General features: G+C 44.3%; 15 protein-coding genes across 49 annotated transcripts in view; 6 read left to right on the forward strand and 9 right to left on the reverse strand.

Annotated features, from left to right (window-relative positions):
- Positions 1 to 2,278: 2,278 nt before the first annotated feature.
- On the reverse strand, positions 2,279 to 9,517 carry YWHAH (tyrosine 3-monooxygenase/tryptophan 5-monooxygenase activation protein eta). Its single transcript, XM_084217131.1, has 2 exons — positions 9,153 to 9,517; positions 2,279 to 3,702 (listed from the first exon to the last, which is right to left on the reverse strand). Exons 1-2 carry the CDS (start codon positions 9,237 to 9,239, stop codon positions 3,046 to 3,048), a joined length of 744 nt encoding a protein of 247 aa, XP_084073257.1. The 5' UTR covers positions 9,240 to 9,517; the 3' UTR covers positions 2,279 to 3,045.
- Positions 9,518 to 16,784: 7,267 nt separating this feature from the next.
- On the reverse strand, positions 16,785 to 27,963 carry ANHX (anomalous homeobox). 3 transcript variants are annotated; one of them, XM_084217125.1, is made up of 9 exons: positions 27,931 to 27,963; positions 27,046 to 27,319; positions 26,312 to 26,436; positions 25,990 to 26,113; positions 24,925 to 25,081; positions 24,311 to 24,443; positions 23,759 to 24,060; positions 19,491 to 19,578; positions 16,785 to 17,611 (listed from the first exon to the last, which is right to left on the reverse strand). In XM_084217125.1, exons 2-9 carry the CDS (start codon positions 27,298 to 27,300, stop codon positions 17,581 to 17,583), a joined length of 1,215 nt encoding a protein of 404 aa, XP_084073251.1. In that variant the 5' UTR covers positions 27,301 to 27,319; positions 27,931 to 27,963; the 3' UTR covers positions 16,785 to 17,580. The 3 variants fall into 3 exon arrangements, with proteins under 3 accessions (XP_084073251.1, XP_084073249.1, XP_084073250.1); XM_084217123.1 differs by having other exon boundaries at positions 24,925 to 25,111; XM_084217124.1 differs by lacking the exon at positions 27,931 to 27,963 and adding an exon at positions 27,597 to 27,692 and having other exon boundaries at positions 24,925 to 25,111.
- A 764-nt stretch (positions 27,964 to 28,727) lies between these two features.
- Positions 28,728 to 69,985, reverse strand: DEPDC5 (DEP domain containing 5, GATOR1 subcomplex subunit). 9 transcript variants are annotated; one of them, XM_084217257.1, is made up of 44 exons: positions 69,730 to 69,985; positions 69,096 to 69,170; positions 68,240 to 68,327; positions 67,526 to 67,572; positions 67,127 to 67,212; positions 66,244 to 66,327; positions 65,542 to 65,591; positions 65,014 to 65,083; positions 64,617 to 64,695; positions 63,604 to 63,665; positions 63,107 to 63,176; positions 62,611 to 62,683; positions 62,370 to 62,473; positions 61,999 to 62,073; positions 61,253 to 61,387; positions 60,755 to 60,816; positions 60,587 to 60,660; positions 60,002 to 60,071; positions 59,456 to 59,492; positions 58,916 to 59,036; positions 57,225 to 57,445; positions 55,486 to 55,689; positions 54,684 to 54,819; positions 54,217 to 54,314; positions 52,231 to 52,296; positions 51,306 to 51,377; positions 50,704 to 50,860; positions 48,809 to 48,969; positions 48,340 to 48,457; positions 48,010 to 48,177; positions 46,944 to 47,163; positions 45,933 to 46,066; positions 45,491 to 45,599; positions 42,691 to 42,753; positions 40,990 to 41,141; positions 40,152 to 40,229; positions 39,588 to 39,720; positions 38,654 to 38,762; positions 37,768 to 37,932; positions 33,718 to 33,887; positions 32,592 to 32,763; positions 31,505 to 31,565; positions 30,351 to 30,433; positions 28,728 to 29,564 (listed from the first exon to the last, which is right to left on the reverse strand). In XM_084217257.1, the coding sequence occupies exons 2-44, from the start codon at positions 69,166 to 69,168 to the stop codon at positions 29,269 to 29,271; spliced, it is 4,806 nt and encodes a 1,601-aa protein (XP_084073383.1). In that variant the 5' UTR covers positions 69,169 to 69,170; positions 69,730 to 69,985; the 3' UTR covers positions 28,728 to 29,268. The 9 variants fall into 9 exon arrangements, 8 of the variants coding, with proteins under 8 accessions (XP_084073383.1, XP_084073379.1, XP_084073380.1 ...); XM_084217253.1 differs by having other exon boundaries at positions 37,708 to 37,932; XM_084217254.1 differs by having other exon boundaries at positions 37,708 to 37,932; positions 69,053 to 69,170.
- Positions 69,986 to 70,187: 202 nt separating this feature from the next.
- PRR14L (proline rich 14 like) lies at positions 70,188 to 90,217 on the forward strand. Its single transcript, XM_084216970.1, has 9 exons — positions 70,188 to 70,265; positions 71,491 to 71,983; positions 73,074 to 73,155; positions 74,349 to 80,655; positions 83,614 to 83,682; positions 84,431 to 84,599; positions 84,883 to 84,989; positions 85,920 to 85,991; positions 86,625 to 90,217. The coding sequence occupies exons 2-9, from the start codon at positions 71,534 to 71,536 to the stop codon at positions 86,899 to 86,901; spliced, it is 7,533 nt and encodes a 2,510-aa protein (XP_084073096.1). The 5' UTR covers positions 70,188 to 70,265; positions 71,491 to 71,533; the 3' UTR covers positions 86,902 to 90,217.
- Positions 90,218 to 91,734: 1,517 nt separating this feature from the next.
- Positions 91,735 to 100,899, reverse strand: LOC311160347 (serotransferrin-2-like; the record flags this gene model as incomplete). Its single annotated transcript, XM_084217039.1, has 17 exons — positions 91,735 to 91,784; positions 92,075 to 92,261; positions 92,594 to 92,778; positions 93,595 to 93,677; positions 94,387 to 94,543; positions 94,824 to 95,006; positions 95,227 to 95,295; positions 95,600 to 95,690; positions 95,893 to 96,041; positions 96,198 to 96,384; positions 96,865 to 97,022; positions 97,662 to 97,726; positions 97,833 to 97,995; positions 98,179 to 98,355; positions 98,753 to 98,852; positions 99,212 to 99,375; positions 100,845 to 100,899. 17 exons carry the CDS (start codon positions 100,897 to 100,899, stop codon positions 91,735 to 91,737), a joined length of 2,223 nt encoding a protein of 740 aa, XP_084073165.1.
- Positions 100,900 to 103,880: 2,981 nt separating this feature from the next.
- Positions 103,881 to 128,080, forward strand: PISD (phosphatidylserine decarboxylase). 4 transcript variants are annotated; one of them, XM_084216965.1, is made up of 9 exons: positions 114,368 to 114,382; positions 114,552 to 114,620; positions 118,658 to 119,069; positions 120,688 to 120,853; positions 122,828 to 123,064; positions 123,185 to 123,323; positions 124,053 to 124,199; positions 124,915 to 125,075; positions 125,364 to 128,080. In XM_084216965.1, exons 3-9 carry the CDS (start codon positions 118,873 to 118,875, stop codon positions 125,586 to 125,588), a joined length of 1,272 nt encoding a protein of 423 aa, XP_084073091.1. In that variant the 5' UTR covers positions 114,368 to 114,382; positions 114,552 to 114,620; positions 118,658 to 118,872; the 3' UTR covers positions 125,589 to 128,080. The 4 variants fall into 4 exon arrangements, with proteins under 4 accessions (XP_084073089.1, XP_084073088.1, XP_084073090.1 ...); XM_084216963.1 differs by lacking the exons at positions 114,368 to 114,382; positions 114,552 to 114,620; positions 118,658 to 119,069; positions 120,688 to 120,853 and adding exons at positions 103,881 to 103,943; positions 106,915 to 107,009; positions 110,702 to 110,877; XM_084216962.1 differs by lacking the exons at positions 114,368 to 114,382; positions 114,552 to 114,620 and adding an exon at positions 110,774 to 110,877.
- On the reverse strand, positions 124,978 to 153,378 carry SFI1 (SFI1 centrin binding protein). Its single transcript, XM_084216961.1, has 31 exons — positions 153,265 to 153,378; positions 148,671 to 148,901; positions 147,576 to 147,647; positions 145,866 to 145,973; positions 145,611 to 145,705; positions 144,087 to 144,204; positions 143,338 to 143,440; positions 142,933 to 143,089; positions 142,010 to 142,171; positions 141,525 to 141,595; positions 140,701 to 140,793; positions 140,174 to 140,271; positions 139,802 to 139,883; positions 138,705 to 138,883; positions 138,394 to 138,469; positions 137,550 to 137,645; positions 137,046 to 137,122; positions 136,311 to 136,413; positions 135,835 to 135,931; positions 135,048 to 135,208; positions 134,570 to 134,644; positions 134,213 to 134,287; positions 133,674 to 133,850; positions 132,739 to 132,872; positions 131,719 to 131,814; positions 131,288 to 131,537; positions 130,468 to 130,615; positions 129,731 to 129,854; positions 128,929 to 129,031; positions 128,327 to 128,458; positions 124,978 to 125,102 (listed from the first exon to the last, which is right to left on the reverse strand). The coding sequence occupies exons 2-30, from the start codon at positions 148,835 to 148,837 to the stop codon at positions 128,351 to 128,353; spliced, it is 3,405 nt and encodes a 1,134-aa protein (XP_084073087.1). The 5' UTR covers positions 148,838 to 148,901; positions 153,265 to 153,378; the 3' UTR covers positions 124,978 to 125,102; positions 128,327 to 128,350.
- Positions 153,379 to 153,625: 247 nt separating this feature from the next.
- On the forward strand, positions 153,626 to 173,920 carry EIF4ENIF1 (eukaryotic translation initiation factor 4E nuclear import factor 1). Of its 5 annotated transcripts, none has more exons than XM_084217298.1 (19): positions 153,626 to 153,704; positions 154,160 to 154,286; positions 157,507 to 157,580; positions 158,387 to 158,514; positions 159,064 to 159,344; positions 159,956 to 160,157; positions 161,275 to 161,450; positions 162,986 to 163,121; positions 163,459 to 163,638; positions 165,515 to 165,744; positions 166,635 to 166,706; positions 167,074 to 167,257; positions 167,737 to 167,813; positions 168,172 to 168,311; positions 168,478 to 168,562; positions 169,622 to 169,754; positions 170,843 to 171,187; positions 171,399 to 171,563; positions 172,069 to 173,920. In XM_084217298.1, exons 2-19 carry the CDS (start codon positions 154,188 to 154,190, stop codon positions 172,293 to 172,295), a joined length of 2,934 nt encoding a protein of 977 aa, XP_084073424.1. In that variant the 5' UTR covers positions 153,626 to 153,704; positions 154,160 to 154,187; the 3' UTR covers positions 172,296 to 173,920. The 5 variants fall into 5 exon arrangements, with proteins under 5 accessions (XP_084073424.1, XP_084073426.1, XP_084073428.1 ...); XM_084217300.1 differs by having other exon boundaries at positions 170,906 to 171,187; XM_084217302.1 differs by having other exon boundaries at positions 171,125 to 171,187.
- Positions 173,921 to 175,226: 1,306 nt separating this feature from the next.
- DRG1 (developmentally regulated GTP binding protein 1) lies at positions 175,227 to 180,753 on the reverse strand. The gene is made up of 9 exons (XM_084217127.1): positions 180,619 to 180,753; positions 180,319 to 180,442; positions 179,359 to 179,534; positions 178,864 to 178,933; positions 178,125 to 178,294; positions 177,250 to 177,380; positions 176,871 to 177,038; positions 175,812 to 175,934; positions 175,227 to 175,342 (listed from the first exon to the last, which is right to left on the reverse strand). Exons 1-9 carry the CDS (start codon positions 180,658 to 180,660, stop codon positions 175,243 to 175,245), a joined length of 1,104 nt encoding a protein of 367 aa, XP_084073253.1. The 5' UTR covers positions 180,661 to 180,753; the 3' UTR covers positions 175,227 to 175,242.
- A 9,832-nt stretch (positions 180,754 to 190,585) lies between these two features.
- On the forward strand, positions 190,586 to 208,769 carry PATZ1 (POZ/BTB and AT hook containing zinc finger 1; the record flags this gene model as incomplete). 3 transcript variants are annotated; one of them, XM_084217040.1, is made up of 6 exons in its annotated part: positions 190,586 to 191,865; positions 194,226 to 194,289; positions 197,385 to 197,456; positions 199,831 to 200,002; positions 205,670 to 205,807; positions 207,590 to 208,769. In XM_084217040.1, 6 exons carry the CDS (start codon positions 190,586 to 190,588, stop codon positions 208,006 to 208,008), a joined length of 2,145 nt encoding a protein of 714 aa, XP_084073166.1. In that variant the 3' UTR covers positions 208,009 to 208,769. The 3 variants fall into 3 exon arrangements, with proteins under 3 accessions (XP_084073166.1, XP_084073167.1, XP_084073168.1); XM_084217041.1 differs by lacking the exon at positions 197,385 to 197,456; XM_084217042.1 differs by lacking the exons at positions 197,385 to 197,456; positions 205,670 to 205,807.
- A 12,052-nt stretch (positions 208,770 to 220,821) lies between these two features.
- Positions 220,822 to 228,055, forward strand: PIK3IP1 (phosphoinositide-3-kinase interacting protein 1). 4 transcript variants are annotated; one of them, XR_014616573.1, is made up of 7 exons: positions 220,822 to 221,027; positions 221,181 to 221,297; positions 221,385 to 221,504; positions 223,429 to 223,614; positions 223,737 to 223,815; positions 225,790 to 226,048; positions 227,948 to 228,055. XR_014616573.1 is itself a non-coding variant. In XM_084217011.1 (6 exons), the coding sequence occupies exons 1-6, from the start codon at positions 220,934 to 220,936 to the stop codon at positions 225,995 to 225,997; spliced, it is 804 nt and encodes a 267-aa protein (XP_084073137.1). In that variant the 5' UTR covers positions 220,822 to 220,933; the 3' UTR covers positions 225,998 to 227,371. The 4 variants fall into 4 exon arrangements, 2 of the variants coding, with proteins under 2 accessions (XP_084073137.1, XP_084073138.1); XR_014616574.1 differs by lacking the exon at positions 227,948 to 228,055 and adding an exon at positions 227,440 to 227,856; XM_084217011.1 differs by lacking the exon at positions 227,948 to 228,055 and having other exon boundaries at positions 225,790 to 227,371.
- Positions 228,056 to 228,790: 735 nt separating this feature from the next.
- Positions 228,791 to 258,914, reverse strand: LIMK2 (LIM domain kinase 2; the record flags this gene model as incomplete). 3 transcript variants are annotated; one of them, XM_084217107.1, is made up of 16 exons in its annotated part: positions 228,791 to 230,116; positions 230,678 to 230,835; positions 232,569 to 232,624; positions 233,991 to 234,165; positions 234,955 to 235,020; positions 235,194 to 235,250; positions 235,508 to 235,639; positions 236,370 to 236,456; positions 238,811 to 238,997; positions 239,665 to 239,861; positions 241,190 to 241,295; positions 241,719 to 241,907; positions 242,144 to 242,253; positions 243,503 to 243,638; positions 256,248 to 256,347; positions 258,858 to 258,914. In XM_084217107.1, the coding sequence occupies 16 exons, from the start codon at positions 258,871 to 258,873 to the stop codon at positions 229,960 to 229,962; spliced, it is 1,929 nt and encodes a 642-aa protein (XP_084073233.1). In that variant the 3' UTR covers positions 228,791 to 229,959. The 3 variants fall into 3 exon arrangements, with proteins under 3 accessions (XP_084073233.1, XP_084073232.1, XP_084073234.1); XM_084217106.1 differs by lacking the exon at positions 258,858 to 258,914 and having other exon boundaries at positions 256,248 to 257,336; XM_084217108.1 differs by lacking the exons at positions 256,248 to 256,347; positions 258,858 to 258,914 and adding an exon at positions 248,574 to 248,626.
- A 245-nt stretch (positions 258,915 to 259,159) lies between these two features.
- RNF185 (ring finger protein 185) lies at positions 259,160 to 273,542 on the reverse strand. 6 transcript variants are annotated; one of them, XM_084217276.1, is made up of 7 exons: positions 273,360 to 273,542; positions 267,753 to 267,986; positions 266,180 to 266,198; positions 265,423 to 265,535; positions 264,850 to 264,904; positions 262,788 to 262,905; positions 259,160 to 261,667 (listed from the first exon to the last, which is right to left on the reverse strand). In XM_084217276.1, exons 2-7 carry the CDS (start codon positions 267,932 to 267,934, stop codon positions 261,570 to 261,572), a joined length of 585 nt encoding a protein of 194 aa, XP_084073402.1. In that variant the 5' UTR covers positions 267,935 to 267,986; positions 273,360 to 273,542; the 3' UTR covers positions 259,160 to 261,569. The 6 variants fall into 6 exon arrangements, with proteins under 6 accessions (XP_084073402.1, XP_084073401.1, XP_084073405.1 ...); XM_084217275.1 differs by lacking the exon at positions 273,360 to 273,542 and adding an exon at positions 273,143 to 273,221; XM_084217279.1 differs by lacking the exon at positions 273,360 to 273,542 and adding an exon at positions 273,143 to 273,196 and having other exon boundaries at positions 267,753 to 267,982.
- Positions 273,543 to 274,513: 971 nt separating this feature from the next.
- LOC311160362 (protein CUSTOS) overlaps positions 274,514 to 280,891 on the forward strand; it is a 22,315-nt gene continuing 15,937 nt past the window's right edge. For 4 of the 5 annotated variants that reach the window (XR_014616578.1, XR_014616579.1, XR_014616580.1 and 1 more), the window contains exons 1-6: positions 274,577 to 274,718; positions 275,090 to 275,137; positions 275,389 to 275,488; positions 276,090 to 276,163; positions 276,461 to 276,551; positions 276,938 to 277,688. Coding sequence is in view for 1 of the 5 variants with exons in the window: in XM_084217086.1 (XP_084073212.1) it covers positions 274,529 to 274,718; positions 275,090 to 275,137; positions 275,389 to 275,488; positions 276,090 to 276,163; positions 276,461 to 276,551; positions 276,938 to 277,286 (852 nt within the window). In the remaining 4 variants the exon portion in view is untranslated. Of the gene's footprint in view, positions 274,719 to 275,089; positions 275,138 to 275,388; positions 275,489 to 276,089; positions 276,164 to 276,460; positions 276,552 to 276,937; positions 278,061 to 280,891 lie in introns of those variants that run through there. The other variant, XM_084217086.1, reaches the window with a different exon arrangement.
- The window catches only part of HNF1A (HNF1 homeobox A), a gene marked incomplete at its 3' end in the record, with an annotated part of 13,738 nt that continues 12,901 nt past the window's right edge, over positions 280,055 to 280,891 (reverse strand). For both annotated transcript variants that reach the window (XM_084217085.1, XM_084217084.1), the window contains exons 9-10: positions 280,756 to 280,891; positions 280,055 to 280,182 (exon numbers count right to left, since the gene is read on the reverse strand). The exon at positions 280,756 to 280,891 is cut by the window's right edge and continues 6 nt beyond it. In XM_084217085.1, the coding sequence (XP_084073211.1) occupies positions 280,055 to 280,182; positions 280,756 to 280,891 (264 nt within the window). The remainder of the gene's footprint in view (positions 280,183 to 280,755) is intronic.

Raw genomic sequence — 280,891 nt, forward strand, 5'->3', positions numbered from 1 at the left:
TACTGCTCATGTTGCAGAACAGCTTCTCAGTACATAGTTTAGTGTCCCATAGCATTGGCACATTTTGTTCTAGTGGGTTCAATAGGGTGTGGGTGTTTTTGTACTCTGAGAGATGAACACAACCATTTCTGTGAAACTTGAACATGTTTGAGCAGATTAGGAGATAGACTGAAACTATCTCTGTCCCTGTAATGACCACACAATTAATTTAAGGGCTGACTACACCATAGCTTTCAAGTTTCTTTAACACCACAGAAAATGCTGTTTTACTGTTAGCATCTGTCAGGATGCTAAAAATTCAAGGATACGCACAGGCCTTGTTAATATTATACCAGCACCCTCAGAGTGACTGAACCTCTCAACAAAGATTGCCTGTGAAAGACATGAAAATTGTGGTTCTGGGCAAAAGTAATGCTCAGATGGACACTGATGAAACCCTCACCATGTCAAGAGCAGCAAAGAACCTTTTATGCCTTCAAGGACACATAAAGAAGTCCCCCTCTGGGGAAAGTCACTCAATTTTCAGTCTTTCCATTGGAATTACCCCTGCTTCAAACAATGTTGTGAACTTCAACTAAGCACCTTTGGTGAATACATCTGGTGTTTACAAACAATAAATTTGGCATAGCCTAGGATTTTATGTTTATTTTAGAGAGTGATAGGTAGAAGATATGACTTGGGAGTCACCTATGAGAAATACCAGTTCCAAAATACCCGAATCCTGTGGTCTTCTGAAAAATACTGGAATAAACATGTGCTATTCATCAGCTTTGGTTTCCTCCAGATCACAGTAAGGATTACAAAAAAGCATTTGGCAATCCCAGGGCCCAGGAAATGAAAAAGCTGCTGAAGTGTAAGCAAGGATATGGATTGCACTGGAGCATTTGTTTTCTTGCTCCATAGAAAACTCCCTCCTAACTCCTACCAAAGCACAACCACAAAAACATGCTCTGCATGTCACTGGCTCACTCACTGACAGCTGGAGAACATGGGAGAAGTATCTGCTTTCCTCCTGGGAATGCAATCCACTGCTGCACAGCATCATTCTGCAGAATGGCTTTGGTCTCCACTTGGGATCCTGTGCACCAGGGCAACAGCCAACCTTCAGCTGCCAGCCCAGAGATGCCTCACTGCTGACTCACTTGCAAACTCCATCATACTCATGGCTTTGTGATAAAGGGTCTGCACAAGACAGTAACTAAAATGAGAAAGGACCCCTTGGCTTCTGAATTAAGAAAAAATATTAATAAAAAAGGTAACAAAAAGACAGGTACTTCTATCAACAGGGAAATAAACCTACCAACTACCAATATTTTACTAAACATCCAGAGTGTTTCTGTGTAAAAAGGCAATCTCATGGCCAAGTTTACCTTGGTTCCACAGGGGCAGTAGGAAGGTGTGTAACTATTTTCACCTTTTTCAGATGTTGTGTTACTCTTTCAATTGTTGTCAATTTTACTGATATAATAAAGCTAGAATTATCTCTAAGATGATAGAATACATAAATGCACACAAAACTTCTAAAACTCTGGATACTTAAAAGGAACCAGTGCACTGCTTTTAACAAGTATGAGCAGTTGTTGTGGGTAATTCTGACCAGTAATAATTATTTCTATAATTAAAAACTATCAGTTCTGATAAATGAGAACTTACATGACCTTTGAGCTAGCTCAGGTGCCAGTGGCAGTCTGGGTACAGCTAACTTCTCCTGCTTCTGGGACAAACCATGACAGAAGTGTGCTCAGCACCAATAAACGTGCATGTACTCTAACTGTTGGGAGAAAACAAAAACAGTGTTAAGTTTGTGTTCTAGACTTAAGTGAGTTCATTAGAGAAAGGCAGTCTTTAGCAACAAGTATTGCTTCTGTTTGAAGCAGGTAAATATGAAATAGCTGCTGGGATATTCACCTATAAAGCTGATTTGGTGATCAGCACTTCAGAGAAAGAGCTTAGAAGTTGCAGTGGACAGAAGCAAACACAAGTCTCTGCATTGATATGGTAAGTTATGTGCTTTCCAGCTGTTCAGCAGCTCTTGCACTGAGCAAACAACTCAATATACCACCTTGGGAAATCCACTTTAACAGAGGTGACCCCCACTGCAGGTGCTTTTGGGTTTTGTGGGTTTGGGTTTTTCTTCTTTCAGCACACTATGTTGTGTTATTTGTTGGTTAGCATGTATCAACTTCTCATTAAACTTTTGATTAAATATGTTTTAACCCATCAGTGATGTGTTGGATAGCTCTATCTCTGCTCTGAACAAAAGACAGGACAGCTCATGTAGAGATAACATCCCTGAAGCAGCATTTTATTTTATTCACTTAATTCCAAAACATTTAATTTAGAAGTCTGGCTTCCCAGTCATCCATCTTAACATGGGCAAATATTGACATAGAGTTGTCAGAATACACAGACAACCAAACAGCCAAAGAGTTTACAAAAAATAAATTCATGATTCTTCAAAACAACTGCAAAAGGTTACAAGTATCAAAACTCTTAGGTAGATGCACTGCATGTAAAGAAACTGTGCACATAAGTTAGAGGCAAAAAAACCAAATTGCTACTGAAACCTCACATTTCAAACAGTTTATTGTAAACTGATGAACAGAGTTGTCATTTCACATCAGCTTAACTGTTTTCTTTGACTGAAAAAAATTTGGGGTGGCTAATTTACTTTGCATGCACAAAATGTACTGCTTAACAGAACTGTCAGCTCATTTCAGGCAGAAAACTTTAACTGGAATCTAGTTTTCCTCAATCCCTTTCCACTATTCTTTTCCATATTTTCCAATCAACAGGCAAATTAAAAATGCCTCCTTCTGCACTGCTGGAGTGCAACTAAGATAAATAGGGCCAATAAACCAATCAATCCATCAATGCCCATGAAGACTCATCTGAAACTGCTTCTTGATAAAGTGGACAGCAGATCTGAACAGCTGTACAATACAGATATGCTTAGCACTAGATATTTAGTGTGACTGTGGCAAGGAAATATTGGTGATGATGGGGATGGCCAAGTGGAAGAAAGAGGGATCAGAGGAAAGCTTATTAATTATTGCCCTCTCCTGCTTCTTCATCCTGCTGATCGCTCGTCCACAGAGTGAGGTTATCTCGAAGTAACTGCATGATGAGAGTGGAGTCCTTGTAGGAATCCTCATTTAGTGTGTCCAGCTCTGCTATGGCATCATCAAAGGCTTGTTTGGCTAAAAGGCAGGCCTGCTCAGGGGCATTCTGGATTTCGTAGTAGAACACTGAGAAATTGAGTGCCAGCCCAAGCCTAATGGGGTGAGTGGGCTGCATGTGCTCTTTGCTGATTTCAAAAGCCTCTTTATAGGCAGCTTCTGAGGCTTCCACGACACTGTTCTTCTTCTCTCCAGCAGCAACTTCTGCCAAATAGCGGTAGTAATCCCCCTTCATTTTCAGGTAAAAGACCTTGCTCTCATACTGGAAGTCATTGCAGTTCTTGATCAAGTATTTATCTAGCAGAGCCAAAACATCGTTGCAGACTGTCTCGAGCTCCTTTTCTATCTTCTCCCTATAGGCTTTAACCTTCTCCAGCTTCTTCTCATTCCCATCTGCCATGGTCTTCTGCTCTATGCTGCTGATGACACGCCAGGAGGACCGTCTGGCTCCGACTACATTCTTGTAGGCTACAGACAGCAGGTTTCTATCCTCATTTGAGAGGGGCTCATTCAGCTCAGTTACCTGAAAATACACACAAAGAGCAAATTTAAAGGGTTTCTCTTAGAGAAGAGCATGCAAACCTCCTTCAAGACTTTCATCACAAAGTGCAAGATTCAAAACTTCTTCTAGAAGCCAAAATTTCTTCTACACAGGATTAACTTTCTAACATTGAAAGTTTAAAACTGTTCAGCAGTCAGGACTTAAGAGAGAGAAATCCCCATAGTTTTGAAGTAATAGAAGGGGTATTTAGAAGCCATTGCAAAGAACATTCACTGAATAAAAGTGAGTCAAGCTCGTGTTATGGAGAAGCAATCACAGAGGAAGGCTCAAGTTTTTTAGGAAGTCTGCTGTAATTATACAGACTACACACTTAGTGATGAACTTTAATGTACCTAGAACCAGTTTTTTGAATCTGGAGCACAGCAGTGACACTGGAAGCTGGTGCAATTCTGCCATTTCTGTCCCCTGCTGCTTGCATCCATTTGACAGCAGAGATGGAAGCACTGCAGGCATGAATGGAATCAGTGTTTCATGGTCTCTTTCAGACACGTAGTGAGTGATTACACAGTTACCCTGATGTCTGCTAACTGGCTGCAGACAAATTCCAGGGATAGGAGGTGAGAGAATCTGCACAGAAATAGGACAGCAAATCAGGAACGAAGCCATGATCAAACTTGGAACTGCTGCTTCAAAAAGCTGAGATAGAAGGATAATACTTCTCATACTGTATATTTAGGCCTATTTCACTTGATGTTTTAATTCAGGCTATCACACCCATAGTCACTTGAAATTGTTCTACTTTTAAAAATTTATACACATGAATTTAAACTCCATGGAATTAGAATGAAAAATGTAACTCCTCTACCTTAGCCATATTGCTCTAAAATTAGTCACTAGAATTCTAAGGATATGTACTTTGGTGTGAAAATAAACTTGTCCTTGCTCAGACACTGTTAAATCGTTAACTATTTCTTTTAAAATGTGCACATTTACACTGCTTGACAGGCACCAGCGTGTTCACAGCCAACACTTACATGCTACAAACAATCAAGTCACAAATATTTGCACCATTCTGAGACTGCTGGTGTAGGCAGTGAACCTTCTAATAAATGTGCTTGTTTCCAGATCCAAAAAAATACCTTACGTGAATCATAACTCTCACAGTAAGAGAGAACTTACTTTCAAATTTGGGTTTTGTTCTTAAAATATATTAATTAGTTTTATCTCCAAAAATGACTTTTCCAAAGTTCAGGAACCTGAACTCCCAAAAGACACTGCTCTGCTTCTCCTAATAGAATTAGAGGCAACCTACAGAGGATGAAATGCACAGGAATAAACTCTAATGACATCTTCAGAATCTTCACCTTGCTCCCAATCAGTATTTTCCTCAACAATCTCCACCACAACTTACCTGGACCATCTCTAGTAAAGATATTAACAGCTCTTTCACTGTTTAGTGACCAAAATGGGAGCATATAAAAGGAATCCTGACTATGACCCTGAATTCCTAACTGCACAAGCTAATGAGTGTGGTAGTACTCCATCAGCTCAGAAATGATTTCTGTGTGTGATCCCACAGAGGATACACCAAGCTGAGCTCCTTTCATGGAAAACACCCCAAAGTGAATGTTCCACACTGGAGCCAGGTCAGTGGCCTGTGATTATACTGGTTCTGTCAGCCAGAGCACATCACTCCCCAGGTGCTGCAAAAATCACAGTACCTGAGCCAGTATAAAGTCAGGTTAAATTAATAAAACTTGCCTGATACAAGGTTATGCTGTCCATCTTTGGGGAACAAAGAGAAACCAGACTAATGAATTTAAACCAGATCAATTTCTTGTATCATGTGGGTTCAGAGCCCTGTACCAAGAACTGGAAGTTCTACAGCTACAGGTACCCCAGAGAAGGCCATGAGGAAGTCATCTCCCAGCAGGGGAGGGCACTGCTTCCAATAAAGACAATTCATTCCCCTTTCCTACACAAACACACTTCATTGACCCCAAACTAGACACTCAGGGATAGGTACTAAAAATATAGAATATCCCACATTTTAAAGTCCATTTATATATACAGGTAAAGGCTACATAACAAACTAGAACATCAAGCTATTTGTTTCAAAAAAATTAGTTCAATATTTAAATTTATTTCACTGTGTAGTATTTCTCACATGACTAATTTTAAAATTCTGTATCTCACATCACCCACATTCCCAATTTTAAATAGTAAATTATTTTTTACCACTATGTAGCTATATTGGAAAAGTAACATAAATCAGACGAGGTCCTAAGCACTCCCTATTAGGATTAATACTGTTCAAAAACCAAAGGGCTTACACAGCTACAATTTTTCATGGTTTCTGGAATTATCTCAACCAAAGGGTACTCAACACTGAAATCTCAGGATGCTGAAGCATTTGTTGCATCAACTGAGAACCTTTCACACTGACACCCAAAGCATCTTTCTCAATGTGTTGAGAAACAATTCTGTACCTACCGTGTAAGCTTTGTTTGAAACAGCTGGAATCCTGGAGCAGCAGCTAATGCAATGGGAATACCATGCCCCATGGAAGAATGCCATCTGCATATGACTGTATTTGCTATTAAAATGACTTTCAGAGTTACAAATTAATGGGTTTAGTAAACTAAACCAAATTATTTGTAATGGCAACTATTTCATTTCCCTCTCCTGTTTACACATTACAATCGAAAATACTGGAATTCTTCCAGGAAAAAAAAAAAGTTCACAACAACAAAAATTCGTATTGAGCAGTAAATTCCTAATTTAAGCTACAACTGCAACTTGGCCTAGTGTTATTCTTCTTAGAAGGAATTGATGGGAATAAAAAAATCAATGTTTCTCCAGCTTTATGCTGGCACATGAAAGGGCAGCCTTGTCATGTTTTTTCTCCAGTGGCAGAGTCAAAAATCAGGCAAATACACTTTCACTAAAACAAGCAATTGTTACTTTATGTTTCTGAAGTAACTACCATGCTGTTGGCTACATTCTGTATTGAAAAGTGCAGTAATATCTAAAACTGAAATTAATTGTTCAGATTTCAGTTTACACTGAAAGCACACTACTTTCATATAGCACCTTTAAAAAGTATCAGATATGTTACATTCAGAGATTTAAAAAAATTAAAATAAACTTTTCAAATATATATAAATATCATATAAATATAATATAAATATAAAGATATATTGGAGAATAGATTTCTGAGTTGGAATACTGATTTCCTTCCTTTAGGAGGAAGTCTAAATTCTCTGGATTGCAAGATTACATCAATATTAACCTATATGGATTAAAAGCTCTCTGAATTATCTCTCAGTTATTTGCAATAACTGAAACAGAAGTATGAGCTGTGAGGAGAGCCAGCCCTCAGAACATTCCACAGATTATGCTCAGACCTACAAAATCAACCTCAACACTGAAGAGCATTCTGGAAATTGCTGAGTTGGAGTGAACACCTGGGAGAGCCAAATAACCAACAGATGCTACATCACAGATATGCAACAGTGTATGAACAGCTCTAAATAAAGGAACTGTTGCTTTTAAATTCAAATTGGTTTTTCTATTTTAAAAGTATCTATAAGTTTCAAGACTAAACTTACTTATAAAGTGTTCTCGAGCTGCCAGTTACAGAAGCTCATGATCACACAACTTATTTTTGCAGGAGTGGCATTACAGATGAGAATACCTCAGCTCCAGATGAATGAAAATTTGCACAGCAATTAGAACAGTTTGAAGACAACATATGCACTAGCTGTAAGTACTTTATTTACACACTTCCTAAGGTGACTGTGTTCTCATGGTTTCACATGTGCCCAGAGCCCACACAGACACCGCAGGTCTGCAGTTCTTGGAGAATTAAAAAACTTTCTACTAGCAACAGCTAGAAATTGTCTCCTTGAGCAGTACATTTTAGTGGGCTCTCTCTTTCATCTTTTAAAATTACCAACTGAAAGAAGAGCTGTTACTATTACATTATTTGTATCAAGAACTCTAGAGATAGAATTATAAATGCACCTTATTTTAATGTCTTGTGGCTCTGGTGTTGAGATACTCAGAAGTATCACTGTTTTAGAACTGGACTGGTTGTAACATTTATTACAACATAATAGCAAAAGTGAACAAGAGCAGCAAAATTAGTGTCTGTTTACAGCCCTCATTTAAGGGAGGTGACATTATTGCAACAAAAATGTGGACTGTATTTGAAGCTGCTCTTTTTCAAACTAAAATCATCTCGTGCTTTCAAATAGCAGAACTCTCAAGAGAAACAGTTCCTCTTGGGGTCTTTGGTGTTCACAGAGGACAGGTCAGCAAGAACAAACCAATTGTAATCTGATATGGAAAGACTGCTAAGCATCCAGTGGCATTAACATTACCCATAACATTCGGATCGTGTGAATGCTTTGTTTTCAAAAAAGGGACTAGACATAATAGGTTTGATCATTCTACAATTTTATTATGTATCCATACAGTCAGATCAGTACAAATAATTTTCATTGCTTGGTTCTGAAAGGAGCAGAGTTGCGAATGTAACATTGGTTAAACACATTTCAGTATGCAACAGGGTATGGAATGCACTGAGAAACTGTTACCCTACAAAGAAGAGGCAAAAAGGCAACGTTAAAGCTCGGGAAACGCTCCCGGAACAGGGGGTAGCTTTCACACCTGGACGCAGCTACTATCTTTGAGTCACTGATGTTACCGAGTGAGGCCTCTACTCGTGTCTTTTACAGCGAGGCAATAGAAACGTCTAGAAGAGGAAGGGGCTCCTCCTGCTGTGTCCCCAGACAGCCCCCGCTGCAGTGCCCATCCCACAGGAGCAGCGCCCCCAAACGCTGGCGGATGCCCAGAAGGGGAGATGCGCCCCGAGGTGAAACCCACCACCCCGTCGGGGTGGGAGGGAGGTGGGCGAGGATGGGCCCCTTCTGCAGCAGAGAAGGAATGCACAGCGTTCCCGCCGCCAGGAGAGGCGGGCGGCATTCAAATGGCCGCACTGCGAGCCCGATTGGCGCGGTGGGGAGACGGAGAGGAGGGCACGGGGACAGCCACACCCCCGGGGCAGGGACAGCCGGGGAGCGGGAGGGCTGCGAGACAGCCCTTACGGGGGAACGGACGGAAGGAGGGGGGGAAGGAAACACATTTTGAAAGGGGGTGCTAGATTTTGAAAGGGGGTGCTAGGTCCGGTTTGGACCGGCTACTCTTTGTCTCATCTCTGCCCAAGGCAGGTAGTACCGGGCACCGCCCCACACGGCGGCGAGGTGTCCCGGCGGGATGGTCTGGCTCCCGCTCCCGCCCTCCTTTCTTCACCGCGACGGGTGGGACCCGGCGGCTCGCATCCTCCCTGGACCCAACCCCGCCTCGGACCAGCCCGCACTTCCTCTCCCTCCCTCCCCCGCCACTACTCCCCTACACACTCCTCCCCGAGTACGCCCCACGGCCGCCACGCTACCGGCCCCACTCACCGACTTCATGGCCGAGGCCATGTCATCGTATCTCTCCGCCTGCTCGGCCAGGCGGGCTCTCTGCAGCAGCTGCTCTCGGTCCCCCATGGCCGCTTCCGTGGTGGCTGCCGGGCTGGGCTCTGCGCGCCCCTCAGAGAGAGCGGAAGGCGGGCGGGGATGTGCGGCTGGCCGCGCACGGGTGGCGGGAGCAGGAACCGCAAGCGGAGCCGCCCGCTGGGCTGTGCCGGGCTGGGCTGTGCCGGGCTGGGCTGTGCTGTGCTGGCCGCCGCTCCCTCGCCCGCCGGCCGCGCTCCCGGACCGACCGCGGCGTGTGCGGCTCGGAGCCTCGCGCTGCTGCCGCCGCCCGCGCCTGCGCGCCGGGAAGGCAACGAGGGGGCGGAGCCGCGGTGCTGCAGGGGAGGGGAGGGGGCGCCGCTCCCCCGCGCTCTATTTCTAGGTGACGTCACTTGCTATAAATAGCCATCGCGGGGCGCCGGCCGCGGGCCGCGCGTGCGCGCTGGGAGTGCTGCATTTTCCTGCTGCAAAGGTGGAGGTGGGCGGGGGGCGCGGGCACTGCGGGACGGGGCACGACACGGCCTTGGACACCGACACCGCCGCCGCCTCACCGGCCCTGCCTGGCCTGGCCAGGGGCTCGGGCGGGCCACTGCAGGCTGACCGCGGCCGGGGTGACCACGCTCCGCGTTCACGTGTGCGACCCTGCCCAGCCCCACGGCTGCTTTGTGCGGCCGGAGCCTGCAGTGGCGGCACGGCTGTGCCTCTCTGGGGGAAATCAGAGTATCTCGCATCCCGGCTGCCTTGAAACAGCCCGAGCTGTGGGGGTGGTACCACGGAGCAAGTCTACTACCTTACCTAAGAGATGCAGCTAAATTCAATTTTACTACGTATTTTAATGTGTAATAGTCAAGCTCCTCTTTCATAAATTGACAGACTACCATTCTTACATTAAAATTATCTCAAGGTAAGAACCTTGCACAAACAACAAACTGCTGCTGGTGTGCACAGAAGCGCTGGGAGCCACGTTACTCATCCCTTACAATAAATCACAGATTAACTTTCCCCATTGAACCCTGGCCAGCATTTAAACATGCCTGCACCGCTGAAGCTATGGGGGAGCTGCTGTACAGCTGAGCCAGAGGTTTGCTCACCTGCACACAGTCCAGCACCAGAGCACCTGTGGCGATTTCAGCTCACATCTGTCCTCACCCTCAAAGAGAAGCAAAGAAAGTCCATGAGCACCCCCGGGAAGCAGGGACAGGGCTGCTCTCACTCCTCCCGACCTCTCCACTACCCTCGGTACTCTCACACTACTTTAAATGAGTCAATCCAGTCCCTGGTGTCAGACAGAAGTTTTTAGCCTTAACTCTAATGCTGTTGGCTTTTGTGCATTAAACCCTAATGCCATTTAAAATAAATGCCGTGGTTTTAAAAGGGATTAGATGAACATTGCTTGTTAAAATACACAAATAAATATGACAAACAAGAATAAACTATAGTTATATGTAATAAGGCATGAAAGATAAAACTTAGCAAGTTATAAACTGATTGCCAGAACATTCTGGAAACAGCCCTTGCAGCAGTGTGAAGCACGTACACCACTATGCACTCATCCCAGCAAGCCAAATGGGGCTTCTTCCTACTGGGATTTTCTTTTCACTGTTTCTAAGAGAAGGCAGTGACATCCAAAACCCAAACAGAATGGATCCCAAACATCAGTTCAATTAATCATCATCATTATTTTAAAACTTGCATTGATTTTACCTTAGAATAAATGTTTAGGTATATACAGCAAAGGTGTGACTTTGAAAATATATTATTCCATGTAAAAATACAAATTTTAATGCATCTGACCCTTAGGCAAGAGTAGTGACAGATGTGCCAATCCTCCTTGCCCAGTTCACTTCAGCTGGGAACCTTTGCAGTTGTAATAATTTCTCAGCAGAGATTAGTCAGTTTGCAAAGGATTCCAACAGCTCTGAAAATATGTAGGGTTTACCAGCAGCTTTCTAGTCTTGCACAGCAGCTTCAGACTCCCCAGGGAAATGGATTACAAAGTATTTTTAAAACCAGTTATTCACCCACTGAACCAATCTGCATTAATCTGCCAAATATATGTGGATATATCTACACATGCACAAAACATTCACATTAAATGCTTCGGTTTCCTTAACTGAGGCTTCCGTAAAACAGCTATTTCTCAGTCTAAAGCATCTCAAAAATTCCTAACCTTGAATCCACGAGGTCATGTGTAACCTCACTGCTCTAAAACCAGACACACATCTAAATTCAACAGTTTCAAGAAAAAATGCTAAAATAAGGCAACATTGTGTGCAGCATTTCCACAATCTGCACCTAAAGAAAGAGAAGAGATTGCATTTCACATCCGAGGCCTGGGGGACAGTACCTATATTCTCCTGTGCATACAGTGCCTGGTGCTCTGGATCTGCACCCTCAGTAGAGGCTCCACAGGTACACAGAGGTACAAATAAACAGAAATTAGAGCTCACACAGTGAGTTTTATAATCTCCTACAATATTTATGAGTCACAATATCTTAAAACAAAAATGGAAAGGATAGGGAAAAATCAGCAGACCTTTTATTAGAGTGCTGTATGGGGTGCAAGCAGTGCCTGCCTGTGGTTCCTCTGCTGAGCTCAGATGCCAGGCATCACTCTGTGATTCCCATCAAAGCTCAGGAATACTGCTCTCATGAGGCACGACTGAGAATTGTTCACAAAGTGACCACACCCAGCAAGAATTTGTAGATGGAGAAATTTATGGCACTGAAAATTGCACTATGACCTCAGGCAGTGGCTCTGCTCCACAGGCAGATCTGATTATTGGACAGCACCCATGTTCCATAAATAGCTTCCCGCTGAAATGCCATTCCAGTTCAGTGCTCACTCACACAGGGGCACTGGGGACACCACAGCTGTCTCAGAGGGTGTCTCCCCAGGGCTGATGTTTAGCTGCAGGGACACTGTTGGAGAGGCACCAGCAGAAGGAAACCACCATGTGCCATTCCCAGGCTTTCCCCACGGTGGAAAACCTCCCCTTTTGTTGTCCTGGAAGCACTGAGGGAGCACACACATTTTGTGCCACTCTTTCCGAGACTCATGGAACTACAGCAGTGCTGTTACAAAGTCCCTTCCACTAACATCCTCCTGATCCCTGGAGAAACTGATCTTCCCTCTCCTTTCTGCAGCAAGGAAATGTTTTATTTAGGGAACTGCTAAATGATGAAAGTCTTGGGGACAAGATACTGAAAAACAGAGAGAGAGAAGAGAAACCACCCACTGGTGGGGGAGGTTAACCAGATTCCACATCACAGCAAATGAAGTAGAGACAACTGTGGAAGAGAAAGAGATGGAGTTTGTTAACATCTGGTCTTGGAAATACTTGTGACTGGCCCTTACATGGGGCTTGATGCTCAGATAGTGCTGTAGGGACAGATTCTTCCAGAGGCTTAGGACTATTTGTAATTTTTATTGTTAGAATTCTAGCAGCATATTCCCCCAGTAAAGTGAGATAAATGTGCACCAGGAGGATAGATGGTGTAACCAACGACAAGATCAGAGCACGAGATAGCAGTGGGTGTAGCTGTAGTGTGATGATTCTCTCCCAAACCACAAGGGACTGTAATTTCAGTGACATACTTCTAGCCAAACCATACACCACACTTTAACAAGCCTCTAGGCTGTCACAGTGTGTGAAAATATTCTACTCTTTGTCATATTTCAATTTCATATTAATCCTGAATCACTCACAGAACCTCCCTCATAACTCAAGGGTAAATCCTAGAATGAAGAAAGATGACACTGCCTGAGTGCTGCTCAGCAGCAGCAACAGGGTTCATGCCATGAGTACATTGTGTATCTATTAACCTACACTTTAAAACAGAAGGGTACTGATTTGTACAAAACCTGTGTAGCTTTTGCTCCCTCCTCATGGGAAAGGGTAGGTCTGTACCCCAAAGCCTATTTGGGATCACTGCAGTGTATTAACACCATTCAATATTCACACACAGTAGCCTTTTGCATGTTCAAAATCCTGTGCAGACACAAGCTGATAAAACCTCAGAACTCTCTGGCAAAATGTGCTATCTTCCAGCACCTGCTCATTTCAGAGTCCAGTGAGGAAACAGCACTATGTCTGAATAAAAGATGATGGCAGTTTTTCCTTGCCAGAATGATTCAGGGATATGCACAGGGGGTTGTCAAGCATGCTCAGTTGTGGGGGCTCCTTTAAGTGGTAGAACACAGTAGCTAATTGAAAGCAGCTTTAACTCCTCATGAGCTACTTCAGACTACAGTGTTTGCTAGTCCTGCCCAGATAGAAGAATGCAGTTTTACTCTTTATGTAATGAGGGGAAAGTAACCAGGATTCAGAAGCTTCAACAGAAAAACATGAAAAAGCTTGCTTAGCAGCAGCTGCCACCAGAGCACCATTTTGAAAAGAGGCTCTACAGGTAAGAGGAAAAAGAAACAACCTGTGTTAGAAAATACTGGAAGGAACAATATGAACACAAAATAACTCAATCCTACGATTTGTGGAACCTCTTCGAAAGACACCTCATGCTGAGCATAAACAATTAAGGATTCAGCATCAACAGCCACATTTAAAAAATAAGACCAGATCTGTCTTAACAAATGAATTTCTACTGCCCTTCAACCTTTACCAAAGTGGATTAGTTTGACTTAGAACTGGATTAAATCCCACTGAAAATGATTGATCTGAAACAATGACCTTTCACTGTAGAACATAACATGAAAGACTTTGGGGATAAGACTAATGAAGTGCAGAGATAAAACAAAATGCCTTTGCCGACATTTTCAAAAGTGGCCTCTTATTCTGGGTGCCCTACTTGAGTCACTGCACACAGTGCTCATTTCCTCTAAAAATGAGGCCCCAAGAAAGCTGAGCCAGGCATCCAGAATGAGGGGCTGCCTGAAAACACCTCCTTGAAGCTGTGTCTCCCAGCATTTGTCCTGAGTGGGTGTTGGATGCACCAGTGACGGTAAGCAGAACTGCCAAAGGGACTGCGAGCAGGAAAAGCTGCTGCTCACATCCTCCATCCCCTGTAGCAGTGACATGGATCAGTTCAGGGAAGTTTGCATGGCAGTTCTCCACACTGCCATTTCTACAGCACCAGGGCAGAACCACCCTCAGCCTCCCACCTTGCCAGGCTCAGGTGCTGAACTGCCAAGAGAAAAGCCACCTCTAGCAGCAGTGCTGGAAAACATGGATGCTGCCTATTGGGAAAGTGTCCCTCTCACCTCAGGGAGGGTCAAGTAACAGAACTCCTGAAAGTGCTCCCAGATTTCCATCCCCCTTCTGTGACCAGTCAAGACATACAGGCACTGTACTTTGGGCCCTTATATGCATTTTAAGACAAAAATAACTTCGGGTTTTTTCTATCTAGGGCAAGCTCCTTCCTTTGCTAGGCCAAACCATGTGGAGGAGGAGGAATGACAACAGCAGGTACAGCACATTCAGCTCAGGGCAGGTCAGCCACGTGCTCAGCGCGCTTCCAAGTACAGCTCCAAGGAAGAACAACAGAAACACATCCAGAGCTTGCTCCAGATGGTAGGATAGGGAAAGCAGAACATGATGGGGACACGAATCCCATCTAGGAAACCACAACGAGGTAAGACACAAATTGAACAAATTGCTACCCCAATGTGAATACAATGGAAAGAACTCCACTATGCTCTCCTTGAAAGGCTAACTCCAGCCAGCAGCACAGGCAGAGGAGCTCAAAAGCACTACTGGCACTCAGCAGAGATTCACTTGCTCTCTTCCCCTGCTGCATGGCCAGGCACCCCATCTGCTCTGGCTGATGGATGGGGAAGCAGCAGCCCACCCCTGAATGCTGCTCAGCCCCTGTAACCCAGCATGGCCAAGCCCTGTGTGATCATCTGTAGGCACCACTTGCAAATTCCTGTCCAAATGCAATTAGCTCCCCCCAAGTGCTTTGTGCAGGTTCAATATCCAGGTGACATGGGGCAATAGTGGGCCAAAATACACTGTACTTCAACCACTTGACCTTACAACTCTTAAAGGGAAATATTTTAATTTGCTCGACTTTACATATCAAATTTTGAATTGTCTAACATAAATTTACAGAAAAGTAATAAGTTATTTCACCTGGGAAATGACCTAGAAAATTCAGTTATCCTCCAGAGAACAACTGTACCAAATTCAGAAATGAAATTCATTAAGTATAAGAGAAAAGGCCTTAATTCTGCTTTAGCTGAAAATCCTTTTTCAGATTTAAGTTTGGAAAAGAGACTTGTTGTTCTAGCAACCCTGAGGAATTTTGCTGAATTGAACCTCTTCTTTTTAACTAAAAACTCAAAACAACTGTGTTCTTGAACTATTTTTAAAACTTACAAGGTCTTAGGACACTGGTGTTGTTAATGTGGTAGAACAAAGGTCACTCACATGCCAAGCCAAAATACCTGCATTCCCTAGCATGGATTGCTTTCTTAGAAAAGAAGCTATATAGAATGACAGCTATCTAAAATTTCTATACAGACAGTGTTAATGTAATCTTATCATCTTCCCTGACAGGAAACAGAACCAAGTATTTGAAAGGAACTGAAAATACATCTCATTGTAAGAGAGGCATCATTCCTCTTTATCCAATACATCTTCAACAGCAGGGAAGTGTAACCTCCCTGGCTTTCATCCACATGTATCATGTACCACTGGCTGCCTAAATCAGAGTCATTGTAGTGACATGTCATCAGCAGGGATGAAGACTAAAGTACCTTATTTGGGATCTCACACAGCAGCCCAGCAAGATCCAGTGGGAATTTTGCTATGGGGCTGCTGCCTCTGTATGGAGCCGCGTCGCTGGCTGGCTCCTGACCGTGTCGCGTCTCCGTTCCCCGGCGGGCGGCAGAAGGGCCGGTGACAGCGCCCAGAGAGTGGGTTTTGCCAAGGCGCGGCCATGGCGGCCCCTGCGCCCCGCCCGCCCCTCAGGGGTCCCGCCGCTCCCTCAGCCTCAGTCCCCCCTCCTGAGGAGCCGCGCGCGCCCCGCTGTTGCTATGGCTCGGCGGGAGGCGACAGCCAATCAGGCCGCGGCAGGATATATCTGTCGCTGTTGCCAACGGCCGTGGACCAATGGGAAGGCGGCGGCCGGCGGCGCGCGGACCAATGGGGAGGCGGCGGCGGGCGGCGGGAACGGCCCCGAGCGGAACAGAGTGGGCGGGCGGTGGCCGGGGCTGTGAGGGCAGGGCGGGCTCGGCCCTCACGGTGGTTCGTGCGGCCCTACAAGCCCGGCATCTTTGTTCCCTGTAGAAATGCCCGGTTCACTCACGGCCCCGCTGTTGACGGCAATAAACGATAACGTGTGTGACCTTTCCAAGCACTGTTCCCAAAACAAACAAAAGGCGTTAGTCCTAGTGAGATCCACCAAAATAATGGAGGCTTCAGACTCTCAGCACCCGCAGGTTCCCAGGGCAGCTGGTCCTGCCTTTTAATACATAATTGACATTGAATAAATGCAAAGTTATCACTTCACATCCTTACCTTGAAAGAAATATACTCTGGAGAAACAGTAAGTGAATATCTTTATTTGAAAACTTTGTAACAAAAGGTAAGGGAGGCCTCTTCCTCCTTATGTCCGGGCTGGAGGTTTGGCAATAGGGATACATTTTGCAATACAAATTTTTAAAAAACCAGTAACACTTCAGGAAAATACCCAAAACCCCACCCTATAACTTGCAGGGTTAGTTTTAAACCTGCTTGTATTAAACACCAATTCAATAGCAAGCCCTAGCACTGAAAATTCTGCTGTGCTCCAGTTTGTGTCATCTGTGGCACCACGGAGTATGGAACACTCCAGAAGTTACACCCTGCAGTACAACAGGAAGGCAGGGATAAGAAATAGCAGTATTTTACCAGCACTTACTGAGACCTTATTTTCCAAGCCTGAGAAAAGGTTATCCAATATCCAACGTAACCAAATTTTACTCCTTTGAGCACCTTTACTCCTAATGAGCTTCATTTACTTTCATGATACAACCAAGGACTCGGACCTGGCCAGTGCTATGATTACATCTATGTTACTGCCACAGGACCACTGCCTTGATCATTTTAACATTTACAGTGCAGCTTCAGACAGCTCCAGGAAAAACCTACAGCCCACAGTGCACCTTTGCTTTCTTCTATCCTTTGCAAAATTCTTATTAAAACTGTAACTAAACCAAGCTTTGTAACCATTGAACACACCTCCATCTTTCTCCCTCACTCTATTCCTCTCCCTTTCAGACTCCTCTTCTATTAAAAAAAAAGGGAAGAAAAAGGAAGCAATGGGGTATTTCCTGGGGAACTGCAGGCACATGGAATGTATCTGCAGGCAGGTCACATCCGTCCACTGTCAGAAAATTCACAGAGCAGGCATGCTGCCTGGAACATGTCGTTGGTTAGTGAGTCAACAACTGGATCCTCCAGGACCTGAAAGACACAGGACCAAACCAAAGACTCACCAGGTATGATTTTAACACAGTTGGTTATGGAGGAAGAGCTCCTTTGGGCAGACAGCAGCACAGGGTGTGCCATGGGAGGGAATGGCACTGGTCAGGGCTGTGTGCATGAAGAGACAAAGGCCTGCTTCTCCTCCAAGTTCAGGCAGAGTAATCCAGTGGGTGTAGAAGTGATGAGCACAGTCCATGCCCAATCCAACTCCCAGGAATTCAGAGCAGAGCGATTCTCTTCACTTTGCCCTAGGCTTTGGCTCCTATAAAAGCCAGTAACTGACAGAGGGTAAGACAGGAATTAAATCATTAAGGAAGTGATGTCCTGAACAAGGGAACTCTGCTCAGGGAGAGAATGAAATATCTCCAAAATTAATTAACTTTTTGTTTGTTTGCTTGCTTTCATTTTACTCTCATTTTGGTTCTAACAGGATGCATGACCTACCAAAAAAAAAAGCTGAGTCATGTGGACAAAAGAAAGTTTTCACCTGCACCTCTGTGGTTCAGGCATAGGAACCAAAAACCTGCACATTCTTGCCACAAACCCAGAGTAAGTTGATTCAGCAAGAAGCAAAGTGCCCAGGAAGTCTGTAGAATGCTGTAAAATCATTTACCCATTCAAGCTCTTCCTTTTCATAGAGCTCACACTAAAATAGGCAAAAATTGCTTTTCTGAATTCTTGAACTGAGTAATTATTACAAAGATTTGAAGATGTCCCATTTGACATCTACAAGCATCACTCAGTATCTTGCTCCTAGCCCATAGTGTACTGAGTGTCATGTTTCTTCACCACTGCAAAAATCAGTGCAAGGATGCAGAACAGCAAGATGAAAACTAGCTAGAGACAGCCTGCTCTGGGAATCTTAGAAAAGGCTCATTCATTATTAATGCCCAAAGCTTTCCTTCTCGTCTGGCTTACATTATGGCTGGTAAAAAGGCCACTTTCCAAGATACAGATCTTTATATTGATGCTTTCAGAGGCTCAAAAGAGGTTCTGTTACTGCCCTCAGAGCTGCAGCCACTTCTCATAATGAGGCCAGTAGATATGGGTCCTGCTTTTTGTAATCTCTTTTGAAAAGGTTTCCCCAGCAGCTCACACTGAAAGGGAAACAGCAATGGATGCTGACTTTTAGACCAACACATGTGAAGCCAAAAAATATATGAATGTACAGCCTAGACAGGGCTTTCTGGGGTCCTATTTTTAGGTAACAATTCAGAGATGTGCTCCCATCCCCCTGAAAGCACAAGGTTTCTAACTTGTATTCTCTACTGCCTTGAAGTCCCCATCAGAAGGCATGCAGACTGCACCCATAGCATGGAACTACCTCCTTTATCCTGGCCAATAATCCCACTGCTCTGTGTTCTGCCATCAGCCATCTCAGAACAGTGCAAAATCCCTTCTCCTCAACAATAACACAGACGGGCAAATGAAAACTGCATTAAACATTTAAGAGATCTGAGAGAACAGAGTCAAATTGTGCAAAACACCTTAGAGGGGAGGACCTCAAGCAGCCATCTTTGTGTGATTGTTCTATAGGTGAGCCCTCCATTGCTGAAAATTTAAATGACTCTTTGGGTATGCACAGGATCTTCTGGCCACCATTTCAATGACACATTTAGTAAAATTAAGGTCTGACTAGCACTTCAAGGAGATAAAAACAAAATCACCTTTCCTTCTGCTATCTGCTGGGTGTTAGCCAGGGAATGCCCAGCTTGCTCTGAACTGGACTTCAGAGGCTATGCTTAGATCAAACATATTTCATACAAAATATCATATGAGATTTCACATCATCTCTGAGAGAGCTGCAGGGGATCATGTGTACAGAGCTCCCTTCTCTGAACTTTGGGTGTGCTCTTACCTGGCTTTGTCCCAGGGCTTGGCTTTCTTCCACACAGGGTGCAGAAACAGGTGGGCACTGAGGCTTGCCAAACAGAGTCTGAGAGGAACTGGAAAAAAAATATTATATACAAGTGCATTTGTATTTATGCTCTATTTGCCACTTACTGTAATGTTTTGCAGCAGAAAAAGAGGGGCTGTTGGCAAGACTGTTCATTTGATAGAGTTCTGTTGTCTACACACCTGCCCCATTTCTCACAATTGTTATGGCCTGAAAATACAAGTTCTGCAATGGGAAGACTGCCCTGACCAGGAACAGTACACAGGGAATCACATCTATATTTGCAACTTTCTTTCTGCCCCAAAACACTCTCCATAAACAAGGAGGTGTCTACCAAAGCTCCTGGAACATGTTTTAAAAGCAGAGACCTTAAGAGTCAAAATATGCGGCTTTAGACAAAGACACAACATTGGCTGCACTTCTGCTACAGCTTTCCAAGGCCACCAGTGGAGTCTGGGGACACGGCTTCCCCAGCCACACTCCCCTGGAGGCTCTGCCAGCCTCCCAAAACAGATCAGTCTGTGGGCACTGGGTACTCAAGAATGGGATGTTCTCTCCCATCACCACCAACTCAAAAGTCTCTCTAAAGTAAGAGCAGTGCCCAAGCCACCACCAGGAAGAGCCCAAGGTGTGAGTGTCCACATGGGCCCAGACAAGAGGTCCCCAATAGCAGAGTACAGAGAAAAAGTAGAACCAACAGGATAAGTGTCAAGTTGCCCTTCCTTGGAATGCTCCCCAGGTTCCAGTGACCAGCCCTGGGACTCCTCTGCTGGAGGCTGCATTCAGAGTCACATTTCCTAACAACAAATGGGCCCAACTCCCTCTCCCACCCTCTCAAGCATTTGTCTTATGCTTTTTTACAGCCCACTTACAGCGACATGCACAGTGCCCTTAGCAACGAGTTCTGCAATTCAGTTATGCAACACACCAAAAAGTAGCCTCTGATGGTGGGTTTGGGACTTGCTGCCTGCCCATGTCAGGATGCTGGGCTGTCCAAAGGGGAGAGCCTAACAGCAGGAGGATTCTCAGCACTCTGAGCTGGAATCCCAGAAATGCAGGCAGAAGCTGTAAGCTACCATGAACATCTCAGCACTGACATTTTCTAAATCAATATGCTGGCTCAAATGCAGAATGCCTTGCTCCATAGAGCTCAGTGTGCTTTTCTCTCTGAAATGGAAGGCACAAGATTTCCATTCTGCAAGAATCATTAGCTGGGCTACATTCCACCTGTCCTGACTTGCAGAGTGAAGAGGATACACCACCACTATCTACAAAGGGGAGCATCTGTTTGGTGTCCCACAGGGGCTTCCAGTCCACTTGCTGGATCAACCCCTCCTCTCAGGCAGCAGAAGCAGATGGAGACAGTCAGCTTACAGCATGGTTCCCTCTCACACTCCCACCTCACAGCCCTGTAGATCAGAAGAGGTTTGGACACAACCCAGGTGTGTAGGAGTGGCTGTAAAAAGCCCATGAAAGAAATCAACAAGAATTGTTCTGATAAGCTTTGAGGCCACATCCTTTCCAGGTGAGCATCTTTAAAAATGAGACAAGCAGATTAAGGGTCCTTTGGCTGACTTGTAGCTCTGTCCCAGTGCTCAGGAAGCAAGGAGAGCATAACACTGAGTCCACTCCAGATAGATGATCTTGGCTAAATAATTTCCTTCTCTTTGTGTTACTCTTACCTCTAAAACCAGGATAACATCACTGCCCTGTCCTTCCAGACAGCAACACTCGTTTGCCTTGATCAGACAGTTTGATCTCTTGCCCCCACAGGAGTGATGCTCATAGCACCATGACTGCTCCAGAGGACTCTGGTAACAATACTCTTCTCTAATCCCTGCCTCTGTTAGAGGGCTCTGCCTTATGACACAGGTGAGCCTCACTGACTGAGCAGTGATCTTACCCACATGAGCTCTCCTGGCTCCCTAGAGAGAAACTGCAAAATGAAATTGCTGAAATTGCAGCCTAAGCATCACTCACTTCTGAAATAGAAATTCCATAGCATTCATGGAATTTTGAGGAGGTCAAGGTTTTGGGGGGACCTGGACCAGGCCACTAAGCAGTGTTTACAAATAGGGTTCAAACAACTATATCCTCACCAAAAGGTGCCAGCAAAGCAGCAAGTCCTGCCCCTCACAGGAATATGATAAAGGGTGTGTGGATGCCTGGCACACTGACATACCCAACATGGAGACATTGACCATAGATTTCTTCTACTGGCAGAACATGTTTTAAAAATAAACATGAGCTCACTCCAGAGTCAGAACATGCAATTTTAAATTCAGCCAGAATATTGCCAGCAAGCCTTGCCGATCTTTCGGGATCTTTAGCCACTGTTTAAAACTGTGAATCCTAAAGCACAGCCTGAGGTTTACAATGCCTGACCTGGGTTCTCCCCAGCAATTCAGAGCAAGGAGTCTGACATGAATGTGAACAAGGCACCAGGCCAAGTGAGGAACAGGGGCAAAAGGCAGAAATGTTTTCTGCAGGGAACTGGGGCCAAAGCCTCACCAATCTTTATCTCCAGTGAATCACTGCATTTACTTGTTTAACAAGCCACAAAGCCTTCTGTGCCTTTGCTTCCTCATTTTTAAAGTGGGAATAAAGCTTCTTCTACCTCCCTTTTTGACAAACTGACAGTGTCATGCTGGCACAAACGCTGGTCAGTGTCAAGCAGAAGGGCTATAAAATGGGACTGCTGCTCCTGCTCTGTTTTGCAGATCAGTAAATTAAAGGAAGCCCATAACGTCTGGCAGTGTTTATTTTTATGTAACATTATGGAAGTTGTATAACATATGGAAAATGGCATGAATTTTTGTTGTTTTGCATTCTCTGAATTTATCTCAATTCCCAGAGAACATCTGAAATCCGAAACCTTTGTTATAAGTGGAAAACAGAAAGAGAACAGTGCCTGTCTTTCTGTCTTCCAATTTGGAAAGCTTGCACTACGGAATAATCTTGTCATGAGGTTGTGAAGCTACAAAAGCTATTTTAGGATTAAGTACAGGCCCTACCAACCCAGCCCACAGAACCAACAGAACCAGCCCTCAGTGGATCAGTACAGGTTATGCTTTTCTGCCAAAACCAAGCAAATAGTTCAGAAACTGAACCTGCCTAAAAAGCAGGGGGTCATATCTTCTCTGATTAGGTCAGTTCCAAATCTCCTTTGTGCCACACACACACACTTGTATACTTAAACAAGATTACCCATGCACAGATATAAACACTGGCGAAGGATGGACACAAGGAGAAGCAGCCCCTGTGAATGAGGTGTGTCACTATTTCTGCAACTCTCTTCAACAGGGTAGCAAGACATGACTGGACTCTGCATCATTTTTCTTCCTGCCTTTAGGCAGCCCTGTGCTTTCCCTCCTTTTACCTGTGAAGAATAGAGTCCAGGGTCCCTAGCTGTCCTCCTCTAAGGATTAAGCTTTCATCCTGTAAATCTGACTGCTGAATGATTCTTTCTGAACTGGCTTCAACACAGCCAGCTTGAGGGACTGTGCTCAAGGGAACTCTGATACCTGCTGAAGTAAATGCTCAAATTAAACACAAGTACAGATACAGATAACATAGCCCCGACCTCTGACCCAGCTATTCCTTCTCTTCTTGCTCCACATTCACCAGAGCCTGGGTGAATGGCAGTTACAGCCCTTCCTGCTCTACAGACTGATGGCAAAAGCAAGTGGGCATCACTTATGCATCCTATCAAGCCTATTCTGAAGAACAGGGAGAAGTAAAGAGATGGCGGGAATACTGAACAAGACTGGACAGGAAGCAGACAAAGAGGAAGAGAGAAAAAATAGCAAGAGGGAGAGGAAAGTGAAAACATGTGCTTGAAGACAAGCATCATGTCACAGCTAAGTTCCCAGACTTTTCTCAGGCAATACCTTAATGATGGCAGGCATTAAAAATCCAGAAGCTTGCAAAAGTGCAAGGTGAGCAGATAACACCTGGAAGGACTCTTTCAATGGAAACACTAAAAGGAATCCACCAATATTTTATGGAAGTGGTTGCAGTTTAGGGAAAAGAGTAGGTAAGAATGTCTGTTTCAAAACCTTACATCAACAGATTTTCTCATTGAACTATCATGGGAGCAGAACTCCAAAGCTCCAAATAAGCCCTGCTCTCCTTCATCAGGACACTTAAGTGAGCAAGAATGTTTACAGCAATGGGAAGAGAAGCTTGGAAAGTCTTAAGGCCAACAATCTGGGTGCAGTTTTACTAACCTTCTACACCTGGGGTCCACACAGAGCCAGAGACTCCTCCGGTGCTGTAAGGGGCCCACCACATGGGCAGCCAATAATTCACAGAGGGAAAGGACTCGTAAGGGCGCAGGACAAAGCTCCCCTGCCAGGGGCTGGCAGCAGCCCTGCTCACTGCTTCTCCAGGGAACAGCACAGGAGAGCCAAAGCAGGTTCCTGGTTCCATCACAGCCTCGGTGCCAAAAGGTACAGGTTGTTCAGAGCTGTGAGTGGTGAACAAAGCCATGCTTGTTCCAGCTTCATACAGCTCAGGGCTCTGCATACAGCTGCAATGATGGAGAAAATGAATCAGCCAGACATACTGCTTTGCCAAAAGGGGACCCTCAGCTAAACCTCTGAATCCTGCCCTCCACAGCTGGGAGATGAACTGCTCTGAGTGGACATGGAACATTTCCATCAGTGGGGGCAAGGCTCCCAAGTGATGTCCCCAAGGAACCGACATGGAAGGCAGTTCTGTGAATACCTTTAAATGTTGCTTTGTTTCTGAACTGTCACTGTAAAGATGCCATACATCACCTGGATTCCAGCATCTTTAAATATGTGCCTTCAGGAGGCTTATACAGAGGTGCAGCTGACTGCTCCCATCGTGGCTCACAGGGCATGTGGGTTATCTCTGTTTGCTCAGGGCTGATGTCCACACAAGATCCACCTGAAAGGTGCAGGCCAGGCAGGTAAAACAATGCTAGTGATTACTCCAAAAGGCAACAAAACAAGTCCAATCTGCCAAATGCAGCAAGACCCCTGTGTTCCTTGTGACTGAAGTTTGGTTAAGTGTCTGTGGAACGACATAGAAATACTGGGTTTTCCTGGAGTACACTGCCCTGATTCCAGAATCTGAGAGCTAAAACCTGCTGCATCCCATGTATTTGCTTTCATTCGGTGCCTCCTTAAAGCCAGGCATCTCTTTTCACCTGTTGTTGCACAGGCATTAGCAGTGTCTGCTCCTCTGGAGTGACAGCCTGGAGCCAAACACTGAGGCACTCCACTGAAGCAGAGTCCTCCAGCATGTACTTGATCCATCAGCACATAATGCTGTTCTGAACAAGCAATATCCTTCCCTTCCTGAGGGAATTTAAAATTGATTTTCACCTCTCTGGACCACATCCTGAACCCATTAGGAAGGGACAAACCTGCAGTTTGTGGTGTGTTGGATCCTTTATCCTGTGGCTCATTTCTGTGGGAAGCCAGAGCCCTCTCAGGACAGGAATTGCTGAGCTCTTCCACGTGAAGGAGGCGGGATTTCTGACGGCGTCGATAGTTTGCAAACCAATTATAGACCTGAGTTGGCTGCAGGTTCATGGCCCGAGCCAATCCCTCCTGCAAATCCAGGTGCAGGGAGAAATCAAAGGAAAAAATCACATCCAAATGCTCAAGCATTTCCCTTCAGTTCCAAAAGCAGTCCAGCAAGAGACCTTCCAAAGCCAGAGACATTTACTCACTAGGTCTCCGATAGGCCTACTGGATCTGATGCAGGAGATTTTATAAACACAGAGCTGATAGAAAACACAAATTCCACCCTGCACTCCCAGATAATTTGTTTGCTAAGGAAGCCACTGCTATTTTATACTGCTCACCAGATAATGCCCTCACCAAGCCATGCTCTTCCCATAGAATGACAGCTTCACAGAGGCAGACATTTAAGTCTGAAGCCCTCACCTGGCAAAGCAGGGATCAACAGTGCTTGTTGATTTAATTCACACATCTCTTCCATTACAAATCTGTCCCTGTCCAAAGAAGGTAGATCCATGCATACACCAACACAGCCTATTGTGTTATCACATCAAATTACCAGCATTTGAAAAGTCAGCACAAAATACGTTCTGGTGAACAAAGTACAATTTTATATAGGCTGTTACTCAGTCAAGTCAGAACTATTTATTATGTAATAGAGCTCTGCTGAGTGATGGCTGTTTGGCTGCCTATGCTCAATCACTACAAAATTAAAACTGTTAAAAACCCAGTGAGGAATTTATTGCCCCTCAATTTTTTGTCCATTAAGAGAAACTACTTAGCATGAACCTGATGATTTTTTAAAGAAACCTTTAGGGAAAGATCAAATATGATGAATCCTAACCCCAGTAAGCCTTTTGAAAACAAGGATTTAGAAATGAAACCAGTTATAAACTCTTGATAGCAGTGTCCTGCTTTTCTGTGACAAAGAGGCTTGATTGGAAGTATCCCTAGCATATCCCTACCCTCTGTTTCTTGTCTGGATTTGCTGTCACCTCTGCAGCAAACTTGTGCAGGTGCTGGCGTACTTCTGGTGAATAGTTTCGATTCTTCAAACCTTCAGGACAAAGGGAAATGGGTGGAGGATTCCTGTACACAGGAGAAAATGGGATTAAAAAGGACCCCAAAGGAATAATTCACATTCATGGGAATTTTCTCACATTGCTAAAGTGCTCAAAATACTAAGAAAAACCAAGCTCCAAGAAGCAGAATCTTGAGGTAAAAGCAGCCTCTGCATCTGCAAACTACAGAGAAAAAAAAAATCTTTGTTTCCCCACTGTGCAGTACCTCTTCCTGCAACGGAATTTCTGCAGTGCTGTCAGAACATCTGTCTGCTGCTTCTCCATAGCCCTCCGGTAGTGAACCTCATGCCAAAGTTGCACCAGCTCTTCCTTCTCTTCTGCCTGGCAATGCTAAAACAAAACTGTGCATAAGCAAACTTTCCAGAGAACCACTCAGACTGTGTATAAAGGAGAAAACCCTCAGCAGAAACGTACTCAGGGATTCCTACCGGTTTGACAGAGCTAGTAGCATCACCTAGGGCTCACTGTACCTTCCCTCACGTACACAGGGAGCTCCCTAATTCTTTCCTTCCCCCTGGTGAAAAGGTCTACATTACCAGATCTAGAGGCCAAAAATCCCTCACCTTGAGTAGCACCATCCAGCCTTCCTCATATATTCCCACCCTGCCAAGCCCCCTAGTCTTGGGCTTCCCAACACTCTTATTTCCTGAGCCCTAAGACTGTGAAAAACTCCAAGAACCACCACAGTAGAACAAAAATCCTGCTACAGCCAACCCCCTATCACCCAGGTACCTTTCTCCCCTTGGCTGATTAACTCGAAGTGCCTGTAGCAAAGGCTTTGGCAGGTCAGCAATGCACATTTATCACCTTTCACTGCCTCACACGAGCTGAAGTGCTCCACGTGCTGCAGTTTAGGCACTTCAGCGCTAACGGCTCCTAACTACTGTTTTTCTAACATGGCTTTTTGTATCCATGAAGAACTGAAGAACACATTCCTACCTCCAGGAGGCTGCAGGCTGCATCATGTTGCCTTTTATGGATATGAAGGGACACACAAGCCCGGACAACATGGATGTTAGTAAGAAAGTACGTCTTGTTCTTGCATTTCATCATGGCTTCAACCAGGTTCTCCAGACTAGGATAAGAGCTCTGGAGCTCCCGGCAAAGCTGTCCTGCTAGATTCAGCAGTTTGGTGGGAGGGGGATGCTCATTCTCATTCTTCTTTAACATGGCCATGAACTGCTTCATCATCATGTCCTGTTGGAAGCTTTTTCTATGCAATGCACAAAGTTGTGGTTAGATAAAACCTCTTTATCTCCTATTTTTAGCTTCTATGGTATGCTTTTCTTCTTTTTTTTTTTTTTTAAGGAAATAAATTCACTGTGCTGTTAAAAGCAGCCTAAGGACCTCAAAATAAAACTGGGCCCAAAGCAGCCCTGAAAAGCTAAAGACACACCAGATTTGAAGCTGAGAAAACGGAGCTCAGAAAGACACATTAAACTTTCCCCAAAGCTCAGAGACTAACTTTAGGGTTTATATCCACTACTTACAGGTTAAAACTTAGGAAACGTTAAGTCCAGGTGAAATTAATTTGATGAAATTTCTCCAAAATTGCACGTGACAGGCCCGAGCAGACCGCAGTTACTGCAAAACGTAAAACCCTCGTCGGGGCTGGTTCGCGCCCGTTTTCCTGGGAAAGGAGGCAGCGCGATTCCGCGCACCCTTGGGCCAGCGCCAGCCCCGCCTGGCAAAACGGGGAGAAGCTGGGAAATAGCTGCAGGAGCTGTAAGGGCAGCAGCTGCCCGCGGCAGCCCCTTCTGCTTCCCCCCGCAGCGAGGGCCGGTCCCTGCGGCCGCCCCGCTCCCCACCCCGCTCTCACCGTACCTCGCTCAGTGTCCAAGCGCTTCCCGGCGCCGGGGGCACCGCGGGGTCAGGTGCGGGGCCGCCGGCGGGCTCCAGACGCCGCCCAGGCGGGGCTGCCCCGGCACTCCACCCCCCGCCCGCCGCGTGCACAGGATGCCGCGGGGCAGAATAGGTGCACAACGGTATAGAATAGATAACTGCAAGTTCTTTCCATAGTAGAGGGTATTTTTGAGTCGTAATGGGGATCAGACAAGCACTGATAATTGTGACACACTTACAGCGACTGAATGAAGAGGCACGCAGCTCAAACCCACCTTCTATAGGTGGGTGCTGTCTAAAAACAGATGAATCATCCTGACTCATTTTAGGGGATAAAAAACTGAAGCAGCTAGGGTTTGCCCTGAATCAGATCTGAACACCGCTGTGAAGGTGGCAGTCCTCCCCTCACTCCAGTTTCCCGAGGAGCCAACAGCCCCCAGGCTCGGCCCTACACCTGCACTCCAATAACCGCTCGTGCCAACGCCCTGCCGAGACAAAGGCGCCATGCTCGAGTGCAGGCAGCTTCCTCTTGCGGCATGAGGACATTCTAAAACCTGCCCAAACCCTCGGCAGCAACCTGTGCTCAGTGGCCTTTGATTTCTCCTCAGGCTTTGGGGCTGGCCTTGAAAAACAGGAACTGGCTTCCTGCTCTTGCTGTGTGACACTGTTCTAGATCCAGACACGAAGACAGAAAATCCTGCATGATTAAAAGACAAAGCCCCAGTACAGAATTTTGAGCTGAACATAGAAAGCAGTATTTTCTTTTGACAGTTGTTTTCTTTTACTCACCAATTTTGTATTGCTGTCTGTGGAGTTACAACAAAACATCAGGTCACTTCATTTTCTGCATTTTACTTATTTACATGTATGAAAATTTAACAAGCATCTCTCACATCTTATCTTACATATCCACACAATCAGGTACACCTTGGAAGGGGAAGGGACAGGCTGCTGCCAGGCACATCAGATGCCAACTGGCACCAATCGTTTCCAGGGACTGGAAGCTGATACCACCACACTGTGCTGAATCCAACTGCCCTTGAAAACCATTTGCACTCTCCTTTCTTTACCTCCGCTCTAACTGAAGTTTTGGCAACCAAGGACTTGAAACCAAGCTGAGGTCAGGTGATAGATACTGGCAAGCCAAGAGCTCAAATTCTTTTTTTCCAAGCACTTAATCAAATTCTGTTGAATATCAACAGCAATATTGCTCAGGTCCTCTTGGAGCCTCAATATGAATCCAACAGAGAGACTCTTCACTTCTACTTCCTTGCCACAAGGTAAAGCTTCTAGCTGTCTCCCTAAGAGATAGAACCCTATTCACGGGGCACTAGCATGCATCTTGTCCAGACAGTCGGTCCAGAACGTCACGAGCCGGCTGTCTTTGTTCCAGCAGAAGTCTGTGAAGTCTTTCAGCAGCCGGTCTGCGAACTTCTCGTCGCCGGTGGCGCTGGAGCGCCAGGTTTTGGTCAGCATGGTGTTGTAGGCCCAGTTGTAGCCGATGCGCTCCTCGCAGAACAGGCTCTGCGTGCTGGAGCTGGTGGAGTTGCGCCGGCGCCGCTGCTGCCCGCTGGAAAACTTCCGCTTGGAATATGGCAGCTGCAAAAACACTGTCCCTGCAGAAACAGGCAGCACTTCAGCTGAGGCAGACCTAAGGCCCTGCTACTGGTAGGTGATTGTTAAATTCCAAAATGAAACTGGCCTGAGTTTCATTTAATTGCCTTTTAACAAGAGAAAATGGGATACACTTTTCCCCCTCCGCCCTTAGGTGCTACTTCTTCCTGTATGTTACAATATCAGGGAGTGAGTGCACTTTGTCTGCCTTTCTCTTACAAGCACAGACTGAAGCAAAGATGTAGGCTCTGATCCGTCTTGCTAGCTTCCCATCAATTTCCAGGCTCTTCTGCAATTTTCCAAACACTGCCTTCCTGTCACTGTTTTCACATCTCAGCAAGCAGACCCTAAAAGCTTGCTCTATCTCTCACACAGAGTCTATGGGTAGAGATGGATCTACAACAGACTTTAAGCACAAGAATAGAGCACTGACCTGTCCCAACACCTTTCCCTCCTTCTTGCTTCTGGGTACACATTTATTTACACTGACCTTGGAATAAACTTTGCCTTATTTTAAAAAATTTCCTCATCTTCTGGAAAGAAAAGTTTCAGAGCTGCCGTAAAGCAGGATTTCAAACCAACACCATTTATTAGCAGCAACACTTCGTACTTTTCATACTGCCTCCTCCAGTTTGCTGGTTTGTGTTTTCTGACACACCTACTTGTCATCTGGTTAGGGACAGAACAGCACCAACATCACTGACACGAAACACAAACCACATATAAAATGGCTCTCTTGTTTGTAATAACCTCCTCCTTTGCCACAGAGCCTCCCAAATATTGCTCACCTGTGACATGGATATACTGGGGCTTGTTTTCTGCTGGGAAGTTGAATGCAGAGGCTGAATATTTATCTTGTACAAATCCAAACCTGAAGAAATAGAGACAAGGGGAATTAAAAAAGAAAAGAAAACAAAAAGATAAAAAGAGCCACTCCAGGAAGAAATCCTCAGCCAAAGGCAGGGACACCAGAGGAAATCCTTCCACTATCCCTTTCTCATGGCCTGAAGGCAAAAGGAAAACGGATGAAGAGAGCTGAGCCTCTCCAAATATTCTCTGCCCCTGCCAGACAGTGTGAAAGCCTGTCACCCCACACTGCTCAGGCCTGTCACCCCACACTGCTCCCTGTCCTGACTCGAGCTGGAAAAAGAGCAGCAGCTCCATGCAGTCTCTGACAAAATGGGGCAGCTGCACATGAGAGAGGGAAGAGCAATAGTCAAGACAGAAGTTCCCTGGGCATGTTTCAAGGTGCAGCATTATTATTTTCATGATGTGCAACGTTCCATGCAGAACTTCAAGCAGCTTACCTGGCAGTCCTCTGCTGTTCATGGGATATCTGTTCCTCTCCTGCTTTCTAAACTAATGAAAGCTGATTTCCCAGCTAAAGTCCATTACAAAAGGCAGCCTTCTCAGTCATGAAAAATACCCCAGCATGTACACCATGAAAGAAAGTGGCAGCTCAATCACACAAAGGCATAAGGCTAGATAGTATCCAAAGCTTCCAACAATTCCTTCTTAAACTTGGCCCAGCCTCCTCTGCACAGCTCCCACCCCAGTCTCCTGCCTATTGTCAATCATCAGGTGTCATCCAGCTCAAGACTGTGCTAAACACACAAGAAAGAAATAACTCTTCCTTCTCAGGAAGAATCTATTTACAGCCTTTCTGCTTGTAACTTCAAATGACAGGCACTTTCCAAAGGCAAGGCTGTCCCTAGGAGGAGAGTATGGCTCCTAAGGCTGAAACAGCACACAGCTGCCCCTGGCACCCTCAGAGCCACCCGGGGCAGGGAGGCTGTATTCCAGTCTGTCTGCAAGCAGACTTCAGAGAGGCAGACAGCACAGAACTCCAGTGACTCAGGAGTGACTGTTCAGCACAGGCCTTCATCCCACATTGTCCAGGGAGACAGGAACTGTTTGGTCACCCACTCCACTGCAGACATACCTGTGTGCTATTGCTTCCTGGAGAAGATGCATTCTGTCCCAGTATGTTTCTGGTTCAAAGCCTGAAACAAGCAGAAAAGTAACAATTATCTAGTAAAGCTACTTTATTTCCTTCCTTTTAAAAACTTCAGTTTTCCTCAGGAGGCCTCAGTGCACTCCTTTTTTCCCCTGGCCATCTCTTTCAGTCACTTTTTTGTCAAGTGTCTCAAAGATGTGTCTTGTGCACTCCAGTAGCAGACTCCTGTCTGAATTTAATATTTGTGTCTCTTGAGATGAAGGAGAGGAACAAAAAGGGGGGGGTGTGGGAGGGGGTAAGGAAGAAGAGTGGGCTACTGTGTATCACAAGAGGGCTCTGAAAATATTTAATTCAGTCAGCTAGGCCATGGTGACCTCACAGCGTACGGATTTGTCACATTCGTTGTACAGTTCCACCTCGACACTGAGTCAAGGGTTAATGAAAATATCTAATTAACTTTGTTAAAACAGAGCCTTTTGCTATTTGTCCCTCCTCAGGATGCAATTTTGCCCTTCTCTGCATGGGGACAGGTCTCTGATCTTGTGGTTCCACCTGAGGTTTACCACAACAAGCTCACTGGAAAGGGCGAGGTCACATTGCAGAAAAGGAGATTGCAGTTTCTCTGCTTAATCTCATGTGCAAACACTGTAACCATTAAAGTAACCATAGCAACAACAAAAGAAGGATGGCAGCGGTGAAAGCCCAATCTCAGGGAGGGGGAGAATAAACAAATGCAAGATGCAAATGCAGATCAGCTGTGGGTCTGCCAGCAAAACAGACACATGAGTCTGTCAAACACAACAGCTACTGGATATGGGTCTGAAAGGGCACAGGGTAAGCACCACGGGGGAGACCACCCTTCCTGTGTGTTGGTGCTTCCTGCTGCCCACAATCAGCCTGCCAGCACAGCTTCCTCCAGCACCTCCTTCCTGAGGGGCTGCTGACCTGCAAAAACAGCTCCTTCAGCCACCTAAGGCTGGCTGGTAAAGGAGCTCCTTTATGTCAGCTCTGCACCAACAGGGACCTGTTTGCACCAAGTACCCTGAGGGGTAAAAGAAAGTGCATTTCTTACCATCAAACAAATGCTCACTGCCCTCCTTCAGCAAGCAGCTGACGTTGAGGGGGATGAAGAGCTGAGCTCGGAGCGGGTCCCCGTACAGGTAACTGGGCAAGGCAAAGGGGCCTTCCAGCACCGGGACGAGCAGGAACCCACAGGAGGTGGCCTTCCTGTGCCAGCCCTGAACCTGAGCAGAAATTCACACAATGAATCACAGCACACACGCCAGCTGACGAAGGGCACTTATGTGCATAAGAGCAACTCATTCCCCCAGAATAGATCAGACATGCTCAATTCTCCACGGGCTCAGCCTGCTCGGCATGGCAGGCACACCAACGTCCTTGCAAGCAAAGCAGTACAAGCACAAGACATCAGGCTTTCCTTTTTCTGAAGTGCTCATCAATCAGAAAGCACTTTAAAATAGGACATTTTTCAGGAACTGATTCAGCCTACTTATCACCAGTGGCTAAACACTTCTGCTTTACTGGAACAGTGCAATTGATTTTAAATAAAAGCAAAACCGACTACCTAGTGCTGTCTGGCTGGGTGGGGTAAAACCTGGTGTAAACTGTTTGAGTTTTAGAGAAGCTACATTAGGGGAAAAAAATCTAAAAATGAAATCTAAAAATTTAATCTAGAAATTAAAAAGTGACATGTTTTCATTTCAAAATGTTTTCAGCAAGTTAAAAAAACCCTAAAACATTCCTGAACAGGAAAAACACATTGCCTGGAAAAGCCCTGTTATGAAAGCAATTCCACTGAGATTTAAATTTTTAAGTTTTGGGGATAGAAGGAATGTAATGTGAAACAGATTTTTTTCCAAAGACCTGGCTCAGGGCTTAAAATTTGCCTAAGGGAGACTTAAATTTATCACCTTGACCTGTGTTGATCTCTGCATACTGTGCACAAAACCCACTGAAAGCAGAACACACTCAGGCAGACAGAATGACTAGAGCTGGTGTGATAAACGCTGACCAGACGCAGCAACACGAACAACCACCAGGAAAATCACTGATGGAAATCAAGGCAGATGCGAGCCACCATTCTCCCCAAGACTTCCTAATACAACGTCCCCACTTGTCTAAGGGACACAGAGGCCAGACAGGCCCTTGTGTGGCTGCCCAGAGCGCCAGGATCTCACCATCTCAAACAGAACAGCTGCAGTCACTGCCATCCAGTGTAACTTGATCTCGAAGGCAGCGTTCAGGGAGAAGTTGCCGTGGTAATAACAGCTGCACCACTCCAGCCGGTCCGTGCGGTTGTTCACATCCACATCCAGCGTCACCGTGCGCTGCTCGGGCACCGTGGCAGCTGGGCAGCCAAGGGACAGCAGAGTTCAGAAGGGCCATGAGAGAGAAGGTGCAGACAGCACGAAGGGAATAAAAGAACCAAGATCAGTAATTTGAAATTAATTTGCCTTCCCATTCCTCCCCAGGTATTTTTGGGCTGGCAGAAAAGTCCCAGAATGTGGCTCATCCAGATGACAAAAGACAAAAATCCTGAAGTATTTCTCATGTCAGGGGTATGTGCTACAGAATCACCTCCCCAAGCAGTCAAAAGACATTTCAGCTGCAGTAAGGAGAGAGAACCAAGAATCCAGCAGTTAATCAACAGGCAACTGGTGCCATAATTATGCATGGCTAGACAACACCAGCTTCTTCATGCCCAAAACATTCCAAATATTTCTATATGCCTCCACCAGAAATCACAACAGGGTGCTGTTACATGGGGCAGGAGCATCCCAGGACTTTCCCCAGCTAAAGGAGATTAGAAGTTAAACTTCTTGTTCCTTTAATCCCATATCAACATCCCACATTACCACACTGTTGAAATGAAGTGCACATCCAACACTTTCTGTAAAAGCACAAAGAGTCAGCCAAGACATGCAGCAGCATTCTGACCACTGCAACAGCTCCCAGTGCTTTGCAGTAAGGGCTGGGACGGTGCCCAAGATCCAGCTCCCTTTGTGCCCCACAGCCCAGCATCCCTCAGGTGGCAGAAACCCTCAGGTATCAGGCAGGAGAGGGAGAGAAGCACAGCAGTGGAAGTGACCTGGCTGGTGTCACACACAGGACTGCAAGGCTGGGGACAGAACACAGATCTCCTGACTTGGAGACCGAAGTCCTGCTATGAAACACACCATCACCTTTTCTTTAGACAAATACATAATTTAACATTTCTGTAATGTTAAAAATTGACATAAAACAATGGGCTGCAAGGTTTCTATGGGAAAACTTCTGCCTTTTTTATTATTGCATGCATGAGGGATGTGTGTTATCTCTTCCTGAAGTAGATGTGCACCCCTTGATAGGGTCAGCTTTTAAATTCCTATAATTTGATGGCTTGTTGCTATTAAAAAAAACCAAAACAACCTGAAATCCTTCCTCAAGGTAGGTGGAAAGTTCCCACCTTCACTGCTACTGCAAGTTACCTGGAGGCACTTTCAAGGTTATAAGGAAACCCTTTACATTGCTATTACTGCAGTGTAGAACATGAAAAATAAAAACCCAACAAAAATGAAAGAGCATCACACAGTTTTGTTTCATAAATAAGACCCATTTTTGTCTTTGGGAAATGTATCACTTGCAATTTCTGAGTTGATCTGATATTGTCAGACCAACACTGTGAGAGTTTCTTTTTCAGGCTCCTTTGGGATATTGTGGATACCATACTTGTAGTCAGGAGGTTATGGTGCCACATTTGTAACAAAGTGTGTTTGGAACAACATCCTGGAAGCTGTGAAACCAAAGCAGCTCAGTCAGGTAGGTGCTGGTCATTAGCCAAGAGGTCAGTGATAACACCACAGCCCAGTGTGCCCAAACCAGCACACTGTGAAGAATGAGCTCCCTGCTCCCTTACACTGTTGCTTTTCCCAGAGAGTGCACACTCCCTGCTAGGGCTGGACTGTCTCTCTGCCTTGTCTGCAGCTGCAGCTCACAGGCAAAGCCAGAGGAAACCAGTCCAACGAGGTGAGCTAATCAAAAATACACTAAACACTGATGAGAAATGTCCATGTGTCTGAATTCAGAAGCTTCTGATTAAAACCAACTCGTTTTAATAGAATATACTCTGGCTTCCATAGGTCAGACTTTAAGAGGACTCACCTGCTTCCCAATTGTCTTCTACTACTGAGTATTTAACTAAAGATTTACTAAGCAAATCGGAGAGGAGCAGGCAGGTTATTCTCCAGTCACAGACTCCACTACATACATGACTACAGTTGCTAGTGCATGCACTGCTACAAATCAAAGGGACAAGATTAGCTGGATCACAGGTCAGACTTCCACTGGGAAGGGAAAGGGGACAGTCACTGGGCAGGTGATTGGGAAATTGGGAGGGATAAAGATTTGAGAGATACATGGAGCTTGTTCCAGAGCTCCCAATGCTTGCATGCAATTTTATGTCACAGCCTGACATTTAGGGAAGGTGGGGAGGGGAAGAAATAAAAACCACAACCTAATCAAGACCAAGAGAGGAACAAATGAAGTCACGTGGACCAGGGGTCATCTGGGTTTAGTAAAGCTCTTTACCTCAGATGAACTGCTGAAGTTTTTTTGGAATACTGTTTAGAAGAGGGACAGCACAGAAGCATCATTTAAACCAGTTCCTTTGTAAGAAAAAACTTCCACACTCCATTTTTCTACAAGAAACTATAATTCCTGGAAAACCCAGACTGCATGAGAGCAATCTGAAGGCATTTATCACTCATTCAAGGGCTGCAAATTAGTTAAATAGTAAAATGGACATACTGCCAACTGAAAGGAAAAGGAGTACTACTCAGGTGTGTAGTACCCACATGCTGCAGGAATACACTCTTTTCCTGGCTGGTGTTAAATGAAAGGTGAGGGGGACACTGAGGCACACTTCTACTCATCCTCAGGGGTGCAGGCCTGCTGAGTCTCAGTCTCAGCTCACAAGAGAGCACAGACAGAGGAATGTGAACTGGTTTTCTCAGGCTAAATAGTGACTAAGAGATCAAACCATGAAGAGGATCTGGCCCCAGTGCCTCCAGCCTCCACAATACTTTCATGCCAGCCAGTTCAGGCTTCAGCTCTAGCCAGCCACTGAGCTAATGAGGTTGGATACCAGCCAAGGCAACAGATTTAGCATGTGACAGGGAAAATAACCTGCATATGTTGACTTCAGGGAATTAACCATTAGTTCAGATTTCCTATCCTTAATGCTTTTGGATTTCTGATGCTGTTCCTCTTCAAACAAGGCTCTCAGAAATACACAAGATTACTGTGACTTCAGGTTTAAGAGATACTACACCTGCAGTAAGGCACTTGTCTTCAGAAGGTTAAATATACACAACAGGAGAAAAGCAAAATTTTTCTTTTTATCCTTAATTGCTAGGCCTTTAACAGATGCATCTAAATAAACCTGAAGCTGCAGTTCCATAGCAATGATTTTTTTTTTTAACAAGGAAAGGAGAACAAAAGCAAGTGACTCAGGCTGGCCTGGAAATGGAACAAGAAGCTGACAAAGCAACAGGGTCAGTCACGCAGCCAGTGTGTTTCATGGGCTGTTGGAGCAGTCAGGGCTACTCTCAGATACTGATGGGACCTTGCCCAGCAGCAAGACCTTCCTACTGCTTCCATACCACAGGGATCATCTGCAGCTGGGCTTCACAGACTCATTAATGCATGCAGTCTGGTTCAGATTAGCCAGAAAGCCTCCAGCACATCACAGAAAATTCTAACACATCTGGATCTCACTGTGGCTTTTGCCCCTAGGAAGCAATTAGATATGTAATTTTAAGAACAGTCTGGTTGCTTTGCTGTTCTCACAATTTATCCCTCCATACTCCTTACAGGTTGTGAACAGTCTCTGGATTTGCAAGGAGACAAAGTATCTTCCTCCCCAAATTCTAGAGGTTCAGGAAGAAGGAATATTTTAAGAAATACTTTTGAATGTATTCCAGTACTCTGAAGTAAAAGTTTCCTGCCCAGCCAGTGAAACACACCTGCAGCATATGAGAGCGAGTCCACGTGCAAGACACTGTAAGGCCAGCATGAAATTTGCAGCTGGATTGCTGGTCCACGTGAGATCATCCCCTTGGCTGGCTGCTCTTCCCCTTTCAAACTATCCCCTGGAACTTCCCCAGCTGTCACCTGTGCTGTGCATCTACCTAAGAGTGCAGCTGCCTGGCTCCGTCCTCCGAAACTGCGGCTAAAGGAACTGTGCCTACTTGCATAGGAGGCGGGGCGGCTGGGCAGCCAGGGCAGCAGGAACGCAGGGATCTCCGAGTGCAGCAGCTCTTCTGCCACAAAGGCCACCTCAAACCATTTCCTCTGGAAGGCTGAGAAGTCGTCCATGGCAGCTGTGTGCCACATGGCGGGCTGTTGCAGCCCCACTGCACAAGGGGAAGGGAAGTTCGGTTAGAAACAAGTGTGTCACGGACACGTTTTATGAAAAATCCATTTGCTAGGATTTTTTCTCCTGAGAAGCTGAGAAGCCTCAGAAATGAAATGAAAACAATAATTATCTGCTGCTGTGGAATACAACAGGTGGATCTGTGATTGGTCTCATGTGGTTGTTTTTAATTAATGGCCAATCACAGTCAGCTGGCTTGGACTCTCTGGTCAGTCATAAGATTTTATTATCATTCCATTCTTTTCTATTGCTTGCAAGCCTTCTGATGAAGTCCTTTCTTCTATTCTTTTAGTATAGTTTTAGTATACTATAATATATACTATATATATATATAAATATGCTATATATATACTATACTTTAATATATATAATAGAATAATAAATCAGCCTTCTGAAACATGGAGTCAAGATTCTCATCTCTTCCCTCGTGCTGGGACCCCTGTGAACACCACCACACAAGTGGACAAGGCTCAGACAGAAAAGTAGCTCTTGATGAAAAAGAGGCAGCATAAAAATTACTTTTGTTTTCTGCTATTCTTTTTTTTTCCCTTAAGTAAAAAGGCCAAATTTCACAGACTCTCGACATCAGTGGTTTTTGGTTGTTCCCAAAACAGTCCTGCCGCAGCACCCCTAAGAATCAAGAACAGCCTGGTGATTATGCAAAGGGATAGTGAGGAAAGTCTGGTAAAAACAATGCTGACCTCGGTCTGGTTCTTTGTCCACAACAATCTTGTAAAAATAAAAGCCATAAATAAAGGTTCGTAAAGCTTCTCCAGATGCATGGACAATAAGCTGCTCTTCTAACATTTTCTGAACAAGAAAAAGAAAGAACAGAGCAAACATGATAAAGAAATCACTCTTCTAATTACATAAAAAGGTTCCTAGAGAAAATTAGGAAGTAATTTTCTTTTCCTTGGCACCTTTTGTCCAGATATGTGCCTAACAAGAATACCAGCACAGTTATCTCTTCATATTCAATAAATGCGCCAGTTTCTTATCTCCCTGAGAAATTACATTTGACCTTTCTACAGATGTCTGTCTTCCTCTCATACCCTGCTCTGGTTTTATAGATGGATTCACAGAAAGTAAGAGCTTGGAAGCATTCTAAGTTCTCTGTTAATTGATATGGGATCTCAGCAGAGGAATGAACTCCAGAACATTTCCAACCTTCTGCCCCTGACACAGTTCAAGACAGAAAAATCCCTTGATGAATACAAGCAGTGTTCCTGCATAAAGTGTGTCTGCTTCAGATCTGAAAGGTCATATGCTGGTTTTATTACAACTTTATTAACTAATTATCAGAAAGGAAAACCAAATTACAGCCCAGTGCCTCGATTCCAACACAATGCAGAGCACTTGGTAAGTGCCAGCTCATTGGAGGTTATAAACAGAACCATCACCACACAAGTAGGAAAGATATGTATTACTAGTGAAGAATATGTTGCTGTTTTGTGATAGGGAATCCAAAAAATGTCATCATTACCTTGTATTCTGTTGAGCACTGCTTTCAATGCTCATCCATAAGAGGATTTTAATAAGTAACAGAAATTATCTCTATGCTTTGCTCTAAAACTTTACTTTCTTCCCAGAGTGAAGCATTTCTGGCCCTCCAGATCTCCTGGATGGTTTCCTTACCTGCATGATGTCAATGGCCATGGCCTGGGTGTGCACCCCTTCCACATTATTCACCAGCCAGTGCACAACCTCTGCACTGATGAAGCAGTAGGGGGAGAGCCCCTTCTGTTCAGAGAGCAGCTGGATCCCTGTGCTGAAGCACAGCAAGGCACACGTGTTAACACAGGCTGAGAGCTCTTTTAGGTAACAAAGACAAAAATACTGCTGGGGAAAAGAAAAAAAGGGAGAGGGAGGATAGAATACAGGACAAGAAATGCCCAGTGTCCCTGCAGTGATGGCTCATTGGCTTTTGGTAACAAGATGCAGAGCTGTCATTGACAGCACTTTGGGGACTTACTGGGAATTCTTGATTTGACAAGGTTCTGGGACTCTAATAATTGAAGTCTTTGCTTGTATCTCAAATTCTATAAAAGTCCTTATGAGAGAGTCTGGAACTGAATAACAAAAGGAAGTTTAAAACTCTTCAACTGCTGACATGGGGTTCTCCTTTCACTGACTCCACTTCTCCTGTCCTCTTATTAAACATCTCATCACATGTTAAGCACATTTATATTAAAAACTTACGTGGGGTGTTTCATGGCTTCAAGAATCTCTACCAAAGTGGAGGAGGAAGTCAGAGCACTTGTTGAACACTGCTGAGAGCTGGGCAGTAAAGAGAAGCACATTTAGAAATCAAGGAAGCTGCTAGATTTGTTCAAATATGTACATTTAAGAAAATTTCTCTCTCTTCTCAACAATGACTTTGCCACATTTATTTCCTTTTCCATCTCAAGCACAACTAAAAGCATCAGAGGAGTATTTCCCCCTGAGCTCTCCAGGACATGGCTATATGGACCCAATGCACAATGTGTCACATCCAGCTGTACTCAGCAGCAATTGAGAACAAACATTTTGAAGTTGGCTAATTTTTTTTTTACTGTAATATACAACCACAGGAAACAGGTGCTAATAAAGTTTATTTTCAGCACTGCTTCCTCCTCAGTGTCTTGCTTCCAGGTTAGAACCTCTTGGATTTTATCAACCTACTCCATCCAATTAGACCTGCAGTCCCCCCACCCCTTGCCAAAACAGACAAGATGTCAATTCAAAGCCTGGCTTCTTACTAGCAGATTTCAGAAATGGAATTTCTTCATTTTTTGAAGAATGAAGCCCTTCTTGTGGGTGGAAAAAATCAGGCCTTGTGTTCATTTAATTCTGGAAAACTGGGTTGCAGGGCTTATTTTACTACCACTCTGTCTGCACGTGGAAATGCTGCAGCAAGGTCTTGTGACAAGTGCCTGCTCGTGCTGACAGGCACAGCACAGCCTGTTCCCAGGCTCCTGCTTAAGTGCCCATTCCCAGGAGCCAGCTGGGGGCTGGAATTGAACAGCTCTGCAGTACAGCACTGCTGTGCCTCTCCTACCTGCCCTCTGCAGCCCCAGCTGTGCTGTATCCTGGCTCTGCAGCATTCTGGGTGCTCCCCAGGGCCTGGGTGCTGCCCCTGTCAGGGACCTGCCCCGTGGGCAGCAAGGTGCTGCCATCTGAGGTTGCAGGAACTGATTGATCAATAGAGACCTGGGAAGAGCAAACACAGCAACAGCTCTGTGAAATTCATCATGCAATCCATTTCCCATCTTCTCCCCTCCCCACATCATCCGTGCCTCAGCCCAAGTTAGTCAACAACAAGCAATGCTCTAAGGAAGCACAGGCATATGCAGAAGGGATAAATACAGTCTTACTTTGTCATCACTACAGAGCTCCTGACAAACAACAAACTCAGGCCCAAATAAAGATGGGGATCACCAACCCAGCAACAACTGCATTGAGAGAACTACTGGCAAACCAGCAGCACCAGTCCAAACCTGACATTTTCAACCTAAGGAGATAACTATGATTATAAACACACAACAGGGCACTTAATCACTATGGGAAGGTAGTAAGCATTTAGCAAATACAGTTTCAAGCCTAACTCTCAAAAATATGCAAATATGCACACGAATTCAAGTTTCATAATGCTCAAAAAAAAAACCCCAGCTCATCTTCCCTCCTTTCTCAGGGCAGTATGAGAAGGCTGGGTGACACCCACCCACACCTATGTCGCCAAGACAACAGGAACACTTTCCTCCCGCAGGAACACTCGCACTATTCCAATGGTAGACTGAATAGTTCACAAAATTACCATAAAATCATTTCAGAAAGAGCATGAATGCTGAAGGATTCAGCTAAGTACAGGCTGTAATTGCCATCTGTCATTAACACGTATGGTTTAGTAAAGGCACATTATATAAAAGCTGGAGAGGTGGGGGAGAGAACACGAACGGCAGAGGAACTCGAACTCAAGCTGGTATAAACACGGGGGCTGCTCTGCCGTGATGAATCCACAGCACACACACAGCTAAAAATCACAAAGCTGGTAGCTTGACTTAGGTCTGACTGCCAGAAGTCCTTTATTTATGCCATTTCTCACAGCCCAGAAATCTCTAATGGCAGATGTCCCTTTTTGGGCAGCCAAAACCAGCAGGTGCTCCAGGGTCAACCCTTCAGTGCCCACAGCCAGCAAAAGCCTTTCTCCCTCCTCAGGGCTCACTTCAAGCAGCAGCATTTCCCATGGCCACAGTGTCACTGCTAATTCCTAACTGGTGTTAAGTGGACAAACAACTTCAGTCACAAGGGCTCTTTTAAACCGAGATGATACTATGTATTTTCAGCCTCAGTTGTTCAGGAACCCAAGGAGACAATTTGACTCGGATATCTCCAGAGTCACCTGTCAAACACCACAGAAGAAATTTAGCCAAGAACCAGACAAGTGAGCTGTTGCCATTTTGTTCAGTGAGGGAAGATGGAAAACAAGCACTTACTGAAAAACAAAAAGAGCAGCTTTAGTAGTTGACAAGACAGGACTGCAAAGGACAGCGAGACAGGGCACACGAACATCCAAAACACAGCACAGACATTGAATGGTGCAATAAAATGCTTGCATCTGCCACTTTGCTCTGCCAGTGCTGTACATCTCACTCTCAATGGAAAACCAACACAGGTTCCCAGCGTGTTAGCTCAGGACACAAATGCTGTCCATCACCTCAATGCAAAAGCCAGAGATGACAACAACCCATTCCAAACTGACCTGGGAGTAGAAGGCTGAAGCTGTGCGTGGGCTGCGAACAAAGTCCATAAAGAAGGCCCCATCCTGAAGGCATCAGAGGAAGTAGGCCAATTAATGGCAACAGCAACAGGTACAAGGAGTTCAAGAAAAGCAAATACAAGGTTGTGCAAGTATGAAATGACCACAGAGAGAAAGTATGAGGAGAATGCAAATCCCAGAGCCAGAAGGTCAGATGCAGCAGAATGCACAGCATCAGGAATTACACACACACATATCTTTACTTTCTCTCTCTGTAACAAGACATTGCTCTTCCTTGGCACAGATGCATTCCCAAAATTTTTAAACCCACACTGATCAGAAGCCAATTGAAACTGCAGCCTTCCCTCCATACTTCAAAGGAGAAAGCCTTGAGCTCTGAAGTATGGGGGCTTCCATCCCAAATACAAAACTGAAATACAGAAACCACAGGTGTAATGACAAATATCCAAAGAAGGACAGGTTTTTTCCTAATCTTTAGACATTCAAATGATAAAGAAGGAGAGGCAAAGGAGCTCTTTTCAGGAAGCACCCTTTTCCTCTTACATGCAAGTCTGGTATGGCGCAAAGGAAAGGGAAGAAAAACTCATCACAAAGATCCTTCCAACACTGTGTTTAATACTTCATGCAAAATTAAACAGACTCTGCCTGTGCTATGCTCCTGCCTACTGACAAACCCCAGTGAACTCATCCCCAGCTGCTATTCAAAGATGTGTCACGATTCTCTTATCACACAAGACAATGGAGTGGAACTCATCTCGATTTTCATTCCCTATTTGCAATTCTTTATTCTGTTCCCTTGGCAAAATATTTTTGTCTAGCCCGCAGTTAAGATGATGCTTACCTTGGTACATACATATAAAACAGTTTCTGGGAAGAATCAATGCCAGGCTCACCTGACTGGCAATTTACACTGTGCAGAAGCAGAGCCAAGTGCCCTGGATCCATAAGGGCAAAGACTTCCCAACCAGAGCACAGATCAAGTGAACTCACTGGGTTAAAACCACAGTGTTGGCAGTAACTGGCTCAAGTGACTTGTCAATTCTACTCTGAAACAAAGTGATGCAAAGCCAGTGGCTCAGTTTTCATCTGGAATAACTCAAGCACTGAAGGACATCCTAGAAAAGCACTCACTGCCTTGGCTGCTGGCAGAGCTCACAGCTGTGATAATTTGTCAATTCTCTGGCTGCAAGTGTGTGGAAAGCCAGAGCTCCCTGTGCTGAGGAGCCCTGCAGGGGCTGTGACACGAGGCACACACTGGCTGCTGTTCCCAAGAGAGCACCATGCTGCCTGCCCACTGGCACCTTTCCAACAGGCAAAAGCCATCAATTAGGAGATTGCAATTGCTTATCTCCCAGCCCCTGTGTGTAAATATTCACAGGAGTGTTTACTGCTGCAGCATGAAAGGCCTTCAATTGATAACACACTCTTCCAGAGTCTCCAGTCAGCCTTCCAGAGAGGCTTTTGAACATTACTTTTTAGCATTACTCCCAATGGCATTTTCTGGTAGCACAAAGTCTGCTGGTTTGGTCCCAGCACCCTCCTGTGCCACTGCTGGGGAGCCCACTTGGCCTCTTGCCCCCTCTGGCACACAGAACTGGACATAACATTCTTCTCTCCTGTTTCCCACGTGGAATTTTCACCAGTTTTACTGGCAGAGAGGGACATTTAAGATTTCTGTATTTAAAGAGAGAAGCTGGTTTTTCAAAATGGTAGAAGAGAAGCATGCAAAGCCTGATTGTGATGTGGAAGTCTGCACACACACCTCGAGTCAGTTTGGGCACCTGCTGTTTCCAGGCCCAGCACATCCTGCTCCAGACTCTCATCTGTGCTCTCCAAACACTGATCCCACAATAAGTGTCTAGTACTAAGATGATCACAGTTGCTCTATCACTTCAACTTTTAATCTCTAAGTCTCCAGGATAACACAATACTTGTTCCTGGTGGTGGCACAAAACAGTGGATGTAGAAACATTAGATGCTTAAAGAAAAATGCTGAAAGAAGTGTTGGTAGTGGTAAATCTGAGAACTTTTTCTTTACAATATTTGAACTGTTACACCCAAAGACAGGTCACATTTAAGTCCTCTACCTTTATTCAGTTCCTTGTTACTTCAGTTGAAAGACCTTCATGTCAGAACACAGAAAAGTAACCAAATATTTCTGGTTGGACTTGGAGGCAGAGTTCCTGCTCTCTTGGGTCTCACAGGACAGTTGACAGAAAGGCTGAGGAATAGCACAGTCTTTTCTTTAAGTGCCTCAAGAGAGCTCCAGGAAGATCACTTTCTCCAGCCTGGAGTCCAGCCAGTGAAGGAATGACACCTAAATCACTTCTCAGGAACACACCCCCTCCTCTAAACAGAGGCAAGAGACTCAAGTTCCTGCTGTTAAAATCCCACTCAGTGTTCACACTGTCACAAGCTAGAGGTTGATTTTGCTCTCCAAGACAGCCTGCACACAGATGCACACAGCACTGCACTGCTACACCCAGCAGTCAAGCCATGACTGAAATGAAATGTGCTACCAGCAAAGGAAATGCACTAATTAGCAAACAGCACTTGGATCAGCAAAATGCTGAGACAGCATCCCAGGGATTCCACACCATTGTCACTCTTACAGAATTGAATTCCTCTGCCCTTGCACACAAAGGCCAGAACAGGAGCAGCCCTTGCTGGATTAGAGTAAAATGTGGTATGATGGAGCCAAGTGCTCAGAGAAATAAACTTTGATTATTTGAGGAATTTTTATGTAGAAAGAGCAGCTAAAGAAAGCCCAGGGAGTCCTTACCTTCCGAGGGCTGTCCATATAGGTGGGGGTGATAGCAATGCTCCCACTCTCTGAGGGCTGGCCAGAGCTCTTCCCAGAAAGCATTGCTGCTTGCTGCTCCCCCAGGGTCCTCAAAGAAAAGGAAGGAATAAAGTTTATTCAAACAGACTTTGTGTCAGCTTCCCCCCAGAGGCAACTGTTGCAGAGGGGTACTGCTGCATTTTCAGATATTTGCTTTCCCACACACTGAGGCACGGATCCAACATTCCAAAAGTACCTTTTACCCCCACAAACAACATGGACCCTTGCACTCAGTTTTATTATACATGTGTAATACTAATATAGCATTAAAAATATTAATCTCCTATGTATTTAAAAGAACATGAGGCAAGGTTCCCCAAATGTGCTTTAGCCAGCCCAGGAGGGATGTTCTTGGCTCTTCACACAGGCTGTGGAGACTCACTTCTGACTGGCTTCCATCTGCAGCAGAGCTGAGAGTGCTGAGGTTCCTTTTTTCCCAATGGGAGGTCCAGACTGCTCCAGGGAGTGAGTGGGAATTGGACCAGCAATCTGCAAGCCTTTCATGGCAGACCCTTTCTAACAAAGAAAAAATGGAAGCACAGACTTAGTCAAGCTAGGCTTAACTAGTAAGCAAGAACACGACACCTCATGCCAGCAGGGCTTAATGAAGCACACTTTAAAAAGGGAGTCAAAGCACTGGTCCACAAGAAGTGGAATAGCCTATAGTCTTTTGTGGATGTTATTCTGAAAAAAACATGTTTGTTATTCTGGAAAAGGTGAATTTGCTTCAAAATAAATTACCCCATTTGCTGTGAGAATGGGAACAGGATTTAATACACATTAGCCAGTTTCTCTTCAGCCTCTTGAAACTACCGTTGATCAAAAAATTCACTCACATATTTCTCTTTTCCCAATCCTTCTCCTGAATCTGCAGCACAGAACCAGACCAGGTTAACCCAGAAGTGCCCAGCTTAACTATCTCAGACGCCTTTGGATGAACTGTCTGCACCACAAGGCAGAGTGGTGCACCCAGGCTAAGCCCACCTGCAGCACAGAGCAGAGAACATCTGCAAAGAGGAGGCATCAGGCTCCTGGGTAACAAAAGACAGGCCACGGTATAAAACAGAGCAGTGCCAGGACAAGATAGTGCATTAGAGCCTGGCTTGTCCCTGAGCAAGAACTGCCCTGAGCCTGGGTCCAGTCACAGCAGCACAGGATGCTCCTGCCAGGGACATTTCCTCAAGCTCTGTTTCCTCTCCCAAAACATCACTTCTGTGATGCAAAACGAGTGCATGGAGCCCCTCTGTCCGAAAGCTGACACAGCAACGGCTCAGCAGCGTTCTTTAGGGAGGGATGGCACGGCCAGGGGCACCGTGCCCCACCTGCCCGGGATGCTCTCCCTGCTAGCGCCTCGTTAGCGGCCCAGGGCACGCCCGGCCCCAGCGGGACTCACTCGGATCATTCGATCGGAGCGGTGGCGGCGGCGGATGCGGTTCAAGCCCTCCACGAAGCGGATGAAGCCATCGAGGAGCTGCCACTCCTCCTCGTCCGAGCGGGGCTTGTCGCCGTACACGTCGCAGTGCGCCTCCCCCTCCATGATGCGCTTGGTGGCGCTGATGCAGGCGGGCAGCAGCAGGAACCGCGTCCTCCAGAACTTCAGCGACTCGATAAGGCTGCAGCAATGGGGAAGGCAGGACACAGCTCAGCACTTTCCTGGGAAGGGCTTTCCACAATCTGAAGTATAAATCTTTATACCTGCTGTACATTTCAGTGAGTGCAGCGAGCACCCTCGCTGCTACCCCTGAGACAGAACGAGCACACGTGCAAAGGAACGGGCAGAATTTGAATATCACTGGCTACAAGGCCATCCTCAGAGTAATTGGCACACAGAGATATGCTTTCTTTTCTGTAAAAGATAGGCCCCAAAAGCTTTTTCTCTAAAAATACGCATGCAAAAAGGAATTTTCAAGGTGCACATTAGCGTAGGAGGTATTTTGACTGAGACCTGAAAAGAAAAGATGATAAAGACTGGTTGTGTGGGGAGAAGATATCAAAAAAGCTATTGATACTAGTGGAGATATTGCACATTTCTGGTAAGCACTTGCTCCACAGCTTAGGAGTAGGACTGCATGTCAAGCCCAGCACTCAAGCAAACCTGCAACAGCTTCAAAATAAATGGAAGTTTTGAGTCAGACCCAGAAATCAGTAAGAAGCCAAGAAAAGCATCTGTGTGGTACAAAATGCTATCTTATTTCTTTGCATTTCTAGCAGAGGAAAAAAGAAGTTCATGCTGAATTTTGAGATGAAGAGTCTGTATCAAAGGTCAGATTAAGCAGCAGCAACACAGAGCAAGGTTCCCACAAGGCAACAGCTGCTGGAAGCTGACAGGGAAAGCAGGCCAGATATTCTCCCTGGAGTACTGAGCATTCGTGGGTTGAACTTGATGATGAAATTTTAGGTCAAAAAGAAAAAGAGGCAATTAGGACACAGAACAGTCTGGATGGAAAAGAAGCTCTCACCTGAAATCCTCTGAGCCAGCAGAGCAGATATACTGATCCAAGTAATTCCACTTGTACTCTTCTAGTCTCTCATGGGAAAATTCTACCCAGCAAGAGACAAATTCAGAGTCAGAGTGTGAGGGGCACAAGCTGTAGGTGTAGTTTATCTGAGCAGATTCATATGGATACCTAAAGGATCAAACACAAGCATTAAGCTCAGTATTATTAATACTGATGCTTCTCTTTCTTCTCCTAAAAAGAACAAAGGTGTTCTTTCAAGCAAGCACAGAGCTGCAGAAGAATGCTCCTCTGAACACTGACAGCAAGCTGCTCAAGCAGAGAGACACTCACTTTGGCAGGTACCGGGTCACTGTAATGATTTTGTCTTTTAAGGTGACTTTGTGGAAAGTCCGGCCCATGCTCAGCCAGTACTGATCCTCTTCCTCAGGTCTATTCCTCGACACAAGACCTAGTTGTAAAAAGCAAAACCCTTCAGCTTACTGCAGTACTCACAAATTTATCAACAAACTGTATCTATAGGAAGAGACTCCAGAGCTGGAGTCCAGAAGTGGGCTTCTGATCTCAGCACAAGCTAAATCCCAGCTTTCAGGCCACATTTTTAGGGAGCAGCATTTGCTCTTACAGTAAAGATGTGCTGATATCATAAGCCAAGAAGAGCACTTGGAACTCATACACAACCCATTCAGAACTTCCCTGGGCAGAACCAAAGAAGAGCCAACATAAAGTGTTGAGCACCTGGTGGATGTGCCTAATTCGAGGTTCCTGGGACTGGCTGACTTGCCAAGGGCAGGTCACTCACCTCTGCTGTAGAGGGGACTGCTGCTGAGCGGGGGGGGCACGGCCGGCGCCGGCTTCTGCGGCTTGGGCTGCACGATGATCTGATAGCCCTGCATCAGGCGCTGACAAATGAACTCCTCAAACACCTGCTGGGCTGTCATCTGCACTCCTTCCTCATCCCTCCTGGACACAAAGGTTAAGCAGACCACAATAAGGAAGCTGATCACACACCTATTCTTAGCTCTGCTCCGGGCCCTGGAGCCCTGTGCCTGGGAACACCTGCCTGTGGGAGCAGGAGGGAAAAGGGGCACCTTTGGAACAGGGTGTGAGCTGTCTGGCAATATTTACTGCTGCCTTTGAAAGCAGTTTGGCAACCAGTAACAAATTTGCCTACAGCAGTTGTGGAACAATAAATTGCCCAAGGATGACTTTTCCAGCACTTTGAAGGCAGCCTCAGTGCAGTTTGTACATGTTCAGGAGAGCTCAGAATGCCAGTGGGCAGCAAGGCTCCAGCCTTTCCCACAGTGGGAAGTGGAGAGCAGGGAGGGGTCAGAGAACACATTCACCTTAGTGCAGCTCCTGCTCTGAACTTTGCCTTCCTACTGGCATTTTTTTTTCAGGTGTTTCTTCATTAATCCTATTACTTCCAATGTATATCAACCACCCTGATTAATACTTTTGTTTTGCTCCCATAAAGCAGCAACACAGGCAGGTCTTTTGATGTCTTACAAGTTATGGAAAGACTGAAAAAAATGTAAGATAATGAGACTGCTTCAGTAAAAATCAAACTAACCCCATTAAAGAATAGTTACCAGAGACCTCTGAGACAAGCAGAGTTCTATTTGTCCACCTAATTGTTTTCCAACAAGATTCTTTAAATATCCTTTAGAGTGAGGATAAGCATCTTAAATACTGTATCCACATGCATTTGCTCATTTAGTATTTCCAAAACACTTGCTAGAAAGTAGATTAACAGAGATGATAGCTTGAATATTTTGATCAAAACACAACAGAAAAGAGACAAAAATTTGTATCCAAACAATTTCTAACATCAAATCTACAGAGCACACCGTACTGTCAGGTGAGAACATCAGAAAAGATCAAAGGTATCACTGAAAAAAAAAAAATAAGTATTCTGCTGCTCTGTTAGCAATCCATCATTCACTTCTGTTCCAGATTGCAAGGCAGGATGTGTGCTATTACCATCTGCATGGCAGTTGTCTTTTGTCAAGTGGGCTGTTTCCCTTATTTCTCTCTGAGTGATCACGATCACTCCTCCCTTGGGAGGGGACACCTGCTGATAACAGGCTATGGAATGTCACTGCATGGCTGATAAGAACTGCAGCATCCCATTGGGAGCTGTGAGCCCAGAGGGAGGAGCCAAGCATTCCTACCCAGATATAATCTGGAGATTCTGGAATAACTGCACAGCTTCTCCACTGGATTTCCCAGAGGAACAGCAGCTGCCTCTTCTTCCACTGGATCATCAAAGGAAGACTCCACCCTTTTCTACAGGATCCCTGCTCCAGCAGAACCACCCCTGGCACTGCAGGAGGGCTGCAGCCACAATTCCAATGGCACTGCTGCCAGCACCCTGACCCACAGGGTGTCAGGTTGAGTTCTGACTCTGTCAGTGCTGTTTTTGTTTTACTGCATCGTTTATTTTATCCTTTTATTTTCTTCCCTATTAAAGAACTGTTATTTCCTCCTCCCATAATTTTTGTTGCCTGAGAGCCCCTTAATTTAAAATTCATAGCAATTCAGAGGCGGGGGGGGGGGGGGGTTCATTTTCTTCACTTCAGGGAAGAAAATGGTCTTGGCCTTTCCAAACCGAGACAGCTTGCACAGACTGCAGTGATCCTCTTCCATCACCTGCTCCTTTAGCACAGGACTGTACAGAGGAGGTGCTGGCCAAACCTGTCCATGTCAGCCTCTGGCAGCAGGTCGTAGCAGCCCTCGGTGTAATCGTTCTGCAGGCTCTGGCGGTCGGGGAAGTAATCGGTGGTGAGGGGCAGGCAGGCAGGGGTGGTCAGGGACTTCCAGTCCACTCCAACTGTACAACAGAAGCCTGGCACTATGGGGGGAGCAGACAGCGTCAGAACTGCCTCGTCGTGTCATGGGGGCACACAAGGGGGGCACGTGGGGTCACCCATGGAAAAACAGGGTGCGGAGCAGGATGGAAGGAGTGCGTGAAGAGGAGAGTTTAAAAGAATGAGACGAAAAACAGTTGGCATAAAGTCAACAGGGACAAAAAGGGGTGTGGAATGGGAAGGGAAAAAGAAAATAGGACGGGAAGAAGGGAGGGAGAGAAAGAGACAGAGTTTGTTAAACAATGCAGTGCACATGCTGATTCAATCCCATCATGCAAAAGGCATTCCAAGTTAATACATTTCATTTCCTCTTGATTGAAAGCTAGAGCTGACATAGCCACTGCTCTTCCAAAATTACAGCAAGTCAGGTGCAGTTACTGATTATTAATAAACAGATCAACATTCCAAGTCTGAACAAGAAAATCAGACCAGTTTTGCATCCTAGACAACTGCAGAAGGAGCTGGAGAGGAGGAGAGAAAGAATGACAGACCAGCCTCTTTCTGGAATAGTACAACAGCAGAAAAGGGAGTATTTCCACAGTTATAAAAACAGAAGATATATCCAGAGGGGTGGGAAGACCGGAAAAATAGTAACTTGGGAAGCAATCTTTTCCCACACCCTTTCCTAGAGTTATGCTGCAGTTTTGAGTTCACAGGGATGTAAAACTAGACATTACAAAGGAAAAGCTAACTAGATTATACCAAATCATCAGCTCATTGCATTCTGACCACTGACCATTCACACTACTGCATTACATCCTGACCCAATTCAAACAATCTGTATCACCTACTGATGCTTAACTTCTTGTCACAGAGCTCCTACAGACAGAAATTTATTTTACTATAAAACTGTTAACACCAATGGCAGGAACGCTGCGCAAGAAATTAATGTATGACAGACTACTACAAAGAAAATGCTTTCTTAAGCAGTGACACACTTGTTTCTCTAGGAAGTGAAGGCAGATATTTCTCAGTAAATGGTACCAAATTCAGAAACTGACTGTACTAATTCTACTTCAACAAGCTGGTACCAAACAAATTTTCATATTGAGAGGCAGATAAGAGTTCAGCAGCTTTAGCTTTTTGCAGAATAGTGTCTGGTAAGGAAAGAATTTCAGCTGTAACACAACAAACAGCTTCACATGTTGTTAAGAACTACGGAACTGCAACCACAGTGAGACAGTACAGGCAGATCCTGCAAATTACTGCAGGCCAAAATAAACCTCTGCCAGAAACCAAGGAGGCTCCTCAGTTCCTTGCCTACCACCTCCTGATGCCTCTATATATGTACATGCCCTTTCCCTCCCATCTTCCCACCTATGCAAACTCTCTTCCAAACCTTTCTCCTGCTTACTTGGATCTGGAGAATTAGAGACAGCATCTTCCAAGGAATCCTTGTTCTGAGTTTTGAGGTTCACCCCTACAAGAAAGAAATGTTTTTTTATTTTAAGCAATTACGCACTTCTCTTGAATTTCAAATAAAAATAAATCAAAAGTGTGATGATGCTTTAAGACACAGAATTTCTCTGCATGGAAAATCCCAGGGTTCTGCACAGCAGAAAAATCCACTAAGCCAATTAATGAGGAAAAAATACATCTTGGATCAAACTTGAACATATCGTTAGAAGTGCTCAACAGCTAAAACCCAAACAAAACTCTCCTCCCCAAAATAGTGAAACATCTTGAAAAGTAGATGCTATAAGCTCCTATAAACAGCTGATGTGACACATGAGGGAAAAAGAGTTGCTAAGGAGACAAGAAAAACTGCTGCCTTCAAAGCCTTTGATCAAAATAAAAATTTCAGTAAGCCTCCAAACATTTCAAGGGAACTATTGTTTAAAACTAGCTTAGGTGGATTTACCCAGGAAAGTGGTACCAGCACCACTGCTGTTCCCCTGTAAGAGACAGGGTGGATATTTGCTAGGTGATGATGCCAGGAGCCCACAGGGGAGCTGGCTGCGAGTGGGCTTCACCTTGCAGCAGCTCCTCCTGCCATCTGCCATCCACACCGGGAACTGCAACTGCAGGAGCTCCTTCTCAGAGCTACCACCTCCATCTGCGGGGCACAGCCACAAAGTGCCCAAGGGAAATAGATGGGATCGTTTTTCACTCTGAAGCCTGTGCTGCACCAAACCATGCTGCAGGCAGCAGAGGAGAACCAGACTCAATAAGAAATTACTGGAAATTCCAGAAAACACAACTTCCCCCTCCAAAGTGCTTCATTTCAGAGGTGACTCAAACTATAAGGGAGAGCTCTCAGTCCAACACTGAATACCCCGTGCGGCCCCTACAGATAGGTGAGGGTCTACAAACAAAGAAATTCCATAAATGTGAGCATGTTTATTGCCAGGACATGCTCTGCATTTACATTGTGCAAACTGCAGCCAGCTGAAACACAGTTCAGCAATTGCAAAAACAAACAGAGCCTATCTGGAAGTCAGAAAATACCAAAAATGTAAAGCAAGAAAATTAAATATAATCAGAAGAAAATCACAGAAGGAAGCAACAGAAAATAATTTTAAATGTTACTATGTGAATACAAGATGAGGCACAAGAAAATTAAGTCTGCTAACTTCTTTACAGTTCTGCAAGGCATAATGGAAAACAAAATTGTCTTAATCTAATGTAATTCAAAAGGGCAAATTTATTCTTAAAAAAAAAATAAATTGGTTTTGAGAAAAGAACGTCAAATTATTTTTGAGAAAATAAGTCTTGAATGCTGTAGTCCAAAAGTTCAACTTTTTTCCGTGTGCCTAACTAAAATGCATATCTACAAAAGCAGAGGGTAGGTCACAAAAAAAACAGACAACACAGAAGAATGTTTAATATGGCATGTTGTTCCATTTACAGGGCTGAAAAGAAATGTAGAGAATTTTCACTAATTCAGGTGTCTGGGTAAGTTAAGAAAGAGAGAGGTAATCTTAAACTGAAAGTACAGACACATCTCTCTAAAGGATAACAGTTTAAGGTAACCCCACCAAGGAAAAAAAAAGGCTTCTGAAAAGGCTTGCTTATTTAGTTATTCCTTGTGTCTGAACATCACTGCTCTGTTATTATAGAACTCAGTTCCTGCCTGAGAGCTCATTACCTGTGAACAATGAGCATCTTTCTATAACAAACCTTATAAGCCACATCAAACAAAACTAAACTAAAACCAACAAAGCAAGCCAAAGAACTACCATACACCAAGGAGTCCAAGTAAGTGCACGAAGAGCTCACTATTTTCCCACTCCGACTCCTCCTGCCTCGCCGTGCCCGGCCCCCCGCGGGTCCTGCCCCGTTACCTGCACCGGGGCCGGCCCCCAGCCCGTTCCCGAACTCCTCCGCCCTGCCCCGTTACCTGCGCCGGGGCCGGCCCCCAGCCCGTTCCCGAACTCCTCCGCCCCGCCGAAGCTCAGGAAGGAGCCGCTGTCCCCCGGATGCCGAGAGCTGACGTGTCTGCAGAGAAAGCAAGCAGCCTGTTTGGTACAGCCTGCTCACTCGGGCCATTCCCTGCTTTTAGCAAAGGTACCAAGGAGCCCTCAGCCCCTCCGCCTCAGCCCAGCCCGGCTGGAAGCAAACGCTTCCCTGGCTGACATCGGCAGAGACGGAACGGCAGCAGGGCAGCACAGAGAAGGCCGTGACAGCGTTCCAAAAATGTCCAGAGTGTTTGTTTGCCTCCAGCAGTAACCAAACACTGCCTTTGCAGGACAGCACAGAACCAGCTACTCACACCTCCTCAGGAGAGGAATAAAGCTTTGCTGGTTATCTGCAGACCTGATCTCATGGTCTGTAAGCCCAACACTGAAGACTGAGCAAGTGGCTCACCTGCCAGTTGCCTCATGGTAAGCCAGCTCCAGCAGCTCCGCAGAGGAATGTGTCAGATCCTGCTGCCCACTGCCCTGCATTTCTGCCATGTTCTGGCGGGTCTGATGATGGATCTGGATAGCTTCTCCTGAGGGACCTACACAGGTACAATTGATCACTGATCACCACATCTGCACTGATTCCTCAGGTGCTTTTCCCCTCTTTTGCCAACAAAACAAGCAATGGGAGCTAATGGACATTATGAAAGCATGCTCACAAAACCTTCGAAGCCTTGAACCTCTGCCATCTGCTCTGAAGCAAGTGAAGAAAAGTATTTTTTTAAACATTTTGAAGGGCCTACTTACAAGTCATTAAACAATTACGCAAACAATTCAGCATGAGAAAAATCAACCCAAATTGTAGTTACAATTCCCTGCAACAGGGTTAGGGTTAGGCTCCCTTCAACAGGGAATTGTTCTGTACCTGTTGCTGCTTGTTTGCAAATAGAGGTATTTCCCAAAAGAGGATTGCTCAGGCCTGCACACAAATGAGTGTAGTGTGCAGAGCACTTTAACACCCCAGAGCTCTCACTGGCTCTCTTGCTATGCTAATCCTGGACAAGGGCACAGCCACAGCAGCCAGGTATGCAGTGAGGCAGCTGACCCATGGGGAAGGAGGGCAGTGAGACAGGCAGCTGACCCACGGGGAAGGAGGGCAGGGAGGCAGCTGACCCACGGGGAAGGAGGGCAGGGAGGCAGCTCACCCACGGGGCAGGAGGGCAGGGAGGCAGCTGATGGGGAAGGAGGGCAGGGAGGCAGCTCACCCACGGGGAAGGTGTGCATCCAGCGCCTGCGGTTCGACGTCAGCTTCATGGGCATGCGGGACGGGGCGAAGGGGTTGATGAGGGCGCGCTGGGGCGCGTACCCGCCCGGGCGGATGTGCAGCAGAGACTCGGCACTGCCCACGTGGAACCGCCCCGGGGCGCTGGAGTCGCGCTGCTGAGACTCCAACATGTTCTCAAGGAAATCTGCAAAACACAACCAAGCCAGCGTGAGATCCTGCAGGAGCCAAGCACAAGGGAATTAACTGCTCAGGGATATAAAGATGGCCCAGGGTAAGGGGAAATAAGGAGACCTAAGAAATAACCAGGAAGAGAAGCTGAAAGCAATTCCTATCCAGCCTGAAAGTTATTATGTAAACAAGAACCCAGACAAGAAAAACCATTACTCCATCTGCCATTACAGCACTGCTGTAAAACTGTAAACTTCTACTAAATGAATCCATTAAGAAACCACTTGCTAAGCCAATTATGAAGGGCTACTAGGACCTTAGAGAATTCTTGAGGAATCAAAAGACTGACATAAAAACTTCAGGAGGAGTACCAAAGCCACAGCTGAGCCTTGTACACATGCCCTTTCTGAGCACTAAAATCAGGGATTACTCCCAGAAGACAAGGGACATGATCTCCACAAGATACCAGTTAGTTGTCACTATTCAGTGTGGAACAGAAGTGCAGTTATTTAGAAATAGGAGAGAAAAATATACCAGCTAGATAAGTAGAAATTACTCTGATTACTGTGCCCAACAAGTGGAAATCCCAAAGAGAAGGGTCTCGTTTACCATTCTATATTGTCAAATACAACATGTGAAAAACCTCAGTTTCTTTGGCTCTTCCCTCTCTGCCACTCCTAATCCACAGAAATCCTCATCCAACTGAACACCTTCAGCTAGGTCATACAACTATCCTTCAAACTAAAGGAGCAACAGAGATACCAAAGAAAGAAAAGAATTGTATTAACTGAGAGCAGGGGAAAACATGAATGGTAGATGTGATGTCAAGTACACTGTGTGAGAGCAGCTCCACACCAGTAACTGTGACTCCTGTGACAGGATAAATATGATATCAGTGTCATACAGCATGGCATGAAAAAAATCATAAAGAGCCTTCAGGGATAGAATTTTATAGAAGATAAAACAGTTGCAAGAGGAATACAATTTACCTAGAAATGAGCTGGGTTTGTGGAAGATACTGCATACTGAGAACAAAATTAAATTGGAAAGGAAGAAAAGAGGAGTACCAGCACTGCTAACACACTGAGACAGCACAGCAGTACATTGTCAAAAGGAAGGATTCAGAAAGTAAGTCTTAATGACAACAAATCCCCACAGAGAAATGTTATAAGCAGGGGCCCCCAGGACTCACTGCTAAGGCCAGTTCTCATTCAATAGATTATAGGTGACCTGGATAATACAAGTTCCTTGTGTATGTCCACACTTGAAGGCAGGCACAGGAGAATAGTCAAGTACTAAAGAAGGCAATAGGCAAGGGAAAAGAGCAAATCAGTGTCAGGACACTTCTATTTAGGACAAGCTATTAAGAAAAAGCAATGGAATTGGACAAGGATGACAAAGGGAGAATGCACACCCAGCCGCAGCCATGGAAGAGCTGTACCATGAGTGCCAATACAGGCACCATCTCCACCGTGCTGGCCTGGCAGTGGCCAACACAAACCTCCCCCTTCTCTCCCCACCAAAGGCACTTCCCACCTGCCCCAGGCTGACCTCTGGTGCTGGTATAGCCCAAGGAGCTGCTGACTTCACACTGGTGCAGGTGGGGCCGTGGGATCATCAGGATGTTGGAGATCTTGCCCAGGGAGCTGTCATCAGAAGCCTGGCTCCTGACCTCCTCGGGGGGCAGCGCGCGGCTCTGCAGGGACGGGCTGCACGAGACGTCGTACGAGCTGGAGCTCTTCCGCGTGCGGCTCTCCCGCTCCCGCACCGACCTGCTCCCAGGGACAGCACAGACAGATGAACCCCCAGGTTAGCAGGGGGCTGGGACAGGCCCAAGTCAAGCAGAAGACTCAGTGCTCAGCAGGCAATCCCAAGAAGAGCATTCCAGGGAAGCCATCGCTATCTTTTTTGACTGCTTGGGTAATTTATACTTCTGCACATCACACAACACAACAAGAACACTGCAACACTCCCAGCATGAGGGCTGTGAAAGGACCTGCTCAGCTCCCTCTGCAATCCTACAGACACCACACCAAGCAGGTAGAGATGTGGCCTAATAGATACCAGACCTCAGCCTACAGTGACAGAACCATGTAGCTATAGGGAAACTACCTGGAATTATGAACTGTTTAAATCCTGCTGGTATCTTTCAGCATGTGTGGCCACATTTCTCTTCGCAGAGAAAAACAAGGCACAACTTCCCAAGGATATTTTCTGGGATTCACATTCTCTGAACCTCAGAGAAAGAAAAAAAACAATTCTTATCTCAGTTGCTGCTCCTCTTGTTGTTCACAAGTGGAATGCATTGTGGAAGATTGTTTACCTGAAGGGAATTGGTAACTGGATTCTGGTGTGAGTGTTTTGACTCACTGACCAATTGAATCCATGTGTGTCTGTGTCGGGACTGTTGGCTGACAGTCATGAGATTCTGTGCAATTGAGTGGGGTGCTTGTTCAGATTCAGTTTAGATGTAGTGTGATATAGTATAATAAAGTAATTAATTTGCCTTCTGATATCAATAGAGTCCTCCTCGTCATTTTCTCCCTTCATGCATGTTGCCCTGATTTACTACAAGCATGGGTTCCTACAGGCTGCTCAAATGAACACACTAACTAACAAGAGAGTCCACATGCTCTGAGTTAGGCAATACTACTGAAAGAAACAAAGCAAAAAAAGTACTTCAAAACAAGTTATCAACCCTGTATTTCTGAAAAAGCAGTGAAATTTACCATTCATTCAATGAATTTGGTCAGGATCTGAGAATAATCAGCCTTTCTCCTCAGACAAAAGGATATGGAATAGTTGAGAACCTGCACTCAGCTTTTCTGCCTCTTCTCTTATTCAGACAGGCATCATTTTCAGAGAGGATTCCTCACCACTCTGTTCACCAGTTACTAAGCAGTGCATCAAACAATCTATTTCTACAACTCTGTGCAAGTCTAATGTGCAAATACTTTGTTAAGCCCCTTGCAAAATCTGCTAGAAAGACTAGCTTTATTCCACTTCAAACAAAATTAAAGATTTAAAGAAAAAAAAATATATTTATGCCTTTTCCTAGACTCCACATACCATTCTAGAAGTAAAACACTAGACAACCAGTCATGAAGATCAGGTACAGATGAAGCCTCTTGTTCAACTGTGAGCATGTGGAGATCAATTCTCTTTGTATTTCTCCAAGTATTTTATGTATCAAGCACACACAACATGCTACTCCAGAAGCAGTGCACCCCCAAGCCTCTCACCTGAAAGTGCTACAGCGCTGGGCTCTGGCTGGGCCAGGCAGTCTGAACACCTGGGCATCATAGCCATCATAATCCACCTGGATAGGCAAGGCATTCTCAGCATCCTTTGGAGCTCCTAATGCTGAAATAAAATTATACAGCACTGGAACCTCTTTCAAGAATGTTCAAGATCTGCAAGTCAGAGTAAGCGCCTCCCACCCCTAAGGAAAGTATCTATTCCAAAAGAAATCCCAAAGTGTCATGAGCAGAGCAGCTGGAGCAGCTCAGTTATCAAAGGTGCTGCCTCTGAATCAGGCTGCCTGAGGCCATAATGCCTTTCCCCCATCCATCCTAAACACTAAATGAATAATTGCCAAGAAGTCAACTGGCACGTGCACATTAGCATCCCGGGTAACAAATATGGGAAATACTCAAATATGAGTTTGATGGTTTTCTGTAACAATTGTCCCTTCCTTGGGCTGAAGTGTCATTGTCTTCCTGCAGCTGTTTGTTACTTTTGGGAGTCAGTGGGACAGATCATTCCAGAACAGAATTACTTACAGGCATCACGATTACTTTTTGCTTTCTCTGTCAGTGGCTGGAGGATCCAACAAAGGAAGTGTGAAGTGACCAAAAAAACAAAAAAGAAAAAAAAAAAAAAAAAAAAGAGAGCAACAGAAAAGACAGAGGGACAGAGGGAAGGGAATCAGTCAGCATGTTCTAAGGAAACATCCCCAGTGTGACCAAGCAGACAAAGTTTAGTTTGCTGACTCAGTGAGGCAGCCAGACAACATCAGAAATATTAAATACTGATAGTTGGTCACAAACCTGTGTGAAAAACACAATGTTCAACACCTTTCTTCCTCTCCATAGTTCTTTGTTACAGAATGAAACTAATTTTGATGGTGGCTAAAACATTTCTCACCTAGTTTTATCTAGGAAGGAAAGACCTACAAACTACCTCTCATTCACAATCCCCACAACAAACCTTGCAGCTTTGCTCTCTCAGCCTTTTAACACAGAAACTTAGTTCCAGCTGCTGGCATACTTGACTGAAAAGAGCTATGGGACAAGCTAGTAAGAAAATATAAATCAGAAAATTCCCACCTTCCTTCCTGCCAGCTTGATCCGTGGAGTGAAGCTGTTACACAGGAGTTGGCTTTTGGATGTGTAGAAACTGAAAGAAAAAATAGTGTGGCTTTAAGAACTCAGCACAGTTGGTTTGCTGCACAGTAAGCAGCCCAGGAACCTGAGTAAGCTGTTGGATAAAGGAATACCTTTCTGTGCATTAAAAAAATATGGAAAACACTGAGGGATAGTTGAGACAAGCTACTCTTTGCCTAAAGACAGGGCTTTGATACTTTTACAGCCTCAGTCTAGACACTTCTTAATATGCTAAACACCTGCATTGCCCAGTTCATTTTCTCTTTCTACAGAAAGACATCCATTTCTACTCTGCCATTTACACAACTCTTCTTGATTTACACAACTGGAGGGATTCACACCAGCTGTTTGAAAACCCTGTCATTTCTGTTAGGTTGCATTAATGCCCAGAGTTCTGCAAGAGTAATGTAATATTTCCTTTGCTTCACAAGGAAGGCAGAGGACATAAAAGAAGAAAGAGAATTCAAGAGATTATGAAGAATAAAGCAAAGCAGAAGTGTTTAGCAAAAGCTGATAGAATTCACCTACCTATGATTTATCCAGTGTGGGATATTGTAGTCATCACCCATTCGTGAGTCACCAGGGCCACAACGATTATGGAGCTGTAAGAGTAATTCAGAAGCATCTACCTGTATCCAGCCAGTCACAACATGAGTAACATTTGTAGCAGAACAAGAGAAGGGAAAGCAGCCTTACCTTAAAGAGTGGTACAGCATGCAAGGGTTGCTCTCCCATGCACACCAAATCCACACCTATCCCTGTAAACAGACAATGGTACAGTTCAGTTATCCAAACAGGACTGAGACAAAACAGATCACCAATTTGAATTGAAGACCCAATATGTATTCACATCATATTAAAAGAGGCAATAATAATGAAAAATGGTTGTTAATGGTCCCATGGTATGGCTACAAACCAACAGTACCTGTGGGGATATAAGAAATTATTTTCCTTAACTAATGCAACTTGTGCAAGATTATCCTTTAAGAGAAACATTTGCACAGACAGGTGAAGCTCTCTGTCACAAACAAAAGAAATACAAAAGAATACAAAGTGCAGACATAATTCTTGCAGCTGTAACCCTTCCTCCCAGAGCACACAGCTTACAGCAGCTACTTTATCACAGCCAGAAGCAGCTGGATCTCCCCCAGATGTGTGTTTGCCTGCAGAGAGGCAGCAGGCAGAGTTATTTACCATTGTCAATCATGCGCTGCTTGGTCAGGATCATGAGGAGCCGATCCACCTCGAACACGCCCACGCCGGGCGTGATCACCACCGACATCTGCCCTGTGCGGTCGAAGTTGCGGTTGATGTAATGCTTGTCAAACACTGCCAGGGAGAAAGGGTGGAGCTTGTCAGGGTCCCCAGGACGAGGGGAGAGATGAGCAACCTGTCTCCATGTTCTTAGAAGGCTGATTTATTACTATATTAGATTAGATATCCTATTTGATACCCTATTCGATTCCATTCCTATTCCTACTCCTACTCCATTGCCATCCCCTATTCCTCTCCCCATTGCCATCCCCATTCCCATTCCTACTCCATTAATACTATACTAAAGAAAGACAAGGACACAGACAGAAGGCTTAACAAGAATGAATAATAAAAACTCCTGACTCCTCAGAGCCTCGACACAGCTGGCTGTGATTGGCCATTAAGTAAAAACAATTCACATGTTGGATAAACAATCTCCAGACCACATTCCAAAGCAGCAAAACAGGAGAAGCTGAGGCTTCTCAGCCTCCCAAGAGAAAATCCTGGGCAAAGAGAATTTCTCAATACTGTCAGAACACCCTGGATGTTTCTTTTCAGACAAAGGCAGGTGACCCCCTAATATTCCCCTCCTCTTCATAGTGTTAAGGAAAAAGTAACATAAGTCCACAGCCATTCATTGGCAGCTGCTTGAATGGTTGTATTTTTACCCATTGCTTGTAACTTACCATTGAATGAAAGATTTATAGCCTCTAGGTAGTTCCCTTGTGCTGAGGTAGAATTATAACCTGAAGGAAACCCCTCTGGAAAAATATTCAGAAAGGAAAAAAAAAAGAAAATCATAATTCCTGTATACTAGCTTTATATAATAAAAAAGCCACAGAAAAATACATCTGTGCTAAATACTATTGGTTCAAAAATGACAGGAAATATGGATGTTTTTAAAGTTCCACAGAAAGACTGAGGCAAATTGCCCAGCCAGGAGAGCACTAAGTAGCATGACACCAGCTAAAATTGATAGTTCACTGACAAGCTAAAAGATGTTTAAAAAAGAGGAGAGAGATAAGGATAAAAGCAGGGAAAGGAAGATTTCTTGTACCTGCTTGCTCAAGTCGTACCAACACAGGATACTGGATGAAAAGCTTTTTAATGGTCACAAGCAAGGATGTCCACTCCTCCCGCCTCTCGTTCTGAACTACAACTCTAGAAAAAACACAGCCTGATGAGGCTCAGGAAAGCAGCTATGAGGGGAAGTGAGAAGGGATGAACAAACTATAAAGAATTGCACAAAAGGGTGCACTGTGGGACAAGAGGTGAAAAGAACTGGGAAGAAAACATACTTGTAAAAATCTTCATAAAATCTTCCCTCGTGATCCTGCCGAATTGATGCACGATGTGTTTCAGGAAACTCATCTGAAATGGATGGAAAAGCACATCTTACCTCATGCTCTTCTATAGAAATTACTAATCTTTTCCAGCAAAAAGCTGTTATTTCCATTAAAAATAAACAAACAAAAACCAAAAAAAAAAAAAGCCTCCAGCAAGAAAACAAAAACCAAAATACTTGAAGAAATATCAGACCTCCTATATAATAAAAAACTGCTTTTAAACCAATATGACAGCTTGAGTATGATGGGGAAAATTTGCAAGACTCTTCTATGTAAGGTTCTGACTGCAGTACTTTCATAACAATGGCTGTGTACCTACTGTGCTTGATAGAGAATACTTTGAACATGGCAATTAAAAAAAGAGAAAAGTCCCTGTCAGCCTGTGACCAACTTTCAAGAGACAAGATAGGTTTAAAAACAGAAACATGAAAATAGAGAATTTGCATACCTATAGATTTTGCTTCATAAAATGTTCTTGAAAATAGAACCACTGTCACTTCATGGCTGCAATTTTTCTCCTGTCCAGGAAGAACAAATGCAAAAAGAAAACATTGAAAGTCACATTTGGTAAAAAGATGTGTATATACACATATAGTAACAGCCTTTCTTCCCTCACACCTAGAAACAAAAGTAACTAACAAAACCTAGACTGCTGCATTAATGGATCTGCATTAGTGTTCCATCTGCCTCTCTGAAATAACAAATGGTCTGTCCTGCAGATTCTGTGCTGCTTGGCCATATCACATTTACCAGGAGCACTCTCCACCAGTCTCTAAAGAAGCTCCTCTCTGTAGTTGCCAAGATTTTTGTTAAGAAAACAGACAGTTGCCACAGTTTGTTTATACCCACAGCAATTTGATATTCTGATGTGTTACTGTTCAGAGAGATGTCCCTAACAACTACAGAAAAATAAAAAATTAAAACTGAACTCAATCAACTACTTACCTTCCATTTTGTGAAGAGGTCAGCAAGGAAACCATTCACAGCTTTCTCAAAGTATAGATCCCCTGCAAAATAAAAATCTCCCAAGCATCAGATAACAATAGCTACTTCACCTATAGAAGTTAGATATGGGGCATATCTAACCCTTAGATTCTAGGACAATGATATTTATTAAATCTCAAGCAGCTGTGTGCATAATAAAGGGCACTATCACTAAGATGAGATGGTAAAAAGATTAAAAATCATGAGTGTTTTATGATAAAAAGATTTAAAAGCACCATTTTTTTCAGAGAATGCAAACACAAGACTTAATGCCAGAAGGATGAGACCTTCAATTCATTTTTCCAACACATTTGCAGCATGCTGGGAAAGCATCTGTACTGTCTTTCAGGCAGAGAATGCACAAGTGATCCCTTGCTCTGATTTGAATAGTTGCCCAGTTCCATATGCCTAAACACATGGTCAAAGGAAGTAGCAAGAGGTTTGCTAAAGAATTAAGCCAGAAAAAAAATAGGATGACACAGAGAAGTGACTCATTCTTAATGCCTGAAGTTGTAATACTTCCAGCTGAAGTTATCAACTTCAGCCTGGGCTAAGGCAGGTTTCACTTCCTCAAGATGCCAATGTCAGGAGAAATCTAAACCATCAAGGTCCTCTTTGCACAGGACTTCCACACATTTCTGGCTTCAGGATTCACAAATTTGCACCTGCCCTCATCACCCAACATGTTCATATCCACAGAAAACCTTTCCAGTGCTCACAGTGATTTAGTGGCTGAGATAATGGTACCCAGGCTCTACAGGGAAAGGAGAAGGATGGCACAGACAGGGACAGAAATGGGTGGCACTGCAAGGAAGGATCTAAGGAAAGACCACAACACACCCTGCAGCACTGCTTAGGCCAAAGGCAGGATATTTTAGTTTACTGGTAGTGGCAGAAAAAAATAGCAGGGGCAGTTTTCTAGTAGAGGCAGAAAGGACATCTGTGACCATCCACAATGAGAGTTACCTACATACCATAAATATCAAAATCCCACATTTCACAGCTCATCTGGATGAAAATATAAACCATGGCAGAAGTGGAGCGGAAGACCACCTGCAAAGGAAGGCAAGATTTCACTTAAAACCAAGTTTAACATTCATTAGAAGGCCCAAATGAAGAGGTCAACTACACAGCAACTCATACAACTGTGGCCCTTGCATCACAGGGAAATTCCCCTCTAACAAGTCATTCCTAGCAGAGCTGAAGTTTAATAATGATTCATTGTCCTGAACTTATTGCCATTCTTGACCTCACAACAGAGCAAATTCCAGTGAGCCATACAAATCTGCAGGCAAGACAGAATTACAAAAATCCTGGCAGGCAAGGAAAAGAAGGGAAAAACTGCTTTCCCCCTGTTTCCTGAGCTCTTACCCGGGTGTCCTCACTGATGTAGCCACAAGTGACTTTCTCACTCTTTACCCACAGTTCACCTGCCTGGGCCCTGGAAGAAAAGAAGTGCAGAATATTTGAACATGAAGATTAGAGAATCAGTATTTGAGCAAGTAAGAGATGTACCAAAATCCGCACTCAAGGATGACTTATTTGGTTAAAACCTGATGTTTAACCCAGACTATGTCAAACAGCCATTTCCCTCTGCATCTGCACATTTCCTGGTCCCTCTGTCACCCCAAAAGCAACTGAAATAATCCCCTCTGAACTATTAATACAGTTTAGGAAGGGATGGTAAATATTCAAAGAGATAAAAATAAAATTATTTGGCCTTTTACCCCCAACCAGATAGAAGCCTTCCCCCACCCCATGGTGCAGACAGAAATCTGTAGCTGAGTAAGAGAACAATGAAACATGAAGGATTTTTCAGAGAAAAGTCTCCAATTGGATACTTAAAACTCATGAAGTTAAAGCAATAAGTAACAGTAAGCCCTCAGAGGAGGCACTGACCTGATACCTGCAAATTCAACTTTTTGGGTGACATATGCACATGTGCTGACCTAGGAAAGAAGAGTTACAGGTGTTAGAAGAAGAGCAGGCTCAGAGTGAGGAGAACAATGTACATAAAACCCACTCACACTCAAACATGATTTTTATGACAGAAGTCACAAAATCCATTCAGTGTAGTTACTACTAATAGCTCAGCCTACAGAACCTCTGTAATAGGCAACAGAAAATCACTTTTAACACAGATCAACTCTAACTGGGATCATTTGCCTAATTCACTGCACTCAGAGGAGCCAAAGACTGCACTTCAAAGATGCAGGCAGAAGATATTCTAATAGCTGCTTATTAAGTGGTACTCTCAGAGAGGGGACACTTCAGCATACTTCTACTTGAAAAACATTTGGATTCAATTCCTTCCAAATGCAGCAAATCATTAAAATTCAGATCATAAGCAAAAAAACTCTCTAGAGCATTTTCAATGCCCAAGGCAGTAATCAAAATTATACCAGTGGAGTAGGAAATGATGGGATTTGTTTTTCTGCAACATTTATACCCATTTCTCCAACTCTGATGTGCCACTTGAAGCACAAGATCCTCAGGAGCTGCAGGCACTGTCTTTGGCTCTCTGCATTTTGCAAAGCACTTCTTTTCATTCCCAGCAAGGTTCATCACCTGCACCCTGCCCAAGGGCAGCAGGGGTCTTACCAAACTCTTCTTCAGCCTCCACATATCCCCACGCCCAATATACTGATCTTTAAATGTCAGCTCCACCAAGTCCAAGGTCACCTCCTGGGAAATGGATGAAAAACACTCCTTAGATTTTACTGGTTGTTTTTAAGTAGGGCCCACCAATCTGTTCATTTAATAACCAAATGTTACAAGAAGGGCCATTCAAAAACAAGTCAATATCCCTAAACTGAAAGAAGTCAATATCCCTAAAACTGAAAGATAAAGGGGAAGCCCATACAAATAAATAACAAAGTTGTGTATGTACCTCAAATACTGTGAGCTGCACAATGTGATCAGAAAAAGCCCAAGGACTAAACCTGTACAAGTCTTAGTGCACACTGGAAGCTGAAATAAATTACTGCCATTGTTCATGACATTAAGGAAAACCCCATTTCCTGCAGACTTTTGTCCTGTGCAGTTCTGACTGCAGCTCTTTTAACAGTTGGAACATTTACAGGAAATGTCTCTCTGTAAGAGGCTCTGTGGTACCAAATAATGCAAATCCAGGCCATGGCTCTTCTTTTGACTAGGCAACTTTCTGCTTTTCTTTATTGTGCCTGGTTATCATGAATTTCTGAAATTTAAAAATATCTGAAATGTCTACATTTCTACCAAGTTCTGTTGAAGCAGGATCATAGAGTTCAAAAAGAGAACAGAGATTGTAGGGAGAGAAACAACACATAACAAACCAACAAATAATTCAAAAGTCTAAGGCTCACTTTCTTAGGGAAGAAGACTAAACATCTCTCAACAAAAAATAAATGCCTTTCTTCCCCCAGACTACCATACATGGAAAGTCACAGGGCTCTGATTTGAGTAAGTGATGGAATGGATGGAAACAAGTGGTAAAACCACACACCTTTGGGTCAACAACATTGACATGGACATCCTGGTACGGCCGCAGGCGGAACACCTGAGCCACTGTCTGGTCCACACTTATCGTTTCTGCCAGAGAACAAGAAAGGACAGCAGAGAAGTCAATGCCCCCAACAGGTCCAAGTGGTTTACAGGTACAAAACCAGCACAGTCAGACTGTCATGAAACACAAATTTCAGGCTAAAAAGCCAGGTTTGCTTAAGCCATACTCATGTTACCCAAACAAAAGCAGATTTAGAACTAACTGCCCATTTTATGTTAAAATTTTAATTCCTTCCCCTGCTAAATAGACAAAGCATCAATTTTCTTATGAAATTAAATACACATGCTAGCCAGCCATGCCACCCTTCCTATGATTGTGTGCATAAGTCTCACATTTTACCTTTCTGTAAATCTTCCTTAAGTGACTTCACTTGGAGAAGCAGGGGACTAGCATGGAGAAGAGGAAAAAAGTAGACAAGTTGAGATACCAACAGTCTCTCTGGTAAATCACACACAAAACTATTTAGTAACATGGACCACATGATAAGCTAAAGAGAAACATTAATATTTTCTAGAAAGCTTCATACACCATCTTCACCTGTCTCTCTGTCTTGCTCCTTACACTCTTCATAGTTATAAGGTACTCTTGAGGTAAAGATGATACTACAAATGGGAAACTAGGTCACACAAGAACTTCTCAGATCCTCACACAAGTGTACTGCTGCCCTTCAGAGAAAGGCTGAAGGGTGAACAGGTTCATGCAACAAGGCCACAAAATTTTATTTTTGCCTAGGATATACTTAGGATAGGAGAATAATCCTTAGGTAACAGTAGATCTAGGAAGAGGATACAGACATTGTTGATTCTATATTCAGGGGCTACTTCGCCTACAGAAGATCAGCAAACTAACACCAAACACAAAGAATTCCATAAATTTTAAAGAAGCACTCTTGCTAAAGTTACCTCTTTGCTTCTCTTTAGGCAGAAAAAAGTCATGGCAGCATCCTGGTGCAAAGTTATGTCAGCCCTAAGAGCCTCCCACTCCAGAAAGCACTACACATGAACAGATCCTTCCAGTGCTCCAACCTCACTGATATCAGCAAAGAGAATTCACCTGTATTCATCATTGGGATGTGCAATTTCCACAACATCTCCCAGCTTGATTTGAAGAAATACTTTAGGATTCACCACCAGTTCATCATCTACAAGACATAAAAGAATGAGGACAGTGAACAGATATATACTAAACAGACACCTACATTTTTGCATACAACAGCTCAGCATACATAAATACACCAAACCAAGATGAACACATCAGCAAAATGCTTTCTATTCTCCACATGACAGGGTCCCCACCCAGCCACTCCAGATCAGCCACTCTTGCAGGCACAAACAACTCAAATAACAGAACTTTCACAAAAGAAGTGTTCTCAAAAGACTGTGTCTTATCAATGCAACCAGAATCATCTTCTGTACTTTTCATACAAAAAACACCAGCAGGAAAGTAGACAGCTATAGAATCTCAACAAGATTTATCAATGTGTAAGTCTAGAAGCAGTGAGCATTCAAATCAGTGGCACTGTTATTAGTGCTCACAAACACTAGGTGCAGTCATAAGTCACTGACATATATCTCACTCATTAGGGTGACTGAAACACCAGATTAAGAGAAAAGTGTTGCAACAAAAGGGGAGGAAGAAAAAATAAAGCAAAGTTTTTTTAGATACAATCTTTGTCTCTTCCAATAAACGTTCACTTATTTTGCTGTATCCTGTTATTAGAAAGAGCTTTCCAAACTCTGGCTGGAAATACTGCTTGTTACATCAAAGTTCCATCTTCACTCTTTTACAACTGCAATTTGACAATAAAACAATTCTTTTCAATTAAGTGAGTATTGGTCTCACTGTTATGAGCTAGGAGATACTGACCACTGCCTCCAAACCCCTTCTTATGTATGACGAGCTTGTACACCTTGTTGGTTCTCATCTTGAGCTCCAGTTCCTCTCAGACGCTTCGAGCCAAGACGGTTACAGGCATCTTGCATATCTAACACAGAAAGGAAAGCAAACACAGATCTTGTCAATACAAAACCATTGTCTATGCTCTGAACGTGAACGCAGCACGTTGTCCCGGCCGATTTCACCGCAGCGCGGCAGAGCTGCGCCCAGCACAGGAGACTGCGGGGCAGCTACAGGTACAGGCATAAGGAGAGAGGGACCTAAAAGTGTGCTTTTCAAATAGATTAAAGGGTTGAGCTTGCAAAAGTGCTTTACGGAAAGTCAGTCACCGAGCTACTGAGTCGTGGTGGGAAAAAAAGACTAAAATTTGTTAAAACAAACGCTATAACTTAGAGCTGATGCGGGTCTGGAAAGAAGCGCCGCTTGGTGCTGCGAGCCGGCAGACCCGCACCGGGGACGCCACAAAGAGCAGGGCCGGAGCGGAGAGCAAACAAAGCCAAGCGGTTCCAGCCCGCTGTCATCGAGCAGCTATAGAACCGCCGCGGCCGCTCGCTCACAGGGAAAGAGGAGCGCATCCAGACACCCGAGTTCCTGCCCGGAGCAGCGGCGAGGGGCGGTCGGGCACACGGGCCCGCCAGGGTCCTTACCCGCACGGGGGGCAGCGGCGCAGAGCGAGCAGCGCGGCGGTTCACGCCAGAGCCCCGGGGGAAGGACACCGGGGAGAACAGTGCAGTCGGGGCGCGAAGGGAGCCCGGACGCTCCGTGCCGCTCACAGCCCCGGGGCAGCGCGGCCGGGCCAGCCGTGCCACAGCGGAGCGCAGCGCAGTCCCGGCCCCGCTCGCGGAGCGCCCAGCGCGGGGCCCTGCCCTGACCCGCCGGTGCCGTCCCGCGGGTACCGCGCGGCACTTCCGCGTCCGGGGCCGCGCGCCACGTGACACCCGCGCCGCCACCGTGGGAAGGAGCGGGGGCACGCCCACCGCGGGGGCGGGGCCGGAGGGACCCGGCCCGGTGAGGGGCGTGGTCCTGCGGGAGGCGTGGCGGGCGCTGCCGGAGGCGGAGCCACAGCCCCGGCTGCCGGTTCCGCGCGCGGGCCCGCCCCGGATGCGGAAGTGATGCGCGCGGGGCGGGGCGCGGCGCGGCGCGGCGGGCGCGCACAGCGGGGCCGGCGGCCGCCGCCGCTCAGGTAACGGCAGCGGGCGGGGCGCGGGGTGTGCCGGCGCGGGCCCGCCTCCCGCGCGCGCCGCCGGCCGGGAGTTGGAGCGGCCCGAGTGGCCGGCGCGGGCCATGCCCAGTCCGGGCGCGGGGGAGACACCGGCGGTTGTGTAATTACCGAGAGCGGCGATCTCCGGTGCGCCGCCGCAGGGCGGCTGCGGACTCTCGGGTCTGGCCGGTGCGGGGGCTGCTGCCGCGGAGAAGGAGCGGGGCTCGGGGCCGAGTCCGTCGGCGCTGCTGCGGCGCTCGGAACAAAGGGTCGCCGCCGGTCCTGGCGCGGCTGGGCTCGGGCGGCACCGCCGGGACGGTGATGCTCTCCCGGGACGAGCGGCCTCGCGTGTTCCCAGGAGGCTGCTGCGAGTTTCCCCGGAATCTGCACGGGCTGTTCTTGCTAGAGGAGCACGGAGCAGCGCTCGGCTGATGAGCCGAGTTGCGGTGAGCTGAGTAACTGATGCTCCGCTGAAGGCCCGGCTTAGCCCGTTCCTGTCCGGGAGCCTTCAGGGGCGATTTGCGGTGGCGTTTGCACGGCGGGCTTGTCCCGGTGCCCACAGGAGCGGTGTCAGCTCAGCCGGAGCTCCTGTCCCGTGCTCACAAAGCCGAAGGATCCGGAGCGGGGCTGTGCCTGGGCACAAGGCATCCTCTGCACTGCGGGACAGCACTGAGTGCTCACAGGAGAGAAGCTGAGAGGAACAGCTGCTGCCTGGTGGCTTAGACAGTGTTCGTTTGAGGCACAGAATGTGAAGAAAACTTGGAGCTTTCTTCCAAAGACTAGAAACTCATGAAAATCCCAGGAAATCAAACAATGCTTTAGTTCTAGTGAAGGAGGAGGATGTCTGATACAAGCCCCGGTGATTTGCTTTATAACCTCTTCTCAGGTTATTCAGAAGATGTGGCTAAATCTGCAGGGAGATGTTTGAATGTGAAAATGAGGCTTGGGAATATCTGTTTGGCATTATTCTCTTCATTTGTTCATGAAGCATTTCCTTAGATACTCAAATCTTTCTCAGCTCCTTTCTTAGAGACATATTTGGAAGTATCTTTCTTAAACATATATACTGGAATCTTGAGGAATCAAGCTTTTCCTTTTAATCTAGTCCAGAAGTTGGATTTCAGTGATCCTTGAGGGCCCCTTCCAGCTCAGGGTTTTCTATGGTTAATCCAATGTACGTTGATTTAATGTTGCTTTTATTTTTTAGGATAAACCGAAAAGCTCAGGGCATCTGATCTTCACCAGCCCTGATGCTCTCATCTGGGGTGGAGTCTCTCCTTGATTCCTCTGTGTCTGCTGTAATAGAGGAGCTGTACACTGGATTGCCAGAGAGCATCTCCAGGGAACTCATGGCAGTGCCAGGGCCCAGCCTTGGCTTGGATGCACAGTCTGATGGGCCAGTACCCGTGCTGGCACACAGGGATGGGCCATGGACTTCTGCCATAGGCACCTTCTGCCAGAAGACACAGGATTTGGGTGATGTGCTCCAGGTGATTTCTCGTGGGCCAGCAGAATCCTTTCCTGAAGAATTACTACAGCCTGGAGACATTGCAGAGGATGAAAAAAGCAGAAAAAGACACTTTAGGAAACTAGTCTGTCCTAGTGATGGATACCAGAAAGAAGATGAAGAGGCACAAGGTGCTGAGGACCATCATGCTGAATGTTGTCCTTTAACTTTTGGGGAAAGTTGGTCAGAACAAGTAAGTGAATGCAGAAATGAATCCCTGCGTGATAATTTGAATTTAGGGTTAGAATCACTAGGCAGTGGGTTTAGCAATGGGTTTCCTGGTTCTTTTTGTGTCTTCTAGTATAGAATCATAAAATGGTTTGGGTTGGGAGGAGGACCTTGAAGATCATCTTGTTCCAACCCCCTGCCATGGGCAGAGACACCTTCCACTAGACCAGGTTGCTCAGAGCCCCATCCAGCCTGGCCTTGGGCGCATCCAGGGTGTGTGTGTCAGTATCTGGATTATTGTGGGTCCAGTGAAAAATGACAATACTGACAATGGTTCAGTAGACCAGCAGTATTTTAAAATACCAATGTTTTCACTTGCTTCAATACTGTTGGAATGCTGTAAGGCAGATATGTAACAGAAAAAGATGCACAGCTTAGTGTTTTACCTTAATTATTGGGTATTGCATAATTTTGTTTGTTTAATTTCAAATTTTGATATCTGTTTGATTTATCTGGCATTTTTTAAAACGATTTATCACTTTTGTGAAACTAAAATTGTTAAATTCCTTATAATCATTCAGTTTTCAAGATGAATTTTCACATATTTCTAAATGCAGGTAGTTTGGTTGTGGGATCATGGTTCAGTGGTTTTGCTGGCAGATCTAGGTCACCTGTTCCAGGGTTTGTGGTTTTAAGCCCAAGGAAAGCAGAAGGCAAGTTCTAATAGGGACACACATCTTCCCAGAAGTCTAGTGGTAGTGGTTTGGGGGTGTGAACTAGACCTGGAGACTGGATTACTCTTCTCATTCCAATTTTCAACAATTTGCATTTTAAGCCATGTACTTATATTTTAGCTGCCACATCACAAGACTTCCTTGCTGTTAAATACAGCAGTGGTTTGGGGATACATCCTTAGTGCTTGTGTGCAGCCCTTGCAATGCAAGGCTCCCTCTGGCCTAGGCTGATGTGTCTGGAGGTTTCTTAGTGAATTTCTTATTCTGAACTAACCCAGCTGAGCAGATGCAGTCCCTGAGACATGACACACTTCAGAAAATCTGACGATTTTTCTGTCTAACCATAGCTAACCATGTCTAACCATATTTCTGTTGTTTCAGGAGGACTCTCACCAAAATGAGCAAGAGGCAAAGTCTTTGAGACTCTATTGCACTGAAATTGCAGGATCTCTGAGGAACACAGGTAGTTATTTTAGCTGTACATCTCTATCCAGCCCCTGCCTCTCTCCCAGTTATTTATTATTGATTTAAAACAGATGAGTGATTGTGGGATGGCTCATTTAGAAAGTGTTACCCTGTCAAAACTTAATGTTTTACTTTCTCCTGGCAGGGTATGTACTTGCCTCAAGACCTTTTCTGTAGAAGATACATTTTAGTTATTTGTTTCCAAAGCAGAAGAGACTGTTAATAGCAGATGTTTTGCATTTCCTTTGGTTTCAAAGATTGAGTGTATGAGACCAGTAATAGCATATACATATATATAAAAAAGTATTACTCATTCATTTTTGAGTGTTCTAAAAAATAAAATTAAAAGTGGAGAATCCAAAGAAAAAGGACAGCTAAAGGAATTATTAATTTCATTATAATCCTCTATAATTTTCTAGCTCCAAGGACTTTGGTCACTTTTCCTGCATCTGGTAATTATTTTCTTCCCCCCCCCTGCTATCTTTACTTGTATTTAGCTGACAAATGCCATCTCGTCTTGTGCTTGCTAGGAAATAGGGAAAAGATCTGAAGAAGTCTGAGTAAATATGTTCCCTGTAAAGTTTTGAGTATGAAAATATTCTACAGTAACTGTAATTTTTTTAATTAGCACCTTCTTTGTGACTTTACAGAAAAAAAGTTTATGAATAATCCAAATTGCTTGGGCAGATGAGATATGTCTTGTTTCCCTATGGATGAGTTACTGACAGACATGTCTCCTAGGAAGAAGAAATGGAAATGGCCACACAATTCCAGCCTATTTCTAGGCTGGAGCAGATCAAGTCCCAGCCTATGTTGAATTTTGATGTTACAAATAAGCATTATTTTAATGTTGGCCATGGCTTCCTATGTGTTAAGTTACAGGACCTGCATTCACCCAGCTTGATATTAGAGGAATGTGAAATGTACAGGCCTTGGAATCCTGCTGCTCATGGAAATGTCTGTTTTTAAAAGGATTGGTTTTGTTGCCTTAGCTTTGTGGTGGAATAGTTTGTTTTTTCCTTTTCTAAAGACTTGTACTAAAATTGATAGCATCAATTCTCACTTTTAAGAACATTTGGTAACCAACACTGCATGGAGTGTTGTGTACAGCAACAACAGGTACTTAATGAGCTGAATGCCTTCTAAATTTAGCATATGGTTCTGATTTGCTTTATTTTTTTTCTTATGCAGAAGAATACCAAGCAAATGTTCAGGTGACAGCTGAAACTTTGCCAAAGCTCACTGAAGAAGTACAAGGTATGAAGGCTGATGGGACTAGGATATTTAGTAAAGCAGGATACAAGAATGACAGAGTGAGTACAGGTCTTCCACCTGAGAGCAATCAATGCCCAGACATAGACACAGTCATGGCCAGAGCTGGGGTTTCAGAAACCAGCATCTTAGGTTTTTTAGAGCCTTTAAAAGTCATGGACACTGGAGCAGCTACAGATCATCCACAAAAAACAAGTGACTATAGTGGGTCAGAAGCCCTTGCTGCCATGCCATTGAGAACAGGGGGGAGTGGTGTATCTGTTTTGGAGGTTAGAGAAGAAAAGTTACCCAGACAAAATCCTATTAATGAATTCAGTACATCATTTGCTAATTGCCAGACTTGTCAGCAGGATGAAGAAAATTATGCTTATGACTTCTTTAAGGGTCCTGTACCTGAACAAAATGAACCTTATGAGTTGTTCTCAGCAGAAAGCTGTAGAACACTCTCCACACAAAGTTCTGAAGTTTTATGTCCAGTTCTGAAAAGCATCTGTTATCTGGACTTTGGAAATATGCCACCAGAAGGCAGTTCTGCAGTTCACAGAATTGTCAGTGAAACCCCCCAGAAGTACCTTCCCCAAAACATCAAACATCACACTCTTGATGATCATGGATCTGGGTTTTTAGAAAACCAAACTTTCACATCTGTACCACTAGAGCAGATCTCAGTGGTAAGGAAAAAAGGATTATCTAGTGCAAAACCTGATCCTAGGGAATCAAGTGCTGCTATAGGAAAATCATACTGCTCTAAATCTGAGAAGACTGCTGAAGGCTGGAGAAAAATTCCTGTGGGAGATAACACAAAGACTGCTAATTCTGAGCAGCGTCATTCTCCAGTTTTTAGTTCTGTTGCTTCATCTCCTGAGGGGTTCTCAAAAGAAAAATTTAAAATATTCCCATCAGAAGGTGGTAAGTTGAAAAAGGACCAGTGGCAATTCTCTGTCAGTGACCCATGCAAGAATGATACAAAAGAAAATAGTTTGTGGGTGGAAACAAGTACCATTGCTTCCCATGGAACTGGGCAGAGAGACATGTGCTTTTACAGTACTGCCAATAAAATCCCTCCTCTCAGTAACCACAGCTGTCTTCATCTTGGTACCAAGCTAGAAAAAGACTCACCCAAGGCACAACTGCTTGAAAAGGAATCTGAGAGCACTGCAACATCAGAAGAGTTGGCTGGTGGTTTAGTTGGAGCTGCAGAAGCTGATAGTAGTGACAGCTTATCCACTGGGAACAAAACAAATTTGTTTTATACACTAAATGTAACTCTACCTCCTGTTTTACAAAAATCAAGAGAACCTCATAATAATGAGTGTCTTCCTTGTACTAATAATGAAGTTTCATGCAAGGACAAGGCTTGGGATAATTGGTCTAGAAAAGAATTAATTGGTGCTTCTGGAACAACAACAGAACAAGTTGCTGAAGTTTTGCTTCATAAAGACAAATTCAAGTCTTCTGTAAATTCCATGACTTTTGATAACCCTGATACAGCAAGCAGAGTATCCCAAATGAATATAAAATCTTCTGCAGGAAATATGGAGAGAGTGGTCACTGGTTTAGAAAATGAACATTGTCACACATGGCTTTGTAATAACAAGAGTATAAAACAACAGTGTCCAGCTGCCAGCACTTCCTGTATTTTATCAGGGAGTACATGTGTGGATGAAGTTTTCCTAAACAGTCAGTCTTTTGGTGTTGAAGTTGATAAGATTGAAGAAAATGATCATTTGGAAGGGGTGTCTTCATCAGGATCTAACAGTAAAGAGACAATGATCTTTCCAAAAGTGCACACCCCTTTGGCATGTGGATCTCTTATTTGTGAAAATGACTGGGGCAACAGAGGTATAGCCCTGCATGGGACATATGATATTCCCACAGGAAAAACCATGTTTTTCTCAGCATATAGTGCAGAGAAGTCTACTGCTACCTTGGCAAGAGATGAGGTTTCAAATAAGAATATGAAGGTTGTGGAACAATTTGAACTTTGTAAAGCAATGGGCAGTGAAATTGTTTGTGGCAGAGATGAGGCAAAAGAACACACTGGCACGTGTGCTTCCCAGACAGATGAGTTTGATAAAACAAGAGCTGTGGATTCCCCAAATGCTCCTGAAGGCGATCAGAGAAACAGGACTAGTGAACAGCTATTAGTCAGATATTTGAACAAAACCACCTGTGCTCATAATTTTGGATTTTACAACTCTCTGTTAGGCCCATGGAAGAGAGAACTGGACACATGTGAGCAGGAAGAAATGCCATTGCTCACAGCTGATCCCTCTGGGTGTAGCCCTTCAAGCTGTGATCCACAGCCAGCACTCAGACACATGAACGTTCCAACACAACATGCTGGCCAAACAGAAGAGACCCTTTGTCCCTTGGCAAATCAGTTTCATCCATGTCAGAGTCAGTCTGATGTCCCAGTGCTGGGCAGTGAGCAACATTTAGAAAGTTTACCCAACCAACCAAACACTGGCTTAGAAACCATAACCAGTTCTGTGGAAAGAGACAAAACTGATCCTAATCACAGTGAAGAGCTTCTCCTAAAAACAGGTGGGGACCTGCCTCTGTTAGACCACAAATGTGCAAGAGAAGCCAGGTTTAAAGGAGCTGTACAAGAGAATGTAATGGGTTTGGGCTCTTTAATTGGCGTGAAAAATGAAGATTCTTCAGGATCCATGGACTCCATTGGTGATCTGATTGAAGAGAAGACAATCAGACTACAAGAACACGAGAACAGATGGGAAAGAAACAATAAAGGAGCTCTTGAAGAAAACCTTTCTGATGACAAACCACAGTGCTCACAGCAGGCTCGTTTCATCCAGTGTGCAAAAGAGAAAGCAGAGCTGGTGTTTGCAGGAAACAAAATGCAGCAATCTTTGCCAAAGAATAAGTGGTTGGTAGAGAAACAGGAAAATACAATTAGCACTCAACTTCTGCCCATTTCATCAATTCACGGGAGTCTTTCACACAAGCCAGACAATAGGAATATGCTTTCAGATACTGAAAACAGAGAAAGTCTGAGTACAAATCCTATCTTAAATAACTCTCACCCACAGTTAACTCTTGAGTCTGGTAAAGAAGCTGATGCTCAAAGGGGCATTGGTCCATCTCATTTTGGAAAGTTTGACATTCAAGAATCTTGTGTTGAGAGTCAGGCAGATTCAGAAACTGTGTCAGCTCTGAACTCTCACATCTCTCTGCCTGAGAAAGAAAAGCTGTGTATGTCACCTGAGAATACACAAAGTGATAATTGTGATTCATCTTCAGCTGAAGTTTTTAGCAAAGACACTTCAATGACAAAAATTCTTTCTGTAACAATTTCCGTTAAGAAAAAATCCAGCAGTATTGAGGTTCCATCCTCAGGGAATGAATCAGCAGCTGGCTCTCTGCATGGTGCCAAAAGCTCAAGAGTTTGTGACCACAGCAAAGAAAGTCTGAAAGGCAAGGGGGTTTGCATGTCAACTGGGAAAGACATGGACATGAGCTCACCAAAAAGTCCTCCTGGTCAAGAGAAGTTTGAGAATACAGATAAGCCAGAAAATAGGAATATGCTTTCAGATACAGAAAACAGAGAAAGTGTAACTCCTGTCTTAAATAACTCTTGCCCACAGTTAACTTTTGAGCTTGGTAAAGAAACTGATGCTCAAAGGGGCGTTCGCGCATCCCATTCTGAAAAGTTTGACATCCAAGAAACTTCTAGTAAGACTCAGGTGGATTCAGAAACTGTGTCAGCTCTGAACTCTCACATCTCTCTGCCTGAGAAAGAAAAGCTCTGTATGTCACCTGAGAATACACAAAGAGATATTTCATCTTCTGACAAAAAATTTAGCAAAGATACTTTAATGACAAAAATTCTTTCTGTAACAATTTCCGTTAAGAAAAAATCCAGCAGTATTGAGGTTCCATCTTCAGGGAATGAATCAGCAGCTGGCTCTCTGCATGGTGCCAAAAGCTCAAGAGTTTGTGACCACAGCAAAGAAAGTCTGAAAGGTGAGGGGGTTTGCATGCCAGCTGGGAAAGACATGGACATGAGCTCACCAGAAAGTCTTCCAGGTCAAGAGAAATTTAAGAATACCTGTGTTCAAGAGATGATAGGAAAAGAGGTAGCTCCTAGAGGAAGGTTGCCCAAAGATTGTTCATGGGCCTTGTTGGAAGATTCTGAAGAGTCTGGTAGCAAAATAATCCCCCTCAGGACTGAGAATTATGGAAGGGTTTTGGAAGGAATCCCAAGATCCAAACTAAATAATCTTTCAAAAGAAAGACAAACTGATATAAAGCTCCCAAACTTAGGCCATACCAGCGTACTTTCAGAAACCGTGCATGGTTGTGAGGCTGGAGCTGTATCTGACACAGAGGCTGCCCCAGAAGTGCAGGATGATACAACGCCCACATTTTCTCCACCTCTGAGCACATTATCAGAGAGTTGCAAAGAATCATCCCCAAACTGTCTGGTTTGCAGTGAAGCGTGTGTGCCTTACAAATTAAATGCATGGAGCAAAGATAATGCAAAGGAAGTAACAGAAAGCCAGGACAAAATACCAGCTCGTGCAGTTGGCAAGGAAAATGGGGCTTTATGTTCAGAGAGACTTGATCAAATAGAGGAATGTCAAGTATTTATACAGAAGGAGTATGGAAATATGGAAGTACATCAGTTGGGCAAGGCACAACAAGAAGTGAAGTTAGAACATCAGGAGAAAGCAAAAATCGTACTGCAACCAAGTGTGTTGCACAGTTCTGAACTCTTATGCAGCTCTCCAGCTGAGTTGATGACATCTAGAAATACAAAGTTTGGAGGTGCTTCAGAGGAGATTGTTGCTATAAGAGGCAGTGAAAGTAAACTATGTAGCACTTTACAAGAAGTTAAAAGGCCAAAGATTACCACAGATTTTATTAGTTCACAGTTTTTGAAGACTCAGGATTCAGAAATGGAAAACCTGAACCTTAATTTAGGGTATGATGGGATCCCTGGTGCCTTTGGACCTACAAATAAACGAAGAGGAACTACAAATAAACTAAGAGGACCTCTTCCATTAAAAATACAACCTGGAAGGACATGCAAAAAAGTTCCCACATTGTATCAGCTAAAAACTGTAAGAAAAATCAAAACAATTAAAAGTTCACCTGTCTCTGAGATTCCCCTGGAAATATTGCCTAAACAGGAAAACCCGCTTCTGGAGTCTTTGTACTTTCCATGTAAACCGCCAACAGTGGAAAAGGAAACAGCCATGAGATTTGTGCACATGCCAAGGCAGAGGGCCAAGAAGTGCAGTTTGTTGAACAGCTTGAAATTTAGAAAATGTACCAAAGAACCAGCATTGTTGAGCAAGTTGTCTGCAATGGCCAGCAAGCTCCTGGCCCCTGCCAAAAGCGGCCGTAATTTAGAACCTCTGCCATATTCTTCTGAAATTCTTCCAGTGGGTGACAGGTACAGCCAATGTAGATCTAAAAATCTCTTGGAAGCCTTTTCTTGCATTAACAGGAACGTACACTCACGCTGGGCTGACAGCTGGTGCACCAAGATGTTCAGCTTTCAGCCTTTGGCACTTTATCCTGTAGAAACTACCAAAATACTTTCTTCAGACTTAAGCCACGAGCCTCCAGCCTCTTTCTTGGACACCTCAGTTTTCCCAATTTCTTTTCACATAAAATTGGACTCCAGTCCTGTGACAGACCTCAAAGGGATTACATCCCAGCACTCTGTACATCACAGCCCAGTTTTCAGAGAAACGCCAGCACCAGCTTCAAAGTGGACTTTGTCTTTTCTCCTTTCTCAGAGCTGTTCAGACACAACAGCTTTCCAGGAGGATTCCTGTGTAAATAATGAGCTTCATTCCTCTCACTCCGCAACAACCCCTAGGACTGTTACTGTTCATCCTGACCCTGGAAGAAACACTGTAGCTGGAAGAAGAGGAGGTTGTTCCACACTTGGCCTTCACACAGTGTTAGCACTTTCTTCCCCTGGATGTTACAGGATTTGGACAAGAAGAAGAAACTTAACCAGCCATATTCCTACCATCCAGAGACTGTTTATATCGCAGCTGGCTCAGGGTTTGAAAGGGGCCAGGCTGCCGCGGTGTGTCCCCGCTGGCCTCGTCTCCTCACTGCCGTACTCCCTGGGCAGGGTGTTGTCCATATGGAGCCAGCATGGTCCCGCTGCCCGTCCTTCCGAAACCACTCCTCTCCTTCCCAATCACTGCAAGTGGCAGCCAAGTGTGGGCATCGAGAACAGGTAAAACCCATCACCTTGTTTCTGAGATTGAATGTGTGCAGGGTATGTTCTTGCTCCTTTTTGGGAGGGAGAGGGTAATCGCAGCTTGCACTGGAGGGTCAGTTTCTCCTGTTCCAGATCTGCACATTCTGCTCCAGGGATGGCTCAACGTGGAAGATCCTTTCTTACAGAACGGTCTTTTAGCTGAATTTAAATATATTGCCTTCGCTTCTTTAATACTATCCTGTTTTGGCTGAATGGCTAACTCTATTTTCTTCTCCCTTGCAAAATATACACACCATGCATCAGAGTATATAATGCAAAAGGTGAGCTACTTCATTAGGTCTATTCAGAGTGACTGCAGAGGAACTGGATTTCTGAGGTAGGAAAGTTTTTTTCAGAGGTCTGAGCCACAAATACCCCTTGGAACCATTGTAAAATGCTCAATATCAAGTTAGGAAGAATTGTAAAGGGTGGGGGGGGGGAGTGTCATTCAGTAACATTTTTAATTGTGTTCCATGACCATTCTATGCTAATTGAAACCTCTTTATGCATGCTATGGCTTTTCATATGTGATGTTGGCACAAGCAAATGTAGCTCCAGTTAACATTGGTAATGAATTTTTCTCTGGGTGTCAATCTTGTTACGAGTGGGAAGAGGACTGAAATCTACTTTGAATATTTAATTTTACTTTGCTATGAGCATTTAAGATCATTTTGCTAATAAAAAGAAGGAAAGAAATTCCTAGCTCTATTACAGGATTCTTGCATGTCCTTGAGCAAAGATTTTGCCCTTTATCCCTCATTAACATAGGGCAGTTCAGTCCCTGATTTTGTCACCTTGCAGTTCCTGGGCAGAGCTTCATGAGCACTGTACCAAAGTCTATTTAATTCATTGGTTTGATTAGTGTGGCAGTCTGTGGAAAACTGTTGAATTCAGCCTGTGTCACAGATTGACACGAGTGTAACCAAAAATCTTGCCAGGTAACAAATGCTGCACTTGGCTTTGTATAAATGGGTGACATACCTAAAAGTTTATCACTTGTTAATATAAATTCTAATGTCTGCCAAAGGTGTGAGTGAGCTTGTGAAAGCACTGCTCCATTCTGGAGTTGTCTGCACTAAAAGAATTAAGTTGAATAATGTCAATAGAGACAACATTTGCAGCACATTCTATGGGACTGGCTTCCATTTTCATTCCATACTCTGAAAGTGATCATAGCAATAAAGTACAGTTTGAGCACTAAACTTAAAAATAACACATTGTCAAAAACAAAACAAATCTTTTTAAAACTTAGTTCTGTGTATAAGATGAATTCAGTGTTTTGTGTTGCTGAGGCATGCTCTCCTTGGACTGGGAGATGAGAACTTGGGGGTTTTCCCACATCCCTGAGTGTGCAGCAGCTCGGGACAGCACATCCAGTTAACTGATGTGTAAGAGGATTTCATTCCTGATGGAAGGAGTCATTGGAAAAGTGCTTTGCTATGAGTGGTGATCTTTTTCCCAGAGGGAGAGTATTCAAATCAAACATCTTCACTTCAAGTGAAAAATAATCCAGAGTTAAAATACCCTAAAACTTAATTTGTTTTCTCTAAAATACCTTACAACTGTGTGTATGAGGCAGATGTAAATCTGTGCCACTCAGATGTTTGGTACATAAATATTAGAGGTATGTTTGGTGCAGTGTAAAAGCCTTTTCAGCTCCCACTATGACAGAAATTCTTGCCTGTTTTAAGATAATTAAAAATCGGAAAAATCAAAAAGTTCCCTGCAGGCCATTTTCATTTGGAAAAGATTTGTTATCTTTAAAATATTTCATTCACAATTCATGTTCTTAACCAGCAGAACAAGGAACTAAAAGAGTTGCCCTACCTAACTTCCACCATCCCTTCCACTGTCAATAATAAAGCATTCTTTCAGTGAAGTTTTTTTCTAATTAATGCTTATTTGAATTAAACATTTCTAAAGTGATTTCCTTCTGTCCTTGTAATGTTGTATTATTATTGCATAAAACAATAAGCTCTCTCTCTGACAGAGAGGGCTCTGCTGCACTAGGGATACAGGTTCCAGTAACACTGGAATAATGAGTGGAATGTTGAAACAAAATGTTACAGTTCTAACATAAGTGATAAACACAATATTTGGGTCTTTCTGACCTCTTTATGTGTAGTTAGACTTCCCTGTGCTTCCAGCATGGCTGGTTTTCATTTCCTTTGTAGAACTCCAGTCTGGCTGTAACATCTTTGCTTTAGAACAGTGAAGTGCATTTCACTGTTAGAGAAAACAGCAAATACAAGATTTGCTGTTCAATGTAGTTAAAGCTGTCCTGAATGATTTCCTGCTGTTAACAGTACGGGCACAAAAGTAAAACTTAATATCAAAGGACTTAGAGCTGCTGTGGTGACTTTTATGCCATAGAATTCTGGTCATTACCAACCCTTATGGAAAGGCCTTTGGTTATTCCAGTCAAGTAAGGGTATGGCAGGCTGTGGGAGTCAGAGACCACAGGGGGTTAATTTGATGGAAGTACTTCCTTTTACCTGTTACTGTTGCCATTATGCACTATTTTCTTTAGTAATAGTAACCATGTCCTTCAAGGTTTTTGGTTACTTAAATTGTAAAAACTTGGGGGTTTGAATAAGGAAAACAGACTTTCATAGGAAGAATTACAATTTTCAGACTTTATATAATTATGACTTTTAATATTACTGTCTCACTCTCTTTCTGTGCCTTTATTTCCTTTTCTCATTACTACCATTTTTAAATGAAAACAGGACAGTTTCCCTAACAATGAAATTTAGTTACCTAAACAGATGTGGCTTTTTTGTATCATTTTAGTCTTTCATTCTCATTCTTGATATGAGCATCTTGTCTTACAATCCAGTTTATACTAATAATTTTTCCCTCATCTTTTTATAGTGTAGCCCTAATTTCTGTCTGTCTTGTTTTGTTTTGTTTTTTCATTCCTCTTTGACCCAGCCGTGCCATGTTACCACACTCCCCTGTGCAGAGTCTGGGAGCACTGCAGACTGCAGGCCATGCAATCCAGTGAGTATCTGAGCTGTTGGTATTTACTCTGAGTGCTGGGATCATAACCTTCCTCAGAAAGCCATTGCTTATGTCATTTTGGCTTTCAGCTTTTGGCAGTTCACTCCCAGAACAGCTTTCTGATTAAGTGGGTGAGGCAAACTGACTGGGTGATGTAATGGAGAAGAGTGGAGGGGCAGTTATGCAAACACCACACAGAACATTGGACACAACAGTTCTGTTACTTTCAACCATGTTGTGCCACTTCTTATGAAATGAATATGTGAAACTATAGAAGTTTGACTCCTTACTTGGATATAAGTCCTTTCTGCCTTAGCAGCTGGATGATAGATGCTGAAACTTCCTTCAATTCCCGTAGTGTAGGGATGGCAGGTATCAAAGCTATATTTTATCTGTAAATAAAAAGTGTGATTAATAGTTGTGTCAAAGGATTTGCTGGCAGAAAAGGAGGATTGATCCCTGTCAGTTCATATATAGAGCTGTGTACTGTTTAGCTGTATGGAAAGAGTGGGTTTTAAATGACATGCTCAAATACTCTGTCAGTTTAGTTGGTGTCAGCATCAGTGTGTGATGCAGCAGGTTTGGGCTGTGTGTGTCTACCAGAGTTCACTTACTTGGGCCACTTCTGGGAAATGTGTTAGCTTTTTGTGCCCATATTGCAATTTAGGAACATCTCCTGAGAGCATGGAATGCTGTTGCATTATCAGTTGGGTATCAATCTACACATGTTCCCTTCTTTCTGTTACAGTCTGGACACTTCATTCCCTCCTCCGTTACCAAAGCCTCACACACTTCCAGAGTCATTGCCATCTCCCCCCAGGCTTTCAGCTTCTGAGCTCCACATCCCTGCCCTTGATGAAGCAGATGCTTCTGTTCCAGCCTGTCTGAGATCTCAAGATGACACAGAACTGAAAAAAGTGAGTTCATTTTATATTTTAAATCTCTCAAACTCTTGGTTCTCCAGAAGCTGAAGCTGCTGCTGCTGGATATTATCAAGTAACTGTTAAAGATGAGGAGAGAAAACAGGCTGCAGGTCCTACTCTGTGCTGCTGCTTGCTTTGATTCAAGCAGAAAGAAGGAGGCAAACCAGAGAGGAATGTTTATTCTATTGATAATGTATCTTCAGAATAAAAGGAAATTCTGTTGACTAGTATGGTTTTAATTTCTTTGATTTTAACTTTTCCATCTTTCTTTCTTAAGACTGAGCCAGAAAAGAGGCCAAAGAAAGTCTCACAGATCCGAATCAGGAAAACTGTTCCTAAGCCAGACCCTAACCTTACTCCAATGGGACTACCCAAACCAAAAAGGTGAGCAGTACCTCTGAAATGGACTCCAAGCATATGAATGTAATCATTTCAATAAATGCTTCTCTTACCACCACTATTTTATACAGCCCCAGCTGAGTGACAGCCGATGTTTACTTCCTTTACAAGAAATGATTGACACAGCTCTATCTTCTGGATCAAAACTACTGATTGGAGTTTAGGCAAAATGTGAAAAAGCAAGCTGCAATGCAATCATTTTTCTAAATAAGGAAGTTTTATTGAAAAAGTGAAAATCAGTCAACCTGCAGTGCACAGTGAGATGAAGCGATCTGTTAGAAGTTCTGGTGATGCAAATTGTGTTGGAGTTTTTCACAGTTTCTTTGTCTGGTGTATGATCTTAGGGAAGCATTAGTTCAGTGAAAGTGTGGGGGATCACAGAGCCAGATATTGATAAAGTTTTCCCATCAGTCATCTAGTGTGCCTGCTAGTCAGACCGGTCAGATTGGTCATATTTCACCTAGGATGACTTCTGTCCTAAACACAGCTACCACCTTTGACAAAGGAATGCATTTCTTCAGGGATCAGCTTGGTAACTGTCAATAACTAAAATCAGTCTCAAGAGATGAAGTGTTAATCTGTTAAACTGTAAGACTTCCTCTCAGCTTTCATAAAAAGGTGAAGGGCATTTCCCCTTTTGAGCATCATTATTTCAAAGCATCACAGAATGCTGGAAGGAATATTGATCTCTGCAGAAAGGGCAAGTCTTGACACAGACATTATAAAAACTGTATGACATTATGTACTTAATGAGCTCATTTTTCATTCCTCCTGGTCCCCAGTTAGTTAAAGCATAATTGGTTAGCATTTAGGCACAGAATGCAAACAGTACTTGTTTCTTGTAAATCTGCTTGCTGTAAAGAGAGGTTGTTTTGAGATTCTTCCTTCTAGATTGATTTATCATTACTTTTTCAGGCTTAAGAAGAAAGAATTTAGCTTAGAAGAAATTTACACAAACAAGAACTACAAGTCCCCTCCTCCTGCCAGGTTGGTTCTGCTTCCTAATAAGAAAACTTGAGATAAATGTAAATTAATTGCGGGGGGGGGAGAGAGGAGATGAAAGGTATATGAAAGCTAAGAGGGAGATATATTCTTAAAATTGGTCTAGTTTAAACTGCTAGAGAAAATTAATTTGAAAATAGTATCTTTACTGTTTGGATATGAAAGTGAAATAGAATATGAACTAAGAATTTGCAGCTGGTTAAGTATGGATTTGTATATTTTTTCATTTATCCATTCCTTCCAGTCTCCATCAAAGTACAGTACTTACTTTCCAAAATTCAAAGGGAATTACACGTTCATTAAAATACTAACAATCACAGCCTATCATCAAATGTTCAAACTTATTTATTCTGTAAAATTAAGATTCTGTAATTGTGCTGCAGAACTGAAATACAAAAGCTTCTACCCAAATGTCTGTGCAGCACTAACAACTCACTGGCAGTAATGTGCATTGTAGGAGGTGTAAGGTGTAGATAACATTACAAGAGGTGTGGAGGGGCTGTAAAAATATAAAAGTTAGAAGAGTCTTTACCTGGATTATGAAATCCCCCAGTCTCCCTGTCAGTGTAAGGTGACTGCTGCTAAGGTATTCATGAGTTCTGTTCTTTTCTTTACCAGGAGCTTGGAAACAATCTTTGAGGAGCCCAAGGAGAAAAATGGACACTTGATCTCTGTCAGCCAGCAAAAGAGAAAGAGGATTCTGGAGTTTCAGGACTTTACTCTTCCCCGGAAAAGGAAGACACGAGGCAAAATCAAAGCAGTGGGGAGTTTCACCCGAGCAAAAAGAGCTGCACTGCAGAGTGCAGAGTTAGATGTTCTTCTGAGTCAGAAGCTAATGGACCTTGAAGCCTTTTTTGCAGAGGAGGTTGAGCAGGAGCAGGCCTCCAGCACCTGAGGGAGCCACTTAGCTGGAAACGGTCCAGTCAGCTTCTTTAGTATTTTTTTCTTGGGAGAAATCTACTGACTTCTTCATACCTTACTCTGCCACTCTGTTCTAACATCTGGTAATCAGTTTTTGGCTGTGACCCTCTTTAAGGTGCTATATTTTTTTTAAATGCTGTTGGAGGGATTCTTTTAAGTCCCTGTTTGAGTGTAACACAGCCACCTGAAATTTACCCTTCCTTTCTCAACCTCTGGAAATTACTGCTTATATTTAATTATGTTTATATATCTTTTGGGGTAGAGTAGGAGTGTCAAGGAAGGAAGTAGTGCACCTTCAGTGATGCTAGAACTCTGTACTCCAGATCATTTGCACATTTGAGTCTGCTGTTGTTACTGTAATGGCTATTTTTAACAAGCTGACAAAAGAGATATGGTGTTTGATAAAGAAAAATTCTAGCAAACACATTCTTGATATACCACTAACCTTTTGATAATTAAAAGTAGCTGTCTAGGTTAGCAGTCAATTGTTTCTTCCTTCTGTTAACTTAGAAGGTTCCTTCTAGGTATCTTTGCCCTTCCTGGCTCCAGGCAGCAGAAGCCCCACATAATTAGACATTAAATAACTTGCACTTTGTATATGCTTCTTTTAACATGATTCAACTCAAAAAAGATAATGTTTTAAGGAAAAATGGTGCCCAGTACTATTTTTTCCCAAACAGCAGATTTTTTTACTTACTTGGCTGATGCCAGCTTCTTCTCCAGAGGAAAAGGTCATTGGTCCATGAGGGTGTTAAGCTGCAGGATACCTAGGCAGAGATTTTTATTTAACTGAGCTGAGCTGCTGCATGCAGGGAAGACCAGCAAAATCTTTGATACTTGTTTTAAAGTTATTTTAATTCCATTCATACTAACTTGATTTTAATGTCAACAAGAAGGGTTTTGGGGTTTTTTTTACCATTTTAGATTTACAATTCCTGTAGCTCATAACTAGATATTCTCTGTACAGCACTGTTGTACATAATAGCCAGTGTTGTACAAGAGCCTCTGAGTATGTGGACATTGTTTTTGTTATGTAAGGCCATATGTAATTATCTGATGCAGCACTGGGCAATTCCTCAGCTCTACCTTTGGAAGGAAGATAGCTCCCTTCTGGCATAACTTCTGTTAAGTTTAACTCAAAGCATGATTCCAATGCTAGCTGCTGTTCAGGTAATTTCTGTCCCTTAGTGCCTAGAGAAGTTATTCAGGCAAAGCTGTTGTTGCTGGGATGCTCAAATTTAATTAGTCTGTTCTTTCTTTCACTTGTCACTTGAACTTGCACTTTCTTATTTATCTACCCATATAATAGAGTTTCTATTTACCTTCAAATTGAGCAAATATCTAGTGGGTGGGTATTTTTTATAAAGTCCCAATAAATGCAGGACTGCAAATACCATCATTATCTTCTGTTGCTCTACCACTTCTGTTACTGACCAAACAGAAAACTAAATGTTAACAAGCAATCTGTTGAATTGCAGAGCTTTGAGAGTAGAGAAATGGAAGAGAATTATTACACTGTGTGTGCCTGAGTCTTGAAAGAAATCTAATCTGGGTTTGTTTTGCTCCCAGCTTATGTGCTGGGATTTGTAGAAGTTTATATTCTTGTTTTGAAGACTAATTAATTATCTTTAATCAGGAAGACTGAAGAAAAGAGAGGAGTGCACACTTAGAGTAGTAGTGTTTGGAGTTTGAGGGTAAAATAACAAGGCAAACTTTGAACATATTGACATAGTATTTTTCTGGTTAACTTACTGGGCTGTTGTAGAACATTCTAATTGATTCTCTTTATTTTTGTAAAAAGAAATCCCTAAAAAACAAAGATCAACTGCCTCCTAAAAAATGTTTGAAAGTTTCCCTATGTTGGCTTATTAGCCCAATTATTGACTAGTTGGAAGTGGTAGCAAGAGTGAAAGATATATTTTTATGGATTTATGCTATAGAATGGAATTGTTACAGAGCATTCATTCACCTATTAATATGGGAGGCCTTCCAGTGACACAGTTAAGCTGTAACCTTACTGGGGCTTTCAAGGAAATAAAGATTGGGGTGGGGGAGAAGAGACTTGGGTCCAGGAGAAGTTCAGACTTCTAATGTGCTTCAAAACATGGAATGTGTTGAGTCTTTTCCTTTGGGTTATGTTGGGTTTTGTTTAGGGTGGGTTTTTTTAACTTTCTTCCCTGTTCTCTCTTGTTTCTGATTGCATTGAAATAAGATTTATGAACCTTTTTCCTACAAGCTACAGTGGAGAGAGTAGAGCAAAGAAAACACTCAAATACTCTTCAGTTTACAGAAATTGGAGGAGTTACCAAATGATGTTGCAGTTGTTTAGCTTCTCCCAGACCTTAGTTTGTGAAAACCCAAACACACAGCATTATTCTCTTTTGGTTTAGTGTTTGTATGACAATGTAAGCTAGTGGAGACCAAGCATCTCTTCCCCTCCCCAGCATACAGGTGTCAGTCCTGCTTATGCACTTTTTTGTTTTTTCCCTTCCCACCTCTGTTTCTGTTTACAGCACTCATGGAACAGCCATGTTCCTTGTGGCTGCTGCTTGTACACTGGGAGTGATGACTGGGCAAAAGCTGGGCATTTCCATTCTGAGCTGCTTCTGTCACAGCTAATTTTAAAAAAGTGTAGAGGATTCATCTTTTGGGGTCTTGCATACATCCCTAGCGGAAGGACATGTACAATTGCCTTTTCATTAAGTGGACCCACTCCAGTGGGGATGTTTTTGTACCACTATGGAAAGTACATCACAAACTGATGACCAGAACAGCTTGAGAAGGAATGCAGAGCTTTTGCCATGTCCTGTCTCTTAGTAGAGCCAAGCAGCTCTTTGATACATTTGCTGATTGTCAGAGATAGAACGATCACTTTCAAGAAAAAAAAAAAAGAATAAAAAAATCATCGTTTTCATCATGCTATGACTGGAGCAGCTAAGGCTCCTTCAGGTATGGTACAGCATTTGCCTGGCTGGCTTGTGTCTCCATACATTTGAGTTCCTGTGCTTGCTGGATCTGATTTCCTGCAAGCAGTTCTCATTCATTGTATTTTATTTCAGGTGGGCCTTTGGTATATTATGTTCCAGGTGCTTTTCTAGAATATGGATAGTAACTGTGGATTAAAAGTCTGTATGATGCTATCACGGTAACAAATAGCTCAATGAGAATTTGTACATTTGTGCCATTAGCCTCCATCATGCTCTTGGCATTTTGTTTCTGTTCAATATTGTGTGAATCTAAAATTTTACTGTTTCTTTTGTGTGTGTTTTTAATTTATGGAAATAAATTTTTCTGAGAACTTTTCAGGTTTTTAAGGCCTTTAGGCTTGTATGGGTAAATATGCATGATAATATGTCTTACATGCAGGGGAGAAAGGTCAAATCTCCAAAGAGATCAGCACTGTTGGGTAACAGGGGCTGCTGTTATTGAGACACAGAGCAGCAGTTCTGGTATTCCTTCAGCCTGGCAGGTATTAAGCATGATCTCAGCTGCTATTCAGAATACTGAGGCAGCATCCATCTCTTCAGAAAGCAGAGCAGCAGGAGCCAGGGAGCACAGACAGCACAAACAGCTCCTGCTCAGCTCAGAGCTGGGATTCAAGGCTGAGGCTGGCCAGTGGTTTATGTACCACAGGCTGTGCAAGGCAGCACAGTGCTGTTTGTGAATCAAAGCTGGAGCACAGGATCATCCACAAGGCCTAGTGAGCATTGGTAATGTCTGTCTCAGAAAACAACATCCCTGCCCTCCCACCCCATAAAATCTTGTGTATAACCCCGAGTGTTAATTTATCCCTGATCAGCTGCAGGCTGCTCTTGGCAAAGCTAGGCTGTGAGATGCATTTCTTCACTGTGTTCTCAAAACTGCCTTCTCCCAAGTGCAGTGTCACACGGGCCCCACAGATGGCAGAGAAGCTCCAAGAAAGAAAGGCAGGAATACCTGAGAGGCCTCAAGGAGCATCCTGCTCTTTCCTTGCTCCTTCAGGGCTGCAGCTTGCTGGCTGCAAATGCATCTGAGGATTTGGCTGTCACCATACTGGGGACAAGACAGGATAGAGATTATTAACAGATGATTTTTGTTCAAAAGGCTTCATATCATGTTCAGGCAGTTTCTGCTTTTAAAACTTGTGGTGGTTAATTGATAGTATTTTGACATTTTGACATTTTGACATTTCAGTGACTCTCAAATTTAAAGTGTCAATATGAAGTAATAGTTGGAGGTCTTGACAAAGAGGAATATCCACTGCTGCAAGCATCCAGTTCTGCTGGTTATTAAATGTCTTAATACATTTATTTGTGAGAAAAGATGTTTTGATTTACTAGTAAAAAATCATTGGTTAAAGAAGAAATATAGATGTGCATTCAGCAGGGGCTATCTAGCTGCAACCAAAATCACAGATACAGGAAGACAATGTTGCAACTACCAAACTGTCAATTGATAGGGGTTTTTGCATGGAAACTTTTATAAGACAAACAAGGCAAAATGCTACCAACTAACCTGTGCCACTCCTACCAAGTCTGTATTTTAGTCCATGGTACTGGCCCTGCTCTTTCCACAATGCTGATCCTAGTTCTGTGCTGTTGGTTGTGCTGTTCCCCATGCTGCCATGCTCCAAAAAAGAAAGGGATAATATATGAATAGTATTACATCATCACAAACATAAAATCTGCTGAGAAAAAAAGACAGGGAGGTGTTCAGCATACATTTCTGGAGATTGCTGATTGCTTTGGATTGGTTGGACTTGCATGTTTTCCTTGTTCTCAGCAATGATGCTGATGCTATGTGCCCTGCAAAGCCTCTGTATGAGCCGTCAGTTGGCTGAGGATGCACAGATATCCTGTTTGCAGAAGTCCAAGATGCCTACAAACAGTAAGAAAGTATACACTTAGACATGCTATCAGCTTCAAAAGTAGTAAGTTCTTCAGATCATATTCATTAAAACAGCAGAATAGAGGTCAAATTCCCCTTTTGAATTGCAGTTACCAACTCCATCTCACAGAAGTCTAACACAGGACTCCTTAGATATTTGTTATGAACAGGATTAGGTAGAACATACTTCTCCATGCAGTCTAAACAAAAGGGCCAGAGCTGTGCACAGAAGGCTGCCTACTGCAATTCTCTCTAACTCTGATTTATGAACTGGACTTTACCTGCAGGTGTGCAATTAAACACTGATTCTGCCAGCTGAACGAAAGACTCTCCAAGGATCTCCTGATAGCTCAGGTGACTTGCATGAACAAGGTACTGAGTGGTGTCTTTGAAAAGCAGATCACTTTCACCATACTTCCACGACTGAAACAGTTGGAATTCAGAATCCAATTTGCTTCCCAGAGATTCCTGAATAGAAAAGGAATAAAATTTTCACAGCTTGGGTCATTATTAGTACTGTTATCTAGCACTGTTCGTATTAATACAAAAAGATGCACTTTTGCAGTCCCTTATTTCTCAGAAAAAGTATGGCCTCTGTGGAATGGGAACTTGGGAACTGGGGCCAAAATACCCCTTAAGAGAATCCAAATAACTATTTTCTCAATCTCCTATGCACATTTTTAATTCTTTTGCATCGGATATGAAGACACTAGAATATAAAGCTTTCCATCTTGAAAGGTTTTCAGCAGTTGAACATAACAAATTGCAACATGCCAAGCTTTTCCCTGTTACCTGCACACCTGAGATTTCAGTAGGAAGTCAGAGATTTTAGTGACAGTGACTGGTCGAGTCATGACTGTGCTGGGGGGAACGGGGCCGAGGTTACAGCCGGCCCATTCTGTGACTGCGGCGTGTGTCCCGTCCGGGCACAGGAGTTCAAAGTCAAGGGGGCTATAACCTTTTGCCCAACCAGAGCTGCCCAGATCTGAAAAGAAAATGAAGTGAAAGGTAATCCTTTTGAAAAATTAAAACAGAAGATAGGGTGAATCTCACATAAAATGTTAAAATTTAGAGGGAGAAGTTTAGTCAATATGCTCAAAACAAACACAGCATGCTACGTGGTCATTTCTTAGGAATGCATAAGGACCAGGGTAGTGTCTTCACTGAGGTCAGTGAACTTATGATTCTACTTTAGTTGATAGGTGCAGCTTATCAAGGCATATGAACAGCATATCATGTCTCATCTGCATCTGTAGCCACATCCCTTTCTGGAAACAAAGGGATTCAGCCTACATGCCCTTTGCCTCCCCAGACAAACTGCTAATTGCTGCAGGAATTCCTGCGGGTTTCTAGCCCCTTATACCTTCAGTTGATTTTAGAGAGATTCCTCTCTTAGAAAAGTCTCTTCTCTTACTAAAATTGCCTTAAATAGAATTTTATTTTGCTTTAATGAGGGTTCCTTTTCTCCTTGACTCTAAGAAAAACATATTTTGGTTTGCCTTTTCAAGCTGTGAAATTTAAAGCTTCCAGAAATTTAGTGCAGTCTCCAAGGATGATTATCCCAACACACAGCTTTGCACTGGGTGGTTCCTCTTCTTTCCTCTCTTACGGTATCTGAATGTTGGGCTTTAGTGGAACACCTACACACAGAAAGTGTCTAGCAATCTTGCATTTATGAACACAACTTCATGGACCTAGATTAAACCTGTACAGGCTGATCCTCATGAGTGATGGTTGCTTTGTGGGAAGTAACTGACATCAATGAACATTCTCAAAGGAAAAGAGAATATCTGCATCTCACCCTCTATGTTCTGGAGCAGGTTTGAGTGTTCCAGAAAAGCTACATCTCCAAAGCTTCTTCCACTGGGATTGCCAACTAGGCACCTGGTGCAAGGAAAAAAAAAGGGATCAAAGACAGCACTACATGGTGACTGACATTTGGACAGTCATCTGAAGCTAAAATTGGAGTAGCTGGAAGTATCCCTCCCATCTCTAATCGCTTGGAATATGTCAGTGATCTCAGCATAGAGATTTACTAAGACAATCCTTTTCATTCCTTACAGCAGCTTTCAAGTCAAAGCTGCTGCACAATGTGCACCTTCACCCATGCCTAGGCAGGAAAGAGAATGGAATTCAACTAAATTATTATGTACATTTCATAAGAGTGCTTTCATAAACTTACATAAAAGTTTCACCTTTAATAGTCTTCCCTGCCTCTGTCTTCAACTATTTTTTTTTAAATCTCTTTTTTAAAAACTCTATTTAATTATCTTCTGTATGCTACACTGCTTCTTACCACAGCACCTCTGCTCTCTGGTATCCTTTCATCCCTTCCCTTTAATGAGTCAGTACCAATGCTCCAAGTCATACATGTTTGGAAGCACTGCCTTGCTCTGGAAATGGTTTAATCACCATTTTAAACCACCAATCAGCTGAACATCCCATAGCAACCGCAACCAAAACAAAATAAACACTAGCAAAAGTTTATACAGCCAGATTATTAACAAATAGGGGGGAAAAAACCTCCAAAAAAACCAAAATCAGCAACATAATATGGCAATTCTGCCTGTTGCTCTGCATTTCTGACTCTCACCTGAGTGCTCCCATATTGCCATAGTAACGTTCGTTGTGACTCGCAGCACATCTGCTGGACACTCGAGCTCCTTCCACCTCACCATCTCCAATGCACACCTTGCACAGGTTTCCATCTGCTCCTGGCATGCAGCCCTTCCAAAAGTAATTCTGATAAGCTGAGTAAAGAAAACTGAGATGAGATTAAGGCAAGGTGTTCCCAAGCCTCTTCACATATGGGAAAAGACAGAAAAGAAGTTTCATCCTAACAACTAGCAAGAAGAGGGCTAAACAGTGTGACACATAGTCAAAGATGAGGAAAAGCTGCTTCAACACCCTCTGAAACTGTAGTCATCACTTGCTGGTTGGATCCTCATGGCCCCGTTTCTATTTTACTCACAAATTTAAGCTTCAGATTTTCATGGTCTAGTTAAGAGAGAACCCAGAGGCAGCCCTTACCAGAGGCAATATCACAGTTGTCAGTATCATTCTGCTGAGCTCCCACTGTGTGCCTGGACAGAAGTAACCATCCTGCAGGACTGTACAGGTGACTGTGGCAGGATCGCCTTCCCCTAAGGTTATGGATGTGAATCTGTTTGGCACTTTTCTTAGCTAGGGCAACAGCATAAACTGGTGGTAGTGCTGTGAAACAATGACAACAACCAGTTATACCGAGGCAATTAAGTATTTCACAAGGGTACAGCCCCCCTTTCCCTCCCTCATCTTGTCACAGTATCTTCAGTTACAGTACAGGACCTACGCTCTTTGCTTAGCCACAAAGTTCTTGTCCTTGCACAGGAAATTCTATTCTAAACCAACATGCAAATAAATTCCTGCATAAACCCTAGAAAGTTTCTGTTACCTTTGTGCTTAAGATGAATTAGTTTCCCTGTTTTCTCCACGGTCTCAGCTGCTGGGGCACAATCTCCACCTGGAAGAAGAGATAAACATTAAGGATCTTGCAACTGCTGTCATTCCTTTTACATGGCAGCATTCCTTAAAAACCCTGGTGATCCTCTCCAGCCATGTCAGCATCTTTGTCCCTTTAAAAGAAGGAATAAAACAAACAGACCAAATGCTAGAGCCAGTTAGTGGAAGAGCTGGGAAGAGTATTTGACATTTATACTGACTCCTGCTTCCATCACAAAACATCATAAACTGTGGAAATTTAACTATATTCTTAACAGTACTTTTTTGATTCCCTCTTTTCTTGGTAAGGTCATATGAGAACTCACCATAGCATTCTGCAGCTACAGGCACCAGTCCACATCTCCCTGCAATGTACGCATGCGTTGCATCCAGAGTGACTGCATCAGCCTCACTACTCTGCCAGCAGCATTAGAGAAAATAACAAAAACAAGATTTGCATGAATTGGGTATCCAAGCAGCAGGACTTCTCCACTGGCTGAAAATTCCCCTGCATAAATTCCCTCTCATTCCCACTTATTCCTCAAGCTAGTTTTCCTCTCTTTAGTTCAGACAAGACATACACAGCCTGTGCAGTCTTACACCCTGAGGAGTCTCCTACCTTGATCATTTCAATGCATTTGGCCATGGAAGTTGCTTGGACACAGACTAAGGGGTCGGATTTGATGTTCAGTGCCCACTCCTCACACTTGCGAAGCTCGGCATCGCTGATGCAGCACCAGCGCACAACGCTGTTGTCCAAGGAGCTCCCTGAAAGGGAAGCAGATCACGTCACCAGTGCCACCAATCTGTGATATGTTAAGGGGATTTTCAGACAAATGCATTTGTGCCTGGAGGGAGGAATAATGTGGATGGAGAACTTCCTCTTCCCCTTCCTTAGCTATAGTACTCTGGGATGGTTCTCACCTTCATGGCCAAGTCCCTTAAGGAGAGCTACATAATCCAGACCAAGGACATAGGCAATCTCCAGCTGCCCCTCGAGAAGCTGCAGGTGCTGAGTGGCATCTCGGAACAGCAGGTTCTTTCCCCCAAAGGGTGCTGAACTGAAGAGTTCAAATCTGGCTCTCTCCTTTCCTTTATGCCCAAAGAGGCGCTAGGACAAGAACAATACTTTTAAATGGCAACAAATCTGCTCATTCTTCCAGCATCAGGCAGCCTCAGCCTTCCATCCCTTTGTATCAGTGGTCGAGATATCAAATACCATTTATAAATTGAGAAAAAGAGATGAAGAAAAGTGAGCCCTGCTTGAACCTATGAGTCTCCCTCAGCTACATAAAAATTGATTCTAGTTCCATGGCAGGATGAACACCATCAGCCATTTTCCAGTTTGTGTGTTATGGCATCTTCCCCTTTACTGATTTATTCTCAGCCTCCTATAGAAGAACACTTTAGAAAAAAGCAAAACCTTACACAAGGCAATGCAAGATCCTTCCCCAGAACAAACAATTTTTAGCACTTTATTCACACTAACTACATATTTCTCAAGAAAAAAGGCAACCTGGGTCATGATTATCACTCAAAGATGGAAGAAAAAACTGTGTCTGGACATAGACAGTTTATAATATTCACTCACTTGGATCATGCTAAGAAATTTGTTGGTGATCTTCTGGAAGTTGCTGCGGGTGACGATGCCACGGCCAGGCCCCTTGCCCAGGTTACAGGTGCTGTATTCAGTCAGCTCAGCTGTGGACCCATCAGCACACAAGAGTTCATATTCCTGTTGTTCTGACTCTGAAACAAGGAGACACTCATCACTCTGTAACCAGAGCCATGACTTGCCAGCAGGCACAGAGATGGAATATAAAATGTTTTTCAGTGCAGGTTGCTAAAGGTTATGCAGGCAGCAAGATGCACCAAGCACACTTGGGAAAGTTGTCTTTGGTAAGTACTTCTTATAATAAAAGAGAGGGACCTCAGCCAAAGCTGCTCCAAAATACTCCTTAAGCTATGGTGCTGTAAATATATTTATTTAAAAATACTTACCTGCAAGTACTACTGCTAACCACCTTTGGTACAGAGCTCAACTGAGTTTAAAAGTACAAGGCAGGTGTACAGGAACTTCACAGTTATGCAGCTCAATATGCTGAATTTTAAAAGGATTCTTGTAACTCAGGCAAAGCAAATACTGACAGCTAATGAAATCACCTGTCTGCTCCCATTTCAAGAATCTCCTGTGAGCAAATCATTGCTCACTCACACTTTCCTGTTCTGTTTCTTTCTGAGTTGGGTGGAGAGCCAACAAATATCCCTGAACTGCTTGCAGGGATTGAATTTTCCCTGGAAACAACAAAAATACAGGACTATCCCTCAAACACCTACACAGGAGAGGGCGCAGCCAGAGATTAAAAGAAAACTGCATTTTTAAATTACCTGTGGCACTCATAATTCTTAGATGATCTAAAAAGGCAACATCTGCCACTCCATCCTTCAAGCACCTGCAGGAAGACAAATGTCATCCTATTAACATTTCACCTGGCTTTCCTACCTTAAAAGTTCTTTTTTCCCCAGAAGTGAATTCAGGCCCAGTGTCCCAGAGCTCACCTGAAGGCTCCCTCGGAGTCATAGAAGGGTTCATTACTGCTTGTCTCACAGAAGTGATTCCTGTCTCTGACATAGGATTTTTGTCCTTGGCAGAGAGCACACAATCGGGGAGCAGCAACACCAACCCCAGGGATGCAGCTTGCATTGAAATACTCACTAATCGCTGCAGGTGTAGGGAAAAAACCAAAACAAAACAAAAAGAAAGAAAAAAGTCAAATGGGGAGAAAAATCAGAAGAGGAAAAGGGGCCAAACATATCATAGCCATAACTAGTTCATCTTACACCTGCTGGCACTTCAGTTACATTTGCTGTGGCCAGAGGTAGCCCTATGGCTCCTATCACCTACCTTGGCTCAGAGGTTGGGCCTCATCCCAGGAAAGATAATTTCTTGCAAGGAGAAAGCCAAGGGGAATATTCCAGCCCGATGTCCACCTGGCTCCATTGTGACAGCTGCGCGCACCTCGCAGATTCTGGATAACCAGAGCTCCTCGTTTGGCAACGGCCACAGCAAACACACAATTTCCTGCAACAGCACAAAATGTGTAACAGAAAAAAAAAATTCAATTCTGCAGCTTCCATCTTGAAGAGGGGCTGAATTACTTCAGTGAACATGGCTAAAGAAGAAATTATTAGGACTATTCAATGTAGGTACTCGTGCCAGGAACTTAGCCATATACTGGCTACATGGCACTTGTCACACAAACAGTGCAAGTTTGTCAGTACCACAGGCAGAAAGGCTACTGGGTACAAAGCACCACTGGTATTTTATTCATCATCATTACATATTTTAGAAATAATCGTTAACCACCTCCATATTCCTCCAAAGTTAATAAAAACATATTGACTTTTTTCCAAGAAGTCTAGAGCCATTTCTTAGCCAAATCAGAAGTAGAGTTTATTCTTCAGCTTTACCAGCCTACCTTGATCATAGATCTCTTTTGCCACCACTGCCAAACCGTACAGCTTCACAGCAGAGTAAACATCTCCAGCATCCAAGGAGGCAGCATCTGCTTTATTTGCCTTTAAAAAAACAGAACAAACCTCAAAACAAGTGTGTTTACAAGGAAACAAACATAAGGTTCAAGACCACAGTTTCTGCCTCAACAAATTTTAATTTAGTAGTTTTCTTTTGCCTATTTATTTCCAAGCAGCTTTCACTATTTCTTGGAGATTGCAAAGACTTTAGCTGGGGTAAAACAGTACATCTGGCAGCATGCTCACAGGATTTAATTCTTGCCTCTCAAGTGACTGTGTACTTTGTCATTTAAGCAGCTCAATTATTTCAGTATCATTTTATTTTCCCATAGTTTCTGTTTACCAGTTACTTTTCCAAGAGGATTTGGACACAAAATCAGTTCTTAAAATCTTTGTGAACTCACCCTGATTTTATCAATGCAATCATATGTATTGTGGGCTCTGATGCAAGAAATCCTAGTAAAGGAACTGGCAGTAGTGAGGGGCAGCACAGCTGTAAGCACTTTGGAGAGCTCAGCACACTTTCTTTGTTCCAGGTCAGAAAGGGTGCACCATCGAAATTTCTTCCCTATAGGGTCAAAAAACAAGTCAAGGTTTGTAGGATTTCATGAAAAACCCTCAGTTTAACATCTTATGGAAGGGAGAAGTTATTCTATGTTATTTAACTTCCCAATAGCTTGATTGTGCTCACTCACACACTTAGAGGCACCCAAGAGATGTGCCCACGTGTGACCAAGGTCACTTTTTCCCAACGTGCTGACAACATTTGATGCTGAATCTTTAATATGTCTCTTTGCTTCCTTCTGACTGAAAGCAACCAAATAGTTTTAGGCAGATTTTTCAAGAATCAGCAATTATTATGGCAAGATCTTTTGCCATAGAATCTTCCTTGCTTCAACCTTAGTGAATTTTAGGTAAGGCTGCCACCCAAAATTAGGAGGAGCCAAAGGTAAGGATGTGTTTATGGCTGTGGCCTGTTTTCCTGTTGGCATAGCAAGGGAAGCAATGGCACTTACAATGTAGGGCAACCATCTTCACCAGAGTGCAATTTTCTCCCAACAAGCCAAGTGGGATGTGACTCCCTCAGAACACAGACCTTCTAACCTTGATGTAAACATGCATTCTCTGGGGTTTATCAGTTTTACTGCTGCCCTTGGTTATCAATACAGGCCATTCTTTTAACCTTTGCTCTGCTGTGTCCTCTGGTGCTTTCATACACCAAAAAGATGCAATTAAGGGTGGAGGTGAAAGTGAAACTTCCTTTTTCAGAAGGACTTGGAGGCTTGGTGGGTTAAAACCAACTATAAAGCTACATCTTAAAGGAATCCAGACATCCAACAAAATTTTCTCTTTTGCTTTAGGCAGCAATTACTCCATCTTGTATTATTCCTCTGAAATATATCATCATATGCATCTCCAAGAAGATACTAGACATTTAAGGAGGAAAAAAGTGATTGTTGTACACAAAAATAGCATGCAGTTATGTAACTTGAGAGAATCTTAAGCCATGTAATGAAAACCAGGACTGAATGCACAGAAAATGCCACAATATCTCTAACATTATCATTTCCAGATGTATAAGCATTTGACTCTCTGGAGAGCTATTAATACTAGCAATGTGTACAATTAAATCATTGAAGTTTTTATTTCTTTGAGCATAGCATCAGACATTAGCCCTCCACTTGTTTTGGTGTTAATTCCATGCACAATTCCATGAAGAAGCCACAGTGGTTTTAGAGGGGAGCAGCATGAGGTCCCCTGCTTCATTCTGACACCACTAATGAGTGCACAGATCTCAACTATTCAAAGGAAACAAAACCTCACTGAATTACTAAGGAAGTTGTGTATCAAGCTGCTTCAGCTGTTTCAAAACTAAAAGGTCACCATCTGCCAATGATCAAACAGAAAAAATACAGGCACAGCTTTAACTGCAACTTCTTTCTTTGCACAGAGGAAAACAAAACCAAAGCATTTATTAGTTTGAATGTCACCCACCCAGAGGCAATCTTTCTCTCTCCCTCTCTGCATCAGCCTTACCTGTAGCCAGCAAAGAGAAGGTGATTAGGACAATTAAAATCACTGTCTTCATCATTACAGCTGTTCAGCAAGGATCTTCTCTCTACCCTGACGCTCTGCCTTCTCATACCAGGAATTCCACAGTGATTACCAAAGCTTCTGGAAGATAACAAGGGGGGTTTAGACATCAACGAGGATAAACCAAAATTTTAAAGAACAAACTGTCAGAGGATGGTATATCCTTGTTTGCAAAGGAGAAAAGAGACAGGGTCCCTTTCCTACCCACAGATGGAAAATATCCATGCATTTTCTGCTCTATTTTTATCAGACACAGAAAGAAATGTGAGCCTCTGCTTTAAAAAGAAATAGAACTTCTGCTGTTTCAAAAGGCACCCAAAGCCTTTGGGAGATGGGCAAGATTTACATCTAACTTACAAAAAAAGATACCTAAAGCTAAGTGAATTATCCAAACTACTCACCATGTCTCTTTACAGAATACTGAAGGGTCCCTCTTACCTTAATTTTTTTCACCTCATAATGGCTTATCTACTGAGTAATTTTAAACAAAAAGTAATCCTATTCCTCCCTGAGAATTCAGAACAGACCTGGGACACTCTTGACTGTCTTGATTCTCTTCATTCCATTCCAGCCCAGCAATCTCATCCAAGCTGCTTTATTCCCCTATTTTCTAATGCTTAACCTGAAGTATTATTACCTCTTAACTACTCTACACCAGCTATTAACATCATTAATACTACAGCATTAAAAAAATTATATATATATATCTTATATATGAGAGAAAAAAATTATGTATTATTTATAAGCAGAAGTGTCTGATGATATAGAAAATATTGTTAATATGGTTTAATCTTTTATTTTCAAGAAAGAATTAACTGTTCCAAGAGTCCTGGAGAAGTAGAGTCTTCATCCTACTTTCCTTCTTCATTTTACAGATCTCCCTGGTGCTTTCCCTACTTCATGTATTTTTATAGATACATTTCCCAGATTTCTTTTGTTGCCTCACGTACCCTTCCCTAGTGATTCAGTCATCATTCCCCACCTGCTTCTTTCACACTCAGGCATTGCACATCTCTCGAGTTTCACAAGTTCCCTCTCTAGATCTGCAACATTTGTTGAGGTGTTGTTTCCCACTGATGTGATCACAGAAGGAGTTACACAGAACCACAGGATGGTTTGGGTTGGAAGAGACCTTAAAGCTCATCCTGTTCCACCCCTCTGCCAAGGGCAGGGACACTTCCACTAAATCAGGTTGCTCCAAGCCCTATCCAGCCTGAGGCATTCCTCATTTCTTCCTGCACTACCTGGAACAGAGGCTAGACAGAGTTAGAGGAATGAAGTGGGTGTTTATTAAAAGGCATTCAAAGGATGCACCCTGGGCAGTATGAAAGCTTAAACTTAAGACATCACCTGAATAAACATTTTCAAGCCCCAAGATCTCCAGTCTCTCATTTTTTGGAGGAGCTGTGGTATTAATCTCCTCTTTGACTTGGCTCAGCTGCACAGGCCTAGCACAGCTCAGTACCCTTAGGGAAGTAAGTTTCATCCCTCAGTGAGTGAAGTCTATATAATCTCACCAGATGTTAAAAAACCCCATAAATCTAATAACAAGACACATGATAAAAATATTTTTTAAAAAGTTACATGTCCACATATTCACTTTTAATTCCAAGGAGAAATATTAGATCAGGACAGATTATTAATCAGTTTAGCCTTGTCACAATTATTTTACACTATGAACAAGTGTGTTACATTTAACTACACCTTAACCACTGAATCGCTTCTCAGCCAGTTCTGGGGAAACTTGTCTGTCAGGCCCACCAGTGGGGTGCTTTACACATCAAAGCTAATGCTTCTTGCAAGGCTTTTACCAAAGAAATGTACCTAACAACATCAAATCCCACCTTCTTTGAGGTTTCACTTCGTGCCAATCCTACCATTATGTACAGGACATGTACAAATCCCATCAATTTAGTCAGCTAATAATATTACTGTTTCAGGAGGTCTGTGTCTGCATTTCCCCTCAAATTTCACATATTTAACAATGAAAGGCTTTCCTGTAAATGTTTAGGGTACTTATACAGACACTACTACCTATGGTGATGTGAAAAAAAGGCAGAATCATATGAAGGTGTTACAGACTTCATTCAGGCCTGGTCAGGAAAAAATACAAACGTAAATCAGGAATTCAAATTAAATTAATCAGCTTGCCTGAGGACCATGTCCTAAAATACTAAGGATGTGGAAACACAGCCAGGACTTGAATTCTTTTCCTACTGATTCACCATACGAAACTACTCCTCTGCCACTGTCAGAGACAGGTAATTAGCTACTTCCCAGCAGTAAAGCATTTATTCATCTCGGGATGCATCTAGGAGAGTGCAAAACCAAATAACCCCTATAAAATTCACTCTGGGCAGCAGGCAGCCAGGCAAAGGGCACCAGAGGAGGAATAGGTGTTACTGCACTACCCCACCAGACATCTCACTTGGAGGAACAGCATCGTGTCTGTCCCATGTCGTGCGTCCTCTCCCTAAAATCCCCGCCTTAATATTGCTGGTGGTCCCACACCTGAGGCAAATACCTTACCTGTGTGTCAATAGCAGCGCTGAAAAGCAGCTGAACCCCACCTGCCTCATCCTGAACTCCCAGCAGCAGCGTCCACAACCCCTTCACGGGGCAGCTCCATCCTCATAGCACAAACCCTCAGGAGCCACCACTCCGTCCCCACATCCCGTCCCCTCAGGGCCGGCCCTATCCCCACTCCCCATCGCCTCAGCGACGGCCCCTTTTTCCCCCGCGCCGAAAGAACAGCCCTCCTCACAGATCGAAGCCCCTCTTTGAAGAAGAGCCTCGCACCTGTCTCCCCCATCCCGGCTCTCCCCCATCCCGGCTCTCCCCTCAGGCATGAGCCCCTCCCCACACGGCGCCTGCCCTCAGGAGTAACGTCCCTCACACGCGCCGTGCCCGGCAGCGCCCGCCCCTCACGGCCCCGCCCCCTCACGGCCCCGCCCCCGGCGCTGTTCCCGCCCTCCCGCGCGGGACGCGGCAGAGGACGCGGCGGCAGCGTGGGAAGATGGCGGCGGCCGCGGCGCGGAGCAGGTACGGGCACGGCGGGGCTGGGGCTGTCATTGTTACTGTCACTGTCATTGTCTGGCCCCGGCAGCCCTGTCTGACAGCCGGCACCCCGCGGGGGAGGAGGAGCCAGGCCGGGGGCCGCAGCCACCCCCTTCTCGCCCCCCTCGTTCGCTGGCGTTTCCCTAGCGGGGTGAGTGCGGTTGTCTCTGCAGCCTTGGCCCTGCCCTTGGCATGTGTAAGGAGCCTTGCCCTCCTTCTCCAAGCTGGAAAGGAAGATAAGGGGTTTACGTATTTTAAGAACGAGAAGCGTGTGGCCTTGTGCAGTTGTGACTCGGTTTGGCAGTGTGTAGCTGTCAGTGTGTCAGTGCGGAGCAGCAGGCGGTAGATGGGGAGCAGCTCCAGCCCCTCGGGTTATGCAATCCGGGGGGATGGCAGTGAGGAGAAGCACCTGGCCGGGCAGAGACTCCTCTGCAGGAGATATCCTCTTACGGGTTGTGCTTTTCATAGCAACCAAACAGCTTAAGGAATGCTGTTTCTCGGCCGCAGTTCTCTGTTCTTGGATAGAACACACTGTGCCCTTATTCCCCCTTCTCTCTCAAAACCTGGAGGAAACACCTTGTGCACAGAGTGTTCTGTTCTGTTACCTCTGCCCCCAGTGCTGGCAGCAGGGTGTTGTCCCTTGTCCAGAGATGGCTGAAGACACAGAGGGGCTGCAGTTAACAGGGAATTTCTTGGCAGTTCCTTCTCCATCAGCCTCCAGTCAGGTGGGAGAGGCAGGGGGTCAATATTCCAACATGCATTTGTACCCACCAAGGTCAGGCTGGCAGGAGCAGGGAAGGTGAGACTCTTATTAGCTTTGTTGTCTTTGCCTGTTTTTAGGCAGGTTTCAGAGTAAGATGGAAACTGATTTTCCAGTGTTGGACACCAAAAGCAATTTTGGTAAGAGTTTAGGGCTAGATGTTGTGTCCTTCACTGTCGGAGGAAGTACCAAGCCCCAGGTGCCCTGCCCTGCCTCAGCAGTGGGAACAACTCCTGGATGCTCCTGAAGCCAACACAACTCATTCTGTTCTGACTGCATTTTTGTATAGGCTGTTATGTAGAAAGGCTAATAAATGCCTCAAATACTAATGCTTTAGGCTGCAGTTAAGTTTTAATAACGTTTTCCATTGCTTTTTAGGATTTGAAAACTTTTCTGCTAAATTTAAGTCTAAAGCTAATTCGATTAGTTCTTTATTTCTTGAATCCCTTGGAAGTAGCCCACAGGCTCCCAGCTTACTGATGAGCAAGTGCACCTTTTATCCCAAGTGTTTTAATATGTTGTAAAACAGGCCTTGTAAGTCCACAAATTAGTCTAGGCCTGGTATGACCCAAGAGCATCAGGTGACCTCGTTGTTCATGACAAATCACAATGTGTTGCCTGTAGAACATACAGGTTCTGCAGCAGTGGGAGCACTTTTTCTGTCTTGCCAAGGAAATGACATCCTGGGAGATGATGCAGCAGTGGGGCATGTTGAGCACGTGGTTACAGGAATGTGGGGCTTGGGGAAGGTCTGTCTGTCCTGTCACGTTTGGGTTAATGCAGGGATTTTAACAGAGACCATGAAGCTGAAGGGCACAGTGAGATAGATATCCTGACACTGTTGCAATAGGGATAAGAGAAAACTTGGCTAATGCTAAAGCATTGTTACCAAGTGTGCTGACATAATGGTGTGACTTCTAGACAAGAAGCCTGTAGGTTCTTCTCTGAAATAAAGGGATCATGCCTATATGTAACTCAGAAGACGCCTGAAATTAAGTCTTTAAACTCTTAATAATCACTTCCTGAGATTGAATGGCCCCAAATGATGCAATAGCTTGTAAGCTACCGAAGTAATTGTGTCCTCCATGTATCTGATCAAGAGCAGATGAAAGGCCAGAGGGCAGATGAAGACATCCCAGCTGTGGCATTACCTGCTGAGAATGAGCAGGTTGCACAAAGATCTGGTTATTCCTAAAGGTCTGAGCCTGTTGGGGTGAGAACACTGTCCCTCTCCTCCCTGTGATCCTGTCTGACAGCAGCATGTTGCCAGGCCACAGTCAAATGCTTGTTTAAACATGCTTATTTACAGACTTGGAACAGTTCTTGTACAACTGGATGTCTTCTTGTCAGATTTATTATGAACATGAAATTAAACACTATATATTAAACACACAAAGAGTCCTGGGTGAACTCTTTCTCTATTTTGGCCAGTTCCAAGTCTGTTTTATGGATTTTCAGAGGGGCAGAACCACTCCCACTGCAATTCACCACTGGAGAGAGTGGTAAGGTAAATTCTAAAGAAGAACTGCTGTGCCTGGCAGCCTTTTACTTTTTCAGCTACACCACTTGGTCTAATAAGTGCCATTACTTCTTCATAGAATCCAAAATCCAGGATGGTAAGGTAAAAACCACAGGAACCAAAAACTACAGGAACCAAATCTCTAGACAGTTGCTGTTGTAGGAGATTCTTAAATGACACAGTTGTAGCAGCCCAGTGGAAATAGAATAATCACAAGTATTAAACAATAATTATAAAATGTACCATTCCATTTGCATTTTAGAGCTCCAAACAGGCCAAGATACATTCTGATACATGCTGTACATGCTCATAACATAAATAGTTGCCTGTAAAGGGCTATTGGCAAGATCAACAGCTACAATAGTCAGAAAAGTATCACTGTTACAGCAGCCCCAAGAGGAACATTTGTTAAGAAAAAGAAAATATAAAGAATGCATCATGCATCATTAAATAAATACCTGCAGGAGCAGCTGGATTGTTGGATTTTTCGATTTTTTTTAGGAAAGGAGTAGACCACAAGGGACTAGGCTCAGTGGAAATTTTATGATAACTTGAGTAGACTTTTCCCTCTGTTACTCAGCTGCTAAATATTAGATGGTCACTATGCTGAACTACTGAAATTTGCATTATTAGACATTTGTACTTAAGCAGCCACTTTTTATTTGTTGTATTTGCAGCTTGCTGTGCAGCTGTAACTTGCTGGTGCATAGGAACCTGTGTGTCAGAGCTGGAGTCCTGTGCAAGCAGCCTCCTTCAAGGACATTTTTCAGTGGTAAGTGATGGGTTGTAGCTACAAGTGGTTTTAAACTCAGGGTCACTCCCAATTGTGGTCTCATATTAGGAAAGATAAATTTTTTGAAATGAAAGGAGTGGGAGTCCAGCATCCAGCCAATTAATGGCATTTTCTTAGACACAAGCTTGCAACTTGTGTTTTCCACATAGTAAAAGAAGTATATTTACCTTTTTCATAAGATTTATTATGAGCTGTTGTTGTTTGTTGCTTTCAAACTTTACAAAGCCTCTGAAACTTTTTCTAGTGAAGATGATTCCTGCATAGCAAATTAAAAACCCTGAGTCATAGGTTTATTTTTCTTAATTAATTTCTTCACTTTAGTTAGTTTTCTCAGGAGTCTAGAGTTCAAAAATTATTTTTTAAAAACACAGTATAATTTACCAGAAAGATTCATGTTAGGACAGTGTTTTTACATTTTAAAAAACCAACTTAAATGAACTTGATGAGCAATAATTTGTGTACTTCCACACCTACTGAAGTGACTAACTGAGAAGGGCAACATCAAACTTATGCATATTTATAATATTCAACTGTATTACCTGCTCTGTAGTGCTGCTCTTACCAGGTGTTCACCTTGAAAAGTCTGAGAGATTCAGATTTCAGCAGTTTAACGGCCCTATGAGAAAGAAAATTTATAAATATCTTTTTATGTTTAAATTTGTACTTATAATTTTAATAGATCAGGAAATCAGAGTAGGTTTACATGAAAGGTTTAGGACTTGGTTTAAAGGGTATGTTCACTTGATGTTTCTGCAGCTGGGTAGTGCTTTGAAGATCAATATATTACTGTTTGTTTTTAAGGAATATTTGTAAACTTGTAGCATGTACATTGCCATATATTAGTATCACAAATAATAGTTTTCAATTTTGGTTTCCTTGCCAGCTGAGCTATTGGTCCCATTTTCTAAAACCATTTATTTGGGTTAACTGGCCTGTCCAAGTGCTTTGTCTGACATATCATACATGGATATTTCATTATTGAAAAATATGCTTACACAGATGAATAAAACAGCAGGGCTTTGTTGTCTATAAATCAAAGTCATTACAGAAAAAAAATTCTGGAAGCTGAGACATAATGCAAAATTGTTGATCACAAGGAAGAAAAAGTTATTTTAGTCAAAATTAGCTTTGAGCTTTGAACAAGTCAACTTTTTAGCCTGACATTTTCTAATTCATTGTTATTTTAGATTCTGATTTGGACTTAAAGGAAAGATAATTCTTCTCTAATTTTATCTCTATCCCTTATAATGGCCTCCTCTAAGTGTTTGTGTCATGTCCTTTCTGCATCTATCTGCATCAACTAGAGCACTCCTGTCCTGCCATTATTCAGTTTCCTTTCTCATCCTGAATTTTCCAGCCTTTCTGAGGGAATGTGTCTTTTTCACCTGTTCCAGAGAAGGAAACTGTTACTAATTTTATTCTCCTTTGCTGAATATACTCAGTGTTTAAGAGAGTTCTGGAAGAGGCTGGTTTTATCTCTGAGGGCTTCAGATTTAGGGTAGTATCTAAAAATGTTATTAGTACATTGACAGTCCTGCATCTTTTTCCTCTTGCCCTGCATTTGTTTCTGGTGGCTCTTGTGCCAAGGCTGAGCTCTCCACACACCCTCACACTGATTTCCAGGGAGCAGCAGTAGCATCACTAGAGAACATGATGTTCAGCTGAAATCTAAGCAGTGCCAGCTGCCTAAACTTGGATCTGTTGCCAGAATCAGTAACTAGCGTTCTTGTCTTAGAATTTGTACACTTGTGGGACAAAGGTGTGGAATTCTGTTTTGTCAGGGCAAATAAGCTTGCCAGTGCATGTTGGATGCCTTTGCAATGATAATGTTTTGGTGACCAGTTACAGAAGTGTTGTTTCATTAATGCTGGAGATGGGGAAAAGTCAACTCTTCATTTATCAACAGCTTAAATTGTGTTTGCTGTGGCTTGTGGAACACCACATGGTTTGGTCACTGTTACAGGAAGAGAAATGTTCACATGGGTGTAATCAATGTTCTCGAAACAGAAGCTGCCTCTCTCTGGATCCAAACCAGAAAAAGCTGTTCTTGCTGAGGGATTTTGGTGTGGGAATTTGTCAAATTGCTGAAATAGCTGAGCAGCTTGGCTAACTTAGAACCAACGATGTGCTGGAAGGGAGTTAAAGGCTTTAGGGCTAAAGAGTATCATTGGTATGTGTACAGATATTTCTGTTGAAATAGTGATACAAAGTTGAAAGGTTGTAGAGTCTTTGTAAATTCAAGTAAGTCTGTCTTTTTAAACATTCAGCTGATATAAATGATCCCTCTCCTTCTCTGAGCATTGTTCTTTAGGAAAGAATAATTTTTAGAATCTTAACTGTAACTGTAGTTGCTGCCTTGTTGTTTTTCTCCCCCAGAAAATATTTTTTTTTTAAAAGAAGGAAAAAAGCTGGTTTTGTTTTATGGTGCATTTGGGATATATAGCAATATTTTAAATCACAAGTATAGGAAAGAAATTATTAAAAAATATTATTTTGATAAAACAAAAGGTGGACAAGAATTACTTTTATTTGGCATCTTTTTGTAGCATCATGGTGAGTGCTTCTAATCAACTAAATTCCTTAGAACTAAAATTCTCCAGACCTCAAAACAATTGTGCTTTGTCTCTGTGTGTGCCTAGAAACAGAGTTGGTGTTGGCTGAATTCTTTTGGTTGCTAATGCATCCTTTCATAGTCAAACCCTAAGAAGCCTGACTTTGATGGAGCAAGATGAAGTTCATTGGGTTTGATTCTGGTGCATCCAAGTTAATGATTGCTGTGGAAATGACAGCAATCAGTACCAAGAATTGGTTCTGGGCTTTTCTGTCAGGTACTGACTCTTACTCATTGCTGAGAACTTCTGACTGGCTGGCAGACAGACATGAGCAGCACAGTCTAAACTGACTGAGGTCCAGACAGATTTATTTTCTCTGAAGATTTTGGAAGGGAAATGCTCCCACAGCTGTGCCTGCCCCATGCTCAGTCTGTTGCCTAGTGACCACACTGTGTCCTTTTATCTCACAGCGACTGCAAGGCTGGACTTAGGCAGGAGGAGCTTGGTAGTTATTCAGTAAATAACAGATATAATACTACACATCTCTTTGTTTCATGTGGTGACTTGTATTACAGCAGAAATGGACTTGTTTTCCTGTTACCCCACCTACTCTACAGATCATCATTTCCTTCCCTCTTCCAGTTAGCTGTACATCTGGGGATTCCCCAACTGTAGTGAAAGCTTGAATGATTGAGAAGCACAAAGCTTCACAGTAGCACAGATCGTTCCCCAGCAAATGATTATCCCACATAGTACCAATGTTCTCACAGCTGGAAATTATGATAGTGCTATCAGACACTCATTCCATGTACTTCTCCACGGGGCTTTCAGGGAGCACAGTTGATACATATTTTGGGGAGAAGAATGTTGGCAGCATGTGAGGTGGCAGGGACAGGGATGAGGTTAAAACCACAGATGACCAATTAGTGTTGGGCAGGTGAGTTACAGTAACTGCAATAACTGGAGTACTCAGGAGCATCTGTACATACCTTCTGTGTCAGATTTATTTTCTAACCCAATTTTCATCACCCCAGCTCGTATCCCTCGCTGCACAGGATTGCTTTCTCTTTACTGTGTAGCTGCTGTCTTCCCTGAAGTCTGGGATTTCCTCTCTTACAGACAGGAAGAGGCTTCACACTGCTCCAGTGGGTCAAGTCTTCCGCCTGCGGCCCTTCCACGTTCTGGTAGCTACAGGAGGAGGATATGCAGGATACAGAAAATATGAGGATTACAAGTTTAAACAGCTGGAGAAGAGGGGCATAGAGGTGCCTGTGAAGCTTGCAAGTGAATGGGAGGTAAGAAAATTGGGGCAATTTTACTTCTGCCACGTTTGATGCAAAGCTCCTTTGCTTCCATTTCAACACAGGAGTCTTGAATTTGCCTCTACTGACAACTCATGGAACTAAAGTTTCTGTCACTTCAGTAACTCATTTGGCTGAAGTCATTATACATTAGCAACTGCCAGCAACTCCTCCATCTTTTAGTGTGGCTGACACCATATGTGCTTTACAAGAAAGCTGAGATGGAATGAATGCCTGATTAATAAAAATTTATCTGTTTCTTGAATGAATATACAGCAAGATCTTTTTTTCCTAGTTTGTTTTTTTTTTTCACTTAAGTCTGTAATTCCTCTTGATCCTGAGGGATTTTTGCCTTTTCCTTTTGGATTCCAAGGAGTTGAGAAATTATTGTGGAATTGCAGGTGGTGTGTATGCTATTCATAGGCCAAACACCCATTGGAGCATTGAAGTAAATACTTCATGACTTCCTGGAACTACTGTATTGCCTTTGAAGTATTAAGTATATTGTTCAACTCCATGCTGGACAGTTTAAAATATATGTGGTGTTCTTCCAAACAGCCAGATGAGTGCCTGCTTCAGTGTCACTTCTGAAGGCAAGGAGTTAAAGATTCTAGGATTGTAAGGTTGTGTAGGAGATGCTTCAGTGTGACCTCTGGCACTCCAGTTTCTTTGCATTCCTGAGCACACTGCCGGTGTGTGAGTGATTTGGCCACATGCCTGTGGGAGACTAGGCTGGAATCCCTAAATTTCAGTAGTGACCAAAACCAGATATGATCCAGACAGTGCAGATGCTAACAGCTTAGCCTGTGATAGCTCCTGAGGAATCTGTCTGTAAATCTGTCTTCTGTATATTTTTGTCTTGCTGAAGTTTGTTTAAATGGGTTCTGATTAAAAAAAGAACTGGTAAGTGTCCACAGAATATTTATTTAACAAGGCAATGTCAACTCAATTTTGATGCTTGAAAACAAATACTCTTTTGTTATTGTTCATACTTTTTGGTATGAAATTGGGTAATTCTCTTATTGCATTTTCCTTCTTTCATTATACTGATATGCTGATTTTTTACTATTTGGTGAAGCTAAGAGCGTTGCTTTTGATGAAACAGCTTTAAAGGATCTGGTTTTTACAGTGGGGAAACACACAAAGAATTTCAAACTGATAAGCAGGGCCCCAAATGCAGCAGACCCTAGTAGGAGACACTAACAAGACATCCCACTCCTTCCTGTGTGTTTGAGGTCTGTTGAATGCTTCTGAGGGAGGGAAAGGAAGCTCAATAGTTATGAGGAAAAAGAGAAACTGTGGTCAGACATTGCAAGAAATATTCCAAACAATGAAGGATTCAAGAAAAATAAGAGCTGCATTGTTCCTTTTTATTGTAGAGTGAAGTGGGGTTTTTTTGCTGACCGATGGTTTTCCATTGTTTTGGTTTTTTGCATCAGTGGGCTCACGCTAAGGGGTGTGGGAGGGGGGGTGTTGTCTTGGTTTTAGGGCAGAATAAACCTTTGCATAGGCAAAGAGAGACCAAGTGTGATTGAATGGGCTTTGAAAGAGTAATACAGAACAAGGAGCTGGTGCATGTGCCCTGACTGCCCAGCCTGCTGCTCTGAAGTGCTGATTCCACTGCACCAGCCTCGTGTTCCTGTGGGAATGTGGACCATCTTCTACCTGCCAGCTCTGCTTCTGAGAAGACAGATACTAAAAGGCATTAACCCTGCTGAGCTGGCAGGGAAGCTCTCCCTGTAGCAGAGGTACATGCTGGGATCCTCATTGAGGTGTGCATCATTTTTGACTGAATTACAGAGCCCGTACACTTCTGGGTGGTTTTGTTTTGCTCGAGCTTCATAAAAGGATGGTGGGGGGGGAATTAATCTGGTGCAAGTCAAGTGTCCCTTAAGTTTCTCCACAGGGAAAGACAGAACCACCGTTTCTTTAGCACAGACCTTTTCTCTGTGTAATTTTCTTAGAGACATTCTGTCTCTAATAGCTTGAGCTGATTAAGGCCTTAGTGTCTCCTACTGTGAATACCAGTGGGGATCAGCTTTCATCTAATTAGATGAGGTAAAGCAGAGTGCTTGGAGGGAGACAGGTAGATGTTTATCAGATGGATGGAAGCTTATTGTTCCAAATCTTTGCTGTCACAGAACATTTCCTGGCTGGGATCTGCATGCATGGCATGCCATTCATATGCTAACTAGAAGCACTTTGCTTCTTCTTACCTGGGCACCAGGGCACTGTTGATACAGGATCAAATAATTACTGTGGGAAAACTTGGCCAGAGGGGGTGTTTGGAGGAACAGAGTGAGCAGATGAACCAGAGTTTTGAGAGTGGAACTTGTAGGTGGTCTTTTGCTCCTGTAGTTTGCTCTGTTCTGTGTAAGGAAAAAAGCAGTGTTTATTGGAGTGACTGTGCCAGGAAAGCACAGTAAACGTCTCTGAAAGTGAGCTGTAGTGTTCAAACTGCAGCTTATTGTCATGGGCCAGTTTGTAAAAACAATTCACCAAGAAAGTGTTTGAGCATAGGTTTAGGATCGGCTTCTCAGAGGTAAGAACAACAGTCTTTCCTACTGATGGCAGGAAGTGCTTGTATTTATGTAACAGAGGATACTGATTTAGTATTATGGTAAGAGGTGTGTTTCAAGTTCAGGAAAGAGCTAATAATGAGAGAATATCTGATTTTTTTTTTTTTTTTACTTCAGAAGAAATATAATCTCCAGCTGGTTTCTTATTCCTCATTTTTGCTCCCAGATTCCGATGCTTGGAGTTTTATTGGAGCTTCTATGCAATCCTTTAAAAAACCCTTGTAAAGTGGTTGAAAGTACGCAAGAAAGATGGTCAGGAAATGTTAAAACCAGTCACATTTCAACAGCATCAGATTGTGTAAAGGCTGCAATGGTGTAAATGTTTTTCTCGGTTGCCCTGGCAAATGGAACCAAATAAAACCAGTTTGGATTTGTGGGGTTTTTTTTCAATCTAAACAGTGGGAAGGCCTTTTGACTAGATGAGTGTGTTCTGTCTCCTGCAACTTCCTGTGCATCTTCCTGAGCGTCTTGCCGAGCTTATGGAGCTTTTCGGAAGCAGTTTGTGAGGCTGGAGCACACTTTCCTGCTTTGGCTGCCAGTGCCTGTGTGGGATTGTGTTCCCGCAGCCGGACACGCGGTGGGAAGCTGTGCAATGCACAGAGTCCGCATCGGTGCCTCGCTCCCCGACCAAGTCTCCTTCCCCGCTGTCCGAGCCAGCGGTTCTTTGGGAAGCTGAGCGCTGATCCCCAGGAGTGCCCCTTATCCCGCCGTGTTGCGGAGCCCTCCGCCCTCTCTTCCTTGCGTTTGTGCTGCCCTGGCCCCTCCTCCGAAGGGGCCGGGGCCCTGCGGGAAGGAGCCGCCGAGCAGCGCCAGTGGCTGGAGGCGAGGCGGGGCAGGGCCGCCGGCCCGCGCTGTTCCTTAAGGCCGGCCCGGGCCGGCACCGCCCGGAGCGAGCGGAGCGCGGCTGCCAGCGGCGGGAGGTAGGAGCGGAGCGGAGCTGCCGGGGCGCGGGATGCGGGTGCGGCCGCCTCCGCTCCCCGGCCCGGAGAAGGGGCCCCGGGGGCGGGATGGCTGCGGTGCCATTTGGGGGGGGGAAGGGGTTCGCAGTCCGCTGAACTTTGTTCACGTGTCTGAAAACTGCTTTGAAAGGAAGGGTCGGTGTCGTTTTGGCGATTGAAGGCGGGAAGCCGGGACGAAGGAGACTTCCCGGGGCATCAGGTAAGGGCTACCGGACCGCAGGGCAGATGTGCGAGGGCTGGCGGCCAAAGGGTGATTCAGTCTGGCTTGCTGGAAGTTTCAGGTGATGTTCCAAAGTCGACTCATGAGTAATCTCTGAGTAGATTTAAAGAGAATGAGTCTGCTGGACCAGCCTTATCGGAGTTCAGAGTCCCGCGGGGCGGACAGGGGGCCGAGGAGCCGCCAGAGCTTTTGCGCAGCTTCCGCCGGGTGCTGCTCTGTGGGGAGGATGTAACGCGGCTTATGCTTCCTTTAGAGATCCTGTGTGAAGCTGAGAGTTTGCTTTACTGATATCTTAAACTAAAATAATGGGGCGATAGTAGGGGCTGGTACTGGGGAGTGTTGTTCTAAACCGTTAATTGGAAATTACTACTACAACGTATTAGAAGGGTGCCATCAAATTTCATGTCACTTTGTAAAATCAAGCTTTATCCCTTGCTTCACAGAAGATCTTTGAGACTGTATAACAGAATTCAGAACCCAGTCATCCAGTTAGGCTATCCTAAAATATTTCTTTTTCTCCCTGCTCTATTTATACAAAGTAACTGAAACAGCATTGTAAAGTTAAGGGAAAGCAATAAAAAGGTTTTCTCCTAATACACGAAGAGAAAACGTATAGAAAGGCTTTTTCAAATGAGAAGTAAACCATTTCAGACAGTACGGGTAGATGCAGCCGAGCACGATACGTTTCGTTCGGCAGCGCTGGGCAATCGCGGACGGTCCCGTTGGCAAACTCCTCTCCCGGGAGAGCTGCCCGAAGGCGCTGCCGGCAATCCCGTGGCCTTGGCAGACGCTCAGCCTCGCTCAGGTTTCCGAGCGGCATCGGGGCGGTTCTGTTGTGCTCTCGGAGTCCGGGAGCTCCTGCCTGGGTGTGGAGTTTGTTCTGCCGGGCGGCCTGCGGAGAAGGTGGGGTGGGAGCAGGGAAAGTTCCTGCTGGGAAAGGAACGGGACCTTTAACAGCGGTCACCGAGTACCTCGCCCCTGAGTGCAGGACCGTAGTTCTTGCTGGCACTTGAGTACAGCTCTGGGATGCGTTCAGTGCATTTTTTAAACAGTAGTTCTGTGACCAAATGTAGAAAGTTTGACCAGAGGGCTTTGAGCACTGACCAGCACATTCCAAGCCTAATGATTCATGCTTACGGTTTAAAACCGAGGCTGCAGGTTTGCAGTTCAGTTGCATATTAGTCTTCCTTGCAACTGCCTTGCTGTGTCTTTTTAAAACTTGAGAGAAGGATTTGAGTAGTTCACTATTTGACAAGAAATTAAAAGAGGTCACTGGATTTGATGCTTATTTGAGCTGACAGAGTAGAAGCTGTGGCATAGTTGGCAGATTAGCAGTTCTCTATGAGATAATTCTCTATGGAATCATACCTGCTGCTAACTGCTGCTTTATTTGCCCAGTGTGGATTCCAGGCGAGTTCAGACAGGTGAGGGGGTTTGGGAATGGTCTGCAACCCCTACAAACCAAACATTTTAAAGATTTTTGTCTAAGCTGACACAGGCTGTGGGCACTGCCTGCATCCCAAGAGGTCCAACTGTTGAGATGCCAGTATATGAGTTCCTCTGTCATGAGCTGTCTGATGAGCAGTTCTTGTTCCTTTCCCCATGGAAAGCAGGTAAATTCAGGGTGGATTTTTCATTTCAGCCTTCTTACACTGTAGGAAATGAATGTTACTTCTGGGGCAGCCACAGCAGGCATGTCAGCACCTTAGCAGCACTCAGATATTGGCATCCTGTTGAATGTAATGAGGGGAGTAGAACAGAACTTAAGAGAAACTTCTTATTCAGCTGCACACAGTTTATTTAGGAGGTGGAGAAAAAAAACTTGTAACACTCATATTTTTCCCTTCCTGGAGAGGAATATCTCTTGCCCCACGTTTTTTGTTTTGGACTGAAGGGTGGTATTACCCCCTTCATCAGGCTGTAGAACATTTCAGTGTCTGGGTTTTTTTAGGGAGCAGGTCAGCTGTTTATCTGGGTACATGCTTCCATAGAATCATGGTTACTCAGCTGAGAATATAATAATTCCTTAATAGTTTTTTGAGGGATAAAATTGATTTTTACTGGAAGAGCTTGTGGGTTACCTCCCTTATCCTGAAGGGAAGAGCACTGAAGTAGATGTGATAAGATGTGTTTGCTCTCTCTCTGCAAGGGTGAAGGTTGCACAGGAGGCGATGGGATGGGGAGCAGGGCTCCACCCTGGCTGCAGGAGCTGCTGGGCTGGGTGCTCTGCTGCTCCTGCCCAGCTCCAAACCAATTCTCTCCCCACAGTTCTGTGAACACACTTTTTCAGTATGAACAATAATTTTGTCTTGGTCAGATGAAGTTTCTTTTGAAACAATGTTGTCAATTTAGGTGGTTGCTGTTTAAAATTAAGTATTTACTAATTTCTAATGTTCCCAAAGTAGCTCCCTTGTGCTCCTTGTTGCTTTTCTTTGAATTTTGATAGGATTTTGGCTAACTGCTTTCAGCATTTTACTACACAGATGGCATAGTTTTTGTTGTGTAGGAGTTTCTTGTGCCAGCCAGAGAAAGACTAAATGATATTTTAAATAGGAAAACAAAAAGAGTTGGCACAAGACTCAGGGAGGAAGGAGTATTTTTGAGTGCTTTCACTGATCTTAAATTTCCCTTCTTTCAGTTAGCTGGGTTTCTTTTTTAATTTGCAGTTAAAATTCAGCTTGAATAATGTGCACAGAGGTTCTTGGAACTTCTTGACACACAGAATACCATATAGGAGTTTTCTACCCGAGAAAAATATTCTAAAGCAGGATCTCCAGAGGTGTTTCTAGGGAGTATCTGTAATATCTGGAGTTGAAGGCCAATCAAAATACACAATTACTGCTTGAATATTTTCTTTTTGAGGCCTGGCTGGGATGCCATTTGCTAGTTAATTCTAGCTTTTCCTGCTGGTCCTCCCACTCCTCCTGCCTTATCCCTATTACAATACAAGCCCTTCCCTCAAGCAGAGCAACAGTGCTCTTTTTCATCTACTCTGTTAGCCACAGTTTTCACGGTGCTTAGAAGGCTTTGGAAACAAGGAGGGTTTTTTTTTGTTTTGTTTTGAACCCAAATTTAGCAGAAAGCAGAAGTGAAATGGAACCACTAGATAGTCAGCCCTGAAACTGTTCTGAGTTTAATCTTGTTTAATCTTGAGGGGAGATGTAGCTATCTGACTGCCAGTTCTTGAAGCAGGACTCCCTTAACAATCCAAACCCAGCCACAGGAGATTAAGAAAAATCTATGAGGTGTGTTCTGTAGGATTAAAGAGGGAAATTTCCCTGTATATTGAGAATGCTTAGATAGAAACAGTGCAGCCTTTGGTCTTCAAAAAACGAACCAGCTACCAAACAGTTTCCTACTGTTTTGTATTTTAGTTCTACTGGACATAAAAACTGTGACAGTACTGAAAGTCATGTAATAGATACATAACACTTCTTTTATACCCAATTCTCAAGCTGGCCCTAAAACTGGCTTTTTTTGTATGTATCTGGTTATTTGTAGAAGAATGTCCATTACCTGTTCCCTTAAACTGAGTGTTTTTAGATGGAAGGAGATTGCTGCAGATGGATGTTTGTGTCTGGCAAGAGCTGTAAAATAGAAAGACATTCCATTCCGTTCTGTTTTGCTCTTTACAAGCTGGACACTAAGAGCAGGGAAGTATTTTTGGTGCCCAAGAGTCCAGAACTCTTAGCAGCAGCTGCTGCACTGCAGAATTGAAGCTGGGAGTTATCTCCTCCTCCTCCTCCTCTCCGCCCCACTCCTCCTCCCAGCCTTGCATTCAGGCTGGTGCTGGGATGAGCTGTGCAAGGCCAGCTGGCTGCTCCTCTCACTAGAGCATTGCTGCCCAGCAGCCTGGGACAGACTGCAGGGTGTTTTTGGGGAACTGGGCTTCAATGGCCACCCGGACTAGCAAGAAGCAAGGACTGCTCATATGGACAGCTCATTTTTATCGTGTGCAGAGTCGGCTTTGTAGTGGGATGTTGAAATATGACACAACGCCTGTTTGTTTGCAATAGCTGCAACTCTCGTAGCAGAGATTGAAGTGGGAAACAGGGAATCCAGAGACAAACCAGCGGGGGATTTAGGAACTGTGACGCCGTGTCCTCTCTCCTATACCGGAGCAAGCAAAGGAAAGAGAGGTAGAGGAAAAAAGACTGAGCCTTGCAACAGCCGTCACCCTGACGATGTGTCAGTCAAACACCCTGCAGGGACCAGAGCTCCACACAGGGAAATGGTGAGATGCTACAAAGCTTTATCTAACCCTCCACCCTCTTGCTACAACCTCCGCAAAGTTAAAATTCATGTCCGGAGGCTGCGTTCAGGGAACGGCGGCAGCAGCAGCTGTGCCGGGGACCAGCACCCACAGCTGGAGAGTCCAGGCCCAGCTGGCTCTGCTGGTGGGACACCAAGTAGGAGAACTCGTTTCAGGTACTGTTCAGTATTTTCTGCTTTGCAGAATGGTGACTGAAGCGGGAGGGAGGCCGGGAGGGTTTCTGGGCAGAAGGAGCGGGAGCCATCTGCGAAGCTTTTGTTTGGCCTAATTACTATAAAGCTCCTTATACATTGTATTGGCAGAGAAGGGCATGCTGTTCCATGACAAGGGGAATGGGGAAGCTTTCATTCCTTTCCCTTCTACTCTCTATCACTAGGAGAATGGAAAAATTAGTTGAGGGGCCGCTCTGAAACCAGGCCAAGGCAGTGAGAAGCCCGAGGGCTCCAACGCGATGCAGCTCTGCAGGGATTGGTCCAGGAGCGACTGCAGTGAAGGGGGGGAGAGCAGCAGGAGGGGGAGAACGGGACCCAACCCGGCTCCTGGCCCGCCAGCCCTTGCAGGCTGCTGCTGGTAGGGATGGAAGGGAGAATGTAAAGTGTCCCTTCCCATTCCCATGCTGAGTCGGTCCTACCTCCTGCTGAGAATCCTGCATTAACTCTGCTAAGACAGCACTTCTGCTCAGGGTTCTTTTTCCCTGTTGCATTAAGATGCACAGATCATTCTCTATTTATTAGTTCTTCAGGGGAAAGAAGTTGAGTTCACTGCTGAAAAAACATCTCTGAACCAAAAGCACCATCTTGTATCCCGAAGTGGTGACAATTATACCTGTCTGCCTGATATTTTAATTCTGATCCAAGTTTTGAAAAGAACGAGTTGGCAAGAAAATTTCCTTTGAAATTCTCAGCTTCTTTCCATCTTAGAAAGATATATACAGTATTTTGTGTCATTATTTCATGTCACAGGATCCCTTGAGAGAGCGAGCTGTTGGGAGCAGCCAGACTGTGCCGCTTCAGTTTGTGTGCTCACCTCACTCTGTCCTGGTTGCAGCACAGTCTCCTAGCCAGGAGTTCAGTCAGTCATTTCAATAGTTTGCCCTCAGGTAGACAGATTTCCATTTGATAATGTGACCTTGGAAATGCCAGTGGTTTTTTCATGAGTAGAAACCAAAGAATAAATGGGGACCTGAAGGGTTTTGCATCCAGACCTCCTGCAAGGGTGTGAACTGAGGCCCTTAATGTCTGTCCTCTGCTAAGAAGCTGAGCAGCTTTTCCCTGTGAGAGTTAGGTCAACTTCTCCCCATGGCTGCTTGTGCAAAATGAGGTCTCTCTGAGTCAGGACATCCATGTACCAAAAAAAATCAGAGATGCAGCTGGTTATGAGGCAGGGGAGTTGATTATTGGGCTATGGAGACTAGATTGTTGTGCCCTAGTAGAAATATTGGCTTTGACCACATGTTCCCTATACAGAACCAGGATACTCAATGAAAGCTCTAAGACCTGGAAACTGGTCTTACCTCTAATTCTTGAGAGTGTCATTCATAAAACATGACCTATGAGGGTGAACACCATTATTTGGATGGAAGACTTTTATTTTTTAGATAAACTGTTCTTCTATTTTGGGAAGGGGAAGAACTGATCAAAGTAAAGGAATAAAAGTCTTGTAGTATCAAAGATTAAGAAACATTCAGCAGGAATAACTCAGCCAGCTGTTAGAAGCTGGTGGCTCTGCAGCTGAGATGCCTGACCCTCTGATGTTGTGTATGTAATCTTTCAGGTTGCAATTCCCCCAGCTGGCCCTGAGGCGGAGGTTGGGCCAGCTGAGCTGTATGTCTAGGCCTGCTCTGAAACTCCGTTCTTGGCCTCTGACTATTCTCTATTACCTTCTGCCTTTCGGTGCTCTTAAACCCTTGACCAGAGTGGGATGGAGGCCTATGAGCAGGGTAAGTGTGAGCATCTCTTGGGAGCTGTGTCCTGGAGGAGCTGGCAGCAGCTGGGGGGAGAGCTGCTGCATGCAGGACAGCCTGGTGATCACTGCTGTGAGAGCAGAGGTGCAATTCCTGCTTCTGTTTAGTTCTTGCTGTGGTTGTGTTGATCAATTGCCTCACAGACAAGTGACTTTTTAAGGAGCAGAGAATTACTTTGTCCCCTAAGAGTCAGGGAAAGTAAACAGAAACTTCTGAAGGAATTCAGTCACCTCACAGTATCAGGGCTAGGACAAGGAAGACCAAACCTTTTGGCAAGTTCCTTTTCCTGGTCCTGTTGAACTGCTCTCTTGTTTTTTGTTATTTTCGCATCAAGAGGGTTTGTTCCTCAAGTTCATTGAGCATTTGTAGTCCAGCATGTCCAAATGATACACAAATCTCTGCTCTGACACTGTTGAGAGCAGGGTATGGGATGCCTTGCACATAGTAATTCTCCCCACAAATCATGCAATTTCAGAATCCAACAAGCAAGTAAGTATTTTGATTGCAAACAGGAACAAAATTGCCATTCTTAAGCCTATTTCATTGAACATCTGTTCTGTTTGATCCCATCAGCTTGAAAACCAGGCTCCATTGAGGAGAAAGGGCTGCCAGGAAATACTGCTTATGACAATTGGTGTGATTTTATAGTTGTATGTACATTTTCGGTGTTGGTGGAAAACAGCAAAGTTAATTTTTAGAAACTAATACAGTATAGGGCATGTCAACTAAAATGGCAACATTTTTTTCTTCAGTATTTCAGTTTATATAACCTAAAGCACTGTTCATTTAGAAGGTTTTATCTGAAGTAAGATTAGGTTGGTACTTCCTTTCTGAAATATCCCTGTATGTACACACGATGGTGATTTGTAAGTGAAATCTTAATTTGCTGTATTTGGTATGATGGAGCCAGTGCATACTTCTGCTTGTGTTTATGGCTGTGTTTTGCAAGACTTAATCATGAAGGATATGATTGAGAACAAATGACTCTCACTAAGAAAAATCCCTAGGTTTAGCTGCAAGTTGAATGTAGCTGTTCAAAAACACCAGTCAGCAGATCACCACTTCCTTTGCAAAACTGGTTTCAGAGTGTTCAGTTCCCTTGGTCCATATTCCCCAGCTTCCCCCAGTTACATCATAGCCATGTGAGCTTCCTGGCTGACAGCAAGTACCACAAACCCCAGAAGAGCTGTCTGCTGGAATTATCAACAGAAAGATGTTGTCATCTCTCCACTTCCATCAACAGCAGATACCTCTTGCCAACCTTGTTTCACTTGTTTTCCTTGCTAAAACCTGGGTTTTGGTGCAAGTCCAAAGGTGTATTTCTACAGAAATAAAGGCACTTAATATTCTTGCAATTAGCAGCTCCCATTGGTTGTGAGAGAAAGAGTAAGGCTGGTGTAAGTTTATATCTGTGTAGCTGCATTCAGTGGGTATATTTCTTTGATGGTACTCGTGTCATTAGAGCCTACAACACACAGTACTGGGTGTGGGAAGCACCCTCAGTAGCAGCTGCATCTGAGGAACATGTCATCCAACAGTGAGAAGTTATTTTCCAGTCAACTTTCATTTAGTTATTCACAAAAATTTATGCATTGGTAATGTTAAGCCTTTCTGATGAGTTTTCTACTAGAGTACGTGCAATGTCTCTTTTTTCTGTAAGCCTCACATTGGGCAGTTTGCAGTAACTTCAGTGTGGAGCTTCAGCCTGCAAGGGAGTGGAAATTCTGGCTTCACTTTAAAGTTATATTTTCATCCTGTCTCTTGTCTACTCTCGCCAGAATGCAGGGAATGAGGATGAAGTGCAGTGTAAATTTTTTGCTGCCTTAAAGGCTACATGAACTCAAGGGAGGGGTTTGCAGGAACAGTTTGATACTTCCTGTGTTCTGGGGAGAAGTAAGGAAGCCATCAGCGGGGAGAACACTGACCTGCTGCCATTCTCCCTCCCTTCAGGTTGCGCTGTACAAGTCGGTCCCAACGCGGCTGCTCTCGCGAGCCTGGGGCCGCCTGAACCAGGTGGAGCTGCCCACGTGGCTGCGGAAGCCGGTGTACAGCCTGTACATCTGGACCTTCGGGGTGAACATGAAGGAGGCAGCTGTGGAGGATCTGCACCACTACAGGAACCTCAGCGAGTTCTTCCGCAGGAAGCTGAAACCGCAGGCGCGGCCGGTGTGCGGTGTGCACAGCGTGGTGAGTGAAAGGAAGGGAGGGATTCACTCTGCACTGCTTCCTCAGCCCCCAGGGGAATGGCACTGCTTCATCAGGAATTCATCAACTGCTAACTGTTTCCATTTTTTCTCTTTGCTGTAGATTAGTCCCTCTGATGGAAAGATCCTTAATTTTGGACAAGTAAAAAATTGTGAAGTGGAGCAAGTAAAAGGGGTTACTTATTCTCTGGAATCTTTCTTGGGACCCCGCATCTCCACAGAGGAAATGCATTTTAACCAGGGTGAGTTCTGTGTCAGTTCTGCATTTATTCTGCCGTGCCCTTTCAGTGTTCTCAGAAATCATAAGGGAGATGAAAAAAAGTAACATTTTCTTGCATTGTCAGGAACAAAAACAGCTGTGATTTTTGGTTCATTTTATTTGCGGGTAACCATGTCGCTGTTCTAGATCTTCTCTTTCTCACCAGTGGCTTTATACAGTCATGCCTGGCTCATTCTGATTATCTGAACTGAGCTGCTTGGTTCCTACACTTGACTCCAAGATCTGTTGCTATACCATAGCTGCAGCACGCCTGCTGTCACACTGAAATGGGCCCAAGCAGTGGCTAGCAAAAACTGGATAAGCTACTCCTTAACAAGATCCATGCTCAAGCACTACCCCTCTAATGACTTAAAGGACTCTACAAATTCTGTTCTTAAAGGACAGCTTTAATAAAAATTCTGTTGTACTGGATTTCAGTTTCTGCTGTTTTGCTTAGGGAAGGGCAAACTCCAGAAGAAAATTTTTCACTGTGATTGAAACAATCCATGATCTAATTTTCTTGTAAAGGGAAAGGAACATTTGGAAATATTGGATTTCTGCATGAAATCTTTGTTTTTGTAGTCTCACCAATCCACGTGAGCTGCATTTAATCCTCTGCTATTGCACTGGCTCTAACACAGACTGCCTGGCTAAGGCAGACGACTTCAGCAGGAATATCTTTAACCCCTTCCTTTCCCTTCTTTTTCTGCAGCCCCACCTGATAACTCTTTTCAGAAACAACTGGTCACAAAGGAGGGGAATGAGCTCTACCACTGTGTAATTTACCTTGCACCAGGGGATTATCACTGCTTCCACTCGCCCACGGACTGGACAGTGTCACACCGACGGCATTTCCCAGGTTGGTTTCTGCTCCCAGGAAACAGCTGCAGAGCAGTTACAGAGGGAAGCACTGCTATGGGCCTCTGCAGAATGAGACACACCAGTGCAGAAGTTGTACAGTAACATGACAGACAATAGCAGAAAAGTGATTTGTCTCAAACAGTAATGAGTTTTGTAGCTGTATGGTTTACCAGAGCAAATCATATGAAAATGGTGAAAACAGTAATATTGTATTCAAACTGTTTGAGTTCTTTGAAGTACCCCTTGATTCAAGCTGAGCTGATTTGTTCCCAAACACTGTTTATTCAGTTTGCACCTGAAATATAGATAGTTCTGCAGATCACACCAAACAGTAGCCTAAAGTATGATCTCTGCTTGTGCTTGGCAAAGAAAATGCAACTGAACAGTTACACTACTGGAGGTGGGATTGGATGTTCTTGCAGATAAAAACATTTTACTTCTTGGTATCTAGCAAAACCCCAAGTATTTGGATTTGGTTTCAAACACCATGAGAGAGAGACTGACCCACCACATCCATCCTTCTGTGACCCCTTTGTTTTCAGCACAGACTTCTCTTTCATTTGCTCTGCCTGGCACTTGCCTCTCTTCCTACAAATAACTGACAGAGCTGTTTACTGGATCAGCTCCAGTTACACTGAAAACACCATCTGAGTGGCATTACAATATTGCTACAAACCAGACAACCTAACCTGAATATTTTCTCACTTCTTCAGGCTCTCTGATGTCTGTCAATCCTGGAGTTGCTCGCTGGATCAAGGAACTGTTCTGCCACAATGAACGGGTTGTCCTTACAGGTGACTGGAAACATGGCTTCTTCTCATTAACAGCTGTAGGAGCAACAAATGTGGGCTCCATCCGCATCTACTTTGACCAGGTGAGCAGGATCATAGCAGGCACCTTTCTGTTAATGGTTGAGGTTGGTGCAGCATAACAAAATAAAAAAAATAAATCTTATTACCCTGAAATTAGGGTGTTTCACAGTGCTGATGTTCTAAGACTGATTGTCTCCAATACAGACAATTTTAAAATATTCCTATTGCACCTTTGAACTGTGAGTTCATGGAAAATGCATGAGTGTGTACAGTCCACAGCTATGATCATGAATGAATACAGAGCACTGAAATCCTCCAGTAAATCCTTCTCTTCTTCCTTCTCTGTACAGGACTTGCACACCAACAGTCCAAGTTACTCTAAAGGTTCCTACAATGACTTCAGCTTCATATCCAACAACAACAAGGAGGGAATCCCCATGAGGAAAGGGGAACATTTAGGGGAATTTAACTTAGGTTCTACGATCGTACTAATCTTTGAGGCACCCAAGGACTTCAGATTCAACCTCAAAGCTGGACAGAAAATCCGCTTTGGAGAAGCACTGGGCTCTCTATAGGAACTGTCTCAGCAAGAAGATTTTCTATAAAAAGGGACTCTTTTCACACCACTGAGTGTTTCACTTATCAAGTTTGTATCACTCAGCAGGACCTGGGTGAGGAGGAAGAAAGATGTCACTGCTGCATTAAACTTGAAAGTATTTGGTCTACATTTACCTGCTGCTGAATGTAGAAACTGAATTGAATGATCATGGATGTATTGGGTACAGCTGCCTTTAAAGATGTTGCCCATGGTGGTTTCACCCTGTGCCTGTAGTCTTTCATGTTCTCCCCTGAATGTGCCACAGGATAATTATGTTCTTAGAGCCTCTAAGTCCCTTTTAAGCCTTCCTAGGCAGGTGCAGTAGGAAAGGGTGGAGGTAGAGATTACCTGTATTTAAAGGGACACTGACAGGCTGAGTCAGACCTTGTACCTTGTATCTACAGAATCTGTTTTTCAGACCTTGAGTAAAATTATATTCTCGTATTTATTTTATTCTAAGACGCTCCACCCAAATTGCTAAATAAAAGCAGTCTCTGAATGCACAGACAGGCAAATAGTGAAATTTGCTGGTGTGGCTTCATGGCCCAAACAAAGCAAAATGTACAACAGTCAGTCAGTACAATGAGTGACACTTATCCCTCATCCTGAGTTTTGTACTGTTAGACAATTTTAGTTCTTTTGTCTGACATTGTTGCTTTAAAAATGGGCTTTGCACTGTATTTTAAACCTGAAAACAGTGTCTACATTCCAGACAACAGAACTTGTCATCTTGCAATTTTTTTTTTTTTTTTTAAGACAGACAAAACTGTGTGTCCTCTTCCTAATCCATGGTTTTATTTTGCTATTCCAGGCCTTAAAGTTTTTGTCTTTATGAAAGACAGTTAACTTCACCTCTTGGATTAAGGAGTTAGAAGACACAGGGCATATTTTGCTGGGTGATGTGATGGCAACTAAAGTATGCTTTTCCTTTCTGCTATGTATCTTGTTACTTTGTCACTAAATTCTTGAAGAATTAGTTCCTCTGTTAAAGGACAGCTTCAGCTACTTCAGGACCAATTTTTATTGTACAGAGTGAAATGCCCTATGCACTGACTGTGTTTAAGATATTTATGGCTCTTTAAAGAAATCCCCTGTTGCTTCCCAGGTGCAAATCTGGCCCTCCCTTGACTGGGCAACAACTTAATCTTATTCAAAATACAAAACAAAAAAACCACACTGGCTCTGACTTGTACCCTCATACTTAATGCTAGGAATGTGCTGGGGGCTGAAATCCACTGTAAAATTTTAAAGCCTCTTTGTGACTTCACATCAAGAACAGTTAAAATCTAACACCTTGGATCTACTGCATGTGGCACTGACAAAAACCACTGCCAAAGTGAAGAGGAATTGAGTTTTAAAGCAATGTATAAATTGTTTTTTGAGAATAAACTGTTTCAAGTCCCAGCACTCAAACATGATTTTGCTATCCAGAGCTTGTTGGAGTGGACACGCTTATGAAACCTGCCTTTGTGCTTTCTGAAAGATTTCTCCTACTACTTCCTTGCTTGAGCTACTTTTCTGCTACTTCAAGGAGATGACAGGCTTTGATGAGCTCTGACCTCCTAAAGAAACCTTTCTTTGTATGCACTGCAGAAAATAGAATCTAATTTTGTTGTACAAATGTCCAGTTTGCCAAGTCCTGTATGCTTAGCTTGTCATCGGGAAGGAAGGGACGATAAATTGCCTCTAAGTGTTGCAGCCAGGCATGAGTCAGATGAGGGTGGCTGTTTGGGTGACAAGCAGGAGAAAATTCATTTGGCTCCAGGAGTCAGTGTTTCCTCACACAGGGAGGAGTTTGAAAGCTTGAAGTGGCTCTCAGCCACCTATCTTGTTTTAAGTTCTTGGTCTTAGCAAGTTTACTCCTGCAGCAGCATAGTACCAGATACAAGTCTTTTTAAACCTTTGAGAGTGAGAAAAGAGTAAGGCAAATATCAGCTCCAAGAGGATAAAGTTAGGGTGAGCTTTTTGATTAAACTTCAGTGTCATGTTAACAAGAGAAATAAAATTTGTTCCAGTGGATGAGAGAAAAAGACAACTGAATCTTTTCCTTCTTTTCCACTGGGGTCTATGACATCCAGACAGAGCCAAAGGAAGTTTAAGCTTTAATTTCTTCCTACTCAGCAGCATCATCCATAGTATCTGAAGGTACATATTAGCCTAGTGATGGAGGATGGGTTGCTTGATGTTTGCTTTATTAGAAATCTCAGAAGGAAGAGAGGATTCAGCATGCAAGTGGCTGTTGTTATGATGGTTTAAATACTGTGCAGAGCGAGCTAATAAACCAACATTGCTTGTGATGCAGGGGCCAGCAATGCACCCCAGGAGTGAAAAAGTTCCTCGAGGGTACTGATAATGCTGTGAATTTCTCCTGCACGGAGAATCCATTTAATTCAACTGTATCAGTAGCACGGTATTTTTGTATGTCAAAGTGTATGACTTACTGACATGAACTCATTTAATTGCAAACATTTTGAAATAAAGAGTCTTATCTGTGTTGCTTATCTTTGTGGCATGACAGGTAACCTAAACTAAGTGTTGCCAGTACAGCACAAGGTAGGATGTAGCTCCAGTTTGGTTTTGATCAGCTACAGTAACAATAAAAAAAGCAAAATTATTTTCATTTAATTTATCAAATATAAATTCCATACATAGAACTAAGTGAATGGATACATCTCTTCCATTGTCCCCTGCTATGAAAGGGGCAAAAAGTCCTACCCCTGAGCTGGGAAGTTGGAGATCCTACAGATCCAGGGCAAGCTGGATATCTCGCAGGCGGGCAAGCAGGGCCTGCACGTGATGTCTCTCAGCCAGCTGTGCTGTGGTGAGGGTGCTGATCCTCACCTGCAGCTGCAAGGGAACACAAGTACATCAGCATCAACAGAAGTTTGTACAGTCAGACAATATTTAGCTCCAGCAGCTTTTGTATTATCTCACTTGAGGGCCAGTATGTAGCAGATTGTGTCACTCAGGAACAGCTCAGAGGTACCAGTACCAAACCTGGCTGTGTGAACCTGGGGCAGGACCAGTCTGCACACAGGGAATTGTCTTGAGAAATTGCAGAAAAATTTTGAGATTGAGTCTATGAAAGTTTGATCCATAGCCTGGAAATAGCTTCAGAAAGGTCTACTGGAGCAGGAGTTACACTTCTGAACAAACAGGAAGAGGCATCTACACAGACTCTTCTGCTCCTCAGCCTACTTCTGACTACAAATTTCCCTTACTACACAATTTCTCACAGCTACCATCAGCCTTTAGGCTAAGTGCATAGCACAGTGATAATCACTTCAGTAGCTTCAATTTAAATGCTGTTTACACACCTGACCCAATTCTTCCTGAATTCCTTGCACAGCATCTTGGGCTCCTGGTTGCGTGCTCATTTCCAGCCACTGCTGCAGAATCTGTGCCTGCTGCTGACAGCACCTGATAAAATGGATTAGAAGGATTCTTATCCAAATTAAGAGCTCAACAGTCTAAGCCAACTTAGACTTGCAATTGATACTTGCAATAAGACCCATATTTTTGTCTCAAACCAGTCAATGGTTAAAATCTTCTTTAAAAGGTAAAAAAACCCAAAAACCAGAAAACCCAAAAGATGCTAGAAAGCAGAGGAATCTGAAAACTGTCATCTCCACCTCCTGCTTCTAGCCCCTGACTTCCTCTTTTCCTGACATTCAAATTGCCCCCAAGCCCCATTTCTTTTGAGCATTTCTGATTTCTTGTTCTAGTAGAGCAGTTATCAAATACCAGCCATATTTAATTTTTTTAATTGAAAGCTGGAAAAGCTCACTCCTCTTGACAGAATAACTAAAAGCTAAATTTCAACTGCTCTGCCCTATTCCTTTGTACTATCTCCTGATTACACCCAGTGATACCTCTGACATGCTTCTGCAGGAGCTGCCAAAGGTGTAATTAAACCACTTGGCTGACTACAGAAGCAGTTATGCACATACTCTCCTTCACCTGGAGTGAACTCCAAAGGAGAAAATAAAAATCTCTGGTACTTTTCTCTGTTTCATTCACAGTTCTGCTGTGAACAGACTGATTATTTCTAGGGTAGATACTCAGAAAAAGTGCAACAGAGAGGACAACATGAAGAAAGGCTGGCTAAAGGTGCATTACTTGAGTTCCTGCTTCCTGCTGTAGTAGTACTGCATCTGCTGCTGGATATGCCAGAGTTCAACTTCCACCTTTCTCTCCAACATCATTTCTTCTCTGGAACTGTGCTCCCTCTTTTCCCCTTCAGCTGAATGGAAGATACAAGGCACAAGCAATGGAGGTAGAACAGACATCCAACTCCTTCTTCTTATCAAAAAACCAGAAAATATTTTTAATGACAGGAAAAAAGGAACCCTCCCAACTGCTTTTCATGAGTTTGGTTACCCTGTGACATGTATCTGTTCACCCCAAAGGATCAGGTACAGTGAGAGGGCAGGAGTTCTGACAACAGAACAAGCTCTTGAAGACTCAGTCTGAACACACAAAAGATACAAAATGCTCTGGTGGATGGTTCAGTACTACAGATACTGTTTTGGCCTGTTCAGGATTTAGTCTTTCACATTCAGTCTAGAAGTACTTAAGTACAGTAGTCCTGCAGAACAAGTGTCATGCTCTGATGTCATTAAAAACACCACAAGGGGAGGGGCTTAGACACGATCTGTCCCCTTCACAGCCATACTGTAAGTACAGGGAAATCTCAGAGAGCTCTACTGGATGAATTTCTCTCCTGAAGCAAGTTCTGCTGTACATGTGAACACCCCAGCACCTGAGCACATTGTTATTTTGTGGCAGTGACTTGCAGTCTCATATAGATCAGAGAGGAGGATGAGCAATGCTACAGTTTGGATCTGAGGATGTACCTGCTGTCTGGTGACTCCCTTTTCCCACCAAGGCTTCAGATGACAGCAAATGTGGCTGCAAATTTGGTGGCAACTTCTTCTCCACAGAATTCTGTTGAGAGTCTTGGGAATGGGCTGCTCTGTGACCACTGGCAGGCTGTGGTCCTCTCTAGAAGGTCAGAATGATATTGGGGTTTTCCTCAAAGGGTTTCTTAAGTAAACCCTACAAGTAGGATGTGCCTGACCTACTTAGTCCTACTCCCACTCAGACAAGTCCTGTAGGTGCTGAGCCCCTCTCATAAAATCCCACAGAAGAAGCAGAGCTTAAAAGATAGGCTCTTTGATTTCTAGCATGGAGGTATTTCACCAAAATTAAAATTTCCCATTCTGCGTGGAACAAGGAGTTCAAAAATCAAGCACCCACTTGCAGGTTAAGTGAATTTCAACTTTTTGAAGCTCTCAGACACACCCACTGCTCCTAAACTGAGTTTCTCTTAAAACCCTGCAATCTGGACAGCAAACTGTAACTGGTCTGAACTCCAAAGAGTCAGCAGCACCCTCACATTACTTGCTAGGAAAAGATCTGGCTAGGAAGACAAACAGAAAAAAGGCATGAAATACAGAACCCCACATGTGGATTGCTTCAGACTAGGGGTAAACAGTTCCTGGGCATTCAGAGGCAGTTCACTTGGTCAGCTTTAAAGATAGCTAGAACAAGAGAAAACCAGCTCAAGCAGGGCAGTTCAGAAGAACCACAAGAAAACACAACAGTAAGTAACAGGCCTGCTGGCAGCAGCCCAGTACACACACTAACTGTTCCTTCAACAATACACTCACTCACCTCTTCTGAGGCAGCTTTCATGTGGGACATGAAAGATGCAGGAGACCACAACTCTGGCCCCTGCCCCTGCTGCATGTCCTGTGTCCACAGGGGGAGAGAAGCCCAAGTGAGAGAGGGATGGGGATGAGCAGCATTGTCCATCTGAGACAGACACTTATAGGTACTTTCTTCCCTGTGAGGTGTCAGCATTAAGTTCCCAGTCTGTGCAGGACATTTATTCACAGATGTTTGCTGAAAGGGCACCTCTGACCTGTACAGGAAGAAAGATAAGGTCACTATACACGGCAGCCTGTTGGTCTTGTCCTTTGAGGTCAGTGCAAAAAAGGGGAAGACTCCTGTCACTCCCTTGCATACAGCTCTCCAATTAGCTGCTCTACTATGCCCACTGTAAGTCACCCTCTTTTCTTTACTTCTAAAATTAGATTTTCTACCTAGTAAGAGGAGGTCCCAGCAGTTCCTTGCTTTCTAGAGATTCCAGAGGGAAGTCAGGCTTCCGTGGTGGTAACCTGGCTCGTTGAATGGCATTTCTGAAAAGAAAACAGAACAAAGAGTGCCCCAGACTTATGATTATTGTAAACTGGCATCAGCTGGCATTGCAGCTAAAAAATCAGTCCTGTTTCATCGTTCATCCCTGCTCTGCAACATTCTCCTTGCATGCAATCCTGATTCTTAAACATTAAATGGCAACCTGTATTAATGTGAGAATCCAGTTCACCCTGTGAGTGGTGGTGCCAACATAAAGAATGGTGAAAGTGACACAACTGAACAGGGCAGAAACTCTTCTTTTGGCAGCATATACTTACTTAAAGCAATGTGAAGTTACAACCTTATTTCCCTGTAGGGTTCCTGTCGTGCACTGAAAAGATTCATAGACAATTCTTCCTTGCAACTGCCCCATGATCAACAGAATTTTTTAAGGAATAGCTTCCCCAGGGAAAAGAAAGAGGCAAGAAGAAATTTCAGCTTCTGTACACCAGGATCTTGATATTTATCATTTCATCAAGTGACTTCAGTGCAAAAAACAAGAGCTCCAGTGACACTGGGCCACTTGGGCAAGATAAGCTCTCCTGATGGCTGAAGTCCCATCAAAGGTATCTTTCAATGTTTCTCTACATAACTGTTCCTATGACAAATGGCCAATGCTCCACAAATTCAGTTCTGCCTTGAGAAACACAAAGTGGAAGCTGAGCTGAGCTGGTTCTACCTGTAACTGGCAAGTACAGTCACAAATACCTCCCTGTGTGTGGGCTGATGTTTGCATTACACAGCAGCTCCTGTATAACTCTGTACCACCAGCCACATGATGCAAAGTCAGAGTTAAGGAGAATGCATGGAAGTGAAGTCATCAATGAGAAAACTTGAAAACACAAAAATGAGACAGATAGATTACAAATATGCAAGGTTACTTATATGCCAGAGAAACAGAGGAGGGACTGGAAATTTACACTCACAGGCTACGGAGCACTGAGCCCCCCTCAGCAGGGTGAAGTGGTAGATGTCTGCATTTTGAAGGCCATGGCTCTTCCTCTGATGAATGTCCTCTTGTCTCAGGACTAACCTCAGGCCTTTTAAATGTCACTTGTTTCTTCAGAGGTGGCAAAAAAGAAAAAGGTTTATTTAATTTCTGGGTGAGAGCCTCTGTTTCCACAGCATGGCACAACAATACACTGAGTGGTGAAGACTGCAGGCTGCCTGCCAACACAAAGAATGACAGAGCATCTGATGGCTGAGAGCAGGAAGCACCACGGAGAAGGAACCAAGATTTCTGATGCCCTCCAAGCCATACCAGCTCTCTAAACCAAATCACAAGGTCCCCTGTGGTAACATTTGGGTGAGGAGAATTAACTGGGTACTTCTGCACTGAGGCAAGCTGCACATTAGCAAATGGAACAACTGGTATCCTGAAAACCTGGAAAAGAGCTGGGAATGCTGCCCAGAAGCAGGAAGAGAGCAGTCAATACAGGCATCCTTTTCACACACAGGGCTGGGTTGATACTCAAAGGCAGAAGTGACACAAGCCCACATATGAAGGAATAAGCAGTGCTAAAGCTAAGACAAGATCAGATATAGTCTCTAATGCTTCATTTTAGCACAGAATTTAGAGACCTGACCCACATGCAAAGGTTTTAATCAGGAGTATTGTCTGTGGCAGAAAATGGCCAGTTTTAAAATAGTTTAATTAAGAAAGGTTTCAAATGAGTCTGAAGTCCTCTAGCCTCAGCTGAATGAAATGCTTTGAAGCAGAGATAGAAGTGTATGTAGGATCTAAACAATAACTGGAGCTACAAGATACATACACACACAGACAGACAGACACACACACACACACACACACAGAGCAGAGCAGCCCAGTTCTGGATCTATATCTGAGCAATCTCTCTTTCACCTCCAGCTGGGGCTGAGTATGGAGCTGTCCCAGCAGCTGCTTGATGCCAGCAGTGTTTCTCAAGGCACAGGTTACACCTTCTCTCAAAGGAGTTGTGTGGTGAACTCCTGTGACTTTTTCAATGCCAACTTTCTTCTCCTGCTGCCCTTTGGCAAACCTGAGCCAAGCATCAAATACCTACAACAGGAACAACAAGAGCTGTGAGTATTACACAGACAGGTTTCAGGCCAGGGACTCCCCCTGCAGACAGCAACACCCTCCCTTCCTCTGGATAGGAATAAGCAGAGCAGCAGCAACAGCAGGACACTGCCACAATGACAAAGGGACAGAGATTTAAGTCAGCTGAGGCCAGATGGGGAAAAATGTGCATATTTTTAAATCAGCTAAGAAATGTTAGGGAGTTTTCCAGCATCCCAAAATAACATACAACACCCAAAAGAGGAAAGGAAACAGACATTCAGTGTGCACTCTGCTGAATGCAGTCAAATCTGCACATCATCAAACTCACTTGCCTGCCCCAGCCCTGCACAGCCCCTTACCTTTCTCTGCACTGAAAGGGACCAGTGCCACAAGGCTTGCACTGTCTTCTGCTTTTCCCATTGCTGCTGCAACAGCTATTGGGGAAAAAAATGCACAGCAACCAGGTTAGGAGTTCACATACTCAACACCAGGAATGCCAGCCAAAGCACCAAGCAAAGAGGAAGTGATGGTAGAGCCAGAGCAGAAAACTCTCAGTTCAGCAAAACTATGGCAAGGTATCTCTCATGCTAGATGAACCAAAAAATCCTGAAAATGTTTAAATAAAGTTTTCTTGGTCCTTGTGTAAACAGAACATGAAGGAGAAGGCAGAATAACTAGCAAGGAGCTAGGTGTCTACCCAGGGCCAAATTCCTTACCCGAGTTTTCCAGCAAGAGAAGGAAGCAGAGCAAAGTCTATGAGTCATTAGTTCATCTCCCCTTCTCTGCAGCAGCTGCAAGGCAACCAAAACAGTGAGTCACTTGCAGAGAAACCCCATTTATCTGAGCCAAATGCTATTAGAACAGCTAGCAAACAGCCTTTATCACCCTCCCTTTGCTCTGCTGAGGCCAGCCTCAATACCCAAGTGCCCTACAGTGTAACCCCATGTGCAGACATCTACAAGCCCAGCAGGGATTTCATTTGCAGTAAGCTCAGGCTGTCTTGTTAAGTCTGTTACTTCTATCAGTTTCTTCAGGCAAGACACAGCCATGCTTCTTCCTCCTCAGTACACAAAGCTGTCAAAGCTGTCATGCTCCTTCTCAGCCCAGACTGCCATTCCCTTCATCTAGGAGCACAGTGTGTTCCTCCATACCCATAACTTCCCACAGGCTGGGAAGTTTGCTGATCCTTCTCACCTTTTTCCTAAGGCACTGCTGATGATAATTTTTCCATTTCACCAGGTACTTCTGGAGCAGGTGCTGCTGGTGGTGCTGCACTGCCCTGTGGTGCTGAGCCCTCAGCATCAGAGACTCTCTCATTAGTTTCTTCCAGTGCAGAAACAGGCTCTGTAAACACACTGTTAGGGGAAGATAAATTAATTCATGTACCAAAGGGAGATTATTAATCTCAGAGTATCAAGTGATCAGCCACTCTTCCCAACTGTTTCAGCAATACTCAGCTTGGACAACACTGACAGTAGTCAGCATAGGAAGAAGAACTGTGAAACATTTCATGTAACACACAGGGAGATGTGACTTGCAAGTCTTCCCTGCTGCCACTGACATTCTTTACAACCTTTAGGAAAGCCCTCTGTGCTTCAGAGTCCTCGTGTCAAGAATGTACCATGGTACCATGAAAATGCTTGCAGAATGAGGGTCTTTCAGTAAGAATTACTAGAGAAAGAATGAAGCAGTAATTGATAAGACTACTTGTATTGCCTTCAAAACAGATGTCTGAGGTTCCCAAAATTAGTAATGGAAAATTCCTTTAAGGAAGGAAGTGTTACCATCCCTTATATAGCACAAAGAACAAAGAGAGAAACAAAAGTAACACAAGCAGCATTCACTCTCCATTCTGTGGGGACATCCTTTATAACAACAGACCATCCAGTCACTTCATCTGTACAGCTGACCCAACACACTGCCCATGGCTCATTCACAGACAATGAGGACTTTTGAGAGTTCAACATCTACATCAGCTCACCTAAATCCAACCGTTTTCTGGCCTCCACCACAGCTGTCACCTTCAGGTGGTGGTGACAAGCTCGTAGCCAGGCAGTGTCCCTCCACTGCAGCAGCACCTAGAGATACAATGCAAACAGGAGCTGGGACACAGACTGGCACTGTAAATGCAGAAGTATTTCAGAGGGTCCCCGTGGCCTTTTTCAAGGTGTTCTTCTCTTTCATCCATCCCCTCCCTGCCCCACTCACCAATACTAGGATGCTATATCATGCTACTGGTTTTTCCTTCCTTCTAAGGAAAGGGAAGAAGGAAGAGAAAAAGCCATGAGCTCACAGAGACAAGTTTCAGAGACACCTGTAAAGACAAGATGAGACTCCCACTTTGCAGATCTCTCTTAGTAGTGCCTCTTAGATTTAAGTTTTTGGTCCTTGTAATTGTATTATATGATCCCTGCCTGACCCAGCACCTGTACTAAGATCCTGCTGTACAGATCCTACCTTTGACAGGATTGCTCTCCTGTAGTGCTCATCTGCCCGAGTAGTTGCCTCAGATTCATGTATAAGAGCAAGAGCATTTTCTCTCCATGTACATAGCACCTGTCTGAAGGCAAAAAATAGACACAAAAGTTAAAAACAACCCCATTAAGAATGATTCTCACTGGTTCATTTTGCACTTTCCTACTCACAAGAGAACCAAAACCAGCTGCATCTATAAACTCAGTTGTGCAAATCAACTTCTGCCCCTTCAGGTCTCTGCTGAAGAGAAGGCAGTGCAAAACAGAACACAGTCAAATCCAGCAGCTTCAGATGAGCCAATGAGGCTCTGCAAGTGACTCAAGCTGTATAGCATTAAAATATATAAGGTAACTAAATAACTGCAACCAATGCAAAGTGATAATATCTTTAATCTCTCTCCTCACTGTAATGCAAGAGAGGCTCTGCATCTTCCAGGCTGCTTTAATACCATAATAGATGTAGTTAATACCATAAATGATGCAGTTTGCTGCCTGATGACTCTTCCAGGACTAAACAGAGATTTAAAAAATAATCAAGCAAAACGGATAGAAAACAGGAAGAGGTTGATTTCTTTTAGCTAGACATGCAAAGAAACAGCAATGCAAGGCAGAGTCCCCTCCCAGCACCAAATATTCAGAAAGTTACAAAGGTGGCAGTGAAAGAAAGCAATGAATTGGACTGCAGTGCAGTCTCTCATGCTGCCTAGAAGAGGCTCACCGCAGCAGCAGTCGAGTGTGCTGTTTCTCCTTCTCAGCTACTTGAGACAGAATGCACTGTATGTTTTGTTGGTAAATCTGGAAAAAAATAGTATTGAGAGGTAAATTTATGTCAACTGTTAACACCTGAGAGGAGAGGAAACATCTAGAAACTCTTACTAGCATCTAACTAACTCTAAGTAACTCATAAGTAGCAGTGGCAGTAAAGTACAGGGGGAAAAAATACAGCCACTGAAATGAAATGCTGCTTTGCTGTAGCAGGCAGCCACCACACAACAGTTAATGCTAGCTGTGATCTACCAATGACCAGTGCTACAAGATTACCTTGGTTCTTCTGCTCCAAAAAGCAATGCTAGAGCTCATACAGCCCTATATACAAGAGCCTCCATTCTACCTTGCACATGTGGTGTGTATGTGCCTCCAGTGAAGCAGCATGGGAGCTCTTCAGCTCTCACTGAAATGCTACAGCACATACAAGTGCCTCAAAAAGGCTGCTCCATCCTACCTTCCAAGCTGCCAAGGTCTTGCCCAGCAATACATGTTGATAATGCAGGTCTGCTTGCACCAGCTTCCTCCATTTCTCACGCTGATGTCCCACATACTAGAAATAGGAAATGGAAAAAAACCAAAAGGTACATACACATGGATAAGGGAAAACGAGCAATGGCAGAGAGAGGAGGGAAAAGGACCACTTCCATTCTCTGGAGAATCAATCCTTCAGCTTGCTGTAACAGCTTTTCACTCAAACTGGTGCTACACTCTGCTAGGTCCCCAAAAAGCCTAGTTGAGGTGCTTTTTTTTCCTGCCCTTTATAGGAATCCTCTTGAAGACTGATGTAAACCACTCAAGTTAACAGGTCTGCATCGACAGAGCAGCTCCAACAATAAAATTTCTCATAGATTTTCAAGACATGCTACAAGGCACATCTGGTACCTCATATCATGGTAAGGAAAAGGGGCCCACCACGAAACTATTCTGTTTGTGACAACCTGTAACACAAATACAGGTCATACACAAAGGCCTGGCTGCAAACTTCTAACTTTTGAGAAGGACACACCCAGTACTGGGCAGGGACAACTTCATCATACTAACTCTGATTACACTCCCAGGTACATCTAAACCATATTCCTATTCTCACCATATCTACATAAATGAACAAAAAGAATTCTCTCTTCATCCTACACAGTTCCTGTTCCGCCCACACCAAACTGGTTTTATCCACATGAAAAGGGAGGAGAGCTTAGGAATGACTAGTGTTTAAAACAATTTAACTTCTAGCCATATGGGTACAAGCAATTCAAACATAACAGGAAGGCTTCATGCTCTTTCCCATCTGCTAACTCTCTCACCTCTCTCCACTTGTTCCAAGTCCGCTGCAGACACTTTGAACAGTGAAATCTTAATGCTTCTGTCTCCTTGAACCTCCTAAAAGAAAAATAATCATTTGTCCTACAATGCAATCCATGTTACTGGACACTTCTAGCACAGACTTGAGTCCACATTTGTTATTTTCAGTAATTCACTTACTGAAAGACAACTTAGTAGACTCCAAAGCACAAAAAAGGAGCGAGCAGCGAGCACCACTGTAAATTAAATGCTGTCCAAAGTAGGCTGCCACAAGGCCAACCCAAATCATTCTCTGTTTCAAAATAAATCTTACTCTGTTTCTCTCTCCTGAGTCTTTTGTTTCCACAGACAGAAGGCCTTTAGCAGCAGCTGGTTACTGTAGTGCTCTCCTGCACGAACCAAGCCCTCCTGCTCCTCCAGACGTGCAGCTGCTCTTCTCCGCCAGCAGGACCAGCAGCAGCGCAAGAGCTGCCTTTGGAAATGGAGCACAGCCTGAATGGAGGCAAGGTGGCAATCAATGCACAGCACAGGCAGCTACAAACAACAGCAAACACCTCCTTAAAGATGACATGCACAGAACTGTCCATGTTTGTTTTTCTGAGGTTGAACAGCAATGGACACACCACCAAAGCCTCTCTGTGGTGAGGCTATGTAACGTGCTCTGCAGGTACCTCTGTGTGTGTGGGTGGAGGAGAGGTTACCAAAAAACAGCAAGTCAAAGAGAGGAAAAACACAAGCTGATAAATAGCATGTGAAGGACTCCTAAGGACTGATAAGTTCCAGAAACCAGTCCTGTTGGATGTACAAGAACTGATAATCTCTCTCCACCAAGGGTGAGCCATATCTGCAGAAAGACACCCACATGTGCTACTGTCAACTTGGAGTTGTGTAAGAGACCATGTAAAGGCCACAGTGGCTGCTACATGTGAAGACTCCAGGACTATATACATATACATATATATAGACACACCCCCCCTTAAAAAAATGAAGGGCCCTGTAAAGAACTTTATGGACACCTACCTAGAAGCAGCTAATTTCTCAGCACAACCCTGCACTTCTTAAATGACTGGGGTTGGCCATTTAGCATTATTATTATTATTATTTCAACAAAGTAGCTATGAGACTGTGTAAGAGAGAGAGCACACACACATTTACAGGGTGAGGAAATAAGTGAATGAACTATGTGAATGGCAATACTCTAATAATAACTTGTTTCTATTATTAACAAACTACTTAACTAAAAAAAGGTGATCAATAAATATCGGTTGTAATCTCTTTCCCCTGACTTGATCCCTCACCAGGGAAAAGGGAATTTACACCAAGTCCATCTCATGCTAACTCATATTCACAGACAGTGACTATGAAATCATCCCCTCTATTTCCTAAGCAAGGTACAAGAGTTACATTTACCCTTTTCTCTCCCATTCGATATCCTTGCAGCTTGCAGGTCTTCAGCAGCCATGTGTCAAATACCTGTCTCATCAACACCCTCCTGGGAAGCAAAAAGGGAGAACTGTCAGCACACAGGAGACAATTCCTTCAGAAAACACATTGGTCTTATGAATGTCAGCTGATTAAAAGAACCTCAGAGCTAGGCCTAACCAATCTCCCTCTAACATTCCAGAGAGAAGCACAAGATGTAAATTGTTCATTACTCACAGAAAATGTCAGAGCAGTTGCTATCAAGTTATGCCCCCAAAGGTACTACCATACTTAAGAAGAGACCCAAAGGCCCACAGATTCCACATTTGTACAAGTCTGTATCAATATTTCTCAGCATACCTGTAACGAGCATGAGCCACTGATGTTAAGGCCTGCTGCTGCTCTTCCTCCTTCTCTTCCAAACGGGACTTCCAACGGTTCCAATACTTCTGCAGCACCTGAAATAAAATAAAAAAAGACACAAAATCTCCCAAAGATATCCAGTGAAGAGAAGAATGCAAATGAATAAATTGTTAAAGTCCTAATGCAGCTGCATACTGCAATGGTTGTCTCCTGCACTGCTTCATATACCAAACTTCTTAACCTCCAACAAGTTTTTCTGGTAAAAGAAAAAAATCCACCATAAACACAGGGAAATGAAAAAACTAAACACATCTAAGAGTGGCATAACTAAACATATCTAAGAGTGGCATAAATACTTATGGCTTAAGAGTGGCTTAAATACTAATAGCCACACAGATCTTCTGTGGCTATTAGTATTTAAGAACAAAGCCACTGCTGTAATAAAAAAGTACTTTGTAGGTGACAGAGGAAGTCAATACAAGAAGCTCAAAACAAACTGACAGAAGAACCAAAGTCACACTCACTGTAACTCGATGCTGACAGGATGACAGATTTGTTCTCATTCGCTGAAGACGAGTGTCCAGGACATTCTGCCGAAGACCCTTAAGGCCAAGTTCCTGTAACCACAAGAAATAAACACAACTTTCATTTGTAATCCAAATCAGGTAATTTAGAACTAATCTACAATCCTAGAATCCCTTGAGTGGGGGCAGAAAATGGGAGACAGCATTATGAGAGCATCCTACTTCAAATCACTAATCATCCTGCTCTTATAATCACTACTGTTTTCACTTCACGATCCAAACCAGTTCCTTGGTATTCTTTTAATGACAGCACTGACCCAACTTTGAAAATAGTTCAGTTCCAAAAAGCTGGAGGCTTGCTTATGCCCACCTTTCAGATAGCATTCAGGGATTTATTTTTTCTTTAGAAAAACCCTAAAACCTAAACAAAAATCCAGAACATCAACTACTGGAACATGCAGCAAGGTATCTTTGCTCTCATGTGAAAAGCAGCATGCACACATTACTGCAGAGAAGAAAAAATAATTATTGTAGCAAACAGCATAAGAAAAAAAATCAAGGGGAAAAGGCAATCTCATGGTGGAATAGCCAGGGAGCAGGTAACCCACCACCCTCAAGATGAATATACTTCACCAGTTTCCCAGATGGATGAATATCTGTCCTGGAGATCAGCACAGTTTCCCCATTTGGATTCAGCTGGCAGACTCCAGAATAGCTGAAATTTCGAAACCTGGTGTATCTCCCACCTAACACCCGCTCACCACTGTCAGTGTTACAGGGAGACTCCACAGCCCTTCCCACCCAGCACACAACAGTGCTCTTACCAACAGGTGACACTTGTAATGCTTTTCAGCCAGCTCACACTGCTGAGCCTCTTCCACACACAGCACAACATCTGCCACTGAGTTAAAGTATCTTTTACACAGAACAACCTTCTCCCACAGAGGGGCACTGCATCTCCATCTAAATTTTCTTCAATGTTTGAATGTCCAGCACTGTTATCTGCAGAAATTGTGACTACAGTAAAACTTTTAGATTTTGCTGGCTTATTACAATATGTTTCTGATTCACTCTTAAGCAACAACCATAAATTATCTTCTGCAGACTCTAATATACTCTTATACAGCTGCTAACACACTGTAATTACAGCAGTTAAATGAATTGCTAGTATGGCATTACATACATATAATGACAACATGTTTGCTGTCACTCAGGCTACTGCACAACGTTCCTGCTTTTTAACTGGATCTTCCCCCTGTGGGAATGCTCCTAAGGTGGCTTTGCTAGGGACTAAACACAGGCTGGATACAATGCTTCCAGTGTGCAAAGACTCTCCATAAGGCAATCTTTGCTGCTTGTTTTTCCAGGTCCCTTCCGTGAGCATGCATTCTTCTCCTGCACTCCCATGACAGCTGCCAATCGGAGAAGCACCTCCGGAGCGTCCTGCCCCGGTGAAACTCCTGGGCCAGCTCTGGAAGACAAACACAAATCCCTCATGGCTTGTTCTGTCCTAGGCTCATTCATATCAGATGAGATCCTGGCATCTGAGCCACTGGCTCACAAGTGACATGAGCTCTAACACTGAGAAATGGTTACAAGAATTCACATTAGTGCTCAGCTAGAGATCACATTCTTCCTATTGATCACAAAGACAGTTTTAAAGCAGTAACCGACTGTGCTGACTTAAGAGAGGGAAGATTACTTGTGCAACATACTCAAACTTGCTTACATTTCATACTCCTATTACTAGTTCCTACACATCCAAGCTAGATTCTCTTCCACTGCAAGCAATCAAAAAGCAATTCATACAAATATCTGAACTCATTCCCATTCAAAGGAAGAAACAAAGGAACTGGTGCAATAATCTTTACCATCCTATAGGAGTTGTGATTTGACTGATTATCAAGAAAATCCACAGACTGACTGATCAAAGTCTCGAATACATCCTTCTCACAGATATCTCAGTCAAAATCCAAAAGACAATATGCAAGTTTTCATCAAGGGAATTGTAAAGCATTTTCTTTTAAATCCTGTGGAAAGCAGGTGATTTTCCTGACAGTGCAGCATATGAGCTAAGCCAGCCAGGTCTGTCACAGTGTACAGCCCAAGCTGCATCTCATGATGTGGGTGGGCAGAGACATTGCAGTGTCTCCTAGAACAGAAAAAGCCACCACCATGCCCTCAGCAAAAGGGCTGAGCCCTGTTCTGTCCCACCTCACCACTTTCACTCACCATCCTGGCGTTTCTTTACTCTGTGGAGGTTCAGGTATCCCAGCCATGCTCCCATGCATCTCCTCAATTGCCAGTGCTGATGGTGAGTTACTGCCCTGGTGTCCTTCTGCTTTTCATTCTGGGTGTGCAAATACAGCTCTCGCCACTGCAACCAAGCCTGAAGGAATAATTAAGGGGCAAGGGCAGTAAGGGGAAAAAACAGACAAGATTAGGGAAGTAGAACAAAGAGGAGGAGAGGAAGAACACACATGCAATAAGAAATTCCATGTAAGTTCTAAAGGTGAAAGCCATGAGCAACGAGGTCCCCCCCAAAAAAAGGGGAAAAAACCCAACAAAACCCAAACACCAAAGGAATGTCAGCATAGAAAACGTCAAAGATTTATTCACTAAGTTCCTGACACTTACTCGAAATTGCAGGCTCTGGGCCCAATGCTGCAGAGCCAAAATATTCATTTTATGTCCAGAGCATTTCTGGTAGTGTTGTCTTCTCCACACTGCCCATGAAATGCTGCCAAAACAATGTTACAGACAAGTTCAAACACAGGTGCCATAATTTGGTGCAAGAATTCACTTTAATCTGACTCGAAAAAGGTATGAGCAACAATCTTTTCAAAAAGCCACTAAATGGTTTGGGTTGGAAAGGACCTTAAGATCATCTTGTTCCAATCCCCTGCTGTGGGCAGAGACACTTTCCATTTCCCACACTGCTCCAAGTCCCATCCAAACTGACCTGGAACACTTCCAGGGATGGGGTATCAACATCATCTCTGGGTAATCTCCAGATTTCAGTGCCTCACCACCCTCAGAGTAGAGAATTTCTTCCTAATATTCACTCTAAATCTACCCTCTTGCAATTTAAAGCCATTCCCCCTTGTCCTCTCACTGCATGCCCTTGCAAAAGTCACTCTCCAGCCTTCCTGTAGGTTCCCATTAGGCATTGGCCAGCTGCTGTATAACATCTCTTCAATTCACAGTCTATGGGAGTGCCAGAAGAACTCACAAATCCCAGAAAGCAAAAGAATTCATAAAGAAAAATCAAACACCGAATGAAGTCATGGTGTGACTTTTTATTTTTTAGGAAAAGATAACATAACACAGATAAAAGCCATGGCCTTAGGACCAGGCCTCTCTGCCTGTTTGTACTCCATCCTTACCGCAAATAGCTTCTTTTCCTGAATGCCAGTGCCACGGACTGCATCCCATGTTTTGTCCTTTGAACATCAACATAAACCAGCCAGTGCTGCCAGGTCCTGAGCAGAATTTGCCTCTTTGCTGTGCATGACAAAAAAACGGCAGCATCTTGAGTTCTGGAACGTGGCACATCTTAACACCCAGCTCGCCCCCGACTCTGTGTCCTCAACCTGCAGAGACACCTTGTGGAAAAGCCTGAAATGACAGCGACCCTCCCTCCGGTCGAGGGTGTCGCAGTGAGAAGCCTCAGAATCGCTGACAGCACGGCCCATGCCACTTGTGCAGAGCAGCGTGAATTATCGGACAATGGCCGATAACCGCTTTGTCTGTAGAACAATAGTCAGCATAACGACTCTAGTGGGTAAGAATTAGAGGATTCTCTTTGGTTTGTTAAAAAAGGAAAAAAAAAAAAAAAGTGCATCAGGTTCATCAGTTGCTTTTCAAGAGTTATCCTCTCCTACAAGCAGAGAAATGAACCAGAAACAAGTCAAACTTTATTTAGCAGGCTGGTCATGCAGCTAAAAACAGAAGTGGTGTCACAAATTCCAGTTTACCACTTAATGCAGCACACTGCATATTCTCCTCACAGCAGGCTGGCTTGTCAGAACTGACACTACTAAAGCAATGTTATTAGGAAAAACTCTCATTGATTCTATGCCACTTCACAGGCACATATAAAAGAACCCCAGACTTTTCTTTTTTAGGATTTCCCTCTGGCCTCACTCAGTAAAAAAGAGGTCTGGACAGCTTGTCAGTTTGTGTCCAAAGGTACCAGTCTCTAGGACATTCTGAGGCTATGTTCATGTGCAAAGTCAACAGTTAACTTATTCTGCAAATCAGCACAGAACAAAACCTTAGTATCATCTTTAAACAAGGGTCAACCTCCCTTCAGCAAAACATATTCCCTGAATCCAAGAAAGTTGCTACCAGTGCAGACAGCTCCAAGTCAAATCCCTTGCAGAGCAAAGAATCTACTCAGTAAGACCAAGGGCACTTTAAAAGTTTGGGTTTCTTTCAATTGCAAGACACAAGCTGGAAGGAACAGTCAATAGATATATAAGTGCTGTTAAAAGCACAGGGAATTACTATTTAATGTCTATAGCAACAGCTGACAGAGAATACCAGTAAAACATTCGATAAAAAACCATCTACTTGAAACCATATTGTGATTAAGTTAAAAAAAAAACAACAACCAAACAAAAAACCAACCAAAAATCAAGCCACCTGCTCAAAACCCACCAGTGCAATCTAGAGCAGATGGGGAGAGGCTCTTAAGCTCATTCACTGACATCCCTAAATAACTATATAGCTACACCCCTATAACAGAACCCCCTGCCATCTGCTCCTGCAAGCACTGCACTGCCACGGGGTGGGGGAGCTCAGGGTGCAAACAGGCACAAGGGACACAAATTCTGGTAAAAATTCCCTGTGGATACTCCCATCTCAGTATGCCCCCAGACACTGGTAATTACCATCACTTCACTTACCATGAGACTCTGCAACATATTTCTTGTTCCTCTTTCCTTGCTGTTGGCATGCATAGGTTCTCCAAGCCTTGAATATCAAACTGAGGTGTAAATGCCTGAAAAATGAAAGAAGTGCCATTCAGTGAAATATTAAAATAAGCAATGAAAAGATTGCTCTTGGCCTAGATGTACCATGGATGGAACTTGCTCACTGGTACTAAAAACTCCTTCAGAAAATGTCTCAGACACACCCCAAAAGGAAGTCATTTCACTAACCTGTAATGGTTGTCTGCTCTTAGGCTGAGCTTCTTTTCTCTGCAAAGTGTCCACTGCTCCTTCCACTCTCCAAAAGTTTTTTGAAGAATCTTCTGATTATACAAACATCTAAACAGTTGAAAGATTTGGACAGAAGAAATGTCATACAGGTTTCCAGAATGACCACAAATAAGTTTTAATGAATATTACACCACCTCTTCTCCAGGCTTGCCTGATTAGCCTAACAACATCTAATTGCATTTAAAACCACTTCCCTACTGTGACACCTTATTGAAGACTGCAAGAAGCATGAAGTACTGCAAGAAGCAATCACTCTACTGACTGTAAACACTTCACATAAAGACAAGGAATAAAAGACAGATGTTGTTAACTTGTCAAACATCAGAGTACCAGTCGACTTGAGGCCTATTCACATTTTTTATCCTCAGTTCTGTGTTTTACTCTAACAACCAGAACAGTAGGTAACATGTATTTTCCTTTCTAATGTTGTTCTTTGCTATTTTAACACAAAATATTTTTATATATAAATACATACAAAAGCTATGGCAGATTTATAATGCTTTGATGTTTTTATCATGTAGTAACAGCAGAATTAGGCCCAGAATACCTAGATGTCTCTCAGTGAAACATATCAATCCTCTCACAAGCTGCAATTTACAGCCACCTACCCCGAGCCAAGTCCAAGCACTCATGCAGAAAAGGAAAAAAGAAAAAAGAAATAAACTATATGTTATTTTTTGCACCTGGTGCATTAACAGTATTGCACATGCATTAACAGGTATTACAGCTATGGAGAACTATCTAGAAAGGCAATTCATTATTGCTTGTGCTCCTTGCTGGTCTTTATAAAATCTATTTCCCCTAAAAATAAATTCATCACTGTGCTGAACTGATAGACAGCCAAAGTAGTGCCAAGTCAGTAGATGGGACAGGAGGAACGGTGAGGTTCACAGGACAACTTCCATTTACCAACAAAGGCAGAAACAGAATATATTTGATACAGAAAAATGAAACTGAATGACTAAGGACCTGATCTTATTCCAAATGCAAGTCTTCCCACCGGGAACTGCTTCAGTTCCCAAGGGTGTGGTCAAGCAAGAATGAACATGCAAATTAATGCAAAACAAGAAATGATTATCAAAGCATGGGGTTTCAGTAGCTCACAGAACACTGACAGCAAAAAGGAATTATCTGCCACAGGTATTTCCAAGTCAGACAGATACCAAACATACACAGATAGACATTAAGAACAACAGTGCAAACAATAATAATTAATGATGCACATTGATGCACATGGGCCCTTTCCAACTCAGAATAGTCTGTGAAATCTCTGTCATCATAACTTTGGGAAATTGTTAAATTTAAAGCAGGTATACCAATCACATCCCATCATTTATATGCACATACCAGTCAACTTTATCAAAACACAATTCCTATTAATTTGGTTAACAGAAGCTTAACCATGATAATTAAAAACAAACAAAAAAAGCAAGAGCAAGAAAGGTACCCAAAGAAAATCTTCAAGTGATCTCAAAATACATACAAATATTTTCTTGGCAGCCAGTACTCTCTTAGCCCAGTGGTTTACCACCAAGCCATTAAAAAAACAAAACAAACCCAAAACCAAAATAAAACATAACAAACAAAAATACAAAACAAAAACAAAACAAGCAACAAACCTCTACCTCTGAGTTCTGTAATTTTATCTACCTGGCTTTGGAAGGGAGAACTTGTCCAAATGTTATTTTTGCCCACAGATAGAAAAACTTCCTTGCTAGGTATCTGGAATACAAAGAAAGATTAGTTGCTTTTGTACACCTCCTCTGCAAATTCCCAGGTGAAACATATCAATCAAAATAGAAATTTTTATGATAGTTTCAGTAATAAAAGAAAGGGTCTACTTTTCAGAGATCAATGCATATATGAAATATTTAGACCCTGAAATTAGTACCTGTAACACAGCAATTCATAAAGCATAAAGAGGCCCAAGCATCACTGCAAAACTTGAAGTGGGATGTACTTCTTTAGGAGTGCTGGGTAGCCAAAATGCCTTCCAAGCAGCTCTCTTCCACCCAGTGGTACTGCTGAGCAGGGTGCTGGCTGGCTGGGAGCCCTTTCTGAGGTTTCAATGTGCTAACATCACTGTTTCTCCGAGTCAACCAGCTGAGTCCAGAATACCTGAGCCCTTCCTGAAGCCAGCCAATCTTCCTTCTTCCCACCTCCCCTCAGCAGTTCCACATCTCCACAAGTTTCTCCCAACACCAGCTCAGCTCACTAATGTGTTACTGTGACCCTATCACCCTTCCCCTCTTTTTTCCCAATGGATTTCAGAGTTAGCTGGCACATGGAGGGCCCCAAGAAGCACCAAAGGCTTCACAAGGTAATTAGGTAAAGCACACAGCCAGGAAGGGGGGCCTGACTCTTTCAGTAGGTCTGAGCTGCTCAACAAATGATGGGCTTTTAATCTCTACACAATTACATCCCACCTTTGTCAAGGTTCTTTTAACAAACAAAAGAAGCAAATAAAAAACTCTAATAGGAGAGCAAGAAGAAATCATCACACCTGCAGCGTATCAAAGAATATTGTTAAATAGCCATTTTAAAATTTGCATTTGAAAGTAAAAAATACCTGAAATCTGACTGTCAATCCTTGTCCTCAAGCTACCACAAAGCATCCTCAGAACTGCCTGCCATGGCCATGAACCAAAACTTCTGCTGCAACCTGCACTGGTACCACTAAACCCAGACACTTTCAGCTCTGATCCCCTGCTCCATTTAGTGAAAAATATGTTTTGTACTTATCACCTGCTTTGGAATTCTTTCAACATTCTTCTTTGACTCTGGGTATACCCATCTTGACCTGGCTTGTCATGACCTCTGTCCTGAAATTCACGTGTTGCAGACTGGGGAGCAACAGATTGTCCAGCTGCATGAATTTGATGCTCAGGTGGGTGCTGGATTTCATCCATCATCAGGGATTTTGATCATCAGGGATTCTTCTTAAAAGAAGAAATAGTTTGTGGAAAACTTTATTACCTGCAAAGAAGTGGCATTATTGCAATAGCTTGATCTGTAACAAAGGCATCTAATCAAACACAGAACACAACAGCTACAAAATGCTAGAGCACTTATTGTTTCTTTATCAGGTGTTTTTCAGTATCTGGAATTTTAAACTTTCCCCAACACAACCAGGAAGATACATTTCAGTGCAATCATGTCACAGACAACTCTATCCTCCTCTAAAGTTGAAATGAGAAATCACTGAAATGCATTTGTGTGTGCACACAGGGTGTCTTGATAGAGAAGCTCTGACTGTGGTTTTCTGCCTTTTGGTCTCAAACATATCAAGGTATTCTGCCTACTGCTGATAAATTCTCTTGAGCACTGGTGAACTGAAGCAAGAGTTCCATTTTAACATAAAATGCTCTTTCACAAGCTCTTTCCTAGTTTTTAACTGTGTTTCTCCTTAAAAAAAAAACAACTGAAAATCTCTTCCTGTTTTTACATATTAATCATTAAAAAACAAAATTAGACCTATTTTTCTATCACACAGTTTACTTTCACATGTAGTTCTAATCTGAAAAATAACAAGTGTGTTTTTATGAATTCTAAATATTTTTTCTTTGTAATTTTCTGAAAACAAGGATTAAAAAAAAAACCTATGCAGATAAAACCTGCCGCACCGGTTCCAATGAAGCTTCTTTCCCAAAACAAATGCTGCCACCACCCTGAAAATTTGCACATTAGAAACACAAACACGTTCTTGAGTTCCAGAAGAGGCAACAGAAGAGGATAATCCAAAATCTCACCCTAATGATGTCCTGAACTGAGCTAGGAAAAACATGGATGCAGCCAGAAAAAAATATTGTTTTCACAAAGTCAGTGGAACAATGCAAGTTTCAAAAATTCAGCTGAATAACCACTATTAACAACAAATCACTGGGAGGAAATACACTATTTTTGGCTTGTTCCAGCAGGCTGCAAAGAGTTTAAAATAAAAGTTAATGGAAGAAAACAAGACCTGTATTTTGTGGGAGAAATTCTTGCTCTATAAAATATTATCTGAATGTTTTCTGAAACAGGCTCTGTCCAGCAGACAAAAGAATTCTGTTCACATCAAGATCTGCAGTTAAGGCAACTCTATGCACGTTTGAAGAGGAATTTCAGGCACTTTAAAATTGATGCAAAACAGTTTTCAGCACAAGTTCTTGTACACACCTATTAGGCCCAACTCCCTTTGAAATTATTTAATCTGCCCCAGAGATAAACCTGGTCTGACCACATGGAATGACAACCTTGCACAAAGGAACTGAAAAAATCAAACCTGGGTAAAACATGCAGAAGTTCTGTATGAAACTCTAAGGAGTGAGAGTATCTAATAATATGTACTTTTATTTCACTTTTTGGAACATTGTTATATGCTGCACACATTTAATGATGACAGCCTATGTCCCCCAAAATTTATGGCAAGTGACCATGAAAAATAAGAGTCAAAGAAGAATCATTTCTCCCTTTTAATGTTAGAATACAAAGGCAGGGAAAGAATGAGAATTAACATGGAGTAAATCTCTGCTTGAGCCAACAGCTGTGTCCAAGCACCTTATGTTCCAATCTAGTATCTCAAGCTCAAGAACATCAGTTTTACATGGAAATGTAAAGATAATGTAAACCCACACACATTTGTGTTTCATGATCAGTTTGGGGGTTAGGTGTTCATAGTTTTTTACTTTGCTTTTAAGAGGAACATTTTCTGGCTAACCAAGTTTCATAGAGACTAATAAGACCTTCTGTGAAAGTAACTCAACTTTCTTCTGCCCCATGGAAATCTTAAGATGTCATAAATATAAAATAAATTACAGCTGAGGTCTCTAACATAGTATCTTCCTATAACTGCTTACCTGCTCCTGAATTTCTCCATTTCACTGTGTTCCAAGCCTGCAGTTCAAATGCACTCTCTGCTCTGCAATGTTGTTTATTAACTTTGGACAAAGCAGTAATTGGTGCCTGTTACTTGTGATGAATCCAGCACATGGATCTACACTAAATGCAGACTGTACCATAAAAATGACATGATTTCCACTCAGACTTCTGCTGCACTCAAAGAGCATAATGCAATTCCAGATGTTTAACATGAAAAGCATCTGTGTGTCTCAGCAACACTGTGCTGGCTTAATCTAATGGTAATAAAGTTATAACCATTTGAATCCTAAGGCAGCAATTCTGCCCACCTAAACAAAAATGTGATAGAAAGGTGCTGTAAAAAGTAAACTAGTCCAAGTTATGTGTGCCCTCTACTTAAAAATAAATTAATAACCAAGGGTGACACCATCAGCATCTGATTCCTTTTCACCTGTTGTTATTTTTTGGGTTTTTTAAAATACTATGTTTCCCTCCTTCACAAGCCCTTAGAAATGAAGAAAACAAAGAGTTTCACCTAGCTCCAGCAAGAACAACTCAGTGCATGGAACCCTGCAACTTCCCAGAAGAGTCTGACTCTGTGAGAGCACCTGGAATTACGGCCAGGCATCTCCTTTAAAGTGTGAGACCCAAAGTGGATTCTTCTATTAGAACTGGTTAGGGTGTGAAAGAAAAAATCCGCCTCCCTCCAGAAAACAAACAAACAAAAAAACTAAACAAGAAACGAAACCACAAAAAAAACCCACAAAAAACCCACCAAAAAAAACCAAAACCCAACGCCCCCCCCAAAATGCAATCAGCCCACAAACCCAACACCAAAAGCAAACAAAACCAGCCTAAAAACAAAACAAAACCAAACCCTACAAGATTCTTCTGGAATTTTACTGCACGACATTCCCCTCAGGGGGTAACTGTACCCTGAAGGCTTTTTGTGTTGATGGACAAACACTGGAGACCCACACAGCTCCACAACCCCGCCGTGAGGGACCGCGGCAGCCGCCTCCGCCCCGCTGGGGGCACCACGGATCCCGGCACCGGCGGATGCGGCACCGCCACACGAGACGGGCGGAAAGCAGCGGGGAAATCGCTGCAAACGGGAGCGAAGCGGAGAGAAAAACCAGAAGCGCCTGAGGCGGCCCCGCCATGAGGGGCGGGCGCTCCCCGCCCCGCCCAGCCCCTGAGCAGGGCGCCCCCGTGCGGCGGGGCGGGCGGGCGGACAGCGCCCCCGCGCGGCGGGGCGGAACCGAGCGCCGTCCCGGCCCCGGTGTGACCGGGATTTACCGAGCACAGGCACGGACCGACCCGCACACGGAAAGGGGCTGAACGGCGGCGGCAGGGAGCTGTTGCTGCACTTGGGGGAAAAAAATCTGTGTTCTGCCGCTTCTGTGCCACTGGACATTTCTGCTGTGAGCATCAAGTAACGGGCACCTGTTGCAGGTGTGCCTTTGGGAGCCGAAAAGCCTGGTTTAGCTCACAAGAGCGACGTGCACAAAGGTGACAGTGAAACACAACATAGTTCAGGTCTTCTCAAAGCCTACAGCATCTCATAATAACCACTCAGCTCGAGGCTGGTGGCCCGCTGGTTGCTACGGAGTCTCCCTGTGTATTTGTTTGGAAAGCACTTGCTGGCTTCAAGAGACTTGGCAACAGTTGCAGAGCTGTCTCATTAATAATGCAGCACTTATTTCTCTCATTCCATAGGTAACCAGATTTTCATTCTGGTATTCAACTTCATTAGAGATCAGGGAAGAGAACACCTCATTTACCAGATCCTACACGATATTCGTTCTTCCTACACAGACCTCGCTGACAAGGTGTTTGGAAACCGTATGGCCCCGCTAGGCTCCTGTGGCAGAACGGATCCAAGTGCCGGGGACAGAACTGTGGGCAAAGGGAGCAGACGATCTCGCTCAGTAAATTCCTTAAACTGATGTTGAAAACAATGTCTGCTGCTAATTAGCAAAAACTGAAAGACTTTTGCGGTGCCTCCGAATAAGCTGCTCCGCTGACTGCACCAGCCTAGTCCTGCTATCCCACAGAACGCCAGACTGCAAAGTGACAGGAGCCCGGTGCGGGCTAACACCGGGACCCTGCGCTCCCACTGCCGGGCTGGGCCGGACCGCCCCCTCAGCGGCGGGAGCCGGGCGGCGCACGGCGGGACGCGAGGGCGCTCCCGGGCAGCCCCCCCGAGCCCGCCGGGACCACGGCGAACGCGCAGGGCGAGGGGAGCGCCCGCCGAGCGCGCTCCCAGCCCATCTCAGCCGCCATCGCCCCGCCGCTTCCCGCCCTTCTCTGACCCCGCGCCGCCTGTGAGGAGAGACGGGGACGGCGACAGTCCCGGGACAGGGACGCGCCGATCCCGCCGCCGCCCCGCACATGGCGCGCACCGCATCCCTCCGGCGGCCGCCTCCCCCGCAGGGCTGCCCGCCTAGACTGCCTGCAGGCCCTCGCCGAGCCCCGCGCCTCTCCTCACCCACCGCACCGTTCGCAGGGTGAGACGCTGGCTCCGCGGGCGGCTGGCGGCGGGGACACAGGGCGGGAGCGCAGCCCAGCCACCGTCAGCGCCTCCCGCCGCCCATTCGCGGGCAGGCGGCAGGCGGGGGAACCCCCAGCGCGCGCGCCCGACGCGCCTGCGCGCGGGGCGTTAAATGGGTGCGGAGCGGGCGGCGCGAGGCCCCGGCTACGGCGGCTGAGCGGAGGCGGCGCCGGGCGGAGCGGGAGCGGCGGCGGCGCGCGGGGCTGCACGGGGCGGCCGGGGCTGGGGGGGGGGCGGTGGCGGCAGCAGCGCCGGGCCGGGGTGCGTGCGGCCCCTCAGTGGGGGCGGGCGGGGGAGAAGTGGGGCCGGCGGCCGGAGCAGGAAACGCCGCGGGCGGCGGTGAGGCCTTGAGCGGAGCGGAGCGGAGCGGCGCGGGACACCCGCCGGTGAGTGCGGCCGGGCGGGGATCCGCTGAGTCACCTGCCCCGTTGCCGCCGTTCCCCTCCCCGGCTCCGGCGCCTCGGGACGGCGCCTGGGCCGCGCTGCCCCCGCGCCGCGGGGCGAGCGGCGCCCGGCCCCTCAGGGCCCCGCGGGCTGTGTGGGGGTGCGGGTCCCGGCGGCCACGCGCCCCGGCCGTGCCCGCAGACCGATAGTCCGTGTGCCCGAGCCGCCGGAGCGCGGGGTAGGGCCGGCCGCGCTGCCGGAGCCGCTCGGACCCTTCAGCCAGAGCCGCCTGGCTGGGCCGGGGGAAGGCGCAGGGTTGGGAGGGGACAGGCGCTGCTGGGGAGCGCGGCTCTACTTTGCTGTGCCCGAGTGCTGAACTGACTTAGGCTGGAAAGAAAATGCACCCTCTAGAAAAGGTACGTCTTGAAATCTGATGGGTTGGTTTTGTTTTAATTAGCTCCGCGGTCAAAGGCTTTGAAGTAACCATGGATAAAAGAGGAGGTGCAGCAACAGAAACTGAAAATGGCGATGCTTTCCTGGAGCTGAACAGAATTACAACTAAATACCCACATCGTTACACAAAGGTTAGCTCACTCTCCTTTCGGCTCTGAGTTGTGCGTGGAAGTCTCATTCACAGGAGTAGAGTGGGAGGTGGAGGCTCCTGTGAGGGGCAAACAGTGAGGTGAAAGCTGAAAAGCCTTTGCCTGGATTAGGATTTACAAAGTGCTATCAAATGAGCAGCTTGTTAAATGTGATGCAGTTGTGCAATCTTGTCCTCGATATGCTTTTGATTCCCACCACCTTATTTTAATATCTGAGCACCCCACAGCATGTACTGAAAGATTATTGTAGAGACTGAAGTATGTTGTTCTACCAGCTTTCTCAAGTACTTAGTAGTTCTGTTTTCAGCAGTGTTCTTTTGAGAAGTTGACCAAAAATATTTTCTTGCAGTAGATGTCATTTGCTAGGAAGGTGTAGCACACTAGATCTTATCAGGATCTCTCATATGTTTACTGGGTACCTGTTGTAACCTTAGAATTGCTCATATTTGATTGCTGGAAGCCTAAACAGTAGTAACTCTAATCAATGCTTAGTGTTCTAACATTAACACAGATGCTTCTGTTTAACTGTGATGCCTAAATATATGTATGAGGGGAAGAAGAAGAGCCAAGTAACTTGCAAATAAAAAAAGATTGTTCCAGTACTTAAGTGAGCTTGATGTGCTGTAGGGTTTAGGATTCAAATTTTATTTGGGGTTTTGGTACCACTGCTGAAAAATGCCTTTGGGAAGTGTCTGTAATGGTGGTTGATTTTCCCATGGCTGCAAGCTGTGGGAACAGGTGGTCATTGCTTTGTGGAAAGCTGTTAAGATACTTTGCAGCAAATGGCCTGAAGTGTGGAACAGGAGAGATAGTTTATTGTTGCTGACTGTGTTATCTTTCTTGAGGAATTCGGAGCTGTTGGCTTTTTAGCAGGTTGTTTTTTAAAGGAAAAAGAAGTTATCATTGTGGCTATGTTCTGTTGAGATAGTAGAGCTCTAGCTCATTTTAAGTAGATATCAACAATAAACCACCTACTTCAGAATTGGCAGAACTTCTTGGGAATAGTACAGCTTTCTAAATCTCTCTAACTTCTGAGAAAAGATTTGCCCTTAACTTTTGAGGATGCAAGGTGTACTGTTATTCAGACCTAGTTAGTCAGTTAACTGCTAAGTGAAAGAGAGGAGCTGTTTTTAAAGTTCCCCTGCTGAAAAAGTGGTCTCTATTCTCTTTCAGTCTTGCCTAAGTCCTCTTGTGTAGTAGCTGAATTCAGCTTCAATTTCTGCTCTGCTTTTTAGGACAACGTTCAGCCCATGCTGGTGGTGACTGTTGACTGAAAGCAGTGCCTTTGTAGCTTCAGCTTTGTTAGTTAAGTACCTATGGTTTCTGACCAGGATAAAGTTGCAGAACTAGTGCCAGAAGGTGCCTAGTCTTGTTTATCAGTTGGTTTCCAAGGAGCCTAAATCAAGAAATACCAGAAATCAGTCGGTGTTAAAATACTTTACATCATATGGTTTCTCTGTGTGTTACAGCTCAAATATTTTAAGGTGGTGAGGTAATCAACATTGTAGGGCATTTTCATGTGTTGCAGTTTCCTACTAATCAGGGATTGAGGGAACAGTGTTTTGGGGTATGTGCTGCTGATAGAAAGAAGAGTGATTTCCTTTAATGGTTTATATTCATTTATACCACTAGGAAAACATCTGGCTCATTCTTTAAGCTGTCTGCTTAAAACTGTATGATAACAGCTAAGCACACTTTTCCCCTTAGCCTGCTTAGAATGTATGTGAATTAAACATAAAACCCCACAGGTGGAAGTGCCAGCATTTATCTACTCTGTAGGAGGAGTGCTCTACAGTTTAAGCTGTGTCTTTTCTGGTTCTCGGGAAGCTGTTCCCCCAAGGGTGCACAGCTAGTGAGTGAAAGGCAAGAAACAATTCAAATTTTCCTCACTTGAGTGGAAGAATTGTGATAGGATGTGAATGAGAGCCTGTGGACTCCCTCTCGTGGCCAGCAAAACAACCCAGTCCCAGTGTGGTGATGGACAGGGCTGTTAATACTTGTAGTATCTGCATCAGGCTCTGATAGTATTACAGCACTGATGCTCCTCACAGATTGAGGTTTATTTTGGGAAGCTGTGGGCAGGGAGGCTGGGCTCCCTTTAAGGGCACTCTTTTTGCTGAGGTCTAATACAGGGTGATGCCTGGAGTGGGGGGAATGTTAAGGTTTTGTCCAGCTACCAAATTGCCACCCAGAGCAAGTGTCAAACTCACATAGTTAATGAACTGATTTTAATCATGTGGGGAAAATGATGTAAGAGTTCTGAAGGATATTGCATTTTTGGGGGGAAAGGGTCAAGAGATTTCATTCAGTTTGGCTGATGTATAGTGTCTGCTGTTAGGATTTCTTTATCCTTCCAGCTGCCCAATGATCCCTGCACAGTTCTGAATCAATTCAGTACAGTTGGGACTGGGGCAGGTTGAAGAAAGGGGATCTTGGGAGAATCAGTAAGTGTAACTAGAAATGTGCATCTTAACTGCAGCAGAGTTAATGTTGATTTAAAGTGCTGATGGGCACACCATTAATCATGCTTTCTGAATGTAGCAAACTGCAGTGAGACTGCACTGGTTGAGTGACTACTTAGGATGTACAGTGGTAAGCTGAGGGCTGTTCAAAGCTGATAAAGTGGGAAAAGAAATTATTCAGTATTGATTTGGTATTGGGTGAAATGGGTAATTGTATAGCACATATCATAGTATCTTGGAGTTGGTGATGGTCAGAAATGTGAAGCTTGACTAGAATTCCCAGATCTACACCAGTAATTGAAATTGTGCTAATACTTTTTTTACCTGCTGAACCTTATATAGCATTAACCACAGCAATTTTGATTCCTTCTTGAGGACTCACTAGCTCTGGTGTCCATGATGCCTGTGTTGCTTTTAAGCTGAACTGTCCAGGGAAGTGAATACATAAACATTTATGGTGTGAGCAGCCTTGGAGCGTTCACAAGAAACTGAACCTGGCCTAGTAAGGCTTAGTGCTTTGAATAAGTGTTTGGTCAGTGGCCACTGGTAGAACAACTGAAATATAAACTTTCAGTGCTGTATTTCACATGATAGGAAACAACGTACTGGGAAACCTGGGCTGTCAAATTAAAACACTAAATTGGACAGGCAGTCTGGAATAGATGGTTTGAGTCACTTAAATCTTGTCTGGGTGTGAATCAAAACTCATGTCTTGATTTTTTTTTTTTTTTTTTCCCTAGGAGGAACTGCTGGATATTAAAGAGCGTCCCTACTCTAAAAAAAGACCTTCTTGTCTTTCTGAAAAATACGACAGGTATTTTCTTGATTATACAAAGGCTAGATACATTTTTTTCAAAGTAAAAGCTTAAATTGCAAAAAACACCTAGCTAAGAAGTGCTCTTATGTTGATGGGAGGTATATGTGCCATAAAGTTCAGACTGCTGCAGAGTCCAGTTTTCAGAAGTACTAATCTGCTAGGAAGGGCTCAATGTTGTGGCCAAGGATTTTGTTCTTTGAACAGAGATTATTTTCTGCTGGATCTCATAACTTCACACAACACAAGTCTTAGAGACTTGCAGGAAGAAGTACCAAGAACATGGATGGGTGTGTGGCACAGACTGGGTCAGGCTGTAACAAGCTGCATTGTTTAGTGGATTACTCTCCCATGTTGTCACTGTACCTCACTAAAAAGTGGAGGTGAGTGTTCTTGGCTAGTGTTTGTGAGTTTGCTAGTGTTTGTAAGCAGCAGTTTTTTAGTATTCAGATGAATTTATTGTGGAAATTGTGGAAGGATGAGATTGAGGTAAAATTACCCAAATGCTTGAGAGCAGCACCATGTGATCTACTTGAACTGTTTTTCAGTGTACCAGGCAAGCTTCAACAATAACTAGTCTTTTAAAATCTGATACTGGGTATTGTACTTCCTTGCTGTTACAGAAGAGATCCAAATACTATGTGTGAAGTAATAAACCATAGTACAGCAGATTTAAAAGTTGGGTATGAAGGATAATTCACTTGTACTGGTCACTAACCAGTGAATTCTAGGTTTCCAGCAGCAGCATTATGAAGCATTTATTAGACTATAAGGTAGCAAACAATCCTGCAATTTTATTTTCCTAGTGATGGTGTCTGGGATCCAGAGAAGTGGCATGCATCTTTATATCCAACTTCAGGGAGAACTTCACCAGTGGAAAGCTTTAAAAAAGATTTGGATTCAGATCGGACTTCTCTTATGCGTAGATTAGTAGGTGAGTGTGTTCTACAGCACATTGCTCAAAACTGAACCTGGGCTGTTGGCAAAAGCTTTCTGTTGGTATAACACAAAGGAGACCAAACAAAGTCTGAAAATTGTTTGGCTGCACAGGACAAGTGTCAAAGAAATCTTGGTTGTTCCAACTAGACTGTGGTGGGTTTTCTGGTGACTGTTACCTAAGAACAAACCTGTGCAACAGTCAGTTATATGCTCCTATTCTTGCCATGTAATAATGAATACACATGTAAAATGCAAGCGCTGGGACAATTTCCCTGCAACTCAAAGCTGAGCACTTAGAAGGCCTATAGTGGGAAAGCAGGTACTTTTAGGAGACCACAGTAGTTCCTCAGTACCCAGCTGTAAATTTTTTGTTTGCACTTCTGTGGTCTCAGCTAGATCAGCTTCACAGAAATAAATCATGAGCATTTTCCTTTAAAAACCTTGGGATAGCAGCAAGGCTATGGAGCAGAGGGGTGCTATACACACAACTCTCTTGTCTTTAATACGTTAAATTATTGCTTTATGTGTGGTCTTTGACTTGCAGATCCAAGAGAGCGAGTGAAAGAAGATGACTTGGATGTAGTCCTGAGTCCCCAGAGGCGAAGCTTTGGGGGTGGCTGTCACGTGACTGCATCCGTCAGCTCCCGTCGGGCAGGGAGCCCCCTGGAGAAGGACAGCGACGGCGTCCGTGTCATCGGCGGCCGCAGGATCGGCAGCGGCAGGATCATCTCCTCCAGGAACTTCGACAAGGACCATCGGGGCGGGGACTCCAGGGACGCCAGAGACCGGGATCGGGACAGGGACTACAAGGATAAACGCTTCAGGGTTGGTTCCTGTTTTGCCTCACTGCGTGTTAAATCGGGGGCTTGGACACCTGGGCACTAAAGGCACCTGGGGCAGGCGAGCTGCATGCAGCAGCAAGTGTTCTGTGCAAGGAGGCCCTTTATTAGGGTGTGAAGGGGGAACACTTGGTGTTTCAAAACTTAGTAGCATTCCTTCAGAGAGCTCACAGGGACGTATGTAATGCTGTTTATCAGACAAACCCTGCCCGTGGCTGACTTTTACTAGCACAACGTTCAAAAGTCTAATAGTTCATTTGTAGTTCTTGACCTAGCAGTTGTCAGCAAGCATAACCTCAGCAAATGGGAGCTTTCCATGCTTTCAGGCTTTTTTTTAATGCTTTTTTTAAAAAAAAGGAACTGCTAACTCTCAGGCTGCAAAACTGAGTTTATGGAAGCGCTTGCAGATCAATAGCTTTTGGTGTAATGAAGCAGAAATTCAGCTGCGAAGCTTTAAATTTAAAAGCTTACAGAGCATACAGGGAGGCTGCATACACCTGTAAAAATACCCAGAACTGGTGTGAAAGGTGAAAACTGGGGAAGAATCTTAGGAAGCAGTATTTTATTAAGGCTAATATTTTTAATATCTGCCTTCAGAGGGAATTTGGTGACAGCAAACGTGTCTTTGGGGAGCGAAGAAGGAATGATTCCTACACTGAAGAGGAACCTGAGTGGTTCTCTGCTGGGCCTACAAGTCAGTCTGAAACCATTGAGCTGACAGGCTTTGATGATAAAATTCTGGAGGAAGATCACAAAGGGAGAAAACGTACGAGGCGACGCACAGCCTCGCTGAAAGAAGGTAAGGGCAAATCTCACAGGAGCTCTGCTCTCCTGCTAGTGGGGCAGGTTGCTGGGTGTGGAGGTGACTGTTGCAGACCCAGACAGGTGTAAATGAAAACCTTTATTTAAGCTTGCATAGCTTTTGGTCATCCTGAAGCACAGGATGTAAAGCCTGTAATGGTATTAGTAATCTGGAAGATCAATTAGGTGATAAACTACCTTTTTTTTTTTCCCAAAGAGAGGTGAGATTGAGAGGCTGGGAAAAAAACCTTGTATGGATGCTGAATGATATCAGAAGTTGATAGGTTATTTTAAAGGTCTTGTTTATTTCTAAATCCTGCTGGGTGATAAAGGGTCTGTTTAAATTAAGCTAATGCTCTGAGGTACTTGAAATAGTTTTTTTCCTTATGGTAATACTAACATTAGGAACACTGATCTGTGCATACATCTTCCAGTAACATAGCTTTAAACTGAATTAGGAAACTTGAATTTGTGTGCAGTCATTAGATGATTACAAAAAACCAAGTTGCAGTATGGCAAGAGAGATGACCTTTTAATGATAGAAATTCTGCAGGTGGACAACATAACTGGATTGTAGTGCAGTTCCAAGCACAGGAGTTTGTAGCCATGTCACAAGTTTTTTGCAGTGCCCTGTGCAAGCTTGCTGAAAAGTCTTTAAAGTGAGAAGTGCCTTGCTCCTGGTGAAGGAGGAGAAAGCAGTATTTGTCATATGTTGACTATTAAGAACCCATGTCAAGAAGGCAGGAGCTGCCAAAGGATTCTTGATGGAAAACCAGCAGCAGCTGTTGACTTTCTGCAACAGCTGTATGTGCTTGGTGTGGCATAACAGCCCAGACTGATGAGGATGCATTTGTTTGTGCCCAGTTCAATGGCAATTCTTATTTTTTTGAGCTAGACAGTCTTACCAGACTAGAAGTGTGTGCTAGGAGTTGTAGTGGGTGCTGTTTTCTCTTGCAGGAGCCAGTGCAGTATAACTGATGAGGTATCAGATGGAGGCTGGGTTTTTTTGGGCCTGTGCTTCTAATCCCTGGGCAAGTGCATTGGCTGTCAGGCACTGTTCCCACAGGAAATAGTGAAATTCAGTGATTCAGCAGTCACTTGCTTTTCTTTTTAAGGCATAGAATGCAATGGTGGAGTGGCAGAAGAGGATGAAGTGCAAGCTGTCCTTGCCAATGAAACTCCAGCAGATCAAGAAGTTCCTAGGGAAGCTGTTTTACAAGAACCAGCTCCAGGAGAGTTTGACTTCAATGAGTTCTTTAACTTGGATAAAAGTGTTCCTGGCCTGGCTTCAGTGAGTTTTCTGGGGTTTAAGACTGGGAATATTCATGAGAAGCATTTTTGCTGCAGCTGCATTCTGTGAAAGCTAAAACTTCTTGCTTTGTGGAAGTTCCTTTATGAAGTGTGTAAGTGTAAGATGAATTTGCAGAGATTTACCCTTGGAGTGTTAGGATGTTTCTACCAAGGTGTTATCCCTGGGACTGGCTCCATCTCCAAAGTGTTTGAGGCAGACTAGCTGACCATTTTTCCTCTCTTTTGGTCATTACTTGAAAGCTCAAAATTGACATTCTGAATGGATCTTCTTTGGAATTATCAAAGATAGGTTCAGAGAAGATGCACTGTACAAATTTAGTCTAGCTGAAGACAGCCTTTTCTATCTAAGTCTGGGAAATGCAGCAAGCAGATCTCCTGTGCAGATCTCCTGCTCATTTCTTTGCAGGCAGTGAGCTTGGAGACACTAGTGCCTCAAAGGATGTATGTCTGAAAGGGTTTGAATCTTTATTACTTGAACCTTTAAGAGGTTAATTAATGTTTAGAACTGTTACTCCTGTGTTGGATAAACACAGCCTACCAATTCTGTCAAAAGTCAAAAATTGTGTTCTGACTGCAAACAAACAGACCTGACATGGTTTAGAAACGTTGAGGTTTAAAAACAAATGGACTTCTGACCTAATCTTTAATGTGGACAAGCTGCTTGCATTAGAAAAGAGTCATTATATGGTGCCAGTGATTTGACAAATACGTGGAGGAGAGTTCATTCTCCTTATGCAAGTTGCAAATGGTGTCTTTAGACTTGATAATCTGATTTTCAGCATATGTGCAAGGTGGTGACTCCTTTTGAAAGCAGGGATTTCCCAAGTGAAAAAACCTGCTGATTGAGCAGATGGGCAGATGTTATAAGCTGTCATAAATGTGAGTTTCTTTGTACTGGTGATATGTCTGTGGCAAGTGCTATCATAGGTTTGTACATTTATTGTCTTAATTCTTCTAATATATTAGAATCAAGCAATCAAAACCAAATGGAGCAATACTATTTTTTTTCTCTGTTGTTAATAGTGTTGAGTGCTCCTTGTTTGATAAAAAAATTAATTTCTCTGGGAGGAAGAAGCTGCTCTTCCTTTTGTGTAAAAGAAAACATGCTGCCTGAAACTGTGTCCGTGCCTATTGAGCCAGGCTTTAACTGGGTACTGTCTTGCAGGATGGGAGAAGCTTTAGTTTGAGTTATATTTTTATAATGCACTATTTTTGAAATACTTGGGGTTCTTTTGACACTTCCTCTTTAAAATGGTGTAGTTCATGGCCTTTGGTTAAAGCTCTGACTGTGCTTTTTCAGTTACAGTTTTACTGTGAGTAAATATTTGCTGTCAGTTCGGGATGTATGCTGGGTTATGTTAACTGTCTGCAGGAAAAAAGCACATCAAAGCTTTGAAACTCTGGGAGCAGCATCTAGTTGTCTGTAGCAGAAGAATCTTGCTTGCACAGTAAAGCTTCTCAGAAATGTTGCTGATCTTGCTTATGTTAAGATTGTTTCTTTTTTCCCTCCCTTAGATGATAGAGGATGTGCTGGGGGAAGGTTCAGTGTCTGCCAGCAGGTTCAGCAGGTGGTTTTCTAATCCCAGTCGTTCTGGAAGTCGGTCAAGCAGCTTGAGATCTACCCCTCATGAGGAACTGGAGAGGCTAGCAGGTAAGGCTGCAGGACAATGCAGGGTCAGGTAGCCTCCTTCCACATTCTTTCTTACTCATTCAATAAGAAGATGGCAGATAAGGCTTTAGGACAGTGAATTCTCCCACAGTTTAAGCACTTGGCATTCTTTTGGAAGCTCTTAGAATAAGCAGCTGTAAGTTCTTTTTTAATAAATGTTCTTGTCAGTGCTTCCTGATGACTTTCCAGCTGATCTTGGGCAAGGGGTGTGAGGCATAACTTTGCAGTGACATGCTGAAGTTGGTTGCCAGTGTGTGTTCATCTTGAGCCATTGGTTTGGTAAACTGATGTCGCAGTGCTCCTGGTTTTGCTGTTTCAGGTCTAGAGCAAGCCATTCTCTCCCCTGGCCAGAACTCTGGAAACTACTTTGCTCCCATTCCATTGGAAGACCACTCTGAAAACAAAGTGGACATCCTAGAAATGCTACAGAAAGCCAAAGTGGACTTAAAACCTCTTCTCTCAAGTCTTTCAGCCAACAAGGAAAAGCTTAGAGAGAGCAGTAAGTGCCTCTTCAGCTATTGTCAAGTTCTTGTGATGCAGTATTTCCCAGCAAGAGGCTTGGTATTCTGGAAACCTCAACTGCCCAAATCTAGGAGTAGGCAGTGTTATAGGTTTACTTGCAGCACTGAAAACTCAGTATTCAGCAGCTCTCAATGGTGTCAATATCATCACTGACTCTTTTCATCCTAATCGTAGGATGACATCACTTTATCAGACTGCTTTAGTGGCCAGAAACAACTATAAGATGATGCAAGTCTTGATCTGAGTTTCCAGCTTTGTGTATGGCATTTGCAGTTTTTTCATACTGGTGACTGGTAATGTCAGCTCTGAAACTGTGGCATTTAAACTCTGGCTTTACCAAAACCAGCAGTGTCAGTCATCCTTGACAGTGTCTGTGATGGATCACATTGGTCCATTAAGTGTCAGTATCTAAGAAGTTGCACAGTGCCTTGAGAATGGGATTTTTTAATTTTTTTTTTTTCAAGGGTGCCTCCAGCGTAGGGATTTGCATGTCTGGGCCCATAGCATGCATGGAGTGTACAAAATGCATGTGTTCTGTGAAATCTTGAGGTCTCATTCCAGATTGGTTTCTCTTTGGCAAGCAGCATGTATTGCCGTGTAAACTGGACTGAAGAAAAAGTGATTAGTGTGAGGCAGCTAGGAAGGAAAGCATCTAAGCACTGCAAATATTCTTAAGCATCCAGTCTAGGAGTAGGAAGTGTTGGCTAACATGTGGAGAGCTTCCCTAATTTCACTTTAAAAAGACTTGTAGTCCTATTTCTGTTCTGCTTAGTCTGACTTTCCTACTAAAAACTTTTTCAACTTTGATTCTCACAAACCAAGGATGAAGGAACAAAAATCTGTGGGGAAGCTTCCATTTACTCAAAAGTACCTGATGTGGGGCTCTGCATTCCCACAAAATGCTGTACAGCTCTTCAAGTGTTGTGGAGTTTTCAGATCAGTTCCTCTCCACCAGCGTCGTATTTACTCATGTTCTGTGCTGCATGTCTGCATCATTGTTTCTTTTCTCCACCTCCTTGCCCAAATTTCTAGTAAATCTTATTTCTTTGGTCCAATATCTGCAACCCATGGCATGCTTCTGTCTCTTCTTCCTTTTCTTTTAAGGTGTCATGCCTTGTGATGTGTGTCAGCTGGTCCATAAAGCATGTTTAGCCTTGATGTCAGCACCAGTAGGTGTTTATATATGTGTATATAAATGCATATACTGAAAAAAGTACTGCTAAGAGCACTGTACCTTGTGCTGGTTATGCCAGTGAAATCTTTCTATAAGAGGCTTTAATTTCTGAGCAAAAAATCTGCTTCAAACACTGAGCTTGAGTGTGTAACTGAGTCTCTAAAGTATGTAGATTTTCCAGGTTTGTATTCTTTCTGCTTATGATAACTTCAGAAATTTGGCACAGCTTGCACTGTGGCTGTGAAACCATCTGGTCTCCTGGAGTATAAAATAAATGAAACTTTCCTAATTGAGAAAAGAAACCAACTCAATTGTCACATGAATATTCTCTGTTAAATGCAGCAAAGTTGTAAAATGTAGTAACAATATTTCTTGCAGGATAAATGAAAGAGAGTGAGAATTTTGTAGCTGAAGCCTAAACAGGTTCTTGTGGAGTCTTACATGGCAGTAGTTGTGCATGTCACTTCTCTGAATTTGGATATATTAGAATGTCAGTTGGAACCCAGATCAGTCATGGTTTGACAGTTAATATCAGTATCAAAAAATAAGTTTGTATCAAAAAATAAGGTTTTGGCTGTTCCTAGTTTTCACACAACTTCTATTCAACACCTGCACAAGAATTATTAGCTCACTTGAGAGCAGAACAGTGGTTGACCAGTATTTCTCTTGTATTTCTCAGCACATTCAGGGGTTGTACTTTCAGTGGAGGAAGTTGAAGCTGGGCTCAAAGGTCTGAAAGTGGATCAGGAGGGGAAAATTGCCACTCCCTTTATGGCTGAGCAAATGGAAGAAGCCCTGAATGTCAGTGGCTCCAGACAGATGAAGAAGGATGGGGATATGACAGCGTTTAACAAACTGGTCAGCAGCATGAAGGCAAGCGGGACTCTGCCTTCCCAGCCCAAAGTCAATGTAAGTGCAGCCAGTGCCTCTGGTGACCTGTGTGTACAGGGGGTCACAGCCAACCCCTGCCTGAAGCCCAGATGTTTTTAGTGACCTTTGTTTGGTAGAGGTATGCCAGTGAACAATCTGTTATTTTGCACTTGACTTTTAACAGCACTTGTGCTAGGATGAAACTGAAGTGAATCCTTGTTAGCTGGAAGATTAATATTAAACAACAGATGATAGTAAGGTTTACACTGCAAGGAATTGTAGGATGATATTTCATCCTGCCACTAACTGCCTAAGCAGTATGCTTGACCCAGAAGCTGTCAGTAAATATTTCTGGCACCAGAAGATACTTCTAACAACCAAGTAGGTTTAAAGCACGTGGTTTTCCTGCCAAACTATGCCCAAGGACTTTTAGACTCCTTCCACTTCACTAGAAGATGGTGAAGAATGTGAATTTGCCCTGTGAAGAAATTGCAGATTGATTTCAGACTTAAATCAATACTTTTGCTTCTGGGTGTCTCTCTACATTAATGTGCAATTTTGATGCACAGAGGAATATCTTAAATAATTTCTTTAATGTATAAACTTTTTTAGTTTGTACATATTTTTAGTTAACCAATAGCTCAGTAGTCCATCTCTGGTTTACACAGTTACATAAATTCATATATTTGATCCATACTTGAATGAGGCACAGTGAAATACCTGTATGCAGTCTAGTACAGGCATTTTTCTTAGGGGAAATCTGTGAGCCAGCTCAGCCCTTAACTTTCTGAAATTTTATTTGGCTGTTGCATAAACTACTGTTCCAACACAACAGATGAAATTATTTCTGTCACTGAAACAAATATAGATAATCTCTTAATGAGCTTGGTTGTATTTGTGTCTAATTTACAGTGTTTTCATTTTCTTAGCAGAGCCTTGAAAGCCACTTAATGTCACCTCCAGAGATGTCAGGCCAGCCTCTGTCAAAGAATATTCTGCAGGTATTCTTACTGGGGGGAGGGAAATACTTAAAAGCATATCCCCAATGAGAAGACAAAATTTATTTGAAAATAAGGCATGTAAAGCCTTATGGGATCAACAGTCAGACAAGATGCTATAAAGAAAGAGCCAGGGACTAGATCAGTTTACCTAAAAATTTGTCTTGTCATGTTATTTCCTGTAATTACAGCTTGAAAATTAAAATCTGCTGTGTGCCTAATTCTGGGCACACCAGGATTGGTGTATCTGGTTGCACAAGTCCCCCTTGTCTCTAAGTTGCTATAAATAGGGCAGTCTGTGGTGTAGTAAAATGAGCTAATTTGTGTCAATTTGCCATATTTTGAATGTTCTTTCTTTAATTATGCTTAGGAGCTTCTTGGTCCACCCATTACCAGACCTGCTTCATCAAATGTCTTGAGTGGCCTGATAGGGGGTTTGGAGCCTGCAGCCTCCCTGCTGACACAGAGAGCCCCCTCTCCCCCCATCCCACCAGTGTTCCCAGCACGAGCTGCTTCTGCAGATTACCTGCGCCACAGAATATCCTCACCCATCGGTGAGACTGCTTGCAAAGGGGGCTTTTATTACTTGGGGCTTTTTGAAGACTGCTTTACAGAACTATAAAAACTTCCTGGCACTTGGTGGGCAACTAGGGCAGTGTCTGCCTTGGGCAACTAGGGCAGTGTCTGCCTTTGAGTGCTAAGTGCCCTTTCACTTACCAGTCTCTGCTGTTAAATTCATCACCCAGACCTCACAGTGAGTTCTGGTGAGGAATAGTGTGCTCAGCTACTGTGTAAAAATAACTTCCAAGGAGTACTTGGCCATTTGCACTACAAAACACTACCAGGAGCCTCTTGTAGCTCTCCAGCTCTGTGACATGGAAGAGATGTAGCTCTATGTAGATTTAAGGGGTGAGCTGAGAGTCTTCACAAGGAATCCTTAATTCATGTAGCATTATTTTACTTTGGGATATGTATTCTATGTATTGAAAGAAACTGTTAGTACTTTTAAATACGACTGTTTTATATTCTTTAGGTTTTGGACAAGGTTCTCAGCAATTGCTTGGTGATCCATTTCCAGGTGTAAGGAAGCCCATGAGCCCAGTTGCACAGGTTAGATGACATGCTTTTTGTTTAATGTATTTGCACGTCTTTGTCTTCTGTGGTCTAGAGCTAACTTGTGGAAACACTTAGTTGTTGCACCCAGATGTTTGTGCTTTGTTAAGCTTACTCTTAGTAAACTTAACAAAGCAAAGTCTAGTTTAGTACAGTCTCAAAACCTCATTGCAGTTTGGCCCATCTTAGAGTACCTGAAGTACAAAATTTTTTGAAACTTCTATTGCCTGTTAATAAAACAGAGACTGTTGGTGGGCAGATGTTGGTAGCTATAGCAATCAGTCTTCAATATCTTAAAAAAACCCAGCCAAATACAGGCTTTGACTTGTGTGCTTTTTATCCAACTCTACCTCAGATGAGTCCCCTGGAGATCCAGCAAGCTGCATTAGAGGGACTGGCACTCCCACATGACTTGGCCATACATGCAGCAAACTTCTACCAGCATGGCTTTGGTAAACCACAAATGGACAAAAGCAGAGATGGCTACAGAAACAGGTGAGCACCTGACTGCAAAATGTAAGGGGTATGCTATTAACTGATTTTTAATGTGGGTATTGTAGATATTAGCACTAGTCACTCAGGATTGCATTGGTTCTTGGCAGTGCTGCCTTTGATGCTGTGCCAAGAGCAGAGCTGCTTCTGACTCCCTGTCCCTTCACAGGCAGCAGCGAATGACTAAATCCCCTGCACCAGGACACAGAGGGAATGCATCTTCTCCAGCCCCTGCAGCATCCATTACGAGCATGGTCAGTACCTGATGTGCAGTGGTGGTAGGGAGAACTGTCAAAGTGTCTGCAGTTACCAGATTACAGCAGTGGTAGTCAGTGGGAGAAAGGGAGGCCATCAAGTTAATCACATTCCTGTTTTATCTGTGGCCACGTGATAAAGGAATGAGTTTTCCTTCGTGCTTAACTGAATGTCTGCACCTTGGAAAAGAGCCTTTTCTGATCACTGTCTTATCTAAAACTGAAGAAATATCATTAATGTTACCTTGACTTCATGTTCTGAAACCAAATGAAGGTGATTATGAAAAACCAAGCCATCATATTTTGGTGCTTTAATTTAAAGAAGACCAGTGCTGAAAGCCATGAGATGCTTTAGAGAACACTGGTGTTTGGGTATGAAGTGTTTGACCTAAGTGTGTGTGGGTTGAAATAATGCCTAGGAGCTTCAGGGTCACTTTGAAAATTAGTAAATTCTCAAAGCCAGACTGTTGCCTCTCTGCCTTCAGTACTGTGTAGAATGCAGTTTTCATCTAAATTTTCCAATTAATCAGTCAAGTACTTGCAGCTCAGGACTGACACAGACCATCACCTGCCAAATGAAACAAGTGATACAGGTTTATATTCCAAATGAGTGACTTCCACAGGTGCCATGGAACTCTGAATGGGGGAGACCCAAATGAAGCAATAGTTCTCTGCAGATCATCAGCCCTGAGCTAATGCAGATGAAGCAGCTCTATAGGAATTCCTATGGAGTTGCTCTTCTGAACCAATAGCAAAGAGGAAACAGCTGTAACTTACACTACAGCTCAGCTATTTTGTTTCAAGTCTGTTAAGGTACATTTAACTGAGAACAGCTGCAGATTTTGATACTGGGCTTGCAAAAAAGCTAAAGAGAAATGCTTAAACTATAGAATAAAGCTATGAAATGAGGTGAAGTAAAATCATGGGTGCACAGCAGCTGATTCAAACAAGCTTTAAAGGGAAAGGATGTGCTAGAATTGGTGTCCTCCCACAGCTGAGATGTTGTGGCCTGGATAATGAGCACTGGGTGAGGTGAGCTTCTTACTGTGTTCTCTGCAGCTGTCTCCTTCCTTCACACCTACCTCGGTGATTCGCAAGATGTACGAGAGCAAAGAGAAAAGCAAAGAGGATCCAGTTTCTGGGAAAATGAAAATCAGTGATGTTAAAGATGAAAATCAGAGACCAAATGAAGGTATTCTAATGGCTTTAAAACACCACAGACTAAAGGGATTTGGAATAGACTCAGATTGTCTCAGCACAAAATACACCCAGGCTACCTTTAGACATTCCTGATCCGTGGAGATGAGGTGGGAGCCTATGGGAGGAGGGGCCAAACCTATGGAGGGGATACTCTTCCAGTAGTGATGGGCCTTAATCTCCATTTCCTATCAATTTCTGAGCAACACTAAGAGGGCTGAACCATAATTGTTTGCAACTTTTCTTGATGAACAGCACAGTGACAATAATGCTTCCATAGCTCTCTACACTAATAATTGAATACTTAGTTGTCTTGAGACAACTGAACAGTCAAAGCTGAGGCCAGTTAAGCTCTTAAGTGTAGCACATCAGGGAAGCATTTTGTCACCCAAACTGATGTAAGAGGCCGTTAAAAGGAAATGCTCAACACCAGTTGCCTGACTCAGACTGACGTGGCCAATGGCTGTGGCATTGTGCTTCAGCACTGGTGGCCACAGAGGCAGCTTGCAGTTTGTGGTAGCAGTCCAGCTGAAATACCTCCACTGTAGTACTTGATGCCAGGGTATTTCAGGCCTTGTCTAACTCATCTGGATGGTCTGTGGAAGTAGCTTCTGGAGGTGCTTTAGTGTTCCAAATCTTGCTAAGCAGATGTCAGATGTAGAAGGCTGCTGTTAACCCCTAAAGACAGCTAAACTGAAAAACCACCTTTGGCCAGACTTCTGGCACAGCTTATAATCTTGTCTAGGGAGGATCTCTTGTATCTCCTATCACCTTTGGCACTAACTCATCCATGCTGCCATTTCAAAATTCCTAGGAAGGAAAAATAAGAATTAAAAGTGGAGTTACTTCTGATTCTAAACTAATTTAAGCTTCCTGTACAGGCATTCCTGTGGAACGTATTCCTTGTCATTACTCTTTTTGAAATAATTTGGCCAGAAGCATCCAGAAAAAAGATGCTTACTATTAAATATATATGACTACAGTTCAGCTAGTTCTGGAACCTGTGAAATCCAGTCATTAATCTTTAATTTTCATTAGGTGCAATCTCTAGCTGTGGACTGTAATAGCTGTATTCAATTTTAGCTACAGATAACCTACTGTCTAGTTCTGTGGAGAATGCAGATCAAGGAACTTTGCCCACCTTAGGTACCAAACTACCTGCACTGCAACGCTCTGCATGTTCCACACCTCTTACCCAAGCAAATCGTTGCACCAAAGAGCAAGACTACAGGCCCAAATCAGCTGGTAGGAAGACTCCTACAATGGCCTCCCCAGTACCAGGAGGCCCTTTCCTTCGTCCTGTTCATCAAGTACCCCTTGTTCCCCATGTACCACTTGTACGACCTGCTCATCAACTGCACCCAGGATTGGTCCAGAGAATGATGGCACAGGGGGTCCATCCACAACATCTTCCTCTGCTGCAAGCAGGTAATCCATACTTTTTTTCCTGTTCATGCATGTTGTCTTTGAGACTGTGTTAGGAGCAGCACAAACTGATATTAGTGGTAGTCTTTATTGTATCAGAACTTACCTTTAAAATCAGACAATAAATTCCAGCCCATCTAAATACATATGTTTTGTTTTGCATGAAGTTCCTTATGCTTATCATGTAAGAAGTTTTCATGCTCATGTTCAACAGGTATGCTTCCTCCTGGAGTGGACCTGTCTCACTTGCAGGGAATATCTGCTCCCATCCTTGGCCAGCCTTTTTATCCGCTACCAACAGCAAGCCATCACATCTTAAATCCACGCTCGGGGACGCCTTTGCAGCTCGCCATGATGCAACAGCAGCTACAACGATCAGGTAGGCTAGAACAGACAGCAGGAGTGTGAGTTCTAGAAGGCTCCTTTCTGGGGTGTTGAGTGCACTGTGCTAGCAGGAAGCTACTTTAATTTAGTTATTCATGATCACTAGCTTTGTGTGGGGCTCTAGTGGTTTGGGCCAATGCAAACTGTTATGCCAGAACAAAGTCCAAGTGTTTGGTTTCAGAACATGTGTTGCTACTGACAGATCTGACTCTTGCAGCATGTGTGCAGGCTTTCAGCCTTCTTGGGCCACGGGCCACCCACCTTCTCCAGGGAAATGCTATTTGATCCTGGTCTTCCCTTCAAACCCGTCTGTGTCCGGAACTGGCAGTGTCAGGCCATTTATGGGAGTACTAATGAAAATAAACACGTGGTACCTGGACTTCCTGGGGCTCATAGAATGAATAAAAGCCACATTCAGCTCACATGCCTTATCAGGTGATAGCTCAAGGGCAAATCTGTGCTGGGTATTACTCCACCTCTAATAGCTTTACATTTCACAGGCTCTGGAGCACAGGGATCACCTGCTGGTGCACAAACAACCCCTCAAAATGTGCTGCCTCGGACTGGATTATCTCATGGGCACACACAGCTTGACCATCGCCCCAGCCAGAGAAGTGGCTCTCCCATTGGCCTTGCAAAATGGTTTGGTTCAGATGTCTTGCAGCAGCCTCTTCCATCCATGCCATCCAAAGTCATCAGTGTAGATGAACTGGAATTCCGGCAGTGAACAGTGACCACTGGGTGGAACACTTGCAATTCTTTAGACTGGATGGGAATGTCCATAGTCAGGACTTCACTTCTGTTTGGTTTTTTGGGGCTTTTATTTTTAGCACTCCTGTGCAGAATTTCCTTTTGAGAGACTAAAGCACATGGCACCTGTCCTGGTCTCATGTCTGCATCAAGACTAAAGGATCCATTATGGCTTGGATAGTGAAGCCTGAAGAAATTTAGATGCACGACAAAGCCAGTTTAATCCTGGAAGTGTCTATTTTTTTTGTTTGTTTGTTTTTGTAAGATATGTGAATGAAGTGCTGATATTCTCTAGTGTAGAGGTAGCAGCTATGGATTCCTTCTGCAGAAAACTACATGTATAGACCCTTCTGTACAGACTTGTGTATAAACAATCTTTTGTACATACACACCTAGAATAGCCTTTTTGAATCTATACAGCTGTACATAAGAGTAGCTGAGAACAGTTGAGCTTTAGTTGTGCCTATGGTTTGGACCTTTCTCCATTGTACGTGTGGGACTTTCTTTAAGATTAAAGTTGCATATCCTAAGTGTGAGTGAACAGGATGAAGTTGCTTTGCCTTTTCTTGCTCCTCATCTCCTCTAGGTCTCCCTCTCACGTTTTTCTGTCACGTACTGTGCACTCAGTGTAGCTAAAGTGTCAAAGTAAAAGCCCACATCTTGCTGTCTATGTAACAAAGGTCTGATTCCCTGTGACTCTTGCCACCAAATGAGAGAATTGTTTAGTCTTCGAAAGCCTTGAGGATGGGACCTGGTGCAGTCATGATAAAGCCAGATCTTCAGTCTGTAGGTACCTACTGGTTGTTGCTCTTTCAAGAGGGCTGGTGCTGGTCCTTATTTAGCTGCAGTATTTTCCTTGTTTTAATCTTTCAAGCCAGTTACTAAAGGTCATCAAAATGGAGCCTTGGAATCCTCACCCTTCAACTCCTCAGTGATAGCTGTGGATATTCTGTACTGCCTTCAGTGCCGTTCATAGAAGGGAGTCCCAAGAACTGTCCTCAATCTAGTGTGCATCTGGTGATGCCATTACTGTGAAACTTGCCTTTGGAGTCTCGTTCTTTGGCTTGAAAGGGGGAGGATGGGGTAGTTTTGTGATCTTACTGTGTATATTTGGTTTTAAAATACTATGTTCCTTTTAAGCCTGTTTCACTTCCCTGAACAGTTAAATGTTCTCTTCCATCCTTGTGCATGGTTCCTCACTTCACTCCCTCACTTGTGTTGACTCTAGTACTGCTGTCATGTCCTATCTAGCTTAGGCCATTGTGCTCTTTTAAGAGGTGAAAGTAAAACCAGAACTCTCACAGACTTGCTCTTTCTTAGGTCTCACTGAAAGCAAAACCAGCAGCAGGAAAAAAAAAATCACTTGTCTGTATTTTATAACCCTTGCCAGTGTGCTGTGGTGGGTTTGTTTCAGTCCAGCAGAGACAGTGTTGTATGGAAATAGCAAGCTGCAATCTCCAACGTGGAAGCTGTTGGAGGTCACTCATTCTTCCAGTGGTTGTTCCCAAAACAATCCCTGTAAAACATGCAATCACCAGCTTGTCCTTGTAAGATTGTTTTCATACTTTTTTAACTTGACACTTTCCCAGTAACATTCTGTAAATAAAGTTGATTCTACCAGCTCTCTGTATCAATTGCTCTTGTACTAAATTATGTCAGAATATTGATTTATTTTTAGCACTGTTCTTGTTGGGTAAGATGGAACCAGGATTTGAGATGCAGAAAACTTCAATTAGTCCAAGGGTGGGGAGGATCAGTCTGCCTTGACAAGAGTGACTAGCCTCACTGATGACCCAGGATGGAACTGCTGCATTGAAATGTCACAGCTAAATGTGAGGAAGGAGGCTCAGTCTATTATAAGTTGTAAAACTTACCAGCTCTAAAAAAAGTGTGAATGTGAGGAAACAGCAGTGAAACCCAGTATGAGCAACAGCCTCATCTTCTGCCCCTTCCACTCAAGCTCATAAACCAAGCACCTCTGCAGCAGTTCACCCCACTTCTGCAGGGATCTAGAAACAGTACAGGAGGAAATGCTTGGAGTAGAAGCAAGGCTTGGATGTTCCTTACCAGGCTGAAGAGCAGCCACTGTTCCAAGGATTTAGTGCTTGAGTGGGTGTCTCTAATCACTTGGTCTTCTTTAATGTATAATAACAGGAGGGGGAGTGTTTTTTATGCTTCTAAATAAACACCCCTATAATTAAACACCCCTACTTCCTTTTTGTAGGAGGGCAAATGCTAGAGGCTTTGATAAGCACGCTTGATGTTAGTTAAAAGCTTCTTTATTTATCTCTGTTAAGCAACAGAACCACTCTGAGCAATATGCTTCTCTTGGACACCTGACTTCTTTATCTAGGCAGGAAATTCTTTTAAGAAAACTTAGAAGCCTTCAGTGATACAAGCACCTAGCTCATTTCCACTAGTCTAAACAACTGAAAAAGCAACTGCTCCTGAGCAGAACTGACCAGCTTCTCCACAACTGCAGGACTATTAATAGCCTTGAAATATTCCAAGAGGAACACTTTCCGATAAAGGCAGCTGGAACTCTGTCCTCTAGCATTGTTTCATAAGATGTGATTCTCTAGCCTCTGCTTTTCATGTTTTGTTCTTGGAACAAACTAATTCCTGATGCGTGAACTTTTTCCTGATTTGGAAAGACATGTACATGCAGCAGAACTTTATCCCAGCAATCAAAGCTTCTTGTAAGATTTTGTCCTTGTGAAAGTCATTTAACCAGAGTTTCTTATCTGCACCTTCTGCTGGAACAAGGCCCTGCAGTGTAAGTTGGCCAAAACCATCACTTTCAGCATGCAGCAAGGTGCTATAATAAAAGGCCATTTCTAAATAAAAACTGGGAGGGGGCAGGGAGGGGTTGTCACAATTAATGACAGATTTCAGGCACAGCAACAAACCACGTAAGAATAACTTTATTTCTTCACAATCTGAATAACATCCTCATCTTCAAGAGTATGGTCTTTACCAACTTTTTGAGGGTTGTGTTTAACAGATGAACCCCAGACCAGTGCACTGAAAGAAGAAAAATCAAATTTAAAAGGCTTAGAAGTATGATATGCAGGCAGAACAGCAGCTATTTCTGTCACACAGCTAATACAGAAAGCAATGCTTCAGAGCTATTTTTATTCTCCTACAAGTACCTGGCTGAGTGGTTGGTGTGAACCAGGACTAGAAACAGATCAAACAAAGCCTGAATTTGTCCTGAGTACCCAAGTGCACGGGACAATGGCTTGCAATGCTGTGTCTAGTGCTACTTTTAAACAGCAACATCAATTTGTCTCCACAGAGGACATTCATGTAGCAAAAAGCATGAGAACATCAAATACAGCACCTGAAGTACTAAGTTTGATTATCATTGGCAGATTTATTCCATTTAACATAAAAAGTCCTGGTATTCCCTTCTAGTTTAGAAGAGGATGAAATAATATATCTGAAGTCAAGTTATTTTCTATTCTATATATTCTTTTACAATAATACTTACTATTTGAAGTCTTTTATGAGATTTTTGTGGATCTTCATGCAAAAATCTTCCACTGTGGTCTTGCAGTAAGGTAGTACCACAGGAGAGGTGTAGTCTGGGAGCTGCCCTTTAGGTTTTGTGTAGCTGAAACACAGAGGGAACCATCAGCCAATACCAAAACTTTCTTTTTCAAACCCATCATGATATTTCATCAGTGATTTGCACTGTCACCCCCAGCATGTGGGCCAAGTCCCACTGCTCCAGTGGTGACAATGGATACACTGCAAAACCTTTGGTGGGCCTAAGCTGAAGTGCACCCAGCCAGCCACTGGCTGCAGTGGGTTCTCCCTTGTAACTGCAAAAGTTTCTCACTTGTGAGCTTTCTAAAGGTGCTTTTTAAAAAGCCAAATGGCAAGAGTTGCTGGAAAAGAATATCTTTAGTATTATGGTTGTAACTTGCCTTTTTTTTTTTTCTGTGAAAACCTCAACATGTATTAGAAAAGGCACCTGCTGAAGTCTATAGCATAGATACCTAGACCATAGACACAAGGGATTGTGAAATGCCTTTTCACAATACATTATATATTATTACAAGAATATAGATATAAATTTAAAAGACAACAATCACTGTATTATGAGTATTAATAAATTCATTCATAAGTTCATCCAAAAATACCTAAGAATTAGGAGGTAAACCTGGAATAACTTGTAGTAAAAATATTTTAAATTCTAGATTAGGAACTAAGTTCTGTCAAGAGAGCTGCATCCATGGCAGACTGAAGAGATGATTACATCTGGAATTACTGTTACCAGGAAGTTTGACTAAAGTTCCATGTTTTCAGGAATTTTTTTAAGATGTGCTTTGGTGTTGGTTTCACAAGGTTCTCCTTTAATTACCCGACAAATTCAAATCAGCACTTGTGGCTATCACACAACACCTAAGATGAGCACAATTTCTGGGTTACAAAGCAAACACCAGTTGGTAGAAAAGCAATGTAAAATATTCCTCATCCATTCCTGAGACCTTTTTCAGTCTCAGCCATGCACTTAACTCCACAGAAAGCAGCAATTTTGACTCACATTCGGACTAGTTTCAAGTAGTCCCAGATTTTCTCCAGCAGATCATCAAAGTTCCAGCGATGATGAGCAGATATCGGTACACAGTGGGGTACTTTGTAAATGATATCTAGTTCTTCAATGGAAATTTGGTCAATTTTATTTAGGACATAAATGCATGGGATGTAAACCCTGCAAAGAGAAAGAAATTGTTAGAGCAACCTGACAGCAGCACGCTGCTACCTTCACTGCAAAGCGAAGGTAGCATTTTGTTTTTAAAAAGCTTATCTCTGTGTTGATGCCACATTGCTGGCTCAGCTTGTGTGGGAAGCAAACCCAAAAGACAATTCTTTTCTCTGTAATCCAGACTGCAGGAGTGCCACAGCCTGGGAGCCAGCAGTACCTGTTCCCTTCCACGACGTCAATCAGGTCATCGGCAGTGGCGTCGCTGCGCAGGGTGACATCAGCGTTGTGGATTTTGTACTCTGCTAGGATGCTCTTCACTGTCTCAGCATCCAGCTCACTCTGAGGACACTGAGCAGACACAGACATGGTGTTAACAAACAAGAGAGCTAACAGCCAATTCAGTACTACAGTTAACAGTGCTGTCACCTAGCAACCACTGCATATACATTACTAGAAAGAATAGCTGCATTTTAAGTTATTGGACATGACTGATTTCACCATAGCTGGTCTGAAGGGAGGGAAAAACAGACCTAAATCCCAACAGCTTCATTTATACCAATGCCCCACTGAGAGCTGCAAGCAGACATTTCAGAAGCAGTGCTTCCTTTCACTTTGGAACCAGATGCAACACAAACCCAAGTATCTTCTAGTTCAGAGCCCAGACAACTACACTTTAAGTATTAGAGTGCAGAGTTCTGACTTTTGCTATCTCTGGCTATTTCTATGCTTTTAAAGATTCAGGTAAATGGGTTGTAAGGCCAGAAACCCTGAGCAATCTTCTCAGGAAGAACATTGTAGCCACCAAGTAAGAGGCAGTTTTTGCATGCTCTCCTCTAGATCTCAAACTTGTTATGTGTGGAAAGCAACCAAGGCTCTGTGTGGAGGGCAAGGAAGTGGTCAGGCTCCAGGACAGGTGTGGATAAAGGATACTTTCCCTTAAGGAAAGTAACTGACTGCAGCACTGTACAGCAGTTCAGCTCCTAAAGAAGTCACACACAGCACAGCATGGTCCCAGACACACCATCAACTACAAATGCCTCTTTCTTCAAGCAATTTGTTTTTAATTCTGGTTACAGAAAAGTTCCAACTTACTGTGGCTGTAAGGTTAATGCCTCCTTTATCCTTTTTTTTAAAGCCAATATTGGGGGGCTTACTATTCAGACGAATTCCAAATCCCTCCAGTTCATTCTCAATAATTTTCTTGTGGCCAAGGGGTTTCAGCACATCCAGAACAATCAGAATGAGATTACAGGTTCGAGCCACTAAGAACCAGAAAAAAAGTCACATCTCAAAAAGCATGCTCACACAATCTGAGACAAAACAACACATATGGCTTGTGGACTGATGACACTACAAAACCCCTGAAAGCCTGGTTATTTTTTAAAGCATACTGGTTATTTTTAAATACCAGTGTAGGACTGAAGTTTATTGTGCTGGCCAAGCATCACTGATGGACAGATCTGTACATGCTGTAAGAATGACAGAGCAGGAAAAATTCTTCCTGTCTCAATTCAGACACCAGACTGAGGACAATTAACTTGGTGAGGAAATAAAACCAGCAGCCTTGTTTAGCATGGGATCATTAATCCCTGCAAAACAAGCAATGTACTTACACTGAAGTGTCAATGCAGAGCACAAACCCAGCAAGTGCACAAAGCCAGAACTGAAAACAACAATATGAAAGCAGCTACTGCTTCTCAGCAGACAGCTCAAGTCCAGCAAACAATCCAGCTTTTAAAAGACATCAGAAAAGTGAGTGAACCCTCCATTCTCCTGCACTGTGTTAAATGAACCAGTGACTGGCTGCTGTCTGCAGCTCTACCACACTCACCTGCAATGACCTGCCGACCTCTGCCTTTACCATCTTTGGCCCCTTCAATAATTCCTGGCAGATCAAGCAGCTGTTTGTTCACAGGGAGGAAAGTATCACATGTGAAAAGTATTCTTCATTAAATCAATCCTACTTTTACCCTTCTAAACCAGCTGATTCTACTGCAAATCTGAACAGAGTATGACAAGACTGGTTCCCATCTGATTGTTTTAGCTTGTGTTATCCCAGATTGTTTTATCTTGTATTATCCCATGTGCCATATTGGTCCAGTGGAACAGATTGTCTCATAGGGAATAATCAGAACTACCACAGGAACTTCTTCCCAGAGCAAAGTAAAAAGCAGGGGAAAATCCATACCTCAGGGAAACATTTCCAAGGTATTCTCAAGCACTTTTACACATCACTTCTAACCTGCTGATGTCAGGCCAGACCACTCGACCCTAAAGGCACAGCATCTGTATAGTCCATCCTACCCTCAGAGACACAAGATCTCACCTGGATCTTTGCTCCTTTGTACCTAATGACTCCAGGCACAGTAGTCAGTGTAGTGAATTCATAGGCTGCCACTTCAGAGTACACACCAGCAAGATTACTTAGAAGAGTGGATTTCCCCACTGATGGAAAACCCACAAACCCAATGCGGGCATCACCTGTCTTTGCAACATCAAAACCTGCAAATAAGGAGTAGAAATATTGGTCAAATTATTGTCATTTTCTATCTTCTAATATTCTGGACAGCAGACACACTATTATTTTCAATACTGCCTGAGCAAAAGCCAAGTAAGCTTTCCTAGAGGAAGGATGAGGGTGGGAAATAGATTGTTCACAATCTTTATTGCCTTGCACCACTTTGTGACACTCCATGACACGTACCTGTCTAATAAAATCTTGGCTGCAAAGCTTCACAGCGGACTGTGTTTGACTTCAGCGTAAGTGGAGCATTCCCTTTAAGCACTGCAGCTTAGGAAATTGACACCTTTATATATAAAAGCAGGTGGCTGCTGCAAAGGTGCTTTTTCATGTAAAAACCTTAAGATTTCTGCAAAGATTGTATGAGCCAAAATACAAAAGCACTTTCATCTACACTTCAGGAACTGCTCAAGCCCACAGCCCTAGGAAGGGACGCAAATCCTGGTGAGAGGTCCTGTACCCGGTAGGACAAGAGAAAGCAAGGACGGAACAGGTTGCCCAGAGAAGCTGTGGCTGCCACATCCCTGCAAGTGTGCAAGGCCACGTTAAATAGGGCTCCGAGCAACCTGACCTAGTGGAAGGTGTCCCCCCCATGACGGGGGTAGAACGAAATGATCTTTAAGGTTCTTTCCAACCCAAACCCCTCTGTAATTCTATGCCTGTTTAGCAGATAACCTGACACGATTTGTGCGGACAAGAGCCCCCCATTAGATCGACTTCCGTCCCACCTCCCGCACTCGGGCAGCTCCTGTACAGACCACGCACCTTCCCCGGGGCCGCCGCCGCCGCCTCCCTTGGGGGTGATGAGCTCCCGGCGCAGCTTGGCCAGACGGGCCTTCAGCAGCCCCAGGTGGTGGGCGGTGGCCTTGTTCTTCTGCGTCCGGGCCATCTGCAAGGGCACAGGACCGAGGGCTCACACCGGGAGGGCCCTGCCGCCCTCGGCCCCTGCGCGACGCCCGGCGACAGGGCCCCGCCACCCCTCCCCGGCCCGAGCCCCGCGTCCGCCCCGTTCGGCGCTCCGCGCCCGGCCCGTCCCGCGGGAGGCGGAGGGCGGCGGTGCGGTACCTCCGCCTCAATCTCCGCGATCTTGGCCAGGGTGCCGCTCATGGTGCCGTCGGGCCCGGCCCGCCCGGCCGCCCCTCAGCGCCGCCGCTCCTCGCGCACCGCTCGGGGCCGCGCACGCGCCTGGCGACCTCTCGCGAGAGACGGCGGGCGAGAAAGGGCGCGCGGCGCGCGCCGCCGGCTTCGCGCGCTGCCCTGAGGGGAGACGGCGCAGCGCCCCCTGGGCCGTGTGCAGAGCGCGCGCCGCCTCACAGAAAGAGCGGGCAACGCTGTGAGGGGCGAATGTGAGGGAGAGATGCCTGAGTGTGGGATCCGTGTGTGTGTGAGGGATCCGTGTGTGTGAGATCCTTGTGCCTGTGACATCCATGTGCCTGTGACATCCATGTGTGTGTGAAAGATCCGTGTGCCTATGACATCCATATGTGTGATGGATCTGTGTGTGAGAGATCCGTGTGTGTGTGAGGGATCCGTGTGTGAGAGATCGTGTGCCTGTGAGATCCCTGGGTGTGAGAGAGATTCGTGTATCTCTGGGGTCTGTGAGTCCTTGTATGTGAGAGATCCGTGTACGTGTGTTCTGTGTGTGTGAGATCCGTGTGTCTGTGCCCCGTGTCCGTGTGATGTGTGCGGGGCTGTGGCGGCTGTGGGAGCCGGCATGAGCTGCGTGTGCCAGAGCCCTCACGGGGGCCCGGGGACGGATCTGGCGCGGCTGAGGCGCTTGGCCGTGAGGGGCAGCCGGGCTGCGGCGCCGAGAGAAGCCGGGCGCTGGGCTGTGATAGAGGACGGTGCGAGCGGAGCTGAGCGCTGAGGCAGCGGCCCCGCAGGTGCGAGAGGAGCCGGGGGTCTCGCTGCCCGCGAGGGGAGGTGGCGTGTGCCCTTCCCTGGGGTTAAACCGGAGCAGCCTCCCCGCGGTCCTTCCCGCAGCCCGCCCTGCTCAAAGCCAGGTGTGTATTTGTGGCACTCCGCGTTCCGCAGCGCTGCCGGACCGGGCGGCGCTGCCGCACTGCCCGTGGCGGAGCCTTCCCGAGCTGGTGCTTTGTCACACCGAGACTTCATGCCGGAGCTTTCTCACGGCTCCTTTCAGCTGAGCCCTGACCGTACCACTTTGCCCCAGGGACATCTGTAACTCTGCTCTGAATGCAGGCTAATTAAATAGAGAAAGGATTTTTTAAAGGCCCCTTCAAACTTTAAAATGCCAACTATTTCCAGCGTTAGGCTGTTTCACAAGAAGCCAAACAATTGGATTTCAAATTAAAAGTATTTTTATGACAAGGAAATACAATTTAATAGTTGTTCAGAACTTCGGTTTCCAAGTTTGTTTCTGTGTCATTTTGTCTAAATTCGAATATTTATAGAAACCTTTTTGTCCATGTTCAGTATCCTTTCAGGAAGGCTCTTCTGTCTCAACTTATTGCAAAGTCTGTTTCTATAGGGTGTATCTAAATGTAAAACTTAACTATAGGGAAAAAAAAAAAACGCCAAAAATACACTCTCCTGGGCCTGTAGTGTGAGCACTTACAGACACACCTGCCACATCTTCAGACAGAATTCTGAGTATGTTACAACTGACAAAATTGAACTAACCTTACAACAGTTTCAGTGATGGAATTTTTATGGAATCATTAAGTCTTCTTTAACTTACAGTGAAAAGGGAAAAAAAGAGTGCTAGTGCAATGGGAACCACACTGCTATTTGTGGTCTCTGCCTCTGCATTTCCCTTTTTGTCTCATTTTCATCAAGAAAGCAGCTTTTATTGGCATAAACTCTCTATATTAGGAACTGTCATTAATATAAGCTTATACAGAGCTTACTAAAATAGAATCCCAAATAAAATGGAATTGCTATTCCTGGAATTGTTAGTTCAGCTAAGCTAGGGTAAATATAAATGCACCTACCCTCCGTATATTTGTTCATGGTTTTCTAATTATTCTTTGTGAACAATATCTTTTTCCAACATGGCACAGAGATTTGACCCTGGTACAAATTTTTTCCTATTTACTTCAGATGGAGTTGAACTTGTCTATGCTTCAACTGAATTCAGCCATACAATCAGCCCACATTTGTGGTTCTTTTTAGTAAAAGGAAAAGCATTGAGAAAAATACAGATTCTGAATGCTCAGTCAGGATTTAAGACTGCCCCTCTTTTACAGTAGATCATGGTTAATTTCAGAACTTATTGCAAGTTGTTCTTACAAACTCATTCCAAACCTCATAAACTGAGTCTAACTTAAAATTATTTTTCTAATTGGGGGCTGAACGAACAAAGATGTCAATAAAGTACATGGTGTGAATATTTAGTTACTGGCTGGTTTTTGTATTCCTGGTTTATGTTTCCATAGTGTTCTTAACATCCAGCTGCTCAGTAAGGTCTTCGATTCTTTTTTTCTCAGAAAGTTACTCAGGCAAAGGGTATAAGGAATTTAGGCACCTAAAAATTCTTTCAGTGTTTAGTATTGTCCTTAATTACCTGAAGGGAGAAAGAATTTCATTAATAAAGATAATTAGTCTGATTTTTGGTAACCAAATTAACACTTTTTAATTGGTTAGGATATTTAAAGTAGTTTATATTAGTTTATAACAGCACCATCTTTTAAGCTTCAGAAAGGCTTGTTCAACAGAGATTGTTTACAGGTTGTGGACAGAGTAACATTACTTTTATTTGTTGTGAGTACTGCTGTGATTTTTTTAATATAAAGGTGTTTTATGTGATATGGTGCTTAGAGAACAGGGTGGTTCTGACCATAGGAAATAAGGTGCAACAGCTGAAAAAATAACTGAAGAGTGGGTGACTGGGAATGGATTCATTACATCCCCTGAGGACTGCAATCAAAACTGGAAAATAGAGTGCAAATGATAAAGCCTTTTTAAAGAAAAAGAAAAAAAAAGTCAGTCAGAGAAGGGAAAAATCAAGGAAAATATTAATAGAAAATTGGATATAATGTCAGAAGAGATAAAAGCCCCCAGTAGAACCAGAGAGCAAATGAAAGGAGATGCAAGAGACTGAGATCTGCTCAAAAGGTTAATTGAGCTTTATAGTGGGCACTGATGGAAGATGAAGTATGTGAATTGCCATCTTTTGTATTAAAATGTGTATGTGTGTTTTTTAAATTGCAATCATTCCATGTAGGAAATCTAGATGAAGTGCAGCAGAGGGAACACTTCCAAAGGCTGTAACTTGCACAACAGTCAGTCTCTCCTGGGACCAATTGCCTGTAATGTCAGATGACACAGAATGAAGGTTCAGATCTGGAGTAAAACTCACAAATGATCATGCAGTCGTATGAATGACTAACTGATAAACTGGAAGTATATCCCCTCAGCAGTTCTCTTATAATATTCCTAATAAGATAAAGAAAGCAATATTCTAAAAGATATTCAGCAGGTGGACAAAGACTGCATCTGATGTAAAGGCTATCTCATCAAACACTTTAGGAACATGACAGAGTCTGGAATGAATGATTGGGAAAAACCAGGAGTGCTTGTTTCACCAGTGACAGGAATGTGACTGAAATGGCACATACCTCATCAGCAAGATCTGAACAATGGAGGGCTGTAGAAAAATGGATTTCAGAAATTCATCTTCTACACACTTCAGTCCTGCTGACACTGATCCTGAGCAGGTCTTTTCCTTTACTTGTGCCTCAGTTTTGTTTTTGCACGAGAGGAATGTGCAGTTGCCGCAGAATGATTGAAACTGTCATGTTTCCATAGCATTGCCCTGCGAGTATGGTAGCTAGCTCACTTCTACAGGAGAGCTTAGGAGCTAATGCATTTAGGTTTTAGGTCAAACTATCAAATTTAAATAAGCTACTTCACTATGGGTCAAATTCTGAAATTCTTTCTAAAACAACTAGTATTTTAGCTTGAGTAAGAGTTTTACTTACATGGGATAGTGAAATGCAAACCAAGTATATTGAGGAGAGGCTTGCAAGTGTTTTGGATAACCATGTAAAATTTATCATTGTACAATACATGGTAAATACTGTGAGTATGAAATTAATTGTGATAACTCGTGTAATGCTTCATTAAAATCACATAAAGTACCTTGTTAAAAAGAAGCAGTGCGTGCTCACCTAGTCAGGTTTGAGGGTTTTTTCTCCTCTTTTATATTCTAATGAATAACTCAAATACTTGTGGATATCAAGATTATTCACAGTGCACTGAGGAGGTCATTTTAGCTAAAGAGCTACTCTGGTAGTACAGCCCTTGTGGTTTTGGTAATTCACCTCATGCCAGAACTGCAGACTATACTGGCAATCAGCTGATGCTTTGTGGGCTTGCTACAGACTGCATTTGTAGATTACTGGTGGGATTTCTGCAGGATTTCAGAAAGTGGGGAGAAGGTGACAGGGAGGAAATGAAATCATGATTTCAGGTGAAGCAAGGATCTTGAAATTTCATATCCTCTCAGAAACGATCACCCGCCCAGTGAAAAATAATCTGTCAAATGGTAACGGTGATCTGAGTACTTATGATTTTAAGAATTATAGGTATGGGACTGTAACCAAGCTGACAGAGTTTCCTGATGAAAAAAGGGTAACTGCAACTTAAGGCATATAGAGAATTGGTTCATTTTAAGGTGGTTTTTGTGGGGGTTTTTGTTCAGTTTTGGTGTTTGGTTTTATTTAATTTTTACAGTTTTGCAAATTTACCCTATGAATTGTACTTTGATTTGAGAAATAGCTGCTAATTAACCCTATCATTGTATTTCAGGGAAGAACTGCTCGTGCTGAAAGGGAGACAAAACTATAATGAGCTATAATGAGTTGACTGAGGGCCAGCTTCATGCCTGTTTGGAGGAAAGATATTTTGAAAATGCTCTATCAAAAGGTAAGATTTTTTAAATCCATAGTGCTGAATCTTCACTGGAAGCATAATACTGATTGCCTGAGGTGAAGTGACTCTGAGAGTTGATGCAATTCACATCTTAATTAACTCTTGAGCCAATAGACAGAAAGTTGTGTTTCTTTTGAATGTTGTAAAATGTAAAGATGTAGCTGTTCCTAGTTGTCTTCTAGGATTGACTTTTTTTAATGTCAGTTTATTTGTATCTAGGTAGGAGTTTTCCTGGGGAAGAACACAGTAGTTTAGCTGTTAATCTGTAAATACCAAACCTTTGTGCTTGCATTGCATATTTAGGATTGTATTGTAATGTATGTTTTAGGAGAAAAGTTGTCTGTCAGGTTTGCTTAGGTAGGCATGAATGCCTAATTCACTGCGAGTCAACGAGATGGAATCCTAGGCTGTATTTCACGAGATGGAATCCTAGGCTGTATTTCCACGAGATGGAATCCTAGGCTGTATTTCCACGAGATGGAATCCTAGGCTGTATTTCCACGTTTCACAGATCCTTAATGTGGCAATCTTGTTTTGAATGGGTCAGGTTGCTTTGGTTCCAGGCAGTCTAGAATAAGTTAAACTGAGCAGACTGAAGAAATGAGGGGAACAAAAGGGAGATTAAGTATCAAAGGTTGGCTTCCAAGACTGTGTAATATTAGTATAACAACTAAAAGTTGTATAGTTTAACATCAGCTCCCCACACTTTGTCATGGACTGCCATGCAACACACAGAGTACACAGCACACGGGTGAAGTGAGGAAAGTGATCAAAAAGATACAAACCAAACAGTGCTGTTTTCTCTTTTTAAAGTAAGTCTTTCAGTGTACTTTCCACAGCATCACATACCATCCTATTGCTGTCAGTTTTGTGAGGGTGCTGGGTATTTTTAAAGAGTTTTCATCTGCTTCTAGAGGAGAAAGCTGACAAATCACTAAACCCACGTCTGGGTTACAGAGGAAACTGCTGTCTCCAAGTCTGAGAATCCTTGCTGCTAGGGTTGGCATTCTCATGGGATGCTTCCTAATAATAAACTGAGCAAGCTTTAAAAACTAAATTTAAGTAATAATCAACCGAATAAGTAATGAATGCTGAATTAATTGCTTGTTATATCAGTAGCAGTTAATTAAAATATCGGTGAAAGCTCAGGAAAACTGACAGCTACTCACTGAAATAGCAAGTGTGCCACAAACTGCTCAGTGCTGTGTATTTCTGTGGAACACACATAGAAAGGAAATGGTTCATATGACTGATTAGCTGGCACAAGTGCTATGCACAAATGTCTCTGCTAATATTATAATCCCTGTGAAATAGTGACTAACCTTCTTAAAGAGTATAATAATGGGACTATTCTGAAAAATTTCAGTAGCCTCAAGACCTACACAGATTCACAAGTTGCAAGTGTTGAACAAATAGGTATGACTCAACTCTAATTAACATATACCCAAATATGTTTGAACAGATTCAACTGTAACAGTCTTTTGTTACCTCCTATATTTGTACACCAATTTAAGGTCTGCACTTCTGAGTAAGGCCGGTAGCAATTGATCTGCAGTGAAGCGAGCAATGTACAATGTGGAGTCCCAAATGGTACACACATGTTTGGAGAAAAGGAGATTATTAATACTATTGAAGTACCAATCAAAGTGCTTCAGCAGGCACCCGGCAGCTGCAAAACATTTAGGGACACCTCAGGAATTCCCTTGAGCAGAAGTGAGACAGGAAATAGTGAGAAGCTGAATAAAGTAGCTGAAGAAAATGCCTTTATTTAAAAGAGGGATGGATTCAAAAGATGTTCAGCACATTCCAGTGCAGAAGATGTCTAAGAAAATAGATTATGAATCATCTGAAAAGGAGAGGAAATATTAGATACAGAAAACATAAATTTCAAAATTTAAATTTAAAACTTTCTTTCACATTATCTGGAACTTTGTTTTTGAAAAGTAACTTGCTAGTTGTGATGGTAATTGAGTTCAAAGGTAATCATTCCTGTGTGCTTACACAGTTATGTATGGAGAAATGCCATTTAGTCATCACATTAAATTTAGAGAACTTCACTTTACAAGTCTGTTCACAGTGATGAGCCGAATTTTTGCTCAGTGTGTTCAGTACCTGTTCATGTTCAGAAGAAATTTGGCAATGTTTTAACAAATGCTAGTTGAGTGACTACTTTGATAGTCTCATATTCTGAGACAGGGTAAGTTTGGGACCAGAAAATGTTCTAAGCAGCAGTCCTTTAAGTGTGCTGGTGGAGCTGTAGGGTGCAGTGAGCCAGTGTACAAAGACTTAAGTACCAAGAGGAGAGCTGCAGCCACTGCCATGGCAGAGTGCTGAGGAGCCAAGGCAAAGGGCTGTGTCGCTGTCCTTGTGATTAGCCAGGACTGCAAGGTGCTGGCAGTCATCTCGAACGAGCATCCAGCCACTGCTCAGAGGTGAGCTCCCGGTGCGCTAATGTGGCATCCTCATGGCAAGTGTGAGTGGATCACTTGCCAAGAAACAGCCATGCTTTGGGGCTTTTTTAGCTTTTACCCAGAGAAGCAGGCAGGGTGTGTGGGATGGTGCCTTTTAAACAGGAGGGCTGGAAGCTGAAACCAGAACATTCCGTGGCAACTGGAGAAAGTTCTGAGGAAAGTGCTGTGAGAGAGGCAGGACCCCCCTCCCCCTGCCTAGAGGAGAGACAAAGAACAGGCGAGGAGGGAACTGAAATAGGAAGCAGGAACCATGTCAGGAGGCTGGGGGCTAAAAGAAAGCAAATTAATAAACCACTGGGGGAAAGGCACACAACTGTCCAAAGCCACTAGGAAAGATAAGCAAATTCCAGATTCTTTAACTGCTCCATGTCTGTGTGTGCTTGCAGCCTGGCTAGTGAGTTAAACACAATCATTTTCCTCACTGTAGCAAGTACAACTTGTGTGCCTGTGGCACACAGATTTAGGAGAATACAAGCACTGTGTTGTCTACATAATAGGGTGTACTTAAGCTGGGTTTGTCAGCATTGCTACCACTCCACCTCAAATTTCTCAAAGTATATGTTCATATCAGGGTGTTTGCACACATAGTGCAGCAATAAAAAGTTACTGGTAATATTCTGACTGCAGTAGAGACAAACAGTTCCTATCAAAAGCAGAAGAAATCTGATGTACAGGCTGAGGGCACTGTGTGGCCTTAAGTGTTAATGTAATATTTTGAAAGTTGGAAGCTTGGTGCGCTCATTTGCACATCAGTACCCAGAATGCTTTTTCAGTTCCACCACTATTTAATTCAAGTGCTGGGTTTGAGCTTTTGGAAGGCTCTGTAGTTTGTGATGCCCTCACATGTGCCAAGTTCACTATTTTCCACAGAATAGTTTAAGTGACAATATTAGATCGTGAATAGGTGGTCCAAGCATTCTTAATTAGACTTGATGTTACAAATGCAAAAAAAAAGTGTCCTTGAACACTTTTTTCCAAACGTTGTCTTTAACAAAACAAAGAACTCTGTTTGGGGAACGTGTGTGTGATGGGGGGGGGGGGGGGGGGGCGGTTGGAGATGTTTTTTCAAAAGTAGAGAAAAATTCCTCTCTGAGACAGAAAGCAGATTTCAGATGCAAATGAATAACGATGATGTTGAAATAGCAGCTCTTCATTGAGAGACCTAGAGCACACAGGGAAGATTCAGCACTAGGACAGTCCAGGCAATCCCGCGCAGCGAAGTCGGCAGTGCATTTAGGAGCGTTTAACCTGGGCCCGGGGAGGGGTAACTTGAGGGAGCGGGAGCCTCGCCGCGCTGGGGCGTGGGGCGCTCCGGGCGCCGTGGGAAACCCGGGTGCGCGGGAGGGGCTCCGCGGGCAGCAGTTTCCCCAACATGGACGCAGTCGGGGCTCTGAGGTGCCCGTGCCTCCCGCAGCCCCCGGCCCGCGGGTACCGTTCCTCCCAACCGCTCCCAGGGGGAGGGCATTTTCGCACTGGAAGAATTCCCGCTGTACCCCTTCCCTCCCCCACAATGCCGGCGCCTCGCTCTTCTAGCGAGGCTGAGAGTTGATCGGGTACGGGGGGTGGGGGTGAGAAATGCAATGAAAGACCGGGGGGAGGCCGGTCTGCGCTGCAGCCCCTGGCCCCTCTGGGATCGGCTCTCCTCAGGCGAGCCGAGGAGGTGGGGGCCGCTCTGCGCCTCTGCAGCTCCGGGAGGGTTTGCATTGGACGATTCGCGCCTGGGGAGGGGGGAAGGTTGCCTGCAGCCCCCCCCGCCGGCCCCTCCTCCTCTCTCCAGCGGGAGGGGGGTCTCGGGGGCGAGCTGCAGCCCGGATATTTGGGGGAGGGGGCGAGCGCAGCCCCACCACCCCCGTGAGCCGCAGGGGGGGGCCTCACTGCCGGCTCGGCATTGGAGGATCGGTGCTGGGGAAGGGGGAGACTGCAGCCCCCAGCCCCCGCGGGCGGGCGGGGTGGGGGCCGGCCTGCTGGCTCTGGCTGCTCTTGCATTGGCGGATGCGGGGAGGGAGGGGGGCAGGAAGCGGGGGGGTAGGGGGGGAACCCGAGTGGCTGGAGGGGGGGGTCTCCGTGAATAGGGTGGGGGTCTTCTCGTCCAAAGAAGAGAGGAAAGTTTGCGGCGCCGGTGGTGAGGGTGCGTCGAAGCGGGCGGGGCCCGGACCGGGGCCGGCGGCGGCGGCGCTTGGTCGGGGAGCAGCAGCCGGGGGGCCCCCGCTGGATTTTTGTAGGGGGGGTGGTATCGCCCCCTCCTTCTCCTCCCCCCAGGGGTGAAAGTGCAAGAGGAAGTGCAGCCGCTGCCATCTTTCCTCCGCTCCAAACACACAGGGACGGACGGAGCCGGCAGCCCGGAGCCGCCGCCGGACCCCCGTCCCTCCCGGCTGCAGCCGCCGCGCCGCGCACGCCCCTTCCCGCGGCGGCTCCGCGGCCGCAGCGCCTCGTGGCGGCCGGGCCCGGGCGGGGCTCGCGCGGCCGCGCGCGCGCCTCGGCCGCCCGAGCCTTTTGTCTCGCCCCCCCCGCGCCGCGCGAGCCCCTCGCGCTGTGCAGGGAGCGCCGCGCGCGCGCCGCCGGCCCGGGCAGGGGCGGGGAACGAGCAGGAGGAGGCGGCGCGCGCCGCCGGGCGGCCCGAGAGCGCGCGCGCCCCCTGCGGGCGCCGGCGGGGCGGCGCAGCCCCCATGGAGCGGGTGAGCGAGGCCGCCGCCTGCGGCCCCTCGTCGGGCTGCTACACCTACCAGGTGAGCCGGCACAGCGCCGACGTGCTGCACAGCCTCAACCAGCAGCGCAAGAACGGCGGCCGCTTCTGCGACGTGCTCCTACGCGTGGGCGACGAGAGCTTCCCGGCGCACCGCGCCGTGCTGGCCGCTTGCAGCGAGTACTTCGAGTCGGTGTTCAGCGCGCAGCTCGGCGACGGGGCAGGTGGCGGCGGCGCGGAGGGGAGCGCGGCGGAGGCGGCGGCCGGCGGGGCTGCGGCGGCGACCGGCGGCGCCCCCGGAGGCGGGCGGGAGCTGGAGATGCACACCATCAGCTCCAAGGTGTTCGGAGACATCCTGGACTTCGCCTACACGTCGCGCATCGTGGTGCGGCTGGAGAGCTTCCCGGAGCTCATGACGGCCGCCAAGTTCCTGCTGATGCGCTCTGTGATCGACATCTGCCAGGAGGTCATCAAGCAGTCCAACGTGCAGCTCCTCGTGCCCCCCACACGCCCTGACATCATGCTGTTCCGTCCGGGCGCTGCTGACCTCGGCTTCCCTCTTGACATGACCAACGGTGCCACTTTGGCGCCCAATGGCAATGGCATCGCTGGCATGCCTGAAGACGAGGCCACGCGGGCTGCGCTCACCGCTGCGCAGTCCTCCCTACCTGTCCTGCAGGGTGTGGACCGCCTGCCCATGGTGGCAGGACCTCTGTCCCCACCACTGCTGGCCTCACCCTTCCAGAATGTTGCTGCTAGTGCCCCCACTTTAAGCACCAAGAGGGGCAGAGGGCGTCCCCGTAAAGCCAATCTCTTGGACTCCATGATGTTTGGTAGTCCTGGGGGCCTGCGAGAGGCTGGTATCCTGCCTTGTGGTCTCTGTGGGAAGGTATTCACGGATGCTAATCGTCTTCGGCAGCACGAGGCTCAACATGGGGTGACAAGCTTACAGCTGGGCTACATAGACATCCCACCCCCACGACTGGGTGAAAATGGTGTTCCTGGTCAGGATGACCCCGATGCACCTCGAAAAAGAAGCAGGACGAGGAAACAGGTGGCCTGTGAGATCTGTGGCAAGATTTTTCGGGACGTGTACCACCTGAATCGGCACAAGCTGTCACACTCTGGTGAAAAGCCTTACTCTTGTCCGGTGTGTGGCTTGCGGTTCAAGCGAAAAGACAGGATGTCCTATCATGTTCGATCGCATGATGGCTCTGTGGGAAAGCCCTACATCTGCCAGAGCTGTGGAAAAGGCTTTTCCAGGTAAGAGAGTGCTTGTATGGACCATTGACACAGAGACCTAGGAAGTTGACTTTCCTATCCCTTGGAAATGTACTTAGGATAGTTTGACTGTTCCACTTTAGAATGTTTAAAGGAATGAGACTTCCATAATTTCCTCTGAGATGCTGTTCTGCAGTCTCTTGGAAGGGTTTAAAAGTAATTAAGACATTGAACTGGGAGTCAGCTGGCTTCTGGCTAACGTTCCCAGCTTTGTCCCAGAGTTGCTGTATGCGTGTCCTTGGGCAAATCAGTTAGTGTCTGCCTCAAATGACTCTTCTGTGAAATGGGTATTGAAATAATTACCTGCCTCACAGAAGTGTCTTGAGATCGCTGATGTGTAGGTAGCTTGAAGGTGCTGTTGAAGTGCAAAATAATACATCTCAAGATTATTATTTTTCTCGTATCCATTTTAAATTTTCTTTTTCTTAACTTCCCTTCATTTCTCTTAGTTCGTAATGTTTTTTATCACCCAAATGTGAAGGAAGAGGTGAGATTTCAAAGGCTGCAGCATCAAGTATCTTTTAATACATGATCTTTGTGTCCTTTGGGTTTACATCCTTCTGAAGGGGATCCTGTTTCTGCCCTGCAACATACGTAAGATCTGTGCATTTAATGTTGCTGATTTTTTGTTGTCGCTGTTTGTGGGAGCTAATTTAATACGTAGTTTGGTACACGTAGTTGTGTTAGTGGTATCTTATAGTCTTGAGTTAATGAATTCAAAACTTCTTTGGAAGTTTGCCGCTCGCTTTGAGTGTAGAAGTAGTGGGGGGAGGGGGATGTACTCTGCTATTTTTGTACCAGCAGTCGGTTTTTTACAGCAGTTGATTTGCTCTGACGTGAGGGAAATACTCGAGATCTGAAATCAAAAGGCCACCAGGCTGTGTAAATTGTGGAATTTTGCCCCTGCTCTCTTTTTGATAGAGGGACTTTATGTTATTGAAATAAATTATGAAAATGTAGCCCCCCCTCCCTTTTTAAATCGGCAGTAATTAGGGATGCATCATCAGTAGGACTGCAAATTGAGTGATGGAAGGACACAAAATGAAAATTTCATCTGTGGCTAGAAGTGAAAGTACTTTTCTTACTATAGCACTACCCGGGATCGTGTGCCAAATTTTATTGTTTTCACTGACACTCAAAGATTTCTGCTGTTGCTCTATGAAAAGTTTTTGTCATCAAGGGGAAGTGAGACATACACGCTGAGTTCTTATTTTCCTCAGCAAGTTAATGTGAACAGGTGGGAATGCTGTTACAAAAGTTAACAACAAAACCATTCGTGTATCTGTAAAACCAAAGTATGAATGAAAACTGGAGACTGTTAAGTTTCAGTATTCACTCTTAGGAGCAGCCAGAGGAAGTTGGAAGTGTGATGTCTAATTTTAGTGTCCTTTCCTGTATTCAGTAGCGCAGCACATGAGGTTGCTGGGCTTGAAGTACCCAGAAGGACCCCAACCAGTCTGTCCGGTTACACCGCCCCAGCCCAGCGCTGGAGCATCGGGTTTAGGAGCCTCACTGCAAAGTCCAGCCTATTTTCTGTCTGCAGTGCGTGAATTCCATCCCGTGCCCTCTCATTGGTGCAGCGGGGAAGTTGGGGGAGGAGAGGGTGGAGAACTTGTTTCCAAGCAGTTTTGGTCTCATACAATGAAAAGCTTTCTTCCCACTAGGAGAAACTCCCACCAGGACAATCTGCAGCTCTTCAGTCCTTTCTTCTTCCAAGTAGGCTTTGCTGGTTGTGAAGAATGGTCTGACTTTCTACAGTAATGATTTGCTCTTCCATTGCACCTTCTAGTTGGAACGTTCAGAGCACTTTATTTGTATTAATGCAGTCTCCCTACCAAGTTGTAAGTTAGGAATATTTTTTCATCTTACAGGTGGAAAATGTGTCACAGCAACAGAGTTTAGATAGTCTTTTTGCAAGAGGTGCTTAAACTTGGCTTTTTACGTGCATGTTTAGGACATAAACCAAAAGGATGTGAATTTCAAATATTCAGCAACTGTAAATCAAAGTGCCCTGATTGTTAAGGTGTAAATAGGATTTTGGATGGGGACATGCAGGCTTGAAAATCATAACTTGTATTTCCCGTTTCCTCTGATCATTCAGTCATGATTTCTTCCTGAGAAAATGCTGCCTTTTTTGCAATTTGCAGAGGGTACATAACAAGGTAGAGTCCCAGTTGTTGGCAGTCTGGTTCTTGGAAAGTTAAATATCACTACAGTTGTCATAGATACAGCACTGGGATCTTTTTTTTTTCTTTCTTTGTTCTTTTTTTCTTTTTGTGTTAAAATTGTAACTTTATTTTTAGTATTTGTTTTAAGTGTGCTTATGTGTATTTTCCTTTAAGGCCAGACCACTTGAATGGACACATCAAACAGGTGCATACCTCAGAGAGACCTCACAAGTGTCAGGTAGGAGCCAGAGGGGTTTAGACTGATGTTGTGGGTAATCTTTGGTATTGCATTTATGTGTGCAGACAATTTTGAAATACCAGTAGAAATACCATGTATATGTGATTTGGGATGAATGTGTGTAAAGAACAGTGTTCTACAGTGACATCTGCTTTACACCCCTCCCTTCCCCTCTCTCCTCATCTACAGCTTTGGTCCTCCTGCCTCTCCCCCTCCCACCATGTGTCCTTCCCTACTGTGCTGTCCCAGTCTCACGCTGGATCTCTTACCCAGCCCCCTGGGCCTGGAGTCCATGTCACTGATGATTCCCTCCCTTTTTTTTATTAATTGCAGTTGCTGCCATCAGGAGGCTCCAATGCTGAATTTATTTTTTTATAATAATAAAAAATTAGTAAATTGTAATTATCATAATGTATCAAGATACTTCTTTTTAAAATTGCGTAGCCTTCAGAACATTGCACTGAGCAAAATTGGAAGCTTTTTTTATTGCAGGGAGAATATGAATAATGACATCACAGTATCCTTTGTTGTACAATGTCATAATGTTGTATATAGTTTTTTACAGTTAATAAGGTTTGAAAGATCAAATGAAGAAAGATATTTTGTAATCCATTTACAGAAAGATTTAAAATGTGCCTGGAAGTGTCAATTAAAACAAAGTTGAGAATCAGCTTCCACCATCACACATTGCCATCAGAGAGATGTTGGGCAAACTTTTAAAACAGTTGTTGGGCTAACAATCTCCATGCTTGGCTTCTGAAGAAATATTTAATATTTATTTAAAGAAGCTGAAGCAAGATTCTATTCTTTTTTTTTTTCTTTTGAGGACAGTGAAGGTTAGAGGATTTTTTTCTTCTAAAATATTTAACCACGTTTTATGAACCTAGACAATCCTACATGATTGCTGCCTCCTGATCTGCATTGTTGCACGTTTTGACACACCTATATTTCCTTCAATTGTGGGAGTTTTGAAACATTTTGAAATGTTAAGAAACTTGATAAGTTTTCTAGACAGCTGGAGCCATCTAAAGGTATCTGTTGGCATCCATCTGATCTGTGAAAGCCCAGCACATTTGAAAGTCAGGCCATAGAGCTGTCACATTGATTTAACTGCCTGTCCTGCATGAAGCCTTAGATTGGCTCACGCATCTTGAGATGATTTATGGGTTACAGATTTATACACACCAGAAAATTCCACTCCTAAGAAGAATTCACAGTGTGGGGACAGCAAGAGGTCTGTGGATGAACTGATGATGAATGTTTACATCCCAACATGAACAGACACTCAGTTGATACCAAGATTACTGGATGAACACTGTTTACAAATAACACGGATAGCTGGGAATTGTCCTTTGCCAGCTGATGACCGATAGTTCTTTTATAGCTTAACATTGATTTAAGAATATTAAATACCAACTCTGTGTGAATCAGAGGATACCCTAAGAGCTCAGAAGTAGAGAAACATAGAAGATAAGATGGCACAGCCAAGCTCAACTCCATTTCCTTGCACACATGTATTTTGTGATAGCAGTTTCCAAGAACAGTCTTTCTTACTGTATGTTATCTAAAGTGCCATAATACTGTATACACTGCTCGTTTCAGCCAAAAGGTACAGGCTATAGGTTACAGTCATCAAGACAGTGTTGAGAGTGTTCTTCAGGCTTGGGTTGTTCTTGATTTTTGATTGCTTAGCCCTGCAAAGTTAACTTTTTTGTGAATCTTAAGGCGCAGAAAATTTAATGACCTCTTGTGTCTTTGCAGAAAATGCTTTGCAACCTCCTATCAGATTTAGAAAGTCTTCTTGAATATCCACAGGTCTGCTATACATTGTAGAAACCACAGAAGGGATGCAGTCACTGAAAACTTGTTTCAAATATGAAAACTGATGAGTAAATTGATTATGTTCTCCCTGATTATCTCATAATCAATTACATGTCTGATCCTTTATAAGTATCTAACATAGGATCTGGCCACCAAGAAGGAAAATAGCTTAATATTGGCATGTTGTTTGCCCATTTTCCATTCTCTTTTTCCATTGATTTGGCAAATTAGCTCCCCCTGAGAACAGCCTGAACAGCATTGAGCATCCTTTTTGAATCTGTTCAGTTCCTGTTGAAAATTCCTGTTATTGTCATGCTTTGTTTATGTTTATTGAAAAAGAGAATTACTCCATAAACAGCAGAGCACTCCAGAATCCTCTATTGTAATGGCATTTTTGGAATTTGTGCTCTGGTATGATTTAAACAAACTGGCCATTTACCTGAGCTCTAAGGTATCTTTGCAAACTGGTGATATGTAATGTTTTGTTGCTGTGGCATCACAGCACAAGTACCAAAACAAAAGTGGGAAGATGTCAACCCAAATTCAGAATAAATGAAAGTATGAGAAACAGGACAATTTTAAGCTGAACATCCCTGCAACAGCAGTAGTTTTCAGTGCTCAGTTTGTAATCTGTATTCATCCCCCTGAGATAATGGCTGTGCTTCACAGATCTTTCACAAGTATCCTAACTTCCAGCACCTCTAGCACCTGATGCCAAAGTCTTGACTCCAGCTTTTTCATTACTGTTAAGGTAGGCTCAGATTAGGGAAGATCTCCACAGAGCCAAGCAGCTGAGAAATCAGACCCAAGAAGTTCCTTTGGTGTCCAGGCAAATGGCACTCTGGATTTTTTCCCCTGGATTGTTGCACTGGTGAATTTATACTTTTTTGTCCCAGTCTGACAGTTGAGTTCTGGCTACAGCAGGAGGAGGGAGTCAGTTTTATGGCCAGAATGGGGCAGCTCAGTTTCTGACCCCACAGGATGGGGTGAAGCTGTTGGCTTTGGCGTGTCAATGTGTGAAAGTCAGGCTGCAGTCTGGGAGCAAACAGTGATCTGAAAATCTGTGCACATGAAAGAACAAGGGGAGAAAACGGAAGTTTGCTCCTCTCAGAGACAAGATAGGTTGTTCATCAGGCAAATTAAATAAAAAATAAAAATGCTGGTTAAATTAAAGCACAACTTAATTGGCATCCCAAGTCCAGTGCGTTTCCCATTGATTTCAATGCAGAATGAGTTTCTTCCTGTCCTAATTTCTCTTACTTCCTGCCTATTAGCAGGAAAATGGCAGCCACCATGGAATAAGCTCAGAGACATCCACATCCATAGAAAAGTTGAAACTTCAAGAGGTATTTCTTAAACAATGTTTTTTAAACTTTATATATTCTTTTTGATCTATTTATATACCTGTGCAATGTTTGATAGGAAAGCACTGGAGAGTTTTCTTCTATGATTAACAATTAATGACAAATACTTAGCACTCATTTAGCACTTCAAATCTTTCATAAAATAAAACTTTTTTTTTCTCTATACCTTTTATAAATATTAACTATTTGAATATTAACTTTGGGATTTTCTTTAACCCTAGTCCTGTCTCCCATTGTTATGATTCAGCTAAACTGGTTCTTGCTTTCTCCACTGGACTTAATTATTGTTTCTAAACTTTGTTGCAGATATATTTATTATATAGCTTATCCAAAGGTGAGCTTTACACAACTCAGCAGCAACTGTAAGAAATCAAACACATAAATTATTATATTGCTTTTGCCTAAGTTTTCAACTTGCTAAGTTGACTGTGGGATAGATTTGGTTTTACTTTGGCATCGCTGTATTTATGTGATTTGTCTCTGGTCTGCTTCTCATCGGCCAATGCACTCCCAATGCTCGGGTATGGACCGTCCTGTGGCTCCACAGCTTTAGAGTTATTGATGATGGATCTCTTGGCTGTCATTATTGATACTCTAGTCATATATCTTTAGCTGATACCCAGCAGATTGATTAGTATCAGTGCTGCAGTCCTGCCTTAAGAGAGTGCTTACCTCTAAGAACGCTTTAGTAAGTGAAAGCTGCACCTGTTTTGCTCAGCGCTGTGTACTGAGATTACAAATGAAGAGAAGTCTTTCATGTTTAAGAATTTGCCTCTTAAACCTCAATACTTGTAATTTATAAATCTTTGTCTGGTGGGCCTAGTTAAACTGTGTATGTCGCAGAAATCCAGATAATTTTACTGTTGCCCTTTCAATTTCATTAAGTCCTGATCCTCTGGGGTGTTAAGTCTTGTACTTGCTGCACAGCAGCCTCAGCTCCATGGGAGTTTTCCACACTTAAGCATCTCACAGGATCGAATGAGTGTAAAGCCTGTTGAAATTGATAGGTGCTTTTCAGCTGCCTTCAGTGGTTTTTGGATTAAGCTCTTGATTAACTGAATTTTATGTAATTACATTATCCTCTTCTGTATTATCAATTCCACTTATTTGAATTATAATCTTGGAATTTTACTAAGATTGTTACTTTACTAAGTCTTATCTCTATTGAAACAATGGTTTAATTACACACTGATATTTAAAAATGCACCTTATACCCAGTTCCCAAGACAGTGAGCAGCCTCATTATTTTTTGGGGGAGGTTCTGGTTATATATTTCTTAAAACTGTGATATTTTATATGAAGTTGGTTTAAACAAAACACTGTACACTCTTGAATGTCACTGCTCTGGCTTGGTCTGATCATTCTGATGTGTGTTTGCTTTTGTTTCTCCTCTTGCACTTGTGAAATGGTTTAGACCATAACCCTAATCCCTTGTGCAGCATATTGCTGGTGGTTTATTTCCCTTCACACATTAGAGCCAGAGCAAGCCTTTCAGAGCTGGCAGGCCACTAGAACAGGCTGTGGGCACAGCCTGCCTGCCTGCCCATTGCTGGGGTTACAAAAATGAGAGGGAGCCTTCACTTGCCATAGAGATTTCAGCTGGAAAGTGGGCAAAAAGAATCAATATTATCTTATGCCAAATCAAGCTTATTTTGTGGCAGTAAGTGGAATATGATACCTTGACCAGGGGTAAGTTAAAACAGATTACAATGTCATGCAGTTATTTTGATATCTGCTCAGTTTGGAGGCTTCACCTCTATGGTTTGTCTGCACTGCTGCTGTGGATGCCAGGATGACTCTTCTACTGTCCCTCGTCATATTGTCATCCCAGATAATTGTGTGATCCTTTGTTTGTATGTCTTCACACTCCAAAAGAAGTCTGTGTACTGAATTAGATTTATCTCATCAAAGAGCAGAATTTAGGAAAATGACAGAGAGGACATTTGAGTGGTTTAAAGTGATTCTAATGGCTCAGTGAAATGGCAGAACTTATTCTAAACAGAGCAAAGTTGTTTCTGCTATTTCTTTTGTTAAATATTACTTAAAATTTTAGTATCTTCATCCTCAGAAAGGAGCTAGAACCTTACAAGTCTATCTTGGAGTAAATTTTACTGTCTGTAGTGTGTCAGAGCTGTTTTCTTGCTGCTTTAATTCTTTTGAGTGGTAACATTACAACTTGTGCAATGTGTTGGTGTTCTGAATTTTTTATCTGGGGGAAAACAGCTTGCACATCATGTAATTTTTTTGTGTTTGCACAGTACCTAAGGTATTTACTCTAAAGAATACTAAATATATTCAACACTATCAGTGCTGTTGGCAGAGCTGATGAGTCACATGGTTCTCGTTATACCTGCAGACTTGTAATGCTTCCTTTGCCACTCGTGACCGGCTGCGCTCACACCTGGCGTGTCATGAAGACAAAGTCCCGTGCCAGGTGTGTGGGAAGTACTTGAGAGCAGCATACATGGCAGATCACTTGAAGAAGCATAGTGAAGGACCAAGCAATTTCTGCACTATCTGTAACCGAGGTAATGAAGAAACTGGTTTTTTATTCCACTGGGTTGGGCCAGCACTCGAGGGGAGCTGTAAGGCTGCGTGACTCTCTGCAACAGGAGGAGGTTGTACCCTATTGTGTACACACACTGCTTTTCCTATTGAATCCTTAACCCTGAAACTGATGGAGTACATCAGTTTTCACATGGCAGATGGTTGCCAAAGAAACACAGTTTAAATCTGAAACAAATTTTGTTTGCTAAATAGCCAGATCCCTCTACAATAACCATGATAAGTTGCCTTGCTGCTGTTCAACATACATCTTCTTTTTTTTTCTATATCCGATTAGACTTGAGCCCTTGCAGTCAGTTTGGAAGAAGAATGTTTTTGTATCTTTGAAATACACATCAAGTTGAGAATCATAAATCCTACATAGTGTTACTAAGTATTGCTTAACCTCCTGGTGCAATAGAGTCAAGCTGCTTCTCCCTCTTTATTGCTTTGTACTAATGTACATTTCTAAAACATACTTTGTAAAGAGTACTAGAAATGTGGTTTACCTTTATTTGTATAAATGCAGCTTTTCACAGTTGGAAGGGTCCCATAAAGATCACCAAGTCCACCTCTCTGCTCCATGCAGCACTATGTAAAACTGAACCACATGACGAAGCTTGTGAAGCTTTTCCATCTCTATGTAGTACTCTTCAGTTGGAGAGAGTTGGAAATTTAGGCTTTGTGGGACATAAGGCAAGCTGGAAAAATTATTTTGACTTATTGGTGTCTTTTTTTTTTGAGGGATTAATTCACAACTTGAAAATGCCTTTTTGGCTCACACAGGTATACATAGCTAATAGGTGTTAGAAGAGATTGCTGCTGTGCTTTGGGACTTGTTTTTTCTGATGAGTCTTTTTTTCCTGATATGTGTTCTTGTTCTAGTTTAAGAGAGGTGAAATCTTTTGAGAAAATAAAGCTCTTCTGTGTTTAATGTGCAGACTGTACAGGGAGCTTATGGAATTGATGAGTAATGAGACATTAAACTGCAAGGGAGGTGTTTCCTAGCTGAACAGTCTGTAAATCCTGAAAGTGATGTTATCAGTGGGAATGGAAAAGGCATCTGAGTTGAAAATCTTCAGGTTTTGAAGCTCCAGGTGGATGGTGTGAAATGAAGCTTGCCCTCCTTTTCAGCTGAAGGCCTGGCTTCTGAAAAACAGTCTAGGCCTATCCTGATTCTTTTTGGGGCAACAACATGGAAGATATTGTTTGAGATCCAGGTGCTGTCCTGCTCTCCTTCCATTGAACATAGTGCCAAACAGAAACTCAGATGGGTTGGGAGGAATTGTCTTGTTTCCACGATTTGTAAGCTGGAATTTCAGCTTAACTACCACTGGATGTCACTGCAGCTCTTTGGAAATGGAGCCAGTGTGACAAAGACAGACCCAGCATTCAAACAATAAAATGACTAAGTGGTTTATTCACATTTTACAAGTCTAAACGTACAGTGGGAATTTAAATAAAATATATATACTTCTCTGTAGAAGGCTAGGGAACCTGCTGTACAGCAAACTTTAAGCAACTACTTTCTTCTTACTGTTTATATATTTTGTGGGAGTTGTCACAATTGTCTGCTGTGAATTTCAGTTTGTGTCAGGGTTTAAAAAATGTAATCAGGAAAAATGAATAATGTTAAATTTCATAGGAAGTGTTAAAATTCATAGGAAGGATTTGTCAAACAATTGTGTTGTAAAGTCATTGTTTTATGCTGTAAATTTTGATTATAGATTTATGATCAGTGGCAGCAGAATTTTTAATCCCAGGTGTTCTAGAATCAAAGTATAATGTTCACTGTTTTAAGTAGTTATTTTTAAAACTGTAGAGCCTGGCAAGATGAAATCTAATGGAAAATTTCTGGATTAGAAATATCTGTTTGATAGGCATTGGTGCAGTCAGAAGCCACACACAGTAACCTGATCACAGCTGTGCCATGGCTGAGGTGCTTGTGCAGAGGGATTTTGTTTATTCTTCCCTTGGCTAATGTGCTGATGTATTTTTTAATTGAAATTTAGCTGGTTCTGGATATAGTAAATGTCAGCCTCTGGATATAGTAATTGTCAGGCAGGAATGCTCTGCAAGCTCAGGCTGCTTGTGGGGAGAATTTTGGATGTTGATCACTTTAAAAAAAAAAAAAAGTGGATGGAAAGGTGACATTCCTGATGTTAATGATAGACTCAGACTCCCTCTGTTGATCCCACTGGACTGGAGGCTTTTCTGTGGAACTTAATGAAGTGTCTCATGTTGTTTTAAAGGTTTCATGGCTTTAGGAGATGGGGGCGGAACTCAGTACCTGGCAGAAAGCAGTAGGCAATAGTTTGTCATGTCATGTGGTTCATTTGTTTGTCATACTTATTTCTTTTACAGTGTGGCAGTATAATTTTTAAAAACAGCTGTGATTTGGTGTTTTTTCCAGGTTGTTTTCTTACTCAAGGTCTTTATGCTTAGAGTAATCATGGAAGCAATTAAATCTTGTTAAATCAGGGAAATGGTGAAGTGGTTCTGGGGGGTTTTGTGTTGTTTCTTTTTCCCCTCCTGGGATTTTGGGGGTGTTTCTCTTTCTTTTTCTTTTTTGGTTTGGTATTTTGTTGTGGGTTTTTTTTCTTAATGAATTTGTCTAAAATGTGCTTAAAAAACTAATCCCCAAGCCTCACATTTTTAGACAAATTCTCTTTAATTGTTTTAAATAAAGAAGACATGCTCCTGTTGTGTTGTTACACAATCTATTAACATCCGTAGGAACTTTATTTGCTTGTGTGGGCTTTTTCAAAGTATTCAAGAGATTAATGACTTTGGTACTTAGTAATGACACCTGCAACTCAGAACTTTGGGGTTGTGTTTCAAACACATACACATTGTTTGTTTCAAAGTATCAAATTAGTTAGGAAAAGGGTAAATATTCCAATCACAAATGAGAATTTATTTTTTCATGCTGAGTTCTTGTACATTCATGGGGAACAGAGTCCAGTAAATAAAGACACATTGTCCTCATGTTCCAGCTAAATCCAAATTACAATTTTTAAACAAGGAGCATCCTGCAATTATTTCTGTAGTTTATCTCCTTATAGACCTTACCTAAGAGATCGAGGGACAGGTCCCATTTCTATAAAGGAGATCATTTCCTCTCTATACATGTTTTTAATATTGGTTCTTCTGGTATGAAGAAATAATCTGTGTTGCAAAGTGGAGAGATGTGTATGAGTAAAGCAATAAATATATTCCTGCTCTGAAAAATAGTGCCACTTTATCCTCTGGATTAGTCTGACTTTGCTCTGAGAGAGACTTTTAAGAGTGAAGGATTATGGTCTATAAACACCCATCTTCCTAGGACAGCATTCATAATTAAAGTCTGGTGGAGATAAAAAGGCCAGTCCTAAGTGCTTCAGGAAAAAATTAGGATGAAAACAACCCCAAAAAAGTCTCTCTTAAAACAGTTTCCCATGAAGCAGTTGGCATTCTTACGGTTTTGATGGAAGTTGATGACTCACATGTTCATCTGCCAAGTGCATAAAGGGGAGCTAACACACTTTGCAGCAGTTTTCATTCTATAAAACAATGTACTCTACAAATAGAACTGCAGAGTTCAGAAAAAATCCTGTGTGCAGAGATTACAAGTTCAGATTTTCCTGTGTCAGTTGTGGTGTAGAAAAACACTGAATACCTGCATGTAGTCCTTTTTTAATGGTTGGCAGTGAGATTTGAATGCATTGCTGCATCAAAGAGGTTGATCTCAGCATGCATGTGGTTATTAGCCACATGTGTGAAATAAGGAAAGTACCTCATAGGTGGAAGTGTCACCATTATATCTGTACACTGTGCCCTTCTCTCTGCCAGTCAAAGACTGGTTCTTTCAGATCTCCAGTGAATTTTTGCTATTTGTAAGAATATATTCTCTCGCTGTACAGTGAGATTTTCAATGTAGCATTTTGTGTCTGAGGGTAGGTCTTGCATTCTTTGGGAGGATAATATCCTTACATTAATTCCCTGGATTACTTGGCCTTGGTGATTCTGCTCCATTGTATTTTGAGAGTCATATGTTCTTGGTTTCTTCAGTTGTGATGTATCTACTTTTCTGTACTTTTATCTTCAACTCAGGGGTCCACAGTAACTACTTCTTGTTCATTCTCAGCAGCCTGCCCCTTTTCCCTTCAGCAGGTTGCTGTGGAGTTCTTGCTTTGCAGGTCATGTGTATATAATTCTTAATAACCTCTGGATAAAAGTCAGGGTAGAGGGATATTCTATGTGCTAGGTACAGAGAAAATCCACATTCTTTATTAAATTCAGCACCTGAAACTAACAGCTGCAGTCAGAAAATCCACCCCAGAGAGGTGTAGTATTTGGTGTGCAGCATTCCTAATATATTATTATATAGCATCAAATGTAAATGCAGTTATATCCCTATAGAAATAGTAGAATGGTAGAATATCTACTCATATTTTAAGGAAATTATTGTTATGAAAGTTCTCTTGTAAGGACTTGTACTGTAAATGCTATATTGATTTAAAAAAATCTAGGGCTTGGGTTTTCTCTCTCCAGAAAGGGAACCTTCAACTCTGGGTCTGCAGTGGTGAACCTTGTGTTGTGTTCTTAGTTGTTAGTGGAAAATATTTCTAACATGAAAGTGCCATAGTACTCTGTTCAAACTATAACAGAAAATTAAGCTGGTTGGTGGTGGCAGCTTTACCTCTGTAGGAAGTCTTTAAAACTCTGTCCTCCTTGTGCCTCATATATGGTCCAAATGTACAAGCAGTGACTGCAAATCTTATTGAGGTTGAATTTTAAAACTTTCCAAAGTATATGTGAGATAATGCATTGCATTGAAGAAAAATTACATGAGACTTAAAGAAACATTTTAGAAAGCACACCGACAAATGTAAAAAACTGGTTTGTTCAGAATTCAATTGTTTGATATATATGTTTTTATTTTCAGTGTTTGGTGCTTACAGATCAGAGCTAATAAAAATACTGAAATTTATTTTTAGTACTTTTTGTTAACTGTAGACAAAATACAAGTTCTAGTCTATTTTTTAAAACTCAGGATGAGCTGACTGCAGGAAATATTTTTCAAAAATTAGTATTGAGCAAAAGTGTACACCTTAAAAAGTCAATAGTTTCAGCTTTCTGCCTTCTAGAAGTCACTGTAAGGGCTATAGAAACCTAAGGGGAAAGCACACTAAACCAACAAGGGTTGTTACTAGATAGCATTCCTTCAGACCTTAACAGCAAAAAATCAACTAATTGGAACTTCCAATTAATCTTCCAATGTATTATCAGATGACAAAAGCATTTTTATTAAAATAAATGAAACAGCAGAAAAATGGTGAAGAGACATGGGTGCCTTTTTGGTATTATGTCTCTTCTGCCTTTTTTCCAGAAAGTTTCATGTTACCTGCTAGGTTTGCTTACACAGAATTTGTTTTTAAGGAGGCTGCTCTCTCTTTGTGACTAACACAAAGGATACTCAGTCTGATGAAAAGTGTGCATTGCATTACTGCCTGAGGATGACAGGACTCCCACGTGAGCATGTCAGAGGGAACTGGTGGAACAGCAGCTTTAAAATAGGGAGCAGGAGCAAGAGAAAGATTAAAGGAACAGGGAAGGCAGATGTGTGTCTTTGCTGGTGGCAGGATCTCATCTCCTTTTATCTTGTTTAGGTTTCTCCTCTGCCTCCTACTTAAAGGTCCATGTTAAAACCCACCACGGTGTTCCCCTTCCCCAGGTCTCCAGACACCAGGAGTCCATCCCGAATGGGGGAGCAGCGTTCCACTGCGTCAGGACCTATGGCATCAAAGGCAAGAGACTCGCTGCTCTGCACCTTGCTGCTCTGTGCAGAGCTTTGTGTTGTGGGGTGTCGGGCTGGGCACGAGAAAGGGGAGGGAGAAGGACAGGGAAAATACTGGAGAGAAGCTTAGGGAGATGCAGAGAAATTCCATAGCATCATGTAGGATGTAATACCTGTCATTGGACAGTCTAGGGGAAGGAAATGGGCACAGAAGAGTATGTGAAGCTTTGGCAGCTTCTCAATTTGGAAGATTGAAAAAGCCATGTTAGTTCATCTTGACCCTCTTCCTTGGAGCAGTCAGCGTCTGAATTTTGCCTGAGGACAAATTTGTTAGTCCCACTCCACTTGAATCTCGCGTCAGTCAAACCCCGTTTCTGGTTTTGCTAGGGGCCATGCTGTACCTGCAGCCAGCTGTCTGTAGCCAAACTTACACTTCTAAATGCCGTTGTTGGGAAGGAGAGGTGATAATAGAAGGGTGATAATAGTACTGCTGCTTTCTTGTTTTGACATTCATTTAACTTGGTGGGGGGGAGAAAAAGTTGTTATTGTAAGCATAGCTGAGGAGTATTTAACTTCTGAATAAGTAAAGCAGTGTGTTTACCTATGTAGAATAGTTTTTTGCTTCTTGGTTTGAGCTGTCAGTGTTCCTGGTGAAAGTGAAACATCAGAAAATTCTTCAAAGCCATGGTTGTTCTGTTTCTTTTCTTGCCCAGGAGAACACAGCAGGCTGGGTTAAGCAAACACTGGGCCAGCAGAAAGCTTGAGTTGTGTAATTTTTTCTGTTGAAGTCTTGATAGAGTTACTACAGAAGCCCTTTAGTTTTGGGTGGTGTGCTGACTTAACAAGAGATTTATTCCAGCTCAGTGGTGTATCGATTTCATGCATATCCTGTTAGGTTTGTAATGCTGAGTCCAGAGCAAATCTGTCTTTTGGGTTGTGCCAAGTGGTTCTTTGGTCTCTTAGAGTTAATGGTAGGTACAGCCTGTTTGTATTCAGAGACTCCTTTAGTGAGCACGTCTGGGTTTCTCACGCTCATTCACATGCACTGAGCAAAAAAGTGTGGACAAACTTCCTTGGCATAACGCCAGAGGAGAATGGGGAAGACTCCAAACATACCAATGGCTTTGCCAGGAAATATATCCAAATAACTTAAATAACATCCCTAACCTCTCTGCTGTTTCACGCTGCAGTATTTAAAGATAGAACAATATTAGGTTGTGAAGTAACTTCTAACAGTGTTGCACTTGTGAAAAAGAGTTCCTTGAGACTAAATGGAATTGCAGTTCTTAAATTGCAGTAGCTCACTGCTGTTTTGCTGAGTGTTTCCAGGTTTCTTCACATCTTGCTGCAGCCTGTTGTACTTCATGAAGTTTCTAGGCTCTGCCCCAAAGTATCAACAGCATTTCAGAAGTGTGCGAGTGAACTACACAGTTGAAAACTCATCATTAGGTCCATCCTGTTGTAGTGTATGAGGTGTAAACATTGTGAGACATCCTTGGGATTCAAGAAGTGTTGTATGAACCAGAGACCCTTTATGGTTGCATTCAGTACCATGACAAATCCCTAATGAAACCCCAGCTGTTGCTCTGATATCAGCCTGGTGGTTTGGAAAGGGGACCTGTGCTCAAGGGCTTTAGGATGTGAGGGATTGGATGTTAAGTGTGTATCATTCTGTTGTGACAGGCATTCATGTGATCAGGTGGTAACCAATCTAATTTATTTTAATGCATGTTAAATATCTTCCCTTGGGAGCCAAGATTCTGAAAACTTCTCTCTTTTCTTTTTCCCGTAGAAGGCCAGAAATGTTCACATTCGGACCCGATTGAGAGTTCTGATTCATATGGAGACCTCTCTGACACCAGTGACCTCAAGACTCCTGAGAAACAGAGCACCAATGGGTCCTTCTCGTGTGACCTGGCAGTCAGCAAAAACAAAATGGAGATGGAAGGAGAGAAGAAGTACCCGTGCCCTGAATGCGGCAGCTTTTTCAGATCCAAGTCTTATCTGAACAAACACATACAGAAAGTGCACGTCAGGGCCCTTGGTGGCCCCCTGGGGGACCTGGGTCCTGCTCTAGGATCCCCCTTCTCACCCCAACAGAACATGTCTCTCCTGGAGTCGTTTGGGTTTCAGATCGTCCAGTCAGCATTTGCATCATCCCTAGTGGATCCAGAGGTCGACCAGCAACCAATGGGGCCAGAGGGGAAATGAGATCAGTTGGATCTTAGCAAAGCAAAGCAGCAGTCTGGCTCTAATGATAAGATGCTGTGAATGAAAGAGGAAATAATGAAATTTGGTTCTGTAGCTGAGAATTTTTTATTAATTTTAGCTTCCTTCTTTGTCTCATGCCCTACCCCACCTTTAAACCTTCACTGGGGAGAGGGAGAAAATGCTTCTTTAGCTGATAAATTACAGAAGATGGTGGCCTTGAATAGGAGATACGACCCAAAACAAATGGAGCTTTAGAGGCTGCTGGTGGTGTTTTCCTTGTGTTCTTTGAGAGTAATCAAGAGTTACCAGCATTGGTCTGAGAATGACACAGTCCTAGTGACCGAGGCACCTGGGGAGCTGCAGCTACAGGGAGCTGTGATTTTGTTCTCCCTCTATTCCCCTGCCCTCCCTAAATTTCCCCAGAAAAACAGTAAGTTTAAAAAACAGACCCATTACTGAATATAATGTTAAGTAAAATGCCCCATGGTTCCTAGCAGGTTACAAGGCAGTTGTCCTTTTAAAACCAGAAACATTTAAAGAAGGTGAGAGAATTTGATCCCCTTCTGCCTTTGTGAGGCTGTGAGTGCTGCAGCAGGACTGAACTGCTGAGAAAAATCACCTTTCAGAACAGGTTGTTTTTATTACTTTTGACCATCAAACTTGCTGTCAGGTTTTTAATCCTTTATTATTATTATTATTTTAGGACCTGTTGTAGTGAATTGCTACTGAAAAGCCAGTCTAAGGCGGTACACAGAGCACTCGTAAAGCAGCAGTCACATTAGGGTTAGTATGAGATTTTTTTTTTTTTTTTTAGATGTACCATAATTAATAACTTGGCTAGTTGGTTGTTTTAAGTCTATGAAAATAAATAGTTTTTATGAAAATAAAAAAAAAGAAAAAAAAAAAAGGAAGGAAAAATACCATTACAGTCTGGTTGACTGGTGCTCATTTTTCATGTGGGGACCTAGGGGATGAAGACGATCAGCTATCGGGTTAACACTATGTACCACTGACTTGTTTAGTGTGAATAAACCCAGGGGTTCACAGAGTGATTTTGGTTTAATTGGATTGGACTCTATTAAAGAAGTTAGTATGTTACTTTGCATCCCCTCGTTTTGTCTGGTTTTTGAGCAGTTTAGCCACCTGTCCAAAAGGTGTGCAAATGAGAGCCAGTAAATAATATGTGAATCCCACTCTGCACTGTGCTGTATTCTCAGTGAGCTGGGCTTTTTGGCCCTTGTGCTCTCCTGATCTGTCTCTAGTCAGGTTTGCAAAAGCCACTGTTACTCCTTTCTTTTCCAAATGAGGTGGGAATTGCAAACAATTCTTTGAAAAAGAACTGATTACAAAATGCAATGAAGCTGCACCCCAGGCTGTTAGACATTCCATTTAATCTGAAAATACCACTTGTGCAGAAATAATGTCCTTTCTTGACCCTCCCTTTCCTTCCATGTAACTAGTCATGGTTTTATGTACCAAACCCAGGTATAAATGTTGTTTAACACAGGGTTAGGAGTTAGGAATTCTCTGAGTTTTAATTATGGTTCTGCTGTTGATGCTCAAAGTCACATAGAACAGTTTCCTGAATTTATTCCTTATTTTCATATCTCTGAAGAATTTTCTCTACATCTCAATTGTTGAGAGAGTTATTGAGCAAAGGTTTAAGTAGTGATTTGGTAAACTGCTTTGTGTATTGAATGTTTCTAAAAAGGCCATTCTGAGAGCCCATGTCCTGCACCAAACTTGCATCCCATGAAACAAAATGTATCTCCATCATTAGTACAGTGCTGGAGCAGGGCAGACCCTCTTGGACCAGGTTCTCCTTTGCTGCAGGGGATCTGTGTAATGCACAGAGACACAAAGTGTTCTTGTGCCACAGCCTGCATTGCCCAGGTGCTTCTAATCCAAACCCTGCCAGCTGATGCTTAACTGATATTCCCAATTTGGTTTTATGTTAGAATTAGAGAGGCCTTTGTAAGTGTATGGATTTTGGAATTACATTCTAAATTCTACAGAGTTAGAAGACCCAGATTCCCTCTTGTAAGAAGATATTTTTTGTACTTGCTCTCTACTATTATAAATCAAGGATGAATAATCAATGGCTTTCTCTTTATAGCACCAGCACTTTCTAAATTGAGAGCATGTTGCAGTGGACTTGATGTTTTGCTATTAATCTGTGTTGGGAGACTGAAGGACATGTTCTTCTCCAGTCATCTCCTCCCAGAATCCTGGAATAGGTATGAGCCTCATTTAAAAGGAAAAACCAGTGAAACAAACAAACCCCACCACTAAAGCTTCATGGAATTGCTCTTGTACTGGTAAGATTAGTAGACAGGTAAAAACAGAATATCTTAGAAAAGTGACAAAACATTTTTAAATAACTTACAAATTTAGTGCTGAGACAACCTTGTAAGCTGCCAAGCAAATCAGGAGAGAGGAGGCTTTCCACTCAGCACAACAATTTGTTGGGATTAGCAAATGCAGCTGCAGTCAGTGATTTACTAATAGCTCATAATTAATCCACAGGAGAAATGTCTGTTGAACTGAGGCTGTATGCTGAAAGACAGAAGGTTTTGTCCCCAGTGTACCTATATGCACTCAAAGAAGGTGCATTAATCATAGAATTCAACTCCAAAAGCTAAGTCCAGAGTATAGAATACTTTCATCCTACATTTATCTCCTCTGACTTTAGTGTTACAAGTGGGTTGAATTTTGGCTGTATCTATCAGAATTTAATATTGAATGCTACAGAATTTGACCTGGTGAAACAAAAGCCTTTATCTGAAAACGAAGCCTTCAAAAACACTGTGTATTCTGCTTGTCAAAGAAAATGCTTACTAAGTTGTCATGAATACATTGAATGAAAACTACTTACTTCTCAGTCTAGTGGACAGGGAAACAATTAGGCAGGAGGTTAACAATCCTGAAATGACAGTTCTAGATCATCCTAGTGTAAATGGGAGAGATTTGTACCAGCACAGGAGGCTGGTGCATGCTAGTGCCAGTAGGAAGTTGGGCAGATCTTTAGCTGTGGTGTGTTTTCAGTGCTTTTTGCTTGTCCATTCTGGACAGTAATTTAATCTACATGCACATTCTTTCTATTCTGTACTTTGGGACATGCCTGTTTCTTATAGAACATGAGACAGATCCAAACAGAAGACTCAGCCTCACAAGTTCAGAGTTCAAAGGGAAGTATGTAACATGCCTTGAGCTGCAGCTTGTTGCCATTACATTTCATTTCTAATTGGTGTGTAGATGATAGTTCTGATTTGGGCCACCCTCCCTTCCTTGCCTTCCCCTTTGGAGGGACTGCAAGCCAATGTTTGAGTTGGTGCACATGTCAAGAATGAAACTTCAGTTCATGCAGATGTATATCATTAGACTTGTAGTATTTGTTTGTATTATAGGAGTCCCATAACCTCTCATCTGAGGCTCAAGCCTTGTGTATTAGGTATGATGAAAACATCTTCAGTCATTCATAATCTAAATATTAAAGACAGAAGAAAGGAATAGATGCTTTTAAGAGAATGAGTGAAAGATAAAGGACTAAAAACCACTTGCATGCATGCTTAAGTGTTGTCTTAAATGTGAGGGCACAAACTTCTCAGGCTTTTGTGGCCTGAATTTATAAATGTTAATCCAGAAAAAATGCAAGGTAAAGCAATTTAATGTAATTTATTCCATACTCAGTTAAATTAGTCATGCATTTGTCATGTCTTAAATGTGTGCAAACAGTGTGGCTCACCTGACCCATGGCAATGTGCATGTGAGCTCTAAATCCTAAGTGATTTGCCCATGATGATATGGGAAATTGATAGCAGAACCAGAAATTGAACACAGATTTTTCCTTCTCTCAATCCAGTGCCTTAATTATAGTAGGGCAAAGTATATATGTTGGGGGGATGGGTTTTTTTGGTTTTTAAAGCCTAGAACTATTAAGATGGTGTGGAGTTGGTCTTCCTACCAATCTTTTGAATAATTGTAAATGCCCAGTCACAATTTTAGACCTGTTTGAGTGCCAGTGACTTAGGGAATATTTGTTATTTCCCATGTATTCCCTGAAATTATTGTTCCTCCCTCAACTGCTGTCAGCAGTAAGGAATGACTTGAATAGAAGAGCTGTGTAACTGAATGTCTATAACTCAACTAATTGAATTGCTAGTATGAAAGCTAACCTAGATTTTGTAGGCTCTGTTGTAACTTTAGTGTCTTGTTTTTTCACTAAATCTTTGTTCCTAGAATTCAATATCTAAACTTACGTCTTGAGTCGGGAGTGGGGTACCACTTTCAGCTTTAATTTTTTTTAAGGTGCTTGCTTGAGGAAGTAGATGCCAAAGTAAACTTCAAAGGAACTCCAGACTTCAGTGTTGGAAGAATGAATGGAGAGCAAGAGCTCTCCTTGGGTTTCATGAGAGATAAATGGACAAAGTAAAAAACAGCCACCAAAATTCTAAGTAATGAAAGAGGAAAGGTTTTTCTTTACCACCCACAAAAATAATAAAATCTTTTCAATTGTCACCATGGCATAAAATCTGAGAGCAAGTGCCAAACAACACAATGTGCTGGCTTTTTCAGCATTATGATTATACCTTAAAAGCATTGTCAATACCCAAATGTAAATTAAGCCAGCTTAGTACTGCTCCCCTTTTTCTTGGGCACAATACCTGAATTTTATTTGAACAGAGCAGAAGCTCACAGTGAATTTCTGAGCTTAGGGTCTCAATTCTAGCCTGAGAGACAAAACAAATGAGCAAAGAGGGGGGAAAAAATAAACCCACTAGGAAAACAAATTCTGGAAGGCTCCAGTGTCTCTTGAAAGAGCCACATATTTTTATCCTGAACATCCTTTTCAAAACAAGATCCTTCAGCTGTTGTGAATGAACCCTTGGGAACATATTTGGCTTCCAGCCCAATCTGCTGCAGCTCCCTGGCCCTGTGAGAAGGCAGCACGTTCCAGAGGCCTGAGCCTGGGATCCAGAGGGAGGGGGCAGGCAGCGCTCCTGGGCTGCAGCCACAGGTACAGCTACAGAGTCAGCACCAGCACTGGCAAAGTGTTGTGTGTCTGCTGCTTTCATCCTCACCCTCCACACAGCCTGTGCAGGGTGCTGCCCACTCGGGTGTGTGCAGCTCTGCTAAGGGCTGCTGGCTGTCCAACAAAGCAGGAGCTATTTGGCTAAGAAGCAAAAAGAGAAAGCAGTGATGTCACAGCACTCTTTTAAAGTGGTGCAGAGTGATGCAGCCCAGGAGCCCTGGCTGTGAGGGGTTGTGGTGATGGTTGGGATGGTTATGGCACGTCAGTGAAAAACCACAGCTGTGCACTCTGTGGTGGCAAGCACTGATGGCCTGTTTGCCAAGAATGAACTCCCTGTGTCATCTCTAGCCTCTTCCTGTGTTGTGTTCCTGTCTGTGAGATGAGATGATGATAACCTTTGGGTAAGAACGTGCCAATATTTAATTGATGTGCCATATTGTGCTGCACAATTGTGTTGCTGAACTCTGTCACAAATGTTTGGCCTCACTGACTTCAGATGTAATGCAAAGTTAAACAAACATTTGGCCACATTTTTCCTGGAAGGTGTGATATTTAAATTTATTTAAATACTGCCTGGCACTGTTGATCTGCTCTCAGGGTTTATGTGAATGAAGCTTTTCCTGGGTGGCCTCCATACTTGTACTGCAATTTTGGAGACCTGGAAGTGCTCTGAGCCGAGATATGCTGAAGGAGGGAGCTAACTGGAGTGTCACTGATGTTCCAGTGACTCCCTCCCAGCTCCTGTGTTCCATGTGGACCATGGAGTCACTTCATGCAGCCACTGGCAGCCATAAATGCTCTTGAGCATCCTGCAGTCACATAGTGACCTTGGGTAAGTGATTTTATAATAAATCAATTTCATGCTTGCTAATACCTTTTTGGCTGCTGTGTCTACAAACTGGTGCCTTCTCCAGGCAAATTTTACATGCCCTCTGCAAAGTTGTCAGACTGACTTCTGGCTCTTAAGGAATCAACCAAGCCTTGCTCTTGGGCTCAGAATCTTTCTTCGGTACTGTTGTAATCTGAAAGTTTGCTGCAATTAGTGCAAATACCAGAGTAAGAGAGAAAATAAAAGGCTGTTCTTAGATGTCTTGTAGAGTGAACAACTGAAACATGAGTGTGGGATGAGCCAGGAAAACTGGTATTTTTCCCTGGCTGCACGCCATATGGAAGAGACAGTGCCTTGGAAGGGAAAGAGCAGAAAAGTTTGCCATTGGCTCTGATGAATCCCAATCCTGCTTCTACTGAAGTTGCTGGGAATCCTCCCATTGTCTTCAGTGGAGCAAGAAAGGATCTTAGGTGAGGATGGATGACTCTTTCCCTACTTGAATGAAGTCTCTTGCCTATTTATGGGCCTGCTTCTATTGAAACCGAGCCTGTTTTAGCCTTTTTGGGTTCTTAGGGACCTGTTTGTATAAAGCAACTTACCTACCTATCTTTTTTTTTTTTTCTATTGTGTGTATTTTTTGTATGTTCTGTTGGAAGGTGAAGCCTCTGTAGAAGGGGATACAAAACCTGATTTTTAAATAGTAATAAACCAAAAGAGAATTAAACTCTGCAGGCTGCATGCATTCATTTCCTGGAGATGGAGAGTAGAGACCATGAGTGCACAGAGATGGCCTGGACTTCTCATATCTCAAAATCTTCCCCTTTTCAGTTCTCCCTTTGCACATTTCTACAGCTCTGTGTGAGAATTCATAGTGTGGTGGGCAGGTTGCAAAAGTGTGTATCAGGATTGCCTTATTTTGACTAGGAAATCCTTTCTCTGGCACTGTGTGGTGAGATTTCTCATTTCAGCATAAGTGGATGGAGTAACAATTATCTGTGAAATTTGGTATTGTCCTAACTGAATGGCAGTGAAATAAAACTGAGCTGATAGAGTTTTGCTTCTGGCCTGCCTACCTCAGGGGCTGAAGTGTTGGTCAAATGCAGAGTGTTTTAACTCCACACCTTTATATACTAAAGAAATAAGTGCAAGTGTGAAGTGGAACTTTATTAAACCTTTGTTTCTTCCTGGCTTTTTACCTCCTCGTGGTTAACCAGTTGGAGCCTTAACTTTCTAAAAGAATGGCAAACTCAAGACCAAAATAACAACAGAGGTTTGCCCTGTTCTGTAAACATACTTGAAGGAACAGTGTCTTTGCTTTTGTAAATAGGTGTAAAAAAGTCCATGTGCCTATGTCAGTCATGAAAAAGGCTATCTCTGCATGCTTATGGCATGTGTGTGACCCAGAGAAAACAGAGATTTGCCTTTCTTCAACTGGAAAGAAAGGGCAACTTCCCAAAATAAACAATTCCTCCCACAGCCTTCAGACAAGCACCTGTGGAGTCTTTAGCAGTACCTGTGTGCCAGTGGTTTTATCTGCTTTCAGGTCAGCTAAGAAATAAAATCCCGAGTTGTGAGCTCTGCATTGTAAATGTCCCTGAATCCTGCATTTTATGAGGAAACAGCAGTAGCTCCACTGCAAGGTTTGGTCTCTGCTTCTCTGCTCACACTGAATTACAGACCCATTACAAAGTGAGTTTCTGCTTCTGCTCTTATGCTGATGACTCCAGTCCTAGTCCCAAAGCCCTAGAGAGAGAAGAAAATACCTGTTTGGCTTTTTTATGTGTTCAAGTTTATAACCTTGCAGCCTTTCTGATGGCTTGGGATAGAGGTCACATGAGTGGTAGTGCTATTTAGAGTAGGAGTTTTGCATATTTAAGTGCAACTTTAACCTCGTGTTTTTCACAATGAAATCTAACTATTACTGTGGTAATATTCCATTATTATTGAGGTTTAAACAGCAGAGTTTGGGGCTTTCACTGTGAAATTGGCTTCCATAGTGAGTGAAAGATTGGTAGAAGGATATTTAAAAATCCCATCCAATTCACTGGAGGTTAATTTGAAGAAATATCAGAACTGAAATCTTTATTCCTTTTGACTTAAATCTCCAGCTGTTTTGATGCTACCTTTTCACATTTCTCATGTGCAAATAATAAACAGTTATTTTTATGTAGGCATTTTCTAACAAGAACAATTGGGTTATCAAACTGCTCGGCTTTGCCAGGTGCTGCTGGGCACAGCTGTGTTTTGAGATGTAAGAAAGTTACAAAAGAACGTTTATACCTTAAAAAACGACCAATAACACATTCTCCTATTTTAATGAATTCCTGCATTAATGCTTATTTGTACTTTCATCTAAGTCAGCACTACACATGTAGATCTTGAGAACATCTCCTGCATATCTGTCTCCAGGATTCCTTCCCCTACAGGGCCATTTCATAAGGTAGGTATTGGATGTCTGAAGCTTCCAAAGTGCTTTGCAGACATATAATCATTTCTGCCTCTGTGACATAAGTAATACTAATATGGGAAACCAAGGCAGAAGCTTGCCTAAGGTCAGGCAGAGATCATTAAAAAATTGAGAGTAAAGCTTCTGCTCTTGGCTCAGACTTATGTGTTCTCTGAGTAGATCACAGTATCTTTCAAAATAGCTTCCCTTCCTCCACTCTTAGAAATGTGTCCTCTGGCTTTTGTCAGTAGCAGCCTGCATCTGTAGCAAAAAAACAATCAAACAAGCAACAAAAACCAGTGCAGCTGGAGACATCTTCAGACAGCTGTACCCAATTCCTAACCAGATTGCTGTGGTTTGATGGTCTCCTGCTATGAGACACACCCACTGGTTGGATAGCAGGTAAAGCAATCTGTGATCAGATACCGAGATTGGAATGCTGCAGCCAGGGAAAGAGCTGAGGGATGATCCATGGGGACCTTTGCCACTGCTGCAGTGGGCCAGTGTGAGCACAGATGTCTGTCAGCACTTGGGCCCTTCAAAACTGAGAAAACTGGAAAGCCACTGGGCACTTCTTGTCAATAAAGGAGAAAAAAAATGATGCCGTTAAGAGGACTCAGTGTGTGAAATTTCTTAAGTCACTGATTGCCGAGAGTATTTAGAGATAATCTCTTAATGCTTCTCCCCAGTAAACAATAGGACCCAGATTGCCCTCCCGAGGCCTCTGGCCTTTTATTACAGCCCACACAGAAAACTCATCTGAGAAAGCACTCTGAGTTAGTGGAGCAAACTCTGAACCAGTCTGAACCAGTTCAAATATCGCATATGGTTGTTTTGCTTCTGCAGACTTCCTTGTTAGTCCTTGGAGGCTGTGGCTGGCATTTACTTTGCAATAGCTCACGCTGTCAGACTGAAGGGGGAGGAGAAAGCCTCTCCTCGAGCATGTCAGCAGCGCGATGCAACAGTGCCAGCAGATACTCCTGTCGCTCCACAGCGACTCCTTTGTAGTCGCTGCCTCTGTGCTGATTTTTGGTTATACTCGGCTCAGTTTCATAAAGTCAGTATCTGATCCTTTTGTTACAGCCCTGATGTTCTTTTCTTACATTCAAATTATATCTAGCTTAGAAATGAAACACATTTGTTTCCAGTTGCTTACAGAAAGATTTTTACAGGTGAGACCCAGAGTTGTTTCCATGATCAGGAGAGAGGCAGCAAAGAAATAAAACCCCTGCTTTTGTTGGAGTTGCAAGTGCTCAAGTACTTAATAGTGTTTAGTAACATTTGATGCTTGCAGCTTTTAAAGCTCAAGCACAAACTGCTCTAATATTCTGTTCATGGTGAGGTCTCAGAATTGTACTATTGTTATTCTCAAGCATTGCCATTTATGAAAGAAGCAGAAAATTGAGAAAAAGGAGTTTTGGGGAAAACTGGAACAATACTTTTGATTACCTAGGGAGAAGAAGAAAGGGGAGGTGATGGGAACATGACGTATGTCCTGTTACAAGGAGGGCAATGGTCAACTTTTTCCATTTTAAGCAGTCCATGTTAATTTGGCCAAGAGAGATTACTCAGATTAGAAAACTCATTTTGTTTACTCCCCTCACTGTCTTATTTAGTAAGATTAAGTAATAAAGCATGTTTGGTCTTGCCTAGGAGGTTAGATGAACTTCTGCCTGGCAAGATCAGAACACACTTGGCTGTGGCCAGAGAAGGAGGGTGGGTTTGATGGCTCCTTGCAGAGTCATTCCAGAGCTATAGATCTGGGGCTGCCTCCCTTGGCACAGAGTGCTGTGCTGTTAGATTCCTTTTTTTGTTTGGTTGGGGTTTTTTTTAATCTCAAAACACTTTGAATTTTTCTGCAGGTGAAATGTAGAACAAACAAACAAGAAAGAGCAGCTGACAGACAGGAGAGAGAGAAAGCAGACATTGTGCATTCTGGAACCTGTATAAAGAAAGGTACCAGCTCACAGCTGAAACTAGTTCACACTGAGTTTAGGAAAGATGTTTAATGTCCCTCATTCCTAAAAATAGTGTATATTTTCTTCTGTAAAATGTGTTGTGATACATGTATGTGTATATACCAACAGACATCTAAGTGTAAACTATGTGAGGAAGTAGCTGCAAAGCTATTACCTTACTTATAGTTTGGGTAGTTTAAAATCAAGTCCTAGGAAATAATGTCATGTTTAATCTCTAAAAGTGTAGCAAGAAGAGCAAACCCATTCCTAAGCAGTGGAAAGAGCAATTGAGTCTGCCTCTGACAGCTGCCACCTGGTATCCTATTAAACTTAACTCTGTGAAACTGCCAGGCATAAATCTTTCCTCATCCTGGAGAAAGCTAGAGATGAAAGAAAAAATTATGCTTAGAAGTCAGTTGTGGAAAAGACTTTGATCTTTACCATTAATGTGAAGGTTTTTGCATTTCTTCCAGATTCCCCATTGTCCTTGTGTGGACTAGAAACTCAGATTGTTTGCTGGAACTTGGCTGGGTGTAATGAGAAGTGCAAATTTATCTTGTTACATAGTAGGAGAGAGAGCTAGGAAGGTCTGAGATTTGTTTCCACAGAGATTACTGCAGTTCTTGGATCAGTATGTACAGAAGGAGGTGCTTTCTGTGCTAGGTGGCATGGAAGCATTAGTTAGTCTCATGACATGAGCAAAAAGACATTAATTGTGCAGGTTGGTAGTCCATCTGCAAAGTTTTGGATAGGCAGTGCCTCTGGATGCATGTGTAGCCCTGCAGTTTCTGCTGAATAGAATTTGTCTCATAAAATCTGATGAAGAGCTATTACAAACAGGCAGCTTGATTAAATAGCCCTTATTAAAAATTCTTGCTGACTCCAGTTAGCCTTGCCTTTACAGAGAGTAACTGGAGAACATCAGGAATGCAGTAGCAGGGTGTCTGTGCAGAAAATGAGCATAATTGTACAAAGGCTGCATCATAGCTGGTGATGTCAGTCAGGACTAGCACACACAGTTGGTTTTTGGTTTCCTGTTTTGATTTTTTGCAACCATATTTTTTTTAAATCTGACATTACTAAACTAAATTTTCTGTAGTGGTAAATCATGTTGTTAAAGCTTGAGTCCCACAGATGTGTGCTAAGACCTGTGGTTTCATACTTGGTGGTAGTGCTGCTTAATTGACCTGTTTCCTCATTATCCATCTATCATGCTGGTACATCTACGGTTTTGTGCTCCATTGTGGACTGGACGCAGCAGGTGACCTGGCTGTAAAGGGCTTAAAACGTTCATGACCTGGTGAAAAAGGGGCAAAAGTTGGGTTGGATCAAAACCTTTAGCAGGTTTGTTACGCAATTACCTGTAGCAGCCTGACAGAGAGCACTGCCAGGATGGAAACATCTGGGAGTGGAAGGGAAAGACCACTGCTCCAGCCAGCACTGCCTTGAAAAGTGATTCATCCCACACTGGAGCAGCTTCCTGGCATAGAAATACTTCTTATGTATTCAATGGTTTCCATGTGATTTCAAAGAACTTTAAAAGAAGGGAACTTCCCTGTCCTATTCTAAGAAGGAAGGTTTGATTGTACCCCATGTAACAAAAAGGAAGGGAAAGTGGAAAGAAGTGAGGCAGGCAGGTTGGCCAAGGTCAGGAAGAACTCTGTGGGAAAACCAGAAATAGCACCTTGTGCTGCAGGCCTGTGCCTTGGCTACAAACCCATCAGTTGGCCCAGGCTGCCTTTGCAAGCTCATTGTTGAACAGGACCAGCTATTCAGTGGCTTGTTTTTCACTGGTGTAAAATAGAAACAGTGCTGAGGACTCCAGATGCTGTGTACAGGCACTGGGGCTGCACTGTCTGAATCCCTTGGCATGTTCAGAAACAGAAGTATCTATTGTGAGCCGTGTGAAAGGTCTGCAGAGAGGCTTTATCACAGTGGCTGGATGCCTGCAGTAGAACTGCTCTAAACCAACTTCATGCTGTTTACCTTGTTTTTTTCTAAAGACGGGCACAGCTTTTAGAGTGACCCCATGGAGTCAATGAAAAATAATGGATTGGCAGAGGCGAGAATGTAAACCCCTTTAAGGTGGAGTTGCACAGCCTCCGTGGCAGTGTGTAGCCCCTAAAACGTATCTTTACAGCTAAGGGAACCCAAAGGGAGAATAAGGGCAGCAGGATTTAGTCCTTCATGATAATTCTCCACGGGAGAGAACAGTTTTAGGTGGCTGAAGTAAACACTTTTCCTGCCACAGGCAGTTGTTCAAGCGTGTTCCGCGTGGAAAGTCTCCTCTTCTGGTCTAAGACTTTTCCTGCGACTGTAGGAGACAAGCCCAGAGACGCGGAGTTCCCCTCGAGCCGAACGGCCCCACGGCACCGAGCACCCATCGCCGTGCTCGGTCCCGGGGCGAAGGACCCTCTGCGGCAGCAGGTTCCCGGTGCCCCGAGCCCTGCCCCGAGGCAGCCGCCCCTTCCCCTCCTGGGGGCGGGCGGCGGCAGCGGCAGCGTTAGGACCCGGCGGCGGCTGCGGGGCGGGGGGGGGGAAACGCAGCCCGGCGGTTGTTTACCGGGGAGGGGAGCGCCGGGGCAGGTCTCGCCGCGGCGCCGAGCGGAGCCGAGCTGCGCGGCGGGGCTGGCGGCGGCTCCTCGCCCTCCGCGCCGAGGATGCTGCCCGGGGGTCCGCGGCGGGCGCCGCGCGCGGTGCTGCTGCCGCTGGGCTCGCTGCTGCTGCTGCTGGGGGCCGCCCGCGGCGCCGAGGGTGAGTGAGCGCCGGCCCGGCTTTGTAGGGGACAAAGGCCGGTCTGGGGAGGGGGAACACCCCCGTGGGGAAGGCGGGGGCCGTGCTGGGGAGCTGCCCGGAGCGGCGGGGGCTGCCCGGGCCGCCCGCAATGCTCGGCTCGTCTCTCCGCAGAATGCCTCCGCGGCAACGGCGCGTCCTACCGCGGCAGCCGGCAAGTGGCCTCCGGCGGCGCCCCGTGCCTCAACTGGCTGATGGTGCGGAACGGCCCCGGCGCCGCGCTCCCGGCAGGTGGGTCCGGGGCCGGGGGACGCGGCGGGGGGGCTCTCGGGGGAGCGGAGGGTGCCGCGGCCGCGCTGACGGCCCGCTGCTCCCTAGCAGTCGATGAGGACCACAACAGCTGCAGGAACCCGGACGGCGACGCCGCGCCCTGGTGCTACATCCAAGGCGCTACCGGGATCCCCGAGCGGCGATCCTGCGACATCGCCCAGTGTGCAGGTAAGAGCGGCCGCCGCCGGCCCCCCCATCTTCCTGCCCTCCCTGGCCTGCCCCCTACCGCTGGGGCTGGGTTTGTCACCAGGGTGGGGTCCCCCCGGCGCACAAACAACCCGGGCTACGCCAGCACCTCCCTCGGAAACACTGCGTACCCAGAGCTCCCCTCCAGCCCCCGCCTGTGCGTGCACATCTGCCTCCCAGCTATGCCGTGCTCCGCCCCTCGAGCTTTTCCATTAGTGCCAGAAAAGGCCTGTGAAAAGCCCCCACTCCCCATAATTCCATTATCACTATAGCGCTCTCTAGCTGTGTTGCAAAAGGCTGAGGTCTGGACATCCAGGAACTGCTGAGGTGCGGATAGACTGTTGCTGTGGGGCATGTTATGGCTGACTAAAGAAGCTTCCTGCTGTTAAAGAATTGCCAGTGGAAATTTGAGTACGGGGTGCACGGGAAGAATGTGGAAAAAATGAGAACTAGAAGGGAGGAGAGTAAGAAATGGAAACACTGGATTCCTCCTAGATAGTCACAGTGAGAAACAGTTTGCCAAAGAACTGTAGCCGAAGCCTGTTTCGGGGAGAGGAGGTGTCAGTGTTGACTGGCATCAGAGTAACCACTGGGGGCTTTTGGAACTGTTTACTACTTTCTGAGCCCTGCAAGATTTACTCGCACCACTGTCCCTTGAGACTGCTATCCTTGCATGTAAATACTTTTCCCACGCACATACACCCTCCTCTTTTTTTCACTTTGCTCTTTTTTTGCCTGCTTTTCCCTAAAGATGAAGCAAGAAAATGTTCTGCTGCCAAGATCCTTACTCAAAACACTCTTGCAGCTTTAGGATCAGAAGAGTTACCTGACCTTTCAGCCATTTGTATGTTTAATAGGTTTCATATTTTGTGTCTCAGAGTGGGCACCATTTCATGGTTCAACAGTTCACTTTAGTTCAGTTGCCCTGGCTGACCCTACTTGAAGTTACTGTGCAGGACCCCTGATTTCCTGTCTCTGACTCCCTTCTGTACTTCCATTTCACATTGCACTAAGGACTCAAAATGGCTGCAGACAGAAAATCCACATGGAGTTACTGTTTGCTGGGGGGGGGCATGCAGGTGGAGTGAGTTTTCAGGTGTGGATGCATACTGTGAATAGCATTTCCAAAAAGGAGTGGGGTTTGTGGAGAAAAGGTAATAGATACCTACTTTACACCGTCACAGCTTTTACAGTGCTACAGTTTCCATTTCAAAATCTTTCAATGCTGTTGATGAAAAAGAGCATAGATAAAAAACAGGGCTGGGAAGGAACTTGTATCCTTTGGTACTGTTTCTGGGCCTTGACTGAGGAAGGAATTGTCCTTAATCGGTGGCTGTGCTGCCTGCCCTGACTTAGCCTGTCCAGTGGTGTCCCAGACTATCAGTTTGGTACACCACTGCAAGGAGGGACCAGGGAAGAATATCCCCAGGGTGTTTTCACACCAGCTGGAATCTCCTGTCAGACTTTCCTGTGTCAGGAAGATTGAGGCAGAAGAGGGATAAATAGGCTCCTGGGAGATTTGGGATGGAGATTCTCATAATCTTGTTCAGCATGATTGAAGCTGCAGCCTGTATATCGATCTATACACTAAATGAAGTCATTGTGCATCCCCTGGACTCATGCCCTGAACCTGCGTTTCAATCTTCTTTCACCTGTGGTGGTGCCTTGGACTCTTAGTCAAATAGGTTCATGTCAAAGGAAAGTGGGGGGAGGAATGCATTTCTTGTCTACTTTGGTAGAATTTCTGGCAGCAACTTAAGAGGGAACAAGTGTTTTTCAGTGTGCTTTGAAGGCAGTTCAATGGTACCAGTCTAGAGCTGTCCCACTGCTGGGGATATGTTGTTTTGAAGTACTCATAAGTGCTTGCTATGTTGTATATATATATATTTTTTTCTCCTCTCAACAGATGCTACAGCTACCACAGCCCCAGTCCCTACAGCAGAAGTTGGTGCTTCCCAGGAGGATGAGCAGGTGTTTGAACCAGCTGACACCTTGCCCTCCCGGAGCGAGGCAGCCGCGGTGCAGCCCGTCATTGGGATCAGTCAGAGAGTACAGATGAACTCCAGAGAAAAAAAGGACTTAGGGACACTAGGTACAAAGCCAGGATCGTGTGATAGATCCATTTCTGTAATTCTGGCAGGACAGACCTGTTGCAACATTACAGCTGGATCTGCCACCTCTTAATTTTGGCTCTTTTTTTCCCTCTTTTCCCAGGTTATGTGCTGGGGCTGATCATGATGGTGATAATCATTGCCATCGGGGCTGGCATTGTCCTGGGATACATCTATAAGAGGTGAGTGGCTGTTCTTTGTTCAGAAGCTGGTGCATATAGAGCAGGAATGTCTGAGCACCTGCAGACCCAACCAGATCCCAAGGAAATGGGACAGAAGTGTATGTTTGATTATGGCACATTGAACAAGTTTGTCACACTGAGGAAAGAACTACTGAAGAGTTAACTCTCTTCTTCTCCATTCCCCCATTATTGTGATGTTCTATCTCATTTAAAGTTTCAAATTGCCCTCTTTATTTTTTGGTTTTTTGTGTGTGCATGTGCACCTTGATGTGGCTTTTTCAGATGTACTCAGGAGCAGGATTTTGTCAGAGCTGGAAAAAGAGATCCCAGGTGCCCTCACAGGAAGTTTCTTTTGATTAGAAAAGGAACAATTCTTCTAGCAGGCCACCTGTTCCCCTGATTTCTCTAGTCTATCTTTAGAAGAAAAACAATTGGCAATTTTTTTTTTGCTACTCATGCATTGTATCCTACGAAGCTAACTAAAAGGTAGCACTTTTTTTTTTTTGTCCAAGTTCATTTTAGCAAAGTTCCTGCATACTTTAAGGTCAGTTTTGATTTTGACTTCAGTTACTTTTTTTCAGTCAATTCACTGTGTGGGACAGAAATGTTTCTGTAGCTCAGCAGTGTTTGAGGGTAGTGGCAGTAGCAAGCTGCTTAGTTGTAAGAGAGAGGGCAGGATTAACAAATAGCAGTGTTTGTCACTGCAGCAAGCAAAGGCCCAGGCTCCCTCCTCTGGGAGGGTTTGTTCTGTGTTTTGGCTGTTTGACAACAGTCTGACACAACCAAGCAGAAGGAACCCTTTCCCAAGCTGGGACATGTCCTTATGTAAGTGTTTATAATAAATGCTGACAGAAAAAAAGCAGAGGGAGGAGTGTTACATAAGGGGCAAAACACAGAGTGCTGCTTGTCGAGGAATCTGATTTGAGGTGTCACTTCAGAGAATGCTGTCTTGTGTGCTAGCAGGAACGGCAGCCACTGCTGCTGCTTTGAAAAGCAGCCAGAATGGCAGCAGGAAACCCCAGCAGCTCTGCCTGCCTGAGATCACGAGGCTCAGGAGGAGTGAGTGGTGCCTGTCCCACCTCTCTCCTGTCCTCGGTGGGAGGAAGCAATAGACCAGTGCTGGGCTTTGTCCAAAGGCAGCTTTGCTTCTCCAGTCACGGAGAGCTCACAGCAGGGATTACTGCAGGTTTACTGTCTCCTTCCTTGCCTTGATCTCAAAATTGCATGTGCAAGCTGGAAGGTTTGTGTAGTAGGTGTGGTGAGAAACCTTTAATGGGTTTAGTAGTTTTTGGTATACATAGCTCTTCTGGAGACAACATGCTATTAATGCCAAATCCATTTTTAAAGCAAGGCAGTTCTTCCGCAGCTCAAATTACAGAGGTGTTCCTTCACTTAGCAACAGGCTGGAGACTGAGGTAGGTTTGAGGAGCTGGTAGTGGCATTAAGCTGTTACAGCTGCAGTGGCAGAAGGCAAGGCTAGCTCTGAAGTCAGCTTTAATGCTTTCTGGACAGCTTAATTTGCTGCAACAAAAGGCAGAAGCTGTCACCACCTCCAGTATTTGTTCCAGATGAAGCAGGTTACAGAAGTTCTTTACCACAGCAGTGGCCTCTGCACTGTCTCTCTTCTCCCCTGGGCCTGCACCAGGCAGTGCTGTGGGACTGTAAAGGATAAGGAAACATATGGCAGCTCTGTGGTTTGAAGGAGGGGCTTGGCTGTACAGTCATTTATCAGCAGCAATGTCAGTGAATAAGCCAGTGTGAGGGAGGGACAGACTTGGCTGCTTGTTTTTCAGAGATGCTCAGCTGTGGTCCTCTGCTTACAGTAGGGAATATTTCTGACCCTTTGTATGCAGCTGAAACCACTTAAATCTTAAAGAGCAGAGCCCCTTCTTCTCTACTCCGTCAGCTTTACTGAGACTCTCCCTCCAAGCAGCAGCACTGCTCACCCCACGTGTATGTTTTGTTGTAATGCAGGGGGAAAGACCTGAAGGAGAAGCATGAGCAGAAGGTTTATGAGCGGGAGATGCAGCGCATCACGCTGCCCCTGTCGGCGTTCAGCAACCCCGCGTGCGAGCTGGTGGATGAGAACACCATCGTGGTGCACACCAGCCAGACGCCTGGGGAGGACACGCGCGACGGCAGCGGCCCCCTCATGGGCCAGGCGGGGACTCCTGGCGCCTGAGCGGCTCAGGCAGGAGCGCTACAGGCTGAGCAAAGCCTCCAGCTTCCCACTGTGAGTGCAGGGGGTGCGTGTGTTCATTTCTATTTTGTTTTCTTTTTGATGAACGCCGGACGAAGGTGATGCAGAGGAACAGAGCAATGGGCTATTCATCAGCTGTTGGAGGGGCACCGTTCAGTGCATGACCAGCTGGGGACTGCTCTGGTGGACCCTGCTGCTTCTTCCCACCTGTCTCCATGGTGTGCCAAGGAGCTGGGGGGGATGATGGGCCAGGCTTACAACTTGCCACAGATCCTGTAGCCTGGAGTGTGGTCGTGGCTTCCTCTTTCTATGTTCCTTTCCTATTTAATGGTGTGCACTGTTACTTAAGTTTCAGCCTGGAACCTCAGGAGAGAACAGTGCTGCAGGGACTGAGGGGAGCTTCATGTCAGATTTAGCTAGATAATTACAGATTATAGTTCCTGCCTTTTTGCTTTAGTGGCTGAGAGCTGGAATCACTGTCCAGAATCCTGCTACTGGATCAGGTTTTTTTCCAAGGAAGAGCTTATTTGAGGGATATCTTTGGCCAGAAGCAGAATGTTTAGCCCCAGTGCTCTCCTCAAGCTCTTGACAAATCCAGGTCTTCCAGGGCTGAGGCCATTTCTCCATTCCCCTGTGGTGCTACATGCACACATGGTGTCCAGGGGGTCTGACTGTGCCTCCTGCTCACTTACACAGATCAGGAAAGCAAGGATGAGTGGTAGATAGTTGTGGAGTGAAGAAAACAAACTGCCCTTCAGTTACTTACAGCAGGTTAAACATAGAGGATAGGTAACATCCTCTTTTGAATTCTGTAGGCTTCCTGCAGAGCCAGGGCTGGACAGAGTTGCCAAGCTGTGGAGGTCACCCTGATCACAGTGCAGCAGCTCTGGCTCTAAGGGCAGAACAGGGCAGCTGTTTTGTAAGATACTGAAGTTCTGTGTGGCTCCTGGCCCAGCCTCTGTCACACACTCAGCTTGTGCAGCAAGACTACTTACTTACAGAGGTTTTGTAACAACTTTTATTAGCATTTCAGGGGGTTTGGAAGGGATGGTTGCTACAGTGTCTCCCTAATGGCACCAAGGCAAGGCCAGTTCAGGGAAACATCTGTCCCTGCTTCAGGGGAAACAAGCCATTCAAGTAAGTTTTCCAGCCATCTGCTTTATAGCTGTGGGCCAAACAGGGAGCAGCACTTGGCAGCAGGGGTTTTAGTGTTAATGTTTGATGCAGAAAAGGGAAATATTTTATTTTTAAATGCCTTTGAATACCATTTCTTTGTAAAATGTTTTAAATACCTCATTATGAGAAGGTGCAAACTGTGCTACCTTGTATTAAAGCTTAAAAAAAGACTGCTCTGTAGACCTATGTGGACTGTGGCTCATCTGTGCATTCCTCCTGCCAGAGCAGCATCCTTTGCTGTGTTTCAGACTTTGAATTGAGGAGAAGGGAAGATGCCACTTCAGTTTGTCAGGCCCAAAAGTAAATCCCTCTAAGCAGTGCCAGAGTGCACCAGCACTGACAAGGGGCATGAAGCTTGTATCCCTGCTGTGAGCAGCTCATCTTGGACTGGGACACTGTGCCTGAAAAGCAGCTGTGGGTGACTCAGCAGGCTGCCCATGGGAACGGACTCTTGCTTACAGCCCCTTCCTGCACTGACCTGGGTCAGTTCTGCTCAGCAGCAGCTCCAGCCCTTGAGAAGTACAGTGGAGACAGAGCACAGCAGGTTACAGGAGGTACTAACAGAGCCAGCATTTTTGTTCAGTTGTTGTCTTAACAAAAGTCCCCTGAACTACGTATTTCAGAATAAGATGTTTCCAAGAAACCCTGGATTAGAAATGGAAAATGGAGAGGCTCCATGTCTGCTGACTCCTGCCCACCCTTGAAACCAACCAACAAACAAACAGGACTTAACTCGTTCTCTTTCCCTCACTCCAGGTAAATAGTCCTGCAGAGCACTGCACTGTGATTCTGCACTTCTGTGAACGTGGCAGAGTCCACAGACTCATAAAAGGCTCATCTGGGCAGTGTTGGTGTCGCCACTTGTGACTACAATAGAAACCCGAGAAAGTGACGGCTTCCGGCTTTATTTAACACAGAGACCACAAATCTCGTTATCAACAGCAAACAGTTACTGCTTTTTAATTTAGTTAGAACATGGAGCTGTGCAAATCACAGTTCATAAACCCCACCCACACATCACCCAGGACTCTCCCTTCAGGGGTCCCCTCACAAACCAGCCTGGGAGGGGGAATGTAAGGGCAAATCCTATTAACAATCCTGGATCCACTGGACCCAGTTTAGAGAGGCTCCTGCCTGACTTACAGCACAGGGAGTCCCTAGTGTTTCTAAAACACCACTACACAGACTAAAAACACCCCCCTTGCATACCTGATGTCAGGTGATGGCTGGTCCCATGTTATTTTACATAATACTTAAAACTCATGGGTAGGGGAGGAAACCAAAGAAACAGCAAAGACTAACACCCATTCCCCAGCATTCAATGCTGAAGGGAGGAGGAGGGAAAAGGGAGCACACTAAAAATCCAGTTAAACCATGATGTTTGTGAGACTTAGAGCAGAACTTGATTCAGCTTTTTGTTCAGTTCTGCCAACCATGTGAGCTACTGCAGCAGTAGCTTCCTTCCTTCCATCTCCCACCAAGGGAAGAAGAAGAAAAGTACTGGAAGAAAATACAGCCCTACCCACCTCCCAATGACTCCAAGCCCTTCCCTCCCCCACCCCCAGCAGGGAATGACCCTGAGGAAAATTTCTGTTTGGAGAATCAGCTCAGGTGCTGCAGCAGCAGCTGCAAGAAGGACCTTCAAAGGGAGCAACTTGCACAATCTGCAGGAAAGGATGAGGTAGTGGCAACTGAATTATTAGTTCTCCAGCTGCCACTCCAGGGAGGAGGGGACATTCTCCAGCACTTTGCTATTCATGACAAGTCCATCCTTTAATTAACCTGGGGCAAGTCCCCTTCTGCCATTGTCCATGCCCAAGGTTTGAGCCACTTCAAACGTTTGGCTTTCTGACAAGCACCTTCTGCCGCCATTTCTGTCACCTCACATCCACAGGCCAAGAGCTCAAGCACTCAGGAATGTCCACACCCAGTGCCTAGTGCAGAACTACACATTCAGGTTCAAATACTTTCACCTAGGTTAAGGTTTTGGGCAGGCAAACTCACTGCAGGTGCAGGGTCTGAAAATGCTCCAGTGGCTCATTTGCTGCCTGCCATCAGGAGGGGCAAGCAGAGCTCAGTCTTAGTGTTTCTAGGTAGGCTTTTGGAGGTATTCAGAGACACAGAAGGAATAAAAGCCCACAAAACCAAAACAACATATGTGCTTCCCCAGAGACATGGTATTTCAGGAGAGCTGCCCAGTTCCTGGGGCTTTTTACTCCTTCCTCTGATGCGTGTCAGAGGCCAAAATCTCAGTGGGTTGTTCTGGGAAACACATGCAAATACATACATGTGCTGTCCTGGTGAGACATGTTGCTGGATGTCCAATTTCCCCAGCTTTCTGGGCAGGGCAGTCAGTGAGAGAAGCTGTTCCAGAAGTACTGGTCCTTACCCAGGAGAGTCTCCTATAGCAATTCCCTCCCTGGCAGACAGGCCAGAGTGGCTTCACAGCTTGCAGCCAAGTTCTAAGGCACCACAGTAAAGAAGCCTGGAAAGGCCAGAGAAATATTTCTCAAGCCAGAAAAATAGTGTTCAGCGGCTTTCCTAGGTGCAGCTGGCAGGAAACAATCCTTTTTGCTTCTGAAACATGCCAGGAATCCATAGTGAATCAGGATATCCAAGAGGAGGGAAGCTGGGTGGGGAGAGAGACGCAGTGCAGCAGATGCACAGCGTGGTGCCCTGTTAATGCCCTGGAAGTGGCTGAAGTGCATCTCCCTCCCTGCTGCTCAGCCCAGCTCCAGTGCAGTGGTGCAGGCAGCAGGATGAGTGGCCTAGGTTGTGTTTTCAGGTAGCTTGTCACGGTTCAGTCCATACTGCACACTCACATTGTGATCCAGCTCCTCCAGCTCAGATGGAAGGGGGATGGCAAGTTCTCCCAGGTACAGAGAGAGAGCTTCAAAGGAATCTTCCAGCTTGGAAAATGGGGGCCTAGAAGCAGCAGTGAGGAAACATGAGTAGGAAAGAGGAAGCAGAACAGCATCTGGAAAGGATGAGCTAGTTGTCTATCCAGGTCCCTGTACCATGTACAGAGTGATGAACAGGGCCAGGATTTCCTTCCCATTCAGCTTCCAAGACTGAAAAGCCCTCATCTGTCTGGGCTACCCATTTTTATAGCCAGTGAGTGACCAGGGAGGTCTGGCTCTTTGGAACCTACTTGGCAGCAACACTGTTCTGAAGCTACAAGTTTCATAACTGAAATCAAATGAAGTATTTACCTTACTGTCAAAGTCTGCCCCTACTCTTTGTACCTGAGAAATCCTGAATGATCATTCCTTCTTTACTCTGTCTTGGAATTGTTTCACACATCTCAACCATACAGCAGTCTCTCTCCCAAACTGTTGAGTCTGAAGCCTCTCACTCATGGAAGCCTTTGAGCATTCCCATAGATGGCTGGAGCTGCCCTCTGTGCAGAGCTGTCCTTCCACTATGGGAATACTGACAGGAATCCTGCAGGCTTCCAAAGAGGAGTCCTCCAGACCCCACACCTACCTGCTCTCTGGTTCCAGTCTGCAGCAAATAGCAGCCAGAGGGAAAAAGGCTGGTGGACAATCAGCAGGAACAAACTTCTCCCAGAACAGCTTGACATTAAGGCCAAAATCCAGTGTGCGTGGGAGACAGTCTGGGTCAGCATAAACCTGGCCTATGATCTGGGGAAAGTGAGAGAAGCACTTCAGTACTGCAGTAGATCAGGCAGGGGCTCCTTCCAAGTATTATGGTGGAAATGAAACGACAGAAACAACATTCTTCCTTTCCAATGGAGCTACTAGCTGATGGCACTATGTACAGACAAACTTCACTGGAAACTTTCTCAAGACCTGGAGATGTGTCCATGGCTGTGGATGAAGTCCCAGATGCCTTCTCCTTCTGCCCAGGGTCTCTCTGCCAGAAGACACAGCATGATGTGCCTCTCTCAGGGACCTCCACAGTGTCTTGCAGCTGGGGATGATGCAGCCCCTCCTGACTGCAGGTAATCAAGGCAACCTGCATCACCATTCCATCCCATCCCTCCGCTTTCTAACCATCTTACCATGCCATCAGCAAAGCCCCTCGGTACAGAGCCTGTCCTGAACAATGCTGCAAAGTCAATTCAACCCCCACCACAGCCAGAGGGCTGGGACAGACCAGAACAACCATAACTGACACCCAGGAGGCTGCAGGTAAAGGAGAGCCAGTAAAGAGCTGGGTGGACAGGGAAGCCCTGCCCCAGCATTGCCCCGGTGCTCAGCACCTCCAGCACGAGTGTAGGAGGGAAGCAGCCCATAGCAGAGAGCTGTGGGCTGATCTGGACTCAGAAGGTCAACACAAACTTTCACGTGGACAGAGTATTAGGTTTAAAGCCTCGCTGGGTATCATAGAGGGGGTGTTATTTATAACCACCCAGGAGCTGCCAGTAACTCAGCACGACAGCCACATCCTGGAACTAGACAGAAACGCCCATTATGTATTTTGGCAGGTTTATGTCCTTATCTGTTTGAGTGTTTAATTTTAGGGGTTTTTTTAGCATCATAATTTTGGTGACAAGGAGAATATTCATATACTACTACCCTTTTATTTGTCTTTTTTCCTAGATGAAGCAATTGTTTTAATCCCACATACAGATTTTTCAAGTTCCTAACTCTATAACTCACAGCCACAACATTCTCTGAGAGGAGGGCCCAGTGTAAACAGAGCTCCAGATGAGGCCACAAAGATTTATGCACAGACATTTTCTTTGTCTCCTTCAACCAAACACTGAAAATGAAACTGTGCTGGCATCCCCTGGTGTTCCTGCAAGTGCTGTGTTACACATAACACCCTGCCTTTCATCTGTATTTCCACTGTCAGGCACACCTTTTAAACTGAAAACACCTTGCAGCTTTCAAGTGCTGCATTTTGTTCTGCAGATAGAAAAGCCTGATATAACAGTCAGACTCTGCATTGGCTCAGAAATAAACTAAGCCAACAGACTTCAGGGTGCAATCTTCATTAATCGACCTGCAAAGAGATTTTTGTTTCCATTTCTTTGAAGTGAAGTGCCATCCCCAGTGGAGGCCCTGAATTTGCTGAGATTATGCAGCTGATAGTTCTTTTAATGAGGCAGAAAAAGAAGAAAGGCATCACAGTTCTAGGGAATACATCTACTTTCAAACAGATGGCAGGCTCAGTTAGAACTTGACTTTTTTACAGCTTCTCTCAGCCCAGGAAGAAACTGGGACCAGAAAACTACAAGACAGTTACCTTCCTTGGAAACAGAGGCAGGGTAAGCTTGTTCTCCCAGTCTAATTCACTAATAATATGCTGTTAGGTCACAGGCTGCACACTCAGATGCAGAGATCTGGGTGACTCCATGTGTACACAGAGATGGGGGCATTGAAGATGCCATGTAATGTCCTTGTCTTACCTCACAGAGAACAATCCCAAATGAAAAAATGTCCACCATCTCATCGTAGCTCTGTCCTGTAGGAAACATGAGACATTCAGGTCTGTAAAGAGAGAGTTACCCATCCAGCTGCTGCCAGTACCCAGCTTAACTAAGGCTATTCCCTGGAGAGCCCTAAAACAGGAGACAAAGCAAGGCTTAAACCTGAGCAGGGTTGGTCACCCCAAGATCTGTATATACCAGCTGCATTACACTGCCATTACAGATTTTAACTCTGCTTCTCTCTTGTACTGGGGAATTACAGGACAGCACTGTATCAGATCTGAGCAAATGCTAAGAATAACTATGAAAAGCTTCTGCCCATTTTCATTGACTGCTGTTCTTGTGGATCTCTACAGAGCATGGAGCCAGTGTTCAGCTTCCCCAGCAGCCAGCGAGTCCCTGCTGCAGTGACTGCAGAGATAATAAATTACACACCGGCAGCACTTTGATCCTGGGAGAGCTGGCAGGCTCCAGCATGCCATGCTCTGCTTACAGACACACCCCTCCCAAGCCAGGAGCTGCTAAGCAGCCTTGCTTTCAGAGCTGATGTCAGACTATGCTTTTGCTGTCCTCCTGACAAATGCCAGGACTGAGACAACCTCTGAGAAGCAGCCTCAGACTTCTTTAGGGCTGGAGGCCTTGAGGAAAGGCAAACAGAACAGCACACAAGAAAGCAACATAGAAAACTGAGCTGGGGGAGAGGAGCCCAGTCCTCCCTTCCCCAGTAGCCTGTGCTGGACAATGCTGATATCCCAGCCAGCCAAAGTGCCCAACCTGGTCAGAGAGAACTGCTCTTTAGGAGGAAATTGTATCCGCTGTATTTAACCCTCACCTCAACTCCTGCAGGGGCAGCTTTTCCTCTAAGGGTCACAGCTCAACCTTAATGCAACTGAGGGCTGCATGTCAAAACCCAGACTTCCCTGCACTTGGACAACTCCTACCTGAATCCTGAGGCTTCAGCAAATCTGGCAGCCCATGGCCTCTCCCTAGATCTGTGCAACAGCACACATAAACCTCTTCCCAGTATGCAATGATTCCCTGTTTCAAGGAGCAGTTCCAAAGCACGAGGCTATAACAGAAATTGATCTTGGGTTCAGTTTTATCTCAGGCCTCTTTTGTCTTTGCTTTTATTTGGACTGTAGCAAGTTTACATCTGTTGCCCTCCTGAAGAATCCTCTTGTCAAGCCAGAAACAGTACCTGGGCTGGCACAAAGCCTTACTAGGGCAGGCACTGCAGGACTGCAGCTATGGCCTCTGTGTGTATAAAAAAGCTTCCACATAAGAAGATCTAAAACCACGGGCTCCAAAAGGTTTGGATGGTACTGGGGCACAGAAACTTTCAGTAATCCCGTCATCTCTGCATCTTGTCTCCTTGCCTGCTCCCTGCTGCTGGACTCTTACCATTCAGCATCTCTGGGGCCATCCAGTACGGGTTCCCCACCACCGTGTAGCGCTTCTTCCTGTCGCTCTTGCGCAGCGTCCGTTTCTTGGCAGACGGCTTCTCCAGCGTCGGCTTCTTCCTTTCCTCCACAATCAGCCGAGACAGACCAAAGTCAGCCACCACCACTGTCTTATCCTGCACAGGGGATTCAGTACAAGCCACTGATCACTCTCAGCCCCTTTCAGGAGCAAAGAGGCTGCAATCCTGTTCGCTACCAACTAGTCTAAGGCAACTATCCAGGTTTCCTGCAGCCATGAGCATAACAAGATGTCCAGTGTAAGATACCCAGTTCATGACCCCAACTCATCACTTGCTCCCTTCATTATTTTATTTTCTGTGTGGTTGCTAGCACTTATACCATCAGTTTGGCTACACTTGCCAGGAGAAATCTGGACCTTTCCTTTTAGATCTTCCTCTTATACCTGGTCAGGAATTAACTTGGACTTTCATCCTGGATTGTCTGAAGCCAAGTGAAAAAGGGCAGGCTTGAGGGAATTAAACTACACAAAATCTTGTGACCCAGCATTTAAAAAAATGAGAGAACACACACGTGCACACACCTACACACTTGTCTCAATCTTGAGTGCCAATAAAAAGTCATTGAGTGGTTAAAAGAAACAGAAACAGCTGCAGAGAACACCTCAGAGCTGAGATAAAGAACAGAGCTGTAGTAACTCTTAGAAAGTGACTCTTATAGGAACTGCTACCAGAGGAAGGGTGGTAAGAGAACAGAACACAGAAACAGTGAAAGCTGGATCAGTCTGGAAAATCCTGTGTGAGAATAAAGCTCCTTTGCCTGGGGCACAAAGCCTCTCTGAAATCAGTTCCACCCTGACAAAAGAAGGAACAACATGTGGAGAAAACCAAGGGAGGAAGATGCCAAGGAGAGAAGCAGCATGCTGTGGGAACTGAGGTGTAACTCACCAGCTTGATCAGGCAATTGTGTGAATTCAGATCTCTGTGAATGATGCACATGGAGTGCAAGTAAGCCTGGAACAGAAGGAGAAAAGCTGGTGTTAGGGGTTCCCAGTTGAGCATTTACAGACTCCACAAGCCAATTCCAGTAGTCAGGCAGTGTCCACAGCCCCTCATATACCACCCTCCTGAAGCCACTAACCCTGACCCCAGAGTCTGCTCTGTTCTGAAGCAATAGTCCAACTCACCATTCCAGAAGCAATCCCTTTGGCAAAGCTGACCTTCTGCTGCCAGGGGAATGGGTCCTGAAAGACAAATGGTCAGGGACCATCTTACCAGCCAGCTGCTGACAGCAGTTCCTTCACAAGAGAGACTCTTACAGCAGTCAGAGACACATGATACAGCCCCAGAAAGAAGAGGCTTCCTGCCTCAAGCTCACCCACAGCTATGAAGCAGCTTTACTGCACAGCTCCAAAGAAGACTAATAACGAGTACATGAGGCTGGCACAGCCATCAGCAGCCAGGCTCACTGAGTACAGGTGTCCCAGGTGTCCACACTCACTGCATTGCGGAGGAAGTCCTTCAGCGTGCCCCCCTCGATGTACTCGGTGAGCAGATTGAGCTTCTTGTCCTTGTACAGCACACCAATGAACTTCAGCACGTTGGGGTGGTCCAGGCTGCGCATCACCTTCACCTGCCAGCAGAGACATCCCAGAGTGATGATTCACATCAAGAAGTGAATGGAACAAGTGCTGACAGATCCATTCGGTGGTGAAAAGCACTCCAGAGCTCAAAGTTCTGTTTGCAGAGATCACTCAAACCCCAACCTTAAGGCCATCAATGAACTGTTGCCTCTTCATTTTCATGCTGTGTAATTAACCTGATCTTAGTCTTTAAGGAGAGCATCCTTGAGTTTGGCTAACATTTCAGAGGGCAAAACTCTCCAGAGCAGCTATTGGGTCTGTGCTGTGTATGTTAGGGCCACAACAGCAGTGTCAGGTGTTTAGGGAGCTGCCTTTAAGCTAAATCTGACTTTGAAAAACATGGTAGGCAGCCACCAAGAAAATAGTTTTGTTTAAATACAGCACAAGGCTTAAATATCTTACAGATACTGGCCCTCATCCTTTGTACTTATGCACAAGGCTCAAGGGATAAATCCTTTATGTACTTCAGCACAGCTCAATTTGCCTCTGACTGAAGCTGCTCTTATCACTGAAAAATTAATGAACTGGAGCTGAAGCAATGTCTATTGCCCAGTGTGAGTCACACTTCACTGCAGCAAATATTCAGCTCATGTCAGCTTTTCCCTGTGCAATGTCTCCCTCCTCAGCACCTTCATTCCTGCCAGGATCTCTCTCTCTGGAGAAGATGGGAGAGTTCTACCACACCACTGGCTCAGAAGCTGTTTGAAATCCTGCTCCTACCTCTGTCAAGAAAGTCTTCTGTGTTTCCTCATCACAGCGAATCAGCTCCTTCATCACCATCACCTTTCCTGTTGCTTTGTGAGTCACCTGGTGGAAACAAAACCCACAACTACAGGCAAGGTTCAAGAATACACAGCTCCTGCAACTTCTGAAGAAGTACAACATTCCCCTCCATCCAGAGAAGAATAGAGATGGGAGGAAATTCAGAGATCTGTTGAAAACTGTGTGAAACTTCTCCTTTCAGAATTCACTGAAGGTGCTGTATGTAAAACAGAAACTACCTAAAGCTGACAGAGGATCATGCCAAGACCCAGAGCTGAGAGCTCCAGTTTGGGTAGCACAGGGCTGAGTGTGCACACAGGCTGCCAAAGCCTCCACACTGGTGCATGCCTCCAAGTTCCCTTATGGAACACATTTGTCCAGCAGGATACTCACATTTTGTGCACAAGCTTTATCAACTACATTCTGTGTCAGCAAAAGAATCAATGTTCACTTGCATCAGAAAGCAAACAAAACAACCCAAAACTGCATTATAAATGCTTTGGCTTTATGGGGAATCTGAATCTCATCCACATGCAAGTGGAACTGGAGTGCACAGGCTGTTCAGTTAAGGCAGGAAGCAGTTAATTTTACCTTGCTCCTTTGGAGCAGTGTGTCTCAACATGCAAGGAATGTCCTAGAACAGTGGAAAACACGAAGAAATCCATCATAATAATAAGGTAATAAATTTCCTGGCTCTTAACATGGAAAGCATTTCCAGTTCCTCAAGAACTGTTTGCCTATCTCCAACTAGTTCCTGGCATTTTGCTGTATTATGAAGGTTTTTTGTAACCAGCTCAGGCTTGCTTGCACAGGGTGCAGGAGTGAGTAGAAAGAGTCCAAATTCCTATGAGCACATTTTCCTGGAAATCCTCTCCTCTTCATTTGCTTAAATTGGACAGCTCTGGCTCCCTAAGATCTGCAGCAAACTAAACAACCACCTTGCCTCTCTGCTCAGAAGAGAATTATGTGACCAGATACAGAACTTGCTGCATCACACCCAGTCAATCTGAAGCCTAAGAAAAATGTCACTTTTTTTTTTTTTTTTAACAGTAGGAGGCAAAATAGTCCTTTAGAAAACCTCTAGAACTAAAATCCAGAACACATGATCCAGTTATAGTATTTAGGAAGTTTATGAGTTCTTGCAAACACTGTGACACACCAGTTCTGTTTGGAGCCATGGACATAACAAAGCTGACACAGGTGGAATGTGAGTGCATGGAATAACAAAACAGAAGCAAGAGTACAATATTCTGCTCCCATCTGATTTCAAGCATCCATACACAAGTAATGAGCCAGGGAACTCTGCATGTTTCAGCCAGGGACATCTAATATCCAATGATACAGGGAAGTGAAGAGACAAAGGCAAGGCTAAGTGGAATTCTTAAGCTGACATACCAGCAAAACTAAAACAAGTGTCACATGAAACTCCATGGGGGCCAATTTAACTCCCAGAGCATGCACCAGAACAGGATAGCCATGGGGCAATTTGAGCAGAAAAGAAATGCCTTTGTGCCAGTAACTGCTGGGACACAGATGACAAAAGCATGCAACAGAGCAAAGGTTTCACTTACCTACACCTGTTATTTCTCTATGAGCAGAGAAGAAGAGAAATATGCTCATTAGTATGGATCAAGCATTGGGTTTGTAGTGCTGGCCCATCACCTCCCATGGAAGCATGAGATGAACATGGTGGCTGGACACCTCAAGTTTATACCAGTGTAAGGGGAGAAGTCCCATCCCCTGGTGAGTGCAGTCTGAGTACTGAGGAACTCACAGAACCTTAACAAGGCAGAGGAAGGTGCCCCTGATGCTGTCAGTAATGTTGGGATAGGAACTGCTGGGGTACCCTCAGTCAAGATCAGAGAGCTTAAATGCGAGAGAATGCTATTGATTGAGATTAGAACTGTGAGAGTCATGCAAGACCTGAGCACTACCCCCATGCTGAGAAGCCATTTAGGCTGTGCCAGGGGTTCAGACACGGTCACTACATCAGCCTAGCAACCCCCTGAACACACCACACTAAGGGTGGGTAAGAATTGCTGGGGAGCTGAACACAATCATTGGAAAGATGCTCATGAGGTGAACTGTGGCCTGTTCCCTGTTCTCCCCACCTCACCCAGGAGCCTGCTGTGACACTCTGGAGTGCTAAACCTGACTCATGAGATGAACATGTACAGCCAAGGTTGACATCCACAGGGGACAAAGTCAAAACCATCTGCAGTCAGACACACTCATGGTCAGGGAAGGAAACAGAAATGGATCTCAGAGCAAACCAGGGAAGATCCAAGACAGATCACTCTCGGCAAGGCAAAACCACCGAGACTGTGGTGAAGGATGCCAAGACAGGCAGACATTGCTGTACTCAAAGTAACTGATGAATGTTTGAGGACCGCCCTCACCTTGATTGCTTGTCCAAAAAATCCTTTTCCTAGAACTTCACCATGAATCAGGTCACAGGGCCGAAAGATTTGCTGGGAGCAGCTGGAAGAGGAGCGCAGGGACTCCGAACGACTGATGTCACGGCTCAGGAGGAGAGGTTCCTTTGGAGAGCTGGGGCCAGGAGACTTAGAAATGCTGTTACTGCGCCTGGAAAACAAGGATACAGGAAGATAGGGAAGCTGCTGGGTAACCTTTGGTCCAGCATATCCCATCATTCACTGCTAAGGGACCAGTTTCTAATGTGCTGCAGTCATTTTACTATCTGCAAAACCAGATGCTCTCCCAGCACTGTGGAAGCTCCTTATGAATCCAGAGCAGCTTCCAAGTCAGAGCTGCCTAACAGCAACAACAAGCTCTCCTGCACTGGCAGTCTGAGGTGGAGCTCTGAGAACAGGGGGAGGAAGCTGTGAAGACACATCACTTGCTATCTCTAAACAAAGTACTGGTAAAAGACTAAATGAGCAACTGACTGCTCCACTCTCAAAAAGACTTTTTCCCAAGACCCAGATCTCAGCCAGATTCCCCTTCCCCATGTTCTTCCCCTGTCATCTATGGCTGGTAAAAACCTGACCTTTACATTTACTGACTCTGAAACTTAGTAGCTTTTCTCTGTTAACAGTAGAGCTCCTTATTTTTATTACTGAAGGTTTATCATCCTGAAAGGGAATGGAGAGAGAGTGTAAACCAACAGCAGAATCCAAAGCTCTCCATGACTTCTCCACTGGTTTACACCAGGGCTGACATCAGAGATAAGCCCTGTGCCACAGTGCCTGCAATCACAAGGACAGAGGCTGCTGTGCTTCCCAGCCTTTACCTGAGGGAGCGCCGTCGCAGCGTTCCCTCCAGGTTCTCCTTGATGTCCAGAGGAGAGAGGGAGCGAGGGGAGATGGGAGCCTTCATGTGGCTGGGAAGGCGGGAGTCCAGGCGGAGCCTGTCCAAGCGCTGCGACACGGGGTCGTGCTCGATCAGCAGCTGCAGGGTCTGGCTTGTCTTGCGAATCAATTCCTCCACCTGAAATCAAACCAAAGGGCAGCATAGCAGCAGGCAGGAGGAATGCAAGCTACAGGAGACAGAGGAGACACAGGGAATGCCCCTCAGGAATCAGAGGAGAGAGTTCAGTGAGATCACTCCATAGTTGTAGTTTAGTTGTGTGCACCACAACTGTCTACCAGACAAATCAGGCTGGCAGCACAGAAGTTCCTTATGCTATCCAATACTTCTCTCTGGTTAGCTACAAGGAACCCATATAAAAAAGATGTGGACAGGCTGGAGAGGGTCCAGAGAGGGGCCACAAAGATGACTGAAGCGCTGTGAAGCTGCCACGTGAGGAAAAGCTGAGAGAAGTGGGTGTGTTCAGCCTTGAGAAGGTTTAGGGGAGACCTTATCACCATGTTCCAGTATTTAAAGAGTGGCTACAAGGAAGATGAAGACTCCCTTTTCACAAGGAGTTACATGGAAGATACAAGAGGTAATGGTACAAAATAATCCTGGAAAGATTCCAGGTAGACACAAAGACAGTTTTTTTACAAAAAACAATCAGCCCTTGGAATAACCTCCCCAGCAAAGTGGTGGATTCCCCAGCACTGGACACATTTATGTTTTAGCTGGACATAGTGCTCTAGATACTGCTTTTGTGAAGAAAGATTGCACCAGATGATCCTTGAGGTGCTTTCCAGTCTGGTATTTTATGACTCTAATAAATACTTTTCTTTCTCTGAGAAGTGTTCAAAAACTACACAAGTTTCCACCCTGAAGAGTGCTGCATAAAACAGCTTTGCAGAAGCTACATGGAGATCTGGCTGAGAGATGGCTTGTGCTCCTCATGTTCTCTTTAGTGCCAACAGTAAATAAAACCCTTGGGAAGTGAAGGTAATGGTGCCCCCCTTACACTCTTGCAGCATCCCCTGATAGCTGTAGAAAGCATCTACATGTAAATAAAGACAGCAAATAGCTTTTTTGCAATGGGAAATGTTCCTAGGGTCAGCTGGGCCCTTGTGTATTAGCAGTGCCTCTAAAAGAATCAGAACTGTGCACTTCACCAGCAGTACATGGGAAAGTCTTCACAGCCTCCCTGTCTTCTGTCACAACCCTAGACTTTTCTTATTACCTCCTTTCAGATTTGAATGCCACAAAATCAGGACTGAATCCTAATTGCATTTCCATCTGTTACATTTTCCTCTCCAGCTGGAAGGCAAAGCTTGCCTTCATGTTTATTCCTCCTGTCAGCACGAGTACTAGCAGTGTACACACACTGTGTAGGGTGGGAGAACAGTGTCAGGAAAGAGAAAAGGTGTAGGAAGGCAGAGGAGAAGGAGGCTTCAGAACAGAGCTGTACCCACCTCCTCCACCTGTAAGGTACGAATGGGAGCTCCATTGATCTCCAGGATCCGATCTGCAGGGTGGATGGCGTTTCGGACATCTGGGCTGATGTGCATCCTGTTAACTCTAAAGATGGGAATTACAGTCTCCATGTGAAGTCAGCTTAGCCAAAATTGTCAAAAATATGCTTCCCTTCATATTGGTATTATGAAATAAACCAGTGCTAATCTACCAACATGGGGAACTACCATTAGACCAAGTCCTTAGGTCTGAGCTGGTTTGATATGAAGAGCTGAGAGCTTTTCATATCACCAGTAGGAAAATTTTAATCCAAATTTTTGTTTTGTGCTCACTGAAGGAGACAGCACCGAGAGATACAATTATCAGTTGAGGCTGTCACAAGACTGAAATGAAGACCAAACACAAATGACTACTAGCAAACCTACATCCCTGTAATGCCAAGATTCCCTCAGGACAACAGCGCTGCAAGATTTTTACCAGCTCCCTCTGCATGGACACATATATTGCACAAAACCTGGTCATACTCACTCTTTCACCTGGACACCAGTGGCATAGCTGGAGCAGCCACCTTCAACAGACACAGAGAATCCCCTCTTGCCATCCGTGGCTGCTGGCATGGAGATGAGGGTCAGTGTATAAGGCAGCTGCTCACGCAGAGACTCAGTGGAGTGTTTTTCTATCATCGGTGTCAGCACAATCTGGTTATGGCATTTTCCACTGGAAGAAGTGAAGAAAGTCATTATGTCCCATCCCTCCCTGCCAAACTCACACATCTGAGTTCTCTCACTGACCACAAGCCATAGTTTTAGTGCTTACACCACTCCTTCCTCCCTCCCTCAAAGGCAGCTTCCTGGCTTTCCTCAGAGCAGCATTGGCTGAACCACTCTGAGCCAGCTGAACACGGCTTACACTCAGCAGGAAGCAGCTCTGTGGCAAAGTGCAGCTCCTCTTACCAGTAGAGAGTGGAATGTTGCACCAGTGCATAAGTGTCTCCATCTTCAATGATCACTTTGCAGCTCATACAAGCAAAGCACTCAGGGTGATACTTGTATTCACCAGCCACCTACAGACAGAAGAAGGAGTAGCTTAGGAGGGCCAAAACCCATCAGCAGATGCAGCTCCTACTTTCCCCTCCAATCAAGGTGTTCACTCACATCTCTAAGGTAAGTGGCAGTTTTTTACTGAAGAGTTATATTAGTGCATTCTGTCTTTCCTGAACCCCATCCATGGCACCTTGTTTACAGAACTCCAAAACAAACACATCAACCCTCTAAGCAAAGCTCATGTCCCAGGAACCTCTGCTGTATTTGGCAGCTGCTCAACTATCAAAAATAGTTGATAGTCTGCTGCAGACTAGTAAACAAGGTATTAAACCTTCCTGTTCAGTTGCTCTTGGCAAGATAATTAATGTTACGCCTGAATTAATAAAGCTGAAAGGGCTTTTTTTTGGCAGACAGGCAGTGTACAAATTCAGATATTTAACCAGCCAGCTGACAGAAAAAAAAGCACAAACTGAGACAAAAAATACCTTTAAAGAATATTTTTATTAATTGGTCTATTCTCCTATTTCCCTTGAGAGAACTTCCTTTAGTGACATTATTATGCAAAGACTTTTGCAGGCAATGAAAAATTGTCTGCACATTTTTCTGTATTTTCTTCTGAGGAAGCAATCATATTACAGAGTACCATCCTGCTTTTTTATTTAGGCTCTAGAAAAATAATGGTTTCATTTCATTCTTGGCAGTTTTAAAAGTTTAAATATTTGCAAGGTTGTGGCAGGAGGGGAACATTTAGGTGAGCCCATATTGTGCAGGAAGAGCTCAGTGCATCAAAGCAGATGGGGCTAACGCTGCTTCAAGACACCACCAGCCTGAAAAAGCACTCTGGCCACAACCCAGGTGGGACTTGGATGGCAACCTTCCCACAGCCAGAACCTGCTGCTTACCCTGAGCAGAGAGCTTGGACTCCACAGTGCAGTGGAAAATCACCCCTGGAGACACTGAGCTACAGAAACTGAACAGATATCCCCTCAATCACCTTTCTGCTTTGCAGGTCTGTACTTTTCAGCACTTGATTTGTTCATATGCTTCAGATCCTCACATAACAGCTACCCCCATTCAAAATTAATTTTTATCTAGAAGATGTCCACACAAGCTTCATTTTTAATCTTTGATTAAACATTAGAGTAACAAGGAGATTATTACCCTCAGTTTATTTGGTTATCTGAATACCTAAGACAACTCCCAACTAAGTTTGAGGAGATGAAGGCAGGCATGTCCTGCCTCCAGGCAGGAATCCTTCAAAGTCCTTACCATCACAGGTCCAGTCATCAGCAGAGAGCAGCCATGGCAAGATTCCCCAAACTTCCCCCAGTAGTCTTTGTGACAGTACAGCTTCCCATCTTTCTCATAGTACCAGTTAGTGAGGGGATCCTGGCATTCAGAGCACCTTGAAGGAAATGAAAGAACAAAGTTCCAGTTGGCAGCAAATCACAAATCAACAACAGTCTTTCCTGCATGGAGAACACAGACATTCAGCAGCAGCTCCCCAGCAGGTAGGTCTGCCAGTTATGGGTGTACTAAACCCTTCCACTTCCCTTCTCAAAGACCACTTCAGTGCTCTTTGAACTGAAAATTAGCACCAAACTCAAGGTCTGTAAGGAGAGGTGGATTCAACCAGTACAAAGAAAAAGAAGCTTCTAAATTTTAAAACAAATCCCACACATTGAAACCCACATTTATAAATTTGGCTTTGTAAATTTTGCTCCTCTGTTTTCTCCCTTTTTCTGGATGCAAGCTTCCAGCTGCAGAGCTGCCCAGCACAGCAAGAACTCTGCTGTTTCTGCTTAGTGATTGTATAGCATCACCCTTGTGCCAGGGCACCTGCCTCCTCAGCCAGGTCAGGGAGCAGGACTGAGAAGCAGGATCCACTTCCCTTTGAAATGCAAAACCAGTTTTGCACCAACCTTTCTGGAAAGTTTTTCTATTGTTCTGTAGGAAGGCCTCTCCCAAAAGGTAAACTGCAGCATTCTGCATTTGAGGGAGAGTTTCCAAAGCAGTTCATCCCCTGAGCTCTATACATTACTGCATCCACCAATCCACTGTGATGAAAATCCACCTCTCCCAGCTGACTGCTCTCCCTTCTGCTGATCACAGTGCATGAGAAAATAAACACCACAAGCAACCCAAATGAAAAAAAACTCTAAATAAAATTAATTCTCTGATTTCATTAAGAGAATCCCCAAATCCTTCACATATCTGTCAGCCTCTATTTCAACAAGAAATCACTACTAATCATCTATCTACATCCTTTCAAGAAACAAACTCCTTCCCCCCACCCCTCCAAAAAAAAAAAAAATCAGGGAAAAAAAAATGCAGCAATTCTACTGCAGATACCTTTTCAGGAAATCACAAGCAGAACCCAGGCTTGCTGAATACAAAATAATCCTGCCTCAGCAAGATGCACTGGGCAAGGGAGTTTAACTTCAGCAGCATGGAGGTGTGACTTACTGGAGAGATAAGGCACAGACAGGAGTTGCATCAGTAAGGATTATTCCATTAGCCCTGGGCAGCATGTTCTCAGACTTTAAAAGGAAAATAAGTCTGGCACTAGCCATTTCTGAGTGCAGAATCCAGGTCAGCCACCAATAACTGGTTCAAAGAAACACCTTGAGGATTAGTCCATTGACACAATGGTTTCCCAAATGTGAGAATATGATTTTCTTCTGTCTCCTACCCCCACCTGTCTCAGTGACTGCACTGGGGGGAAGCACTGCAGCGGGATGGGAGTTTAGGTGGGTGCCCCTCCAGGCAGCTGGTCTCCCTCCCTGTGCTGGAGTCTGCTGGTGGCACTGGAGAAGCACTTCTTACATGCTCCCAGGGCTAAGATAAGAGCTACAGTTGACTTCTCCTCTCACAAGCTTCCTAAAAGCTTATTTGTGCCAAAGACATTCCTTGTAAACTCCAGCAGCTTGTAATGAGCATGATGATATGTGAGGCTGGTCATGCTCCAAGAGAGCACAGAGAGTTATTTGCTCCATCTCAAGAGACTGCAAAGTGACAAGGTAAAGCTGCTTGTAATCAGCCTTTGGCTTTAGGGAAAAACACACCTCATGGAGTAATCAGTGCTGTGCCCTCCCCTCAGGAAGACTGCTCCTTAAGATGTATTTGGCTTCTACTGTGTTTGCTCTCCCAGCTGAGGAACATCAAATCCTGTCCCCCCTCCAAGTGATGGGAAAGAACTCCAGCACATGCAACAGGCCCTGCCAATTTTGTGTGAAGCAGAGGGAACAGTAATTTAAGATTGCTTTACATGGTACATACATCACTAGAGCCCCAGCCTGGGGGCACTGTCATGGTTACACCCTGCTCCTGGTATGCAAGAGACCCAGAAGGCATCCCAGTGCATTCTGCCTTCAACCACTGGCCTTTGGCTTCCATTTGCAGTAAATACCCTGTGCTGAATGAGCAAATAGGTGAGTGGGAGGGAAAAAAGAGCAAGTGGAGACTAACAGCAAAGATTTCTATCATTTTGTGGCAGGAACATCTGGCTCAGCATGGGCAAATCGGATCCCTCAGACTTATCCAACTCCTCCATGCATGCCTGTACCAGTGTGTGTGCTCCACCAGTGATTACATCTTCAAACAGGGAGCTGTGACCAGACCTGCACTTGGGATGCAGACAGCAGTGCTGGAGACTGCTTCACCAGGATTTCAGGACCTGACTTTCTGTGTTCTCTCCACACAGGTGGGTCACTTTTTTGTTTTTAAGCACATCACCTTCCCTTCCTCACCTCTCTTCCATTTCACCTTCAACCCTTTCCTTTTTCTCCCTAAGTAAATGTAAAATTTCTGCAAAAGCAATACAAACTGCAATTCTGTTTAGGTGGGCTCCACAGGAGCATGTGCATTTGCCTGCCCTTTACCCCTCCTCTAGTACTAAATGGTTTGATTCAACCTTATAGCACTTAGTTAAGTTTGCTTCCATCCAGAAATAAGCACTGGTATCTAATTTGGAACACACCCATAGCAAAATGAAGGTGAGGAGGCGGAGCCAGCAAGCAGTCAATTCTCTGCTATGTAATTAAACAAATCTGGGCAGGACAAGTTTGCAGCTTAAGGCTCAGAGCCCCACCCTGGGCAATGAGGCAACAGGAACAGAGCAAGCAGCCCTGGAGAGGCTGGATGCTGGAATGGGCCTGACTGGCTGCTTGGTTAATCCCTGAAGGAACAGGACATGGCTGCCACACAGCACCTTTGTCACTTACCAAGCATTCTGTAACCTCAAAAAGGCTCGGATTTGGCAGGTGTGGGAAACTGGCTGACAGCACACAGGTACGGCTTCAATGCTTTTTATCATTCACCAAATGATAAAAGCAGCACATGATTGTTCCACAAGGCTCTCATTGAAGAGATATGTCAGAATTTTATCCCAGAAGATACAAGAGTTGCCATTTCTTCCTCTCCCGCTTCACTGGAGCTGTGCCCTTGCACCAAGGTTCTCATCAGCTGAGACAGGAATGCAATTACTGCTACAAGTATTAAGAAAGCTAACCTTTGCCAGTCACCACAACCAAGAGAAAGGAGTATGCCATGCTCCTCTATCTTTTACAGATTAGAAACCACTAATCTTCTCCTAGATTATGTGCTATTCTTATTACAGAGTAGCACAACATGGTGATCAAGTTTCATGGAGGACTGCTAACATCCATACCTACATATGTGCTTCCTCTTGCTACCCAGCCACCATTTTCAGAGCTGCAGAACCCTGCTCTGATTATACAGACCAGACATTATAATTCTTCACTTCTCAGCTTTGGCTGTACAGAATAAATTAATTTGCGTCCCACAGCCATCCTCCAGGAACCGCAAGCAGCATCTGGGTGCAGAGTTCAGCCCTGATGCTCTGCAGCACAGCAAGTGCAGAAAGAGCTCACAAATCACTGCTCCATGGACTCTTGGTTTTGGGGGGGGTGGTAGGAGGATCAGGTCACAACAGGTAACCAGCCTAGATTCAGTGGAAAAGCAGCACTGGTGCCTGGTGGCATCTCTTTTACAGCTAAATGAAAGGCAATACCTTCATGGAAGCAAAGACTTCCCTGGCACTGAAGAGACATATCCCTTGGAGAAGGGCTCATTAACAAAATGCCCCCCTCACACACACTGTCAGGCCGGATCAGTTAACGCTAGACAGGCTCGGGAGAGCCGTGCTTCCAATTCTGCCGGCAGGGCAGGGAGGGGACAGGCACAGAGAGCTGCAGAATAAAGCATTAGCCCAGCCTGCAGCTCACCCAAAGGCTTAGCAGCTGTGTGTGTGTGCTCTGGCTACGTAAGAGACACCAGACAGGGAAGAACAGATGCTAGGAAACAGACTACTAGAAAGACAGAGTGCTTAAGCTCTGACTATGCAAAACCATTTCCACACACTCAGGAGAAGGTGTATCTAGAGCTTAGCATAATACCCTACACATACTACAAATTACACATATTACAAATAATGAGTGTCTGCTCACTTTCCTTCTTCTGAAAGCAGCTGCTGTTTCAGAAAGTTGCCTAAAGGAGCTCAGCAACTGTGCAGCAGTATTTACTCCTATCCTAGACTGTTTTACCAACAGGCTCCTTACTCCCAAACCAGTACAAAAGTTTGCAGAGCAGGATCAATAACCAGCAAATCCGAGCAGAGGGGATAGGAGGGAGACAATGAAAGTGCAAGCTGTGCCTTTCCCCATCCATCCACCTAATCAGCACATCAGTGTCAATCACCAGCCTGGCTGTGTTCAGCCTCACTGACTTTTCTCACTGTGGAGAAGCAATGCAATCAAAGTGTTGTTCTGGAACTATCACCTTTCTCGATTCTCATTTGTTCAATTGGACCAAAACTGAATAAAAGTTGAATTAACCAAAATATCACAGAAGAATCCTTCTCATCCCTAGTTACCTGCAAAGTGCCTGATTTCTTAAACAGGATTATGTGCTGCCTCGCTGCAGATTACATCACCTTCCTGAACTCCCAGAGCAGCACCTCACCTCACCCAGTCACAAGGAGCTTTGGAAGAGAAGCAGCAGCAGCCACATTAATCTCATTCCTCTGCTGGTGAGCAGAGCACAGGGTACAGTGGCACATCGAGGGCTCTCTGGAAGGGAGCCTGCCTGGCTGTGCAGACACTGAAGCTGCTCCCTCGAACCAGGGAGCTGGGAAGGGACTGGCAATAGGAATCCTCCCTGTCACCTCCTCAAAGCAACATGGGATCCCAGTTTGAGGCCAGCTGTTTCTGGCACACGAGCACAGGACCTCATTCTTCCAGCCTCACCCCCTGGTGCTGGGCTGGCACTCAGGGGGAAAGCACACTCTGGAGGCCCTCTGCTAACCCCGTGCAGGACTCACCGAAAGGGATCCTTGGGAGCGAAGTAAGCTGGAGCAGACAAGTAACTTCCCATCTTCAACACTGGATAAACCGGATCAGCCACAAACTTGTCCAACCGCCTCTGAGCAGCTCTGTTCTGCCAACATGGCAGCAGCCAGTGCTCATTTACTCTTGCGCTGATTCAGATACTTCACCTCCCTTTGAAGCTGCCCAGGGAATGCCAGGTCTCTCGGCTGCTCATTCCTTTTCAGATTTTTCCTGGCTCCCATTGCTATAACCATCTTCTCCTGCGCTCAGCAGCAGCAGCACCTCGGGAAGGACAGAATCCCTGCTAACCCGGCTAGTGGGACATGCTGCTGCAGCGGCTCTGCGAGCTCTGCTGCCTGCTAACTACTGGCAAGTTTTGCCTTCTCTGGTTCCACCCAAGGGTGGGAGGGGAGGAGGAGCCATGGCAGGCGGACAGCGGCGGCTCCAGAGCCTCAACAGGCTCTGCTCCTTCACAGGGGTGGAGCTCTGACCCAAAGAGGGGCTGAGTATTTAGTGCTGCAAGAGAGCGGCTTTGGCCAAAGAATACAAGCACACACACACGTGAAACTTGTCTTTGCAGCAGCCGCACGTTCTAATGGAGGAGTCAAAGACGGCAACGAGCCACATCTCCAAATATATCAAATTAACTATGTACATTCCTAAACCCTTCACAGTGAGTGGAGTTATCCTGCCTTCACAGCACCTACAATCTGTTCGCCCTACTGCAGGAGGTAACTCACAATGTGCTTCATCCAAGAAAACACTGCTTTCTTTCCAATACTTTTTTAAGAGCTCATTACAATCCTTTAACAGAATTATCATCTCCTGAATGGAAACTGAGAGGTATAAATCAGCACAGAATACTCTCTCCAGCTCACAGCACATGCAGTTGTATCACTGTGCTTGTCTGAAGCCAAGCATGATCTCCAGTGACCTAATCAGCTAAAGCTGCTCGCAAGACACTCAAAAATGCAACAAACATATGCTGCTGCACCAAGCCCACCCATTTTTGTACAGTCAGCAAAGCCTGGCATGTCTGAACACAGCCTGAAAACCGTGCTCTGTTCCAGAGGCAAGAGCACAAGAGCACTGTAATGTGCTTTTCCTGGAGATGCTCGCCTCAGCTGGCACACTGTTCCAGGGACGCTTGGGGCTGGAACAAGGCAGTCTTGGCTGCAGATTTGACAGCTGCTGCTCGCTGTTGAAGTATGCAGAAACCCAGGCAGCTTTTTGTGTTCTTTTTTTTTTCTCCTTTCTTAAACATTTTTTAAATTTAACCTTTAATAAGCAGCCACCTTTATGAAGGGAAAAAAAAAATCTCCATTTTCCTCATTGAGTGTAGTTGGTAAGCTTGGCTGTAAAAGTGCAGTGAAGCCTAGTGCTGCAGAGCCCGATGTGCTTGTCAGTTCCAGCATGGGTCTAATTCCTTCTGACATTTCACACAGCTCTACTGGAAGCAGCAACACGGTGAGTCTGTGTCTAGGAATGCGCTCTGGTCTCCCACATTCTCTATATGCTGCGTGCTGAACAGGGGCCAGCGCTCGCACCCTGCGCTTCCCTGGCTATCAGCACCTCCCCGCCACAAGCCCACCTCCAGCGCAGGGCCGGCCCCTCCCGCCTCTGGCACCTCCACACAAAAGCCTTTCCCCGCAATTCTGCTGCCATGGGCCCACCGCCCTCCGAGGGGCATTCCACGTGACCTCATAAATCCCAACTCTTCAGACAAAACCTTTGAAGATTTGATCCACAGATGTGATAAGCAGCCAGCTAGTCTGTGAATGAAGCCAGCAGATAAAGCCCAACTTCAAAGTAATAAAAACCACCCAGACAGCTAAGCAACTAGGAAAGGATTTTAAGACTTCCTTAAAGCCAAAGGATACATAGTCAAATGTCTATTTAAACAGGAAACTTCTTATCAAAATTATTTTACTTCTGCAGCAAGACCCAGCAGCAGCAGCCAGTAAGTTACTTTGGCTACACAGAAATGTCTTGTTACTTCTTGCTTTTTCTGTTGTCTCTATGACCTATTTGAGAACACAATGTCTTCTGATAAAAGGACTCTGGAAAAGGTGTTAATGTGTTCATACATTCTAGATCTGAATTCCTGCCAGAATGACTGTACTTCAGTAATGCTGATAACAGGTGTGGGGGGGGCGCCTTCTGTAATTTTACCGATACCATCTCTGGGGGCCAAAATGCACAGCAGTAAATTTCTTTTTCACCAAGTCAAGTCAGACATCAGCAACTTTTCTCTTGCAAATGCTGGCAGCATTTCCACTTCAACCAGGTAGTCATCATGGGGGGAGCTTTTTTCCTCATTATGGTTTAGAACTGCCCAGTAACTTTGGCCAGAAAGACTATAACTAACAAATGAAAAGGAACACATGAAAAACCTTGAACACGATTTACATGATATTTATCACTGAGTCCCAGCCATTAGAGATTTATCTCCACAGAAATGAATCACACAGCTGATGTGATATTCCAGTGATGAATACCTTGAGCCAGCTGGGGCCGGGCAGCCTCTCGACACTGCTTGCCACACATCCCGTGCTGCTCGGTAGCAGATCTGCAGACAGATGTATTGCTCAGCACATCCGCCAGCCCTAAGATACACAAACTTATCCTGGCACAGACAGACACTTCGGTATGTGTGGGACTGAGGGAAGAGGAATCTGCTTGATGCCTGAAGAGTTTGCAGCAAGCCTTTCCTTCAGCATGGGCGCAGCTTGGAGGCATTCCAAATACTTCATGCAATCCCAACACCTCATTGTATTCCCAAGGCACTTAACGTGTAACACGTGCTTTGCTGCTGTTGAAAGACAAGAGTCAGCTCCTGTAACCAATCCAGTCAGCTCCTGCAAGCAGCACCTCTGGATCTGCACGTACCTCCGGGAGCTCTTGGACGGGGATCTTGAGCAAACTACAGCAAACGGTGACCTGAAGCTCAGCTCCATCACTGCATCTCACTTCTAAGCAGCAGCACAGCTTCACAACAACACCGTGGTGCTGCTCAGTACCTCACATCACCAAGCACATGAGGAAGGAGAGGTTTCATCCCCAGCACACTTGGCTGATGGCTGCAGCCCTCCTGGATGTGTGCAGGCTGAGAAGCGAACCAAGGGAATTCAAACCACTGCAACTTCATAGGTTACACAGGTTTGGGAAGCAGTGGCTTCTGCTCTGTAAATGCAGCAGATACAGCAGCAGGACTGGCACTTAAAGCCCTGCATCCTCACTCCTCCTTAAGGGGCTGCTTTGGTCTGTGAAGAGCAGGAACTCCTCAGGGAAGGATCGTGCCTCACTCCTGTGCCTCACATTCTCTGCTGTGTGAGTAATTCTAATTACCTTGATATAATAACACTCGATAACAGTGCCCTAAAGGACAAACTGCCAATTCAACCAAAAGAAAGTCTGGCCTGGAATGCCCCATTCCTCCTTAAATATAAAGGCTGGTCATTGATGCCCGGTATCTGATAGATTCCCCTGAGGAATTCGGCCACCTGCAAAGTGCTTCATTGTTCCTTTGAATGTGTAAACTCTGGAATGGTCATAGTGATCTGTGTGCCAATAGGCAACTATTTCTCCCTGAATCTGATAGTGAGCTCCTGAATTTCAGTGCTGAAGAAGACACCACCAAAGGAACATTCCCAGGGATTAGTGAAGAGTTCTCACCTCCGAGGCCCCTATCATTAAATTTCTGTAAATGCCAGAAACCGGAGAAGAGAGAGAAGAGGAGATTTTTATCTTCCTGCTCCTACCTTAATTCAGCTGCCTTTTATTACTACTGCTCTTTCCCCTGCCCTCAAACTCAGCTGCTGTGTGGATAAACCTGCCTTGTGCTCACAGGTGAAAAGCTAAAGGAAAATTCAAAGCACCAAACATCTCACAATTTAAATTCCTCCTAATACACATCTTGCTTACATCTTCATTTGTTCATATTTGTGCTTCAAATCCTCTTCAACCATTTGTCCTCTGGGGAGGGAGCTGCTTTTGGAAAATGAAGGCCTGTGCCAAAGAGATTGAACTGACAGAAGTGATCTAAAGTCTAGAAAATACAGTCTGGAGAAAAAGCTAGGTCTGCTAAATCCAGGGCTTCTACCTTGTACAAGGGACTGATGGGAGACACAAACTCCCTTCTGACAGGGGAAGGCCATGTCGATAAGAGAAGCAAGGAAAAAAACATGTTTTTCATGAACATGGTGAGCAGAAATGGATTTAAATCTGAAGATAGCAGACAGAAGGTTCTAACCCTGAGGATATTGAAGTGCTAGTAGACAGTCAGGGAGACCAAAATCCTACAGTCACTGGAGATTGTTAGATGACCAATTTCTTGATCATCCATAAGCCACACAAAAATTACTCGCTTCAAATATAAGTTAATAGTAGGTACACTAAAAACAGAAAGCAGATTTATAAAAATACCCTCAGAAATCATCTATTTTATCCTGCACCCTCAGACCAGGTTTAATTATACACAGTCTTCATACAAGTTTGCCTGGCTTGCTTTCCCCTGCCCCAAAATGTAAAAAGAATCAAAGTGATTTACTAAGTTTTGCTGAGAAAAAAAATATTTCTGTACACCAAATATGGCATTCAGTATAGAAAAAAATCACATTTTGAAATACAATCAAATCACTAGAGCTGGGACATTAGTAATGTTTCTTTTTCTGTTGAGTAGGCTGGAGCTTAGGGGACCCCTTGATCAATTCAGGGCTCTTCAAACTCCTGATGATTTTTCAGCTTTGGGTATAAACTAAATGGTATCTTTTAAATCTGTGACTGTAAAATCACCAGTAAGCCATCACCTTCTGCTACTTTTGAAGATATACTGTCAACATTTTTTCTGGCTTTGGCTTTTAGTTGAGATTTGTGCAGCAAGCCAGTGTTGCTTGGCTACTTAAATTAGGTTTATTTTATAGACCACAGTACTAGACATGCTCTGTTATTTCATGGTTAGGAAGGAACTGAGCCTCAGCTGTCTTCCTTCCTAAAAAATGCTTAAGCACCCTGCTACAGTAGGAATTCCTGCCAACATTTCCAGTTATTTTCTTCCTATGCATCCATTTTCCACCTGGATGTAGTCTACAGGCTTGATCTGAATTTGTGGTTTTCCAATAATCAAAACTGGATTTTTAACAAATACCATGTCCTTAAGATAAAGCCATACAGCTATGTCTGGGTCTTCTCATTCCATCCTAGTCCAAATACACAATATCCCTACAGAAAGTGGGGATTGTCTTTAATTTCATTTGTCATTACCTGCAGAAAAACAACACAAACCACCAAAAATAAACACTGGTAATAATACTTTATTCAAAAGTATATTTATATCTATATTCAAAAGTATTCAAGACATTACCTTCTATTTTGCAATTTGGAAAAAAGTTTGACTGAAAACAATAAAACCAGCAAGCTCTTGGTGAAAAAAAAAAGCTCTTGCAATAATCCCCTGAGGTAAAAATGATCCAGACCTAGGAAAAAGGCACCTTTTCACTTCTGTCTTTCCCTTTCTTGGTGTAATGTTTGAAGTTCTGTGCAATGCAATTTCCAAATCCAGTCAAACTGTGAAAAGCAGTGACCTTTGAAAGTGTGTGTTGCCTCAACAGAACTGAGAGGCACAAAAGCACATTCAGAGTTAATTCACAACAGACACTGTGACAGAAACATCTAAGAAACTTCCTCAGCTAGATCCAGCCCATCAGATTCAAGCCTAAGGAACCAGCTGGCCAAAGAACAGTCTAAAATATCCAAGATCTACAAACAGGGATTTGCTCTTCCCTCAAGCCACAGCAGAGAAAATGCAGGTTTCAGAGACAAAAGCTCCTGCAGATGCAGTTTGAGGAAGGAGGGAAGTGACAAAAACTTAAATCCTCAGAGACGCTCATGTACGTCAGCTCCTGCCAGCACCAAGCCTGACCAAGAATAAACAGAGCTAACGAGCCTGGAGCAGTGCCAATCAGCATTAGAGAAATTATGTGCCAGGCCAGGGAGTCAGCTAATCCACAGGAAGACTGTAAAAAACACTCCACAAGAGCTGCCGGAACTCACAGGTCCCAACTGCCAAAGACTCCTACCCTTAGAGGCTTTCTAAAGTTTGGCTTTGGGATATCAGGCACAAGACTGCTGCTCAGCATGGCTTAGGGACAGCAGAAGAAAAGGAAGAACACAGTGCAAACTGAAAACTTGTTTTCATGTACAATCCTACCCTGGAACTAGGAAAAAGGGGAGGGCAGCTTCCTTTGCTGCAGGTTCCAACTGCTCACCGAGCACAGCAGCCTCGCTGGGTGCTGGAGCTCAGCAAAGGCACGGAGCACAAGAAGTGCATCAGCAAATGCAAATGTGACTACACAGCTCAGAGAAAGGTTGGTGTCATCACCTGTATAAAACAAACCAGCCCAAAAGCAACAACCAAACCTCCATTATACAATATAACCTATGAAAACAAATCCTCTGTGAAGTGTCCCAAAGGCAGGATTTGCCTCCAGCTCAGCTGCTCCTCATCTCAACAGCCCCAACAGCAAGAAGCACCAAGACATTTGCAAATCAAGACCCACAAGAGAAATATATTCAATGGCAAGAGGGACAGACTTCCCAGCACACACAGCTTGGGGTTTGGCTACTGGCACAGTCTAGGGAAGCTCAGCAGGATACTCATCCTTCAGGGAAAAGAGAAAACCAGGATTAAGCAAAGCTGCTTCATTATGGCTAAACATGAACACTAAACCCAACAGAAATCCAAAATACTGGGATTTGTAATGAAATCAAAATGTTATTGTGATTATTAATGTGTCACTAAAACAGCATTTTCCAACTCAACTGAGCCTGCACTGCTTTGGCAGCATGAGATGCTTTATTTTTTTAAAATATATCAATAACCACAATCCTCACTTCAACAAAGTTGGGGTATTTTGCTGGATTTTTTTTCCCTTCTGTTCTTTAAACGAGGACAATAGATGCTTATTTTGGCACAGAAAACATTCCTCCAAAGCCACGCTTTGACTTCCTTTTCCCCCACTTTCTTCAACAGCATCCAAAACATTAACCTCCCCATATTCAAGCCAACATAGAAACTAGTAGAAGTTGCAGGTACTGAACCTCTCTCAAAAATACAGACAGACCCCTTCAGAAATGTGATTCTGGAGAATGAAAACTGGACTGAGTATTCATGGAACACCAAAAAGAGGCATTAGTCCTACCACCACGGCAGACATCCCTCTGTCCTTGCTTACAGCAACATACTCTAACAGATTTCATAAGTTTGTCTGTCTTAAGAGTCTGGAAAGGAGAGAAAGCAAAAGACAAGATCTCTATCAGCACCCTGATAACACCCTTGCACCTACCACACATGGAAAAAGTAACAGGCTGTGCAAATTGCCTGGGCACTACTTTGGAATGCTGCAGAAGACAAACATGTAACCCATGGCTTCTGCCACCACCAGTAAATCAGAGCTTTGATTTGCACTTTATCTGCGCCCCGTCTGCATCAGCTCAGCCGCGCTGCCAGGCAGTGTCAGCTGCTCCCTGAGGTATGGCCACAAAGGAGCTGGGAACAGGTCAGGCACAGAGATCACTGCAGGAACTCCCAGCTCATGCTGGGACCTCCCCACCAGGTCCCAGCCAGTGGAACAACACAAGGAGGGTTTAAAGGCTGGAGCTTCACCTACCGGAAACAGGAGATGTGCCAAGCTTCATTGACAGTCTTGTGGAGGCGCTGCCCAGCAGCAATGCTGTCCCCACATCCCAGACATCTCCAGACTTCTTCACCTGCACACAGCAATAAGGGGACAAACAGCAACCAGTTTACAGCAGAGACAACAAAGATTGGTACATCCTTCATAAAGAACAACCATAACTGACAGGAAAGCCTTCCCACGTGGAAAGCTGCAGGCAGTCTATAACCCCAGAGGGGGGACTCCCAAATCAAACTCTGATATCTTGTATATTTTTTTTTTCCTTCAGATGTGACATCTGCTTCTTCACATTCTGCACAAGAAAAAAATATGACTTTCCATATAAAACAGTTCAGCTACAGCTCTGTCAGAGCAGAGATTTCAGGAAGGCAACTCTGGTTTAGTACAACAATTCCAACAGAGAACCTTGCTAGGCCAGGAAGCCACACTACTGCTTCCCCCACAGCACTGACTCAGCACACAACGTTTGCTCTCATTTGTATAATTAACTGGATTTCCCAGAACTGAAAGAAAGGAAAGGCAAACTTCATTCAGTAGGGAACAACTAGACTACCGGGAAGGAATTACACTCTTGAATGAATAATCCCATAGAGACTGTACAGCCAACACCAGGCTACCGTCAGACTTAGGAAGGGGGAGTGATGCTACTGGCCTATTGCCCTTTCAGAAAATACTTAAAACAGTTATAACAGAGCTATAATAGTTTTTACTAGAACTGCCAGAAAGCCCCAGAAAGACCTGGTTACTTAGATGCAAGCAAGCTAGGAAAACAGAATGAAAGCTTGTGCACAAAGAACATTTGGCACACAGATAAATGCTATCCAAAATCCCAAGGGCAGTGCAGGCATATTAAAGAGTCAAGAATCTTAGTTCAGCATAGGATGGCACAAGAAATGTGCCACAGAGCCGAGCAGATCCCAAATCTGTTTCTTTCTCCTACCAACAGTTTGCTTGCAGCAAGGCTGCATTAAAGGAAAAGTTGCACTTAGACAAGGAAAACCACAAACCACGGACTTCCCTGTTCCAAAGAGTGGCACAACTTGGTTAGGCAAGTTGCTTAGGCAAGTTCATACCACTGCTAAGTTCCTTGAAGCTACAGAAAACAGAAGCCATCAACTTTTCATGCACCTTTACCCCACATGACAATGTTTAAAATTAACCAAGGTGAAGATCTTGCACTTTTGACATGAATAGCTATTTCAGGGAAAAAAACGTTTGCTGCTCAGCTACAAGCACCACTATCACCAGCAGTACCCAGGAGGGTCTCCATAAAGACGTAAGGCTCAAAGGGTTCCTTCAAATGTGACAAGTGGTGTAGGTTGCTACTTCAATTCCCAAGTGTGCATCAGCTCCACACCTGGATCACCTGCCCCTGTGCCTCCTGCTAATCCAGAACACCAAGAACTCCACCTGAGCTCACATCTGCACAGCAGAGTAAAGGTTGGGAGATCCTTGGAAAAACCTGACCCTGCTTGTGTTGTCCTATAGAGGAAATGGCTTTTCAGCACACTGGGAATAAAAGGCAAAGCTCCGTGTGCCTGTGCCTCCATGCACAGGCAGCCAACGCTCTCCTCTCCAAGAAGGGCAAGCCCTGGAAGTCAGCTGAACTTCTGAAATAGCTGCAGGCCAAAACTACCTGCAAACCAAACATTCTTCAGCTCCATCCCCTCCCATTCAGTGTCACCAGCACAACATACTCGTGTCTAAACTGTGGATTCTATTAAAGACATTTAAAGATCAATGGCTATACCACAGCTGACTACAAGCAACAAATTACTCCCTGACCATCCTACAGAATCTGACCCATCAGCTTCGGAACTCCATGAAGAAGAAACTACACCTACTCTCAGCTGTAGTGCTCCATCTGTTTAAGTGTACCCAGCAAGGCTGATTAGCTCACAAACAGAAACGAAAACTCCTCAATCCAAGAGAAATTGCTTCAGTATGCAGGAGAAACGACGGAAATGAACAAAACAGAGCAGGAAACAGTGCGAAGGAAACGCAAAGGGACATAATCCATGTAACAGGTCTGTCGAGTTCCCCAGGCCGGGAGGAATGTACCAGAGACGGCCAGCGAGGAGCAGCCGCCGTGGCCCCGGCGGGCAGCGGCCGAAGCCCGGGGGCACCGGGGGACCTCGAGCAGGACAACAGGGACGGGGTGAGTGGCACCGGCAGGCCCCGCGGGCACCTGCGCTGCAGGACCCGGTGCCGGCTGCGGCCGCCGCGGGGCGGGACGCGCCGCATCTCCCATGGCCGCCCCGCGGATCTCATTGCACCGGGGCTGCGGAGACCCGCCGGGAACCCCCGGGCCGCGCGTGTGGCCGCGAGCCGGCGGTGCCACCCGCCGGAGGGAGCCGCGGGCCGGCCCCAAAGCGCTCCCCAGCCAGGGGCTGACGTCCGGCCGGGGCGCGGGCTCAGGAGGCAGCGGCCCCGTCGAGCCGCGCAGGGGCCGCCCCGCGACACCGCCGCCGCACCAGCGGCCGCATAACGGCGAGAGCCGCGGCCTCGCGTACGCGCGCCCGCCTCGCGGTGGCGGAGGGCGGCTCCTCCCGCGGAGGCGCGGCCGGCCCGGCCCGAGCTCACCTGGCAGCGCCTCCATCCCGCGCCCGCCGCCCGCGCCCGCCCGACGCCAGCGGCAGCCGCCGCACCTGGGCCCGCCTCTCGGCAGCGCCCGTCCCGCCCCCGCCCCGGGCCAATCGGCGTCGCTCACCGCGCGCACCGGCCAATCCCCGCGCTGCCCCGCAGAACCCGCCCCGCCCTTTCCGCGCCGCCGGCCAATGGCGGCGCCCCCCGCCCGCAGCCCCGCCCCGCACGTGCGGCGGCCCCGGGCGGGCCCCGCCGCTCCCGGCCCCGAGGCAGCGCGAAGGAACGGCGGCGCACTCCGCTCAATGTAAAACCATTTTTTAATTCTAAATCACTTTCACAACAGTGAAAATTAGTGAGGAGGAACGGTAACGCACTAACCGAGCCGTCCGGGCCGTGTGCGGTCGGGTTAGGGGAAGGGGTACATACAAAAGCACACCAGGGAAAGGGGGAACCAAGCGTTAACACTTTTAGACTATTTCATCCTCGAATTGCCAGAAAATAAGAGCTCTCAGTCATGCTTCTGCAGCCTTCTCTAAATCAATTATCTCTCTCACTTCTAGATGGAAATCCCCACCCCCGATCCATTAAAATTCTGGTTCTTAAAATGTATTTATTAAATATATTTCAGTACCTCTTGAATCTATTGCAGTCACTTCTCTATCCTCTTTATGGAATAAAGGCTTCAAAGGCCTACCATTCTCCTCCCTCCATAACCTTTCAGCATCGAGTTTCTCCGTACAAAAGGAGAAGGAATCCATCCCTTACTGTCACGTGAACCTTCCCTTCCCATCAGCAGATGGTGCTGACTGCGCAGGAGAAGAACCCAAAGCTGAGACATTGTAGGACAACAAACAAAACAGCCTGTCCTCATGGGAAGGGCCCCAGTTACCAAGTTACACACTTGAGAAGAACCCTATGCCAAAGTTCAGCTACTCAGAAGTGTCGCACAGCAAAAGCTGAAGCACCACCTCAACTATAAATAGTTGAGCAATATATTCTGTCAGATTATCATTGAGTCAGGTATAAATCTGACGTGACAAAACACTGCAGAAGCTTTGCAACATTCTACTTGCCAGATGGAATTTTGGAGGTAGGCAAGTTAAACTTCAGTCATACTCTGTCTTGACACTAAAAGGAAACAGTTTATAATTACATAAATAAACTTCTATAACAATTCATTAAAGGTGTCCTGCCCAGGAAACTGTGCCAATACGCTAAAAAATCCCAAGCTATTGAAACAAAGTTTCTATTAATTGATTTGCATTTCAGTTTTTCTGTCTACTGCCAGGGAAGTCACAACATTCATCTTGCAGGAAATCATTATGACTACGAGCGACCGGAATAAAAAAAATCTAAAAACAATAAGAGAAAAAAGAAATGGAATTGCCTAGTCAGAGAAATATGAACTGTTCATCTTGCTAGGGAATCTCTCATACCTGTTTCAAAGGAATCTACACAAATACATCAGGAGTACTCTTTAAAGCTGAACACCCAACAGGATTCCAAAGCAGCTGCAGATTGCTCACCTTCTGAAATATCCCCTCAGCACATTAATGGTTGTGGTCTCCTCCAGCACTTCAAATTAAAATCTTTGGTAGATTTTAGCTGCAGAGACGCTGGAGCTGTTCTGCTGTGGCACGGGAGAAGGTCTGTGTGCACCTGCAGAGAGAAGTTCTTCCAAATGTTCCCTACTGAGCGTGTGCTGGCAAAGGCAGGATCTCAGGTCTCCTCCTGTGTAATTTTACAGTATGACAAGTTTTACCTCAAAACTCAGGTAAAGATGCCTTTTGTTCCTCTCCCCAAACAAACTGATCTCAGGTCTGTAATAGGATTTTATCTGGAGTACATGACCTTGTGTAGAAAGTCTCAAAGCCTTGAGAAAGATAAATGTCGCTACAGTGACGAGGTTGGGAGGGGATTATCCGTGAGTGTAGCACAGGTGCTGCACAGAGCCGGGGAAGACAACACTGTTTGTCAGTGAGGAACTGGGCTGGGTCCAGCAGCCCCACCTGGCTCCACAGCCAGAGAATCTTCCAGCATCTGGCTCCAGCATACTCAGGCTTTAAAAAATTGCAGCATAAATTTGTATCACTTCTTCAAACAGCCATCAGAAGCATCAGGAAGGGTTTTCCATCACGCCGGGAAATAACAGATGGAAAAGAAACCGGAACCAGTCTCCAGAGCTGGCTCCACCTGCATCATGTGCTGTGCCCCAGAGAGTCCCTGCAGCGCTGCAGATGATTTCCTGGAGAAGGTCAGATGTTGATGGGGACATTAAACAGCATCTGCAGCTCTGGCAGATCCTTCATGGTTGCAAAGCAGGAGATACTGGTCACGCTGGAGAAGTTTCCTTACCTGCCCAGTCTGTTGGGATAACTGTGTATCCCACAGACCTGGTGTCACTGATTGGCACAGGATTTCAAAGCAGCACTCCCTTTCGGAGCGCAGCTCAACGCTAGGCCCACGGTTTGTGGCAGGAACCTGTTGTACAAGATATCTGAGCTGAAATACACTTTTAAACCAATGTTTTAATTACCAACTCTGGTGCAAAATGTGAGATTCCTCATTGTGCTGTGGTACCACCAATTCCTGAAGCCCATAGTTAGCTATGGAACCAGACACCAAGAGGTTTAAAATGGGATGGGGATGCAGTTTGTAACTGTTTCAGTGGCCTTGTTGGTCATGAATATATAGAATAATGGAAAAGACTTATGCAATCAACAGCCAGAACATTATCACCAGTGCCACAAACAGGAAGAGGCGGGAAAGGAACTGCTCATCCACATATTGAGGAGTCCCTGGAACAGCTGGAAAACAGGAAGTAAAAAAACAAACAACAGTTCAGCTCCTTCCTTTTCTCTGGGATTGTGTATATTCTGAATATAGTATATTTATACATTGAAAAATATGCAAAGAATCTGCTTGGTGAGAAAGTTGCTACTTCCTACCCTCAGCCTGGCTGGCTGCATGGGCAGATCAGAAGGAAGACAAGTATCTTGAAGCAGTACTCCTTAGTTCAGTCCCACCCCCAGCAGATTTTCAGGGGACACTGAACTGTAGTTAATAGGGAAGATAATTTGACCCAAGGACATCACAGGACCATGGCAACACTGGTGTGATGTGAAGAATGAGTTTGTTCCTCATAATTCCTGTGCCATATGACATGGTGGAAGATTTGCCAGGCATAACCTTTCACAAAGTAAGTTCAGAATACCCTGGGCTGTAGGTGCTCTTGTTCAAAACAGATTCAGTTTGTCTACAGGGAAGATGGGGAGGAGGTTCTCTAGGGATTACTTCATTGTTAGACAGCAAGGTCACCCCTTGGAGTAATCCAACTGGTTTTTGTTAATCAAAAACGTGAAGTAATTTCACTGGAAAGTTACTTCTTGTAGAATACAGATCACCGTCTCAGAGATAAATTTCTGAAAAATGAACAATCTCTGCATTCATAATTTTGTGGTACAGAGCACCAGTTTAAATTTTTCCTTCTCATCTTTCAGGAAATGGTCCCTTCCTGCTGTTTTTAAACTCTGTGTCTCCTTCATACACCCCTACTGACTGCTTTTTATTATTATTAGAAAGTCTAGTGCAATTTATCTCATTTTTCAGGAGAAGTCTGCTGGTGTACCAGAGGAGACATCTGAATTAGAGGAGAATAGTCTCCAGTGCCACTGTTCTTCTGCAGTCACTGGTCCCCCAGGAGGGCTTTCAGCAAATTATATGGAAGTGACAAACTTGCTTCTTTTATGAGTCTGTGTACAAAACATACCAGCCACAGACCACATTCTCTACAGAGTGTTTTTGCCCTCATTTTGTGGTTCTATTGACAACACTGGTTACTGTTCAGAATATTTTGCCATTTAGCAGGTTATTTAAGAGTTTGTAAAATGTCTGTCTGTGATGGGACAGGAGAAGGATCCGTGGTACCTGGAGGAGGTCGCCCGTCGTTTATGTTGAAGGCTGTTGCAAATATACCAAAGGGAAACGCCCCGATTCCAAAGGACATCTGGAAGCCACCATCACCAAACCCAAAGCCCTGGAATCCCTGCAGAGAACAAAGAACAGAAGACAAAACAGGTACCAATCACTTAGAGCATATTTCAGAGTATTTTGTGGAGGTGCAGACATTCCCTCTCACTGGCTTTCCCACAGCTAAAGGAGGGCCAAGCTGTCTGGCAACTTTCAGTCTGACACACTTTAGTAGATATCCCCTTAGCAATCCTGGGGTTAAAATGTTTCAGACAGCAGCAAATTCACCAAGCACCCCAAAGGTTTGAGAAAATGAAAACTAGCAACTGCAGTTCTTGCTTGAGGGCCACAAATTAGGACAGTGTTTCTCAACTGTAACCTTTCTCAACTTAAAATAGAAGGTATCTGCCAATGTACCAAAATCAGCAGAAATAATTGTATTTAGAATGTCTTAACAATGTATCATGTGTTAACAGCTGTTAGCCATATAGGAAAGGTACTTAAGAAAATAACCTAAATTGATTTTTGTGATACATGTGCAGTTAACACTGTGATACATGAGTATTTCACACTGAGTTAAATACTCAGTGAAATGATAAATTGCCAGTGGGATGCATAGGAAAACCACAAAAAATTTACCATGGGGACTCAAATTAAGGTGACAAAATCACCTGGGGCAGGAATGCAAGACATAAGGAAAGGAGGAAAAAAGGAAGTTACAATGCAATAACACTGACCCCGTGGGATCCAGACTAAAATACCACATCAAGTCAAAAGATAAATGTTCTGAATTGAGATGAATCCTGCTCTGCAGAAGCAGTGTGCTGTTTGATAACTAACTGTGTGTGAATCTAGGGGCTTGTGTCATGCCTAACACTGTGGAGAGCCCACACTTCTGTAATCCAGCTATCTGTCCTCTCACCTCAGGATTAAAACAGTGATACCAGTTCTGAAAGACCCTCTGGTTTATCACCACCAACAATGGGAGGACAACTGATTTTTCTCATATAATAAAAGCCACACATTTCTTGCTTGAGCCTTGATTTGAGGAGTTGGTCTTTTGACTTTTGGTCAAAGACTTTTTTGGTCTTTTCTCAAGCATTTTACCACTAATTCTGAGGGACAGCAAAGCTCTCTGTGGCAGGTACAGGATCTGAAGAGAATAGCACCACTGCCTTCATACCCCATGCCTCTGATTTACAGCAGCACCAGCTGAAAGGTTCAAGTAAGGTACAGGAGCTGATTCAATAAGTCAGCAATGCCCTAGTGAAAGAGAACAGCTGAGCTCCCAATACATTCAGTACAGAAATGCACCTTAATCACACCCTGCAGAGTTGTTTGCTTGAAGCATGAGGGAGACAATCCTCTCCAAGGACCCCAGGCTGAGTTACATGAAAATGTGCCATTGTTTCATCAGGTCATGCTTGCTGCCATCATGTTGAAGAACACTGTGGTCTGTCCTACTGCCTACTCCCACGTCTGCTCCATCTGTGCCAGCTTCTGTTTACATTCACCCTATGTAATCTCCTCAACAAAACCACAGATCCCTCCTCAAATCATGTATCCAACAGATACTTTCTCTTGCTTGTAATGCCATGGTACAGTAACATCCCATTGAAATGAGAAAAGCAGGTGTCAGTGTCAAAAATCTAAATTAACACGTGGATTAATTAATGACACATACGTTTTGACAGAAATACCCTTGCACAAAGAATTTTCAAAACAAAGTGTTCCTTGTATTGAAACGTGGAGAACAATCAAGTATGAAAAGCTTTTGCAGTGATAGCACACTGGGCTGTGTTGATGAAGCATGATCCAAGCTGGGCTGTTCTTTGGGATGCAAAGGGCTCTCTGCCACACCACAGCTATCAATGATTCATCAACAACCAGCTGGGGAAGAGCAGGATGTGTAAGCTGCAGAGTCCTCATGCAGGTTCTCTCACACACATTATGTTCTCCAGGATGAATAAATACCACTATCAATAAAAACTACATCACTCAAGCTTGTTTGATCACTCACCCCTCTGTTCTCTGGTTCAGGTCTCTGTCCTTGGGGTCGTGGTGGAGTTTTCTCTCTGCAGGAAGTTGTGAAATTAGCTCAAGTGCAAGGACATGTGACAACAGTATCTGCAGTAGACTAGCTAATAATCAGAAGCACCATAAAAGACAGTCTCCTGGGGCCACCCAGCAGAGCTGGAGCAGTGTGTGAGAGAGCCAACAGCAGCTTTGGACCTTGAGCAGCACATAATGCTGCACTTTTGAATAACAAATACCCATTGCAAAGGCTAAAAACTGAGGACATGAACATTTAATATAAAGTTCTCTGGCCAGAAAATAATCATTGCAACCTGCCACTTGTAACTGATAATTAACACTTGATTCAAATTAAAAGGAATTGCCAGAAGAACAAGAAATATGTGCAAACCCAGGCCCTGAAAAAGCCAGAAATATTTTGCAGAAATATCAGATCTATGTCTTTTGGCAAAGTATTTAAAACTGAGAATCCAGCACTTTAACAGCTTAATCTTAAGACCCTAAACTAAAGTTTCATCTTTAATTTTCAAATGAAAATAGCTGCATTTAGGTTTCTTACCTGGGGTCCTGTTGCCCAGTGCTACCTCTTCCATAGAGAGGAATAACTTTATCTCGACTGATTCCTGCTTTGCATACAGGACACACTTGTCTGTTTGGCCTGGTCTCTAGCCACTAAAAGAAAGGAAATTATAAGAAAACTACTAAAACACCAGAAAAATAATTATGCAAACCTCATTTGCAGCCAGGCAGAAAGACTTGAGCAATTTCTCACAAAGTTCTGGAGCAAAACATTTTAGTGAGTGCCAAGTACTCCCCAAAGCGGAGTTGGCACTTTGGCTGTTGTTCTGGTGGGAACAACTTGCTGATGTGTACACATTCAGATCTGCACTGGAGTAAAATAAGAAATAAAGAGTATGAGCAATCCTACAAAGGCAAGGGCTAGCACAGATGGCCTTCCTGTCATCCACCTTCTCTATAATGGTAGCACAATGTAAAACACTATGTATGCAAAGAGAAGTACACTCAGCACTTAAACCTGCAAACTAAACCCTGCAAGCTCCAACAGTAATTGTACCAAAACTGCAATTATGCAGGGCTGAAGAAACTCAGAAGTGGAGGTAAGTGGAACAGAATCTAAGTTTTCTTGTTGCTCAAAGAGCAGATTGCAAGCTGTTGCACATTAAGGTGCATGAGCAGGTTGTGGCTGCCCTGGAGAGAAAAGCACATTTGAAAAGAGGGGGATACTCCAGAGAACCAAGGGCTTTATTGAGCAACTGGAGCTGATGAAAGACAAAGTAAAAGAAAACCTGTCTTACCTGGTGTAAACAAGGCCAACTGTGAGCATTCCCAGGACAATTTGTTCACAGAGCAGAAAAAGAGGAAAATAGAATTAGTTACTGAACTCTATATGACAAATGTGCAGTGAACAGGGATAGTACAGCTTGGTGACAACAGAATCCTGGAATCCAGCTGGGCCAGTTCTGCAGCCACCCATTAACATCATTTCTGCACACACAGCCCAAGACTGATCTCCACTGTTGTTTTTTCAGGTTACACAATCTAAATTCCTAATGTGGTCCTGTGCATCTCCCACTCCTGGGTCCTCATCCATACCAAAGGCCCAGACAGAGGCTGCATTCATCTTAAGGTCTGTCATACAGATTTTCACTTCTGATACCATGAAAAGCTATCCCAGAGCCAAGATGCAAATGAGCAAGATGTCACTAATGAGACTTTAGGATCTTAGAAATTGAGCTGGAACTTCAGCCACATTCACAGAATCATGGAATAACTAAAGCTGGATGGTACCTCAGGTACCCTCTAGTCCAACCTGATGCTCAGAGCAGGGTCAGCTACTGAGATCAGACTCAGTTGCTCAGGACAGAGAAATTCCCATTAAACAGATTAAATTGCTATGGCAAATTAAAAAAAGGTCAAACACAAACAAGCTACAAGATAAAACTGCTAAACAGCCATCTGCTATCAAAATGGTCTCAATAACACCCTTCAGACAAGACACCTGGTACTTTTAAGGTTCCATTACTCCAAATCCTTTTGTGCAATAATTTAATAATTAATAATTTAATGTTATTTACCTTAACACGGCCTAAGCCAGTGCTTTTCCATCTCCCCACATAAAATCCTGTATTTTCAGATGTTAGGTATATTTACACATGAGAAAAACACTTTCAGGCTTCTTTTTATTAAAGATTTAGCCCACTGTGTAGAATAAACTCCAGCCCCCCCACATTTGTCCATGTCAATCCTTTTAACTTCTTCACATTCAAGAAGGGGTATATTCAAACCAAGTTACCCACATCAGAAATTCTGCACATATATCTGTGCTGTACATTATTTCCAAGTCAAATTAAATAACTAAAAAGTTCCTAACACAAGTGCACTATCATGGGAAAAGAGAAATTGCCCATATGTAAAAGCTTATTGCCTATTATTTTTTTTTAATGGTTTAAAAGGAAAAAAGAGCAAGCCTGGAGGAGAAACTACAATTTGGCCTACAGAACCCAGATGCATATCCAGGTTTAGGTAGGCAGAGGTCAGAAAGGAATTTAGGTCTAAAGAACATATCTGTGCTAGGCCAGACAGCACAAATAAAATAACACACATAAGCAAACAGTATCAATGAGCACTGAACTGTCTGTGTGGGGCTGCTTGTTTGTTTGCTTTTACACAATAATCCAGCAGTACAGGGAGCTTCAGACACAGGAAACCCACTCCCTGGAATACAAACAAAGAAAAACAGCTGAGGAGCAAACCCAAGCTCCTCCTCAACCAAACCCACAGTCCCTCCTCTAGAATGACAAACATCCCAGGTTTTTATGGGATCAGATAGATGGTGTTCTGGCTGCTGTGTGGGGCTGCAGCACTTACCAAAAGAGGTGCCCACACAAGCTGATAACTGCATCCTTGGCAGTGTCTAAACAGATGTTGCATTCAAAAGTGTTGTCCTGATTAGTGCTGTCCCCAGAACCATTACTGCTACTGCTGCCACTGGTCCCTCCAGTACTGGAGCTCTTTGTTGATGCAGAAGCTGTGGGTCCTTTGCTTGCCATCCTCAAGGACTGCCCAAAGAAGTTCAAGGAAATTCTTCTGTTGGAATCCTAGCTGTGAGAAAGGGGAAAAAAACCAAACAAACCTAAACAATTATTGACATTATGAACATTGCCTCCTGGCCCCATTCCAAACTGGTAGTGACTTATCTAAGAAGCTCTTGAATCCTGTTGTTGATGGTTTTAGTTTAACGTAGCCAAGAGGGATCTTTTTTTAGAGACTAAGCTACTTTACAGTCCCATAGTGTGACCTGCATTTTACTGTCACTGAGAAGCATCCACAGACAAAACAACCCCCCTGTATTTTCTCATAAATGCCATTTGCTGTAAGGAGAATGAGCTCCCCTAGTCATACATGCTCTTCCAAAATTCAACACAACTTATAACAGAGAGTGCAGTAAGAAGCAGAATTTAATCATGAAGTAATTCACAGTTAGAACAGACTGACAATGCAGAGTTTTGAGTTTAATGTTCATTAGTTTGGAATATTAATGACAATAATGACAAGCAAAGGTGGCTTAGAACTTGAATTCTCTCCTGAGCAGTATATAGGTGCCATCACAGCAGTGTTGCAATGACTATCAAACATTCCTAGTATTTTCAAACTATTAAACATTTCTAATCTAGTAGTAAGGTAGTAATGCAGAAGTAGCAAAAATTTTACCTTAATGTGCTTGAATTTTACTTCCATGCTTTCACCTCTCATTAACATAATCATATTGACCAAAGAACAGCATTTATTTCATCTCAGTAGCAACAACCTCTACAGTGCAATTCCTTGATATGTAAATTCCACAGTACCTAAAATTTGAGACTCAGCACAAGGCATTTGCACTTCTAGAAATACTTTTACCAGTACAAGATTTGTAATCCAAGAACTAAGAGAATTTCAATAGCTACACAAATAAATTCACTAAAATACAAATGTTTTAAATGTTTCACTATGCTTTTCACGAAACTCTAGCATCATGTTGGAGCTGCAGGAACAGGAATACTTAGATAAAGCTGTGAGAAACAAACAGGTGATTCAGATTTCCTGAACTTTTTGCAAGTGTACAAACAGTGAAGCATTTTCAAAGGGCAACCTGAATTTTTCAGAAGGTAATTTCTTTTCCAACTTACCCCCCAAGCACTAAATGCTTTCCTTAGTGTTGCCTCTTTGTAGCAGAGCTGCAACTCAGGTGCAGGGCAGCAAACTAAAGCCTCAGGATCTCCAGCTGTTATTGCCAACAGCTTTTTTCCTACAATACAGTCCCACTGCACAGTCAGGAAAGCATCACACCCGGGCCTTGTGAAGTATTGCAGCACAGACTCAGTTACAGCAGGTGAAATCTATCTCTGCAGAGCTTTTTCACTCCGTTACATCATTTTGCACAGTGTCCCAGAAGGGCAGATTTGTATTCACAGATGCTGCACTTCAACACACGCTGCTTTCAGTAATGCTGACTCTGAGCATTTCACACCACGACTCCATTTACACTCAGTTCCTTGTACAGAATTAAAATCCGTGTTAGATCAAGGCAGATGGAAATGCTGCCAACCTACAAACTGTATGCCAAAGACACTTGGATTTTTCACACATCCTTACAACCAGAATCTTCAGCCTGTCTTGCTCAGTAGTTCAAGTGAAAACTTATCAACTTGGATCTCTATATATTAATATAAAAACTGAGAAAACCTCCTTAAAACCAAGGAGTTCAACACACTGTAAAAAATACTGAATCTCTTTACAGAATGGTCACAAGAAACATCCTGACATATAACACAAGGAAAGGAAGTGTACAAGAGGCAAATAAATACATTCTGAGTCCCTAATATCAATGTGGAAATAAAGTACCTTTTGCCAGATTTAATTCTGTATATTAACACAATGAATCTGAAGACTTGTCAAAAAGATAAAATCTCTATCTCCACAAAAACTCACCAAAAAACCCTCAGTTTTAGTAACTACAACAAATAAATAAAATGTTATGAAGAAGGATGACAAAGAAATCCAGAGAAATATCAATAATGATATGGAATAAAGATGGCTGAGACAGAAGAAAGATTAAAATGACATAATGCAACAGGCACTGAATCTCCTTTCCTAGAACAGGGTCATTCCTTAATCTCTACTGGGGATCCTCTCCTAAGTATTTGCTCATTGGCTGATGGGGCCCAGTGACCTCTTAGGACATAACCAAGTTAAAATATCAAAAGCATAGCAAAATGCAACAGTAAAAATAATAAAAGCCTTCTCAAACATTTGATTTTGTCCCTGGAATATCCCAGGTTAACATAATTGGTCTGTAACAGGTGCTGCTGGGCTCTGTACTCTGCACATATACAAAGAAGCAAATGTGGAACAGCTTCCAGTGGCTAAATTTACATTTGATAATCATATATTGTGTACCTTGTGAGTGTACTCTGAATCCTAAAGGACAAATTCAACTGCAAATGGAACTTGTTCTGAGCACAGAATGAGCTCAAAATTGAACAGTCACTAAAACTTCTTAAACTCTGAGACAAAACTCTCTCAGGGAAAAAAGAACCCCAACAAACCACAAGCAAATCACAAACTAAAAAAATCAACAACTATCACAACAATTTCCTTTAGAGTTTGGGAGGAAGACTGTGAGTACTTTGGGATAGAACATGGCTTCTGGGGTTAAGTAAATACAATTGAGGGATGCCAGTCAAGGTTTGCTACAAACTTGTCCTCCAGATCAGGTCTCCAAATCAGCCCTGGAGGCATGATGAGCAACAAATAAAACAAGGGAAAGCATATAAAAATCAGCTGATACCTAACTGCAAGCATTCAGAGATCTTGCCTTTTCTCTTTCTTACTTCTTTGATTTCTACCTATTTACAGGAAAACATTTTCCATAAAAGCCATCTAGACTAGCTGTTTATTTCCTTCAAACCATGATCTCTGTTATATTTCAACAGGTGGTTCTGAAAAATGACTGACCTCTACTACATCCAAGAAGCAAGAGTGGCAGCAGATGAACAGTTAAGAAACAAGGAACTCATTTGCAAGTAGGCTTCCTAAATAAATACAGAAACCTGGTGGAGCATGAAGACATGGAAGTGGAGGTACCTGAGAGGGTAGAACTCCAAAAGGAGCTGAAATTGGGTGGTGACAGCTGAGAGCACAGGAGATCCACGACAGGAGTAAGTGCAGGGGCCTGGGAATGTCCATGTGCTGGGTACAGAGCTCACTAACAGCCAGCAAAAAAGAAATTTTCCTCTAATATTTTAAAAACTTCATCTGTAAATCCACTGCTCACCAGGGAAGCACGAGCTGAGTGGCTGCTGTCAAAGATCACACTTCTGAACTCAGCCAATGACTGCATTTGCCAAAGTACACTGCCCAGCCCTCAAAACACAGGAAAAACACTTCAGGACAGGCTAGAGAGGTTTTCACCATAAGTTAAGGTACACAAAAAAAAATCTGCTGGACACAGCAGATGAATATTAATTCAACCTGGGAAAGGCAAAGAGGGAATATAAATTAGAAGCTAATTTCACCTATACAAAACAGTCCTGGAATACGTGTTCACAGCATGACATTAGGATGTCTCAAGTATTTAATTTTTTTCATGAACAATGAGAAAAAGTTCTGGTGAGGATATAGAAGTCTGGCTAGTTTATTAACAAAACCCAAAGTTTGCTCCTCTTTGCCATAACAATGAAATAAAAAGAGCAGCACTGTTGGATGTCAATTCCACAGGAAAGACCCTGTTCCACATTTCTTTCCTAATGAATTTTATTTTAGCTACGATTACTGAAATTTAAATAATCCAAATCTAGTTTGTTTATGAAACAAGTTCTGATTTAGTTCCTGAACCTTTTGCAGTTTAAATCAAAAAGAAGATTTGTCAGTATATTTTTCTTATCCTTAAGGTAATAGTGTCATTTTCTGACACTTGAAAATATTTACAAAAGGAATATTCACATTAGAAAATCAATTTAAATCTAAAACTGCTACTGAGAGTTTATATAAATATGGCCACTCCTAAGTTTAACAACAATCTTGACACTTAACATATTACAATTGCCTGGGCTTCAAGTACAACCAGGTAATCTTAGCTGAAAACTGCTGACAGTGTCTAGAAGAAAGTGCACTGACTTCTTGACAGTCATTTTAGATATTTTTAACAAACACATGACTGTCCTGTTGTTAATCATTAAATACATATTTATCTCTCACTACCTTTTTACTCTTCTCTGTCCCCCAAACATGTTACATTTTAACTCCTTGGAAACACTTCTCAAGTTCATCTTTCCACTTCTGTAACCTGTACAGCATTGGGCACCCGCTTCTTAATATCACCACAAAGTGGTCCCAAAACATGAATTCATGTGCTCACTTGCTCTTGCAAAAGCAGCAATTTGCCTTCCAGCCTTGCCTGGCCTGGTTTCATTAACTGGGATTCTGCAATGCACATCTGTGTTACAGCCAGAGCTGCCAGGGCAAGGGCCCAGCTGAAGGCTGCTTCGGGAACACCGAGGAGTCCATGGACCTTGGAAATGCAAACAGTAAAAACCCTCAGGTGATTAAAGCCATTGCTTTTTTTATCCATTCCACAAAGGTTTAATATAGATTCCAAGAAAAATCTTTCAAGAAAGATTTTATCCTCTTACCTCACAAAGTCGAAAGGAAAAAAAAAATTTAAAAAAAAAGGAATATAACCAGTTGGGTAATGCTGCCCTGCCCAGCGTTTTCCTGGTTTGCAGCGCCGTGTGAGACAGACGTGCCTGGCTAACCCAGGTTGGCAGCAAAACGTAAAAATATCAAATACAACAGTTATTATATACAACAGACGTGATTTAAGAAGAAGCGAGAATTACTATGCGAGCAACTCTCAGAATATAACCAATGTCACGCACCAGCAGCCGACACCTCGCGACACAGCCAGAGCCAGAGCCATCTATCGCGGCTGGAGCGGCTCGGGCCCCGCACAGCGCACACCGGGCACCTGCGGCCCGGCACGGCGCTCCGGGGGCAAACCCGGGCCGGAGCTCGGGGGACCCGCGCCGGGCCCGCCGGGGGCACCGCGGCCGCGCTTCCAGAGCACCGGGCGAGGCCGGGGGTCCGGCGGCGTCCCCGCCCCGCTCGGTTGGAGCGGGCGCAGGCGGCTCCGGCCCGGCTCGGCCTCGGAGCCGCAGCCCGGCCCCGGCTCCCCCCACCGCCCCCCGCCCCGCCCGGCCCGGCCCGGCCCTGCTCACCGGCGGGTCCGGGCTCCCCGCAGCGCCCGAGCCGAGCCGCCGCTCCGCCGGGCCCCGTCACCTGACCGCCCGGAAGCGCGGCCGGCGGAAGGGCCCGGCCCCCGCCCCACCGACCGCGGCGGCTCCGCCAACCGGGCCGGCCGCCAGGGGGGCCGTGGGCAGCGACACCCGCCCGCCGCGGCACCTCCTCGGCCCGGGCCCCACGGGCGCTCGTTACCTCGAGCTCCTCCGGGACGAACGGGCCGGGCTGCTCGGCCCCGCCGCGACCCCCGGTTCTGTGGGCAGGGGCGGCTCGGCTGCCCGGGAGCGGTGCGGGCCGCGTCCAAACGGCGGCCGTCGGGGACTGCGAGAGGTTGGTACCGAATGCTCGGCCCCAGCAAGAAGGAAGGACGGAAAAGGAAGGACGGAAAAGGAAGGAAGAACGGAAAAGGAAGGAAGTTTGAGGGAAACAAATTGTTGACTTAGGAGTGTAGAGGGCTAAGGATCTGAGCTGAGAAACAGATTCAGGATGGAAAGAATCTGAGCTGAGAAACTCCAGGATGGAAAAAGAGAGCTTGATAAAGGTATTTATACAGTTGTGAGAAACCAGAGTAACAGAGGGACCAAAGCGAGGGAGAGGAGGTGACCTGTCTGAGAAGGTACTTCTGGAGGGTTTGTCCCAGCTCTGAGGACTCCAAGGTACAAGACAGCCCGAAATTGCTTGGTTTTTTACACAGTGGAGAATGGGTGAATCCTAAACCCAAGGTCTTCCACCAAAAAGGGTAACTTTTATGAGTGAATAGTGAAGAAACAAAGGGAAGCTAGTGCCAAGAAAGAGCCCAAGGATACTGTCAGTGGCCTGTCCGCTGCCAGGCAGCCTGAGCGTGCACAGCTCTGGTGGGAAGGTTGGAAGGTGCAAGCCAGGAAGTGTCCAGGAGGATAAAATCATTTATACGGAGTCTCCCTGCTGCTTTCAGCAGCACGTAGGCTTGGGAAAACCCACAGCAAAATGGTTCTCCAGAAGCCCACCTGGAATCACCAAACATGTTGTTGTATCATACCAGAAAATTTCAAGTTGAGATGAAAATGTAGCACGTAACGTGACAGTGCTGATGGCATGAGGAACACACAAAGCAGTCCTACCTGCAGAGCGGTGAAAATCTCCAACAAAGCAGCTCTCCTTTTCAGCTTGTCACCAAAGCAGCAGGGTTGGGCACAGCTTCTACATCCAGCAAAAATTTTCATGTCAGTGTAGTAACTGATTAGAAGGTTACCAGGGCCCCAAGGGCACGAACCGTATCCTCCAGAAGCTGATTAGAACAAGGATGAGTTTGTGAAATTCCGTTATGGGAGCCGTGTCGGACTACAGCTCCCGACGTGCTATGCGGCCGGACTACAGCTCCCGGCATGCGCCGCGGCCGGACCACAGCGCCCAGCGTGTCCCGCGCTTGCAAGATGGCGGCGCCCAGGGGCCGCTCGGGCCCGGACAGTGACACCGGCTCGGACTCGGACAGCGGCGGGGAAGCGGCCGCGCGGTTCCGGGAGGCTGCCTGGGACTGCACCGCGCTGGCTGCGGCGCGGGCGGAGCCGCGCAGCGGTGAGAGGCGGCGGACAGCCTGGGCTCTGCTCCCCCGCTGCGGCGTGCCTTCCTCTCTCTTCCCCCTCCCGCCGCTCCGGTCCGGCCCCTCCGCAGCTCCTGCTGACCCGCGGGGATTCCTCTGTGCCGCGGTGCCGGGGTCAGAAGTGAAGGGGGCTCTGCCCGGCCCTCCCGAGGCCATGTCCGGCCTCCAGCCGGGCCCAGAGCCCCCTCCTTGCGGCCCTGGCCCGAGGGAAGTTCCCCTTTCCCCTCATAACTGTTCTCCCCCGCAGGGCTGTCTTGCAGGCATTATTCTTTATGCTCTAACATGTGGGGGTTAGAGAGCTCCTGGCCGCAGGTCTCTAAATGAGCCTTTGCTACTTTCTTTTCAGGGGGCTTTAGAAAGGATCGGTTGCAGCCTAAAGATCAGCCAAGTCTGAGGTATTTTTGCTTCTGGTTTCAGACTTAATGTTTCCCTGAAAAAAAATTAATGTGTAATATTTATGCTGCTTCTACTTTGTAGCTTGTGATACTTCATACTGAAAGGGAAAGTTTCTGTCTGGGGAATTAGTCCAACCATAATCTGAAATGATGCTTAAATCTGAACAGAATAATATGTTTTTAAGGGTTTGGGTGAGAGGGCCAGATGTTATGGGCTCGAAAGAGATAATCCTTGTTCTTATTTCAAACGGGCGTGAGGCAATTGGCCACCAGGAGGGTGACAATGAGCTCCAGACAACTCCAGAGTTCAGAGCACACGTTGCAAAGAAACTGGGAACCATGCTAGACAGGTATGCAAGCTTGAAACCTGTGTTCTGTGGGTCAGTTACACTGATGTGTTTCTGTGCTAAACCCAGGAAATTCAACATCTTGTCTCCTTCATGCCTGTACTAAATACAAGCATCCAATATTCTGTTATCTAACCTTGCTGTTGTGCTGTGCCCATCTGGTCAAAACTCTCTGTGCAGCACTGCTTGTCTCCATTTGCCTCTGTGGTGAACATCTTGTGGGGAGAAAAGAGGCTTTCATCATGTAAAGGCTGGCAGGAGAATCTTTGGTTTGTTCTGACAACCTACACCAGTACCTGATTCAGGGCTGTGCTGGCAGAATGCCTGGTACTGGGCTGCCACTCTGTCTATTGTGCAAGTATGGCCCTGGAGAATTCCTGCTGTTCAGAGCTGGCTTTAGAAATGCTGGTTTTAAACTGTTCTTGTGGCTTGCACTGCTGAGGAGAGAAGGCCTGGTCTGCTCTGGAAATAGGGAGCTGAGGCAGCCTCACTAACACAAAAGGATCTATGCAACATCTCCCCCTAGTCTTGTCTCCCAGAAATACCCAACTGTAGCTCAGTTTGCACAAACCTGTCTGAGATCTGACTGGGGTTTTCTGTTTAGTTTCATCACTGTCTTGAAGGACTCATCAGGACCATCACAGGCTGCAGTGGCACAGTCTGACTCTGAAGATGATGGTGAGTTCCAGTCTCAGCCATTGTGGCTGTTTGTGCCTGACAGGTGGGAGGGATCCTGTCCATCACCAGCTGTACTTCCAAGTGACTCATAAACATTTGCACTGAAAGAATTTCTGGTGGTGTCTGTGAGGGCTGTTACTCTGCAGCTCTGACCTCTGTGCCCCAGGTCCTCCCAAATAAATGCTGTCAAGCACTATGGAAATACAGAAACAGTGCTGAGCCTTCCAGGGAAACAGCAGTTGATTGCTTCCACCTCTGTTTTATATTGTGTCTAAAACCCCCCTTTGCACACTTCAGGTTTTCGCCTCTTCTCTTCCTCTGTCCCTGGCGACTGTGGGACGCCCGAGCCTTGCCCTGCAGCGAGGAGGAGGAGGCCAGTTAGCTCCAGGTGAGGTGCTGGCAGCTGCTCTGCTCCTCAGCTGCTCTTGCATCCCACATTTCAGAGGCAGCTGGGACTCCCACAAAGGAATAGGAAGCTGAAAAGCTTGAGAATTATATTTTTATGACTCCTATATTTGACTAGACCAGAATTTTTTTTCTTCTTTAGTGCTGGGGAATGAGAAATGTTTGTGGGAGATTTTGTTTCCCCTCCTAGTGTGTGTGAAGAACACACTGGCCTTCAGACTGCTTAAATGCAAACTGTTGGTGTGGGAGCCCCAGAGCCATTGGGTGCTTATTGTGTGTTCTCATCTCAGATTACTCTGCTGTCCAAGTTTTGGGTGAATTCAAGGCAGAAGTGCACCACAACTTCCTTCCCTCTTGTTACCTTTCCAGTGACACAGACAGTGACCAAGAGTGGCAAAGGTGCCAGGAGGCTGCCGTGTCAGCTGCAGATATTCTGAAGCAAAGTGCTTTTACTGCATTGTCCCAGGGCTCCAGCCAGGATCAGAGTCAGGGCTATGTGGAGCCCAACCAGAAAAAAAAGAAGAAGAAGAAAATTAGGAGAGAGAATAATAATCATGAGGAAATAATAGACCCAGCAGAGTGTGACCGGATCTGCAAAGATTTGCCTCGGCTGGTGTCTGCAAATGGCCAGCAGGAGAGACAGAACAGCAATCACAGAGACAACTCTGTGCTGCCAGGAGCTGTGAAAAAGAAAAAGAAGAAGAAGAAAAAAGAATGAAAAAGAAGAAGAAGAAAAAAGAATGATGATTTTGCTCTGCAAAGAGCAGGTGGTTGTGATGGGTGAAGGAAACTGAAAGAAAACCTAACAACAAGAGTTGCTGCAGATGAGGGAAAATTAATTGCCAAAGCATCTGTTCTAAAAGCTCAGTGGCCTGAGAGACTAATTAAGGGACTTCCTGTGCTCCTGGCGTCCCCGAGGAAGGGAACATTGTTCTCCTCACACAGCAGTTGACTGTGCTGCTGCTTATGCAGGCCCAATATAAAAGGATTAAATACTGTGCCAGACTTGCATGGCAGAGGGATGTGATCATGGCTGCATTCCTCCTGGTCTGTTCCTTCACATCTGAAACCCTTCTGGAGAAATTGTATGATGAATTGAATTTGGTTTACATGGCAACAGGTGATCAACTGCTTTTTCTCTTTGCCTCCTTGTAGACTAAGAATAGCTCCAGCCTGTGGGAGACTCATTTATCAAAAGCATCCTGTCAGAAATCAGGGCCCCTTATTTTTTCCCTGCAAACATCATAACAATCTGTTTTTGAAACCTGCTATGTTACTAATCCCTCTGCAATCTGCACCTCTCCAGGGCCCCTGCACATAAGCAGTGTGTGGTGAGCTGATTTCGGGGTTGGTGTAAATGCATCCTGCTGTTCCACTTGTCTCTGTTGAAAATTTTTTTTCATGTATAGTTTTTTTTATGGCATCTGTTGTTATTAAATTTTACTACACTCTTGGACCTACTTAATTTGGAATAGGTTTTGTACAACAGTGGCTTTCTTGCTGTATTCAGATTGTCCCCAGCAGAGACAGAGGTGGCTCAGGATGGCTTTTTAGTTGCTGGGTGATCAATGCTATGAAATTGCTACAGGAAGGACTTAAGCATAATTTAAAACCACCTTTCAGTCCTTGTTTGGGCTGGTTAACGACTTTTGTCTCCCTGAAATACTGTGAGTTTCGGTAGTTTTCACTCTTTGTCTGTTTATTCTTCACCTCCCAGTCTTTCAGGAGATTAACTGTTACTGATAAATGCTTATGTTATTAAAATTCCTGGGTTTGGGGAAATCCAACTTAATGGCCAATTCAGAAGTTCAGAAAGCCAGATTAGAGAAACCAGAAGAGTGAAGTGTATCTCTTTGAGCATGGGAAATCTTTGTAAGATTCTTGCTGGTTTTTAGTCAAGAAAACACAGCTGGCATCCAAAAATAGAAAAGCTAAGTAGAAACTTGGCTTATAATCTAACAGAATGTGCCAGCAGAAGTTACTTGTCTTATGTGCAGTTAAAACTTCAGTGTACTGAGCTTTAAACCTGGGCTTTCAGATGCATGGTGGCCTAAACATTTCCTTTTGCTTTGTTTTGGGTTTATTTTTATTCTAACTGGAAATTAGATATATTTGCAACTGGTGTACATGGGAAATTAGGAAACAATTCTAGGATAAAATTCCTCAGAGAATCTCATTACTGAAATTGTTGATGGTATCTAGAGGAAGCTCTTACCAATGAAGCTTTTCACAGACATCTGCAATTTTGAAATTCCCAGATATGATAACTGAAGAGTTCACTCTTGGGCTTTTTCAGTTCTCCCTTCCAGTCTCAAGGTTTTTCACCCATTTCACAGTTAAAAGAGTAGCTCGGATTCAGTCACAGACAAAAACCTGTTAGCTGGGGCTGTTTTCATGTCTGGCTAATGATGTATCAGTGATGTGGATGTTTAGAGTAAATAGAGAGGAATAAGTAGAAGAGGAATTACATAAGTAGATCCTTGGGACTAAAACTCTTCACTTAGTGCAAGCAAGACTCTTAGACCCCTGGCAGTTATTTGCATACCAAGAACTACAAATCAAGCCTACATGGAAGCTGAGAATGAGCCATGTTCTGTAAAATGAATCCAGGCTGGGTGTTTATAGAGAAAACTGAAGGAACCTCTACTCTGTGTGGAGCATGGGAACCTCCCAGGTGCTGGGCAGTGTCAGGGACCAGTGGGGAATGCCATCCTGCAAATCATTCAGCAGGTGAGGTGAGAATCCACAGGGTTAATGCTGAGAGCTGGAATCTCCTTGCAGCTGTTAAACTTTAATTTCTGCATTTAAAACAAAGCAGAGCTATATCAAAAACAACCAAGCCATTTCCACTAGGGTAGCATGATTTTAGAGCAGGTCATTTTTAACTGAGAATGTTTGGTATTTTGGTAGTTAATTAAGGATTTGTAGCTTGTCAGTGGTCCCATACTGACAGGTTTGTGCCAAGCCATTCCCAAATCTGTTTCTTGGTTATTCTCATTGCAAAGTCAGGAACTTCCACTGTTCTGTTATTTCTTATAGTTCCTGTTTGTGCTTCCTTGCAGCAAAGGAACAGAGTGTTTAAAGGTGGTGTCCCTTCTTTGGCAGCTCAGCCTTGCTCTTTCCCACATGACTTAGTCTGGTGCTGACAGGTTCATACAGGCCCAGCTTGATGAAAGCTGAGTGAATTCAAGTCCCATCCACGTCCTGACACTGTTGGGATTCCTTCTTGGGCAGCCACAAAAGGATGTCTGGCCATTCTGAGCTGGCTGCTAGGGTTAAAGTTTGCTGGAGGTTTTTTGTGGGGGGGTGGCAGTGGATTTCAGCAGTGCCAGCATCATCTTTCCATATTTTCTGTCTTGAGCCTGAGACTTTTTCTCTCTTGGAGGCAGCTGAGTAGGGGTTTGTGTGAGGCTGTGGTGGCAGACACGGCTGGAGTTGCACCTGGCAGGTTGGTTGTGGCAGTCACTCAGGAGCTACTGGTGGTGGTTACTGGGTGGAAGATGCCATCTGTGTGGAGATGAAGGTCTCAATGACGTTGTGAGTGGATGGCAGCAGCTGGCTGTGGCTGTTGGTGGAGTCAGAGCTTTGGTACAGCACCAGGCTGCTGGAGGACACTGCCAAAGGTACAGGCAGAAGTCAATTGCAGATTCTCATCAGTGCCCTTATTGCATGTACACCCCATTTCCAGCATGGCTGTGCCCTCCTGGCTTAGGGGCATAACTGCTTTTGTCTGTGTGTTTTGTGTGCTGCTAAATACCTGGCTTGGGTCCACAGCCAGCCTGAGAACATTGAGGGCAGCAACCTCCAGAGAGTTCAGTTCTAAGAATTCTAGCTGATGTCCTAGTTCTCCTCTTAGAACTGGGAAGACCCAGTTGGAGTCTTCATGAGGGAGTCTTGGGCTTCTCAGCCCTGAAAACTGCCCACAGGACTGGGTACTCATTTGCACTGATTTTTGTTGATACTTTTAAGGTATTTGCCTTTCTGAAGGGGCCAGATTCTGGCCTTACACAGACTCTGCTCTGAATCTTTTCCTTGTATTGACTTTTCAAACCCCTCAGGACACTGGCAGAGCCAATTTAGGGAATTGAGAGCCCCAATTACCATTTTCTAACTGGATTTTACAGTGTTGGCAAGAAAAACTAGGCAATACATGGCTTAAGAGCCACAATAGTGGCTGATGCTCTTACCAGCAGGGCTCGAGGTGAGGCGTGGTCCTGGCTGAAGGTGCTGGATTGTTGTGTCTTGGTTCTGTAGATGGATTGTTGGTGCCTGTGACACTGGTGTGTGCATCCCAGACTCGGTGTGGGTCTCTGAGTCAGGTGT

Source organism: Fringilla coelebs (assembly GCF_963513975.1).
Source record: "Fringilla coelebs genome assembly, chromosome: 17".
NCBI classification, from domain to species: domain Eukaryota; kingdom Metazoa; phylum Chordata; class Aves; order Passeriformes; family Fringillidae; genus Fringilla; species Fringilla coelebs.

Excerpts from the sequence above, each read along its gene's own strand:
- YWHAH (XM_084217131.1), bottom strand. The coding sequence starts at position 9,239 with ATGGGGGACCGAGAGCAGCTGCTGCAGAGAGCCCGCCTGGCCGAGCAG. Across the intron at positions 3,703-9,152 it reads TGGCCTCGGCCATGAAGTCG|GTAACTGAGCTGAATGAGCC; the intron begins GTGAGTGGGGCC and ends GTGTATTTTCAG.
- EIF4ENIF1 (XM_084217298.1), top strand. The coding sequence starts at position 154,188 with ATGGATAAAAGAGGAGGTGCAGCAACAGAAACTGAAAATGGCGATGCT. Across the intron at positions 161,451-162,985 it reads GTGTTCCTGGCCTGGCTTCA|ATGATAGAGGATGTGCTGGG; the intron begins GTGAGTTTTCTG and ends TCCCTCCCTTAG. Across the intron at positions 166,707-167,073 it reads TGTCAAAGAATATTCTGCAG|GAGCTTCTTGGTCCACCCAT; the intron begins GTATTCTTACTG and ends AATTATGCTTAG.
- PISD (XM_084216962.1), top strand. Across the intron at positions 120,854-122,827 it reads GATGGAGGCCTATGAGCAGG|GTTGCGCTGTACAAGTCGGT; the intron begins GTAAGTGTGAGC and ends CCCTCCCTTCAG. Across the intron at positions 123,065-123,184 it reads TGTGCGGTGTGCACAGCGTG|ATTAGTCCCTCTGATGGAAA; the intron begins GTGAGTGAAAGG and ends TCTTTGCTGTAG.
- DEPDC5 (XM_084217253.1), bottom strand. The coding sequence starts at position 69,168 with ATGCAAGATGCCTGTAACCGTCTTGGCTCGAAGCGTCTGAGAGGAACT. Across the intron at positions 41,142-42,690 it reads CTTCAGCCTTCTACTCCCAG|GTCTCTATTGATCAATCAGT; the intron begins GTCAGTTTGGAA and ends TGCTCTTCCCAG. Across the intron at positions 29,565-30,350 it reads CCAGTATATCCATGTCACAG|GGACAGTGTTTTTGCAGCTG; the intron begins GTGAGCAATATT and ends CTGTTTCTGCAG.
- DRG1 (XM_084217127.1), bottom strand. The coding sequence starts at position 180,660 with ATGAGCGGCACCCTGGCCAAGATCGCGGAGATTGAGGCGGAG. Across the intron at positions 180,443-180,618 it reads TCGCGGAGATTGAGGCGGAG|ATGGCCCGGACGCAGAAGAA; the intron begins GTACCGCACCGC and ends GTGCCCTTGCAG. Across the intron at positions 177,039-177,249 it reads GACGTCGTGGAAGGGAACAG|GGTTTACATCCCATGCATTT; the intron begins GTACTGCTGGCT and ends TTCTCTTTGCAG.
- SFI1 (XM_084216961.1), bottom strand. The coding sequence starts at position 148,837 with ATGATGGATGAAATCCAGCACCCACCTGAGCATCAAATTCATGCAGCT. Across the intron at positions 138,470-138,704 it reads ACTCAGGAGAGAGAAACAGA|GAGGTTCAAGGAGACAGAAG; the intron begins GTAAGATTTATT and ends TTTTTCTTTTAG. Across the intron at positions 133,851-134,212 it reads CCCTTTCAGTGCAGAGAAAG|GTATTTGATGCTTGGCTCAG; the intron begins GTAAGGGGCTGT and ends TTCCTGTTGTAG.
- ANHX (XM_084217123.1), bottom strand. The coding sequence starts at position 27,300 with ATGATGATGAAGCAGTTCATGGCCATGTTAAAGAAGAATGAGAATGAG. Across the intron at positions 25,112-25,989 it reads ATCCAGACAAGAAACAGAGG|GAGGGATTGGCTCGGGCCAT; the intron begins GTAGGGATATGC and ends CTGGATTTGCAG. Across the intron at positions 24,444-24,924 it reads CAACACACCACAAACTGCAG|GTGGATCTTGTGTGGACATC; the intron begins GTTTGTCCCTTC and ends TGCACCTTTCAG.
- PRR14L (XM_084216970.1), top strand. The coding sequence starts at position 71,534 with ATGCTCTCATCTGGGGTGGAGTCTCTCCTTGATTCCTCTGTGTCTGCT. Across the intron at positions 73,156-74,348 it reads AGGATCTCTGAGGAACACAG|AAGAATACCAAGCAAATGTT; the intron begins GTAGTTATTTTA and ends TTTCTTATGCAG. Across the intron at positions 84,990-85,919 it reads GGACTACCCAAACCAAAAAG|GCTTAAGAAGAAAGAATTTA; the intron begins GTGAGCAGTACC and ends TTACTTTTTCAG.
- RNF185 (XM_084217276.1), bottom strand. The coding sequence starts at position 267,934 with ATGGCAAGCAAAGGACCCACAGCTTCTGCATCAACAAAGAGCTCCAGT. Across the intron at positions 264,905-265,422 it reads ACTGGGCAACAGGACCCCAG|AGAGAAAACTCCACCACGAC; the intron begins GTAAGAAACCTA and ends AACTTCCTGCAG. Across the intron at positions 262,906-264,849 it reads CTGAACCAGAGAACAGAGGG|GGATTCCAGGGCTTTGGGTT; the intron begins GTGAGTGATCAA and ends TGTTCTCTGCAG.
- PIK3IP1 (XM_084217011.1), top strand. The coding sequence starts at position 220,934 with ATGCTGCCCGGGGGTCCGCGGCGGGCGCCGCGCGCGGTGCTGCTGCCG. Across the intron at positions 221,298-221,384 it reads CGGCGCCGCGCTCCCGGCAG|CAGTCGATGAGGACCACAAC; the intron begins GTGGGTCCGGGG and ends GCTGCTCCCTAG. Across the intron at positions 223,615-223,736 it reads AAAGGACTTAGGGACACTAG|GTTATGTGCTGGGGCTGATC; the intron begins GTACAAAGCCAG and ends CTCTTTTCCCAG.